Genomic DNA, 288,358 nt, shown 5'->3' on the forward strand with positions numbered 1-288,358 from the left:
GACATTATTAGAAATATGCTAATGGATGTATATAAGCACTGTATAACTATGGAACGCTTCTCTTAACATCAAATCCCTCTGTATGTGTTATTATAAATTCCAAAATAAACTGTCTAAATCCTAAACACAATTTTCAAAATGTGTTAACCAGATAAACTCATTTCACTCTCTGCCTTTCTATTATATCACAGACAAGAACAAAAGGACACAGGCTCGGGTGCCAGAGGCCACAGCACGAAGGGAGGGTTCTAAGAATAAAAAGGGGAAACTCATGAGGATCTAGTCCTTATATTTAGAAAGGGAAAAAAGATTAAAAAAACATTAGTTCTACACTGTCACTGTCAGCTACACCGAGTGACACAATTCTTAATAGGCTATCACTCACCTAGGGTACTTTTTAAAAATTCAGATTTCTGAAAATGGTGGTCTGAACATGTGTTTATCTTTAAACTTCCTCTCCAAATCCTATTAAAATGACAAGAAACAAACAAACAAAAAGAATAAACCCACAAGAACAAAGAGTAACAAAGAAGAAAAGAGATGCTGACAACATTTTGGAGAAGTGCAAGTAGATGGGCAAGGAGTAATAAACACTTAGCAGGCTAGAAAATGTGGAAACTTTAATGTCTGTGAGGGTGGGGGTGCGGTGGTTATCCACAAAGGCTCAGGAATTTGAGGTACTCCTGAAAAGATGCGTGAGAAGTGGGACTAAAGACAACAAGTTTTTTCAGTCTCTGTGAGAAATAATGATGGGTTTAAGATCCCTCTCCTACTCCACATAACAAGGCCCCCCCCCCCCAATTCAACAGAAGGTGGGAGGTTCACTCTCTGGAGAAATGAACCAGTGAGGTTCTAGGCACAGTGCGAGCAGGAGTGCAACACATGTGAGGAAGAGGAGGATTTGGGCAAGTCTACTCTTTGGATGATACTGTGGTTGAATGTACTGCGCTTAGCAATAGAAGGAGAAGCAGGGAAGATGTTTCACTGCATCTGTTCTACTGAGCTTACCACAAACTATATGGTTTGTGATTTGGTTCTTCAGCCATATTCATCAAAGTCCTTTCTAGAAAGACCTACGGAAATGGTAGAACATCTAATAAGTCTCTTTACTATGAAAGAGTAAAGAGATTCTCTACTACTCAAGTCATGTGTGTGAAAGCAAATTTTGGCAACTACGCAGCAGCATGGCCTGGGGCAAGAAGTTAAGACATTTTAACTGGGCACCGAAGGAAATGTCCACATGTCATTAACTCGAGGAATAGACTCCTTCCCTTTTTTTCCTTGTCACCGCCTCCACAATTCTTTTTCAAAGAAAAAATAGTTTAAATTACATCTTAAATGTGTATCTATCAAAGAAAATGTGTGAGAAAAATATTACACATGAAGCTATTCCAGAGAACAAAGATCTGCCCTTGCAGTACTTGGACAGCTTGGATTTTTTTTTTTTTTCTCTTTTCTTTTTTCTTTTTACTGTTGTAGCAACTTTCTATGCTATAAATATTGAATGACTTAAGAATCTGGATCAGAAGGAAAAATGAGAACGCCAGAACCCAAACATAAAGTGTACCATCATTACAAAGCTGGAGAAAAAATATCCCTAAAGCATTAATACTAAGCATTATTCCTGCTAAAACTCTGTATTATTTGTAGAAAAGAATCCTCTTGATAAAATACATCAACCATTAAGTTTTACTTACTCACTGGATGCACTTACCAGTGGAGAAACATATGCCATTGCTCCAAGGACCACCCCACACTACCCCTCCACATCCAACATTTTTTGCCATTTACCCCTAGCCACCAAGCCTGTAGGCACCAGATCAAAGTCACAGACCTTCTCCCTCAGCCACATCAGGACGGTCCAACCTGGCCTCTCTGTGCTGTCCCTCTGCCACCTTCACAGCAACAGCTCGGCAAATGGCCCCCAGCTTCCTGTCCAGAGAGCGAACCCCTGCCTCTCTGGTGTACCTGTCATCAAAGAAAAATATTTTATTTTTGGCTAAACACCACCTGTAAAAATAGAAGTCATGTGATTAACAACTATCCTAAAGGAAGTGTACGTTTAAAAGTTTATTACAGTTTCTTGAGTACTAACTGCCTCACCTTTAAAAATTCCTCTGTATTCTTATTTCTTAAATATTCAGAGTATTTCCAGCTACAACTTTTCCTTTTATATAGAATATCTTGGACCATTACGCTATACTTAAAAGTGAATTATTGGTTCTTCAATTTATAGCGCCAAAGTAAATTTAGCAGCACATAAAACATGATTTACTCCTTGATGATATGTGTAAGTGCTTTCTTAAAATCTGTCGATTTAAGAAAATTCTGATAAATTTATTATGCATGAAACATTGCTGAAAGAATCAGAAAAATATTTTTTTTTCCAAACTAAAGCAAAAATAATTGGAGACAGAAATCTAGTCTTTACCTGGAACTGTGCTAATTACCTCTATTTAGTGTCTTTTCATTGTAGAGACTTCTAAAGAAAGAAATATGCTAATGATGTAAGCATTGTGATATAGTGGAAAAGGTTCTAAATGTGGTTAAGCAGAGCTGTCTTAAAAAACATACATGTTAGACTCAAATTCCATAAGCCACTTCATCATCCTTTATACAGTACAGTCATTTTTGGCCACCCAGCTCTGGATGAGTTTGAATGGACAGCATCAGCTAGAGAATGCAGTTTTATCTGAAAAACTGGATTTGATTAGGCAGTCAGACATATATTCAAGACTCTGGGGAAGCAGATTTTTTAAGTTCTGAGAAAAGACAAAATTCTTGGCTAAACACTCTAAAGTAAAAAACTAATTTCAATCAAAGGAATAGGAAGATAAAGGAATAAAGTCCATATTATACAAATGCATGTAATTTCAGTAAGAAAGAAAATAGAGAGGCACGTTAAAAATAAACAAACCAACATGTAAAAACAAAAACAAAAACCCAATGTAGCTTCCTAGACAACTATTTGATGAGCTCAGATGAAAGGGTTTGGACAAAAGATGAAAGAGAAGGTCCTGAAGATGTTTACAGAGGGATGGTCTGAACATGCAGAAATGGTACCAGGAAGTTCAGAATGAACTGGAGCTTGCCAAAAAAAATAAGGACATCAACAACAACAAAAAAAACTTTTTTAGGTTTGGAACAATCATGGGCTAGGAACTAATGCAGACAGTATAATATTAACAGCAACTGGAGGAACGTAGACACAACTGCTGGTTTGGTTTAGTAATTTTAAACCAAAAAAGGAAGAATCACCAGTGTCAAATAAGAATTAGTTAATGTTTCCTAACCATGACTAGATGATCATGAAGACGCTAATTTTCAGAGGACATAAAACTAACGTACTGGATGATAATCAAGATGAAAAAAAAATCAATTTGCTGCAATGGTAGCTGAAACTAAAATGTATATTAAAATATACATAATTATAAACGTCTACATCTGGGCTTTAAAAAATTCAACCCTACAAAGATGGAATGAGATAGACCAAGTGCAGCAGAAATTCAAAGAACTAAAGGTGTTGGGTAACTATATGTGCAACAGGCAAGAGGATAACTAAAAAAGCTAAGAATCTCGGGCTTCCCTGGTGGCACAGTGGTTGATGGTCCGCCTGCCGATGCAGGGCACACGGGTTCGTGCCCCAGTCCGGGAAGATCCCACATGCCGCGGAGCGGCTGGGCCCGTGAGCCATGGCCGCTGAGCCTGCGCGTCCGGAGCCTGTGCTCCGCAACGGGAGAGGCCACAACAGTGAGAGGCCCACGTACTGCAAAAAAAAAAAAAAAAACCGACCAAAAAAAATCTAAGAATCTTGAGACAGTCATAAAATAATACAGTCAGAATAAGAAAATCAGTGGTCTTCTTAACACCGTGAACTATTTAGGCTATGTCTGAAACACTGAGTTCTGCTCTGGGTGTTTATTTTAAAAGAGACATTGACATCACAGAAATCTTTCAGAAGACGACTAATCAGGAAGGTGAAAAGTCTTGAAAGTGGGTCAAGACGAATGGTAAAGAGAATAGGACAGGAGATCAGCTCAGTGCTTTGTGACCGCCTGGAGGGGTGGGATAGGGAGGGTGGGAGGGAGGGAGACACAAGAGGGAAGAGATATGGGAACATATGTATATGTATAACTGATTCACTTTGTTATAAAGCAGAAACTAACACACCATTGTAAAGCAATTATACTCTAATAAAGATGTAAAAAAAATAAAAAAAAAAGAGAATAGGGATATTTAGCCTGAAGAAGAGAACATTTATGGGATGTGGACCTGACAGCATTTTTTTTTAATACCAGAAAGGCTGTACAAGGGAGGAATTAGATTCTAGGTGTACATATAGGGCAGAATGAGAAAACTATAGGGAGGTGAATATAAAAACTCTTTTGTAACAATTATATTTACTCACCAAGGAGTGGTTTGCAGTAAGCACTGTAATTCAAGCAGTCTAGTTACCCTGGGAGGTAAGGAGGACTAGATGACTTCTAAGACTTCCTCCCCTCCTCCCAAACACTATGGGTCTATGACTACGACACAGGAAAAGATGAAAAACACATGAAAGATGAAAATCTATGTCCTAAGTTGGGTAACTCACTATATACCCAAAACTTGCCTGGAGTAGCAAATACCTGTGCTGTTTTTATAAAAATTAAAACTGCTCAGAGAAAGTTCCTAATGTTCACAGCTTTTAATAGCTGATGTTTTGAGCTAACAAGTATATAAAAAAGAAATAATTCTGCAGGCAACAACTGGGAAATACAAATAGTGATTATTCTTTAAGTCATTAGTATTTAGCTCCAGATAAGCTATGAATGGATATTTTTCTCTATCACTCATATTTTACAGATGGGGAAGCTATCAAAAAGGTTAAGTGACTTGCTGAAAGTTACCCAAAGACATGAGAGGTATTATCTGGAATAATGATATTTTTGGAAGACTCTGGCGCAGAAATCACCTACTTTATTTCCCCTGGCATTATCCACATAATAAATCACAAGAAAAGGAACTCCTAGGTCAGATTGAGTCTTACTTGTTTCATAAGTAAATTTAAACAGACTTCCAAATAGACTTCCTTAAGAAGGCTGGCTTAGATCAAAAAGCAGCCTGACTGGCCAAACTCTAAGTCAAAGTTCAAAACAGAGGGAGACTTCACTTCTTTTGAAAAAACAGTGGTAACTGGGAACGGGCTGCATGAGGAGTTCTGGCAGCCTGACACAATTTGCCAGATGATGCAACAGACCTGCAATACTGAGCCAGGAAAACTGTGAGAGGCTATTGTAGATAGAAGTTCTCAACAGGATATATTTTCCATTCAAACATGCAATCTATAAATCAGACTCAGCAATACTCAACTCAGATAATTTATGTGCTGTTTGCCATGGGCTTAACCACTTGGTAGCTAACTCGGGAAAATACCTTCTCTGTTGTTCTGGTGTTAATTCTGAAGATGAAAACACTAAGGATATTTTTAAAATCTCTCAAAGAGAAGAAAAGAAAATCTGAATAACTTAAAACTGATGTCTGAAAGTACCATCTCACTCTCAGGAGAATTCAAGTTTCAAGATCCTGGGACATAAACGGTGTCTCAATATTTTCCATGTTTTTGGTTGTTAAATTTATCAAATTAATCCCTTATATTGCAACAGTGGAAAAGTTGAAATTCTGGCTCAACTGAAGTCCTTAGTTATCTATGAAGATACTCTAAATGCCTTCCCTGTGAATTTCTGCCTAATACAGAGCCCTGTGTAAATCAATAGCTATGGAAATGCTTGCTGGGAATCTGCTGGAGAGACAGAAATGGATGCTGTGAGTTGCCAGTGAAATAGGAATCTCGTTTTCAGATTTGAACATTATTGAAGCCTCAGGACGGCTGACTAACCTGGTGATGATGTCGAGAGTAGTAACCTGAGGGATCTGAATCTGCTGAGGAGTCAGCCCATGCTGTTCCAGTTGCTTTGGGATCAAGTGCCTGTGGGCAATCTCTATCTTTTCCTCTTGTGTATACCCTGGAAAAGAAGCGATTTTGCTTTGTGATTATTCACATTGCTTCCACAGTGCCATGCTTCATTAATAAATCCAACACAGATGCAATGAATCTTGGATTTAGAATGAATTTAAGTATGACTTCAACTAAGATTATAATCAGAATAAAGAAATTTAATCTCCAATCAATAATTGTTAAAATTTCCAACTTTTTCACAAACAAAATAAGCACTTACTAAGTAAGCACAGTGTTTGAAAAGTCTTCTGATTAATGATATATCTCTCAAAGAAGAGAAAAAAATCTGTTTCATTAACTTAGAGATAATTACCTCCTTAACTCAAATGTGAGCTTTTATTATTTAATAGGAAAATAATACATCCCTTTTCTTTAGCATAATTTGACACATAATTGAAAAAACTGACAGCAGCAACAACAGAGACCTCAATTAAGACTTCAAGGGAAGAGCTGCAAAGGAGCTATTTCCTGAACTCTGACTATAAACTTTAGCAACAAACAAAACAGAAACTAAGACTTCCCTATAAAAGTTTTATTCCTTACATGTTGGAATTATACATATAATTTATATATTTAAAAGACTTCGTGGTCTTATCTACTTAAAAGCCTCAACGAGTATAAATTTACTTTGTCTTTAAAACAAATGTCCCCCACAATAATTGCCCCTTTCCATTTAACAAGCAAAAATTAAAAAGATGAATTGACAAGGTATCTTTTGAGTAGAAAAAGGAAATTAAAAACATCAGAAATGCTAGAAGATAGGATAACCAAAACTGCAGAAGAAGGTGGCATCATATGTCCACCTCTGCAGCAGCTGCCCTGATTATTTCACTTCACGTTAGTATATCTTATGGATTTTGATTTGGAGTTTCCAGGCAACTGGATCTCATTACTTATTTTAGTGTTATAAATAGGCACAAAGCAAGTTTAAAATTCTCCACCATATTTTAAAATTAAATACAGAGACCTGCAGGGTTCGCAGATAACTAAGAAATCCAATTATCATTTACTGGAGGGTGAAAATATATTTCAGTTTAATATGGAATATACATTTAGATTATACTCTATTTTTACTTTAAAAGATACCCACTGACATTTGATCTCTTCTAGGGAAAAATAATTCTGAGCAATTTAAATAAGGTGAAAACACTGGGATTTATTTAGTGTTAGTAACTAAAGGACTTTTTTTTACACACTCCAGTGAAGGAGAAGACATGGTTAAAAAAAAAAGTATATAACTACTTGGCAGATTCAACTATAAAGAAGAAGAATTTAAAAGCACCCTGTACTTTTATATAAAAATGAGGCCACCTGTAATAAAGAGAAAGTTTTAGGACGTATTTCTTAACAAGAATAAATGATTACTTTCCAAGAGATGGTAAAAACTTCAAAATCTGACAGACAGGAAGCTACACTGGGTATGTAAAGACCTATTTTTGTGTTTTAGACACTGACTTTAAAAAAAAGAAATTATTTTTATCTGTAATTTTAGAAATTGCTTCAAAGAAGAATATCTTGTTTTGCATAAAAATGATCATTCTTTTATGCTAAGTTAAAACTGAAAGTATTATGCTGTATACAATGTACATACACTCTTGTCTGTCATGGTTAAAACAAACAAAATTTTGTAGACTTTGAATCTACAATATGTAAAAGCTGGTTTATATGCCAGATTCAGAACTTCTGAAGATCATACACTGGCAAATCAACTTTTTATTCAAAACTCCACAGCTTGACCAGTTTTAAAGAGTTATGCTCAGAAAAGCAAGAAATAGCTTTTTATTGATCAAAATCATTATTTAACAATCATTATTTAACAAAATAATGATTTTGTTTACAAATCAAGTACCTGGCACCTGAATGATCTCCATTCTGTCCAATAAAGCAGGTGGAATAGTAGCAGTGGTGTTGGCAGTAGCTATAAAAAGAACTTGGGAAAGGTCAAAGGCCACATTTAGATAATGATCTGTGAAGTTATGGTTTTGTTCAGGATCCAACACCTGTGGGAGAACAATAAACATTTAAACAGATTCAGTAGTTCCAAAAGAAAGCTGTATAAATTAAACCATGATATTTCTGCTCAATACAGTTAGTTTGGGAAATATGGGGATAACACTAAAAATTAAACACTAAAACTAAAATTTTTTGAACATATGTAAGCACAAAGAAGCAAAAATTAGCCATTCAAGCTGTTCTCAAATCTACTAATGACTCACTGTGTGGCCATAAATAAGTTATCAATCCTGCAGAACAAGTTTCCCTCTTGGTAACACACCCTCTCTTACCTGCTATGGGAATATTAAGTAAATCTGTACAGCATCTTGAAATTCTTAGGTAACTGGTAAAATAATAATTAGTATATTCCTCCTCAAACATTATCAGAAAGTCTTTAACAGGTTTTTTTTTCTTTTGGTTGCATCACGGCATGTGGGATCTTAAGTTCCCTGACCTGGGATCGAACCCACGCCCCCTGAAGTGAAAGCGCGGAGTCCTAACTACTGGACCGCCAGGAAATTCCCCTAACAGTTTTTAAAAAAGTAAAACCTTTCTGTTTATAATGAGCAAAATATTACTATCTCTTAAAAATATTTTAGTTGGATAAATGAGATAATTTACCAATTAGGTTCTTAAAACGTTGAACAATTGTATGTTAAGGAGAATATATCTTCTTAGATTACTGCTCAAATGCTCCAAGTCGTAGGCACTCGCAGTGAAGAGGCCTACACTGGACTTAAAAGAAGGCAATGGGTGGCTTCCACATGTTCTAACCTTCAACATATTACCACTTTCACTTAGACTAGGTTAGTATAGATATAAATAGGGTTGACATACACAGGCAAGAACGAAGCAAAATGACTGAAATACTTACCACTCACAATTTTATTATATAACTATCTTTTCCTTGCTTCTGATTCCCTTTCTAAAGTTTCACTTGTTTTTAAATATATCCACAAGTTAATTCGAAGCCCTTTACTCTTGAAAACTCTTGAATGTTTAACTTTTGTTAAACATTCATCGTTATTGGTAACTCAGTGTGTATCTAGAATACAATTCCTAGAAAGTTCTACTATTCATATTTTCACAAGACTTAATAATGTTTAATGTTATAAAAATGTTACTTTCAAGTCATCAAAGACAATTCTAATCATGTTCAGCATAAACTGGTTAAGTGTAATATTACTGTCTACCAACTACCTGAAAACTGTTTATCTATGTATGGCAATCTTAGTTAAACCCACTGTCTAGTTAAATAAAAATCTATCATTTAATGGCTATAATTAAATTTAATACATACATGTTAGATATGTTACTGTTCAAGTGAAGTAATTTTTTTTTTCCCTTAAAATTTTAAGACAGAGGTTTTGGAACATCCCTGGTGGTGCAGTACTTAAGAATCTGCCTGCCAATGCAGGGGACACAGGTTCAAGCCCTGGTCCAGGAAGATCCCACAGGCCGTGGAGCAACTAAGCCCAGGGGCCACAACTACCAAGTGTGCGCTCTAGAGCCCGTGAGCCACAACTACTGAGCCTGCATGCCACAACTACTGAAGCCTGTGCACCTAGAGACTGTGCCCCGCAACAAAAGAAGCCACCTCAATAAGAAGCCCACGCACCGCAACGAAGAGTAGACCCCGCTCGCCACAGCTAGAGAAAGCTTGTGCACAGCAACAAAGACCCAACGCAGCCAAAAGTAAATAAATAAAAAATAAATGAATTCATAAAAAAAAGACACTGAGGTTTTAAAAAGTAGAAAAATTAATAAAGCAAGGTTCCTGAGTTATGACTGAGGTCTTTTAAAGTGTATTACAGGATACCTAGGTCATGAGGACAGAAAATCAGTGATGCTCAATTTGCCTACCTCCATCTTTTGTTTAGGAAAATACAAAAAGATATGTAGAGTTTAAACAACATCAGAAATACTAATCATTAGTCTGCCAGATAAAAAGCATTTCTAGGAACCACTACTCAGATGAAACCTTAAGGTAAACTGGTGAGTTCATGGAGGGACAAGAATTACAGTCAGAACCTTCTAGCCATCAAACCTCCACTTTTCCCCCAAACTTCAGAGTCAGGGCTTCCATGGCCTTCCAACTCACCCACATAAAAGAGCAGATTCCAAGAATGACCAGAGCTGTTTTTTCTCTTCTCCTGATTAAAAGGTATTTCTACATAAACCCGAAACTATAATTCCTACCTACGGAGTATGACTAGGAACGGAAACAGCTGTGATATGACATTTTATTCTTAGGGACGTGAAGTCAGAGGTGGGATAAACTCTGGGAAGAGGTGTATGCTGAGAATTTTTCTTCAGTAAGTTTCTGGCAAAAGAAGAACTACAGATGTTTGTAGGCAATCCAGGAATATACTCCACTTATTACACATGACGTGGCAACTGTCATCTTTAAGTATGATAGTATGGTGATACTTTTTAAAAGTCTATATCTTTTAGGGATAGATGCTAAAATATTTATGAAAAGATATGATGTCTGGAATTTGATTCAAAATAAATAGGAGTGGGATGAGGGAGAATGGGTAGGAATAGATGAAATAAGATTGGTCATGAGATGGTAATTGTTAAAGGTAGGTTATAAGTTTTATGGTTCATTATCCTATTTTATCAACTTTTGTTATGGTTGATATTTTCCACAACAAAAAGTAAAAATAAATAAATAAAGTAAAATAAAGTAACTAAAATCAACTCTGGAAGCCACATACAAATACTATAGAAATTAAATCAGTGATGATGACAAAGTTGAGAAAAATGTCCAGAGCATAGCAGAAAAAGGCAGTAAAGCTATGTAGGGGAAATATATGGAAAAAATAAAGATATCTAATTCACAGATAATTGATATAACTAAAGAAGAGGTCTCAGCAAGTGTAAAATCAGATATAATTAAAGAAATAACCAAGAAAATATTCTAGAAGACTCAACACTACAGCTTGAAAAGCCTTAGACTCCTCGTGTGCAATAATAAATGACAGAATGTCAGGATAACAGCTACAGAATTTTCAAGCAAACTTATGACTACTTTAAAATGCTTTAAAAATATTTTATTACACAGAATACATGCCACAACACATAAGTTACAAAGGATAACAAAGTGAACATCTGTGAACCGACTACCCAATTGTGACTACATCTGTATTTTGTGTTTAGATCAGTGGTCACCAAAGTGGAATGTTTAGAATAACCCACCAAAGTGCAAGTAGAAAATATGAGTACATATATTCATCTTTATGTATCTATAAATACTAGAAAGAAATTGGTTTTTAAAATATTTAATATACAAAATGAAGTAATGCCCTTACTTGGAATACACGTTACACACATGAGATATTCTTAGAGAAGAGTAGAAATCCTATAACATACCAGGCCGATGTGGGGCCCTCACTCATCTGCTTTAAATGTAATTATAGCACAACTGCAGTCCATGTGTGCCTGATTAACTGTTTTTACAGAATATAAATGGATGAATGAAGTGTTTAAAAAAATTCCTGCAAAGTATCATTAAAGATGTGAACAACAAGAAAATGGTAAGAGTTGACACTTTTACTTCTGGAATAAGCTTTGATAGCCACATTATAAAGTAAAAACAATTATCTAATTAGAATACATTGTTTTCACTAAAAATAATTACTTTACTTTAAAAAATTTATTCTGTGTGTGTTGTACATATAAATATCTAACATTAGTACAATGGTACATTTATGTTATGTTTATATTACATATTTATCCTTTGTTATGGATTGAACTATGTCCCCTCAATGTGACTATATTTGGAAATAGGGCCTTTAAGGAGGTAATCAAGGTTAAAAGAGGCCATAAAGGTGGGGCCCTTGTCCAATATGACTGGTGTCCTTATAAGAAGAAAGAGAGAGACCAGGGATGCATAAGCACAGAGAAAAGGTCATGCGAGGACACACTGAGAAGGCAGCCATCTGCAAGCCAAGGAGGAGACCTCAGGAGAAATCAAACCTGCCAACAACTTGATCTTGGACTTCTAGCTTTCAGAACAGTGAGAAAATACATTTGTTTGTTTTTTTAAGCCACCCAGTCTGTGGTATTTTTGTTATGGCAGCCTTAGCATTCTAATACACCCTTATTATATATGTATTTATATTATAGAGAGATATATTTTCAAAAATTTTAACTGATGGAATACGTGAACAAAACATATGGGGATTACTGGTGCAGACAACAAAGAGACATTAGCAAATATAAAGGGCCTCAAAACATAACCTATAAACAAATCCTTAAAAAAAAGTAACCTGAAGATATATTCCATCTAAATAACAAATATATCAAAATAAAAGGAACAGAAGCAATGAAATCATTTAAGCCCAGAATTCAAACTAAATGTATGAGTACGCACTTTTAGAACGAGGGACTAAGGAAGTCTGAAAATCTGCTCCTCCATAAAAGCAATGAGAACTGGCAAATGTTGTCAAAATCAACTTTTTCAGTATTCTAGAAATTAACTTGCAACAAGCTGTTTACTCAGACTGTGCCCCGCAACAAAAGAAGCCACCTCAATAAGAAGCCCATGCACCGCAACGTTTTCTTATTCAAGAAAAACAACTGAATCTCAGTAAATATAACAAGCTTTATGGTCTATTAACTTGCTTTACTCCCTCCTCTTCTCCCAAGTTCATGGTAGCCTTGAAAACTAATAGCCTCACAACCACAATAGCTGTGAAAACCAGTTGCCTAGCAACCCCTATAAGGGGCAGAATAAGATTAGAGCTCCCCAGAAGCCACATCCCCAGAGAATGTCACCCACCTGTCTGAAAGTTCCTTGGAAAGGCTCAATTCTCAGGATTTATCTTTATTTGACCTGACTCAGAGAACACCCTGTGTGAACAGCCCTATACTCAGGGCATTTGTCAAAAACAACCGATAGCAATTGTTTAACACTGCAGCTGCCTGAGGTACCGCTACCAGTTGGGACTAACAAGAGGCTGATCAAAAAACTTAAAGAAAAAAATCTGGGTGATGAGATATTCATAGAGGCCTTTGAAAAGCTCTGAAATATTCCTAGGAATCTAGAAGGTTATATATATGTATAGGACTCTAAGTATGATCAGGAAAAATCTGAGAAAGGCTTCAAAGCTCACCTCTGGCAGACACTGAAGCTGTATAAAAGCAGGAAGCAAAGGCTAAGGTAGAGTTATAAACTCTGCCCAAAAGTGAAGCACAGAGCCCCTTGGAAAAGAGTGGGAGACCTATTGATTCAGGCACTTAAGGAAATCTCTGTCCTACCATTAGCTGACCACTAAACAAGCAGCAACTTCAGTGGCCACCCATGACAAAGAATACAGACTTTACAGAAAGAGACCAGGAAAAACACTGAAACAAACCAAATAACAACAACAACAACAAACCAACAAATCCTTGAGGGAGGGGGAAATCTAATTATATATTTGAAAATTATAACATTATATATGTTCGGTTTCAACAAAGAAATTATGAGACACATGAAGAAATACAAAACTATGGCCTAGGGGCTTCCCTGGTGGCACAGTGGTTGGGAGTCCGCCTGCCGATGCAGGGGACGCGGGTTCGTGCCCTGGTCCGGGAGGATCCCACATGCCGCGGAGCAGCTGGGCCCGTGAGCCATGGCCGCTGGGCCTGCGCGTCTGGAGCCTGTGTCCCGCAACGGGAGAGGCCACAATGGTGAGAGGCCCGCATACCGCAAAAAAAAAAAAACAACAAAAAAAACAAAAAACAAAACAAAACTATGGCCTAAAATCAGTAAAAGACAAAAAAAATAGTGAACAGAAATTGTCCCTGAGGAAGCCCAGATGTCAAACTTCTTAGACAAAGATTTAAAACCAGCTATTATATATATGTTCAAAAAAACTAATGCCACAACACGGATGAACTTTGAAGATATTATGCGAAGTGAAATAAACCAGTTACAAAAAGACAAGTACTGTATGATTCCACTTATATTAGATGAATAGATTAGTCAAACTTATAAAAACAGAAAGGAAAATGATAGTTGCCAGGCACTGAGGAAGGAAGAAATGGAGAGTTGCTGTTTCATGAGTATAGAGTTTTGTAAGACAGAAAAGTTCTAGAGATTGGTTACATAAAAATGTGAATAGGGCTTCCCTGGTGGCGCAGTGGTTGAGAGTCTGCCTGCCAATGCAGGGGACACGGGTTCGTGCCCCGGTCCGGGAGGATCCCACATGCCGCGGAGCGGCTAGGCTAGGCCCGTGAGCCATGGCCGCTGAGCCTGCGCTTCCAGAGCCTGTGCTCCACAATGGGAGAGGCCACAGCAGTGAGAGGCCCGCGTAACGCAAAAAAAAAAAAAATGTGAATATACCTAACACCACTGAACTGTACACTTAAAATTGGTTAAGAGGACAAATTTTATGTTAAGTGTATTTTACTACAATTAAAAAATAAAACTAAAGGAAACCACATCTGAAGAACTACAAGAAACTATGAAAACAATGTTCTAACAGATAGAAAATATCAATAAAGAGACAGGAATCATAAAAAAAGCAAATAGAAATTTTAATATTGAAAAATATAGTAACTTAAATGAAAAATTCACTAGATGGGCTAACTAGCAATTTTAGCTGGCAGAAGAAAGAATCAATGAACTTGAAGATAGGTCAACTGAGATTAATCAATCTGAGGAACAGAAAGAAAAAAGCAAAGAAATGAACAGTGCCACAGGGACCTACTGGACATCAGAAAACATTAATTGACACATCTAATAAGCTCAACAAACCCTAAGTAAACTCAGAGATTCATACCTACACTCATCATAGTCAAACTGTCAAAAGACAAAGACAAAGAATCTTAAAAGCAACAAGAGAAAATACTGTTTTAAGTGCAAGGGACCCTCCATAAGATTAAGAACTGACTTTGCATTAGAAACCATGAGGATGGAAAGCAGTAAGAGGACATACTGAAAGAAAAAAAGAGTCAACCAAGAACTGTATATCCAACAAAGCTATCTTTCAAAGATGAAGGAGAAATTAAGACATTCCCAGATTTAAAAAAAAGAAAAAACACTGAAACAATTTGTAGCTAGCAGACCACACTATAAGACATATTAAAAGCTGAAGTGAAAGGTCACTAAACTGTATCCAAACACACACAAAAAGAACACTAATACAAGTAATTACATCAGTAAATATAAAAAACAGTATATGGGAGGGGGAAGGGATAAATTAGGAGCTTGGGATTAACATACATACACTACTATATATAAAATAGATAACCAACAAGGACCTACTGTATAGCACAGGGAACTATATTCAATATTCTGCAATAACCTATATGGGAAAAGAATCTGAAAAAGAATGAATACATGTACATATATAATTGAATCACTATGCTGCACACCTGAAACACAACATTGTAAATCAACTATACCCCAATAAAATTTTTTAAAAAGACAATATAATGCATTTTTGTTTGTGACTTTTATGTTCTCTTATCTGATTCAAAAAACTTCATTAAACGATAATTACTGCTGACCCTCATTATTCACGGATTTTATATTTGCAAATTCACCTACTTGCTAGAATTTATTTGTAACTCCAAAATTAATACTTGTAGTGCTTCTGCAGTCATTTGCAGACATGGTATAGCACATCACCCAAGGTGCATATTTCCAGCTGAGGTCAAACATGATGCTCTGCCTTCTTATTTTTTTTTTTTTGTTTGTTTTTTTTGCTGCCTATTAGAACATTTATTTCTCAGAGAGAAAATAAGTTTAAGACAGTCATATTACAGTAGGTAAAATTAACTTTTGTATTCTTTACAAGCATAGATTTTTCTCTGTTTATTACCTCTCTTATACCATCTGTTATAAACAATTCTAGAAAGCAAATAAAGTCACTTTCTACAATAAATAGAGCATCGTGTGCTTCACAGCAGACGCGACTGAGACACATAGGCCCCATGCCACAGCAGGATCTGAGCCGTTTCCCGTTCTAAAAGAGCAGTTTTAAAAATGAGACTCAGAGAGAGACTGAAAGATTCAAAGAGACTGAAAAAAAAAAAGGGAGAAAGAGACTAAGAAAGAGAAAGTATTGGGGGGAAGAGACAGACACAGAAAGAGAGAGAGAGAAAGCCCCGAGATCTTACAACACAGGTTGAGACGAAGGTCACATAGTCCACAGCCGACCGACTACCTGGGGAGGGGGGACGCATTGGCTCCTTTAAATAAACCACACTGTGTGCATTTAAAATACTCAGCCACACAATGGAGGACTCCAGTAATGGAAACTATAGGCCTGAATAATTTAGAACAGTATTTTACAATTATATACACTATGTCCTTCCCTAGCCATAGGCTGTATTGTAGTTTTATTATTGTACAAAATCCAAAACCCCATCCTTTATGTTATAGAGAGTTTTGTTGGTTCCCTTTTAAACTCTGGCTCACGTCCCAAACGTATAAGAAGTCGTGGCGGTTGGTTGGTTGTATTTTTAAAAAGTGTGTAAAAATGGCAGTGATCTCCCCAGTGACTTTGTTTTGTCCAAAACTCCCCTATGAAAAATTTAAAACAATTATAAAGAACGTCAGGTTAAAAATCAACATGGCAATCAGTGGCCTGCAACCTGGCCCTGCAACTTTGGTGCTTAGGAGGTGAAAAGAAACATCCAGAGAACAGACATCGAAGCCTCTGAAAGTTGTGTTGGTTTGTCAGTCAGCATTCCCGTTTCACAGTTTTTTTTCCCTTCTGTTTTTGAGAAGGTAAAGGTGGAGAGGGGGTTGAAGGAAAAGAGGGAAAGGGACAGAGGGTTTGAAATAAAAGACTGTGTTCCCTGGAGTTCAGAGCAGCAGAGGCTAGGCAGGGCAGAGTGCAGGACAGGAAGATGCTGGACTGCAGGCCCCACGCCATCCCTAGTGGTAGAGAGAGAGGCTAGAGGCTGCAGGTGCAGAAAAGGAGAAGCCCACGAGGAGACGCTAGGAGTGAAAGGGCAGACCCAGCCAAAGGGCACAGCTTCACCCAACAACCCTCGGAATCCACGTGGACAGATGGACACTGGCACAAGCAGCCTGGTCTGCTGACAGGAGCCCGTCCAGCCTGAGCCCACCTCTCTGCAAGACAGAAGAGGGCTGGAGGGACCCTGCCTCAATCTAAGCGGGCAAGTTCTCACAGGCTGGCCTCAGCTGTTTGTCTGTAGCACATGTAAGGGGGTGGGGAGGTGTGCTGGTGAAGGGGTCACCCAAGTGGTAGGCTAGCAGCTGGCCTCAAAGGGAATGAGCCATAAAAAGAAAAAGATCAGTTTGGTGATGGTTTCTGTCAGTTTGGCACAAGAGGAAGTCGGGAAAGGAACAAGGGAAAAAGAGAGACTGGGCAGAGGTGCAGAAGATGGGACAGGGAAGAGGTATGAGGACGGGTGATAGAGAGAGGGTGAGCTCCGTGAGATTCCCCGTGGGACCCTAGTGTATCCACAGCACCTCTGGGGTCAGTGTCAGAGCCTCGCTCACCCTGAGGTGTAGTTAGTTGGGAATGGGTTGGAGGGGCCAGGCACACCCTTGAGAAAGCCCAAGACCTCTTGCTTTCTGGGGCCAGGTCTATCTCCTCGGCTGGGCCCAAGCCTCACAGCTGTTTCTATTTCTAACTGGTTCTTCAGTGGACAAGCCCCTGAGGGAGCTCAGGTGGGAGTTTTTGGCACACAGCAGGCCCACCAGGGGAACCATGCAGTTTAGTCCAAACTGGGGCCTTGTCCTGGGGGAGGATACAGCCCAGTCCCTGGCCTGCCATGGAAGGGGCAAGCTGCCAGCCGTACGTCTGACTGGGGCAGGAAGAGGCTTCTCTGTGCCCCACAGGACGGAGGCAGGGCAGGCAGATGCAGGCCAGGCCCTGCCCTTACAGGTAGCTGGAGGTGACAAAGGAGTGGGGTCCCCGCACTCGGCTCAGGTGGATCATCGCACGGTCGTAGGCCACCTGCACTGACTTGCGGATGCTGGTCTTGCGGCCTTCCAGCATCTTGAGCTTGTCCACAGTGTCTTCCACACCCAGGGGCAGGACTTTGTCCCTCGGAAGCCACTGCCAGGTGCGTTTATTGTCAAAGAAGAGGACAAGGAAGAGCTTCTCTCCAGCCTCGGCCTGTTTCTGCTCTCCCAGCTTCAGCACATCCAGTGGGGGAACGGGGATGGGGACGCCATTGTGCAGAAGGCCCTCCCGGGGCATCTTGGGATCGATGATCAAGGCGGGGTAGGAGGGATAACCTCGGCACTTGGCCCACACCAGCTCCAGGGGCTCCAGGTCTCCACGGTCTTCAAAGGGCATCAGGAGGCTTCTGCCTGAGCCGTTGTAGTCAGAGTCTCCGTTCACACCTTCCAGGAAGGGCACTCGAGACAGGGCTGGCTTCCCTCGGCTGCGTTTGGGGGGTGTCAGACCACTGCAAGCTTCAAATGCCAGTCCACCACTGAGACCCAAACTACATTCTGAGTCAGACCCGCTTTCAGTGTGTTTTCCAAAGCCGTTGGTCACACCTGTCTCTTCCCCCTGCTGGGGGGACCTCTCCCCTTCGCTCTCACTACAGCTCCTGCTCCTCGGCCGCTTCCGGGAGTGCTGTTCATCCTCGATGCTGGTGGGAGACGCAGGAGAGCCCACTGCGCCATGGTCCTCGCCGTTCTCCAGGGCCCTGTCTGGGCTCCTCTGTAGTTTAACCCCATTCTTGGCCTTCTTGAAGAGGACTGATGTGCGACGGCCCACGCCACTGAGTGGGGCACCTGCGGGGGATGTATCGGGGGTCATGAGGGACACTCTATTAATGCCATTGTCACTGAGCAGGCGTTGCAAGGGCTCGCTCCCTAGCTGCAGAGGTGATTTTTCCAAAACCTCATCTTCTTCCACTTTTCTTGGCTTTGGGAATCGGCTTGGAGGTTTGCTATCATTGATGGGTTTCAGAGTGGGGGGATCCGGAGGGGATTCTTGCTCAGACAAGGAAGGCGCAGGCCCAGTAGGCTCCAGGGTTGGTGGGGGAGGCATTTTGGAGTCGTCTCTGTCCCCATCATCTTCTGGCTCCTCCTGCGGGGCCTGCTCCAGCATAGCCACATCCCCCCGGGGCCCTGCTGGCAGCTCCCCATTGGACACAGTCTTGTTTAGCGATGCCAGCTGCGGTGGTGGTGGCTGCACCAGCTTCTGCCGAAGGGCATTGATCTCCCGGCGTAGCAGGCGGACACGGCGGGTCCGGGCCCCACTGGACCGCATGGCACTCACCAGGTCCAGTTTTTCCAGCAGCTCCTTCAGCTGCACCTCTGGGGACAAGTGGGCCCGGTTCTCTGGGATGAGGATGTTGTCCACGTCTTCCCAGGAGAAGCGGTAAAAGTCCTCCAATTTGGGTGACTCGGGCAGGTGGGTGCCCCTCTCGGGGTCATAGCCGATGTTCTCTGCCTGCCGCCGGGCGTGCCGCAGGATGGCCCCTCCCAGGTCCCGCAGGCGGACAGCTGCTCGGTGGAAGATTGTGTCTTTAGCATTATACTTCATGCAGTTGGTAACTATAAGGTTAAAGTCCTCCTCAAACTCCTCCAAGGTGCCGTACAGGTGGGACTCCAGCTCCCGCCTCATAGTAGAAAAATCCATTGGCTTGGATATGAATTCCAGGTAATCTGGAACCTCACTCAGGTTGACAGGCTCGGCAAAGATGTGTGCGGGATCCTTCTCCTGCAGCAAGTCCAGTGTTGTCCTCAGCAGAACGTTGAACGGCATAAGCTCCAGCTCCATGGCGGCCTGCTGGACCTTGACCTGCTCCCGCTTGAGCTTTTCTCTTTTCCGAATCAGCTCAATCAGCAGCCGTGCCCGCTCCAAGTCGTGCCGGAGCTTCTGCCAGTATTTCAGCTCTTCCTTCACTGCATTTGTCTTCTCGTCCTGCTCCCGCTGCTCAGCATTCCTTTGGGACTGCAGGTGGGAGTGCAGGCGCTGTATGAGGGGGACACCGTTCCGTGCCTGCCGCTTCAACAGCCAGTAGTTGTGAAGCCGCTGCATGAACTGGTTTTTCCTCTGAAAGGAGAGACCACTACAGATCTTGTTCAACCTGTAAGAGGGTATCTGTGGGACAGTGACCATGGGGACAGTGGAGGGTGTGTCTCGGCCCACTTCCTCTGGCTCCTTCTTGATCCTTTGCTTCAAAGTCATCTTGTTCTTCTTGGACACTCCCTTGAGGGGGCCACCTACCCCACCTTGGCCTTCATCTTCCTCCACCTCTTCTACCTCTTCCTTCTCTTCTTCCTCCCCACATCCTTCCTTCAGCCCTTCTTCGTCCCCAGCCTCACTGAGACTTCCTGGGGAGTCGCCCTTCCTCCTAGCAGTGGCGGCACCTGGCGGCGAGTGGGCCTCACAGTAGGCGGTCTTGCGCACTGTGAAGATGGTGCCGTTGAGGCTGGTCTCACGCATAGGCTCAATCTTCATGAAGAGCCCAGCCCGCTGTGCACACGTCACATGGAAGGCCGTGTAGCAGTTCACCTTATGGCACTGGATGGCTGCACCCAGCCCCTTCTGCTTGCAGATGTAGCAGGTTAGTTTCCAGCGGGCAGGTGGGATGTTGTCGATGCCCTCAATAGGCTCCAGGAACACGGTGTTAGCAAAGCAGACTTCAGGGATCCAGATGGCACACACCACGTGGGCCCAGTGCCCATCACTGGTCTGTTTGAAGGCGCCACCCTTGTTGGGGCAGAGGACGCAATCCACAGGCCGGGAGGGAGACTGTAGACAGCAGCGGCATAGCCACTGGCCCTCGGGGATGTAAGGGACGCCATAGCACTCCTGGTGTACAGCCAGGTTGCAGATGTCACAGAAGAGAATGACGTTGCTGTTGTGGCATTCGTCATCCAGGCATACACAGCAGAAAGCATCTTCGTCAATGAGTGACTGTTGGGCCCCACTGCTTCGACTCTCCAAGTATGACTCCTTCTCAAGCCGATCCACCAGCAGCTCAAAGGTATCTGCCGACACCAAACTGTGCCCATCTACTCGCCGCTTCTCATTTACCATGTCCAGCCAGGCAAGGTCCTCCTCATCCATGTCGTATTCTACTTCTGCATCCAGGTCTTCAGGTGGCTTCTCAATGTAGCGGTAGTAGGCAGCAGGCAGCGGGGGTGCTTCTGGTTGACTGCCTGAGTCCACCATGCGGAAGCTGGGTTGTGGGAGGTGGAAGGAAGTGCCGGATGCATGCTTGGAGCAGGACTCCTTCTTCTTGCCCTTGGATGAGGGTTTTTTGGACTTGACAGGGAACTGAGGTTGCTCACTGTTTTCCTTGTTACTATTGCATTCGGTGATATCCTGGGCAGTCAACTCATCCTCTGTGATGATCTTGAGCGGGTCATAGATGCTAATACGATGCAGACGTCCATCAATGTCCACCTCGACGATCCGTTGGGCCTGGGCATATGTCAGGGTCTCCCGAGTGGGTGAGCACTTCAGACTATAGGGGGATGGGGAGCGCCGGCCCTCGGCATTCTGCCGTGACTTCCGGCGAGGCTTCCTCATGGCACCCGGGAACCAACGAGACAGGCCTCAGCAGCCGGCCCGTCCCCACCGTTCAGGGCTCCTGGGCGCGGGCGGGCCGGCCGCCTAGCAGGTCGGCGTGGCCCGGGGAGCGGAGCGCGGCCTCCTCCCGCGCTGACCTCCGTGGCCACCGCCGTGCCCCCTCCCGGCCCGCGCTGGGGCCCCGGCCCGGCCGCCGCCGCTCCCGGGGGAGGAGGGGGAATGGGTGCCTTCTTATTTTAATTCTCATATTCTAAGCAAGGATCCTCCTTGCAGTCTATTTAGTTCCAGGTTTTCATTTTTGTGTTTTTTGTTAGTTATTCTGCTCTTTAAAAAGCCCCAAAAGCAGTGCTGAAGTGCTGTCTAGTGTTCCTGTGAGCAAGGAGGCCGTGATGTGCCTTATGGAGAAAACACGTGTGTTAGATAGCTTCATTCAGGCGTGAGTTATAGGGTTATGGTCATGAGTTTAATGTTAATGAATCAACAATATATATTAAATATATAAATAAGGCAACTTTAAACAGAAACACAAATAAAACAAGGTTATGTACTGATTGATGACAAACTGGCTTGCAGGAAGCTAACCCTGTATTTCTTCAAGGAGCAATAATTCAGTATTTGCTACTTCAGTGTTTGCTGTAACTTTATAGAACATAACTACTGCAAATAATGAGAATCAACTATATACTACTGTGTTGATAAGCTTACAGTGTATAGAGATGTATTTTCTATGAGAAAAATGGTACAAAAGAGGGCTGAGGGAAGGAGGGCTTGTTGAAACTAAGTTTTTACATACTATTTGCAATGATTAATTTCATGTGTCAACTTGGAGAGCATTTTGGATGAAATTAATATTTACATCAGTGAACCTTGGGTAAGTTTGCCTCCATAATGTGGGTGGGCTTCATCCAAACAGCTGAAGGTCTGAAGAGAACAAAAAGACTGGCCTCCTTGAGCAAGAGGAAATTCTCCAGCAAACTGCCTTCAAACTTCATCTACACTATCAGCTCTCCTTGGGTCTCAAGCCTGCTGGCCCACACTATAGATTCTGGACTTCCCAGCCTCCATAACTACATGAGTTAATTCCTTACAATAAATCTCTTTACATGAGTATATCTAGATATCTATCATATCTATAGATATACATGGATAGAGATAATCTATATATTATAAATAAATATATCTATATGTTCAATAACAGGTAAAACTGGGAAAAGATCAGCAAGGACATAGAAGACCTGAATAGTACTATCAACCAATTAGACATAACAAACACCTAGAGAGCAATCCATCCAACAGCAGCAGCAGTATACATATTCTTCACGAGTGCACATGCAAACATTCTCCAGGGTAGACCATAAGCAAGCCATTAAACAAATATCTATATTTCAAAAGCCTGAAATCATACAAAGTATAATCTTTGACCACCATGCAATAAAATTAGAAATGAATAATTTTTAAAAATTTGGAAATTCACAAAAATATGAAATTAACCCTTAAATTACAAGGGAAATCAAAAAGAAATCACAAGGGAAATTGGAAAACATTCCGAGATGAATAAAAACAAAAATATAAGTTACTAAAACTTATGAGATGTAGCTAAAGTAGTGCATATAAAGATATTGATAGCTGTAAATGCATATACTAAAGAAAATTCCAAATCAATAAACTAATCTTCCATCTTTAGAAAGTAGAAAAAGAACAAACTGAATACAAAGCAAGCAGAAGGAAGGATTAGAGAATAATCCTTAAATAAATGAAACTGTGACAAGAAAAACAATTGAGAAAAATCAACAAAAGAAAAGTTGGTTCTTTGAATAGTTCAATAAAATTGACAAACATTTAGCCATACTGAGTAAGGAAAACAAGGATATTCAACTTACTAAATCAGGAATGACACAGGTCACATTATTATCAACCTTACAGAATTAAAAAAGAAATAAGAGTATACTATAAACAAACTTGTATGCCAACAAATTTGATAATCTAAATGAAATGGGAAAATTTCTAGAAAGATATAAACTATTGAAAGTAATCTGTCAAAAAGTAATAGAAAATCTGAATAGATCTTGCCATTCCTATCCATCATTGTACTGTCTAGCCAGGGCAATTGGGGGTCAGGGGGAAGGCATCCAGACTGGAAAAAAGTTAAAGTATCTCTATTTGCATATGACATGATCTTGTACATGGGAAAACTCTAAGGAATCTACTAAAAAAACCATTAGAACTAATAAACAAGTTCTGAAAGGTTGCAGAATACAAGACTGATATACAAAAATCAATTTGTATTTCTTTACATAAGCAATGAACAATTTGAAAAAGAATTGAAGAAAATAATTCAATTTATTTTCTTCAATAGTATCAAAAAGAATAAAACACTTACATTTAACAAAAGAATTGCAAGACATATACTCAAAAACGAAGTTGAAAGAAATTAAAGAAGATCTAAATAACAGAAGGACCCCCCGTTCATGGATTCAAAGAATTAATATTATTAATATGGCAATATCCCCCAAAGTGATCTACAGATTCAACAGAATCCCTATCAAAATTCTATTTAGCTTTTTTGTAGAAAGTGACAAGCTGATCTTAAAACTTGTATGGAAGTAAAAAGGACCCAGAAGGGCTAGGCAATCTTGCAAAAGAAGAACAAATCAGGAGGATTCACACTTCCCAATTTCAATAATTTGTACAAAATTACGGTAATCAAGATTGTGTGGTACTGGTATAAGGATAGAAATATGGATCAATGGTAGAGTTGGAAGTCCAGAAATAAACCCTTACACTTATAGTCAACTGATTTTCCACAAGAGCAACATTACATGGAAAAAGAAGTCAACAAATGGTGCTTGTGACAACTGGATATCCACAAGCGAAAGAATGAGGCGGATCCTGACATCTCACACCACGTACAGACATTAATTCAAAATGGATTATAGATCTAAATATAAGAACTAAAACTGTAAAACTCTTATAAGAAAATGTAGGAGTAATCCTCATGACCTTGGATTAGGCAATGACTTCTTAGATATGACATTAAAACCAAAATAACAAAAGAAAAATACATATAAATTAGACTTTATCAAGATTAAAACCATTTTGTGCCTCAAAGAACACCATCAAAAAAGTGAAAAGAAAGCCCACAAAACTGGTGAAAACATTTGCAAATGATGTATCTCACAAGAGATTTATATCCAGAATATATAAGGAACTCAACAAGAAAAAGACAAATACCGAATTAAAAATGTGCAAATCATTTAAATAGATATTTCTATAAAGAAGATATACAAATAGCCAATAAACACATGAAACGATGCTCAATATTATTAGCAATTAGGGAAATGAAAATCAAACCACAATGAGCTATCACTTCACACATACTAAATCAAATGGATGGCTAAAATAAAAAAGACAGACAACAACAAGTGTTGATGAGGATGCGGAGAAACTGGAACCCTCATACACTGTTAGTGAGATAGTAAAATAGTGTAGCCGCTTTGGAAAATAGTTTGTAAGTTTCTCAAAATGTTAAATACAGAATTTTCATATGATCCAGCAATTCTACTCCTAGTCATACACTGAGAACCGAAAACCTATGTTTACACAGAAACTTGTACATGCATGATCACAGCAACATTATTCAGAATAACCAAAAGGTGGGAACCATCCAAACACCCATCAACCGCTCAATGATAAACAAAATATGGTATATATATATTCATATAAGAGAATACTATTTAGCCATGAAAAGGAATGAAGTTCTGATGCACGCAACATGGAGGAATCATGAAAACATTATAAGTGAAACAAGCTAGTCTCAAGAGGCCACATATTGTATGATTCTATTTATATGAAATATCCAAAACAGGCAAATCCACTGAGACAGAAAGATGAGTGGTTTCCAGGGGCTTCTGGTGGTGGTGGGGTATGGAGAGTGGCTGCTAATGGTACATGGGCAAAGACAATGTTCCAAAATTAGATAATGTTCATGGCTGTACAACTTGTCAATGTACTGAAAACCAGAGAATTGCGCATTTAAAGGGTTGAATCTTACAGTTTGTGAATTGTATGTCAATAAATTTATTTAAAAAATAAAGGTGGGAAATATGTTTACAAAAAAGAATACAAAACCAAGACACTCTACACACTTATTAAAATGGCCAAAATCCAAAACACTGACAACACCAAATGGTGGCGAGGATGTGGAGAAACAAGAACTCTCATTCATTGCTGGTGGGAATGCAAAATGGTACAGACAACTTGGAAGACAGTTTGACAGTTTTTTACAAAACTAAACATGCTTTTACCTTATGACCCCAGCAATTGCACTCCCTGGTATTTACTCAAGTGAGCTGAAAACTTACGTCCACACAAAAACCTGAACACAAATGTTTACAGAAGCTTTATTCATAATTGTCAAAACCTAGAAATAACTAAGATGTCCTTCAATAAAAGGATAAACAAACTGTTGTACATCCATACAGTAGAATGTTATTCAGTGATAAAAAGAAATGAACTATCAAGCCAGAAAAAGACATGGAAGAATCTTAAATGAATACTACTAAGTGAAAGAAGCCAACCTAAAAAGGCTATATACTGTGTAATTCCAACTATATGACATTCCTGGAATAGAAAAAAATATGGAGACAGATCAGTGATCGCCAGGGACTTGGCGAGAGGGAGGGAGGAATGAGTAAGTGGGGCACATGGGATTTTTAGGGCTATGAAACTATACTCTCTGATACTGTAATGGTGGATACATATCATTTACACAGTCATCAAAACCCATACAATGTACAACACAAAGTGAACCCGATGTAAAGTATGGACTTAAGTTAAAATAATGTATTAATACCGACTCATCAATTTTAAGGGGAAACTGGGGGAGGGAGGGTGAGAGGTTATATGGGACTCTTTGTACTTTCCACTCAAATTGTACTGTAAACCTAAAACTGCTTTTTTTAAAAAAGCTATTAATTTAAAAAAAGAAAGAATATAAAAGTTAAAAATAGCTTCTGATAAAGATTCATAATATAAAAAAATTAAATCCTCTAAAGTAACTAGGTAGTGAGATGAGGAAGGGACAGATTACTGTGTATTAATTATTTCATTTTATACAAGGGAGGGACAATATATTTCATTTATGATGTTGATACTTAGAGAAACAGAGATGTGTGATTTGTAACTGAAAGGTATCACAAGTAGTATTAAAAAAACAGAATACATGCCTTCTGATCTAACAAACTGTCCATACAGTTAATGACATAATTCAAAGGAAAAATACTAGGACTCCTTTTTAAAAAGGGGACAGAAAACAACCAAACCACAGATGTCAAAAGTCCCAACATGCCAGTTAGTACAATATTTGAAAAGCCTATTGAACATCCAGACTTCCAGGCAGAGTCAAAAGTAATCTAAAAATTGATTATATGAAATAGTAATAAAACATAATGAAACAAGAAGGTTAAAAATTCAAAAAAAGCTGTACCTGGTATACACTAATAAAAAGGAAGGATGAACTGCAAAAGTATTACCAGCCTAAGGAGAAACCAAGGTAAGAATGGAACAAAGAAAATGGCTGTACTAGATAGCAGGAAATGGACACAATGATGACATAAGAAATAAATACTATTAAAATGTAATTAAAAAATTAGAAATTATAAAGTGAAACTGACAGAAAAAAAACTGTCATGGCAAGTTTAATGCACTTCTGTATATCACAACATGCAGAAAAAATAAAGTTATAAACCTAGAGAATAGCAATCTCATAACACACATATATACCCTTGTTAAAATATTGCTGTATGCAGATATATATGTATACACACACACACACAAACTATGTTTCCTAGAATCTATGAAATATGTATAAAAATGTTCCTCACTAAACTCCAAAATTAAGAAATTATTTAAATTACATACTTAGACAATACATAAGTGGTAGACAGTACATTAGAAATTATTTAAGTTATATACTTAGATACATAATAAACATCAAAATTATAATACAATTATTATAATACAAAAACAGTGAAAGTGGAAGTCAAAATTTTAACTACAGGCAGCTTAGAATAGTAGGTTTACAATACAGACAGCCCGACACCCTCTACCAGATGATACCACAGGACCCTTCTTTGAAAATAGCAACTGGTCTAAGAGATAAGATTTACAGATCCTGAAATTTGGGGAACCCCACCCCCAACTTATCACTATCTGATGAAGGCCACCAGGTATCAAGCCTCACACGTGCACACAAAATGTTCAATAATCTTAATGTCACACCTTACATATATATATAAAGAGACATCGAAGAATCACCAAAGACTGGAGGAAAGCCCTAACATAAAACACAGGGGCCAAAACAAACAAAAAAGGTAGAGAGACAAGGTGATGAAAATTAATGAGTTTACTAGCAAAGTTGTAGGATACGAGGTTAATATACAAAATACAAATTGTACTCTTTCTTTATATTAGCAATTATCAAAAATTGAAATAAAAAATAGCATCAAGAAATAGGAAATAGTTTGGGATAAATTTGACAGAGTGCAAGATCTGTATGCTGAGAGCGAAAAAACATTGCTGAGAAAGTTAGGAAGACCTAAAAAAACCCCAGAGATATACCTGTTCACAGATGAGAAGAAACAATATTTTTGAGAAGAAACAATATTTTTAAGATGACAATTCTCCCCAAATGATCTACAGGTTCAAATGAAATGCCAATTAAAATCCCAGCAGAATCCCAGCAGACTGCTTTGGAGCAATTGACAAACATTCTAAAATTTATATGGAAATGCGAAGAACCTAGAATAGCTGAAAAATTTTTAGACAAGAAAAGCAAAGCTGGACAACTAACACTAAATGATTTCAAGACCTATTATAAAGCAACGTGATCGACTCAGTGTGGTATTGGCATAAACATAAATTAATGGAACAGTATAGGGAACTCAGAAACATAAAACACACATTTGACAAAGATGTCTAAGGCAATTCAATGGAGAAAAGATACTTTTTTTGACAAACAGTATTGGAACAATTGAATATCTATATGCAAAAAGAAAAGGAACCTTGATCCCTTACTATGCATCATATACAAAAATTCACTCAGCATGAATCATAGACTCAAATGTTAGAGCTAAAAATATGAAACTTGTAGAAGAAAACATAGGAGAAAATCCGTGTGACCTTGGTTTAGTAAAGATTTCTTAATTACAACTCCAAAGAAACCATTAACAAAACTTTTTAAATTGGACTTTATAAAAAAAACAAAAACTTTTGCTCTTCAACAAACACTGTCAATAAAATATTTGAAGAAAATATCTGAAAAATATGTACCTGACAAAGGAAATCTATGTAGAACACATAAGGAATTCTTACAACTCAACAATGAAAAGACAACTCAATTAAAAGCGAAAAGTAAAATTGGAATTTCACCAAAAGACACAAAGGATGGCCAATAATCACATGCAGAGATGCTCAAAAAGTCATTAATTATTAGGGAAATGCAAACTAAAACCACAATGAGATGATACAACACACCCACCAGAATGACTAAAATTACAAAAACTTACCACATATCAATTACTGGCAATGATGTGGAGCTACTGGGACTCTTACACACTACTAGTAGAAATGGAAAACAGCATAACCATTTTGGAAAACAATCCGACAGTTCCTTAAAAAGTTAAACCTATACCTACCACTTTGCCCAAACCATTCCACTCCTAGGTATTTATTTATCAAAAAGAAATAAAACTGTATGTCCATACAAAGACTTGTATTAATACATGTGTATTCATAGCAGCTTTATTTGTAACAGCCAAAACTTGAAAAATCCAAACATCCATCAAAATATGAATGGATACACCATCTCTTGTTGCTTCCAAAGGTTTTTGTCTTTCAGCATTTTTACTACATTATGTATCTACAGATTTGTGTTTATCGTACATGAAATTCATTGAGCTTCCTGGTTGTGTAGATTTATGTTTTTCATCAAATTTGGGAAGTTTTCAACCATTATTTCTTTGAAAATTTTTTCTGCTCCCATCTCCCTCTCCTGTCCTCTTCTGCACATACTGGTGTGCTTCACAGTATCCCACATTTCCCCGATGCTCTGTTCATTTTATTCATTTTTTAAATCTGTTCTTCAGATTGTATAATCTCTATCAATCTATCTTCAAATTCACTGGTTCTTTCTTCCATGAGTTCAAGTTGACTGCTGATTCTCTCTATGAATTTTTCATTTCAGAAGTGGAACTGCTATGTTCATTGTCTTGATTATTTGTGTGGCTTCATAATTTATACATATGTCACAGTTTATCAAATTGTGCATTTTAAATATACTCACTTTACTATATGTCAATTATACCATACCCTAGAGCTGTAAAAAAATTAATCAATAAAATATCTTTAAATAACAATTTGTTAAAAGGGTGAGCTGCTTCTGTTTAATGAGTGGCAATCAGTTGACATCTCAATCTGAATGCCCATCTCCATTTGTGAATTAAACTGCCCAAGGCTAAGCATACATTTTGTAGAACATTCAAATGTTTTCATTTATTTCTGGCAAAACAGAATCATTAATATAAAGGAGATTCCTATATAATTTTTAAATACTGTCTATTCCTTGTGTAAAAAATAGGAATACATAACTTGCTAAATACTGGTAAAATACTTCCCTAAATGGACAGGATATTTTGAAAAGTGCTTGCTCCTGGAAACCTGGGACGTAGACACTAAACCCAATGCATTATTTCTCAATTCATTAGTCAAATTTCTATTTCTTAACTTATTTTTTCTCAATTTACCATTTACTGTCTACTTCTCTCAAGTTTCTTTTTTTTTATTTTCCTTTTTTACTAGCGAATCCAGTGTGGCGGGGGTCCTTGTAGAGAAAGATGACAAGAGCCAGGACTTGGGCCACACGTTGGTCTGCTGATTCCCTGATATAGCATCCCTGAGATTGGCAGCAGAGGAAAAGAAACGCTTGGAGACTATCCAGTCACAAATTCATACCAATAATTATCCCAACTCATTCAGGATTAGTTTTCATGTAAATTTAATCATGCAATCCAATCACCACCAAAGTCTAATACCAGGAATTTTAAATAGGATGGAAATGAGAAATAATTTTGGTTGAGAATATAGCTAAGGGCTGGAGGGCAGTGGATAGTCTGGTGGCAGCTGGTGCATGTATATGTGGGGGGTACGGTGGGTGGGTAATACAGGAAAGACAGAAAATGGAAGTGGGTATAAAAAGAAAAGAAAAAGGCTAACAAAGACATTAAGATATTTTTGTGTAATCTGCAACTATGCCTTGGGCACTGGTAAAAATGGTTGCTAGCATTGAAAAGTAACGATTAACAAGTCTTAAGCTTCCCTAATTTAGCTTAGTTCATCTTTCATTGCAGTATTTCCCCTAATTAGAGACGGCAGAGAGAAAAAGAAAGCAGAAAAATGGGTATGGGTCTTCACCTACTCTTCTCTCATAACATCAGTATTTAAGGCATTTTTTACTCTGCTAGAGTTTCAGAATTAAATTGTAAACATAGCATGTGATGAGATGAAAAATTAATATCCTGGACTTCAAGTTTTTCATTTATAAAAGTTTAGAGCTGGATTTTCCTAAGTCTCTTTGACATTTTTTGACGATAGTTGTACATCTTAGAAGATAACACGTCTGTGGTATCTAAGTAGTAAATATACTACTTGATTTAATTACTAATTGGATCTAGTTTTTTTTTAAAACATTTTTATTGGAGTACAATTGCTTTACAATGATGTGTTAGTTTCTGCTTTATAACAAAGTGAATCAGCTATACATATATTCCCATATCTCCTCCCTCTTGCATCTCCCCCCCACCCTCACTATCCCACCCCTTTAAGTGGTCACAAAGCACCGAGCTGATCTCCCTGTCTCCCTGTGCTATGCAGCTGCTTCCCACTAGCTATCTATTACATTTGGTAGTGTATATATGTCCATGCCACTCTCTCACCCCCTCCCCATGTCCTCAAGTCCATTCTCTACATCTGCGTCTTTATTCCTGTCCTGCCCCTAGGTTCTTCAGAACTTTTTTTCTTTTTCTTTTAGATTCCATATATATGTGTCAGCATAAGGTATTTGTTTTTCTGACTTACTTCACTCTGCATGACAGACTCTAGGTCCATCCACCTCACTACAAATAACTCAATTTCGCTTCATTTTATGGCTGAGTAACATTCCCATATAAGTGCCACAGGTTCTTTACCCATTCATCTGTCGATGGACACTTAGGTTGCTTCCATGTCCTGGCTATTGTAAATAGAGCTGCAATGAACATTGTGGTACGTGACTCTTTTTGAATTATGGTTTTCTCAGGGTATATGCCCAGCAGTGGGACTGCTGGGTCATATGGTAGTTCTATTTTTAGTTTTTTAAGAAACCTCCATACTGTTTTCCATAGTGGCTGTATCAATTTACTCTCCGACCAACAGCACAAGAGGGTTCCCTTTTCTCCACACCCTTTCCGGCATTTATTGTTGTCGATTTTTTGATGATGGCCATTCTGACCGGTGTGAGATAATAATACCTCGTAGTTTTGGTTTGCATTTCTCTAATGATTAGTGATATTGAGCATTCTTTCATGTGTTTGTTAGCAATCTGTATATCTTCTTTGGAGAAATGTCTATTTAGGTCTTCTGCCCATTTTGGGGTTGGGTTGCTTGTTTTTTTGATATTGAGCTGCATGAACTGCTTGTAAATTTTGGAGATTAATCAGTTGCTTCATTTGCAAATATTTTCTCCCATTCTGAGGGTTGTCTTTTCATCTTGTTTATGTTTTCCTTTGCTGTGCAAAAGCTTTTAAGTTTCATTAGGTCCCATTTATTATTTTTTTTAATTCCATTTCTCTAGGAGGTGGGTCAAAAACAGAGTGTTCTGCCTATGTTTTCCTCTAAGAGTTTTATAGTGTCTGACCTTACATTTAGGTCTTTAATCCATTTTGAGATTATTTTTGTGTATGGTGTTAGGGAGTGTTCTAATTTCTTTTGTTCTTTTACATGTAGCTGTCCTGTTTTCCCAGCACCACTTATTGAAGAGGCTGTCTTTTCTCCATTGTATATTCTTGCCTCCTTTATCAAACATAGGTGACCATATGTGCGTGGGTTTATCTCTGGGTTTTCTATTCTGTTCCATTGATCTATATTTCTGTTTCTGTGCCAGTACCATACTGTCTTGATTACTGTAGCTTTGTAGTATAGTCTGAAGTCTGGGAGCTTGATTCCTCCAGCTCCGTTTTTCTTTCCCAAGATTGCTTTGGCTATTTGGGGTCTTTTGTGTTTCCATACAAATTGTGAAATTTTTAGTTCTAGTTCTATTTTTTGTTCTAGTTTGTTTGGTCTGGTGGGTTTTTACCTTGCTCCTTCATCTGCTGTGTGTTTTTCTGTCTTCTCATTTTGCTTAACTTACTATGTTTGGGGTCTCCTTTTCGCAGTCTGCAGGTTCGTCGTTCCTGTTGTTTTTGGTGTCTGCCCCCAGTGGCTAAGGTTGGTTCAGTGGGTTGTGTAGGCTTCCTGGTGGAGGGGACTGTTGTCTGTGTTCTTGTGGATGAGGCTGTGTCTTTCTGGTGGGCAGGTCCACGTCAGGTGGTGTGTTTTGGGGTGTCTGTGGACTTATTATGATTTTAGGCAGCCTCTCTGCTAATGGGTGGGGTTGTGTTCCTGTCTTGCTAGTTGTTTGGCATAGGGTGTCCAGCACTGGAGCTTGCTGGTCGTTGAGTGGAGCTGGGTCTTAGCATTGAGATGGAGATCTCTGGGAGAGCTTTCACTGTTTTATGTTACATGGAGCCGGGAGGTCTCTGGTGGACCAATGTCCTGAACTCAGCTCTCCCACCTCAGAAGCACAGGCCTGACACCTGGCCAGAGCATGAAGACCCTGTCAGCCACACGGCTCAGAAGAAAGGGAGAAAGAAAAGAAAAGAAAAGAAAAGAAAAGAAAAGAAAAGAAAAGAAAAGAGAAAAGAAAGAAAAGGAAAGAAAGAAAGAAAGGAAGGAAGGAAGGCAGAAAGAAAGAAAAAGAAAATAAAGTTTTTAAAATAAATTATTAAAATTAAAAAGTAATTAAAAAAAGAAAGAAGAGAGCAACCAAACCCAACGCAAAAACAAAGCCACCAGTGATAACAACTAAAAACTATACTAATAAAAAAAAAAGACAGAACCCTAGAACAAATGGTAAAAGCAAAGCTATACAGACAAAATCACACAAAGAAGCATACACACCCACAAAAAGAGAAAAGGGAAAAAATATATATATATCGATATATTAGAAAAAAAGAAGAGAGCAACCAAATCAATAAACAAATCTACCAATGATACTAAACTCTAAATACTAAGCTAAGATAAACATGAGACCAAAAACAAATTAGATGCAGAAAGCAAACCCCAAGTCTACAGTTGCTCCACAGTCCACCGCCTCAATTTTGGGATGATTTGTTGTCTATTCATGTATTCCACAGATGCTGGGTACATCAAGTTGATTGTGGAGATTTAATCCGCTGCTCCTGAGGCTGCTGGGAGAGATTTCCCTTTCTCTTCTTTGTTCGCACAGCTCCTGGGGTTCAGCTTTGGATTTGGCCCCGCCTCTGCATGTAGGTCGCCTGAGGGTGTCTGTTTTTCGCTCAGAGAGGACAGGGTTAAAGTAGCAGCTGATTCGTGGGTTCTGGTTCATTCAGGCAGGGGGAGGGAGGGGGAGGGAATGCGGGGCGAGGCCAGTGCAATGTTGCAACAGCCTGAGGCGTGCTGTGTGTTTGCCCGGGGACATTGTCCCTGGATCACGGGACCCTGGCAGTGGTGGGCCACAAGTGACCTGTGTTTTCACACGGGCTTCTTGGTGGCCGCAGCAGTAGCCTTAGCGTCTCATGCCCATCTCTGGTGTCTGCGCTGATAGCCGCGGCTCGCGCCCGTCTCTGGAGCTCATTTAGGTGGTGCTCTGAATCCCCTCTCCTCGCGCACCCTGAAACAATGTCCTCTTGCCTCTTAGACAGTTCCAGACTTTTTCCCGGACTCCCTCCTGGCTAGCTGTGGCGCACTAGACCTCTTCAGGCTGTGTTCACACAGCCAACCCCAGTCCTCTCCCTGGTATCTGACCTCCAAAGCCCGAGCCTCAGCTCCCAGCCTCAGCCCACCCCGGCAGGTGAGCAGACAAGCCTCTTGGGCTGGTGAGTGCTGGTCGGTACCGATCCTCTGTGTGGGAATCTCTTCGCTTTGCCCTCTGCACCCCTGTTGCTGCGCTCTCCTCCGTGGTTCCGAAGCTTCCCTGTCTCCACCCCCCATCTCCACCAGTGAAGGGGCTTCCTAGTGTGTGGAAACTTTTCCTCCTTCACAGCTCCCTCCCAGAGGTGTAGGTCCTGTCCCTATTCTTTTGTCTCTGTTTATTCTTTTTTCTTTTGCCCTACCCAGGTACGTGGGGAGTTTCTTGCCTTTTGGGAGGTCTGAGGTCTTCTGCCAGCGCTCAGTAAGTGTTCTGTAGGAGTTGCTCCACATGTAGATGTACTTCTGATGTATTTGTGGGGAGGAAGGTGAACTCCACACCTTACTCCTCCACCATCTTGAAGGACTCAACTGGATCTAATTCTAATTAAGAACTTCAGTTGTTTTTTTTCGTTTTTTAATAAATTTTATTTATTTATGGCTGCGTTGGGTCATTGTTGCTGCATGTGTGCTTTCTGTAATTGCCACGAGCGGGGGCTACTCTTTGTTGCAGTGCGCGGGCTTCTCATCGCGGTGGCTTCTCTTGTTGCGGAGCACAGGCTCTAGGCACGCAGGCTTCAGTAGTTGTGGTGCATGGGCTCAGCAGTTGTGGCTCGCAATCTCTAGAGTGCAGGCTCAGTAGTTGTGGCACACGGGCTTAGCTGCTCCGCGCCATGTGGGATCTTCCTGAACCAGGGCTCGAACCCGTGTCCCCTGCATTGGCAGGTGGATTCCCAACCAGTGCGCCATCAGGGAAGTCCCCAACAACTTCAGTTTTAAATAAAGAAGTTTGGACTTCCCTGGTGGCTCAGTTCTAATATTAGAACTGTAATATTATTGCCTATATCCATGTAGTATAGTATCCATGTATTTTATTTGCCCATTCACACAAAAGTGTATTTCAGAAATGCACTTATATTTAACGAACAGTCTGAATCTTGAATTAATTATAAATATGATAATAATCTAGCTGATAAAACTTCCATAATTTTGAGTCTAATAATTACATAAAAGGACTTTCCTTGCATCTAATATTTTAACACTATTCAACAACAGACTTGCCTGAATTCTACTACCAACATTTGTTTATCAAGTAGTTAGATCTAGTTTTATATTCTTCCAATAAATTTTCAAAAGAGGTATCTACGGGCTTCCCTGGTGGCGCAGTGGTTGAGAGTCCGCCTGCCGATGCAGGGGACACGGGTTCGTGCCCCAATCCGGGAAGATCCCACGTGCCGCAGAGCGGCTAGGCCTGTGAGCCATGGCCGCTGACCCTGCATGTCCAGAACCTGTGCGTCCAGAGCCTGTGTTCCGCAACGGGAGAGGCCACAACAGTGAGAGGCCTGCGAACCGCCCCCCCCGCCCCAATAAAAAGAGGTATCTAAATTTTAAGTAAATATTTCTATGCTGACAACAGTATGCTGGAAATACATTCTGTTTTATATAAGCAACAATTCCATGGAAGCTCAAGGAAATCAGCATATTCTTCATGAGTAACATGAAGGCAAGAAGAATCTACAGGCAGAACAAGTTTATTTTCTAATTTATTCAGAGTAACCACTCTATATCTACTATTATGTTCTTCATATCCAGTACATATTCTCTTAATACAAGTTAGCTGTAAAATAAAAGTAATCTTGTATGAGTAAATTTTATAAATAATGTCTAAACGTCAATTTTGAAAAAGTAGGTTTTCTATATGGAAAGATAAAAAACACATGCTCTTGAATATTCCAGACTCTCAGTAATATTCTACTTTAAATACAAGGTGTTGAGTAATTGAATTTATTCATTTTTTTCATTCAGGGGGATCTACTGGTATTGGAAAATTTGAAGTGGCTTTCAAAACAGACACAAAAGAAATGTCAGTGGTATTAAATTAAAATATTATCTGTAGAGCGATTTACAGTTTACAGAGTGCTTTTATATATATTCTTATTTGCTTCAATAATCTGTGAGGTATGAGAGGATTTTACCCAGGATTTGGGCAGGCAGGGAGAAGGAGGAGGTCAGGGACCAAGACACTCGGTTCTTCCAAATCTACATCTTGCTTCACAGATACCACAGTCTATAAGGAACTGATGCCATTCGTCACTAAACATCAGAGATAAGCATGTGGCCCAGGGTGGCATTTACTTTGAGGTATCATTTGAGGCTTTTGTACTTTTAGTTTGGAAGTTGCCAGAAGAGTGAATACCAAGTTCTACGGCAGGTAAGAAAATATCAATATATCAGCTGCTTGTTATCAAAGATCAATTCAATTCAACAAATATTACTGAATCACCACAAAGCACTAGGTGAACATTTGAAATATACAGTCAAACAAACATACAGGGGGCTTAATCATCTTCTCCTACTACTTGTGAAGCTGTCTTTGGTGGACTTGTTTCAGGACTCCTACATATAGTCTGTTGGGAAATCTAACCATCAGGAAATTATTCTTCAGTTCTTTTCAACAGGGTAACAGTAAGTGTCTAATGGGAGAATCTGTCAGATTATCTGAAAAGTGCCCCAATTAAATTAAACTGCATGTCTAAAGTTAACAACTAAGAAACCACTAAAATCTTAAATAATGTTCACTATTTTATCATTCAGAGTACTGATTAGTAAACCAGTTACTGAGCCAGAAGAGAACTGTCTTCAAATAAAAACAAGCAAAACCAAACCAAATCAAACTCTTATCTCCAAGCCCTGGGGCTTTTAAAGTAGGGTAACTGTACTTTTTATTGTCCGAAGAGGACCCACTTCTAAGACTAAAAGAGAGTGCAATTAATAATTAGGCATAAACTGGGAATGTCCATGCAAAACAGAATGTATGGTCTCCCTGTTCATAAGACACATGTCCCAGTCCATCCTGTTCTAAGAAGATTACAAAAACAGAAAAACAGGAAGCCAGAGGGAACTCAAAGCAAGGAAATAAACAAGAAAAAACCTTTTACAAAGCAAGTTTTCCCTCGGTTTTACAAATCAATTTGAATATTAATAATATTTTACTTAAACCAGGGTAAAGAGTGGGGGGCAGAGGTGGCAAAATAAGGAGGACTGGTTAAAGTAAATTTATGAAGCAGTCAGGCACACCAGATCCCTTCCCCTATCCTAGCAAAGTACTGGGATTTTCTTAAGAACATAAAGCAGTGGTTCCCTGTGCAGGTGACACTGGGCACAGCTGAGTAGAGTACATACTATACTGAAAACAACAGTTCAGGTGAATGCATACATCCAGGATGCTGAATGCTTGGTTCCTAGAATGTTGGCAGCCAGGCCTTCATTCTCAAGCCAAGAGACTTTTAAAGAGTCTTCTCTGAGAAATCTGATCAGCCTCAACAGAAAGACCTAAACTTATTGACACAGAAGGTTCCTCAATGAAATGTATTAGTCAGATAACCCTACTGTGAAAATTGTAATCAATAAGCCCCCTCTCATATGTTCATAGCTTCCAATCAGCTTTTTCATGCCTCACTATTAAATATGAACACACAAAAACTGCCAGACATCTAATGAAAGACTCTAATATAAAAGACAGAGACCAGAAAAAATATATAACGAATAGATAAATGCAGCTTTGGAGCAAAGAAAGGAAAAATAATTTTTTTTAATCTATTAGTATTTTTCTCACAGAGACAAAAGGACATTTTACAACTATGTAACAAGAGCAAGGTAGTATAAAAAGAACATGCAGAGAAGTTAAAAAAAGGGGTTCTTTGAAATGACAAACTCATAGAAGGATTAAAAGATAAAGCTGAGGAACTCTTCACAGAAAGTAGAACAAAAAATAAAAAAGATGAGTAATAGGAGAGATAAGAAAATTAAAGATCTAACATCAAATTAATAGGAGTTCCCCAAAAATGGTGAAGAAATCATCAACAAAAGGATTCAAGAAAATTTTACAGAAATAAAAGGAGAGGATTTTCCAATACAAAGAACCTTCAAAGCATCAGCAAAAATGTAAAAAGACCCATGCCACGGCAGATTATTGTAAATTTTCAGAACACTGGGATAAACAGGAGATCTGAAAAGTTTTCAGAGAGCAAAACAAGTCACAAAAGACTTAGTCTCATCAATAGCAACACTGAAAGCTGGAAAACAATGGAGAAATGTCTTTAAAATTTTGCAGGAAAATTATTTCCACCTGGAATTCTATACCCAGTCAAACTACCAATCAAGTATGAGAGAAACATAAAGACATTTTCAGATATGCAAAGTTGAAGAACGTTTACATACAAGCTTTCTCAGGAAGCTACTGGAAGACTAATACCAGGACAATGAGAGAATAAACCAAGAAAGAGGAAGACACGGAATACGGAAAACAGGAAACCCAATGTGGGGGGAGGTGAAGGGAGATCCTCGGACCACAGCTCTGTGCCTAGTGTGGGAACAACCAGTTCAGATTAGAGGCTTAGAGAAGACAAAACCAATAAAACACAAAGGGTCTGGAAGTCTCCCAATGAAAATTAGACAGTTGGTGAAAGTGAACAAAAGAAACAAGATGCTTATTAACTCTAAAAACATGTTTAAAAACACAGAAAAACAAAAAGGACAGAAAAAGCAAAGTGATCATAGTTCACCACATGGCTCAGCTGTGAAAAGCACTTATATAACTATAATAGTGTAAATACTCAACAATGACTTAACAAAATCAGGATAAAATTTATATTGGGAGATTGGGGATATAAAAATGATATAGTAGGGGCAGAAGGAAGCAAGCAAGCAAAATCATCTCCTATAGATAGGAATGTATAATGCCAAAAACTCTAAAATCAAGAAAGCAGTACAGCCATGATCTCTAGAAAATGGACTAATCAACTAAAAGTCAGAGGATCAAAGTGCAGAAGAGGAAATAAGGCACCCCAGGGAGGAGACGTGCTTGCTGTTTTTTGTAACAATCTTATAGAACAACTGGTCTCTAAACAATAAGTATGCATAAAATTTTTCTTAAACTACTTGACAAAAACAAAGAAAGAAATGAGGGGAATTATTAGAAAAAGAAAAAAGAAAATCTCTATGACATTTTAATTTAAATATCAAATGGCTTCAGGTTTCAGTTTGTACCAAAGTGTTTTTCCCATGGTTAAACCCACATCAATGTATATGTTCCCTAAATATGACTATCTACTCTCACCCACCCATACTCTTCCAGTGTGATTACAGACAGGGAATTTCCTAAATCTTACCTCAAGCAGAGCTGCTGCAGGATCACCCTGTAGACTTTTTCCTAGTTTGTCCACCTCATCTAACAGGAACACTGGATTGTTCACCCCAACAGTCTTCAAGCCATTGATTATCCGGCCAGGCATGCTGCCAACATAGGTGCGTCTGCGGAAGGCAAGTAGTAGATTAGCAACAGGGAGATGGCAGAGCAGTATCACTTAGAAATCAAAACTCTGGACTGGGAAACAGTCATTTAGTTATCACAGGAATATAGCAAAGAGATACTGTAAATTTTAAAAGCCCTGTGATACATCAAAGAGTTACGAGATTCAATTCTTATCTTATTTTCTGTTGAATTCTGGCTGTAAATTACCCATGATATTAGAAACACTGTATCTAATTTTTGCCACTTAGTGAAACTGAAAAAAATTATCCTTAAATCACATAGTTATGATTCTTACTCTTTGAGATTCTAAAACTTCCAAAGAGTCCTATGAATTTAATTCCCACATTTTTCTTAGTTTTTCTGGGCACCTCCCTGGCACTTACCAAACCCCAACATAACTACCTTCTTACAGACTGAAATGGCTGACTCAGAACTGGCTAAAACATCATCACCATCTTCATAAAGGAAATCAGAATTGGTTCAAAGGACCACTCAAAATGTAGGCCTCTCCCCAAAAAAAGAAAGAAAAATTCCAACTTTTTTATATTCAGAAGGAATAATTTGTTATTCACTGTAGTAAGAGGACCTGGGGCCAACAGTATTTATATCAAAATTCCATTAATTCTGGCCTTTTGAATAAAACTGTGTTCACCCTATATACACTGATTGGCATAACCAAGCTCAGCCAGACATTAGGTCATGCATTCAAATGTTAGAGGCTGCTTTAACATATCTCAACAAGAATCATCTACATAATTGACAAATGCACAACGTGACATGAAATAAAAATATGCTTGTCAAACTGAAAAAAGTGCCTTTTCTACAAAGCCAGCAAAACTTTATTTTAAGCAGCAGTTTACTAATTTTAGTTACAACTTTGCTGCCTAAGCCATGAGCAAATCAAATGCTGTTTGTGAACAGGCATAAAAGGGTGAATGCCTGCAAGAAACAAACCAAGGGCAAGTGGAACAGCGGCCGTATCTCATGATCTGCACAAAGCCAGCTCACGGAGCAGTTCTGCCACATGACTGGTATAAAGTAGGACAGAGTAAACAGTGACCTTTGAAAAGACAAGAAAGCCTTAAAAATATCGTGGGAATGCCTTTCATCTTAGGGAGTGATCAAGGCCCTGGAACCAGATACAGTAAATACTGTCAACTTATAATAAGGAGTTAGCACATTTCAAGATTTCAGAACAGGATATAGGAACGACAAGACTCACGATTAATAAATTCTCTGAAATTCTCTCTCTAGAGAACTTACAGATTTGTCAGTCTTCTGTGAATAAGTAGGGAAGGGAAATTAAAAACAAAACAAACAAACCTCAAAGCCTCTACGGGTCATTCCTTAAAAGAAAGGGCATTAATTTATTTTCCCTTATTGCTTTGGATAGGCAGATTTCAAAAACAGGTACTTGCAATTCTAGACCTAAAGTCATGGAGAGAAAATAATATTCTAGGCAGCTGCCCTTTCTAAAGAAGAAGCGGAAATCTAGGTACTAGTCACAGTATACAAACAACTCCTCCAAAACTTTCTACTGCTTCCCAGAACCTAGAGAATAAGGTCCAAATTCCTTTGTCTGGAATTCAAGGCTCTTCACAATCCAGTCCCCACCAGCTTTCCTAACTTGCTGCCTTTATGCTCTTGCTTCATCCACAATAAAGGTCCTATTAATAGCCCTTACGCTTTTTTACCTTTGTTAATATGGTGCCTTCCTGCCCTTAATACTCTCCCCACCTAGGTAAATCCCAGAAATTCTACCAAACTTTTCCTGACCACCCCTCACAAAGTGATCTTTCCAATACTGTAATGTCTGCAACATTTACTGGCCCTACAATTTGCCTGATTCATACTTACAACCTAGGTTTTATCCATGGGTACCAACCATATTGCCTCCACGAAAGAGTCAGTGAGCATCTGAGGACAGAAAGTAGGTCTAAATAGAGATTAGATGCTACATATAGAGTTGTAAGATTGTTCCCCAAACAAAAGTTTGTTTCTCCTATTTGTTTAAGGACAACAGATCAACAATGATAGCACCCAAAGTATCTTTCTATCACCATTGTTAAGATCTTATAAGTCTCTGAGTACTGCTTTGCATAAATAACATGACCCAAGCCTCAGTTTCCTCATCTGCTAAAATGGGGATAATAACAGTGCCAACCTGATGGATTATATGAGATCACGAGAGAACATAATAGGTAAAGCACAAAGCACAGTACGTGGCACATGGTAAGCTTTCAAAAGATGTTAATTATAATTGTTATTAGTAATAGCTACTTAAAGTCAACTTCTAATTTCCTAGAAAAAATACAAAAGCAGAAATCAGTACACCTAAATTTGGATCCCATTTCAATCTCTGTCTCATGGAAGCAACTCTTTTTTTTTTTTCAATTAATTTTTTTTTTTTTGGCTGCGTTGGATCTTTGTTGCTGTGCGCCCGGCGTTGCGGTGCATGGGCTTCTCATTTTGCGGAGCAAGGGCTCTAGGCGCGCAGGCTTCAGTAGCTCAGTAGTTGTGGCGCGCGGGCTTAGTTGCTCTGCTATGCATGTGGTATCTTCCCAGAGCAGGGCTCGAACCCGTGTCCCCTGCATTGGCAGACAGATTCTTAACTACTGCGCCACCAGGTAAGTTCCAGAAGCAACTCTTATAAATGTCTTTTCATAGTGAAACCAAGCCCCCCAAACCAAGTTCTCTTACCGAGTTTATGATTAATCTCTCTATCCAAAACTTTACTCCTTATCCCCTCTGACTTCAATCCTGCCAACACTGGTCAACCAGAGTCGGATGACTGAAATTGCTGTTGTCAATAACATTGTTAATGTACTAAAATCACTGTTATAGATCTTATCATTAACATACAAACTCAGGTTATTTCTCCAGGGCAAGATGAGCCAGGGACTACCTGGCCAGAGAATTGTAAACCAGAGACATCCTGACTCCTGAAACTATGATTAGGAAATGTCACAAGATGATAATTAACCCCAGCCTTTTTGTTCTTTGCCTTTTAAAAAAACCCTCAGTCAAAGATCAACTGGAATTGGATCTGGGGTTTGTCTCCCATGCGTTTGCTTGGCGCCTTGCAATAAACCCTTCCTTTGCTACAAACCCACTGTCAGAGCTCAGCTTTCTGTGCTGTGAGCAAACGAGCCCTTTGCTCAGTTACAACAGCAACAAGTGTGCTCAATGCCTCCAGAGTTCCTTAATCACAGGTGACATCCTCAAATGTGTACCACTAGTCTAGATGTCAAACCAAGACAACTATTATCAGAGCCTGTAAGCTACTGAAAATATCTATAATGTGCTTGTCTTTTGCCACAAAGTATGCGTAACAGGCAATTCACTAACTGAAGTTACAGAATAAACTTAGAATAAACCTTTGGAATATGAATCCGACGGTGAAAAATGTAGCAACACACAAATGAAAATGTTCTCTTTCAACATCACTAAACAAACACAAACATTTTAAAAAACAAATGAGCATACCAAAATATCCTACTGAGAAACTACATTAAGTAGGAAATAAATGAAACTAGTATTCTTTTACAAACTATAACTTTTTTGAGGGCAAAATACTGTCTTTTCTATGTTCTTCCTTGTGATACAACATCTAGAAAGCAATGTAGCACAATATAGGAAAGTCTGCAAAGAATGTATCATTTTAATTACTTATTATTCAGCCTGAATACGTAATTAACCTAGGAGTTTTTCTTAAAGTACACAAGTGAACTAAATAACATATGGATTCATAAGTATAATTATTACAGGCAGTTCCACAGGTTTATCAGGACAATTCAACTAGTGTATAAGATACACAAAAACAAAAGTGCCTACACAGTTCAAAATTTTAATTTACAAGATCAGCGTTTTTAATTTTCCAAAAAGTAGTCTGTGTTATACTTCAAAAAACAACTACACAAAATTACAATATCATCTATTTACAGCTCTATGGTAACCAACTATTTTACTACTCTGCATCATCCCTAGATATACTCAAATCTAATGTAATCCAAGAAGCTGGTCATTCTGTCACTGCCAAGGATATCAGGATAAATGTCAGGAATAAGGGGTGTTTTACTCACCTCTTTTCCAGTATGTAGAGAGGGAGAAAAGCAGGCATTTACCATCAATTTTTTCATGCCTATCCAATTAAGGAGCTCTTATGGGCTATAACACAAACTATTAAAGTGATATTTACAAACAATTTGTAATACAAAAAGTTTATGTTACAATGCTAAGTGGAAACGGTAGGCTAATTCTGTTGCTTTAAAAAAAATGGCAAAAGCTGCCCAATGAAAAGTTGGGCAGGAAATAAAATGTTAAAGGTGATTACCTTTGTATGGTAGAAAAACATGAGGATTTTTTTATTTTTCTAATTTTCTACCAAGGGTGTACATATATACCTCTCAAGTTGGCAAAAGTAATAAACCTAAAAGAGATCCTAATGATTTCTTTTTCAAAAAGAAAAAGTCTTTAAGGAACTAAAAATAGTCTTTAATATAGCATGTCTAAACAAATCAAATTGTTCTTACAGCAGTCATTCCTAAATCATTTGCATGGATGTGCTCATCTAAAGGACTGCATGACTTCCAACACGTTTTAATCCTACTTGAACTCACGCAGCACTTAGAGAGCACTTACCACGTTTGGCACTGTGCTTGGCAGCACAGACTGATACAGAGGAGTATAAGACATGTGAAAACGCCTACCCTACAGAGCTCCTACTTTTAATGTATCTATGTTTTACCTCTATAGGAATATATTAGAAATGCCAGAGGCCTGTATTATTTGATCACTGAAGAGAACAACAGACAGTATGTAGTCAGTTCAGAGGAGAATAGGATCATCACTGACTGCACTTATCTTAACGGAGGAAGCCTTGGGCTGGGGCCTCAAGATAACCTGAAAGTTTTTCGGAGGCAAAGAAGAGCTGCAGGGCTTCCCTGGTGGCACAGTGGTTGAGAGTCCGCCTGCCGATGCAGGGGACGCGGGTTTGTGCCCCGGTCCGGGAAGATCCCACATGCCGGGGAGCGGCTGGGCCCATGAGCCATGGCAGCTGAGCCTGCGCGTCCGGAGCCTGTGCTCCACAACGGGAGAGGTCACGGCAGTGAGAGTCCCGCGTACCGCCAAAAAAAAAAGAAGAGCTGCATACAAATATAGGTTATAAAGGAGGCTAGTGAGCAAACCGTAACGTGTCTGGCATACCATGCTAAAAATATTTTAAAGGCTTGCTGCTTCAGGTATTTTTCCCTAATAATGAAACAGCAAATTTATTTAAAACATCATTATTTAAGGTTACATATGAAAATTTATCAATGTGGAAAGAAAAGTTCATTTTTCTTCTCATCTTATTTAAGAATTGAGCCAAGGATTCCTTACAATGATAGAACTTTATCATCTGAACAAACAGCTGGTCAGTGACTTCCAGTTACTCTCAATAATAACTTGAGAAATATCGCAACAGTAGTATATTTCACTGAGAAACAGCTAATGAAAAAAGATCGTTATAGAAACATGATTTCATAAAACTTCATCCTAAAAGAAGTCACTTTATACTTAATGTCTATGAACTGATTTAAATTATTTAAATATAATATTTAAATATAAAAATGTAAGTCATAAAAACTGATAGATGGGAAGAGAGATTCTATGGCTTATAAAAGTAGACAGAAAAATCCCAATGGAGATAATGAGAAACGTTAAACTGAAAAAAATGTATTAGTTAATATGGAGCATAAACATGACTATTCTTCCTCTAATCCACTCAAAATAATATGAACCAAAACAATGGGCCAATATTTAGTCAGATCACTATATTTTCCCAGTTTAAGATTTAAATGTAAACCAAGTCTTTTTTTTCCTTCCCCATCTTTCACCTCATTATCGTTTTAACTCTAAAAGACATATCTTAGGTTGTTTTAAAAATAAATTCCTAACTTATTAGCACCTTCCTCCACATAAACAGGTACTTCTACCAAAAGGCTGGAGCTCCATGCATGGGAAAATGGGGAAAGTGAGTGAGAGAATCGAGAATAAGCAAGGAAGATAACAGAACGCAGCTCTGTTTTTCCTTGGCTATTTTAAGGCTGCAGAACAGTGGTGCCTACTCACAAGCTGGGGAAAAACAAAACTCTGCATGAACTCTACTTGTGGGCATGTGACCGGTACTTAAATGCCAAGACCTGGGTGTTCCCAAATGCCCACACACTCCACCCCGTGGCTGTGCTATAATCCTCTGCCGTTCTCTCCTCTCCTATCCCCTCCTCCAACCCGCAACTCTGACACAAGCGCATACTCTGCTCTCAACCCCCTCCCCTTAACCACCACACCCCACGCTCCACCTGCTTCCAAACAGGTTTTCAAACAGAAATTTTCACCAGGCTTTGATAATTTAGTGGGTAGCTGGGTAATAAGTCCCCAGTAGCACAAGGGCAGATGGCTCTAGTGTTTAGTGAAACATCTGGTACAGGGATGGCTAGTGAGTACATGCTTACCAGCAAGGTGTATCAAAAATCAGGCTTAGTAGAATGAGTCATAGACAAACCCACAAACCTTTTACTTGGCAACAATCATAACCTCAATTCGCACCACACATTTCTTTTTTTTATTTATTTTTTTTGCGGTACGCGGGCCCCTCACTGTTGTGGCCTCTCCCGTTGCAGAGCACAAGCTCCGGACGCGCAGGCTCAGCGGCCACGGCTCACGGGCCTAGTTGCTCCGTGTCATGTGGGATCTTCCTGGACCGGGGCATGAACCCGTGTCCCCTGCATCGGCAGGCGGACTCTCAACCACTGCGCCACCAGCAAAGCCCCACACATTTCTAAAAAGCTTATATTTACACATATTTTAGGCAAACACACAAGCTCCTTTCACAAAAGACTCATAAAGAAAATAAATTCTCAGTTTCTTTAGGTTCAATCCTGTTAACAATAGTCACACACAGGAAAGGATACTCACTTGAAAAAAAGAGAACAAATTTTAGGTCTATCAGTTTCAGTAAAGATTGAAAACAGAGATCTGTTTAAACCCAACAATGCTCATAAGAAGTGGTGGGGATTATGACATTACATACTGCCTACCAGCAGGCATCATAAAAAAACATTTTCCACAATTCTGCCACATAAATTAAATAATCATGCCCAAAACAGGATACTTTAGGTACAATTTAAAAATCAGATTGAATTTTATAAAAAGTCATATTGAAGCTTATAAATCTAAACTTGTCCTCCTGAGAATTGAGAATTAAAATAATAATGAAAGCTAATTTTTATTGAATGCTCAGGGTGTCTGGGCACTAAGCACTCTCCAAGCCTTACTGAATAATCAACACCAATGTAGGAAGAAAGAAGGACAAATACCTACATGTCATGTGCCCATGACATTAATTTCACATGACAGTAACTCCACAAACTCACTCTCTAAATTCCATCATATATCACACAATACTGTGCCACAGATAATAAAAGGAAGAAATAAACTAAGACAACTCTGAGTGCAGGAATCAAGTCTCTTGCATGCAGAACACCTCCCTAAAGCTCTGTAGCATAAATCAGAAGATTTAGGTCCTAGATCTAGCTTCTCCAGGATGGGTCCACGATGCCAATTTCTTTACAAAAGCAAACTACAGCCTCTAGTGGCACATGTGAGAATAAGAAAGTCTAGGCAACAAAAACATGATTTGAAATTGCCAGAAAAACTGACCCAAATCAATTCCCTGACCTAATTTGCAGTCCTCATTGCTTATTTACTAAAATCTTGGAATGCTTTTTCTTCAATGCGTAAGAATTGTAAATAAGCAAATAAAAGAGAATAAAAAGAACCATTTTTCATGAAAAAGTTTCTGAAATAGTTTCCCATCCCTGCCTAAGGATCCCACGAATAAGGCAAATGGAAAATAAGATGTTATAAAAGCATCGTATTCTTTTCTTTTCCCCACAATCCAAGATTAATCCATATTCACCAAACTGTAAATATGCATTTAAATTACCCTTGGCCACTGGCAGTTGTTCACTGCTTGCACCGGCATGCCTGCCAAAGCCCCCACTTATAACCTGCAATGCTTTTACAACTTTAAGATTGAGTTTATGATCTTGAGGTTAGAAGTTTTATCTTCAGTTTAATTACTTTCTACTCAAAGTTACATGCCTTCTTTTAAAAAAATCGTTTTAACTGAGATATAATTGACATATTACATTATATTAGTCTCAGGTATACAACATCATATTCTTTTAATCAGTTCATAATTTCTACATTTTTAAATGTTCTACATTTTTAAATGTTCCTTAACACATAAGCTATAGGTATGTTTTCTCACAACTTGCAACTATGAAACAGAGGTTCATGCTTTCCCAAAGCATCTTCCGATATGAGCCACCGAGAACAAAACAACGAACATAACATGCAAATCTCATTCTAATAATGTCAGATTAATCAGAGACACAGTTCTTACAGTTTAATGTATTTTTATAGAATGGGTGTCAAAAAATGCAAAGCCTTTATTATCTTTTCTCCTTATTATTCATACTCACACTGCAAACCAGCCTCCTTGAAAGAAAGTTTAAAATGCAAACATAATAAATTTGTTATCAAAGATTTCTTACCTCCTCCTACTTGCCTGCTATTGCACTTATTCCTTAAACTCTAAAAGTTATGGGTCATTATTTATGAAATGCTATTGGGCCAAAATGAATATAAAAATATAATATTTAATTATAACTAATTTATAATTGCATTCAAATGAGATTCCAGGAAAGCTGAGGCACAGACACCACCCCATACCCACATCCACCGTCACATAGACATCAAGGTTAGTTTGGGTATACCCTGACGGTAGAGGCTTTAGGCTAGCAGGTAAGTACCATAAATGTCCTTTCCATTCAAGGTAACACAAAGAGGGCTTTAAGAAAAAGATATACATTATGCCTTGGCTTTCGGTAATGCTGGGAGGGGGGGCTCTAGACAAATGAAAAGGAAGGAAATCAGAGATTAAACCGAGAAATAGTCTACCTATGTCCTCGAATGTCAGACTGATCACACACGCCTCCAAGTGCGATCCTGTGGAACTCTCGGCCCAGAGTCTTGGCCACTGATCTTCCCACGCTTGTTTTACCAACGCCAGGAGGGCCGACAAAGCACAGAATGGGGCCCTTCAGGTTGTTTTTCAGCTGTCTGACAGCCAAGTATTCCAGCACTCTTTTCTTCAATTTTTCCATGGCATAATGGTCATTATCCAGAAGAATCCGAGCTGCTCGAATGTCCAGACGGTCTGTCAAGCAACCCAACAGAAACAATCTGAGCATGTGGAATTTTTCAATGGGAGAACGAACTCCTTTCCAGGCTGGTAAGAGTCAAAATAGTTTTTTGAAAAAAAATGTGACAAGAACAGCCTTGGTTTCTTCCAAATGAGTCTTCAGGGAGACCCGGACTTGGTTTTCTTGCTTAAAAAGATTTAGTACTTACAGAAATAGTAGACACTACATAATTAAAAACTCAAGGAGTTAATACTCATTTCATTTGGAATGATTTTCTAGATACACATTTCTATGGAGACATAATTTCTACATATTCTATTTGTGCTGGCATTTGTTCTTTTTTTTTAAGTGTTTTTTTCTTATTACAATTAGTTATATATGCTCATTCCAGAAAACCCTATGACACTAATAAAAGGAGAAGGAAATAGTCACCCATAATTTCATTTCTCCCCTAGAGAACATCACTACCTTCACTTCAGTACGTATTATTCCAGATTCTGTGTGTGAGGGGGTGAGTGTGTGTGTGTATGCGTGCACACACGCTTACATACCTATTTTTCAAACTAAGATTATATGGGTCTTCAAGTTTTGTAAAATGTTTTTTCACTTAATATATTACAGACATCTTTCAGTGTCAAATGTATTGTTCAGTAACAGTTTAGTGGGTACATATTATTCCATTACTTAATTATCCACACTCATTTAACTAATTCCCTATTGCTGAGCATTTAGGTTATCCACAAATCTTTACAGTTATAAAGCATGCTTCACTGTGCATCCCTGTAACTAAATCTCCACATATATCTGTAATTATTTCCTTCAGCTAATCTTCTAAAACAGAAGGGCTGGGTCAAAAAGAAAATTAAGTCAAAAAAAAAATTAAGACATAAAGAACTGCCTAAGTTCTACCCATTAGAGTCTCACCAGAAATGTATGAATTAGGCCCTGTTTCTAGAGCCAAGCTTTCATTAGGTTTACTGATGTGCTTCAGGCTCTGAAATAATCACAGATTAAACACTAGGTCATGGAAGCCAAAAGGAATTCATCAGCTGGGTGGCAGCTAGAGGATAATCCACAGCCACAATACTGACAGTGAAGAAGAAAATGGAAGAGAGAAAAACACACACAAGTCCACTCTTTCAATCAGTTATTTGGAAGGAACCTGTTATACATTTTTCCTACAAGAAAAAAAAAAATGCCTTAAATGGTAGTCTGGTTCCCAAGCTAGTCTACAAAAACCCAGGTAAGCTGTAATGTATGTAATTTAATTATAGTACTATTCATTTTAGTCAGAGTCCTGGCTGAGTGATTTGGAAAGGGAAGAATAAAATTTCTTTCCCTTTCCTGGCTTCAGAAGCCAACCAATGAATATATGAATAAATGAAATATGGAAAGTTTCCTGTTTCATGATGCTAACCCTAACACAAAAACCTACCATAGTAAACAAACAAACAAACAAAAACACTTCAGACCAATTCCATTTTGCACAGCTCTAAATATTAAAATGCTTGTAAATCAAATCTATTCAAAAAGTAATCTACTAAGTCCCAGTGGGATTTATTTTAGTTATGCAAAGATGGTCCAATATTCAGTTATCAACATATTTATTATATCATCATGTCCAAGGAGAAAAACCTTCCATCAAAATGTCATTTTGTACCTAAAAAGGCATTTGTTGTATGCAACATCCATTCCTAATTAACATTTAGTAAACTAAGAATAGACTTCTATGTACTTTAGGAAAAAATGAAAATAGTGAAGGAATTTCTTCTAATATACCACGTAAAGACAATTTTAAAAGTTCTTTCAAACTTTTAAGGAAAGATAATTTCCATGTTACGTATTGTTGTATATCTTTTCTATACAGGATGTATCTTTTCTGAATATTATTTTTAATGATTCAGAATGTGTGTTTCCTATTATGAATAATACTTGTGATTAAACATAAAAAATTTAAAACTTACATGAACATATATTTTTCTATTTACAATTAGAAGACTGAAATGGCATCTACTGGCTCCCTCCATTCAAGATGGAAAATCAACAAACTTATTTCCTCCAACTTGTTCCTCTCTGCTTTCCTTTCTGCTTTTGATAATCTCTACTTAGGTAAGCTTCCCTTTACAAGAATTATGAAAGACATTTTCACAGTTTTATGATCTTACTCATAACTATTTAGACCTAAGTCTATATAGTACTGGTTTAGAAGCTCAACATGACTACTTCTGTACCACAATTTACCCATCTTCAGTTCTCCACTGAAATGATGAACAATGAGAAGTGCTTTCGTGATGGGTACATGAGTGCTATGTGTCTCTAATGCTGACCACATCCAGCAGAAACTCTCTGAGCTGTAAAGAAAAAAAAAAAAAGCTTTGCCTTGTTTTCATATTTTCTTGGTTATTTCAGTGAAGAATGGGAGCTAGCACTCTGCATTCAAATAAACATTTTGCCCTCAACTCTCCACAATTACATTGTATGAACCTGACAAAAATTCCTAGCTACTAATTAATTTCACTTTACAAATAGGACAAGTGGGGAGGGGAGGAAGCCAAGAGCAATTTACTAGGCTACTAATAGCAAATAATAAAACCTGCAATTTTAATATTCTCAGGCCATTATACTATATACACCCTGCATTTCTCTTAAGTCATTAGTTAAAATAAATCCTGAAGCACAGAAAAACATTACCAAAAGAACACCAAAATTTCAAAACAAGACCCCTGGTGTTACCAAGTTACCTAGATGTAATGCTTCACATTGTGCGCTAGCCCTACTGTCAACAGAGAAAATAACAGGGTTTGGAAATTACCACCACTCCATCAATGACACAAAAAAATACCTATCAAACACACACCAAAATGGAAGATGTTTCATTTCACACAGATGAAATGAAATCAGAGCAGTTAAACACGTAAAGTTTACTTTTTTTTTTTTTTTTTTTTGCTGTAGTAGGCCTCTCACTGTTGTGGCCCTCTCCCGTTGCAGATCACAGGCTCCCAACGCGCAGGCTCAGCGGCCATGGCTCACGGGCCCAGCCGCTCCGCGGCACGTGGGATCTTCCCGGACCGGGGCACGAACCCGTGTCCCCTGCATCGGCAGGCGGACTCTCAACCACTGCGCCACCAGGGAAGCCCAAACATGTAAAGTTTAAATGTAACTTTCTTTCCCAGGTCTAAACTAACAGGGAGCAGGACCCTCTCCAAATCTCACAGAATAGGACCACTTCACTTAAAAGTAGGCAATGGAGAGTGAGGAGTTAACCGAAGACGATCTGAACCAAAATGTATTTCCTAACAGCCCAGCTAGATCCAGACAGACATCAGAACTCAAACTGACCAAGTGACAACTAGGGGCTAATTCAATGGGAATGCATGCTCCCCTGCATTCATCTTACTACGGCATTTCTAGAAAATTTTGAATTAAGAATGAAACTAAGGGGCTTCCCTGGTGGGGCAGTGGTTGGGGGTCCGCCTGCCGATGCAGGGGACGCGGGTTTGTGCCCTGGTCCGGGAGGATCCCACATGCTGTGGAGCGGCTGGGCCCGTGAGCCATGGCTGCTGAGCCTGCGCTTCCGGAGCCTGTGCTCCGCAGCGGGAGAGGCCGCAACGGTGAGAGGCCCGCGTACCGCAAAATAAATAAATAAATAAATTAATTAATTAATTTAAAAAATAATAAAATAGTTTAAAAAAAAAAGAATGAAACTAAGAAATTCAGCTTCAGTTTTTCTGGTAAAACACCGTCAACTAGAAGGCAATATTCTGTCATGAATGTAAACATGAAATAAATTAAGAAATAAATTTACCGACATAGTCCACAGCAGCTTTATATACAGTTGCCAAAAACCTAGAAACAACCTACATGTCCAACAACAGGTAAATGGATAAATCAATTACTGATATATGCAGTAAAATGGATGAGCTTTAAAATAATTATGCTGAGTGATGGAACCAATAAAAGGGGGGGCACATACTATATCATTCCATTTATATAAAATTTTAGCCACACACATTAATGTGTTAAGTGAGCCTATCAAAAAAAAAAACTAAATAATATAGGGTTGTTTTAACTTTAACACTGCCCCAGCATAGTTAACTTAACACAAATATGCTTCATTCTGGGCCCTCTTTGAGACAAAAATAATTTTTTTGAATGCTCAATACCAGAGAGCATGGTCCTCTGTAGATTAACCGAAAAGTATTTTTTTTTTAGAAAAGTATTTTTTAATATTAAAAATTCAACATCCTGAAATCTAGTATGTATATCATACCTCATGTGGGCATAAACGTGCGTTTTAGGGCTAATGCTTCAAAATTTCTAGCATTGTTCTAAATGTAAGAGTTTTATTAGCCAGGATAATATATCTGTTCAATTTTCAAAAGTCAACCATATAGCTATACTTATGCCAAAGGTAGTTCAGGCAATTAACCCCCTGCTGAACTCAACAAACCTTGTATGTAAACTTGACAAAAGAGTGTCCAATAACAGACATAAATTCAAATAAAATGATTCTGAAGATTCTGAAAGACAATTGAGTATATTTCTTACCCCAAGAGAAAATACATAACAAATACATAAGAAAACTGGTATAAAATGCTCCTGACAGGTAGAAAAATTCTACTGAAGGATAGAGAGATGAAAAGAATTTAAACTCTTTAAATAAGTTCTAGTGGGAGAAAAACAAACTTCCAAATGGTAAAACTGTTCCACTGTTATCCTGCCTTTATATGTAATTATTTCCTTTAGAAAACATAAAAGATGTACTGTCTCTAGTACTGAGTTGGCACTTACTGCCAACTACCTCAAAACTGTTTTGTTTTCCTATGTTCCTGACAAAGAGCACATAAATATAAAAGTTTATTGTCTGACTCTTGGTATTGAGAAACACATATTTCACCAATTACAGAAAATCTTACTTTCTCCAAAATTAGGCGAAAGGTACTTCCATGAAGCACCTTCTTTTCCTTTTCATCCTAAAACCTACCTGACACAAGTTTGGTCTCTAAATAGTTTACATCATGCACTACTATAACAGGAAGTCAATGGGGAGTATTTCAACAGAATTTGCTTGAGCTTCCTGAGTGACAATCAGACCGCAAAAAAAGGTGTTATTTTGTTTGCTCACCAGTTGTACTTTTGTTCCAGGGAAGTTCCACCATAAGTTCTAAATAATTTCTAGTCAGAGCATATTCTGGCATCGACTGAGGCATTTTTTTGAGCCTGTGTGGAAAGAATACATAGCAAATCTGTTCAAGAACATAGAAAAATTCTGTAAAACAGAAAAACCAAGTATATCTCCCTTTCATGGCCAGATATATCATGCATTTTTGGCTAAACAAATCTGAAAAAAGTTTTTAAAATCTAGTTAATAAAATGATTATTTTGTTTTAAACAGATACTTGCAAACTGGTGGGGAACACTATACGTGATTCTATCCTTGAAATATGGCCTTATCAGTATCAGTATCTCACAGGGAGGGTCTAAGTCACACTTACCCATGATTTACTTAAGTGCCTAATCATGCATAATACAATAATTACATATTGTTTTGTATCAGAGATGAAGTCAGCTCACCAGATATTTAATAAAAAAATTCAACTTCCAAAATATATGCAGTGCGTAATAAGGTATTCTGCACACAATAGATGTTCCGCATTTATTAACTAATATCAGAGTCAATATAAAATAAGCCTCAACAACATTTATATTCTTAACTGTGAACCTCAGAAGTCAAACCTTCAGTTACCGAGCAATCAGTTAGGTTGATTACAATTCACTCATAAAAGAAAATGCAATATAGTTACAACGTTACAAGTATGGAAAGGAAAAATGGGTTTTCTATTTAACCCTGAGATTATCCAGAAAATGTAATCAATCCATGTACCCTATCCTGTCATCAAGATTCCCCTGTACTTTATCTTGTACAAAGAGAAAGTGACAGTCCCTACCCTCTAGAGTTTATAATCTAAGGAAGAAAACAGTAACTGAATAAACATTATTTCTAAGCAAAATATGGTCTTTTTTTTGGCTGCGTTGGGCCTTCACTGCTGCGTGTGGGCTTTCTCTAGTTGTGACGAGCCGGGGCTACTCTGTTATGGTGCGGTGTGTGCGCTTCTCACTGTGGTGGCTTCTCTTGTTGCGGAGCACGGGCTCTAGGCGCGCGGGCTTCAGCAGTTGTGGCTCGCAGGCTCTAGAGCACAGGCTCAGTAGTTGTGGCACACGGGCTTAGTTGCTCCGCGGCATGTGGGATCTTCCCAGACCAGGGCTCAGACCTGTGTACCCTGCATTGGCAGGTGTATTCTTAACCACTGCGCCACCAGGGAAGCCCAAAATATGGTCTTAAGACTGTGAAAAGGAATACTACCTAACACCATACACAAAAATGTACTCCAAATGGATTAAAGACTTAAATGTAAGACCAGACACTATAAAACTCTTAGAGGAAAACAGGAAAAACACTCTTCGACATAAACCACAGCAAGATCTTTTTTGACTCACCTCCTAGGGTAACAGAAATAAAAACAGAAATAAACAAATGAGACATAAACTTAAAAGATTTTGCACAGCAAAGGAAACCATAAACAAGACAAAAAGACAACCCTCAGAATGGGAGAAAACATTTCCAAATGAAACAGACAAAGGATTAATCTCCAAAATCTACAAACAGCTCATGGAGCTCAATATCAAAAAAACAAACAATCCAGTTAAAAAATGGGCAGAAGACCTAAAAAGACATTTTACCAAAGAAGACACAGATGGCCAAGAGGCACATGAAAAGATGCTCAACATCACCAATTATTAGAGAAATGCAAATCAAAACTACAATGAGGTGTCACCTCACACCAGCCAGAATGGCCATCATCAAAAAATCTAGAAACAATAAATGCTGGAAAGGGTGTGGTGAAAAGGGAACCCTTCTGCACTGTTGGTGGGAGTGTAAATTGATACAACCACTATGGAAAACAGTATGGAGGTTCCTTAAAAAACTCAAAATAGAACTACCATATGACCCAGCAATCCCACTACTGGGCATATACCCTGAGAAAACCATAACTCAAAAGACACATGTACCACAATATTCACTGCAGCACCATTTACAATAGCTAGGACATGGAACCAACCTAAATGTCCATCGACAGATGAATGGATAAAGAAGATGTGGCACTTATATACAATGGAATATTACTCAGCCATAAAATGAAACAATAAAATTGAGTTATTGGTACTGAGGTGGATGGACCTAGCGTCTATCATACGGAGTGAAGTAAGTCAGAAAGAGAAAAACAAATACCTTATGCTAACGCATATATATGAAATCTAAAAAAATGGTACTGATGAGCCTAGTTGCAGGGCAGGAATAAAGAGGTAGACATAGAGAATGGACCTGAGGACACAGGGTGGGAGAGGGAACCTGGGGTGAAGTGAGAGTAGCATCGACATATATACACTACCGAACGTAAAATAGTTGGCTGGTGGGAAGCAACATCATAGCACAGGGAGATCAGCTCGGTGCTTTGCGATGACCTAGAGGGGTGGGATAGGGAGGATGGGAGGGGGCCTCAAGAGGGAGGGGATGTGGGGACTTGTGTATGCATATGGCCGATTCACTTTGTTGTACAACAGAAACTAACACAGTATTGTGAAGCAATTATACTCCAATAAAGATTTATTAAAAAAAAAAGATTATGAAAAGGCAGTTGCAATAGTGATCATGTCTGATAGCATACAGTAGGTGGAAGAGTTGTATCATTTATACTCAGCATTTGAGCAAAAGACTAGTGAAAGTGGTGTTGATTCAGGAGTATTAAGAACATTTTGAGAATCAGATTCTGGTGGAGGAATGAAGAGGAAAAAGCACTCCACAGGTCACAGCTATAACCTGAGAATTAGGAAAGCCATAAAGATAAGAAATATAACAGTTGACAACGGAAAGGTAAGATGAATAGAGTGGTCCATGACTATACTAAACATAAGAAAAGGAGAAAGATCAAAGAATATGAAACAAATGACTCAGCTTTGTAATACAAAGTAGCAGATTCATTTCCATGAGCAACAATTTTTAATGTTAATAAGCAAAATGAAAATACCAGTGAACGAACAGCTTCTACAATTTACCTTTTTATCTCTTTGACGCAGACTTTGTGGGCCTGGTCTGGCATACTGGATGTTTGTATTTTTTTCTCTAGCATGACAATGTCATCATTGTCTTCATCCTCATCCTCATCTTCTAAAGTACCTGGGATGTGTGTAATCCTCCTGATAGGGCGTATTGCTATAACCTAAAGCATAAAGTAGAGAAGTAAAACCACATGTCAAAATAAATTGGAAACGAAGTATCCAGCTAGACATATACATTTTTATGGCTAGAGTCTAAATCTTTAGGAACTAAAGTTCAGAAAAAGTAGGACGCACATGCACATATGGAGGGAGCAGGATTTAAAAAGCAGACCAAGATAAGGTGGACATGATTCTTCCATATATGCTAACACTACCAGCATGAGACAAAAAAAAAAATGCAAGGAACTGGCTACTAGAAATAATTAAAACATCTAAGAATTGTCTTTTCTTGAGCTACTACTGCAGCCACTATTTTCTTGATAAACTTATGACCACTTAACCATTTGGCAACTGAATAAATTCCATTTTGCCCCCTACACTACAAAGTTTCTCTCTAACATCTTTAATCTTTCCACCATTGCTTCTATTCTGTTTGTCGTCAACAGACAGAAAAGTCCTCCTCCTTTCAAAATATTTTATCTTACCTATGTCCCTTCCAGTTATACATTATTTAATCCCCTTGTGATATTCTGCTTTTCCAACAAGAGGCTTTAACCACCACTTCCCCTTTCCTACCAATTACTTAGTAACTTGTACTTTGTACTTTGGCTTTTGTCTCCATTGTGCTGAAATTGTTCTTTGAAATCCAACAACATTCTCCTTTGCCAAGTCAAATGGTCTTATTTAAGTTCTCTTTCTCCATGACTCTCTATCATATTTTAAAACTACCTGCTCTTTTGAAATTCTCAACTCATTAATATCATGAATCAACTCTAGCCATTACTGGAGCAAAATGGTATACTGGTATTTAATTTAAATGTCTCGGAATTTATTTTTTAACCTATGAAATTACCTATTTAATACATTCAAATATATAAAGTTAAAAACATAAAACAGTAAAAAAAAAGTTATTTTATAAAAACAGAAATATTAAGTACATACTTTTATTCTCACATAAGTCATTAGCAGACAAAATTAATAAAATATTTTAAAGTATGAAAAACTAAAAATAAAATATTTAAGTGAGATTTTTTAAAAGCACATCAATTATTTCATTGCTGAGACAAAAGTACTGTTTTATGCAATTTTTCCCCAGCCGCTAAAAGAGAACTTTGAACTCTTCAGGGAATAGGCAAGGAGACAGTTTTAGGCAAACTCCAAAAATTGTCCTCTGATTCCTACATTTTCAAGTAACAGTTGCTTGTTTGATAATTTTCTGGAGCAACTTTCTTTTTAAGCAATGGTAATATTAGTTGCTAGCAAGCTGTAAGTTTTCTGTCTCCCAATGCAGAGTGTGCACTGGCTTGTCCTTTTGCACAAAATAAATAACTGAGTTGATCTGATCTCAAGCCAGAAATAATTCAGATTTCTGGTGTTTGCTTTCAATGGCATGGTATTCTAGAACACCAACCACCAGATGAGCTACTCCCATCTCTCTCATCCTCAGCCTACTTTCCTGCTCCTTCTTTAGTCCCACCAGGGAGGAATCCTTCACGTCTGCTCTTCTGTCTCCACAATGTCTTCTCTTCAATGGAGGAACGCTTCTGTGCTGATGACCATCAAATCTGTAACATTATTCTCAACCTTCCACTGAATCTCCAACAGCCTTCTGGTTCTCCAACAGCTTTCTTAGAACCATCATCACTCTTGTCCACATCAAATATGTTTTCCTGATCCTAACTCTGCCCACACATAACAACAGTAAAACCAACAGCTCGAAGTAGTCTTCAGACAGATCGCATCATCCATACAAATGCACAAATCAATAGAGAAGTGAAGGATTATTTGATAATGGTGTTAGGTCAAATAAAAAGGGAAAAAACATAACTGCTATCTTTACCTTATTAACAGGGCAAAATAAAATACATATAGGTTAAAAAGTTAAATACTTTTTAAAAATCAACAAAAGGAAAACTAAAAGGAAAGTGGATATTATCAAATCCCGGGAGGATAGAGGACTCTAAGCTTAGAAGAAGGGAAAAGACTAACAGTTTGTATATGAAAATTGAAACTTTTATAAGTTAAAACAAAAAAGTCAGCCAAAAAACTTTAAAAAGTAAAAACAATTAAATTTTTAAGAAAGCCAAATTATGGCACAACACACTGACACAGTCCTTTTAGGAAACAACTCTGTGGTATGTTCTTAATACTGTATACAATGAAAAAAAGTCATACTCAAAGACGCTCATCGTGGTTATTTGCCAATTTTTAAAATTTGCCAATTTTTAAAATGAAAACATCACACAATGTTTGGCAGAAAGAAAAATGGCTTAGTAAACTATCCCTTTCAATGATTACCAAAACAAAAACAAAAAATGAGAAAATGTCTACATGCTTAAAAGGAAAAAAAAAAAAGATCCAGACAAGGAGAAGTAGCAGGGGGAAACAAACTAAAATTCAAAATTGTATCAGTAACTTGAGTGTAAGAGACAATGAACTTGTTTCTTCTTGTTCCTTTCTTTATTTATTCCCCCATTTTTTTTCTTCAAAAAAAAAAAAAAAACCCTGAATCTCACATCACACAAAAACAACTAGGAACCTGAAGAAATGGATTAAAAGAAGCATTTACCCGCTTATCATCATCTTGCTTGTGTTTTCTGGTTTTCTGAAGCAATTTCAGGCCTTCGATTTGTCTGACAAGCAGTGGTATGGTCATCTTGAACCGTTCCTCCAGACTCACAGCATCTAAAATCTGAGGAAATGTACAGCATCTCTCTCTCAGAAACACATGCTCCAAAAACAAGGCAGTCAAGACTCATGACTTAAATTGAGTAGAAAAGACAATTCTATCAATATTCACAGCTACACTATGGCTAACACAACCAAATTATCAGCAAGGTAATCTGACACAAATATCAGAATCCTAAAAAAAACAAGAATAGGGCTTCCCTGGTGGCACAGTGGTTGAGAGTCCGCCTGCCGATGCAGGGGAAACAGGTTCGTGCCCTGGTCCGGGAAGATCCCACATGCTGCGGAGCGGCTAGGCCCGTGAGCCATGGCCGCTGAGCCTGCGCGTCCGGAGCCTGTGCTCCTCAACGGGAGAGGCCACAGCAGTGAGAGGCCCGCGTACCGCAAAAAAAAAAAAAAAAAAAAAGACAAGAATAAAAATACCTTGAGTTTCCATTTAAAGATGAAGCCTTATGTATTGTTCCAAGAGCAAGAACAAAACACATTTTATGTAAACTCTTTCTGGGAATTATTCTCTTAAAGCCCAGTCTACATATTAGGTCTATACAAACTTTAGGTTCAAAATATTAAATTTTTACATACACAAGAGACTAGGAGCACTTTTAACCAACCTCCACTAACAATTTGTCTGAGTGACTAATACTCTCTGGTCCTTCAGTAAAATACCCTTGCTAAGCCTACAGCCAGGTCACTCTCTAGAGCTCCTGCCTTCTCTGCTCCTACCAGCTGAACCAAATTCTTGTGTTTAAACCCAGCCTGTCTGCATTAGTTGCACTTGTTAGTATAATTGTTAGACTGAAGTATTAAATAAACTGGGGATTTATTTAATAAATAAGGAGGGTTGTTTCAATGAAAACTAACTTTAATGTTCTAGGAAGATTCAATAAAGCAGACTGCTTAAAAGTACTACAAAAATAAATGTGCAAGAAAACTTTTATAGTTTGCAGGAAAGACATTCAAATCTAAGAGTCCGCACTTGGATTATTTTTCAAGTATCTTTGAAACTCATTTCACTTTAAATAAAAAAAACTGAAAATAATAAAAAATCATAAATATCGCATCATAGGGGTGGTTAACGTAAGAAACCTGAAGAATTCTAAAAAAGCAGGCCTATACACAAGGGAAAGGTCACAGCTCCACACTTGTAAAAGTAGTGAGACATGGGCTTCCCTGGTGGCATAGTGGTTGAGAGTCTGCCTGCCGATGCAGGGGACACGGGTTTGTGCCCCAGTCTGGGAGGATCCCACATGCTGCGGAGCGGCTAGGCCCGTGAGCCATGGCCGCTGAGCCTGCGCGTCCGGAGCCTGTACTCCGCAACGGGAGAGGCCGCAACAGTGAGAGGCCCGCGTACCGTAAAAAAAAAAAAAAAGTAGTGAGACAAAGCATATTTATATATTTAAGTTAAATTAAATATTTACCTTTTTCATTATTCTAGCTTTAACTTTTTCCACAAATTGACAGACTACCAGTACTGATAATGCAAATACAAGAACTGCCTAAGTATACAAAAATGTACAGCAATCACTGTAAAAGTCAACTTAAGCCTCGTAAAAGCATCTTAACTACTTCTGAGTCTCCAGTATCTTACCTGAAAGTCAAAACTTACTATCTAGATCTCAATAGGAAGTGACAAAGCAACGTGGCATTCCAGAGTGGAACACTGTTACCTGGAGCTTCTCTTTGTTGCTTGTTCGGATAATTGATGTCAGAATGTCTGGTAAAGCTTCCCTCGGAAGACTATCTAAAAGACGTCTCAATTTAGCAACTGCGGGGACAGACATATCCAACATTTCAACCAACTACAAGGGAAAAAAAAGTCTTTTTAATGAAATATGGCATTATTTGTGAATTTAAAAAATCAAATTGTCATAGAGGTTTAAAGTTTTGGCCTCAGGGAAAGTCTTTGTTTCTGAAAAATCACTGATTATTAGAGTCCAGGCATTTTTACAGGACTCAGAGGAAAAGAGAAGTACTTTTAAAATGTCAATCAGAATGAAAAGCAAAAATGGCTCAGAAAGTGGATAAGGGCTTCCCTGGTGGCGCAGTGGTTAAGAGTCCGCCTGCCAATGCCGGGGACACGGGTTCGTGCCCCGGTCCGGAAAGATCCCACATGCCGCGGAACGGCTGGGCCCGTGAGCCATGGCCGCTGAACCTGTGCGTCCAGAGCCTGTGCTCCGCAATGGGAGAGGCCACAACAGTGAGAGGCTCGCGTACCGCAAAAAAAAAAAAAAAGTGGATAATACTAATGTTTATAAAAGGCTTTGTAAATTTGTGATTTTATTTTACTTTGGAAAAAAATTAAAATTTATAGAAAAATTGCAATAGTACAAGAAACTCCTTCCCCTAATATCCTTCCCCTAAATTCACCAATTGTTAACATTTTGTTACATCTGCTTTCTCTCTCCCCAACTCTACACACACACACACACACACACACACACACACACACAATTACTGCTGAATGTTTTACAGTAAATCACAGACATCATGACCCTTGTTCTTAAGAACCAAGGCATTCTCTTACACAATCAGTGTAATTGTCAAATTCTGGAAATTTAACATGGTTGATGCTATTATATTAACCAATCGGTAGCTGAAATACTGTTTTTCAGAAGAACACTGGATTAACTAGAATCTGAGCACTGACTGAATGATTTTTTAAAAAACAACTTCCAGGGTATAGCCTGGAGTTAAGACAGATTAAGCTCAAGGCAACCTTTCAGTAACTGTGATAGTCACTGGGGCTACTGACAAAGTTTCCCTTTCCTTTTCACCTCATGGTAGGGCTGCTCTTTCTCACCTTTGAATACAGATGTACATGGCTATGGGTCCTGCCTTGAACCATGAAACATGAGGGGAAGTGACAGTTCCTTCTGGGCAGAAGCACCAAAAGCCACTGAGAGCTCTGCCACATTTCCTTTTCCTTCCTCAGCAATAACGGAAGCACGTTTTGAAATGAATCTCCAACCCACCGGGGTCCCGAGGTGACTCTAATTGCTAGATCACCACACTCGCTGGTTTGGGGCATGAAGTGTGAGTGAGAAACACACCTTTGTCACGCTATGTGACTGAGATTTTGGAGTACTTAACACAGCAAAACTAACTTAACACCATACTGACTAACACAGATGATGTACCAAATCCTCATACAGTCACTCTAATGAGATTTCATACGCCAGAATAATCAAACCTCTCTAAAAGCACTGTAACTTTGGAACCTATCTGTTACCTGCCTAGAGTCAAAAGAATTAAAGCATAATTATGATGACGCTGTCCAGGTGGGAGAAGTAGATAATAAAATTGGAAAACTCTTTCTCCTAGGAAGTCATTCTAAGAAAATAAAACAGTTAAAACTCATTCTCCAAGTACTTATTGAGTACAAACTATCTGTCAGACACAATAAAGGGCTCAGTGTAACATGGTTAAAGCAGGGATGAATTCAAGTTTGGTAGGGAAAAGAGATCTACAAGACAAATTTCAATACAGCGTGATAAGCATTATATTAAAAGGGATGTTTAAGCGATTGTGGATACGCATGCAAAGGAGCACTAACAGCCTATAGGAGTTGGGAAAGCATAAGTCAAGTCTGAAAATTCAGAGAAGGAGAAGCACTCCTAGAAGACAGAAGAGAAGGTAAAATCACAGAGACATGAAATAACAAGATGTGAAGCTCTCTGACATACAGTGTGGCTAGAACTCTGGGTATAAATGGAAGTAACTAGAGTTGCGAAGGGCCTTAACGTTATACCAAGAAATGTGAACTTTATCCTAGAGCCGTTAAAGTCTTCTACTCAGGGGAGAGGCATACCCAAAGCTTATTTATAAAGGATTAATGAATAGGTGGGTGACACAGAGAAGCAGCTAGAAGGAATCAGAAAGCTCCTGAAGAAGTCTACTGCTGAGGGCTGTAGAAGAAGATGTAGAGGGGATGGAAGAAAAGCATCAGCTGGAAACAATCCTGATGTCTAAGAAGAGAAATGATAAAATTATGATATCCCAACTCAATGGAATTCATAAAAGTACTTAATACGAAAGTTAGATATAGATAAGAAAACAAAACATAAGCCTGAATAGGAACCAAGACAAGAAGACAAGCAAAAATAAAATTGGATGCATGATGGCAGTAAATAGTGGTGATGTTTCTCTCTAAAAATCCCTTTAATGTCATTACAGAATCTTTACATATTTAAATTTTTGTTGTTGATTGATAGTGGAGAGAAGTAAAGAACAAGAGAAAGAAGCTATAAAGCTATGTCCAACATAAGAACGGAGACTCAGGGAGGATTACCCAGGAAAAGGAAGACAAATTCTATTTTCCCCTCTGTTTTCTTCACTCCTGAACAGCACATTCACTTACTCTGGTTCTCAAACTGAAGTCTCCTTCAGCCCCCACAGCAGCTGTAGTGCCAAATTTTCTATTTTTCTATTGTTGTTCACCACACTAGCAATGTGTAGCTTCAAATGCCACATCAGGTACAACAAACACCATAGGCTATGAACACCTGCCTATGCACGCCTAATGTGTGCTTCCCTCCCAGAATTCTACAGGATCAAGGTTTCAGCCATACTTGAAACCATGGGCTTAATCTTCCATACCACTCACAGTGTGATCCTGACTTCTGAACCAACATAACATATAATTTGATGCCTAGACAGTCTAGGGACAAATAGCTTCTGTACAGTATTTTAATGTTTAAGATTATTTAGGTTTAATAACTACCTGGTTTGGAGACACTGGAAAGTATAAGGAAAACTCTAGAAATACTCTTTGGAAAAAGTTTAGGAAGGGTTGGCTAGTATGTCCTAGAATGATTTAGGTACAATCCCAGACAAAAGCAGTTTGAAATCAATGTACTATAATATATTGAGAAATCATTTAAACATATACTGCCCGAAAACTTCACCACTCAACAAATTCATCACATCTTAGGGCAACAAAGAAACCGAAGAGGGTTTTAAGGAAAAACTAAAAGCAACTCACTTGTACTGCATATTTGTAAAACTGTTCCGATAGTTCTCCTAGCTCCTCCCTAGTCTTACAGGTGTTGGGAAACTCCTCCAGCCAGTCCAGCTGTTCCACTTTGGCAACAGGATATGGCTTCTCTTTTATGACCTGTACGATCTGGAAGCGGCACAGGCCCGTAATCAGCAAAGTATAGTGGGGCTTGGGCCAGTTACTGCCCACAACCTGGACCGCCAGTGCAGCTGTCCCAATCCTGAAAAACACACAGAACATCAGTATTACAAATGCTCAATATGGTAGAAGAGAAACTTACCTCAAGAATAAAGACGCAGACGTAGAGAATAGACTTGAGGACACAGGGAGGGGGAAGGGTAAGCTGGGATGAAGTGAGAGAGTGAAAACGACATATATACACTACCAAATGTAAAATAGATAGCCAGTGGGAAGCAGCGGCACAGCACAGGGAGATCAGCTCGGTGCTTTGTGACCACCTAGAGGGGTGGGCTAGGGAGGGTGGGAGGGAGACACAAGAGGGAGGGGATATGGGGATATGTGTATACATATAGCTGATTCACTTTGTTGTACAGCAGAAACTAACACAACATTGTAAAGCAATTATACTTCAATAAAGATGTTTAAAAAAAAAAAAAGAAACCTCAAAAGGGTTGCCTTTTCTGAGAAATTCATTAAAAACCAAAGAACGTCCCAAGTGCAAATGAATTATTTCTCTATTTAACTTAGCATCCAGTACAAGTCCCTACCATCTGACATGGGGCCATCTCATTCTAATTAGCCATTCAAAAATTAGGTAGAAATTCCTAAACATCTGGATTATTTAAGCATAAAAACATGAGTAAACGCAGTTGAGATTTATACAGGAATTAATTTTGCCCGCTGGGAATGAGGCAATCTTACACCAGAATATATATGAGCATTTTAGACAGATTTAAACAGCGTGATGTAAACCAATCTAAGAAATCCCCTTCTGATACCAGTTTTGCTACTAACACCAAGCCAGGTTTTTTACATAATCAATCTATAAAACTGCCATCAGATCTGGGAATTAACACGTATGTCCTTGAATTTTGAATTTCTCAATCTGGGGCTAAATATCAGAGGCCACACTTTCATGGACTGAGGAGAGTTAGTCACAGACCTACATCTCAGGAAGACATCAACCTAGTTCTGTTTAAGTGGTAATCACCTCACCTAACACGAGCTGAAAAAGTTATACTTTAAGTCTTAGCTCCATATCACGCAATTCTGACCAAGTCACATATAAACTAATTCACAGAAAGAAAGCTTCATCCAAACTAAGATGAAGTGATACGAAACAGAAAGATCAATGTCCAGAGGACACTTCCAGATCCCAAACTACCATTATAGTTTCTCCCCTCAGGCACAGGAAAGCTTGTAATTTCAGAAGGAAACTAAAATCAAAGTGACCAGAGCTCTCAACACCCCGGGACCATGGTGACATTGGAATACTACACTTACCCGTCTCAAACATACTGATGGCACAGACAGTATGTGCATATTTTAGTGAGCTTGCTCACTTCTAGATGCAGTTAATTCTTGATTAGTTCCTCGTAAATGATTCATTCTGTAGATTGTCTGTACCTTCAGCTTCCCACCACCACTCAGTTTATTCTGAGCTATGCATATAATTTCCTGAACACCCTTCCAGGCATATCACGTGGATAAAACTCGGTTTAAACAAGAACTTAAACCAAAAAAAATAGGAAGATAATTTGGTGGAGAGAAAAAACATCATGTACTTTAAAAACCTGAAATGATCTGGCAATCATCTATTGAGTTATTTGTGTTGTGACTGCTTTTCTTCAGTCACAAATCAAACAGTAGGTTCTATCTCCCATTCCCTTAAAACCAACTCCGACTGCCTGAAAGAGTTAGCCATACCTAAACTGATTAGAGACCAACAAAGACTATAATTCACTGCAGATGACAACCACCAATGCTTACACAATGCAGGAAGAGTTTACAGTTCTATATACAAGAAACATTAACAGACAAGAAACCAGGTTCCTGGTCTAAGGGGTTTACAAACCAGAAGCCAAGGAGAAACCAGAGAGAGATGAGACAAATCCAAACTTCCAGATTAGGAAACAAATTTAATTATTTGGGGTATGTCATTGATTAAAGGTAAGACTAAAAGTTTTCTAACAAAGCAAATAAAATAGTTTTCCTAACTGTGAAAGGAAGATATTCCAAACTGGAAAGAGATTAAGTTGGATTTATACTATGCTTTTCCTCCTAATAAAAAAAATATATATAGGGCTTCCCTGGTGGCGCAGTGGTTGAGAGTCCGCCTGCCGATGCAGGGGACACGGGTTCGTGCCCCGGTCCAGGAAGATCCCACATGCGGCGGAGCGGCTGGGCCCGTGAGCCATGGCCGCTGAGCCTGCACGTCTGGAGACTGTGCTCCACAACGAGAGAGGCCACAACAGTGAGAGGGTCGCATACCGAAAAAAAAAATATATATATATATACACATACACACACATATATATATAAAGGTTTTAAATATGTTAATTATTTCTTGCTTTAAATCACTTATAGTTGACAACATACCTAAAAAAATAAAAGGGTACATAAAAAGAATGTACCCTTTTTAAAGGAAAAAACAATGATGTGTGAAATAATTAGATGGCTAGAAACAAACTACCTAGTGAAAGACATTTGGGGTAAAAGCTCTGGAAAGAAAGACGACGTTTAATGTTATTTTAGACAAGTTGCATTGCATGTTGGGCTCTAGGTTTTACATATAAAAATAGGTAAACAAAATATTCAATTAATCTAATACTTTCCTTCTAACTATGATCCATATGATACAGAGGCTTTATATCAACTCAGTCATCTTTCAAAATATCCTAGTTCTTCTATTACTATGCACTTTATTAGGCATGAGCAAAAGCAACAATTTGATTTTGCAACAGATCCGCATTTATTAGTACCCAAATGTGTAGTGTTTTTTCCATTTAGGTTGTAGCTCTGTAAATCTATACCTTAATTACTGTGGTATTTTACAGTTCAAAGAATTTCTGAAATTCCTGAGAACTACTCTCAGAGTTGTAAAATATTATTTTAACCCAAAGTCTCACAACAATGGGTAAGATCTGTATAATTTGGAAACTGACTTAGATAATATAAGTTTTTGAGAACCATCAAACTACAGTGGTGGGAAAATCTAAAAGCAGCACTATTGCAAAAAGCAGTTTTCCAAGATGAGGATAGCTGTGGTCTATTTGCCAACCACTTGCTTTTTTCTTTTCTTTCGTTTTTTCTTTACTTTAAAGCCCTCCATTTTTCTTGGAATCCTTAATCTTCCAAATCTTTTCTCCAAATAATGCTACTTCAGTTCTGCCCATATTAAAAGAAAGAATATGAGGTCTTCCCACTCCTTCCCCCAACCTCCATTTGTGAAATCTACACTTAAAACTACCCATGTGGGCAATGGTAAAACCATTAACATACAGGGTTATTGCACTGCAGTTTACAAAAGGCTTTCATAGGTATTATTTCATTACACACCACCGTTCACCTCTGTGAGGAAGGTAGCACTTTATTAAAAATGAGTAATTCAGATTCAAAAAGGGTAAACAGGTTAGTTATCCATGATTACAAGGATATTAAATAGCAATAGGGGAGCTGAATTAGGTTTTATGACAAATTATACTCTTTTCCCACCACAATGGACAATATGAATTTGTACTTATAAGAAGTATAAAAATAAACACTATTAACATAGCTTCTAAATAGCTGAGATACTGCAAGGCACAGCTATTATTTAATATCTAATGTTTACATCTTAACAACACTTAAGGAAGAGAAGTATTTCCGCCAAAGCTCTGGAAGCAAAAGTTACACACTTCTGGGAAAGGACCACTGAAACATCTTTTTGGTTTTGACTTGGTGTCACCCAACTTATCTTCCTGAATATCTGATGATTTTGAGCAAAATTTATCATCATTGTTAATAAAGATTTAGAAACAAGGTAAGAGTCTATTAGGATAGTCCCAAATTCTACCAGAGATGAGGCTTCTGTGACTACAGGATTTTTGATTTTCACTCCTTTCTTGAAAGTTCATTTCTGAATTTAAGAAACGCAACTTGCAGACAGACCTTCCTTAAAAAGAGTAAGTGCAGGGCTTCCCTGGTGGCGCAGTGGTTGAGAGTCCGCCTCCCGATGCAGGGGACACGGATTCGTGCCCCGGTCCGGGAAGATCCCACATGCCGCGGAGCGGCTGGGCCCGGGAGCCATGTCCGCTGAGCCTGCGCGTCCTCCACAACGGGAGAGGCCACAACAGTGAGAGGCCCGCATACCACCAAAAAAAAAAAAAAAAAAAAAAGAGTAAATGCAGACTTAGGAACATCTAAGTAGAGCTATTCATTACATACTTGCTAATATAAAAGACTAAATTTTAAAATCTTAGTGTTATCAGATTTCTTGAATGCTGAAGAGTGCTAATAGATACAAATAACAGTAACACATGGAGAGAGGCTTGGCAAATTATGAAACTGTGTATCTGCTCTATATAAATCATTCATTTTTTTTGTCAGACAAATGCCAATGAAACTAATTTGGGGTCCTAGAGATGAAGTACACAGAAAATGAAGAAGGACTGAGCATTCAGCACTATGAGGAAATGAAGGCAGGTGCCCTGAAGAATGGAAGGCTGGGAGAAGACTGCAGGGCAATCTTGAAATGCATGAAAGGACAGTGCACAAGGAATGCTAATTATCCATTTGCACTAAGAAAACAATGGGTCACTGAGGAGCCACTAAAAAGACAGTCCAGTGAAGCAGGGTGGCCTGAGGTGGCATGGAAACCAAATTCTAGACTGTGGGGATAATATCCAAAGCTCTTCCTGTGTTAGGCAACATGCCTGCACACTGACGTGCAGATAGGGACTGTGCTGTTCAAAACGGTAAAGGAATTGGTTCAGGTAAGTCAACACCTGGCCCTGCCACTTTGTATGACAAGGAACCCAGGGGAACAAATTACTTCTGCTGCTCCCTGAAGACTGAGGCATTGTCACCTGGATGGTCTAAAGGAAACTAGGGACAGAAAGAGAGCCCTCACCGTCCCTCTGAGGTCCTACCACCACCTGGAAAAGCAGGTAACTGGGGAAGGACAGATTTGCGTATCGCAACAGAAATAACATTATAGACAACGCAGTACTTGTACTATTAAAGCTCTTTTAGGGACTTCCCTGGTGGTCCAGTGGTTAGGACTCCGCGCTTCCACTGCAAGGGGGTGTGGGCCAAAATAAAATAAAATGGTTACTTTAAAAAAAGCTCTTTTAACTTTTTAAAGTAAGAGCATTTAAAGGTGATATTAGAGAAAAAAGACATTGGAACCTAATACTAAGGAATGCAATGCAAACTTTCTACAGACTTTTCAAGTAGCAAATAATATATTTCTAGGATAACGAGATGGACTGCTGGGTCCTCATAATGCTGAAGTTCTATGAAGAATTTTCTATGTATGTTTTCTAACTTAAATGATTAAATTTTAACACTGCTATTCATTTAAAACAAAGGCAGCAATATGAACAGCAAGGACCAGATTACCCATCATCTGATATTAGTGATTACTTCCAAGCAGAAGAATTTAGTTGTTTTGGAGGAATTTACATAAAAGAAATTAAAAACCCTCCAAAATCTTGCCAGAATCATACCAACAAATAGTCACTCAAACCTGAAATATGACTAATCTACTTTCGAAATTCACAGTGTACCCATGGGTAATCAGCAGAACTAAAACAAAACAGCTTATCTTGAGCACTCTTGCCTCAACAGGCAACTAAGTACCTGGGCACAGAAAGCAAAAAATTAGGGGAGAAATAAACAAAGGCTAAAGGAGTGGGGTCATATGTAGGGAAACCGAAATCCAACACAATTTGTCACAGTTTACTGAAACTTGAAAAGTACCCAATTTCACTCAAGCAAGAAGCAAAGTATATCAGATGGAAACCAAAATGTTTTCCATGCTTGAGAAAAGCGAGGCTTTTGCAATGTGGACCAACAGTGGACTGCTATGGATTTTTTGCTTTTGTTTTGTTCTGTAAGAGGGGAGGAGAACCAAATCTCCTTTGAGAATTTTAACGAAGCTATGGACTCTCCTTTAAAAGGAGAGTATATAATCACAAGATTTTGGACAAAAATAAGACATTCCTAACTCTCCCCAAAACCATTGAGAGTCAGGCTACACCTTATTTTAAAAAAGGATAACTGTAGGTGAACGAGGGAGGGGCTCTAAGTTGAAAATACCTCAAGAAGAGTTATGGAAAGGAGGCAGGGGCTTGGGAGGCTTGAAGATAATGGCATTTGTTGAGAGCATACTACGTACCAGTGCTGTCTGGTAGAAATATAACGTGAACCACATATGTAATTTTAGTAGCCACATTAGAAAATAAGACAAGTGAAATGCTAATATTTTACTTAATTCCAACATTTAATCTATATAAAATTTATCAACAACACATTTTTCATACTAAATTTTCAAAATCTAGTGTGTAGTGTACACTTATAGCACATTTAGGGTGACCAACCACCCTGGTTTGTCTGGAACTAAGGGTTTTCCTGGGATATAGGACTTTCAGGGCTGAAACCAGGACAGTCCCTGGCAAACCGGGACAACTGGTCACTCTAATACTACCATCTCAATTTGGACAAGCCACATTTCAAGTGCTCTGTAGCTAGTGGCTACAGTACTGGACAGTGCAACCATTTATCCAGCCTGGCCCAAAACAGACCACACATGTGATTTCACTTCATCTTCATAACACACGTAAAAGACGGATGCTGCTAGTTTCCAAATTACAGGTGAAGAAAGAAATAAGCACAGGTTCAATCTGTCACCCAAAGTCACACAACTAGGGCCATGGTGTAGGGGAATCCAGTGGTAAGCTTGGGGCCTAAGAAATGTTACGATATGAGAAAAGATGAGAAGATAGGAAAGTTCTGGAAAGGGAGACAAGGGACAATGTGAACAGGGAAGGCCCTTTAGGAAGCAGTGAGGGGAAGAGACAAGGCAGGGGGCGGGGGAGGCAGGGAGTGTGTTAGACAGGCACCCCCAAATTAATAAGGAAATGGTGCAATTTAGGATGGGACGGGAAAAGAGAAAAGGTGAAGCAGCAAAGTATCTCTGCTAAGAGGACAAAAGAGGTGGGAAGGAAGTTAAAGAAGGAAGACAGGAGTGGGGGAAGGCAAGAGAGAAAGGAAAAGAAAGAGGCGGGCCTGGAAGGTTAAGAGCACCGGTCTAGGAGTCTGAAGACCCGGGGGGCGGGAAAAGAAATTCACTTCAGATGCTGAGCAGCTAATCGTGCAGCTTTCACGACTCCGTGAGTCATCTCATTTAACGGTCACGAGGCATTCCTCTGTCACCCCCGTCTGGCGCGTGAGTCGTCTGAAGAGGCGGAACACCGCCGCGGGGCCCCCCGAGCCCCACGCCCCGAGGCCGGGCCGGGTCTCGGGAGGAGGCCCCGCCGCCGCCGCTGCCGCTGAGCCGCCCAGCCTACCTGTGCAGCGGCGGCAGGTCCTGCGCGTCGCTGGCCGGGTCGGGAGTGTTGGGGATGACGCCCAGGATGGTGCTCTGCAGCGACGTGCCCTTGAGCAGGCGGCTCCGCACCAGCTGCAGGTTGCGGGCCGAGTCCACACTGGTGCGCATGGTGGAGCCCGGCAGCAGCACGCCCTCGTGCGTGAGCAGAAGCGGGAGGCGGCTGGGGATCTGGATGGGGCTCAGGGATGACATGGCGACGGCCCTCCGCGCCGGGAGAGTCCCCGGGAACCCGACAGCCGGCTTCGCGCGGCCTACAAGACAACTACCAACCCTCACACCCCAGCGCGCCGCCGCTTCCGGCTCCGCGCTCCCGCCGGCCCCCGGGCTCGGCCGCCGCCCCGCGCCGTACACACGCGAAGAGATGCGCACTCCACCCGTCGGGGCGACTCCTGCCTCCCGGCCCCGCTACTCCGCTTTCTGCAGAGGCTCCCACAGAGAAGAGCTGTATGCCCAAGGATGATCCCATGTAAATTGTGTCCACTTGAAATGTTTGCACCTTTCTATTCGAATTGATTTTAGATGTACAAAAATATAGTAGGGAGTTTTCATGTACCTGTCACCCAGCTTCCCCTGTAATCATCTTACACAATCATCCTTCAACTATTAAAAACCAGGCAACTAACACTCCCGTTATCTAATCTTTAGACTTCCACAAATTTTGCGTTTTCTCACAAATGTCCTTTTTTCTGGTCCACGATCCCACTTTTCATTTAGTTGTGCTGTCTCCTCAATCTTTCTTTTCTTTTTTTCTTCAAAGCTTTGCAACTTTTAAAACGTATTGATCCCTTAGTTTGTAGAATGTCCCTCAATTTGGGTTTATCTGATGTTCTCTCAAGATCAACATTATACATTTTTGTCAGGAAGACCACAGAAGTGATGTGCCTTAGTGATACATGATGGTGAAATGTCTTACCAATGATGATTTTGACAGTGATTCCTTGGTAAAGGTATAATAGTATCTGCTAGGTTTCTCCACTTTAAGGTACTATTTTTCTCATTATAAGTAGTAAGTATGTGTAGGGAGTTAAGTCTACATTTATTAATTGAAATCTGTAAGAAAAAGCTGCCCCATCTCGCTTCCCAATAATTGAATAATTTACATTTTATGTTAGTATGGACTCATGGGTATTCAGTTTTTTATGGGCTATCATGCAATAATATCATGTATATCATTGCTTGAATTTTTTCAGATTTGGCCCTTGGGAGCTCCTTCACATTGGAATTTGACTTGGGTTTGGCTGTAGTTAGCAGACGGAATTTTTTCCCCAAATATGAAGTCCAGCAATGCTGTCAGAATCCAGGAGGGAATTGAAAGTCTAGTCAAGACAACATGCATTTGTTGAGGGCCTGCTGAGTGCAAGGCCCTGGTCTGATTGTGGAGGGTAGACAGTGGAACAGAAGGCAAGGTCCTACCCTCAAGCACCTCTTGGCCATAGGGACAGACCCATAGACAGCTGAGTCTGATACAGTGCAGCAGGTAAGGGAAAGGAGAAGGCAGGTGTCCTAGCTGCTGTGCTGGAGACAGAAATTCAGGAACTCGGAGTCTCTGGCCTAAAGCTCTTTCTCTGACATGATCCCACCTTTTATTCATTCTCTAAACAACCATTTTTTGAATGTCTACTATGTACTGGATATTACTTTAGGTGCTGGGGATACATCAGTGAACACAGCAGACAAGGTTCCTGCTTTCATGGAGCTAACATTCTAGGGGGAGAAGCAGAAAATAAGCAAGGAAAATCCTTTTAGATGGCGATACGCCCTTTACATGGTCAGAGCAGACCTCACTGAAGAGCTGAGCCCCGTACTGCAGCCATGCAGAGGCCGTGGGGTGGGTGCCAAGGCGGGTGCTATTTCGGGCAGAAGCAGCAATGATTGCAAAGACTTTGTGGCTGGAATGAATTTAGGATGTTTGAGGAGACTGCTCCTGGAATTTGCTGAGGTGGGGCCTGCTGAGGGAAGCAGGAGAGAAGAGGGAGGGGAGGCTATAGAGGACCCTATAAGGAGTGAAGAGTTGGGGTAAGGAGTCTGCTAAGGAGTTTGGGTCTTACTCTAAACCCTATGCAAGCCATAGGCAGTTTCAGGTTGTGGAATAATTTTTCAGGCTTATGTTTTCAAAAGGTCATATTGGCTGCTGTGTGGAGAATGGAATGCAAGGTTTTAAGGTCAGACATGGGGAGGCCAGTTAGGAGGTGGCTGAGATTGTCCAGGCAAGAGGTGATGAGGCTCAGACTAGAAGCAGTGGATTCAAGCCATGTTTGAATGTAGCTTCAACAGAGCACGCTGATGGATTGGATATGACGAGTGAAGGAGAAACAGTCATCAAGGATGTTCCCTAGACCAGGGCCCTAGCCGCTAGGGCCTAGAGAGCAGTGGGGCTGGTAGCAGGAGATCCTAGATCCAAGCTCAGCAAGCTCTGGATCACCTCTCTGGATGGGGCTGAGTACCTCACCCCCTGATAGACTCTAGGGGTAAAAAAAAATAAGATTAAAAAATGCATGCCCAGCTCCCCAAGAGCTTACGTTTTCACCAAGACCTCCCCAAGGACAAGGGGGAAAGGCCCCATTTTTTGAAGAACTTCAAAAACCATCTTATAAACCTTGTTACCATTTTTTGATCATGTTTAATGCTTTTAACATACACTCTCCCCAACAACAACAAGCAATATGAGTGTCTAGTCACATAATAATAGCTGGATTTATTTTTAAATACAAATTCCTTCTGCACCGTAGAAGGTGTGGTATGGGACTGGGTCCACGTTTAAGTTGCTTGCTTTATGAACACCTTCTTTCTATCCCATCAGTCTATCTCTGTGATGGGGTGCCAGCCCACTTGGGAAAGCATCAAGAATCTAAGTGTGAGCTCTTAAGCAACCGTGTGGCTCTCCTGGTTCCTACTTTAACCAGCCCTACATCTACTTCCTTCATTGATCCACCAAATACTTATTCTGCATCTGTTATGTGCTAGGCAGTAATCTGGATTCAAGGATGCATCAGCAAAACAGACAGACAAGGCCCCTGGTGTCAAAGGGCTTACATTCTAGTGAGGTAGGCAGAAAATACGTAAGCCCCCAAAGAAATGACAATTTCAGAAAGTGATAAGTAAAGGAAATCTAATAGGAAAATCTGTAGAAGGTGCTAGAGACAGGAGGACAAGAAGAGGGAGGGAGGTCTGGGAAGGTGACCCTGCAGAAGTGGTGTTTGAGCTGAAACCTCCATGACAAGAAAGGCCAGGCTCTGCAGGGAGCTCGGAGGACAGTGTTCTCAGCAGAGGTTAGGACTCAGACAAAGACCAAGATGGGAAGGAGCTTCCCAGTTTCTGGAACAGAGAAGACCAGACTCTGGGCTGTAGGGATTCAGCAGTCAACAAGACGGCCACGGCCAGCGAGGGGCTCCAGGAGCTCTGAGAACCAGCCCCTGGAAAGCTACCCAGCTACCCAGGGAAGGCAAGGGATCCGTCTAATCATCTCAGCTTCTTCAGGCCTGGCTCTCCGGCCCTCTGCCCCTCGCCATGGGCACCTCCCCTACCCTCTGGTGCCCCTTCTGGCCTTGGACACTAGACCCTGCTGGGAAAGTGATAAGAACAATGAGGAAATAAATCAGCTCCTCTAAAAAAGTTACCTCTCTCCAAGGGCCCCCCTCCTGTACACAGGCTGTTTCCCCATATGCCAATGGCCCGTGTCTAAACGAATCATGACTTTGGCCCCCTGGGGATCAGGGAGCACAGGGCTGGAAGCATCTGTTTCCTCTCTGGTTTACTCCCAGTCCTGTCCTGGCCCCCGGCCTGACCACAGTGATGAGCTTGCCCCTAATTAGAATGAAGAAACATCAGCTCTATCTTCTTGAGAGGAAGGTGGGAGGCCAGGGAACTTTTCTAGGATGCCAAAGAAAACTCTGGAGGGAATTCCCCCGGCCATTCAAGGAAGCGGAAGTGTGCCTCATAGACATGGAAGGCAGCTCAAGCCAATATGTGGCTGAGTTCCAGTTATGTTGAGATGAGCAATTTGTGTTATGCAAGCATATCCATTACACACATTTGCATTCCCTTCATTTTCATTTGCTTTACTTTTCCCTGTTGCTAGTTTCCTGGATGACGTCTGTATTTCTACAAGGACTCACGTCTTTAAAACTCTCATTGTATCTCTTTGCAGGTGTGTATAAATAAACCAGTTGGCAAATCATACTATAACTGAAAGGTGAGAAAAAATCTAATTTCTGTATTTGTTCTCTAAGAATCAGGTCTTCCTCATGAGCCCCTACTTGCTGGTTAATTAGCAGAACATAAATGTTTAGGCTTACCATTTTAAGATGCTAGTTCATAAGAACAAACTGTCAAATTTTCAGGAATTTTGAGAACCCAGTTGTTAAACACAAACATTAAAATTAAATTATACAGACTTACAATTAATAATATCAAAGACAAAGGTAATACTCAAAAATCCGTCATTTCCTAATTATTTCACTACATTTTACTATTTATACTTTTGAGGTTATTTACATCTACCGTACTTGTATCCTGGAGATAACCGTACAGTGATTTCGTGATGCGCCTCTCTTCCCAACATGTTGGTATCTTGAAATCATCCAGGATGGGAATATTTACACCACAAAAATCAGCAAAGGCTACAAATCTGGGCTTGTTTTATTATTTTATTGATTGTCTAGACTTAAGAAATAAATTCAGGAAGTGTTAATAATGCAGATTAACAAGTGTGTGGTGCTTGTAGCCATTACATTGTGAAGAGCACAAAAAACGAGAAAATATTCTTTCAGTATTTGAAAACTCTTCAGCAAAGAGACTCATTAACACAAACCAAAATGTCAAGTAACAATTATGTTGGAACTACACCACTTGGAACCACAGGTTAGTTACAGATACACACGTTTACCAGCACACTACTGAGACCGAGGACACAGCCCCTTGCCAGGGTGCATGACTAGCAATCTAGAATTTGCTGCCTCCCCTCCCCCTCCCCATTACCTCCACTGAGAACCTTTGTGTAGTGAATAAACTGCACACCAGTACACCACGGTCCTACCCCCAGGGCCTCCTTCCATTGAATCATACCAATTTCACTTTAATGTGTCTGTGTCCTAGGCTGGTTCATAGCAGCCAGAAACTGGACTCTTCCCACAGTCTTAAACAAGAAATATGTGACAGCCTCTCTTCCCTGACATCCCTCCTTTTCTTTTTAATTTTCCATCACCCCTGAAAGGTCCACCGCTACCATCACAGTTGTACAGTTGCCCCTCAGTTCAGAGGGGGAATTGGTTCCAGGCCCGCTGTGTCTACAAAGATCCAAGGATGTTCTAGTCCCTTATATAAAATGGTATAGTATTTGCATATAATCTAAGAACATCCTTCCATATACTTTAAGTCATCTCTAGATTACTTATAATACCTAGTAAAATGTAAATACTATGTAAATAGCTGTAAATGTAATGCTATGTAAATAGTTTCCTGTGCCAGTTGAAGTTTACCTTTTTGGAACATTCTGGTTTTTGGGGGTTGTTTTTTCCGAATGTTATCTATCGTCAGTTTGTTGAATCCTGATAGTGGAACGTGTGGGTACAGAGGGCCAACTGTATACCTTATGGCCTGGTGCCATGGCTGGGGAGTCTATCTTTTTTTTTTGCAGTACGCAGGCCTCTCACTGTTGTGGCCTCTCCCATTTCGGAGCACAGGCTCTGGACGGACGTGCAGGCTGTGCAGGCTCAGCGGCCATGAATCACGGGCCCAGCCGCTCCGCGGCATGTGGGATCTTCCCAGACCGGGGCATGAACCTGTGTCCCCTGCATCGGGAGGCGGACTCTCAACCACTGCGCCACCAGGGAAGCCCAGGAGTCTATCTTGTAGGCTCTATAGGAGAATTCCGGAAACTGAGTTCACCAGATTTGGGTGTGATTTGCTAAAAGGAAGTGGATGGGAAGGAATGGAATAAAGGAATTTAGAGAATCTTCTCCCAAGAGAATAGGCTAGTCTTTAGGTCTGTTTACTTGAAGCAGAATCCAATACTTGAAAGTCAAAAGCTGTATGTGAACACCAGGACTGACTACATAATTTGCAGGACCCAGTACAAAATGAAATTGTGGGACTCCTTGTTCAAATTATGAAGAATTTCATGATGGTGACGGGCAGAGCATTAAACCAAGCCTGGAGCCCTTCTGAGTACGGGGCCCTGTGAGACACCCATCATACCCCACGATGCCAGCCCTGTTGTACATTTTCTTTCTCTTTCTATTCCTTCAGAAATATTACTAATCACCACCCCGCTCCTGCCCCAGGCACATGGATGTTCTGGGAGTGAATCAGATATTCACAAAGGCAAAATGAAAAGCAAATTAATATATTTTTTAGTTATTTAAAATTCCTAAATTGTGCCCAGATCCACTCCCTTGAGTCTGTGAAAACCAAGTCAGAGAATGGCAAAATCACATTTCTTTCATTTATTTATTCATCCATTCACCACTTATTTATTGAGCACATGCTCTCCTCCTAGGAGATCCCTAGGCCCCAGAGATTTAATAGTGAGCAAAGTAGACATGTCTCTGCCCTCGTGAGGATCTCTGTTTAGTGCAGGAAATGAACTCTAAAAAATCAGTGATTCACCTAAATGGACAATTACAAACTGGGATAAAAGAAGAAGCATGGTTTTAGGAGCAGGCCTTGAATATATTAAAGAAGATTGACCTGGCCCAAGGATGTGGGTTGGGAATGGGTGGTTTGAGGTTTCCCTAGGTGATCTTGGGCTGAGACCCAAGTAGATGTTTAAAGAGAGGGACCCAAGCCCATTCCGAGCCGAAGGAAGAGCAGGTGCTGTGACAACAGCCCCCAGTATACTCCCTGCTGGGTGATAGCCCCCCTCTCCTGGCTGCTTAGGGCTCTATCTAATCTGCTCCTACCTGTTGCCTTTTCAGATTCTCTGATTCTGGGAAACAAAGAATTGGCAGGACACCTGAAAATGACCAGAAGGAAGATATACTGAGTCCCCAGGTCTTCTGGTGACCTTGTGAATCTCGGCTTGGATATAGATGATGACATGGTTTCAGGACTTAAGCTATGTAAGTAGATCTCCTTTGCATCAAAACACCAGGAAACTGAGTTGACAGGATATTCTCAATGGTCATAAACTAGGTCAAAGAATTTTGTCCTATATTTATTCAACTTTGATTTTTTTTTTAATGGAACTCAGGCTTCCACAATTAGATGAATCATAATCCTTGGTCATGATACACATTCATGGCTCATACATCTGTCTGCCACTATCCCTCTCTATCTCTCTGTCTGTCTCTCTATCACACACCTATTTATCTATGTATTTACCTATAATAATATAATAAGTACCAAAAAACTCATCACCAACTCACCAGCTCCTACCCTAACAATCACATCCAGCTACTGGTCTTCCACCATCCCATTTCCCAACTCTCCCTGCCTGAAGTAACCACTATTCTGAATCTCTTCCCATAGATCCCTTGCTGTGCTTTCAAGAGAGTGTTATTTATTCTATATGAAGTCCTAGAAAGGATATATCTTTTTCATTTTAGTTGTTTCCCAGTTTGTCAAAAGGGTAACATGTAATGTCTTCAGATTAACTTTTTTACTTCTTGATTACTTTTTAGTAGTTTACCCTCAGAGGGTGACTTGGTCTTGCATTCTGTGGATGACTAAAAATAGCGCCCTTTCTTCTTGTCTACAGTGTTTATCGACAGATAAAAGCCCAGGGAGGTGGAGTGACACCCCCTCAGAGTCACCCAGCCGACGTGGAGCAGAACCAGAGCTGGGACCTGGTTGTTCTGACTCTCAGCCCATTGCTCATTCCCTGCCTGGCAACCTTTCTTTTATTTATTTTTATTGAGATATAATTGGCATAAAACATCATATTAGTTTCAGAGGTACAACGTAATGATTTGCTGTTTGTATATATTATGAAAGGGTCACCACAGTATCCATCACCACACATAGTTCAAATATTTTTTTTCTTGTGAGGAATTTTAAGATCTACTCTCTTAGCAGCTTTCAAATGTGCAATGCAGTGTTATTAACTATAGTCACCACGCTGTGCATCACATCCCCATGACATAACTGGATGTTTGTACTTTTGACCACCTTCACCCATTTTGCCTATCCTCCCCGCCCCACCCCCCAGCTCTGGCACCCAGCAATCAGGCTTTTTGTTTCGCTGTTGGTTGGGTAGATGTTTTTTTATTCTACATATAAGTGAGATCATACAGTATTTGTCTTTCTCTATCTGACTCTGGCAGCCGTTCTCTAGAAGGCTGGCTGTGGAAAGATCCACCCTCCTTGGGTGGCTGGTCCCTCACTCCCTCAGGACAGTATTTGTGAAGTCTGAAACTGATGGGCTTTTGTTTTATCTTTCCCAAGAAAACTTTCTCTCTTGAAGACAGCCCCTGGGGCCAGCAGGTGAGGGAGCCTGAGGCACCAGAGATGGGGAAGTACGATGCTGCCTGGAGAACCATGATTCCCTTCCGTCCGAAGCCAAAGTGAGTCCTGAAGGGAGGCTGAGGGTTGGTACCCTCCAGGGCAGTGATCCTCAGAGCCTCACACCTGGACCCCTCCCAAAGGCTACATAATCATGTCCCAACACCGTCCTGTCACCCACCACAGCCAAACACCTCCTGTGAAGCCTGAGGCACATCAGGGAAGCACAGCCAGCACCTTCATTCATTCAGTCAGTCAACAAGGATTCATTGAGCACCTACACATGCCAGGCACTGTGCCAGACGGTGGGGTGATAACAGTGAGCGAGACAGACAGGATCCTTGCCCGTCACCAACCTCATGTTGGGAAGAATGACAGTAAGCTCGTAGGCTCGAAGATAAACATGTGATTACAGCTGCTTGAGGAAGGTGCTGTGAAGAAATATGGGGCGTGAGGGACAAGGGAACAGCGACAATGTGATGGGTTCCAAGTGATACTAAAGCTGAGACCTGGAGGATGAACAAGAATTTACTAGGCAAGAGTGAGGGAAGAATGACCTGGGCAGAGGGAACAGCACGTGCAAAGGCCCAGCCTTGCGGTGGAAGGAACACAGTGATGTATGTGTCCAGGAACTGAGAAGGAGGCCAGTGTCTCTAGAGAGTCCTGTGTGATAGTGGGTGTGGCACGAGATGGAGCTGCAGGCAGAGGGCAGGCGCTGGGGGACCATATGTACCCCACAGGCCACATTAAGTACATTCGTCTTCATTCTGAGAGAAATGGGCAGCCATTGAAAGGGCCGTTTAAGGGTAACATGCCCTATGATGTTACCCTTAAACTTGAGTTTAAGAAATTCATGGAGCCTTCTCTAACAAACCATAGTTTAAAGTAACCATCACCAAATGACTTTCTGATTTATACACCCATGGTTTCAGGGCCCCCCACAGATTCACGCACACGTTCATTTATGCATCATATATTGACAGGACCATGACACTTCTAGTCTGATTCCTCAGCGTTTCATCACCAGGAGCCTGTTTCATATTTACAGATCCCTCTTCCCTCCCCCATTTTAGCTGTCAAACAAACTGCACTGGTATTCCTATTTTTTGAATCTGAGCTTCTATCAATACTACCTAGGTTGTTACCCACCGAATGCATCTTATCTCCACCAGCACGAAGAACCTTGGTGCTTGAGTTTACCTGGGCAGTCTTATCTTGGAGTGACAGTGTTTCTGCTGGGCCTTTGGAATATCGGCGCCAGCTCATCAGTTCTGGCCCTATTCTTGTGATCACAGATGGCCCCATACATCTGCTGCAATGTCTCATCTTCCCATCAGTCCTTCTCTCTCCAACGTCTCTGGCAAAGGCATGGCCAGCATTGCCCAGAATGTACAACCATGGCTACTGACGGGCTGAGAGGATGTAAAAGGCCAGAACATGGAGAAAAGAGGCCATAGCCAAAAACAAAGAACATCCCACGAGTTTCGCATTTTTGCCTTCATGTCTTTCTCCCCAAATGTTTTTTAAAATATTGAATTTTCTTCATATTAAATTATTTAGCATTAAAAGCAATTTTGAAAAAAGAAGTAGAAATTGGCACTTCGCTGGTGGTCCAGCAGTTAAGACTCCACACTTCCAATGCAGGGGGTTTGGGTTGGATCCCTGCTCAGGGAACTAGATCCCACATGCTACAAGGTGCAGCAAAAAAAAAAAAAAAAAAAAAAAAGTAGAAATTGCGCACGATCTCAACACCCTAATCCCATCATTATTTCTGTATTTGTGAATCATTCCCAGAGATGATGACCTTATCATTCTTATTTACTTTTCTTCATTTTTATTGTTTTTGTGGAAGTTATATAAGTAAAACAGAAAACTTAAAACAATGAGAATCTCTTTTCCTGTTTGTTTGCCAATTCTAATCCCTACTTCAAACACTATTAATGATTTGATATAAATTGTCATACAATTTGACATATATTGTATGTAAAATATATATATATATATTGTTTTGTCTGCCTTCCCTTATTTTTTCCTTTTTTATGTAAGTAAAAATATACTAAATAAATTTCTTCATCTGCAAGTGGCTTTATTTTCTTGCTTAATATTCTTAGAGCTCTTTCCATGTTCTACATGTAGATCATCTCTATTTTTAGGCCCTTCTGCATTGTTTTCTATGATACGGTACAAGATGTACCATACTGGTTTTCTTTCTTTTTAAATCATTCCTCTATCGATGGATGTTTTGTTGTTTCTAGTTTTTAACTATCACAAATAATAGTCATGAAAAAAAATACTTTTTTGTATATCCAAATGACCACACTGTGGTTTTTACATAGTTATCACTCATCCCTTCCAAATCTTGCCCTTGACTTAATTGTCTACCTCTGGCGCCTACATCCTAGTGTGACCACATTGCCTGTGACTTCTCTGCTAGGTTTCCTGCGCCCAAGCCCCTGGATGATGCTGGCCTGTTCTCTTACCTAACGCTGTCATGGTTCAGCCCAGTCATGATCCAAGGTTTACAGAAACGCTTAAATGAGAACACCAGCTGTCAGTACATGATGACAGTACATGGCCTCAGCCCAAAATGCCCAAAGGTAAAGTCACGCTGGGCAAGCCAGTGGGGTTGGTTAAAGACATGTCTTGGTGGATGGTGACCAGAGTTGCTTAAACGTGTGTGTTTAGGGGTGGTCCATCCCCAGACAGCCAAAATATATCAGTTCTTCCTTCGTAGCATGAGGCCGCACTCTAGTCTGGAGGTTCTTAATCTGGAGTTAAGAAATAATTTACATATTTTATATGTATGGGCTAGAGCTCTTTTTTTGGAACAAGAATTCACATCTTTTATCAGGTTTGCCTGGGGGCCCAGGACTCTGAGAAGTTAGAAATTACTGCTTCTTGTCCCTTTTGCCTTTTTTTTTGTGGATCAAGCATTTATCTGTGTCACTGATGATTAAATTTTGGTGAGTGGCCCAGGTTCTTAGCCACCACTAACTAGTTGTGGGATTAAATTTCCTGTACCACCCACCTTACAAGGTGATAGGAAGATCATATGGGGGAAAAATGAGTGATTTGAAACGTCCTGTACTCATGTTACTACCTCTAGCTGCTTATGAGATACCCCAGGTGTAGATGGCATTTTCCAAATGTGTTCCAGGAAATGGTGGTCCCCTCAGAGCCTCCCTGAAAAGAGCATTCAGTGGTCAGGGAGCTTGTGAACTGTTGCATGCTGTCTCCAGGTCTCAGAGATTTATGAAGAAAATCAGTGTAGTGAAGACACTGAGAATACAGACACTGGTTAAACTTTGACCCATTGCTTCTCAGACTTACTCGGGAAAAAAAAAAGAAAAGTTTCCAGGGAGCACCTTTTGGATAATGTCAGATACTGGTCGGAATCTCACCTTTTACCAGCTATGATGTCAGATGAGTTACTTACCCTCTCAGGGTCCTGTGTTTCTATATATAAAATAGTAAATTATAAAAAATTAATCTCATGGTCCTTCATAGGATTGTTGTAAGAATCAAGAGGTAATAGATTCAGTGTAAAGCACGTAGGAAAATGCCAGATGCATAACAGGCAGTCAGTTACATGTTAGCTTGCTTGTTCTTCCCTAACCATTGTGAGGACAAGATCTCCTGATTTTTTTTTTTTTTTTTTTTTTCGGTACGCGGGCCTCTCACTGTTGTGGCCTCTCCCGTTGCGGAGCACAGGCTCCCGACGCGCAGGCTCAGTGGCCATGGCTCACGGGCCCAGCCGCTCCGCGGCATGTGGGATCTTCCCCGACCAGGGCACGAACCCGCGTCCCCTGCATTGGCAGGCGGACTCTCAACCACTGCGCCACCAGGGAAGCCCAAGATCTCCTGATTTCCTTCCCTTCACTTCCTGTTCACTGATGCCGCCTTTTGAATTCTATAACTCACAAGGCCTGACTGCCAACACTTTTGCAATCACTGCATTTTTTGGATGTTTCTTTGGAAAGGTAATTATCCATGCATTCGCACCTTTAGAGGGGTTTCTTCCTATATGTTCTCCATTTAACAGGTGGTGTTCTGGGGTGTGTCTTCCCTAACCCTTCAAAAGGGCTTTGGATTCTATAAGGATATGCTGACAAACTGTCACCATCATCACTGCCACCGCTCTCGGCAGCATCACCATTTGCACCACCATCACCTTCATCCTTAGGACCCTCATAATTCTTCACATTTTTATTGTTCTACAATTACAGAGCATTTCCCCATCCATTGTCTCCTTTGACCATCACAATAGGGTTATGAAATAAACAGGGCAGATATTATTTTCCCCAACTTACAAGTGAAGAACCAGGATGAAGAGAAATGAAATGATGTTCCCTGAATCACATAGCTAATGAATGGAGGAGGTGAAATTTGAAACCAAGTCTCTTGAATCTAAGTCTAATAATCATGGCCAGAAATTGATAGAGTTGCTAGGAGAGCTGTGGGCAGGCTACGGAAAACTTGGATTTGTTTAGTCAAAGTATCAATAGAAACAACTCTAGAGCTTGTTGTCTCTGTGGATTGTGTTATGTGTGGGGTTAGGGCTGGAATGAGGAGATGTGGCTCCACGGTCTGTCCTGAGTAATATCATCTACAAGCAATAGAAGCCTCCAACACAGACAGGTGTCCGGGGGGACATTTTTGCTTTGTTGAGCTAGGGCCCAGGCTGTTCAAGTTATCTGGTCCACATAGGTGGACATGGGATGGTGTAGTTTTCATTACTCAGGAAAAAAGAAGAGGCCTGGAGTTTTGATTGCAGGTGAAAGAAAGTAGGACAGAAAGATTCTCATGGTATTGGTTCCCTTCTGGTTTTAGGCTAGGCATGAGTATGCATGGCTGGAGGGTAAAGAGTAGAAAGGGCTAGAACTGCTTGCCATGAGAGACTTGGTGAGATCCTGGGCAGAGAATGAGACCCAGATGCTGACAGAGCTGTTTGAGAACATGCAAAAACAGTGCTGCTGTCAGGCCCTGGCAGCAAAGGGTGGCCGAACAAGGGAGGCTGTTCTGTCCACCGTGCTCTCACAGTCTAAGGAGTAGCACCTTCCGGGAGCATCTGGAGTCCCTTGGCGTAGTCCTTGATGTTCTCATCATGGGCAGTGGTGACCGCTTTCCAGACAGTGGAACCGGACATAGGGGTGCAGGAGCCAGGAAGTCCAAGGGCCGATGCCAGCACGGTTCCTGCAGCTGACAGATTGCATTGCAGATGCATGGGAGGCATCCAAGGGCCAGATTAAGACGCTGGAAGCCTTGAATATCACAATGACTATTGTCCAGTCCCCTGTTCCTGCCTCAAATATAATTCAAAATAAAAAAGAAGTGTAAGAAAGTCAACATAATTTTAATTTTTTTCACGATAAGTTCTTTGATGCTTTTCTGGAAAAAAATGAAATGTTTTGAAACCCAAACAAAATGTTTTTGGTGTTTCTGTTTGGCTGGTGTAGCACAAACCTCCCAGGCATCATTAGCTTGGGATGTCAAAATAAGAATACACTTTTGGTTGGATGATCCAACACTGGGGCACCCTTTTGGGGACTTTGAAATAAATGAGGGCACTTTTTGGAGGTCAGAGTTCTGGGTTTTATGAATCTTAATTTGCATATAAAATGGAAGAGTGACATTATTCAAAGCCTTAGGCGGTTTCCTCAACCTACTGTATTTCAGGGTAACAAAACAGTTGATGAGGGAAAGTTACTTTTTACAGAAAAAATTCGAGCTACTAAATAGAAAAGGAATGACAGAATTAGACAAATCACCATTTTGCCAGTCCTGTTGGAAGTGGATGTAGGCAACGATCATCAGTGATGGGGAACTGGGCAATGAATGAATCAGGCTGACACACCTTAACTCACCGATCAAGCTTAACATAACTAAAAGTGGGACAGCAGACGTTGTACGTCTTCTGATGTGATGCAAAAGGACATACACTACATCACCCATTAAGTATTTTTGCCAGCTGACTTGAATTCTGAATTTTATTAAGCCTCTAGATCTAACTAGCAGTTTAATAGGAAATACAGGGAATAGAAATTTATGTTAGACAGACCCACAGGGATGCAATCAGTCAAATCCAGAATGTGGAAAACTCTACAGGATAAATAACTCAGTTTCTTTGACAAGTAAATGGCAGAAAATGCAGAGGAAGGATAACTGTTACAGATTAAAGTGAGATGCAAGAGACCTATCAGATTTGTCTTTTAACTGCGATGAGAGGACCCTATTTGGATCTTGATTTAGGCAAACCAACTGTAAGAACATATTTTTGAAATAATTAGAGAAAGTTGGATCAAATGCCATTAAGGAATTATTCTTACTATGTTATTAATATATAACTATTCATTAATAGTTACTAATAATGAATAGTTATTAATTCATAACTATTGCTATTATGGTTACTATGAGGTTTCTTAAGGCTTTATCTGGAAGAGATACACACTGAAGCATTTATAGATGAAATGATATCTCTTGAATTTGCTTGAAATATTCTAGCAAAAAAAGAAAAAAGTGGAGGGGAGGAGAGATGAAATAAAAATGTCAAATGTTGATAATTCTTAAAGCTGGGGAATGCATATCTGGGGAGATACCCTATACTGTTCTATTTGTGTTATGTTTGATTATTTCTGTGACCAAGACCCTAGACTAGCAAGAACTAGGACAATTGCGTGACACATACAAAGAGTTTTCATTTGCCTCAATTTTCCTCTTTTCAAGGCTTCGTCTCCTTTGGGAAGAAGAAGTCTCAAGGCACGGAACTGACAAAGCTTCAGTGCTTCGAGTGATGCTGAGATTCCAGGACCGCTGCTTCTCTGCCGCGAGTGTTCTGGGGCCAGTAAGTGGCAGGCTTGGGGAGGTTTCGGGACTCCAGACCTTGGAGGTTAGCATGTTGAAATCCATGCCAAGAATTGGGGATGCCTTTGTCTCTCAGCTGCTGCTCAGAAAATGAAGACTTTCTGGGGACAGTGGAGCTAGTAGTAGTTAGAAGTGTGAATTCTGCAGCCACTGCTTGGGTTCTAACCTTAGTTCTGCCACTTAATTTCTGGGTGACTTTGGGCAATTTGTTTACCTCCTCTGTGCCTTGGTTTCCTCGTGAACCCCATGACACTCTCAGCCGTAGTCCTCATAGAAACCCTCACATGTGAAATGGAGAGCCCGAAATTACCTGCCTCATAGGATGACATTAAATGAGTTAAGCATATAAAACACTTAGAACTCGGCCCAGCTCAGTATACACGAGCTGCTTTGAGAAATGGCTGAGCAGCTCTGGGCATGTAGGTCTCCTCCATGTACCATGGTTGGGATGAATGGGCTCACTATTTCCTATCAGCTCCTCAGCCCAAGATTCTCACTGCAGACAGTGAGTCTGGCTGTCCCAGCTGGGGTCACGTGCTCACCTGTTGGCCAGCAGTGGAGCATTTTGATTGACAATCCAGCCTAGACTGCGTGCGTTGGGGCAGGCGAGAGTCTCCCCAGAAGAAAACTGAGGCGCTGTTATCAGCTCAGGGAAGGATGGAGGTAAGTTAGGAGGAAGCAACAGCTGACACAGAGATAAGTGACTTGGGTGACAGTTAGTGTGCTGCATATTCTCCATTTGTCCCTCCAGATCCACTCACCACCTTTCTCTGCACCGCCCTCTGCACCTTTATGGATCACATCAATGGGGTCCCCCTGCTTCTGGCTTCTGGTTGGATTGGACCAGTGGGAGATTCTAACGGGAGGCTGGAGGGAAGGAGAAAGTGAGGGCAAGATATTTATTGCTCTGACTGCCTCCCTTCCTGTCACTGGACGTTGGTGACCAGATCCGAAAATGTGGGGGCCTTTCTGTATGACTTTCTCCTTCGGGGTTTCAGTAACCTCACCCTGTCTCCTCCCCTTAGTTCCCTGCTGTTGCTAGCTCCAGGGTGCTTCTCCATCCCTGCTGAATTTCCTCAGTTCTGCCCACACCTTTGTAAATAGTCTTGTTATTAACTCCTGAATTACCCCATTTGTTTTTGTCCTCTGTTTCCTGTCGGGACTGATGCTGAAACTGCCTCCGTGCACCAGTGCCGAATTGAATCTCGGAGACAGAATTTTGGGAGAAGTAGAAAAGAAGAGCTTTATTGCTTTGCCAGGCAAAGGGGGACACAGTGGGCTAATGCTCTCAAAACTGGGTGTCCCTTTTGGGGGGGATTTGGTGAGGAGCTTTATAGCAATGGTTCAAGGGCGAGGTTGCTGACAAGGATCAGGGTACGTGCAGGGCCTGCATTCCTTTAATCTGGCCTCAGGTGGTATCCTGATGAGCTCCTGTGGTTCTCAAGGTTGTCAAACTGTGACCATCTCTCTGGAATGAAGAATGCTTCATCAAGTAGTTAACATCTTCCATTTATTGGGGGTTTTAGGTCTGCAGAAGAGCTCAAAGATATTGTTGTGTGTATCCCTTGAGGCGGAACCAGGACCCTGCCCCAAGGCTGCACTATTGTTTCTTGGCTGTTCCTCCCTTGTCTCCACATCCCCTCCCTTCCCTGATTAGCAACTGTTTGAACTCGCCCTTTGGAACTCAGGGAAGGTCATGGAGGCTGAAGCCTATTTCCTACAAATAAGAAACGGGGGACACAGAAAGGCTTCTGTGTCCAGGAGTCCCACAAGATCCTGCTTGGTTTTAGGACCAGCTATGAGGTGGTGGAGCTGGGATTCTGATCTGGGTCAGTTGAACTCCTAAGCCTCCTCCGACTGGACTGCAACCTTCTGGAGTGCAGGATTAGGACTGAGTTAGTTGTGATCGTTCAATAAACCCCCTCCCTTGACTTGAGGACCTCACACATGGTGCATATTGGGTTGGTGTTGCCTGAAAGCAGGCTTGGGAAGTCTGAATGATCCAAACTCCTTTTTCCTTTTAGATGCTGGTTATACCAAAGATCCTGGAATATACTGAAGAACGGTTGGGGAACATTGCCTATGGAGTAGGGCTTTGCTTTGCCCTTTTTCTCACCGAGTGTCTGAAGTCTCTGAGCATGTGCTCATGCTGGGTCATCAACCAGCACACTGGCAACAGGTTTTGTACAGCTGTCTTCCCCTTTGCCTTTGAGAAGCTGATACAATTGAAGTCTTTAACACACATCACCATGGGAGAGGTAAGTGATGAGGCTGCACGTGGAGGTGAGTTGGTAGTTTCTTCCTTCTCCTGGAGACATCACTTTCCTGGAGGCCAAGGAAGGGAGAAGAGGGAGTTAGGAGAGAAGGAAGAAAGAGAAAGGAAATCATTCCCAGGGTGAATGTTGATAACCATCAACAATTGCCTCTGGGGTCGTAAGAGCAGTTCAACAACAACCCAGGGGGATGCCAGTTGTATTCAGAACCTTAGAGAGGATTTATCCATCCATTCAACAAATAGTTCCTGAGGCCTACTCTGGGCCAGGCCCTGTTCTAGGCCCTGGGGAGACAGCAGTGAACCAAAAGGCACAAATCCTGAGTAGAGGCACAACATAAAGCATATCCCCTCAAGACAACCTGGGGAAGAAGGTATGGGTGGACTTGGTAGCTCAGGGAAGTCTAGGGAAAAGCGAGCAGAGATAAACACTCTCAGTATTAATTTTCTTATCTGCAGAGGAGGAATACTTACAGTCCTGGTTATTGTTATTGTCTGGGGCTCCCTTACAGCATAACACAGACAAACAATGGCAGAGATTGAAGAAAGATATGACCAACTGTGGCCCAGACTCATGGGGGGGATATTGGAATTTTCTATATTTAATTTTACTTTCCCTATTTTTCTACTGCTTACCAATTTCCTTGAGGAGCATGGATTACTTTTATATTGAAACACACATTTTAATTTTTGGAAAGCTCAGGACTGCTTTGGCTCTTGACCCTCAAGCCAAACTCCTTTGTGATCTGGCATCAGCAACTTTCCAGCCTCATCTCCTTCTGTGTCCCCTCCTCTAGTCCTAGGTTGGCTTCTACCCTCCCAGCCTGGTGGGGCTAAACCTACAGTCCTAGATAGACCAGACATGTCCATCTCCTGGCAGCTTTGCTCACATCACTGCCCCTGCCCTTTTAAAATTCTGTTCATCCTTCAAGGCCCAGCTGAGACGTCCTCTCCTTCATGATAGTGTCTCTAGATCCCACCCTCTGCCCCCACTCCCCACCAAGCACAAATCTGGCTGTTCCACTCAAATGAGCCCCCTTCAAAGACACGAACCATTTCAGATTCACTACTCTATCCCTGGAAAAGCCCAGAATCCAAATTACACAGGACAATGTCCAAAATAATGTCTGCTGTATTAACCATTGCCACCAAGTAGATGATTTTTCTAATTCAAATGCTTACAAATGTAAGATATTTATTGTTATTATCGTTATTCTTCACCATTTTATTAGTTCTGTGATCTTAGGCAACTTGTTCAGCCTCTCTGGAGCTGTGGGATAATAATAGGGCCAGTCTTACAGAATTGTTGTCTCATAGGATAAAATGAGTTAGTATTTACATGTAAAGTATGTGGAAGGGGGCCGGTGATTCATGTGTTAAATGGTATCATTAATTTCTGTTAGGGCTTAAGCAGGAGGCTGCCCTGTCCTCCTGCACTTGACTGGAGTTAAAGGACTCACAGCAGCCCTTCTCCCTGTTCATCTCAGCAGAGTCATCACAGAAACTGCTAACTTCCTCTGAGCCATTGTCCCAGGGGCTTTACTTAGCTCAGTTGGTCCTCTGACGACCCTCTTATGCGGTAGTTTCCTTTACTGTTCGCATTGTCACAGAGGTGGAAACTGAGGCCAGGAAAGGGTATGAAACTTGTACAAGTCACATGATTGGTAAGCAGCAGAGCCTGGCTGCAAATTCCAGGCTCTGAACCAGTGCCCTCACTTGCCTCACTGAGGAGACTTTCTGCACCGAGGCCAACCCTGGCTCCTTTTCTGTTTGCCTCTGTTCTAGGTCCCTACTGTATGTGAGGCCCAATTTCCCCAAACATCTTCACAGGAGCAGAAAACAACATGACCCATTTGGAACTGGAGATGGAAGTAGTTGCTCATATGAGGATTTCTAGAGAGCTGCCCCCATAAATTTTTTTTTTTTTTTTTGCGGTACGCGCGCCTCTCACTGCTGTGGCCTCTCCCATTGCGGAGCACAGGCTCCGGACGCGCAGGCTCAGCGGCCATGGCTCACAGGCCCAACCGCTCCGCGGCATGGGGGATCTTCCCAGACCAGGGCACGAACCCGCATCCCCTGCATCGGCAGGCGGACTCTCAACCACTAAGCCACCAGGGAAGCCCTCCCATAAATTTATATTAAAATTAATTTTGAAAACACCTGAATACATTCTTCTTGGAAAAAAAATAAAATGGTATAGATGACCCCCTACACCTCATCACCCCCCTTATGCCTGGAGGTGACTACCATCACCTTCCAAACTTTTTAAAGTACATTTAGGTACACATGCAAGTTACCCATAGAAAACATATTGTAGTTGTGTGCATGTTTTTCCATAAATGATACTGCATTTTACATAGTGTTCTGCAACTTGGTTTTACCAATAGAAAATGTAGAATATAGATTTTGGGGTGAGATTTTTACATCAATATTATCCAATACTTCTTGGACGCTTTAACCTTTCCCCAACAATGGACATTTAGGGTGTTTCTGGGTTTGCTGCGATAAGCAGTGCTGCAATGAACATCCTTGTATATGGGCTTCCTCCAGCACAGGAGAATGTTTCTCAACAGAGAAATGAAACTGGCAGGTCATGGGGTTTGTGCAATCATTAATTTTAAAAGATACTGTTAAATTGCCCTCCAGAGTGTCTCTACCAAGTTATGTCCCTCAACACTAATAGGTTTTTTTTTTTTTTTGCGGTACGCGGGCCTCTCACTGTTGTGGCCTCTCCCGTTGCGGAGCACAGGCTCCGGACGCGCAGGCTCAGCGGCCATGGCTCACGGGCCCAGCCGCTCCGCGGCATGTGGGATCTTCCCGGACCTGGGCACAAACCCGTGTCCCCTGCATCAGCAGGCGGACTCTCAACCACTGCGCCACTGGGGAAGCCCCAGGTGTACATTTTAATTAACTTAATGCATGTGAGAACTTCACCGGTCACGCGGGTGTGCTGGTCGCTGACCTCAGATGCACGATTCTGTATCTTCACAACCTTTCTGGCCAGGAATATCTGCAGTCGGGATGCAGCCAGAGCATCTTTTATAAGGGCAGGAAAGTGTGGCCTGGCATTAGTGTGGCAACTAAGAGTACTTCCAAAGGTAAACTCCAGTTGTGGACTGAATACCTGGGTCTAATCCTGCACTGCTTGAACCCATTGTGACTCTCAGTTCCGGGTCTCTACTGAAGGGTTCTAATGGAAGCCTCTCCACGCCATCATGCCTTGGGCACCTGCCTCACACATCCTGGGGTGGGGGGGTGGGAGGCGTTCTCTTCTGCGTCCCAAGCTAAGCCATGACTAACTAAACAGAAATACGACTCCTCTGCCTCTGGGAGCCCTAAACTCTCTACCAATTACAATCACCTTTTTTAAAAAAAATTTTATTGAAGTACAGTTGACTTACAATGCTGTGTTAATTTCTCTGCACAGCAAAGTGACTCAGTTATAGATATATATGTATATTCTTTTTCCTATTCTTTTCCATTATGGTTTGTCATAGGATATTGAATATATAGTTCTCTGTGCTGTACAGGAGGACTACAATCACCTTTTGATCAGAATACCTGAGCTGAGGGAGGAAAACACTCCATTTCAATAATTCAGAGCACACAAATCCAAGAGTCACTTCCTGTTTTGCCCAATTTTATTTCAGCTGAATCGTGGGCAGCAAATTTGCTTCCTTTCCCCCATTATACTGTGCCAATGTTAAATGTTATCTGTTTTATTATATCAGCACATTCTGGGTAGAAGAAGGAACCAAAATCTTACACAGAGGATGGCTACTGAGGAAAGTCTGTGAAGCAGATAACCATCACAGAAACCTACGAGGTGGACCTCACCCATAAGATTCACCTCCATTTATGAGGCCAGCATTGTGGCCAGAGAACCATTTGAGGTAGGAATTGAAGCTGAATTTCACCCGCAGTGGAATGAGCAGTCAACAAGAGTCAACATTCCCACTGAGAAGTACCCTGCATTCCAGAGCCCTAGGAGTTCTAGGGAATGTCCAACATCAAATGGGTGGCAAAGGAAGACATCACCTCCAGTGGTAAACTCAGGACAGAGCAAAGAACGACAATGAGCGCTGTGGGTCCAAGAGTGAGGCAGGAGGTGATGCTGCAGGCTATCAGCTGTAAGCAGGTGAGCAAGGCCAGGGGCCCATAGTACACCCCTTCAAACAGGCAGTGTATGTCGCTGGTGAGGAAGCTGATGGCCTATAAGAAAATAAGCCCATGGACACAGGCGTCACCTCTCCAGGCACCCAAAAGAGGCTACATGTGCATGTGGCAGGTGGGCTCGCCATGCCTTCTCCAGGCAGGAAGGCTTGAGGCAGGGTGGGAGAGTGGAGACAGACACACTAGGTTCACAGCTCTCCTGTTATTAGCTGTGTGACCCTGGACAAGTTACTTTGCCACTCTGAGCCTCAGCTTCTCCACCTGTAAAGCTGGAATGATTATACCTGCTTTATATGGTTGGTGTGACAATGTCAATAAATATCTGCACACATAGACTGTGCCCAATAAAAGTTGTATTTTTCTATACTATTGCTACTACTACTAACAGCCACATTCCAGAGAGCAGCTTATAGTCTATTCTAGTCTAGTCTAGTCCATTCATTCTACTACTCCTAATACTACTAACTGCATTTCTTGGCAGGAGCTGAGGCTTTTTCTCCTCCTCCTTTCTCTTTTTTGCTATAGACTCTTTGGCCCACTCACTACCTCCCCAACATATACTGCCTAGTTCGGTGTATAAAAGCTGACATTCCAAGTCACAAAAGTTTTGAGGAATCGATTCATTAATGTCTTTTGGAATTACCAACCTGAATCCCTAAGAAGTGATGTCCTTTTAACCTTAACCTGATGTCCTCCCAGTTCCCAGGATGTACCCCAGGCTGAGCCTTTAAAAACTGTTAGTGTTGGGCTTCCCTGGTGGTGCAGTGGTTGAGAGTCTGCCTGCCGATGCAGGGGACACGGGTTCGTGCCCCAGTCCGGGAGGATCCCACATGCCGCGGAGCGGCTGGGCCCGTGAGCCATGGCCGCTGAGCCTGCGCGTCTGGAGCCTGTGCTCCGCAACGGGAGAGGCCACAACAGTGAGAGGCCCGCATACCGCAAAAAAAAAAAAAAAAGTCTTAAAAAAAAAATCTTAAAAAAATAAATGTACACCTGGGAGAAACAATTTTAAAAAATCATTAAAGGTACAGAAACTCTGGCTTTCTGCTCAGAGCCTGGGAATGTCATGGCAGGCCAAGCCTCTCACCTTCTGGGGATTTCTTTCATGTTCCGGGGCTTGCTCTATGCTCTTGGGAGAATGTTCTTGTGATGAATTCCAGATCTCAGAAGAAAGGAAATGGAGCTCTTGGAGAAGTGTGGGTTTATCCTGAGCCTGACCACTATCACCTTGTTCACAGCCTCCTCCATGGCCTCAGTAGTGACGTTCCTCGTCCACACAGGCTTACGGCTGAAACTCACAGCTTCAGTAGTGAGTGTTTGGGGTACTTTGTTTCCTCCCCCATATTGACAGGGAGGTTTCTCATGTGTCCTTTTCTAGTCTAGGCCACTGAAAGGTCTGAAGATTTTGCAAATGAATAATACAAATTGATATTGATCTTCCAGACTTTTAGGGTCTCGAGCTTTCTTCCTTCTCAGTCCATCTGAGAAACTGATATCCCTTGCATAGCAGCTGTGGGGCAGGGGAAACAGTCATCTGGGGGTGCAGGGGAGGTGAAATTTGTGGTTAACACCCGGACGACGCTGAGATTGAAAATCCTAAAGTGGGGAGTTCCTCTGATCCCAAAATAGGGAAATGAAAATGCATTTTAAATACAAAAGTCTAGCTTCTTCTGTCTTTTCTTTTGTGGTCTGACCCCGGCCTTGGGAAGCAGCAGCTGCCTTTCAAGGTTAGGAATCCAATTCTTTGAGAATAGGACAGAGTGCTGCTCTTAGAGAGGTTGGAAGCCAGCCAGGGAGGCCAGGAGACCACAACTGAAGTAAGGGGGGGAGCATTTGAGAGTCTGCAAACAAGGGCTCCAGACGGCAGTCACCTCTGCTAGGCCCCGGCACACACCAGGGAAACACCCCGGCGAGTTGGTGGGTGGACGGCAGGCTGTGTAAGAGGAACGCCCAGTGGAACTTTAGGGTCACCCTGCACTCACACCATGCCAGGCTAGACCAAAGCATTCCTGCTCCATTGGAACTGAGATTAAGCTGGACCCAGAAGTGGGTGGAGATGGGCCATGACCAGCATGAATTGGAAGGTCCCCAGGGTACCTCCAGGAGGTCACATTCGGGGATCCAGAGCCAAAGGCGGTTTGCCGTAGTCAGAGGAGGTCTCCTGAGAGGGTGAGGCATGGATCAGGCTTGATGCTTAGGAAGATTTTTTTTTCTTTTTCTTTTAAAATTTTTACTGGAAGGTAGTTGATTTACAATGTTGTGTTAGTTTCTGGTGTACAGCAAAGTGACTCAGACATAGATATAGATATCCATTTTTTTTCAGGTTCTTTTCCCATATAGGTTATTACAGAATATTGAGTAGAGTTCCCTGTGCTATACAGTTGGTCCTTGTTAGTTATCTGTTTTATACATAGCAGGGTGTATATGTTAATCCCAATCTCCTAATTTATCATTTCCCCCCTTGTTTGCCCTTTGGGGACCATAAGTTTAATTTCAAGATTGGTGAGTCTCTTTCTGCTTTGTAAATAAGTTCATTTGTATCATTTTTTTTTATTAGATTCCACATATAAGTGATATCATATATTTGTCTTTCTCTGTCTGACTTACTTCACTTAGTATGATAATATCCATGTTCCTGCAAATGGCATTACTTCATTCTTTTTATGGCTGAGTAATATTCCATTGTATATATGTGCCATATCTCTTTATCCATTCATCTGTCGATGGACATTTAGGTTGCTTCCACGAACACTGGGGTGCATGTATCTTTTCGAATTATGATTTTCTCTGGATATATGCCCAGGAGTGGGATTGCTGGATCATATCATCGTTCTATATTTAGTTTTCCAAGGAACCTCCATACTGTTCTCCATCATGGTTGTACCAATTTACATTCCCACCAACAGTGTAGGAGGGTTACCTTTTCTCCACATCCTCTCCAGCATTTATTGTTTGTAGATTTTTTGATGACGGCCATTCTGACTGGTGATACCTCACTGCAGTTTTGATTTGCATTTCTCTAATAGTTAGTGATGCTGAGCATCTTTTCATGTGCTTTTTGTCCATCTGTATGTCTTCTTTGGAGAAATGTCTATTTAGATCTCCTGCCCATTTTTTGTTTGGGTTATTTGGTTTTTTGATATTGAGCTGCATGAGCTGTTTGTATATTTTGGAGATTAATCCCTTGTCAGTTGATTCATTTGCAAATATTTTCTCCCATTCTGTGGGTTGTCTTTTCATTTTGTTTATGGTCTCCTTTGATGTGCAAAAGCTGTTAAGTTTAATTAGGTCCCATTTGTTTATTATTGTTTTTATTTTCATTACTGTAGGAGGTGGATCAAAAAAGATAATGCTGGGATTTATGTCAAAGAGTGTTCTGCCTAAGTTTTCCTCTAAGAGTTCGATAGTGTCTGGCCTTACATTTAGGTCTTTAATCCATTTTGAGTTTATTTTTGTGTATGGTGTTAGAGTGTTCTAATTACGTATAGCTGTCCAATTTTCCCAGCACCACTTATTGAAGACTGTCTTTTCTCCATTGTATATTCTTGCCTCCTTTTTTATAGATTAGTTGACCGTAGGTGTGTGGGTTTATCTTTGGACTTTCTATCCTGTTCCATTGATCTACATTTCTGTTTTTTGCGGGGGGAGATTTTAAATATTAGAAAAGAGCATCTAAGGCAAATAAGAATAGATATGATTTTAACAACAATAAGAGTACAAAGCTACGTCTCCAGTAGAAAAAGCTCTCTCACATGTGCTTTCTCAGTGCTTCCCAATTATTCCTGTACCACCTTTAGGATTTGGGGCACTATGCCAATGGGGACACTGAGCTTGTGGTGAGGGTGACCTGTCCGAGTTACAGAATTACCCAGTAGCTAAGCTACAAGAGCGACCAGGCCTTCACTCAGCGACTTTAAGATGACTGCTCTTTCCCCCACTTTTCCCAGTCTCTCCGAAATACCAGCTTGGCATCCGCCGCATGAAGGACCTGCTTGTTGGAAGCTGCAGGGTCTGGCTCTGTGGCTTGAGGCTCAGGGATGGGGTCTCAGGGGGTGGGGGGAGCAGGACGGGGCTGTGACACTCACTGCTTCCTCTCCGCCTCTTCCAGGCCTTCACCACCGTGACCACCCTGAATCCGATGCGGCTGTCAGTGGTCTTACTACCCTTCACAGTCAAAGGCCTCGCAATGTCCAGGTCGGCCTCGGAGAGGTTCAAGGTGAGCTGTCAGAGGCCTGGCCACACAGCCCTTCGCTCCGCATGCTCATTTGCCTTCATCCCTACGATAGACCTCCTGAATGTGACCCCAGGCCAAGGCAGAATTCAGCCTGGCTGGAGAGGGACCCTCTAACTCAGTGACCTACTGTGCCCAGGCTGGGTGGGCTTGGGAAGACAGAGGAGTCAGGCTGGCTCCCAGGCCCCAAGGACATCTTAGGACAGTGGATCCAAACCACATCTCAGACCCATGACCTGCAGACCCTGTCTAGATGTGTGTAGAGTTATGCTGATGGTTTTGCTTTTAAAAAGTTTTATCTGTTGCTGGCATTTAAAAAGTTGGAAATTGTCTGTTAAAAACTCGAATTTCTGGATTCTCTTGAATAATCAGGCGATCCAGCAACAGTGGACCCGTGTTCTCCTGTGGCCACAGCAGCTGGAGATAGCTGCCCCGCGTTTAGTCAGGGCACTCAGGTGGGGTTGCTACAGCCTCCACCACCCCGTATCTCACCACCAGGCCTGGGTCTGTCTTACCATTCATCCTCTTTTTTTTAATGATTTTTAAAAAAAGTTTTTAAAATTTTTAATTTTTTAATTTTTTTTTAGTTCATTCTTCCTCTTAGCAATTGCTTCCTTCACTTCTTTACGCTTCTGGTCCTGCTCCTACAGGCATCGGAGTTGAAAAACTCTAATCTAAACTGATTTCTAAAAGCATTTTGTAGTCGTCTCACTTAAATGTGTGCAGTCCCTAATCTATATCATTCATCACTCATTCATTTATTTAAAAAAAAAAATTAGGGGAGAGTTCCCTGGTGGTCTAGTGGTTAGGATTCCAGGCTCTCACTGCAGTGGCCTGGGTTCAGTCCCTGGTCGGGGAACTGAAATCCCACAAGCTGCACAAAGTGGCCAAAAAAAAAAAAAAAATTTAGTGTACATCTACCACCTGCCAGGCACTGAGAACACCACAGTGAGACTAATCAGTAGGGTTCCTGCTCTCAGAGGGTTACAATCTGGTATTAGAAACAGGCAATGCACAAGTGAATTAACAGTCAAAGAAGATAACATCAGCTCACATGAAGGGCTGTGATGCCGATAAAGCAGAGTGTGGGGGGAGAGCTGGGGCCACAGTGGATAGGCTGGTCAGGGAAGGCCTGTCTGCCAAGGCGACTTCTGAGCTGAGTGATGATGACAAGGCAGAGGGAGCAGCATGTGCAAAAGCCCTGAGGCTGGAATGAACTTGGCTTGTCTGAGTAACACTGGAGAGCCCTATACTTGCCACAGCCTCAGGAGCTCCCCTAACCTCTCCGCCGTGGCCACTCGGGCCCCTGCTGCTTCCGCCTCCCTACTGGTGCCCTAGTTCTCCCACCCTCTCCTTCTGTGCCCGTGTCTACCTGCAGGGGTGGGCACAGATGAGGAGGCTACAGCCTGGGCTCAGAAGGGCAGGTAGGCATGTTGGCCACAGGAATGACCAGGGAGACAGCTGGAGCGTGGGAAAGGGTGGGATAGGTGTACTTACAGTAGAGAGGAAGGGGAGGGGTCAGGGCAATGATCTTGGACCCTGAGCTGCACTTCCTCAAAGCCTCAGGGGGCCGGGGCTGTGTAGGACTGTCACTCTGGACGGGTACTGATCCTACAAGTCCCCTCACTTCAGGGCATCTTTAACTCTTCCTGTTTTAGTCACCTAAGTTTTCTGTCTGACCCATAGGCATTTGTCTCTGAGGTCCCCAGGCTGGAAGGGGGAGGAGTGATCTCTAAGGCCAGATGGCTTTTTTTTTTTTTAAATAACTTTATTTATTTATTTATTTATTTTTGGCTGCGTTGGGTCTTCGTGCTGTGCGCAGGCTTTCTCTAGTTGCGGCGAGCGGGGGCTACTCTTCATTGCGGTGTGCGGGCCTCTCATTGCGGTGGTTTCCCTTGTTGCGGAGCACGGGCTATAGGTGCGCAGGCTTCGGTAGTTGTGGCACGTGGGCTCAGTCGTTGTGGCTCGCGGGCTCTAGAGCTCAGGCTCAGTAGTTGTGGTGCACGAGCTTAGTTGCTCCGCGGCATGTGGAATCTTCCCGGAGCGGGGCTCGAACCCGTGTCCCTAGCATTGGCAGGCGGATTCTTAACCACTGCGCCACCAGGGAAGCCCCAGATGCCTTTTTTCTCCTCTGTGCCCCCCTGGGCTATACCGAGGAGCCAGCTTGGAGGGCAGGGTGCAGGGAGAAGGAAGCTGTGAGCCCTCAGGGCGGCCGCCTCCTTGCAGGTGGCCGCAGGTAGGAGGTGAACTGGCTGCTGGCTGCTGCTGCGGCTGCACCCTGGGGCTCCAGACAAGGCCCCTGGGCCAGCACTCCAGATCACCTTTTCCTTTGCACTAGTTATTAAAAAAAATAATAAGTGAAAAATCACTGAATGGCATCAATAAAGTTATAGACTGAGAATTTGCTTAGACTATTTGGGGGTCAAGGACACCCTGTTTTTGTTCCCCATAACCCAGATTATCAGTGTTGATTCATGTCCAGACGTTTGCTTGTCACACTGACACGTTAAGTCAGCATGATCTTTGTGTTTTTTTAAAACAAGGGAATGAAAACCACAAATTCTGGGACAGTGGTTACACAAGGGGAGGGCTTGGGAAGCGAGGAGGGCTTTGTCCACACCAAGTGGGCAGATAAGATGGGGAAGGACCCCATCGATCGGTAAGAGTCATGGCTCTTGGGTTCAGTGGTGGGCTCACAGATATTCATTATGTTAGTAAAAATAGCTAAAGAAGTAAGTGCCCAACTAGCTAAATGAAATAAAGTGGGACATGCAATTCCCACTGATAACTCTATGCCTTGACTCGAATGTTATTGTTAATTCAGTTCAATATACCTGAGGTCCAATTAAAAAAATAAACAGACTGCCTCTTTTTTCTTTTTTAAAATTGTATTTTATGTTAGAGTATAGTTGATTTACAATGTTGTGTTAGTTTCAGGTGTACAGCAAAGTGATTTATATATATATATATATATCTCCATTCTTTTTCAAATTATTTTCCTATATAGGTTATTACAGAATATTGATTAGAATTCCCTGTGCTATACAGTAGGTCCTTAATGATTATCTATTTTATATATAGTAGTATGTATTTGCCAATCCCAAACTCCTAATTTATCCTCCCCCACCCACCTTTCCCCTTTGGTGACCATAAGTTTGTTTTCAACGTCTGTGAGTCTGTTTCTGTTTCCTAGATAAGTTCATTTACATCATTTTTTAAATTAGATTCCACATATGAGTGATATCATATGATATTTGTCTTTCTCTGTCTGACTAACTTCACTTAGTATGATAATCTCTAGGTCCATCCATGTTGCTGCAAATGGCATTATTTCATTCTTTTTTTATGGCTGAGTATCATTTTTCTTTTGAAAATACCTTTTGGTTGTGTTTTTGTAAGATGCTGTATTGTAAAATACATTGTAAAATACATTGTAATACATTGTAAAAATTCAGACAAGGCAAAAAGATACAGAGAATAAAAATTGTTCAGCATTTACTACCTACAGATAAAACCAATTGTCCAAAATGTCTGTGTCTTTCTAGATATCTTTCTGAGCATATCTCCAGGTGGAGACATGTGAATACAATTTGATCAATGAGATCATACTTCCCACCCACCTTTTTTTGGTGCTAGAATTCATGCAGTTCAACTTTTGTGTTTTACAGACAGGGAGATGAGATGCAGAGAGAAGGGATCTGCCAATGGCCACATTTTGAAATATAGGACCCCAAAGAGCATCTCTCACAGAATGGTGCATGGACAGAACTTTTTAATTTTAATACTTATAAAAGAAATTTAATGAGAAAAACTGCCCATCAATATTGTGATTCAACAGCCGTTATCACTTAAGATGAGACTAATGTAATTTATGCCACTAGCTGATGGAAAATACTCATAGTGCGGGAAAATTACAAACATGAAAGAGTGGCCTGGTAGTCTGAGATCTGAAAAACCTTGATGTAGAATTTTCGCCAGCAAATCTAGCCTCTTCTAATTGATGGTGGTTCTTCAGACTTTTACGATTTATTAGAAGTTCATAAACCAGGCCAATGGGCAGGCCATTAAAATGGGTACATATTCCTACTGGATTAGAGAACTGAATTCCTCCTCCCTTCTTTTCCTTTCTTCTGTACAGAAATTTTTCCTCCAGGAGAGCCCTGTCATATATGTCAAGGCATCGAAAGACCCCAGCAAAACAGTGGTTTGGGGGTAGGCCACCTTGTCGTGGAGAAAGATCTGCCCCGGGATCGTCAATGGAGCCTTGGAGCTGGAGAAGAATGGACACACTCCTGAGGGGATGATCAGGGCTCAGCCACCTCTGGGTGCCCTCAGGCCAGAGGACAAAGGGGACACCCGGGCCCCAGAGTTGCACAAGATAAACCTGGTGGTGTCAAAGGTAGCCTCATCTGGGCCATGCAGGCGGGCTGGCTGCCAGACTTTTGGGGCCTGAGGCTAGGAGACTGACCTGGCACCCTATCATTTCCTTGGCTAAAGACTGCCCTCTCCGAAATCTCCCTTTAAAACAGAAAATTTCCATGGAGAGAAAAAAAGAGAGAGAGAGAGAGAAAAAAAAAAAGAAAATTTCCATGGAGGGCAAATAGGAAGTCTTTCAAACTTAAGTGTAAATCAGTTGATCATCTAAACTTGTTTTGTAATAGCATGACAAATGATGATGGTCCCTTTTAAACTTTTACATTTTGGCATGACATTTCAGAATACTGTGGGACCATGAGACAAAATTAAGTTGGACCACATTCTTTATATCTTACTTTTAAAGAAATAATGTTAATTTACATTTTCCTAGTTGAAGATAGTAATTAGGTTTCTAAGTTGTATACTGTGTTTATTGGTGGCAGTGACACCAAAGATAGAGGCAATGGATAGAAGTTTTTAAACTGGAAAGAAAACATGAATTACACTACGTTTTCAAAGTCTCTTGTAATTATTTAGTCTATAACAAAATTTGATTCATCTGTCTTATTCCACTGCTAGTCTTTTAAATATGTCTTTAACACAGCGTATCCTTTAATTCTTCATTAAAATGGATGTAAGTGGATGTTTCAAAGTCATCTAAAAAAAGAAAAACAAACAAAGAAACAAAAAACAGAACAGCAAGCTGTGTGTGCGCTGGTCTTTGGAGGGAACAAGGATAAGGGGAACGAAACTAAACTAACATTTATTAAGTTCCTAGTGTGTGCCAAGCACGGTGCTACGTGTTTCAATTTGGTTATTCTGTGAACTGACATTACTTGGCTTCTTCTCTGACTAATATTTGCAAGGACTGGCTTCCCTGCTCTGTCCAAATCTCTTATCTTCTCTATTATCTATTAATATCTGGTAAAATATTATAGATATTAATGTCTAATAATAATATAGATATAGAATGTAGACATATATCTAAGATAGATATATCTAAAACAGGTATAAATATCTAATAGTAATCAATATAGACATCTAAGAGTAATAAGTATTAATAGTACTATCAATTAATATCTAATGTCAATTAGATATCTATACTTTTCCCCTTGGTGATCACCTGCAGTTCCATCTCTATGGTATTATCTCTAGCCTTGAAGTCTCCTCTGAGCTCCAGACTCAACTGTCTATTTACCATCTCCTCTTCAATGCCTACCAAACATTTCAAACAAAACAAGACCAAAAAAGGACTCTTGGTTTTCACCCTCTCCGACCCATTCCCCATGTCTTCCCCATCTCAGGAGGTGGCATCACATCTTTCCAGTGGTCGAGGTCCTGGAAGTCAAACTTGATTCCTGTCTTTTCCTCCCACCAATCCAGTCCGTCAACAAGGCCTGGCAGCTCTGCTTCAGCATCTCTCCCGGACCAGCCTCCTCTCACCACAGCCCCCTCCACTGCCCTAGCCCCAGCCACCAGCATGCCATGCCCAGCTCCTCTAAGAGCCCCCTTCCCAGCCTCTCTGCTTTCACTTTTGCCCTCTTACAGTCCATTACACACAGTGGACAGAGAGAGCTTTCTAAAACAAACCAATTCAAGTCACTCTCCTGTGGTGGTCCGAGCGCAGGTTGGAAAAGAACTTCCAGGCACAAGGCAGAATGTAAGGAAGATAGAGTTTATTAAAGAGAAGGGTTGCTGCAAGAACAGCTGGCTGACTTCCTGGTAGCCAGGGAAAGTCGACAATGAGCAAGGGTTGCTTGTCTCTTTCTATAGCCAGGGAACCTGCAAGTCATCCGCTGACTGGCCAGAGTATGTATACTTTCAGTGTGCTGAGCAGGAGAAAAACGGGGCAAATGTCTTTCCTTATATGGGATGGGAAAGGGACAGGGCATGCTGCTTGGGAGGGCTCTGGGACATTGCAATGGTCCCATTGTGACAGAGTGATAGGAGTCCCATTACTCTTTGCTCTGGCAATATTGGCCCTTTGAGTTTATCTGTTCTTTGTCCTTGGAGCTCACCACATCTCCTGCTTAAACCAATTCAAGTCACTCTCCTGCTTAAGCCCTTCAGTGACTTCCCACTGCACTTAGGATAGAGTCCAGGTCTCCCTGAGCACCTGCCCACATCTCCAAGCTCGTCTCCCATTCGTTCCCTCCACACCAACCCTCTCACCACTCTTTGGCAGCCAACCTTGTTCCTGTCTCAGGACCTTTGTTCCTGCTGTTCCCATGGTGTGAAACCTCCAGATCATCCTATAACTCTCTCCTTCTTGTCATTCAGGTCTCAGCTGCAATGACATGTGCTTTTAAGAAGCCTTCCCTGGCCAGCTCATCTAACATTGCTTTAACCTCCAACTGTCTGTCATGGTAGCCAATTTCATTTTACTTATATCACTTACCACCATCTGAAATTATTTATTTGTTTTCTTATTTATTTCATGGGTTGTCTCTCCCCACTCATTGTAAGCTTAATGAGAGTTCTTTTCTTCATTACTTGGTACACAGAAGAAATGCACATGACTATTTGATGGATGAATGAATGAATGAATGAATGTATGCTCAATTTGGTGAGGTTGGCTTCGTTATCCCTATTTTACAGATGAAGAAACCGAGGCACAGAAAGTCTAAGTGACTTGCCCAGGAACATAGAATAGAACAGATGCAGATCTGGAATTTGGGTTTCTTGCCTGACAGGACCATCTATCCATGATTCCTCTCCACCATTCCCATGCAATTTCCTTCCTCTGAGGTTACCCCATCCCACCTGTACAGACCAGCCTCTGAGCTCCTCTTGAGCCTTGTTTGTCTGAGGGGCCTTGGGGGTGCATGTGGGTATTTTGTTTTCTGTCTGTCATTTTGTGTTCAGACAATAGACCCGCCCTGGGTGAGTCACCTGTCCCAATGCTGGTCTGTCCTCCTTGGCTTTGCAAGGGACCATGCCAAGGGTCTGTGGCAACACAGGCAGTGGCAAGAGCAGCCTGTTGTCAGCCATCCTGGGGGAGGTAAGTGTCTTGTGGCCCATGCGTGTCCACCCCCAGCAGGGCCAGGGGCTCCCAGGCTCCAGTTCCCCCAGTAAGTCGCACCACCACTTTCTTCCACGAAGGGGGTCTAAGCCAACAGAGTTTTTATAAATTGGAAACAGTTGAGCATGCACCGAGGGGGAGGTGAGTTATGAATGGGGCTTCCCTTTCACCCTCCAGCTGGGGGTACTGCCTCTTAGGACACCTAGAGATCCACCCTCATCTGTTCTCCATGCTTTCCCCACCCTGTGTTGTAATCAACCAGCTACCAAGGTGATGATACAGGGCATCTCAACATTTAATATGATAACAAAAATCATCTCACGAAGCCAGATTCGGAGTGGGACACGTGTCCCTTGGGAGACAGCATGGGGAGTGAACTGTGGAGGGAGAGAGAAGGGGAAGGAGGGAGGGAGGGGATGAGGAGAGGAGGCCCGTCTCAGTCCCACTCCAGCAGCAGAATTCACATGCCTGCCGGGTGCCCTGCCATTGAGATCTGAACCGTCTAACTGCATTGCCCCTGGACATTCTGGAAGGCTGCTTCGTCTGCAGCTGTGCAGGCATGTGGCTCAGCCCACCCCAGTTTCCAAGAAAACCAACCCATTTCCCCAAAACACTTGAGGTCGCGTTGCACACCTCCTAGTGAACAGCACCGTAAAACGGCCACGACCCCTGGTATATGTGTATGGCTCCCTCCCCACCGGGGTCTCACCAGCACTTCCATATTCAGCCTCAGTCTCACCCCGTCCTGGGGCTTCTCTCGCTCCCCCTCCCTACTTTGCCCATCGTCCCTCCCGTCCAGTGTTTGGGAAAACTAGCTGGTGTCCTTCGTTTACTGTGCTTCTCCCTCACCTCCTCCTTCTGCATGTCCATAGCCAAACTCATCACCTCCTAGGAAAGTGGCCATGTTGTCAATAGCAGTTCTCTCCTTATACATCATTCTGATGGGTCATTTGTTTGGCTCCACATGTGATGGCCTTTCCCCAACTTCTTTGCAGCTGGGGAGAAGAAAGACTCCACTTTTTTTTTTTTTTTTTTTTTTTGGTACACGGTCTCTCACTGTTGTGGCCTCTCCCGTTGCGGAGCACAGGCTCCGGACGCGCAGGCTCAGTGGCCATGGCTCACGGGCCCAGCCACTCCGCGGCATGTGGGATCTTCCCGGACCGGGGCACAAACCTGTGTCCCCTGCATCGACAGGTGGACTCTCAACCACTGTGCCACCAGGGAAGCCCCACTTTTTTTTTAACAGTAAAAATAGTTTGAATAGTACTTGCATGCCAGGCCCTGTGCTCAGAGCTTCCCATTGTTTTCCTTTGACCTGAAAGCAACCCCATGAGGAAGGCATGGACATTAAGGTCAGTTTATATATGTGTAAATGAGATTGAGAGAGGTGACTTGCCCAAGATCGCCAGCAGGTGAGAGGGGGAGCCGGGGCTGACACCGTCTAGCTAATGTCAGAGTTCTGCTTCTCATCATAGCTATGTTTCCTGGCAGCTTCCGTTCAGGGCCACCTTTCTACATGGCCAGGGGCATATCAGTTTCCTCTTCAAATGGACCAATTGCTTTCCTTCCAATAAAGGAAAACAAAAAGATGTCATTAAAGTTTTGTTCTTATTAAATTAAAGCCTGTCTTCAAATCAGAAGTAGCGAGCACAGGATAATAAAGAGAAAGAAGTACACGATGATGAGGTCCTCTGCTGGGGTCCTGGGCATGAGGGTTATGACCTTGATTTATTTTAATGTGTGCTTTTAAATTTATTATACAGAAAAGCAGGAAGAACACTGCAGTAAAGACCCGTACACCCACCACCGAGATTCAAGAGTTGATGCAGTGTTTGCATATTTGCCACATCTATGTAGAAACATACTTTGTAGACGTATTTTAAATTACAGAGATTATGACACTTTTCCCACTAAATACTTCATCATGATGTCCAAAAAATAAGGGCATTTTCCCATCTAACCATGATGACATTATCACAACTAACAAACTAGTAATAATTCTGTGATATCCAGGGATAGACAGAGATGGCCTGGAACTTTCCATCTCACCATGAACATCAGGGAGGCACTCCTTGCTAGGGATTGGGGCTGGGGAAATAAGAGAAAAAAAGTATGGGGTGACTTCAATGCAAACCTTGGATTCAGCCACAGCAGGAATAGGTCTGGTTTCACTCCAAATACTGCCCCACGTCCTCAGGCCTTCCCTCAGCCTCACCAGTGGGCCTGGCAGGACCGTGTTAAGATCCCGTTTACGTGGGAGAGCCCCCAGGCTCCCGGAGCACAGTGGGGCCCTGGGCACTGTGGCTGCTGAGCCAGGCGGGGTCTGTGCCCTGGTTGCCCTGGTCCTGAGGCTAGACTCACTCCGCCGCAGGCGCACTTGCTGGAGGGCTCTGTGAGGGTGCACGGAAGCCTGGCCTATGTCCCCCCGCAGGCCTGGATCATCGGGGGAGCATTCGGGAAAGCATTCTCATAGGAAGCCAGTACGGCAAGGCCCGGTAAGCTTCTCGAGGGGTAGGGCGGGACGTCGGGGTGTGTGGCTGGTTTGCGGAGGGACCCCTCGCTGCTACGAGTGACTTGACAACTGCTAACTCTTGCTGTGTGCTCACTTATATGCATCCCTGTGTTCTCTTCTCGTCGGGAAAGAAATATTCTTACCATATCCATTTTCTAGGCAAGTCAGGTGAGGCCCCAAGAGGTGAAATAATTTGTCCAAAATCATTCAGCTGCTAGGATATGACAGAGCCAGAATTTGAACCCAGTTGCTTTCAGAAACTTCAGGCTTAACTATTGTGCTATTTTGGCTCAAAATAACACTTCCCTTCCAAAAATGTTACTTTAAAACTGCGTTAATTAATTCCTAACCCTTAAGTCAAAAGGGAAAACACATGGGGTGATGAGGTTGTGCAACATTGAGGGAAGGAGTTTGGATTCACAGCTCAGTGAGCCGCCCGCCTCCCACCCACACCCCTCCTTGCCCTTTGCGGCCTCTCCCTCCCAGGGTCCTGGGGTGGACCTGCTTGAGACATGCACTTGGAAATCGTGAGTGAAGTCTAGTCAGTGGAGGATCCAGGAAAAGTGCCCTGATTGCTGCAGCCGTGCTTCCAACTCTGCTGGACTCTGGCCTCCTTCGACTGTTTGCTTGATTTTGCAATCTGCCCCTTGTAACAGTGCTGAGGGGCATAGATATGTGGGTGTATAAATCGGTCATCTCCAGCCAGTTGTTCTGTGGGCGCCTCAACATCAGGTCCAATGCCGACTTGTGAGCACCCTGCTAACCCAGCCCCCACCCAGCCTGCTTCTCTTCTCAAATTCCCAGTTAGGCTTAATGGCATCACTGAACTGTGCATCCCGAGGAGCCTGACGTCTCCACTTCTGATACCTTCCACATCTAATTGGTCAGCAACCCTGGATGACTCAACCTCCTAAAAAGTTCTTGTATTTCCCTTCTCTTCTCCATCTCCACTGCCAGTTCTGGGCTGTGACCTCCTGCTTAAACTGTGCCCACTGCCCCTGCCTTTGGGTCCCTGTCTCTAGCTTTCGCCCTCTCTGTTCCTCTCTGTGCACCGCCGCCAGGTCAGTTGTCCTAAAAGACAGCTCTCATCTTGTCGCTGCTCGGCTTTCAGACTGACATGACTCATAGAGCAGTTTTGAAATATCTGTCAAAAATAAAAATGGGGCTTCCCTGGTGGCACATTGGTTGAGAGTCCGCCTGCCGATGCAGGGGACATGGGTTCGTGCCCTGGTCCGGGAAGATCCCACATGCCGTGGAGCAGCTGGGCCCGTGAGCCATGGCCGCTGAGCCTGCGTGTCCGGAGCCTGTGCTCCGCAACGGGAGAGGCCACAACAGTGAGAGGCTTGCTTACCGCAAATAAATAAATAAATAAATAAAAATAAAAATAAAAATGCACCAACTTTTGACTCAGAAAATCCACAGCCAGATATTTAATGCATAGATGATGTCCCCCATGAACACCAAGACCCATGTACAAGAATGTTCACATCGAATTTTTCAGGGTAGCAAAAGATTAGAAGCAACCCAAATGTCCAGCTTTAGGGTACTGGTTAAACAATTTATGGCGCACCCATATAATGGAACACTGTAGTGTCATTAAAACAGTATAAACGTATATCTGCTGCACGTGTACATACATCAGTAGATTATTTCTGAATATGTGCATAGGAAACTCTATTAGTGACTGATTCCGAGGAAAGCAACTAAGGGTCAAAGATGAGAGGGAGACTTGCTTTTCCCCTTTTCTTCCTTTTGTTCTGTTCAAATATTTACCAAGCGCACGTGCTGGATTAAAAGAAATGAAGGTTCTCAAGATTGCTTTGGCCTTAAAAAACTACAAATAGAGCTACCATACGACCCAGCAATCCCACTACTGGGCATATACCCTGAGAAAACCATAGTTCAAAAAGAGTCATGTACCAAAATATTCATTGCAGTGCTATTTACAATAGCCAGAAGATGGAAGCAACCTAAGTGTCCATCATCGGATGAACAGATAAAGAAGATGTGGCACATATATACAATGGAATATTACTCAGCCATAAAAAGAAATGAAATTGAGTTATTTGTAGTGAGGTGGATGGACCTAGAGTCTGTCATACAGAGTGAAGTAAGTCAGAAAGAGAAAAACAAATACCGTATGCTAACACATATATATGGAATCTAAGAAAAAAAAAAAGATCATGAAGAACATAGGGGTAAGACAGGAATAAAGACACAGACCTACTAGAGAATGGACTTGAGGATACGGGGAGGGGTAAGGGTAAGCTGTGACAAAGTGAGAGAGTGGCATGGACATATATACACTACGAAACGTAAAATAGATAGCTAGTGGGAAGCAGCTGCATAGCACAGGGGAGATCAGCTCGGCGCTTTGTGACCACCTAGAGGGGTGGGATAGGGAGGGTGGGAGGGAGGGAGATGCAAGAGGGAAGAGATATGGGGACATATGTATATGTATAACTGATTCACTCTGTTATAAAGCAGAAACCAACACACCATTGTAAAGCAATTATACTCCAATAAAGATGTTAAAAAATAAAAGAAATGAAGGGAGGAAGGAAATGATAAAAGCCTCCTGTGGTTTACCATTAAATGGAGGATCGAGGCCAAATTTCTCAGCATGGAATGCAAGCCCTTCCCTTCCAAACTTGGGAAGGCTGGAGGGTGTGCGCCTGGCCACTTGTCTCTTTAGCTCCCTGTCCTTCGCAGGTACCTCCAGGTGCTCCACTGCTGCTCCCTGAACCACGGCCTGGAAATTCTGCCCTTCGGAGACATGACGGAGGTGAGCTGGAGGCGAGCGTCCCCCAGCCCTGTTGTGACAGAGCCCTTGTCATGGTGTTCTGGGGTTCCCAGCCTGCCTCTCTGGGTAGGTAGAGGAAGGACCCCAGCTCTTCCTTCCCAAAGCAGCCCAAGCTGGCTCTGCAGCCTCAGAGCCTCCCACACCGAGGGAGGGAAGTTGGGGCTCATCTGACCTTGGGAGCTGACAAAGAGGCTATCTTGCCCCACAAGGCTGGGAGCTGACCTCCGACTTCTTCTGAAGCAAGAGAGGAGACCCTGTGAAGATAAGAAGCTTCCCGACGTCCACCTTTGCCCCACCCACTGCCCTGCTCCTCTCTGGCAGCACTTCCTTTGACAGTGGGAATGACAACTGTGGCCCCACCTTTATTCCATATAAGACCTACATAAGATAAAAGCAACATTGTTGTCTTGATTTTGTTATCTAATAATAGATAGATTATCTTACTGCATTCAAGGTACTATTCTAGCAACTCTAATGTATTGTCTTAGTTAAGCTTCAGATAACCCTAGGAGGTCAGTTCTTTTATTATCCTTCCTTTAAGGATGGGCGTGTGGAGGGCAGAGAGCTCAACTGTCTTGTTCAGGGTCGTCTTTTCAGTAGGAAGAACCAGGTCTGGTCTGTAAAATGCATCAGTAATAGTACTGAGCTCATCAGGATGATGTGAGGTTTAAGTAAGTTGATACATACATGCTTTGAATTGTGCCTGGCATAGTGTAGGTGTTACGCCCTCATTAGAGGAACACAGTAGGCATTTATTCAGTCTTTGCTGAGTGAGTAGGGAAACTGAGCTTTGCCCAGGTCAAGCAGCTTATCTATGGTCACATGGTGAACTGGAGGCGGAGCAGTGACAACAGGTCACCCTGCTGTTCTTTAAACTCTGCTTCTTCTCTACAGAGTCTCCAGAGTTCATGGTAGAGCAGGGATAGGACTTAGACCTTGGCTGCCTCGTCCTCAGAGCCTGGCTGAGGGATGCGCCAGCCGGTAGCTGCCTGGGGTGCCAGTCTGCTAGGGGACCCCAGGCATTCTGCCCAGTGATTCTGGTTTGCACCCTCGACTCCTGACATGATGGGTGTCATGGAAGGTGGCCCTTCCCAGGGCGGCCACAGCAGAGCCTGACCTACCACCGCAGCTATGGTGCAAACAGTCTTGGGCAATACCCCAAACTCAGGCCAGTGGTCCTCCCGGTTGGTGGTTGCAGTCAACGGAGATTTAAAACATGGATAAGATGTAAGAAGGTGCTGTTTCTTGGGAATAAATGATTTACTTTACAAACTAAATTATCAAAAGTTTAATACGCCTTCTGAGAAGCTGACTGATTTAGAAAAATTGTATCTAATTATGAATTACAAATTGTAGTTAACTGAAAATCAGTTTTTTCATCACCTACTAAGCAGATTTTGAAAAATATTTTTTAAATGCCAGGGGTGCCAAATCATTAGGTGTCCAGGAGTGTGCATCGAGGGGGCTCAGTCTGTCCACCTGCCCACCTGGCTGGTGGGAGCACACCTGGCTGGGTCACACTCTAGACACAGTGCCTTTGGCTGCCTGTCTGCAGATCAGGGAGTGGGGCCTCAACCTCTCGGGGGGCAGAAGCAGAGGATCAGCCTGGCCCGAGCTGTCTACTCTGACCGCGAGCTTTACCTGCTGGACGACCGCCTGTCGGCCGTGGACACCCAAGTGGGGAAGCACATCTTTGAGGAGTGCATTAACAATGTACTCTGGGGGAAGACCGTCACCTTGGTGACCCACCAGCAGCAGGTGACCACCCTCCCAGGGCTCTGGCCGTGATTGGCAGATAATGTAGCTCCTCAAGCCCCTACCATCTCAGTGTGATCAATAACAGCCTCCCAGAAGCTACCCCCTCATCTCAGACAGACCCCGAAGTCAGGGAGAACTTGATTTCCTCTGCTTTCCATGTAGAGAAGATAGGCTGGTAGGAATTGAAACCAAATTTTAAAGTCTCCTTCATTTTCAAAATTGTGTGGGTGGCCACTGCTTTTGAAGTTACAGAAAAAAAGAAAAAACTCCCTGAGAGAAGAATTCCCCAAGTCTCACATTCTTCCATCAAGCGCAGTGGCCGTGCTGGGTGCTACCTCTCACGGGTCCTTTTCCCTAGATATGTTCATACCTGGTTTTGGCCTTAAGACCCTATCATTATTTCTCCCTCGTCTTCTATTTTGGCTTTACTATTTTTTAAAATTAATTAATTAATTTATTTTTGGCTGTGTTGGGTCTTCGTTTCTGTGCGAGGGCTTTCTCTAGTTGCGGCGAGCGGGGGCCACTGTTCATCGCGGTGCACGGGCCTCTCACTATCGCGGCCTCTCTTGTTGCGGAGCACAGGCTCTAGAGCTCAGGCTCAGTAGTTGTGGCTCACAGGCCTAGTTGCTCCGCGGCATGTGGGATCCTCCCAGACCAGGGCTCGAACCCGTGTCCCCTGCATCGGCAGGCAGACTCTCAACCACTGCACCACCAGGGAAGCCCTGGCTTTACTATTTTTTGGTATAAAATATTTAAGACATAAAAGCAGGTTAGAAAATAATCTAATGAAAGCCCACATATCTACCACCCAGATGACACAGTCCAACGTTGATGGCCCTCAATTACACTCTCTTCCCTCCTTCCTGCCCCACTCACTCGGCTATTCATTGTTCCCATGTATGTCTTCACACTTTTACAACAGATGTGAGCAAGTGTCCTTTTGCATATTTAAAAACTTTACATAATTGACATTTTCCTTTCTGTGTCCTTCGGTAATTTGCTTTTCTACTCAACTTTATATTTTTAAGAACTTCCATGTGAATACATGGAATTTTATTTCATTCTCACTTGCATTGTATTCCAATATCTGAATATTCCAGAATTTATTTCTCCAGGATGGACATTTAGGTTGTTTCCCATTTTTCACATTTACAAGAAATGCTTCAACGTACATGTGTCTACATGTGCTTTTATGCACGTGTTTGAGAGGGCTTTTTTTAGGGTAGTGTTTTAGGAGTAGAATTATTGGTTCATAATTCTTCAAAAATCTTTAACTTTACTAGATATTGTCAAATTGTTTTTCAAAGTAGATGTACCAGTCTACAGCCCTTCCCCCACCCCGAACTTTATAAGAGTTCCACTTACCCCAGCCATTACCAACACCCGGGGTTGTCCAGTGTTGAAGTTTTTGCCAAACTGGTGGCATAAAATACCTTGTCATGATTTAAATTTATATTTTCCTTTTGAATAGTGAAGTTGAATAGCTTTTTTGTATGCTTACTGAAGACCTTATTTCTTCTGATTCTTCAGTATTTAGTTTTGCGACCAGATCATTTTGTTAGAAGATGGGAAAATCTGTGAAAAAGGAATTCACAGTGAGTTAATACAGAAGAAGAGGCGATATGCCCAGCTCATCCAGAAGATGCATGGGGAAGCCATACAGGTGATTTCCAACCCACCCCACTCTCACTCCTGACCCAACGGGGAGGACCACCCCCTGCATCCACAGCTTGTGTTTTCTCCCCAGGGAGTGTTGCAGGGCATAGCAAAGGCAGTAGAAGAGCTACAGGTGGAAGGTCGGGCCCAGACCACTTGTCCAGAAGAGCGTCTCAATGAAAATGCTGGTAAAAGTGCTGGGGAACAGAGTGAGAACCTCTGCCAGCCTGCATCTTCCAGAGGCCCTGGCATTTCCTCCTGGATGAGAGACCAGGCCATGTCACTCACTGAATGGGGTCCCAGACATCGCACATACAGGCTACAGATCCAAGTATCTGAGAGCTGTGGGGAGTGAACTGTGCTGATCAGGAGGCCTGAAGCGTCCAGGAAGTGAGTGTTGGTGGGGAAACAGCTGAGCATGTGCAGAGGCAGAGGCAGGATGGGGGTAGCTTTGACCTCGAGTGGCTCAAACTTAAAACTTTGCAAGGCATCCGGGCCATTAATTCATTACACATTTTTTTTGAGAGCAAAGGTATTGAAAGTTAGAAATGATTTGGGCTCAGTCCTAGGCATCCAGAAGCTCATGGCCTTGCTCTTTTCTGAGAAAAGGTAGCAGAAGAGAAAGTCTTTCTTTTTTTTTTTTTTTTTTTTTTTGCGGTACGTGGGCCTCTCACTGTTGTGGCCTCTCCCGTTGCGGAGCACAGGCTCCGGACGCGCAGGCTCAGCGGCTATGGCTCACGGTCCCAGCCGCTCTGCGGCATGTGGGATCTTCCCGGACCGGGGCACGAACCCGTGTCCCCTGCATCGGCAGGCGGACTCTCAACCACTGTGCCACCACGGAAGCCCTCTTTCATTTTTAAAATAAGACAAGTTCTGGATTTGAATTCCAGCTCCGCTGCTCACAAAGCTGTGTGACCTTAGCCAAGCAAGTTAAACTCTCTGAACCCCCACTGGCAAAAGTAGAGGTAATAATGCTTACATTACAGGTCATAGTGGAGGTTAGAAGAGGTCAGGTATAGGGAAGGTCTCAGGACAGTGCCTGGCACATTGTAGGTTTCTGTCACCAATAGAGTCTTCAGCTGCAAAGATCAGAAACCAATTTGGGCAGAAAAAGAATTTATTGGTAGAAAAGGGTGTAGATCATGGAATGAAAGGAAATGAAGAACCAGGCCTCAGCAACTTTGGGTTCTAAAGTAGCAGGAACACGTACAGAATCCTTTTGAAGAAAACCTACTCCAAACGTTTTCCATCTAGTATAATTTCCCTCAAAATTAAAATTCCACAAAGAGAGCCCTCTTCTCCAGGGAGAACTGTGGTGTTGTTATTAGAAGAAGGGGGAGTGTCAGGCAGAAACAACAGATGGTCCCCCCGCAGCGCTGTCTCCTGTTATTGTTGTAGTTGTCATTGGCAACATCTACTGATATCTCCAGACACCTGGTCTCTCTGCCTGCTGTAGGCCAAGAATCTGCTTGGGCTGGTGTCACAACTGTTTTTTGAGGAGTTGTCTCAGAAGTGTATTGCTACAAAGCATCTTAGCAATCATCTATAAGCCCGCCAGTTGTCAGATGAGGAAACAGAGAGGTTAAGTGATTTGCTTGAAGTTGTACAGTATCATGATGATAATTCTGGAACCCAGGTTTTCTAGTCCTAGGTCACTGCCTTTTTCATTCTCTCCTGCTGTCTCTCTCAAGCCACAAAGCCCTTGGGAACCGCAGGCCCTCCAGGGTTTATTGAATGGCTGGCGATGGACCCCCTTTTCAGACTTTGGAGCCAGGGCAAACCTGGAAACCCTGCTGGTTAGAGTCAGACTTGGGTGGGGCACTGGGTGGCATCCAGAGCAGAAGGCTTTGCAAGGACTCCTCTTGACCCGGGAAGGAGATACAGGAGATTGGGAGGCATACTGTTTCCTTCTTTTCACTGATCCAGTGCTAGAAAATCAGCTCACACAGAAGGAGAAGATGGAACAAGAGTCCCTGAAGTGGAGCATCCACCACCATTACATCCAGGCAGCCGGAGGTACGGGCTGTCAGATGCTCCAGGGCAGGTCTATCCCTGAAGCTGGGTCAGACCAGATTGTGCAAGGTCTTGTGAGGTAGAGGGACCCAAAGGGTCATGCCATTCATGAGTTTAACTTACATAATCCCAGGCATACTCAACTATAGTAACTCTACCACCATAGTCAATGCCGGAAGTCATGTTTTCATGTGTACTCGGCATTTCAAAATCAAATATGGTAAGACATAGACATGTAAATTATTGTCACGAAGGGAAAAGTATTACTATGGATGCCTAACTAAACTATACAATGTTGTAAACACAAAACCAAGTATATGATACTGTGCTTTTTGAGTAATTTAATTTTTGATAGTATTTTGACTCCATGCCAACTTTTTATTCTTCATTGAATTTGGAACCTAACCCTGGGTAAGGTGTGTCTTCTCTCTACCTGTCTAGGGGAGGAAGAGGTAGGCTGCACATAGGAGATCACCATCCTCACCCCTTCCACCGTGGGCATCCCTGCAGGACGTAACACAGAGGCTGACCAAAGCAGGGGAGCAGCAAATACTTGTGAAATGCATGAATGAATCAACAAACCAATTGATTTGTATTCAGGAAGTACCTATTATGGACTAGGCTCTGTGCTGAGCTCTGGAGGCAAGGGGGTATAAAGTCACCTAAGAAACTACCCTGTAATCTATTTGGAGAATTAGGACATTGCATCCACCAGTACCAAGAGAGATCTCTGGGACCAGGAATAATCTCAGATGTCATCAAAGAGAGGTGGCCCTTGAGTGGAGCTTAAGGAAGGGTAGAATTCAGTAAAAAGAATATGGGCATGGGACACAGACTGGAGAGGTGGATAGAGTGCCAGGGCAAGAGGCAGGTGCTAAAGGACAGCGTGTACCCTTTGTTTTCTCATCCTTGGCTTCAGCACTCAACAGCTCTGTGACTTTGGGCAAGTTACTTCCTCTCTTGGAGACTCAGTAAATGGGGATAGGAATTTCCAATTCAAAAATAATGCATATATTTAGTACTCTGGCTGGTGCATGGTACATAATAGTACCTATCAAGTGAAAGGAAGCTGTTGTTTTTATTTTGAACATTGAACCCTCAGGACCTGAGTAAGGGGAACTAACTTCTCTAGAACACTTCTTATGCACCAGGCACTGGGCTGGGTGCTTGACACATGTTACCTCATACCATCTTCAGAGCAACCCCTCATATGAGGCTGGCAGGACTGCCATCACCATCTTATATGTAGGGGAGTGGAATGTCACTGACATTTGGTCCCTCTCCCAGGCTCTCATAGCTTGTAAGTAGTAGAGCCAGGATTTGAACCCAGGGCTTTCTAACCTTGTAGCCCAGCTCTTTCCAGTCCTCTAAGGTGTCTGAGGGAGATCCAAGTGCCTGGGATGGCTGTGTACCTTCTTCTGGCACCTGTGTGTCACCTTTCTCTCCCTCCCCAGGTTACCTGGTCTCTGCCATGGTTTTCTTCCTCCTGGTGATGATGGCCTTCTTCAACAATGTTCAACTTGTGGTGGCTGAGCTATTGGCTGGAGCAGGGCTCAGGGGTGAGTGCCATGGTGAGGGTGGGGTGCATTTCTGTGGGCTTGGGTGGAGTGGGGGGCTTCTTATTCCTTGGGGCCCTGTGGGCACGGGTTAGGGAAGCCCATGGCAAGCCCAGTGCCTGCCCTTGTGGTGTTGATGAAAGGAGCTCTAGAGGGAAACTCTGGGAACCAGAACTCTGGGGCTCCCTCCCGGTCTGGCCTCCTGTGTTCACAGAACACGTGGTCACCTATGCAGTCTCATAGGGACAAAACCAAGAGGTTTCTGTCCCCAAACAGCTCCCCAAGATTGCTTTACAGTCTGCCTGAGTGACTTTCCTTTGGCAGATGTCTTGCCTTCTTGCTCTGCGTTATTTAAAATAAGCTTCTGTACTCCCCTTTGGGGGGCTGGGAGGCCACGCCCAAGATGGACATGGCCAGACATTAGTTAGAGAAGGGAAAATAGGTTTTATCTGTCACTCCTGATGGCGGGGAAAGAGCTGAGCTCGTCTGGTTTGCACAGAGGTGATTTGGGCATTTTAAAGGGAGAATGATGGAGAAGGGAAAGCAGGGGCTCAGTTGGGTCAGAGAAGTGAAAAAGTACAAAAGGCTGGTGAGTGTCAGTGTGATTAGGCCAGCTGTGTCTGTAGCCAGCAAGCTGTCTATCCTCCCACAGAGACTGGGAGACAGAGGTTCTGTCCTTTCTGATGATTACATTTCAAAGGAATGGTCCTCAGGTCCTTAAGAGAGATGCTTCTGAGTTGCAGGAGATACATAGTCACAGCTGTGAGCCCTTCTTAGTAAGTGCTCTGAGGAAGGGAGATCAGGGGCCTGTCATCAGGTCCAGGCTGGAAGAAACAGTAAATTTTCCTGGCAGAGGCATTTTAATGAAGGTGGGGGGGAGCTGGGATCCTCTGAGCGACACGCCTTTTCCTCTAGAAGCCATGCTAGAATCTGGTCAAGTCTTTTAGTGCAGGAGTTTGCAGAGAGTTGTTCTGTGTTGAGGGTTCTGCGGCTCTCAGCCATTACGTGCCACGTTAACTCGTTAACCTTCCCAGCTCATTCTGAGGTCGGTGTCACTGTTCGCATTTTATATTTGCAGAAACAGTGCTTAGAGAGGCTAAGGAGGCTGCCCTGAGACGTGAAGGTGCCTTGAACTCTGTGCTTTGAATCCAGGCCATGTTTTTCAAATGCTCTATTTGGTTAATTTTTGAGTCATTTGTCAGACACAGTTTGATCAGGAAAGCAGGAGCCACTTGAAATATTTAGAGCTTCCAAAGATTTAATACACAAATTAGAGGCTACACAGCCATTGGAAGGGCTGGAGGGGGGAGGGGAAGCAGGTTCCGTGGTCTCAGAAGCAGGCAGCACTGAGGGGGCTGATCCTTGGAAGGATGCCTGCAAACCACTGGCCGAACTCCATGTCCCATGCACCTGTCCACAGTTGCCACTAGCGTGTGATGGCTTCTCCTCTTTGAACCTTCAGATTTCCTGTGAGTGTCTCTCCTTGGCAGAATCTAACCTCAGACCTTGCTCGCAAGGAGTCTGGCAAACCGAATTCCCAAGCTCTCCCCCGAATTGCAGTGGAGGGTGTGGAAGGGGGCAGAGGTAATGCTGGATGATCATCTAGCACAGATTTCTAACACCACAGAGTGAAGTAATTTATCAACCATTTTCTACCCTGACAGAAGAAAAGAGGCCACATTAGACAGCAGGTTGCCTTGGGACAAAGATGCATTGAGAGAGGGGTGAATAGAAGTCCTAAAGGTTGTGGGGTTGAGTTCAGAGCAGTCAGGGTGGAGTGGGAGATAGAGTGGAGGCAAGAGCTAGAGTCAGGGAGACTGCTGTTGTAGTGGTCCAGGGGACAGAAAATGAGGGCTTAGTCCAGGGCGGGGCCGTGGGGAAGGAGAAGGGAAGAGCAACAGCGCTGAGCAGGGAGGTTGTAATGTATAGCTTCACCTTCTACCAGCTACTGAGTCTTAGGTAGCCCCAGGAAGAAGGATTTTTCTCCCTGCTGAATTTCACCCTGGACTCAGATGGTCTGACCCTCTAAAAAAGAAAACTCACAGTTTTCCTCTATTCACACACAATGTTTCTGATACCCACTGTGCAGGTTTTTCCCAACATCAACCAGTTCTCCAACTCTCTGGACACTAGCTGGGTGTACTACAATTCAATTCAATTCTGACTCTACTTACCTGGAGTTAGCACAGACCCCACAGGTTAAGGGCTCAGTTCCACAAGACTGCTCCCATTTCAGGTGCCAATCACAAGTCTGACTTTCTGTACTTCTGATGAATCAGCTGTAAATTGGGGATTCCCATGACTGCCTCTTTGGGTTTGCTAATTTGCTAGAATGGCTCACAGAACTTAGGGAAATATTTTAACCAGTTTTTAAACTAAGGGATATAATAAAGGATACAGATGCACAGCCAGATGGAAATGTACATAGGGTGGGGTCCAGAAGGGTCCAAAGTGCGGGACCTTCTGGCACATGGATGTGTTCACCAACCTGGAAGCTCTCCGAGCCCCGTGCTTTAGGGATTTTTATGGTGGCTTCAACAGGTAGGCATGATCGATTATTAACTCAATTTCCAGGCTCTCCCCACTTCCCAGAGGATGGGGGCGGAGCTGAAAGTTCCAAGCTTGGACTCATGGCTTGGTCTTTCTGGTGACCAGCCCCAATCCTGAAGCTATTTAGGGGCCCCCAGCCACTAGTCATCCGATTAGCTACAAAAGACTCTCTTATTGCTCCAGAGATCCCAAAGGTCTTAGAAGCGCTTGTGTCAGGAACCAGAGTCAAAGGCCAAATACTACCACAAATGGTGCTCTGAGCACCCCCATCACTTAGGAAATTGCAAGTGTTTTAGGAGCTCTGTGCCAGGAATTGGGGACAAAGCCTAAGCATATTTCTTACCATACCACACCCCCTGTCCTTTCTTGAAGACCGATAGCAGTCAAGAGAGCAATAGGACCACTGCAGACCCAGGTGACGTATTGGACAATCCTCAGCTGCCCTTTTGCCAACTGGTGTATGGCCTCAGCGTCCTGTTCGCAGTCTGCATGGGCTTCTGCACCTCGGCGGCTTTCACCAAGGTCGTGAGGAAGGCACCCACAGCGTTGCACAAGCTCTTCAACAAGGTATGGGCCTGGGCACTGGGCGTGGCCAAAGGCTGAGCCCTGACCTTGCTCAACTTTCTTTTTTTAATTACTAGCCTTTCTTTTTTTTTGGTCTACAGAAAAATTGAGCAGAAAGTACAGAGTTCTCTTTTATCCCTCACCACATCCTCAGTTTCTCCTATTATTAATATCTTGCTTTAATGGGGGACATCTGTTACAATTGATGAGTCAATATTGATACATTATCAACTAAAGTCCAGAGTTTACATTAAGGTTCACTCTTTGTGTTGTACATTCTATGGGTTTTGACAAATGTACACTGGCATGTGTCTACCATTACGTATCATACAGAATAGTTTCACTGCCCTAAAAATCCCCTTTGTGCCACCTATTCATCCCTCCCCCTCCCTTCCCCCAGATGCCTGACAACCACTGATCTTTTTTGCTGTCTCCATGGTTTGGAAAATGTAATGTCATATAGTTGTAAGTGTATACTGGGTCACTAGCTGGGTGGGAGCAGGCCAGAGAATGAGATAGGTGCATTGAGACTCTCCTACCAGTGGAGGCATGATTGTAGAAGTTTAGTGTCCCTTGCTGGAGGGTCAACCCTCAGCTACCAATGCTGGCCTCCGTTGGCTGAGCACTGTCACATACAGGGTTGTTTATAATTTCCTTAAGTTCCCTTTGAAGTGGGTATTTTAGCCTCATCTTACATATGAGAAAACTGAAATCCCACAAGTGTTATGGTTAGAATGTGTGTTGTGGTTAGAATACCAAATTGTCTATGGTATTTCACTACCTCTTGGAAATATCCTTTTTCTCTCTCACTTATCAAATATTACTATGTGCCAGACTCTGGGGTGGGCACTGGGTTTACAATGGTAAATGAACAATGCAAGTATGGTTTGGGTCATCATGGCCTTATAGTCTAAGGAGGGAGAGGGACAAGAAAATAGGCTGTTGTAATATGGTGTGCAGAGTTACCCATGGGGTGGGGCACACAGGGCCATAAAGACATGATGCACCTAACCCCAGCTTGGTGGTGGTGGAAGGAAGGTAGGAGTCCAAGAAGGCTTCTTGGAGGAAGTGACCTCTATGCTAAGACCTGAGGATGAATGGGATTTCGCCAGTTCAAGATTAAGAGGCGAGCAGAAGCAGAGCGTTTCCAGGGAGCTGCATGGAGTTCAGGAAGGCTGGAGCTCAGAGCTATAGAGAGGGGGCTTCTCAGAGGGATCTCGGGAGGCAAGGAGGCCACCCATCAGTCCTTGTAGATTGAATGCAAATTGTGTTTTCATTTTAGGAGGGTGAGGCCAGGGCATTTCCCCACAACTCATGTAAAGCAACTGGCTTGGTGGAGCCAGAAGGCAGGAGAGGGGAAATTCTACCCAAGGCCTGGCACTCTTCACCACCTGGCCTGTGGTGGTGACACCAGCTAGCTGGTCTCTAAGTTTCTGACTCTGCATTCCCAGATTCTAGAAATATTTAATGCCCAGGCCTCAAAGAGATATTCTGTATTTTAATTTTAAGGAATGTTCAAGTTTTTTTCATTAGAAAATACATTTCATATTTAAAACATTTTCCTTTTTCTCATCCTTTTATGGCTTTATTGATTTTAAATTTGCCTTTGTAGTTTTAAATAAACACAAGTAAAGGACAAATCTCTGAAAAAATTGGCTCAACTGCAAAATCAACAAACTGCAAAAACAAAAAGAGAACCAGATTATTTTGATACTTAAGGAGGCAACCAGAGCCCCTGTGGCTGTGTCTCCACCGTTTTCTTCTAATCCCTCGTGGGAGTGGGCTCTCACGGACCCCTTTCATGCCACAGCTGAGCTGAGTCCTGCTCCCAAGCCCTTCTCCCTGCACCCCGCTCCCCATGAGCGCTCAGCATCCTAGAGAGGGTGATTGTTTTAGTCTTTGATTTGTCACAGTGATTGTGACAATTCTTTTTGCTTTAGTTAGCTCATGTATTTAACAAAAGATTCTGGAGGTAAAATTAAAGACAATTTAGATGCAGGAAAAGAAAACAAGGAAGCTCCCAGCCGGCCCCTCGGAAGTTTGCTGCTCCCCACTTTAGACGGCAAATGAACTATACTTGGTCAGCAGGATCCAGGTGTTTGCCATGAGGGCTGCTGTAAGTAAGGGACACTTCATGACTGAAATAATTATAATTTATTAATAGGCAAAATGTATTTTCTTCCTTTCTCCCTTCTCCTTTCATTGCTTCCTTTAGTTTTGGCTTTATTAGATACTATTAACTTCTATTCATTTCTTTGTTTTGTGTTATGGCTTGAGAAATACATGGGGAAATGAAAGTGGTCAGTGGTCAGCAGGTCCGTGCCTTGACCTTTTAAGAAATGCCTCCGGTGAAGAACGTGGCTGTGCTGGGGGTGAAGGAAGCCTTGGGAGGCCTGGTCCTGTCATGGTTTTGTCGTTAACTACTTGGGTGACCTTGAGCAAGTCACTAAGCTGCTCTCCCTTCTCTGGGCTTCAGTTTCCTCATCTGTAAAATGAGGAGGATGAACTAGTTGGTTTTCTTAGAACTTTTCTAATATGAAATGCTCTTTGATCTCCAAAGGAGCTCACATCCAGTGCTTTTAGAGGTCAGGTTGGGATGCCACCTTCAAGAATGGGCAGTCATGGTTAAAATCTACCCAAGATTCCATCTTATGCAATTGTGGTGGAATGACTGCTACTAATTTTTGGTGATACTGAGTGGAATGGTCCCGTCTTTTTTATTGAGAAAAAAGTAAGAGTAAGAGTTGAAAAGAAATGTAAGAGTTAGTATTAATAGCAATACCAGGAGGCAGGTATTGTTCTGAGGACTTTTAATGTATTATCATTTCCTTCCTTTTTATTTATTTTTTTGTTTTTATTTATTTATTTTTTTGAACATCTTTATTGGAGTATTATTGTTTTACAGTGGTGTGTTAGTTTCTGCTTTATAACAAAGCGAATCAGCTATACATATATCCCCATATCTCTTCCCTCTTGTGTCTCCCTCCCTCCCACCCTTTCCTTCCTTTTTACTGTTTTTTTTTTTGTTTTTTTTTTTGTTTTTTCTTTTGCGGCACGCGGGCCTCTCACTGCCACGGCCCCTCCCGCCATGGAGCACAGGCTCCGGACGCGCAGGCCCAGCGGCCATGGCCCACGGGCCTAGCCGCTGCGCGGCTCGCGGGATCCTCACAGACCGGGGCACGAACCCGTGTCCCCTGCATCGGCAGGCAGACTCCCAACCACTGTGCCACCAGGGAAGCCCTCCTTTTTAAAATAATAGTTTTATCAGGATATAATTCACATACCATGAAATTTACCCTTTTAACTTGTATGTTTTTAATATACAATAATATAATATATAATATACAATAATATACCCTTTTATTATTTTTTAAAATTTATTTTATTTTTGGCTGAGTTGGGTCTTCATTGCTTTCTCTAGTCATGGCGAGTGGGGGCCACTCTTTGTTGCGGTGTGCGGGCTTCTCGTTGCAGTGTCTTCTCTTGTTGCAGAGCACGGGCTCTAGGCACATGGGCTTCAGTAGTTGTGGCACGCAGGCTCAGTAGTTGTGGCTCACGGGCTCTAGAGCGCAGGCTCAGTAGTTGTGGTTCACAGGCTTAGTTGCCCCTCAGCATGTGAGATCTTCCCGGACCAGGGCTCGAACCCTAGTCCCCTGCATTGGCGGGCAGATTATTAACCACTGCACCACCAGGGAAGCCTGAAAATATACCCTTTTAAATTGTATATTTTAGTATATTTGCAGAGTTGTGCAACCGTCATCACAACTCTGAAGCATTGTTATCATCCCATTTTACAAATGAGGACACAGAGACTCAGAGGGGTTAAGTAACTTGCCCACAGTCCCATAGTAGTAGGTGGAAGAGCGGGGCAGCCCTGGAGTCCAGGCAAATTGACTCTGGAGCCCCTGCTTTTAACCACTGCTCTATGTTGCCTTCCCTGAATACCCTTCAGGCTGCATCCTGTACCTCTTCAGAGCCTGAGGGTAGCTGGCGTCTTCATCAAGCCCCAAGCAAGGCCTGCAACCAGCCTCATGACCTGGGTTGCTTTTGTCCTGGCAGGTGTCCCGCTGCCCCATGTGTTTCTTTTCTCCACCCCAGCAGGCCGACTCCTGAACTGCTTTGCAGGGGACTTGCATGAGCTGGACCAATTCTTGCCCACTGTGGCTGAACAGTCCCTGCTCCTGATCTTGGTGGTGACCACCCTCCTGATGATTGTCAGTGTGGTGTCTCCCTCTGTCCTGCTGATGGGAGTCGTAACACTCATTGTTTGCTTCGTTTATTTTAGGTGAGTGGGTTCCTTTCGCTTGTGAATGAGGTTTGTGACTTGGGGTATGAGTCTAGGACCAACCTAGAATTGGAGGGTCCCAGAGGCAGATGGCCCAGGTTACTCACTCCCATTCTCGATGCAGAATGTTCAAGAGGGCCATCAATGCGTTCAAGAGCCTGGAGAACTACAGTTGCCCTTTATTTTCCCACATCCTCACCACTCTGCACAGCCTGAGCTCCATCCACGTCTATGGAGAAACTGAAGATTCCATCAGCAAGTGAGTCCCTCTGCTGTCTGAGGGTGATGGGCACTCTGGGGGTGGTGGGGCGCAGGAAGCCAGGAAACAGAGCATCTGGAAATAGGATCATCTTCAGAAGAACCAGAGAGAGCTCTGTTTTATCCCATTTGTTTCTCCGAGCCTCCGGAACCTCATCTGGAAGATGGTGCTTATAAGAATAAAAAATGTAAGTGATATGAAAAATGCTTGTCAACCTTAAAGATCTGTGGCTATGGGTTTCCGTGGTGGCGCAGTGGTTGAGAGTCCGCCTGCTGATGCAGGGGACACGGGTTCGTGCCCCGGTCCGGGAAGATCCCACATGCCGCGGAGCGGCTGGGCCCGTGAGCCATGGCCTCTGAGCCTGCACGTCCGGAGCCTGTGCTCTGCAACGGGAGAGGCCAAAACAGTGAGAGGCCCGAAAAGATCTGTGGCTGTTATATACATATATCAATATAATTAATGGTAAGATGTGTTACTGTGTTAGCACTTACTGCATTGATTTTCTTTTTTCTTTTGCTTCCAAACAGGCATCTAAATATAATAAAATAATAAAGAACAAGGGCTCTCTAAATAACACAATTTTCTTCACTATTCACAGCCACAGATTTGCCTTCTAATGTTTGTTGCAACAAACAAACAAATCCTACGATTGTTGCTGAAGTTTAATTGTGTAATATAAACTTATCTACTTGTAAAGATCAGTCAAACATGGTCTGTGCTGAACTACAAGAAGCTTACCATCTAATGGGAGACAGGAGACACAGACGTATGTTTTTGTAATAAGACAGTGTTGAATATGATAAGACAGCACAGGAGAGGAGCAGATAAAATGCCCTGGGGGTTCAGAGGAGAAAACGACGACCCACATCTGGGGATCAGGGAAGGCTTTGGGGAGGAGGCAGCATCTGAGGTGGCCTTGAAGCCTGGGAAAATTGGGGCACGTGAGATGGTGTGTGCTCTGTTGGCTGAAATATTGGATGAGCCATGGTGCCAGCTCTCCCAGTGGCACTGGAGAGACCCAAGGACTGCGCAGACACTAGGACTAAGGGGACCCTGGAGTGACACATTCATTCGGTCAACACTGAGAACCTACCGGGATACAGCAGTAAACAAGGTGGATATGTACAAGGAAGGGATCACTCCCCTTCACTCACTCACAAATCTGGGCATGTATTCACTCTCATTGGCCCAGTTGTGGTAACTTGCCCACCCTGGGCCAATCATCAAGGCCAGGGGAAGAGAACCGCTGATAGGCCTAAATTGATCAGAGACCACTCCTAGATCTGGGGTCAGGTGAACTCCATGGCTGAGAAAGGGGTAGGAAGGAATCCCCCCAATTTTCTTTGTTGGCTCTTTGATGGGAGTGGGGAGCTGGATGCTGGAGGAAGCAACCAGTGCCCACCTCGGGAAACCCTGGGTTAGACAAACACATGTGGCTTTCAGGTTGTCCTTTCCTTCTCAGGTTTAAAAGGCTGACGGATGCACAGAATAACTACCCGCTGATGTTTCTGTCTTCCATGCGATGGGTGGCACTGAAGCTGGAGCTCATGACCAACATGGTGACCTTGATGGTGGCCTTGTTCACGTTTTTCGGAGTTTCCTCTGCCCCCTATTCTACAAAGCCATGGCTATCAGCCTTGTCCTGCAGGTGAGGGAGGGACTCTCAGATGGCAGGTGGTGGCCAGTGGTCTGTGGTCAGACTCAGGGGTCCATAGGACTTTGATCACACCTTGGGTTTTGGCCGTTTGTGACCTTACGAACGATGTGCTTGGCTTTCTGAATCCACAGTTTTGTTCTGGTTCCTTGTCACCTTTGAACTGAGAAGTCTGTATTTAAAGGTGTTTAACGGAATCATAGAATATTGGGATTGAAGGGGAGCCCACAGACAACAGAGTCCAACCCTCCTATTGTGTAGATGGGGAAATTGAGGCTCAGAGACGGGAAGGAGTTGTCTGAACGGACAGAGCGTTAGAAGCAGAGCCAGGGCAAGACCTCTGACCTTTTGGTTTCCTGTCTGGTGTGTTTTCACTTTACTATCAGTACCCTGATTCAGTTGTCAAACTTTTCTGAGGTATCTGGGTGAGGGAGCTGTGGAAAATGTAGGTTTCCCAGTCCTCCCCTGGAACAGGCCTCTCAGACTTCAAAGTGTATAGGCTTGAAACCGAGCGCTTGGCCCAGCCTGCCAGGCTGATTCAGCTAGGCCTGTGGGGCTGACAGGAGGGAGCATAGCTGGAGGGATTCGGAGTCAAGTCCTTGCCGGGCGGGGTCTTGGAATCTAATTTTAAAAATGGGTTCTCAGGAGGACCCTGGTGTAGCAGTTGGCAGGCCTCATGGTCTGAGTTCCTCCATGCCAGGCAGTGGGGCCAAGGTTCATGTCCAGAGTCCTGGGGAAGGTCTCTCCATGAAGGCCAGATGCTGGCTCAGGGAACCCTGGCCGCCCCCTCCCCCAGGGGTACTCATTAACTAACCTCTCTAGATGCTTTCTCTCTAACTGGGCTTAGGTCTCGTTTGCCCCACGCTGAGGCATCCTTTTGGGTGCCGAGGGGCTCCCATGTGCTCCTTGTTGAGCCCTGTGGCAGACACATGTTTGCACACACATACGGTGCTGTGCCCACATGCCCATGCCTGTGTGCAGACCCTTCCGAGGGCGCATGGGCCACGCAGGAGGCTGTGCAGTGTTCATGCCCACAGACAGCTGCCCCGTGCCATAACCAGGGTACTGGGGAGCTTGCACTGAGCCCGTGCCCTGCTGGGTCCTTGCTGTGCTTTCTTCCATTGAACTCTCACCACCTTCCGTGAGATGTGGCCAAGCGGTTAAGAACGTGTGGTTTGGAACGTGCAGGTTCACACCAGGCTCTGTCCATTATCAGCTGTGTGACTTTGGGGACGTGTGTTACCCTCCTTATGCCTGGGATTCCTCTTCTATAAAAGGGAGATAATAAAAGTTCTTAAATCATGGACTTGTGAAGAATGTATGTAAACTTGAGGGTTTATGCATGTTAAAAACCTTGGCCCAGAATAAGTGCTGGATAAATGTTTGCTGTTATTGTTCCCAGCTTACAGATAGGAAACTAGAGTTTCTGGAGTTAATTTGCCCATATTCCCACAGCTGCTGAGAGACAGATTTGTCCATGGTGGGGCACACTCTTCTCTCTCTCTCTCTTTCTCCCTCTCTCTGACACACACATACATAAGCACACACTCGGCCACGCACAAACACATGCACACATGCACACATGCCCCAGTGCAGAGTTGGCCCTGAGCCTTCCAGAACTCTGGGGAGAGGCCCCACACTGGAGTCCTGGGAGACGCAGAGTCACTAAGGCCAGAGATGCCCCTGCCTGCTGCACCCTGTGCCCAGGTTGTCCAGTGCTGGTGCAGGAAGCGGGTGGAGGCTTAGCTCTCCCAGGAGCACCATGCATACAGGTGTCCACTAGAGGTTGACCAGTTGTCCCAGCACAGGCCACCAAGGAGGAGCTCTGCCTGGGGGTGTGATGACATCAGAATGATCCCGGGTTCATCCTTTCTTCTCAACATCTGCTGCCCTGTTTGAGTGTCTCATCTCTATCCTGGGTAACAACCTCCTAGCCTCCCTGCCTCGCCCACCCCCGAGCCCCTTCCCATCCACCTTCTACACTCTCTCCAGAGTGATCTTTAATTCTAGTTTTCCTCATGTTACTGCCTTGATTAGAACCTCTAGAGACTCCCTGTCTCCTTATGCACCAAACCTAAGCCACAGACCTACATTCCAGGCCCTCAAATCTGGCCTCAGACCCCACGTGCACTCTCTCCTCTGGTCAAACTGGTACTTTGACTTCTGCGTGCACTCTTGAGGAAATTTGGGCTTTGGGAGGCAGGTATCACACACCATGTTGCTTTGTAGCCCTAAGAGTTTCTTAGTAAATATTAGAGATGTTTCTGGTTGCAAGCCAAAGTAAGCCAAAGAACCAGTTCAAAACGGCCTTGACAATCTGGCAACTTATTATCCTATGTGACCGGAAGTTTGGGGCAGGGCTGTTCTCTGTTGGCTAATTTACTGGCCTAGCATGAACCCATGATCATTGGATCTTTCTGCTCTGGCATCCACACCTGATTTTTGTCCTCAGGATTGTCTACTCAAGTTCACAAAATGGTTGCTGAAGCCCCAAGCAGCACATCCTCACCCAGAAACTGCCAAAGACTGGAGAGTAGATAACTTTTCCATGTGTCCCCTTGTAAGAACAAGGAGTAGCTTCCTGGAATGCTCGCATCTGAGTCTTCCTTGTGCTTTGTTGGCCAGAGCTGTGTCATGGCTCACTCCTAAACCAGTCATTGGGAAGAGGAGAGAGATTAACATGAGTGGTTTGGAGTAACCAAGCCTTCCTGGAATTCCAAGCTGTAGACACCTGAACATAACAGAGGATGTGTTAGCAAGGAAGGAAGAGGGGACCAGCTGTGGATAGGCAATCAACTGTGTCTGATATCCCTTCCCAGCTCAGTGTCATTTCAGGATAGTGACCCCTTCTCTGACTTATATAGGCTTTCCCTCCTTGGCCTCCCTGGTCCGTACGTGCCCTTTGCTTTAGCCGCAGTCAAATGGCCTGCAGGGTCCTGAATGTATGCTGCCATCGTATTACTGTCAAGACTTTGTCCCTCTGTTAGGAACGCCTCTCTTCACCTGTGTTTACCTGGCTAAATCCCACCTCTCCTTAAAAGTGTAGCTCCAGTGCCAACTCCTCCAGGAAGCCTTCCCTGTGGCCCTTGTCTGGTGACTGTCCCCTGGCCACGACGGTGCTGTGGGCTGACTCTGTCGTGCTGCCTTCTCTGCTGACCTATCTCCCCACCCGAGTGGGCACTCCTCAAGGGCAGGAACTGTGTCTGTTGCACTTTAAGCATCTGGAGCCTGGCCCAGCACCTCCATGAGAGTTTGTTGACTGACTGTATAATGGAGTTGTTGCCCAGCACCTTCTGCATGGCTGGGGGGGATACAGAGCATAAAGACTGGGCCCCCATCCCAGCTCTGCCTTTGACTTCCAGGTGATTCTCTGTGTACCATTTCTTCTATTTGGACCTCCATTTCCTCATCTATAGTGCCTCCAATTCCCAAGAATCCCTGAGACACCTCTTACCCTGGGTTTCCCTGAAGGCAGAGCCTGAGACAAGGACTCAGATTCAGGTAGATTATTTGTGAGAGGCTCCTTGGAAAGACGACCAAGGGAACAGGAGCACGAGACAGGGAAGGAGGAACTGCACCATGAGAGTGTGTCATTGAGGTCACTGTCTAGGTCATCAGCACTCAACTCCCAGGATTGTCCCCCAAACGCTGAGAGACAGGAGCCTTCATCTGCTGGCTCTTTTCCCTGTTAGTTGAGGGTTGCTCCCAAGGGCCATAACTCCTGTGTTTCTGGGCTGCACATGGGCTGAGTGGGCTCCTGTGGTGTGGATGAACGTTTTGAATGGAAAGCAGAGGGTTCCTGAGGTGGAACGGGGCTGGTAGGGTTGCTCACCTACAACTGCCCACCACAGCTTCAGTGAAACTTAGGAGTAGCCTCAGGGGGGCGCCAGAGGTACCTGCTCCATCCCTATAAGGGAAGTTGCCTTGGTTTGAAGAGTTGCTCAGGAGGAATGGCAACTCCCAGTCTTCAGAAGTGGAGAGAGCCTGAGCTCACCCCCACAGCCTGCTAGCCTGATGCTTCTCCTTCGTTCCAGCTGGCGTCCAACTTCCAGGCCTGTATCCGGATTAGTTCAGAGACAGAGGCGTACTTTACAGCTGTGGAGAGGATGCTGCAGTACATGAAGGTGGGACACAGGTCTGGGCTTTATGCAGGGAGATCTAGAAGGCTTACATCCAGCCTGGGGCTCAGCTTCTGTGGCCTCTGCAAGCCCCAACACCTCAGGGGCCCTGAGATTTTCCCAGGAGGCAGCTGGGCTCCTGGTCCTTCCTCCCCATCTCCCCTGGAACTGTCCATATCATCTCTCAGAAGCTCTTCCACACCCCTTGGCTCATTTTGACCACATCCCTCATGGCATTCTTGGATGTAGAGGGAATGATCTGCCCTTTTTAGAAGTGAGGGGTTTGCACAAATATAATGATACTAATGATGACAATAATGATTGTTATTAGTATTGCTTCTATTTATGTCCTAGTATTTAAGAGCCCAGATTTTGGAGCCAGATCACCCGGGCTCAGGTCTAAGCTTTGCCGCGTGAGTCAGCTGTGTACCCTTGTGAATTACTCAGCCTTTCTGCTCCCCGTCTCTGAAATGGGACAGATCACAGTATCTACTTCATTGGGTTATTACAAAGATTAAATAACATCACATGCAAATCACTTAGCATAGTGCCTGGCGCATAGTAAAGGTTCACTATAATGATATGTAGATTATTTCATGGAATCACAAAACAACTTAAGGAGGTTGACTGAATTATTACCCCCAACATCCAGAGGAGGAGACTTTCCTCCCAATACACCCACCGTGCTCGATGCAGAGCTGTGGGCTTGGAGCCAGGCAGCCCTGGGTTTGAGTCTGCGGTCGTCCACTCACCAGCTGTGGGGTGTTAGCATGTCATCTGACCTGTTTGAGCCTCTATTTCCTCACCTGTGAAATCATCCAAAATTGCCTATCCCCTAGGATAGGGATCGAGAGAGATTAAGTCTGCATGAGGGCTCTGAGCTATAAAACATGCCCCACAAGGGTGAGTTAGCTCTGCTGTCTTTATTATCGTTATTCTGGATTCTGTTTCTTTAGAGTCTCATACAATAAATTAGAGAGAGTTTTCTATGTTAATAACAAGGGGACTAGCTATATGGTTTCTCACTCTTTAGGGATAAAATCATGTGCATTTCAGGTGATTGGGGGTGGGATGTTCCTCTTGGGGTGTCCTCTGATCACATGGTGGTGGCTTGACCCTGGTTCAGGGCAGGCTGGGGTGCGTCACACACCCAACAGCTAGAGACCAGTGGGTCAGCAGGGGATGGGCAGAGATGGAGGATAACTACTGATTTCTTTTTCTTTCTTTAAAAATGAGATGTGTGCCTCTGAAGCTCCTTTACACATAGAAGGCACGAACTGTCCCCATGGGTGGCCACAGCATGGGGAAATCACATTCCAGGATTATCAGTTGAAATACAGAGACAACACGCCTATTGTCCTCTACAGCTTCAACCTGACGATTCATGGCCAGGAAGTGGTGGACATCGTGGGAAGGACAGGCTCTGGTGAGCTGAGTGCCCGGGGTATCCCTGTCTGCATTGTTGGCCTTTGGGTGTCAGACCTGTTTTCGGACTTGTGCTTACTCAGTGACCCCAAAGATATTTATTGGGCCCTCACTTTGTGCTGGGAGAACAAAACCCAAAGTCTCTGCTGTCATGGGATTCCAGTGGAGGGGACAGACGTTAATGGTGGTCATCAAATAAGGAAATGAGGGAGGTGACTGACTTGGTGGGGAAGGCCGTGGGGATGGAGAGGGGTGTGTTACAGAATAACAGGGTTGGTGGGCCCTTGAGCTACAGTGGTCTGGGCTCTGAGGCCAACATCTGCAGGGATACAGGGCTGGGCCTGTGAGCCATGGCCGCAGAGCCTGCGCGTCCAGAGCCTGTGCTCCGCAAGGGGAGAGACCACAACAGTGAGAGGCCCGCGTACCGCAAAAAAAAAAAAAAAATGAAGCTGGACCCCATATGTTCCAGGGATATTTAAGTGGCATTCTTAGAGGCAAGAAGTTAACTTACCCCAGAGCTCTGATCATCCATTTATTTATTTTCTCGTTGTTCATTGATTCCTTCATCCTTTTACCCACTTAATTTGCCTTTTCTGAGCCTCTGCCAGGTCCAGATATTGTGCTAGGGACTGGGGACACTTTGATGAATGATTACTGCCCGTGCTCCCCCCAGAAGTTCACAGTATAGTTGGGGGTGGGGACGTTGTAGAGATGTAAGACCCGTCAAATTATAATACAAGGAGGTAATTGCTAGATCAGAGATATGAACTAAGTGCTAAGGGAGCCCACAAGTAGGACAAATAACTCTGCCTGGGGGAATCCAGAAAGTCTTCTTAGAGGAGGGGGGTGGACATTTGAGTAGGGTCCTGAAGGATAAGTAGGAGCTTGCCTGGCAGTAAAAGGGGAGAAAGTCTTTCCAGGGAGAGTGCATAATGTGTGCACAGACAGAGAATTTTGTAATGATTGTGTTGTTTTAGAGGAGTGAGATAACATTTAATGATAGATTACTGTGTTAAGGTAGAACTTGGCCAAATCTATGGTGCCAAGGTATAGGAGAAGTAAAAGTATGAATTAACATTTATTGAGCATCTATTTGTGCCAGCCCCATGCTTTAATATTCTGTGTCGTTTAACTGTCACAGCAATCCTATGAAGTAGGCACTGTTATTAATGCCTGTTTATAAGGGAAGAAACTGAACTTAGAGAGGAAAAGTGAAGGAGACACGCACATAAATGGTAAAGATGAGATATAACCACAGGTAGTCCATCCCCTTAACCAGCGATGGCCCTCCCCCTTGCATCAGGAAGAGTGGACTGGAGTACAGGAGACCTGGGTTCTCTGCCCTTTAAGGTTCCATTTATCTCTGAGTATCTTTGATTCTAGCCTGTCTCTCAGACTGACTTGTGGTGTGACCTTGAACAAGTCACTTAACACTGATAAGCCATAATTTTCTCATCAATACAAGGGGTATATCCATCTCATGGGGAAGAGGATGTCAATGAGCCCGTCTGTGAAAATGCTTTGGAAACTATCAAATATCATGCAAATAGGGCATTTTACCTTCTGCTTCTTTAATGCAATCTAGCTCTACACGCAAAATGTATGTGGCTGCCAGAACTGGGGAAAGATAAAGCAGAGGTTAAGAACGGGTTTCAATCGAGACTCAGTGGTTGCGTAACAGGGAAGGGTTTGTAATGTTTCCTATGCCAAATGTCAGTGCAAACCCTAATAGGTATAAAGTCCAGTTAAATCCCAATCTGATGTCAGTCGCCTGGATGATCAGTTAGGATTCTTTCACTGCAAGAGACAGAAAAAATGACCTTATACTTACTAGAATGGCTATAATAAGAAAAGAAAAAAGAAAAAGGAACATAACAAGTGTTGGTGTGAATGTTGAGAAATTGGAACCCTCATGAACTATTGGTGGGAATGTAAAATGGCACGGGCACTGTGGAAGACAATTTGGCAGTTCTTCAAAAAGTTAAATATAGAATTATCGTATGATCCACCAACTCTGGTTCTAGGTATATACCTAACAGCGTTGAACACAGGGCTTGTACAGATATTCATATACCCGTGTTTATGGCATTATTCACAATAGCCAAAAGGTAGAAACAACCCAAATGTCCATCAGCAGATGAATGGATAAACAAAATGTGATTTATACACACAATGGAATATCATTCAGCCATAAACAGGAGTGAAAATTTCATATATGCTACAACATGGATAGACCTTGAAAACATTATGCTAGGTGAAATAAGCCGGACATAGAAGGACAAATATTGTATATTTCCATTTAAATGAGGTACCAGGAATAGGCAAATTCATAGAAACAGAAAGTAGAAAAGAGGTGACCGGGGGCTGAGGGAGCGGGGAAGAAGGAGACTGATTAATGGGCAGAGTTTTTATTGGTGATGATGAGTTTTAGTGGATTGTTACACGACATTGTGAATGTACTGAACACCACTGAATTGTACACTTACAAATGGTTAAAATGATAAGTATTATGTTATGTATATGCTAACACACACACACACACACACACACACACACACACACACACACACACACACACTCCAGGTGGCTTAAGCTAAAAGGGCTTCTTTTGGCTCACAATACTGGGAAGGCCAAGGCTGATTCAATGGCCCAGGGTCCCGCTCACTCTGCCTTGGCTTCATTCTTGGGCTCCCATGAGGGCCCTGGGGGGCGCCATGTGTCCCACTCCCAAGACAAGATGGTTGCAGCCTCTCTTGTTCAGTTAGTGAGAAAGAACAAGCCCCCTTCCTGGTGATTGTTGTCAAAATCCTGAGATACACTCTGATTGGTTCCCTTCCCACCCCTAGCCAATCACTGTGGCCAGGGAGTACTGCGTGCTTGTTTGCTTTTAACTGAGTCCTTGCTCCACCCTGGTGCTGGTGGTGAAGCTCCAACTGGACCACATGGGCTTGATGGCTGGGGAAGAGGTGGCCCCCAAACAAGACTTGGGGACTGCTGCCTGAAGAAGGAAGGGGTACTGGGAAGGCACAAGAAAGACCATTCTTGGGAGTTCAATGTGCTTCTCGGGACCCGGTAATCCAGCTCTAACCATCTTTGGTCACTTGCTGTGTGAGGGGCAGACCGCTCAATGGTCAAGGGTGCTTCTTGAACACTTTTCTCCCTCTCCTGAGGCAGGTTCAACCTGGACCCTTTTGACCACCGCACAGATGAGCAGATCTGGGATGCCTTGGAGAGGACGTCCTTGAGCGAGATGGTGAGTAGCTGCAAGTCTGAATTCTTGGTCTTAGCCTGATGGTCCTCTGGGCTCTGCTCATTCTGCGTGGATTAAATCATCTCACGGGAGGAGATGGTTTGGGATCCCTAGATAAAGCATAGAGGCTGATGACACCAGCAGTAAGCCAGGTATGTTCCAGCTCAGAGGGCATAGCAAGGGCAAGGTAGGTACGGCTTTGTCCTTCCGATGCTTACATTCAGGAGAGACGCTTTCGGACAGAGGCAAGTGCTGTGTAGGTAGTGTTGAGACCTGCAGACTGCAGTGAGTGGCCAGGCAGGGCTTCTGTAAAGATGCACATTTAACTGAGACCAAATACTGAGGGGGCAGCTGGGCACCAATCTTTGAGGGAACATTCCAGGCACAGGAACTAGCAGATGCAAAGACCCTGAGATGGGAGGGAGACAGGCACAGTTGAGGAAGAGAAAGGCCAGTGGCTGGAGTGTAGAGACAGACAGACGGGGGTTTGGGGGAGTGTCAGAATGTGACAGGAGAGGTACGAGGAGATTGGTTAGGGCTCAGCCCACAGTGGTGCATGGGCATCTTCCCCAATATCACAGATCTCAAAGTTGCCGCAAGGCCTGCAGGCAGAAGTTGTGGAAAATGGCTCGAACTTCTCGGTGGGGTAGTGGCAGCTACTCTGCATCACCCGGGCCGTCCTCCGCAGCTCCAAGGTGAGACCTGGCAAGGCGTGAGGGGTCCAGGGGATGCCTGGCGTGGGAAACACACTGGCTCTTTCTCCCTCGGGCACATGGGACTCTGGGTGCCATGCTGGGTTCCATCCACAAATCTGAGAAGGGTTTGCTGTGTCACTTTCTGCCATTTCATGCACACCTGCCTGGGGAGGGGGGAGCTTCTCCACCTGGGCCTCTGGATCCTGGCATCCCAACTGCCACAGCCAAACCCCAACGTGCTTCTCCTACACGAAGCCACAAGGCTAGAAACATATTCACTCAAAACTGCCCACTGTACTTTCCTTTTAAAACTTGGATGCAGGATACTCCCTCGTCTTTATTAGAATTGAGAATCAGATGACAGCTGTTCTGGGGCAAAATGATATATATATTTGAAGTTTCATCTGACAGTGTTTCTTAAGGTTTCCCAAATATTTCACCTGTAATTTCAGGTACTACAGGGGCTAGTTAGGAGCCAACTTTCCCTGACAAGTGGGGTGATACGCACACACATACATACACACACTTCACACGCACACGTATGTACATACTTGCACACGTATACACATGCACATGCAACACACAACATGGTCAATTAATGAGCAATGCAAAAAATGTTGTTGCGGACTCTCAGAGCTGTGGGGAAGAGCAGGCAAAGCTCAACAGGGCCAGAAGCAGGGAGAAAGTTTCAGAGGAGGGAGGACTTGCCCCCTCTTGCTGAGACAGAGGGGTGACAGGACTTGCGGTATGTATGTAGCACTTTCTTAACCTCTCGGTTCCGTATTTCACAGTTACTTAGCCACTTGGCTTGAAAACTGCTTTCTCTATATAGTTTCTCAAAATTGAGTCATCACTTAATGATTTTTGTCATATCTGCGTACCACCTACCCTATGATTTACTCGTGATGACTTCTTTTAAAAAACGGCCTCATCTCATACGGGAGCATTTGTAAAATCACACTTTCTGGGCCGGTTAGATTTTTCTAATGCGTATTGTTAACGAAAGAAATACAAAAATGTTAAAGTGAAAAGTACCTTTATCCATATACTGGCTACACCATTTCTTGTGCCACCCAGAGTGTGTGCCTGGCCGCCCCCCACTTTGGGGAACATTGCTGTACGTTGATTCAGACAGACAGGAAGCTGGTTCATAAAACAAGAAGTTGCCACTGGCACATTTTCATTTTTAAGAACTTAATTTTCTGGTCACTAAAAAATAGTTAGCTCTTGGTTGAGACAACATTCTCTTCATAATGTGATGGATAACTTAGAACTCAAAGTGCGTTCTTTTTTTTTTTTTTTTTGTGGTACACGGGCCTTTCACTGTTGTGGCCTCTCCCATTGCGGAGCATAGGCTCTGGATGCGCAGGCCCAGCCGCTCCGCAGCATGTGGGATCTTCCCGGACCGGGGCACGAACCCGTGTCCCCTGCATGGGCAGGTGGACTTTCAACCACTGCGCCACCAGGGAAGCCCTCAAAGTGGGTTTTGAACCTAGTCCAAAGATCTCATTTTCCAGCTAAGGTACTTGGTGAACTAGTGGTAGACCCAGGACTAGACCCAGGTCTCAGCCAGAGGAGGCTGCCTTCACCCCTGTTTCGTATCCATCACATCATCCTTATTGATGAGGCCACAGCCTCCACTGACTTGGAGACGGACACCCTGATCCAGCACACAACCCGTGAAGGCATCCGGGGCTGCACAGTGCTGACTATCACACACCGCGTCACCACCATCCTCGACTGTGACCGCATCCTCGTCATGAGCAACGGGAAGGTGAGGGGACACCCCTGGGGCCACTGGGAGGATGGCGCCCAGGCCGGTGCCACAAGAGGCCTTCAGGTCCCTCAGGACCAAGCTCAGCTGTGCCCCCGCCCCTCCCCTCCTCTCTCCGCCTCCCAGGTGGTGGGGTTTGACAGGCCTGAGGTCCTGCAGAAGAAGCCCGGGTCCATGTCCGCAGCCCTGCTGGCAACAGCCAGTTCTTCGCTGAGCTCAGGAGAAGGGAGACCGCAGTGAAGGCGGGTAGCCGAACCCATCACGGTGCACGGGAGCCGCCTGGGAGGCTGCAGCCTGCGACCTCCTTGGCAGAGACAGCTGCTTCTCTGGAAAGGAGGGCTGGAACATGCTTGGGGTGCTGGTGATGGGAGGGAAAAGGACACTGAGGGAGCAAAGCCTAGAATAGGGTACCTTGTGGCTCCCCAAACCTGAGAACCCCTGCACCACCGAAGACCGTGGGGTCAAATGACCATGTGTCTCTTTTTAAGTGATACATTGAGGAATCTCGTAATAATGGTAAAGCTTATGAATAATAGTTTCCTGATCGGTGTTAAAAGTTTTGCAAATGATATACTGACGTTGTAAAAAAATGAAAGAAAAAGTCACATTCTCAGTTCCGCTTTCTCTGTTAGCTGGTACTCATTCAGCTACAGGGAACAGAAACGCTCTTAAGTTTTCTGGTAAAAGGGACTTTATTAGCTCATGTAATGGAAAGTTCCAGAAAAAGTTCTGGGTTGAGTGCCAGTATCAAAATGATGTCTACCTTGCAGACTCTGCCTTTCTTCTCTCAGCTCTACTTTTCTTTGCTTGGCTTCACTCTCTAGGCTTCTCTCCTCATGGTGACAGTATGGCTGCCAGCAGGTCTAGGCTCACGTCCCACCAGCTCAGTACTCCCGATCTTCTTTCTCCGGGGATTCCAGCAGAAGGTCCAGGGCTAAATCTTACTGGGCCAACTTGGGTCATGTACTAATCCCTGAACCAGTCACGTGCTAGGCTGCTGGAATACAGTGATGGGCCAGGTCTGAGTCACACGCTCACACCTGGGCCTGGGGATGGAGTCAGCTGCCCTGAATGAATCACATAGACAGAGAATGGAGGAGGTTGTTTCCCCAAAATAAAATTGGGGTGTTCTTACTACGGTAAGGGAGAATGGAAATGGATGCTGGACAGGCCCAAAACAGTAGCTGTCTACCATATGTTTGTTTACTAATTGGAGCATAGATGGGTGAAATAAAGAGTTAATTTATAACATATGCCAACTGGAAATAAGATTATTTGTCGCCCCTCCTGGTTATAGATATATATAAATAGAAAAGGTAATTATTTTCAATTTACTTCTAGAGAGGCCTCATTGTTCGGGGGGAGTATGTTTCAAAGCACTTTCCTTTTGTCTTCAGATTAGTGTCCGATTTCGCCATAAGAAAAATCAATTCCATAAACAAGTATTTCTGTTGCACTGGGGTGGGTGCTGGGGATGTAATGCCATGAGGTTCCTGCCCTCATATAATTTGCCCTCCAGAGAGTAAGTAGTAAACAAGTAAACAGGAGGTTCCAGAACCAAGTGACAGGAGGCAAGGACAGGGTGCAGGAGATGGTGGCAGTCAGAGCAGGCTTCCTGGTGGAAGCGAGGTTGTGGTTTACTGAGACCTGAAAAATGAACAAACATTTGCTCAGATGAACGGGTTTAGGGCAAGGAGGACTGTCCCAGGCAGAGAGGACAGCAAACAAACCCCTGTGGGAATGAACTACCACAGGGCTGATGCAATCACTGGACCTGGAGCTAGTGACACGTGTGCATCACCTCTGTGCCCTTCCTGGTTCTTAGGCAGCACCCGCTTCTCTTCCCAGGGTGTTTCCCGGCTAAATGTCTTCTCTCTTAGGAATCCTTTTGTTTGGTTGATCCCCTCCCCCTTTGTCCTTGCATTTTCCTTCTTGGGCCATGAAGAGGGGCCCCTCCTGCTCCCAGCCTGGCTCAACTCTGCAGGCTTGCAGAGCCGCTCATCGGCAAGTTGAAGGTCACGCTACACTCCCTGCCCTGCCCCCTCCCAGAGCTGCCTTAGCGGCAGATGCCTGAGTCCTGTGTGAGAAAGTGGTCTGCACGCTCGGTGACCGATACTTGACTCCAGTGTCTTTCCTTAGGCCTAAGTTAGCTGCCTGTTTTCCTTCAGTGGACCAGCAGATGGCAGGCTCTTCCCAAAAATGTGGGGATGGCCTGCCGGCTCCAGATCTATTGGGTTGGCCAGAAAGTTCGTCCGGGGTTTTCAGTAAGTTAGTTGGCGTTTTTTCAGTAAGGTGTGATGGAACGACCGAACGAACTTTTTGGCCAACCCAGTAGATCCACTGAGAATCCTTTAGAGCAGGGGGTCCCCGCCCCCCGGGGCCGGGGACCGGTACCGGTCCATGGCCTGTAAGGCACTGGGCCGCACGGCAGGAGGTGAGCAGGGGAACCAGCAAGAAGCTTCATCTGCCGCCCCCCATCGCTGGCATTAACGCCTGAACCGTCTCCCTGCCCCGTCCAGGGAAAAATTGTCTTCCACGAAACTGGTCCCTGGTGCCAAAAAGGTCGGAGACCGCTGCCTTAGAGGACAAGAACTAGAGCCCATTTCCACTCGGGCTTCAGGGCCTCATCCCACCTTCCCCCCCAGCAGCCTCCCTTGGGGTGGGGGGAGGGAGTTCTCAGTCTTGGCAGCATGCTGGAGTCTCCCACAGTGTTTAAAACACCCTGATGGATGTCCACTCCCAGGTGCTTTGATTTCGTTGGTTTGGGGGAGAGACCATTGGGATTTTTAAAGCTGTAGGTGGATCTATTGTGCAGCAAAACTTGAGAACCATTGGCTCCAAGCAGCAATAAAGTAGAATTATTTGAAAAATCGTATATCGGGATTTTTCAACAGTATTGGAAATATTTTATTCCTTAAGTTGAGTGATGACTATATGAGTTTGGTTTCTTTAATTCTTTTTTTTTTTTTTTTTTTTTTGCGGTACGCGGGCCTCTCACTGCTGTGGCCTCTCCCGTCGCGGAGCACAGGCTCCGGATGCGCAGGCTCAGCGGCCATGGCTCACGGGACCAGCCGCTCCGCGGCATGTGGGATCCTCCCAGACCGGGGCACAAACCCGTGTCCCCTGAATCGGCAGGCGGACTCTCAACCACTGCGCCACCAGGGAAGCCCTTCTTTAATTCTTTATATATTTTGGGCATCTGAACTATGTTATAATAAAATTTTTAAAAATTGATATTTGATATTTCAAAAATAACATAAAAATAATTGTAATGAGAGAATGTAGCTCTACTTCCGTATACTTACTTAATGGTTTGCTATTACTCGTATTTTCAATTACATCCCTGTGGGGCTGGGGGAGTATTTTTAGTGTCCAGGGGTTCTAAAGGCTCCATCTGTCCTCAGGGCCTAGCCCCCCTCCTGGTTGAGTGCTGTGGGCAGACTTCAACACAAGCTATGTGATGCCGTGCAGTGACATCAGGCAGACGCAGACGTACAGATCAAAGGAGACAGTCGTCCTGCTGGCCCTGGCCCTGGCCTGCCCTCTGTCTCCAGCTCTGGACGCTGTTTTAAGAGAAACACTATTAAATGGAGGCTCTTCAAAGGATGACCACTAGGGGTCCTGAGCCATAGTGCGAGAGGTACCAGGAAGGAAGAGGCAGTCTTCACTTTCCTGCAGGGCTTCTTCTAGAAGCAGCTCCAGAGGGCAACCCCAGGCCAAGGGGCATGAACATTGTTGCATCAGAAATGTCTGGCTAGGGAGCTCCCCCTGGTCGGAAGCCTTTTCTGACTTGGACAGCTCTCCCCGTGTAGGGCGAGGGGCACTGTTGATATCCCCAGGCTAGGAGAGGGTTTCCGCAAGACTGAGTGCCGGCAGGGATTCTTTATGCCTGGGAAATCGGACTAGATAACTTCTAGGGGGTATATGACTCTGGGATGCCATGGTGAATGTAATAATGCCAATGGCAGGGGTTCTTAAGCTTGAATGAGCATCAGAATTGCCTGCAGGGCTAAACACAGCTTGCCAGGTCCCCTACCCCCCAATACCTTCTGATTCAGGAGGTCTGGGGTGGGCCTTGAGAATTTGCCTTTCTAACAAGTTCCCAGATGTTGCTGACGCTGGACCCAGCACCACACTCTTAGAACCCAGGGTTCAGCAAGATCACTCTGTCCCATATGCTCTAGACTGCAAAGGTTCAAACCCTCATTCTAATGTGTTCCCCAGAGTTTCTGTGCATTTCCAGAGCACTTTTATTTTTATGACCTTTTTTGGTTCAGACCTCTGGAGCAACTCACTGGGCCATACAGACTCTCCTTTTCTACATCACATTGACTCAGAAGGAGAACTCAGCACTTTCCCTTATTTCCTTTGTACGTGTAGATGACTTCAATGAAGGTTGGGCCAAAGGGGAGTTTCAATCCCAGTCTCCTCCGTGCTGCTCACCAGCACCCTCGGAGTTCTTTCTGCTTCCACCTCCCAGTCCCTGGCACGTGCTACACAGAGCAGTTTAGTTCTTGCTGTTGATGCCTTTTCCTCCCAAGCAAGTCCTCAGGGTGTCATAGCTTACCTCAAGAAACAGGTCAAGGCAGTTCTCTAAACAAAAATCAGTTTCCACCTTACAACAGGTGCCAGCTGTTAGGATAGTAACATTTCACCCCCATTACCTTAAACGTCCTATTCTATGCAAGTCTGTGGAATCCAGCTATTTCAGAGTCAGAAGTAACTTCAGAGATTGTCAGTTCAGATGTTCTTCGCCTGTGGTCCGTGGAGTCCTTAGCTAGATTCAGGGGAGCCATGAATTTGGATGGGAGAAAAATGATGTCTTTATTTTTAATAACTGAAATTTTACTAACAGAAATTTCCGCTGATTATGAAGGAGGCAACAAACTATAACAGTGTCAGCACTACCTGTGACTCTTCGTCCTCAACGGAAATCACCAGTATTCTCAAATCTCATTTCCATTGTTTCAGATGCCTCAAAATATCATTCGTATGCATCACGGCTTTGAAATTATAGTAGTTATTCGACCTACTGCTAGATCTTGTTATTTAGTGCATCAGTATAGAAGCATATATGTGACAATATCTGATTTTGACTTTTTACACGTAGTTTGATGACCATGTTTCAGTATAATTGCTTTTCACTGCACTCCTATGTATTTTAGTTTATACATTAGAAACACTATCCTGAGGGCACTAGAATGCCAAAGAGATCCATGGCACAAAAAGGGTTAAGAACCCTCATCTAGCTCCATGCTTGATTTTACAGAGGGAAACTGAGTCCAAGACAGAGAAGGTTTCTTGCCCACAAGTATGCCATTGGCTTTTAGCAGGCTGGCTTGGGACTCGAATCTAAAGTAGGGAGGAAAAGAAGGGACAGGAGAGCAGCAGGGGCTGGAGAGAAGGGTCTCACCCAATACCATGGCTGGGCACAGTCTGCTCAGAGCAGAGGGTGACCCATTCACACAAACTCTTGTGCTGCTGCCTAGCTGACCCTTCTCCAGTTCCTGCCATCACTGCAGCAGCTCTGAGCGGTATCAGGGCAAAACCATTTCTCATTACAGCAAAGAGGAGTATAATTTTCTGACTTAATAACAATGTTCCCTGGCCAGTCTTTGGGTCCTGGATGCTGTGCCATCTGTGCTGTGCTCTAGCAACAACTGACTGATCCAGAAGCTTCTCTTCCAATAGGAGAGTCCCAGTCTCACTCGGCATTCACTGGGATGTTCCCCACCCCTTCTGCCTACACCCATCAACATACTTCATGGTTCTGGGCTTTTGCCTGATTCATGATTTAGAGCTTACAGAGCACGTCCACACATGCTCTGTACACACAAAATGCACACCATAAGATTGTGCACCATTGCTAGAGTGGGCTAAGAGTTTTCACTTTGAATTCCTTAACAGTTAGCACGAAGAAGGAAGTACGATGTGTTACCAGATCTTCATGACCCAACCTTTTAAAGAAAAAATGTGGTTGTTCACAATAAGCAGAGGTTTCCTGGTCTTGAGAATGGAGGGTCATCTTTTCTACATGTGGGGCAACTTGGTATTCTCAGGTTCATCTCTCTAAAGATGTGCTCAGATCTTTAAGCTCTGAGTGGTAGAGCTGAGCCAGAACACAGGTTTTCTGTCCAAGAACTTGTTTTGTGCTTTCCTAGAGGTTTGCTCTCTAATTGCTATATGCATGCATTTCTGGTTCACTCATTTATGTTTCTTCAACTTCCTGTTTTAAAAGCCCATCCAAATTCCAGAGTAGTTTCCAAAATCATTTGACATCAACTTTGTTTGCTCTTCCCCCGTATCTCTCTCCATAGTTCACAGGCAAAAAAACAAAAATGAGAACCCCAAACCCCTTCCTTTAGCAGATACTTTGTGTCCTTCCAACAGCAGCCCAGGAGGTGGAATTCTTATTTCCTGTAAGATCCTGCTAATTAAAAAATTATTGTTCACAAATAATAGCTACTGTTTATTGAGTGTTTGTCATGTGTAAGACACTGTGTTAAGCACCTACATTATCTAATCCCCAATTAATTTACAATGTTTGGAAGTTAGTATTCTCATTTTGTAGCTGGAGAAATTGAAATTTAGAGACTTTGAGCTCAGATCTGATTCCAGAGTTCCTATTCTTAACTGCTACATGCTGTTGATTCTGTGCAACTCCACTTGCTGATCTCTGTGTGCTTCCTGGGGCATCCGAGCCAGGTCTCTCTGTCTGTCTGTCTCTGTTTCTGTGTCTCTCTATGTCTCTATCTCTTTCTCCCTCTATTATATCTCCCCCCTCCCTTCTTTCTTTCCTTCCTTCTTTCCTTCCTCTCTCTCTCCTCAAACACACATACATGTTTTTAAAAAATTATTAAACAATTTTTTGAGGTTGATTGAGTTCATGCCTTTTATGCTTTACTGCTGAAGGGCAGGAATAGGGAGGATTTCAGAGACTGACTTTGGAATAAAGGCCTCACACAACCTCAGAACTGCAAGATCCTCCAGAGGAGTGGTCCTGAAACTTTGCACCAAGCACGGCATCACAGACTCCTAATACAGGCATGTACATTTATTTACAATGATGTACGGCATATATGTGTATGTCGCTGGACTAACATATCTATACACACAAAAAGTAGAATTTTTATAAGGATGAGGACAAATTTAGAAAGGATTTCTAATATTTTTATTAGAAATAATAAAATTATTATTAATTTTATATAAATAATATTTATATATTATTACTCCCCCACCTTCCATGAGTGTACGCACCGCCTGGACAGGAGCTTGTCTACCCTTCTCCTAAGGTGGAGTTTCCCTTGGGTGGAGACTGCACAAGCCCTCTCCATCATCCCATGCCACAGTCTTCTGCTCAATAGGCCAAATGATCTTCTTGATGTAGTAGGCAAAACTGTCTTGGTAGAAATCCACCGCTGCCAGACCTTCGGTGGACCTGGAAGAAAGCTGCCCATTGATCTTCCATAAACCCGACAGCTTTTGAATCCGTTTGGAACTTGTGAACGTGAGTCTGTGCTGTGTTTCTGAGACCTCCGGGGGTTGTTGTGAAGATCAAGTGATAAAAGGATGCAGAAGTTCCTGATACACAAAGGGCCCTCAAATGTCAAGTAATATTATTAGCTGTGATTTGCATTTATGGAGGAAGGAATGGAGCAAGTAAAACGAGACCCCTTAGACTCGCGTAGCGAAAGCCTCTGGGGGCCCAGCCCACCCTGAGGCCAGGGAAGCTTCCTCACAGGAAGGTTTTCCTATATGGCACCGTCTACAGACCCTCCCCATTTCCCACTTCCCTTTCAGGCATGAAGAGTGAGGGCAGCCTCCTCTGTGAATTTTTTAAATTTATTTTATTGAAGTGTAATTGATTTACAATGTTGTGTTAACTTCTGCTGTATAGCAAAGTGATTCATTTATACATATATACCTACATTCTTTTTCATATTCTTTTCCATTATGGTTTATGACAGGATATCAAATATAGTTCTCTTCACCCTGCAGTAGGACCTTGCTGTTTGTCCAACCTACATACAACTGTTTGCATCTGCTAATCCCACACTCCCAGTCCATCCCTCCCACCCCCCACCCTCCTTGGCAACCTCAAGTCTTTTCTCTCTCTGTGCCTCCTCTGTGAATTACACCCCCAGGACATGGAGAAGTCAGCCAGCAGGGGGGGAAATTGACCAGGACAAGACTAGGAAGAGGCCTTGGCAGGCTTGAAATACTACAGCGAAATTTGTCATAAAATCCATGTGAGTCAGATGAAGAAGGTCTTCTAAGGTGTGTAAATAATTCTTAAAAACGAATCAAGATTTGCTATTTATGGATTTAGAGATGTGGCTCCCTCCCAACCATTCACTGGCCACTGTGGAATCCTTGAGCCACCTGTGGGCTTGGCACGTGTTCTGAGCAAGGCACTGAGGCCAGTCATGAGGACTCAAGAAATTGGAAAAGACCTGTGTCACAGAGTTTGCAAGCATGAAGTGAGATAAACAGGAACATTTTATATGCAAGAGTGCCAGTCCCAGACTTACCTTTCGTTTAATTCAGGAAGAAAAATTAAGCTCAAATGGCATTTTATTTTTGGTTAAATAAATGGGGAATGAATGAATGAAATTTTCTCTGTTTTGAAGATTGGATTCCCTCCATCCCTTGACCTCAGAGTTGCTTCATCTTTGTAGGAACATAGAGGGAGAAATGCTTGCCTTCTGAGAGTCAGGCGACTTGTCTACTGGTCTGAGCCTTGCCCCAAGCCAGTCATGGAAAGCCCTCTGTTCTTTGGCCTCCTTGTCTGTAGAATGGGACCTGGGGGAGGATTTTCTCATCTTATATCAAGCAGTGATGTGATGGGCTGGGGAGGGGGTGGCTGTGTGAGCACATCCCATGAGCTTGGACTGTCACCGAAGGAGTGGGACCGTGTCAAAGGCCCGTCCTGGGAGGGGGCAGTGCCCTTTAATGTGGGCAGAGGGAATGTTGGTCCCCCAGGGTTCCCTCCACAAGTGTAGTGGGAGCAGCAGTTGAATGGGGCAGTTGGAGAGGGGGGCTCCAGGCAGGAGGGACAGGAAGCCCAACCTGAGGCCCGAGGACAGAAGGAGACCCAGGCAACAGCAGGGCCACCCTCTGAGCCCCATGACTTCTGACCCCGCCTCCTCTCCTTCCTGTCCTCAGGACGACAGCGTTGCCTGCCCAGGTAAAGCTCCTCTCTAGAGCGATCAGCCGCCAGTTAGTGTTGGGGGCCCTTGTCTCCACCCTGGAGACAGGCTGTGATGGGAAACACTGTGTCAAACGTGGCTGCCCACGTGGGAGGGAGCAGAGACCTGGGGCCCCCAGAGCACAAGGGCAGCCTGGGGTAGTGCCATTTGGCAGTCCCCTGGTGTTGCTGAAAAAAAAGAGTAGAAATGCCAAGACAGGATCTCCAAATCTGATACACAAAAGCCTACAAGAATAAATGAAGCCCTTTAACACACACACACACACACACACACACACACACACACAGAGTACTGTTCGCAATTTAGTCACAGGGTTTATTTTTTAAAAGACCTCGAATTCATGGTACCCTTTGTGTGGTTCACACAGGTGTATGGGAGTTCTCATCTCTCTTCAATCTCATCAGAGCATCTCTGTAACTGAGCAGACGCCCTCACCTGGAGCCCCATCACAGGTGACCTTTTAGGGCCATCTGGGAATGAGAGGACGTGAGCAAAGCCCCTCCCCTTCCTGCACCCCAGGCTATGTGTTCTCTCACCTGCCCGTGCTTCCTTTTGCCCTCTCTTCCCCTCCATCCTCCCTCTCCAACACCAGCCCTAGGTCTGGCTGACCCCATGGATACTAGGGACACCTGGACTGGACAGACAGGAGAGCGGAGGGGAAGGGGCTGAGGAAAGCTTCCCAGATCTTCTCCTCTGAGCTGAAAGATAGTTAGGGGCTGGAGGAAGGGGCTGTGGGATTTGCAGGGGAGGGCATGAGACCATCAGATGTTGGTAATTTTGATGGCTTTAAATTAAGAATGGAGTTGTTAAGAGAGGGACAGGGGCCATAATCTCATATCTGGGAAGGATTTTATGATTAAAAGTGTATCTGCATTTGACTGATGCAGGGGAGTCCGAAGGAAGGATTTCCAATATGGGCACCAAGGGAAACTGAGAATCCAGTTCTCAATCAAGATATCGTTAATTGTTAATTTTCTGGGTTAGAGAGGCAGAAATGGATCATAATGGAGTAAAATGGGTAGGTGCGGAAAATGTTTCTTCTTGAAATGCAGGTATCTTTTGGCTTCCGTCTTTGGAGAGAGACAAGGATAGAGAAAAATGAATCCACTGTAAGGAGAATGGCAGTGCAAATGTGATGATAAATGATAAGTCACCCAGACCCCAGAGTCAGGGAGACATTAAGGAGTGGTGGAGACTGTGGCAAACTAAAGCACGTGTGCCCTGCCAAAAAAGGATTGACGCTGCTCTGTGTGAGTTGACTATAGCTCATGAGTATACAGAGCTCCTCATTTTTTGACAAAAGACAGAGGTCTTTTTTCTCTTAATGAGATTATCTTTTAATTTTTAAATGTTTTCCACAAGTTCAAAAAATTTTAAAAACTGTGCAGGCCAAATAAAACAGACTTGCAAGTTGTATGCAGTCCATGATCTATGAGTTTGTGTCCTCTGCTCTAAAATGAGAACTTCCTGCTTCTGCCTTTTCTGGTCTATTGAAGTCAGGTTAGGAATACCCCACCAGCAAGCAAAGGGATACACCAGGAACACTTTTCCATCTCCTGCCATCTCGCAGATGCTCTGAGTGGAAAATGGCAAGCCAGGGACAGAGTCACAATGGTCGCAGGCGCCCTGGCTTGTGGGTGAGGCTCATCAGCGCCCCCCACCCAACCCACCCCCCACCCCATGACTGCCAGCAAGCAGATTTCTTGCTCCAGGCAGCTCCTCACTCCTGGCAGAGGATGGCACGACAGATGGGGATAGAGACGTTAGCCAAAGCAGGCTTCCTGATTTTAAAAGTCTCATTTTCCCCCTGGGGCTGCCAAATTTAGCAAAGTGCCATTCCAGCTGCAGTGTTTCCAAGTGGTCTTAGGTAATCATAACTCGGCCTTCCCTGTGCAGCGCTCAAGGAGGTTACCTCCCAGCCCTAATTTCCTACGCACTCTGAGTACCCAAACCCAGCCAGGGAGGCCTGGTGTCCTGCGTTTGGCATCTTGGAGTCCAGACCCCTTAAGACAAGCTGATGACAGCTTACTGCCAGGCCTTTTTGCCATTAGAGAAGTGAGGACAATAATAGAAGTGATAGGAGGGTTCTCCACAGATGGGGAGGCCCAGCCTCTCAGAAGGAGGATCAGAATTGGAGGCACTGGGGACGTTTAGCCTGCACAAGAGAGGAATCGCACATGGGTTGCTGGGGGTGAGCAGAGGGACACGGCTATTGTCTTCACGTATGTGAGGGCACATAAAGAGGGCATAAATGTGATCTGCATGGACCCTGAGGGCAGAGCAACTGTGGCACGCAAATCGCTTTCAGTTCCACAGAAGGAAAACAATTCATCCCCTGTAGGGCTATTTCTTTAAAAAAGGTTTAACTTTTTATTTTGAAATGATTTCAAATGTATAAAAAGTAATAAGAATGATCCTAAGAAATCCTAACTACTCTTCACTCTGATTTGCAAATTAACATTTTGCCTCATTTGCCTTAACATTCTCTCTACGCATAATCATTATTTTTCTGAAAAATGTGAGAGTAAATTGCAGACATTTTGCTCTATTACCTCCAAATACTTCAATATGTATTTCCTCAGAATAAGGATGTTCTCTTACATAATCATAATCATCAAAATTATCTATTATAAAATTGTACAATTATCAACATCAGGAAATTTTACTCTGACAAAATAATCTTAGGTAACCTACGGTCCATCTTCAAATTTCAATTGTCCCAATAACATCCTAACTTTTTTCCTGGTCCAATACAAGACTGCATATTGCTTTTAGCTGTCATGTCTCTTGAGTTGCCTTTATCCTAGAATGTCTCCTTGCCTTTCTATGTCTTTCATGTTGCTGACAGCTTCAAAAAGCACAGCCAGTGGTTTCGGTTTTGTAGAACGTCCCTATGGATTTGTCTGATATGTCCTCGTGACCAGATTCAGGTTATCCATTGTTTGCAGAAATACTGCATGAAGGCCGTCTTGAAAAGAATGACTGGGGTCTGTTGGCAAGCTTGTTGCATCACAGTCTGCTTGGCCAGAAGGAAATTCTCACTCAGGACACTGAGTTTGTCATGTCTGATGTCTTCTTGAATTTTTAAAATTCTCGGATTCTGTGATTCTCTCTCCCCCAAATATTTTCAGAACTTGTAGTGAGCTCTTTCTTCATCAGCTGATCGGCTTTCCCACCTCTGCTCTGCTCACTCTAAACTTCTGTGCAGACCTCAGGGCACTGCAGGCAGGGAAGTGGCCCAGAGGCCGTGGGAAGCTGTGGGCAGGTGTCTGGGCGTGGCTGTTCATGACCCATGCTGTGGCAGTAACAGGGAGGATGGGGATTCTCTGCAAACAAGAGCATCCCGAGGGACTCTGCATCCAAGGCTGTGCCTGTGAGCCGATTTCCCTCCTCCAGCTTCTCTGGCCAGAGATGGATTGCAGGTATTCAGGGAGCCAATGAGCCATTCAAGGGTGAGAGGACAATTTCTTTACTTTTCTCAGTCGGAGTGTCCCTGCAGAAGCAGGTATCAGCCCCCCTGCCCCTCCCCCCACTGTCTTCCTGCAGCAAAGCCCGAGAAGCCAGGAGAGCATGGTGCTTTGGTTACGGAAGCTGTGAAGGGCTTTCTGGTAAACAGACAATCAAAGTCTTGTGGGAGAGGCTCCTGGGGGACTTTGACCCACGGTTGGGCCTGTGCAGGGGTCAGCAGGCTGCTGTCCACATAAGCAGGAGCAGATCTAAAGCCCTTCACTGCCGTTCCCAGCCTTGTCGCTCTTGACTCTTGCCCAAACCTCATGCACGTGGTTCCCTTAAGAGTCTCACTACGCCCGCACCACGCACCCAATCTCAGCAGAACGTCCCACCTGGGCTTTCCCTCAAACTCTCCTTCTCTCCTCTCCTCCGCTTCTAACCACCCAGCTCTAGCCTCACTTCCAATTAGAAGTCCTCCCTAAACCCATCCTCTTCCCAGACCGTCCTGATCATTCCTTTCGCAGAACTTGGGTAGCACAGGGGATCTGTATTACTCTGTGATGCTGAGTACAGACAGCCAGGTCCCAGGGTTTATATTCTTAAATACATGATTAAATATCACAATGTCATGGGATAATCCCCGCATGACCTCTTGATCCCATTCCTTTACCTCCCATAGGTAACCAGCATCTTGAAATCGGTGTGTATCTTTCTAATTCATTTTTTAAAAAATAAACTTTATTTTTAAAAACAGTATTATATTTACAGGAAAATTGCAGAAATAGTACAGAGGGTTCCCCCTCTTATTAACGTCTTATATTAGTATGGTGTATGTGTTATGATTCCATATATGTTACTATTCAACAGTAAAAATGAATGAACTAAGTCCACACATCAACCTATGTGAATATCGTAAATCAAGAGAGAAAAAAAGCAGGTTGCAGGAAAATTTATTCACTCTGATAACCATATGTTAAAGTTCACATACTTGCAAAACAGTAATATATTCATTTACTGTTAAATATGTTTGTAGTAAAATCCCATTTCTCCAAATAGCCCTGATTCCTTTTATTGGGGAATGGTATTAGAAACCAAGATCTGGGCACCGGGTGTGTTCTGTGTTACTGGGATATATGTATCTTGCTTTTCTCACTTATCAATAAATTGTGGAAACTCAAAAAAAAAATTAAGATCAAGAAGAGAAGCAACATGCTGGTATAAATGTGATTCATTTAACTACAAAGAATTAGTATACAGAGTTTACAAAGAATGTGCAAATAAGTCAATAACAAAAACGCAATCAATTAGGAAAGTGGACAAAAGATATAGGCAAGCAATTAATTCACAGTTGAGCCAAATAAACACATACAAAAATGCTCAACCTTTGAGTATCAGGGAAGTGTGAATTAAAACCACAATCACAAAAAGAACTATTTCTCATTCTTCAGATCGGCAATATTAAAAAGCCTGGAAATTGTCTGTCTTAGCATATACGTAGAGCACCATATATAAAAATAAATTCAGAGCTCTTAAACTCTGCTGGTGGGAGTATAATTTGTCTGAAGCAATTTGGTGTTATCTGGTCAAGTTGAAGATTACCTTACTAACATTGCCAGCAATTCTCCCCCTTAGGTATATACGTGCTCTGAACAAATTCTGCCTGAGGAAGGGGTCACCTACAGAGTGGCCGCCAACTTTGCCTGCTCCCTCCCACCGTCCTCACAAGTTCTCACTACCTCTGCTAGCCTCTCTTCTCTCATATTCACTGATGTCAACAAAGTTCAATTTAGAAACAAACAATCCACAGAGGATAGACTCTCATGCACAAAATATCCCTGTGGCCCCTCTTCAGAAATATTTGTAGCAGCTCTGTTTGTAACATCTTAAAACACCCATCAGTAGGAAAATGGATGAATTGTGTAATATGGATACAGTATGTTACTCCATGACTCATTTATTTTGTAACTAGAAGTTTGTACCTCTTAATCTCCCTCACTATTTCGCTCACCCTTGCCTCCCTCTGGCAAGCATCTGTTTGTTCTCTGTATCTGTGAGTCTGTTGCTATTTTGTTACGTTTGTTCATTTGTTTTGTTTTTTAGATTCCACGTATAAGTGAAATCACATGGTATTTGTCTTTCTCTGTCAACTTTTTTCACTTAGCATAATACCCTCTAGGCCCACCCATGTTGTCACAGATGGCAAGATTTCATTAAGTGAAATAGCTGGATGGTATGGTAGCTCTATGTTTAATTTCTTGAGGAAACTTCATACTGTTTTTCGCAGTGGCTGCACCAATTTATATTCTCCCCAACGGTGCATGAGGACTCCCTTTGCTCCACATCTTCATCAACACTTGTTATTTGTTGTCTTTCTTATGATGGTCATTCTGACAGGTGTGAGGTGATATCACATTGTGGTTTTGTTTGCATTTCCCTGATGGTTAGTGATGTTGAGCATCTTTCCATGTGCCTGTTGGCCATCTGTATGTCTTCTTTGGAAAAATGTCTATTCAGGTTCTCTGCCCATTTTTTAATTGAGTTGTTAGATTGTTTGATGTTGAGTTGTAAGAATTCTTTGTTTATTTTAGATATAAACCCCTTACCAGATATATTGTTTGCAAATATCTTCTCCCATTCAATAGGGGGCCTTTTCATTTTGTTGATAGTTTCTTTTGCTGTGCAAAAGATTTAGTTTGATGTTGTCCCACTTGTTTATTTTTTTATTTTGTTTCTCTGGCCTGAGGAGACATAACCAAAAAAAATGTTGCTAAGGCCAGTGTCAAAGAGAATACTGCCCTTGTTCTCATCTAGGAGTTTTATGGTTTCAGGTCTTATATTTATATAAGTCTTTAATCCATTCTGAATTTATTTTTATATATGGTGTGAGAAAGTAGTCCAGTTGGATTCTTTTGCATGTTGCAGGCCAGTTTTCCCAACACTATTATTTTATTGAAGAGGCTGTCTTTCCCCCATTGTATGTTCTTGCCTCCTTTGTTGTGGATTAATTGACCATGTAAGTGTGGGTTTATTTCTAGGCTCTCTATTCTGTTCCACTGATCTATGCATCTGTTTTTGTGCCAGTATCATACTATTTTGATTCCTGTCTCTCTGTGGTATAGCATGAAATCTGAGAGTGTGATGCTTCCAACTTTGTTCTTCTTTCTCAAGATTGTTTTGACTGTTTGGGGTCTTTTGTGTTTCCATACAAATTTTATAATTCTTTATTCTAGTTCCGTGAAAAATGTCATTGGTATTTCGATAAGGATTCTGTTGAATCTGCAGATTGCCTTAGATAGTATGGTCATTTCAATGATGGTAATTCTTCCAATCCATGAGCACGTATATCTTTCCATCTGTTTGTGTCATCTTTCATTTCTTTCATTAATGTCTTGTAGTTTTCTGAGTACAGGTCTTTTAGCTCCTTGGTTAGATTTATTCCTAGGTATTTTATTCTTTTTGATGTAATTGTGAATGGGATTGTTTTCTTAATTTCACTTTCCGATAGTTTGTAGTTAGTGTATAGACGTGCAACAGATTTCTGTATATTAATTTTGTATCCTGCAACTTTACTAAATTCATCGATGAGTTCTAATAGTTTCCTAGTGGCATCTTTAGGAGTCTCTGTATATAGTACCATGTCATCTGCAAAGTGAGAGTTTTACTTCTTCCTTTCCAGTTTGGATTCTTTTATTTCTTTTTCTGGTCTGATTACTGTAGCTAGGACTTCCAAGGCTATAATGAATAAAAGTGGCAAGAGTGGGCATCCTTGTCTTGCTCCTGATGTTACTGGAAATGCTTTCAGTTTTACGCCATTGAGTATGATGTTAGCTGTGGGCTTTTCACATATGGCCTTTATTTTATTGAGGTATGTTTCCTCACTTTGTTGAAAGTTTTTATCATAAATGGATGTTGAATTTTGTCAGAAGCTTTTTCTGTATCCATTGAGATGATCATATGATTTTTATTTTTAAATTTGTTAACATGGTGTATCACATTGATTGATACGTGGATACTGATCCACACTTGCATCCCTGAGATTAAATCCCCCTTGATCATGGTGTATGATCCTTTTAATATATTGTTGAATTCGGTTTGCTAATATGTTGTTGAGGATTTTTGCATCTATATTCATTAGTAATATTGATCTATAATTTTCTCTTTTTTTTTGCGGTACGCGGGCCTCTCACTGTTGTGGCCTCTCCCGTTGAGAGCACAGGCTCTGGACATGCAGACTCAGTGGCCATGGCTCACAGGCTCAGCCGCTCCGCGGCATGTGGGGTCTTCCCGGACCGGGGCACGAACCCGTGTCCCCTGCATCGGCAGGCGGACTCTCAACTACTGCGCCAACAGGGAAGCCCTATAATTTTCTTTTTTTATGGTGTTTTTCTTGTTTTGGTATCAAGGTGATCCTGGCCTCATAAAGCATTCCTCCCTCTTCAATTTTTTAGAAGAGATTGAGATTGTTGTTAACTCTTCTTCAAATGTTTGGTAGAATTCACCTGTGAAGTCATCTGGTCTTGGACTTTTGTTTGTTGGGAGTTTTTTGACTACTGATTCAATTTTATTACTGGCAACGGGTCTGTTCATATTGTCTGTTTCTTCCTGATTCAGTCTTGGGCGATTATACATTTCTAAGAATTTGTCAGTTTCTTCTAGGTTGTCCATTTTATTGGTGGAAATTTGCTCATAGTAGTCTCTTATGATTGTTTGTATTTCTGTGTTGTCAGTTGTAACTTCTCCCTTTTCATTTCTGATTTTATTTATTTGGGCCCCCTTTTTTTCTTGATGAGTTTGGCTCAAGGTTTATCAATTTGTTTCTTTTCAAAGAACCAGCTTTTAGTTTCACTGATCTTTTTTTCTGTTCTGATCTTTATTATTTCTTTCCCTTTACTAACTTTGGGTTTGTTTGTTCTTCTTTTTCTAGTTCCTCTGGGTGTAAGGTTAGGTTGTTTATTTGTGATTTTTCTTGTTTCCTGAGGTAGGCTTTTATTGTTATAAACTTCCTTCTTTGAAGTGCTTTTGCTACGTACCATACATTTCAGATCATTTCATTTTCATTTGTTTCCAGGTATTTTTTATTTCCTCTCTGATTTCTTCAGTGGTCCATTTGTTGTTTAGTAGCATATTGTTTAGCCTCCAAGGGTTTGTGTTTTTTTGCAGTTTTGTTCTTGTAGTTTATATCTAGTCTCATAACTTATGGTCAGAAAAGATGCTTGATATGACTTCAATCTTCTAAATTTATTTGGACTTGTTTTGAGACCTAGCATGTGATCTATCCTAGAGAATGTTCTATATGCATTTCAGAAGAATGTGATCTGCTGCTTTTGAATGAAATGTTCTGTATGTATACCTATTAAGTCCCTCTGGTGTAATGTATTATTTAAGGCCAGTGTTTCCTTGTTGATTTTCTGTCTGTATGATCTGTCCATTATTGTAGGTGGAACGTTAAAGTCCCCTAATGTTATTGTGTTACTGTCAATTTTCCCTTTTATGTTTGTTAATATTTGCTTTATGTATTTAGGTGCTCCTATGTTGCTTGCATATATGTCTACAATTTTTATATCTTCTTGTTGGATTGATCCCTTGATCCCATGTAATGTCTTTCTTTATCTCTTGTTACAGTCTTTGTTTTAAAGTCTATTTTTCTGATACATGTATTTCTACTCCAGATTTCTTTTCATTTCCATTTGTGTGGAATACCTTTTGCCCCTCACCTTCAGTCACCTTGTGTGTGTGTAGATCTGAATTAGGCAGCATATATATAGGTCTTATTTAGGTATCCACACTCTATGTCTCTTGATTGGAGCATTTAGCCCATTTATATTTAAAGTAATTATGAATAGGTATGTACTTACTGCCATTTTGTTAACTGTTTAGGGGTTGTTTTTGTAGTTCATTTTTGTTCCGTTCTTCTTTTGCTCTCCTTCATTGTGATTTTCATTTTTTTTTTTTTTTTTTTTTTTTTTTTTTGTGGTACGTGGGCCTCTCACTGCTGGGGCCTCTCACTGCTGTGTCCTCTCCCGTCACGGAGCACAGTCTCCGGATGCGCAGACCCAGTGGCTATGGCTCACCAGCCCAGCCGCTCCACAGCATGTGGGATCTTCCTGTACCAGGGCACAAACCCACATCCCCTGCATCGGCAGGTGGACTCTCAACCACTGCGCCACCAGGGAAGCCCTACTATTTCTTTTTTTATGGTGAGAACATTTAATATTTACTGTTTTAGCAACTTTCAAGTGTATAATACAGTATTATTAACTATAATCACCAAAATGTACATTAGACCCCCCAGATCTTATTCATCTTATAACTGGAAGTTTGTATCCTTTGACCAATGTTTCCCTATTTCTCCCCCCACCCCCAGCCCCATGCCCTGACAACCAGTATTCTACTCTCTGTTTCTATGAGTTAGGCATTTTTAGCTTTTCCATATAAGTGATACCAAACAGTATTTGTCTTTCTCTGACTTATTTCACTTAGCATAATGTCCTCAAGTTCTATCCATGTTGTCACATATGGCAGGATTTTCTTCTTTCTCATGGTTGAATAATATTCCATTATATACACAGTTGACCCTCGAACAAAGCAGGGGTGGGTGGCACTGACACCCCATGCACTGTAAACTCATGTACAGTTGTCCATTGGTATCCAAGGGGCATTGGTTCCAGGACCTGGCACAAATATCCAAATCTGCAGATGCTGAAGTCCCATAGTCAGCCCTCTGTATCTGTGGTTCTGCATCAGTGGATTCAACCAACCCTGGATCATGTAATACTGTAGTTAAAGAAAAGAACTGTATATAAGTGGGCCCACACAGTTCAAACTGATGTTGTTCAAGGGTAAACCATATATACACTGCATCTTCTTTATCCATTTATCCATAGACAGATACTTAGGTTGTTTCCATATCTTCATTATTGTAAAGAAAGCTCCCATGAACGTGAGGGAGGGTGCGGATATTTCTTTGAGGCCCTGATTTCATTTCCTTTGGATATATACCCAGAAGTGGGATTGCTGGATCATATGGTAGTTCTATTTTTAATTTATTGAGGAACCTCCATACTGTTTTTATAGTGGCTGTACAAATTTACATTCCCACTAACCATGCTCAAAGTTCCCTTTTTTGTATATCTTTGCCAACACTTGTTATGTCTTGTCTTTTTGATGATAGCCATTCTCACAGGTGTGAGTTCTTATGTCCTCATGATTTTGATTTGAATTTCTCTGATGATTAGTTATGTTAGCACTTTTCTTTGTACTTTATGTCCATTTGTGTGTCTTCTTTGGAAAAATGTCTATTCAGTTCCTCTGCCCATTTTAAAATTAATATTTTTTTGTTTTTGTTTTGTTACTGAGTTCCTTAAATATTTTGGATATTAACCACTTAGCCATATGATTTTAAAATTTTTTCTCCTTTTCCATAGGTTACCTTTTCATTTTGTTGATTGTTTATTTTGCTGTGCAGAAGCTTTCTAGTTTGATGTAGCCCTACTTAATTATTTTTGCTTTTTATTTTGCTTGTGCTTTTGGTGTCATTAAAAAAAATAGTCGCTAAGACCAATATTAAGGAAATTTTTCCCGTTGTTTTCTTCTAGGAGTTTTATGGTTTCAGGTCTTATGTTTTAAGTCTTTAATCCATTTTGAGTTAAAATTGTGGGTGGTGTAAGATAGGAGAACAATTTTATTCGGTATGTGATTATGCGGTTTTATCAACACTATTGAAGAGATTATCCTTTCCCCCTTGAGTATTCTTGACTCTCTTGTCAAATTTTAGTTGACAGTATATGTGAAGGTTTATTTCTGGGCTCTCAATTATGTTCTATTGGTCTGAGTCTATTCTTATGCCAGCACCATACTGTTTTGATTAATAAAGCTTTGCAGCATACTTTGAAATCAGGAAGTGTCATACCTCCAATTTTGTTCTTCTTTCTTAGGATTGCTTTGGTTATTTAGGGTCTTTTGTGGTTTCATACAAATTTTAGGATTGTTTTTTCTATTTCTGTGAAAAATTCCATTGGAATTTTGATAGGGTTTGCATTGAATCTATAGATGGCTTTGGGTAGTATGGACATTTTAACAACATTAATTTTTCAGATCCATGAATGCAGGATATCTTTCCATTTGTGTCTTCTTCAATTTCTTTCCTCCAAGTCTTGTAATTTTCAGTGTACAGATTTTTACCTCCTTGATTAAATTTATTCTTAAGTATTTTTATTGTTTTTGATGCTATTGTGAATAGGATTATTTTCTTTATTTCTTTTTCAGATTTTTTTTATGTATAGAAACACAACTGGTTTTTATATGCTAATTTTTTTTATCCTACAATGTTACTAAATTTGTTGATTAGTGCTAATGGTTCTTTTGGTGGAGTCTTTAGAATTTTCTATATATAAGGTCATATCATCTACAGAGACAATTTTACTTACCAATTTGGATGCATTTTATTTCCTTTTCTTGCCTAATTGGTATGGCTAGTACTTCCAATACTACGTTGAATAGAAGTGGTGAGAGTGGGCATCTTTGTCTTTCTGATCTTAGATGAAAAACTTTCAAATTTTCTCCACTGAGTGTGATGTTAGGGGTGGACTTGTCATATATGGCCTTTATTATGTTCAGGTACTTTTCTCCTATAGCTAATTTGTTGAAAGTTTTTATCATGAAAGAATGCTGTATTTTGTTAAATGTTTTTTCTACATCTATTGAGATGATCATATGATTTTATCTTTTATCCTATAAATGTGGTGTATTAATTTATTGATTTGTGTGTGTTGAACCATCCTTGCATCCCAGGGATAAATCCCACTTGATAATGACGTATAATCCTTTTACTGTGTTGTTGAATTCAGCTTGCTTATATTTTGTTGAGATTATTTGCATCTATATTTATTAGGGAAATTTGCCTGTAGTTCTTTTTTTTCCTTTCTTTTTTTTTTTTTCTTTTTTGCCGTATGCGGGCCTCTCACTGTTGTGGCCTCTCCCATTGCGGAGCACAGGTTCCAGACGTGCAGGCTCAGCAGCCATGGCTCACGGGCCCAGCCACTCCGCAGCATGTGGGATCCTCCCGGACCAGGGCACAAACCCGTGTCCCCTGCATTGGCAGGTGGACTCAACCACTGCACCACCAGGGAAGCCCTTTTTTCCTTTCTTGTAGCATCCTTATCTGGCATTTGGGAGTGTTTCCTCCTCTCTAATTTTTTGGAAGAGTTTGAGAAAAACTGTCATTAACTCTTCTTTAAATGTTTGGTAGAATTCACTAGTGAAGCCACCTGGTTCTGGGTTTTCTTTGTTGGGAGATTTGTGATTACTGGTTCAATCGCCTTACTCATAATTGGTTTGTTCAGATTTTCTATTTCTTCATGATTCAGTCTTAATAAGTTGTTTGTTTCTATGAATTTACCCATGTTCTCTGTTATACAATTTGTTGGTATATAATTGTTCATAGTCTCTTATGATCCTTTGTATTTCTGAGGTATCAGTCCTAAGGCCTACTCTTTCTTCCCTCATTTCTTCTTTTCTTAGACTAGTTAAAGGTTTTTCAATTTTATCTTAAGAAAAAAAACCTCAGCCTTTGGTTTCACTGGTCCTTTCTATTGTTTTTCAATATTGTATTTCATTTATTTCTGCTCTGATACTTATTATTTCCTTCATTCTGCTAAATTTATTAGGCTTAGTTTGTTCTTTTGTTAGTTCCTTGAGGTGTAAAGTTAGATTGTTTATTTGAGATCTTTCTTTTTTCTTAATGTAGACATTTATCACTATAAACTTTTACCTTGGAACTGTTTCTGCTGCATCCCATAGGTTTTGGTATGTTTTGTTTCCATTTTCATTTGTTTCAAGATATTTTTTATTTCCCTTTTGATTTCTTCTTTGACCACTGGTTGTTCAGCAGTGTATTGTTTAATTTCCACATATTTGTGATTATTTTCAGCTTTCCTTCTGCTATTGATTTCTACTTTCACACCATTGTGGTCAGAAAAGATACTTGATATGATGTTAATCTTCTCAAATTTGCTAAGTCTTGTTTTGTGACCTATCATGATCTATCCTGGAGAATGATCCATGTGTACTTGAGAAGAGTGTATGTTCTACTGCTGTTAGTTGAAATGTTCTATATATGTTTGTTAGGTCCATTTGATCTAAAAGATAGTTCAAGTCCAATGTTTCCTTATTGATGTTTTGTCTGGATGATTTATTTAATGTTGAAAGTGGGGTACTGAAGTCCCCTACTAATACTATATTATTATTCATTTCTCTCTTCACATCTGTTAGTATTAACTTAATATATTTAGGTGCTCCAATATTAAGGATATATATATCCCCAGTATAATTATTATATCTTCTTAGTAAATTGACACCTTTATCATTATGTAATAACCTTTATCTCTTCATATATTTTTGGCCAAAAATCTATTTTTTCTGATATTAGTATAACTACCCAGCTTTTTTGGTTTCTACTCTCATGGAATATCATTTTACATTCCTTCACTTTGAGCCTACGTGTGTCCTTAAAGCTGAAATGAGTCTCTTGTAGGCAGCGTAGAGTTGGGTCTTGTTTTTTCAAGTCCATCCAGCCACTCTATGCTTTTTGATTGGAGAATTTAATCCATTTACATTTAGAGTAGCTATTAATACATAAGGACTTTCTAGTGCCATCTTATTGTCCTTTGGCTGTTTTGTAGTTCCCTTGTTCCTTTCTTCCTTTCTTGCTGCCTTCTTTTGTGAACTGATGATTTTTTGTAATGTTATGATGTGATTCCTTTCTCTTTATCTTTTGTGAATCTACCGTAGGTTTTTGCTTTGTGGTTACCATGAGCTTACATAAGACATCGTATAGATATAATAGTCTACTTTATGCTGATGACAACTTAAGTTTTTGCATACAAAAAGCATACCATTTTATTTCCCCCCTTGTGTTTTTGGTATCATAATTTACCTCTTTTATATTGTGTATTTATTAACAAATTATTTCAGCTATAGCTTTTTTTAATACTCTTGTCCTTTAGCTTTTACACTAGAATTGAATGGTTAACACATTACCATATTATATTAGTAGCACATTCTGAATTTGATTATATACTTTTTACCAGTATGCTGTATATTTTCATATGTTTTCAGAATACTAATTGGTATCCTTTAATTTTAGCCTGAAGAACTCCTTTTAACCACTAAAAAATTCCCTGGTTCATAGCATTTGTCACTCTTTTGATGTAAATTCTCCTACCATGGCTGATTTCAACGTGATGTCACTGAGCGCAAAGTTGGGAACAGATGTATGGTGATAGAGCCCTATCCTGTGTGGTATTTCCACCACAGACACCACAGACTTATATAATCTAAAGAACAAATACGAGTAAAATCTAGTAAAATAATCTTGGAAGCTATGAGTTTTGAGTATTGATTGCCTTTGTCTTTAAGATAATTTACTTACATTTATGTAATTTAATTTTTAATATAGGCTGTGTTTAAGAACTGACCTGCAGAATTCCTAAAAATTGAACAATCAGCTCTTGCAAGCTGGCAGGAGGTGGCCCAGCACACCGCTGCTCATGGGGCTGATGATGTGAGTCACAGGTCTGAGCGTGGCTGTGGTTATCACTGTAGTTAAGAATTCCAGCCAGGGACTCAAGGCAATGACCCCAACAACCTGGAACACCGAGTGTTTTGCTTGTTTTAGGCTGGCACCCAACCCTGTGGATGACACAGGGCTGCTATCCTTTGCCACATTCTCTTGGCTCACGCCAGTGATGATGAGAGGCTACAAGCACACGCTGACTGTGGACACCCTGCCCCCACTGTCACCATATGACTCATTCGACACCAATGCCAAAAGGTACCAGGATTTGTCTGGGTCACATCTAGGGAGGAGCCCGCTTTGGGAAGGGACCCGTGAGTCCTTGTGTGTGCTCCCATTTCCCTTTGCGGAAATCAGCGCCCACTGGTTTGGTGGCTGTTCTCATGGCTTATCTCTGAGATGAGGGCTGGGCTGACTGACCTTCTTGGCCTAGTCTCTGGGGAGGTGAGTACTGGGGAGGTTTGGTAGGGAGAATGAACTTCTTGAGAGCCTGAGGCTTCAGGCTTCTGGCAGGGCCATCAGCTATTTTGTAGGATCACCACATCAGGGCAAGAGTGGCCGGAATCTCACTTCGCTCTGTGCTGGCTGGACACCACCTGGGCTGCTTCCAGGCATGGTGTTATATTTCCCTTTAAAAATTGTCATTGGACTTTTAAAGAAATTTTTTATTTTATATTGGAGTATAGTTGATTAACAATGTTGTGTTAGTTTCAGGTGTTACAGCAAAGTGATTCAGTTATACATATACATGTATCTATTCTCTTTCAAATTCTTTTCCCATTTAGGTTATTACAGAATATTGTGAGCTTTTATATTGCAAAATATGTTTAGGTTGAACCAAATGAAAACTTCCAATATTTGACAATTTTGACTTGCAAAAACATGTATTTCATTGATTCAACCTAATTCAGATTCATTATAGAAATGTTAAAGTAACAGAAGTTCAAGCAGTGGAAGTATCCCCACCGTACTCCAGCCCCACTCCCCAGAGGTCAGCACTGTTAAATGCTGGTGTGCATCTGTCCTGGATTTTTTCTACTCAGATTAAACACACCCTGTGCTACCATCTTCTGCAGATCAATACCTCTTCTTCTTCCTCCTTACTCACAGGTCATCTTTTTTTCTTTGAACAAAAACTGAAGCATACTATCTCATGGTTAACCATTTTGCTATTTTCAGTGAAGAGTTTATAAAGATTTTTCCACAGCCCAGAACCTCAACTTCATTCTTTCTAACAGCTGCATTGAACTTCAAGGTTCATGTCTTAAACAATGGGGAAGATCTCATCGCCCTCTCTCTGCATTTCTTTCTTCTGGAGTTCTCTTTCTCTTTGGCCTCATATGCTTGAAGGGCTGGGAGTTATAATCATGCTCTTGCAATTGCTCCTACAATTGTGCATCCCCTCATCTGTGTCCTGCAGAAATCTCTGCCAGTAGTAGTTTCCAAAATCTATAGTCTGGAGAAAGTTGCCAGAGAGCACGGAGAGAAAGGGGCTGGACCAGTGCCTGTGGACCAGGTTTTCCTTCTACCTCTCTGTCGGTTTTTAATGTTGCCTTCCATCTACCCAACATCAACTTAGATCCTCTTCCCTTCTGTGCTAATGTTCTCCTCCAAAGGCTGACCCACCAAACACATGTTGACAACCTTAAAAACACACTGTCTTCAGTCCACGCCTCTCTTCCAGACTCTGAGTTCATACACCCAGCATCCGACTGGACTTGGATGATTCACAAGCATCCTATATCTAAAGCTGCATTCTTTTTTTTGTTGTTTTGTTTTTGTTTTGGTTTTGGTTTTTTGCCGTACGCGCGGGCCTCTCACTGCTGTGGCCTCTCCCGTTGTGGAGCACAGGCTCCGGACGTGCAGGCTCAGCGGCCACGGTTCACGGGCCCAGCCGCTCCGCGGCATGTGGGATCTTCCCGGACCGGGGCACGAACCCATGTCCCCTGCATCGGCAGGCGGACTCTCAACCACTGCGCCACCAGGGAAGCCCTAAAGCTGCATTCTTGATCTTCAGCCCCACCTGACGATGTTCCCTCTTCCCCCTTTCCCCATCTCTGTGAACTGTATTCCCACAGTTGGTCAAGTCAGAAAACTGGGGCCCCTGACCCCCCTTCTCCTTTTCTCCCACATCTAATTCATCAGTAAGCCCTGTTGTCTCCCCTGACCACCTTTCCCTAAATCCAGTGTCAAGCCACTGCCACCTCCCACCTCGATGCCCATAGTCTCCCACTGTGGTCTCCCTGCTTCCGTCTTTGCTCCCCACCCCCATAACCCACTACTCTCACAACAGCCAGATGTTCTTTTAGACATGTAAAATGATCTTGTCACGTTGGTTTAAAAGCCTGCAGTGGCTTCCTTTGCAATCTAATCTCCTTCGTGAGGACTGTGAGATCCCATGAGATCTGGCCCTGCCTTGCCTCCCCGTGTCCCCACACGCCTGTCACACTGGCCTCCTTTCAGATCTTTGAAATGGACAAACTCCTCCCTGCCCTGGAGAAGATATTTTTCTTGGTTTCTCTGTTGCCTCAGTGTTTTTATCACAACCGGTATTGTGCCAGAGACAGGCAGGAGGAGGAAATCAAGGCCCGGAAAGAGCCCAAATGCCAGATACCAGCTTGTGCTGTGTCAGGGCTCTGCCCGCTGCCTCGCTCATGTCCCATCCACCCTCCAGAAGAAGAAGGGAGAACAAATGCTATTCTTCTGAAGCCACCACTGCCAGGGATGGGGGTTGTGCTAAGAATTCTTGCAAAGTTTTTTCCATCAGAGTAACTTTGAGCAGCAAGTGGGAATGTAAATTTTTTTCCTTCTTCCTGTTCTTTCATCACAGATTTCGAATCCTTTGGGATGAAGAGGTAGAAAGGATGGGTCCCGAGAAAGCCTCTCTGGGCCGAGCGGTCTGGAAATTCCAGAGGACGCGTGTTTTGATGGATATCGTGGCCAATATCCTATGCATTATCACGGCAGCCATAGGGCCGGTGGGCGCACTGGCCCTTCTTCTGCCTTGTCTCCCAGGTTCCCAGACTGGCAAAGAATGTCATTGGTTATTTTCTCTACAATCTGGTGGGTCTAGTACGTTGTTGTTATCTTTGCGCTCCTTGGGGGCGAATTTTCATAAAGCTAATCCTTTGTCAAGCACAGCAGCAGCCACTGAAATTAATTAAAAAGTTTGCCTCATAAAGTCAGCTTGCTGACATTATCTGAGGCCTCCTGTACCTACCTTGACCCCCAGCAGCACTCTTCTCTCTTCACCGTGCTGTTTTACAGATGATTCTCGTTCCCCAAATCCTCCAGCAGACCCAGAGCATCTCCAGGAAGGTCTGGGTTGGCGTCAGCCTGTGCACAGCCCTTTTCACCACCGAGTTTACCAAAGTTCTCTTTTGGGCCCTTGCCTGGGCCATAAATTACCGCACGGCGATCCGGTTGAAGGTGGCCATCTCCACCCTGGTTTTCGAAAACCTGGTGTCGTTCAAGACGCTGACACACGTCTCTGTTGGTGAGGTAAGTTGGTCCAGAAGGAGTTTAACTTTAGGGAACTAAATTCCGAGTTTTCTGACTATGTGTGAGATGTGCTTCCTGGATGGAATATCTGCCCCCCTTTTGGTTGTCAATATCCTGCCCATCATGTCCCATCTCCTTGCTTAGTGAAGTGGTGGAGACTCAAAACACCAGAAGAATTGAGAGAAAGGAGAGCTCCATTCAAGCTGGAGAATTTGGAAAGGCTTCCCTGTTCCACTTGGAACAGGGCTTAGGGGTGACCTCATCCAATCCCTTTGACCGTCAGTGAGGACACTGAAGCAGTACAGAGAACACTACAGCATTTAATAAAATTGATTGACTAATGGATCTGATGATTCCAACTGTGTAGTATTTGGGATGCCAAGTCCCAACAAAGACCATGCCTGTTGGACTTCAGAGTTGACATTTTCTTAAGCCCTTCATCCTTAGCAATAAAATCTTCACCCTTTATACAAGAACATTTCCCTGGCCAAGGGAAACCTAGGTGGTGTTAGGTAAGGGAAAAGACTTGTTTCTTTCTTACACTTGCTCTTTCAGTTTGTTCAAAATATCCTGTATCAATTATGATTAGATTCAGTTGCATATAACCGAAAACCTCCCAAAACAGTGGATTAAACAGGCTGGATTTATTTCACTCTGTGTAAAAGGAGTCTGGAAGAGGATGATCTGGGGCTGGAGTGGGGACTTCCAGGCTTTTCTATTGTTCTTCATCACTACCTTAGCACGTGGTTCCCATAATGGTTCAGGATGGAAGCTGCATGTCCAGCCATCCCAACCATGTTTCAGAGAGCCGGTAGGAGGAAAGAGACTTCCAAGTTGAGTTGACTCCCTCTAAGAATTCATCCCCAAAGTTCCATTCAGCACTTTGGCTTATACCTCATTGCCCTTAACATAATTACATGGTCACCATGCTTCCACAAAGGAGGCTGGGAAATGTGGTCCTTTTGCTGGGCCCATGGATGCAGGGTTGTACTAATAAGGAAGAAGGAGATAGAGCTATCAGGTAGGCAGCTGGCAACCTCGCCGGCATGTTCCCAGGTGGTACTTAAGCCTTTCTTCATTGGGATTCTCAGTTCTAAAAGACAGGCCTCTCCAAAGTCACACTAAAATGAGACCCACGAAACTCACCCTGTTGGTCCTCTGACAATTCTCTCCCCCTATAAGTCAGTATTTCTCTTCCTTCATCAGACCCCCTCAGCCATTCCAAAAGCCTTCAGTTGAGGAAATGTTTAGGTGGCCCTTCCAAAGGCTGAACCCATGTGCTTTCTTTCCAGGTTCTCAATATGCTATCAAGTGATAGTTATTCTTTGTTTGAAGCTGCCTTGTTTTGTCCCTTGCCAGCCACCATCCTTATCCTAATGGCTGTCTGTGTGGTGTACGCCTTTTTCATCGTGGGGCCCACAGCTCTCCTCGGGATATCCGTGTGTGTGCTATTCATCCCCATCCAGGTAATGGCAGGTCTCTGCTGTTGTACTTCACACACACTCTCACTGAAGTGGACTTTGTGTCCAGGGCCTGGCCCTGAAGCCTGGGCCCTTACTTTGAGCTCACAAACAGTACAGTTCTTTTACAACTTGAATTTGAATACCCTGGGGAAGGGGAGCATGCTTCTTCAGTTTGGCAAAGTCCCCAGCACTTTCCTTGCATCCTGGCAATTCATGCATTAGCCTCATCTGCCCTGACCCCAGTCGTGTCCCCCAGAGCACGTCAGCCACAACTCAAGGGAAGGATTCAGCTGAGAATCTCGGGCCTGACACTTACACTCCAATCCCTGGATTTTTAGGCCAACTGCAGCTCAGCAATTCTCTGAACACACTGTTTGTACCTCGATTTCAGATGTTTATGGCTAAGCTCAATTCAGCTTTTCTATGATCAACAATTTCAGTGACAGATCAGCGAGTTCAGACGATGAATGAGTTTCTGGCCTGCATCAAGCTGATTAAAATGTACACCTGGGAGAAATCTTTTACAAACGCCATCCCAGGTAGGATGAGCAGTTGCTGAAAGAACCACTTACCCTGTAGAATGTGCTCTTCTAAGGGGTTCTTAAGGGTCCTGGGGCCGGGCATTCTGGAAGTTGGCTGAAGCAACCCCCGAGCTGATCTGTAGGCTTTTCAAAAAATTACAGAGATTTTAGAATAGACCCAGGCATCTCTTCTGCTGAACCCAAGGGCTCAGCAGGTGAGTGACATATGGTTTAGCCATACTGAGGTCAGTGAATCCTTGTACTGGCCAGTTACCTTTCACAGAAATAGTCCACTAAAACATTACGAGCAGGAGAAGAGCTGGCTCAGCCTATTTCCTTGACTGGGAAGATGTCCACACGGACACACGCACACACTAACACTTACACACATGTCCCCTCCTCGCCGGCAGCAGCCTCATCAGGATCGGATGTCTCACTGACTTGACATGCTTTGGGCAGATAAGAGAATGCATATATAGCTGTTTTGTTTTAAAGACAATATGAAGACTATTTCAATCAAATAAAAATGCAAATCTAATTGCAGGAATAGTTACATAATTGCTGACATAGACTCAGGTGGTTGACCGGTTAATGATTTGAACCACTGTTACAACTAACTCTCTGGATCCACAATTACACTTTTAGACCAGCATGTAATTGGGCCCGAGCTGTGTATCCACATTTTCGGAAGCGGCTTTAGAGAATCTGCTTTTGAGACTGCCAAAGGAAGTGCCCCAGGTTGGGATGCTGGCAGCCCTATTGTACCCTCTTTGAAGACACAGAAATACTTCCTCACACACTGAACTCACTTTAATACAATTTATTTGATGTGATTAAATTTGATTCCATTTGACATCATTCAATTTAAAACTCAATTTAATTCAAGTCAGTTTAACTCAATAAATATGTACCAAGTTCCTACTATGTGCAAGGCCATGGGAGCCACACAAAATAATTAGGAAAAGGGTCCCTAGTTTTAAAATTGAGGGAGAATGAGTTAACTAAGCTCAAAAATAACTATTAGTTTGCTGGCTCTACTTCTAGAATATATCTGGAATCTTTCTGCTTCTCTTCATTCTACTGTCACCCTAGTCCAAGCAATGTCCTCTCCCTTCCAGCCTACGGCAAGAACTTCTAGATGCAACCCCTACTTTCTTCCTGCCCCCTAAAACACATGATGCACTCAGCAGCCAGAGTGACCTTTTAAAAATGTCAGTCAGATCTTGTCTCTCCCCTGCTGAACAAGCTTTAGTGGCCTCTTATCACACTTAGGTTTTTTCACGTTTAGGTCTTTTGGATGAAGTCCAGATTCCTTCCGATGGGCTATTAGATCCAGCACAGTCGGGCCCCTGCTGAACTCCTGACCTCATCACATCTTATCCCAGGCCTTGATACCTCAGCTTGAGCCACAGAAACCTTCTGTTTTTAGAACAAGATCCACACCCATTCATGCCTCAGGATCTCTGCCGTTGCTGTTCCCTCTGCTTGGAATGTCTTCTGCTAAGATGTTCATGCTGACTTTGTCTTGACTTTGGGTCTCCTGAAGTCAATGTCACTGACTCAAGAGGCCTTCTTTTTTTTTTTTTTTTTTTTGCGGTACGCGGGCCTCTCACTGCTGTGGCCTCTCCCGTCGCGGAGCACAGGCTCCGGACGCACAGGCTCAGTGGCCATGGCTCATGGGCCCAGCCGCTCCGCGGCATGTGAGATCTTCCTGGACCGGGGCACGAACCCGTGTCCCCTACATCGGCAGGCGGACTCTCAACCACTGCGCCACCAGGGAAGCCCTCAAGAGGCCTTCTTGACCACAGTCTCAAGCAGGTCCAGTCCCCATTCACCTCTTAATCACTTCATCCTGTTCATTTCTCTCATATCACCCAACACAGTTTGTAATTATCTTATTTACTTGTTTCTTTATTGTCTATCGCCCCTACTGGTAGAGCCGAGACCCTGTTTGTCTCTATATTCCCCAGCACCCAGCACAGCCCCTGGCATATAGCAGACATCAGGTTAAAATGTGCTGAATGAGTGAACATGTGAATTAATTATAGGATAAAATGGGTAAAATGCCACAAAAGAAACTGAGAGGAGCTCCACGGGTGTGAGAGATGAGCCTCCTGGCAGAGGTGGCGTTTTAGACAGGCCCTGAAGGATATAGCAGGGATGCGGACACAGATGGAGCTGGGGAAGCCCCCTGGGCAGGAGCAAAGGCCTGGAGGCTTTGCGTGGGGAGAAGGAGGTGGCTGGTGTTCTTGAGGGGAAGGGCGTGTGGACAGCATGCTTTGGATCCCAGCCTCTTAAGAGGCAAGTCACTTAACCTGCTAAGCCTTTCCTCTGCTGTCAGAAGGGCATAATGATGGCTTCTGCCGTGTCACACTGTGGTGAGAGCAGCTGAGGGAGAGCGTGCCTGTGCAGGGTTCAGCCCAGCACCTGGTCTGTAGGCAGCCCTCAGCGAGAAGGGCTGTGACACCATGTTGCTAATGTGAAAGGGTTTTTGCAGAGGACGCTGGGATTCCCATTAAGGACTCTTTAAACAGCAGGGGAGGGAAGCTTGAATTTTATGTGTGAGTGGTGCGGAGTCATGGCCTCATCTGGACTTATGGAAGGGAGATGTGCTCTTGGGTTTTTGCAGCTGTTCCTGAGACAAAGGGCAGGGGCCTCAATCTGGCAGTCTTCAGGCTGGCATATGTGTTTTGTTTGGCCCCTACAGTACTTTAACTTTTTCAATTAGTTCCCAACATTTAAGAGTAGGGAGATGTCTCATAAAATTCCACATCTCAGACTTCATAACAGTCTGGTGAGCCTGGGACATCCTCGCTCTGGTATTGCTCTCTGCCCACTCCCTTCATTTACCTTACTTGCCTGACCCCTGTAGGCATCTGAGTGTATGACTCCTGACACACAGAGAATCAGATCAGGAGGGACCTTGGAAACCATCCAGCAATGGCAGCTGACATGTACTGAACCCCCAGTACATGCTGGCATTGTGCTCCGGGCTGTCTGTGCTTCCTCCCATTTAAACTTCACAACAAGAGCCTTTAACACTCATTTGCAGGAGAACAAGGCAGGAGTAATATGTTTCTTTTTTTTTAAATTGAAGTATAGTTGGTTTACAATGTTGTATTAGTTTCCGGTGTACAGTAAAGTGATTCGGTTATACATATATATATTATATATTTATATATATAATATATATATGTTCTTTTTCAGATTCTTTTCCATTATAGGTTACAAGGTATTGAGTATAGTTCCCTGTGCTCTACAGTAAATCCTTGTTGTTTATCTATTTTATATATAGTAGTGTGTATCTGTTAATCCTAGACTCCTAATTTATCCCTCCCCCTGCCCCTTCCCCTTCGGTATCTATACTTTGTTCTCTATGTCTGTGAGTCTCTTTCTGTTTCCTAGATAAGTTCATTTGTATTACTTTTTTAGATTCCACATATAAGTGCTATCATATGATATTTGTCTTTCTCTGTCTGACTTACTTCACTTAGTATGATAATCTCTAGGTCCACCCTTGTTGCTGCAAATGGCAATATTTCATTCATTTTTATGGCTGAGGAATATTCCATTGAGTAATACATTTCTTAATGCTGGTGCTTGACAAGCAAAATAAGACCACCGTGGACTGTTTCTATTTCACAGATATAAGGAAGAGGGAAAGGAGATTACTGGAAAAAGCTGGATTTGTCCAAAGTGGAAACTCAATGCTGGCCCCCATTGCATCCACCATAGCCATTGTACTGACATTCACCTGCCACATCCTCCTGAGATGAAAGCTCGCTGCCCCAGTGGTAAGCACCTCTTTAGAGCTGGCCTCTTCTGTACCCAACTCTGCAAGTGCCAGGTGGGTAGCTCCTCTGGCACTGGCATCAGAACACCCAATCACGGTGAGCAAGAAGACAGCAGAATTCCACCCTGACTTCTAAAACAAGTACTTGAGCTGCCTGGGAGCCGAGGAGAGCTTAGTAGCAACTCTTATTCAGTCTACAGCAGGGCAGGGGTAGTAGTTAATGCTGGAACACAATTTTTCATTTGGACATTGAAACCAAAGGAGCCCTTGGCTATTTTATTCTTATTTATCCATATATACACCAAGAAAAGAGTTGGTGAAAGTTCTCCGGGTGGGAGGGGTGTCAGTATTGGGAGAGGCAGTGTGGTGTCCAGATCAGGGTCCCCCTTGTTTAAAGCCCGACTCCACACTTGCTAGCTATGACTTACAGCAATTCACGGAACCTCTCTTGTCTCGGTTTTATTATCTGTAAATGGGGTGATGACAGTCCCTATCGTAGTGAGGATGGACGTTGTCTTCCACAAAGCACTCGGTCAGCACCTCGAATGCAGTAAATGCTGCATAAGTTGTTGCTGTTCTCATTAGCCTTATGCTCACCCAGGCCAGGCATATTCAGGCTGAAAGCCTCAGAAGGAGAATTGGAGTGAACGTGAGGGGCTCAGGACCTGAGCTAGAGAGGAAATGGCCCCTGACTGAAATAAAGAAACAAACATTTCAGATATTAAAGCAGATTCTGAAGGGCAAGTGGTTGGAAGAAAGAACACAAGGCAAGAAAAAGAGAGAGAGAGAATGAAATTAAAAAGGAGAGGTATGCTCACCAGAAAAGAATTGCACCAAAAATCAGGGATCTGGAGGGGAGGATGGAGGGACGTTTGAGAAGGCAGGATCCTCTTCTGGGGCATTCACTGTGGCGCTGTCAATCCAATTATTGCCCCGTGTTTCTTTGGGAGATACTTTAATTTTCTTAGTTTCTTCACACACATTTTTCTCTCACACACTCTGGGGACTTGAACATAGCCATGAACCGAAAGCCAAAACGAACAGCAATGGTTGATGTACAGAATGAATGTTACTGGATTATAGTGGCTGCTGTCTACCACCCCAAACCAAAAAAAAATTTTTTCCCAGAACACACCAAGCAAATTAATTTGAAACCAAATTGAGTGCACATTGTTAATATTTTTAAAACAATGATTTGGAAGAACTCTAGAGCAAGAACAAATTCCCTGAATGCGAGGCTCGTATTTCTTTGGCCTAAGAATCCCTTCAGTCTCCTCCTCTGCCAGAGCCACATGAGTAGGAGGGCAGCCCTGAGGAGCTGTCACATCAGGCAGCCCGGGGACTCTGCTAGCCAGGGCCTGGGTTTCCTGAGCCAAGATAGTGCTCTAGGGCCTGGGGGAGCTGAATTCTCTTTGGGGATGTATTTAGGACCAGATGTGATGAAGGAAGCATCTTTCATCATCCTCTTAATGAACTAACTAGGATTAGTTGAAGCCTGGGGGCCCTGTCCATGGGGCCCATTCAACAGCAGGAAGGATCACTCCAGATTTGTCGATGGAAGTTGTGTTTTTAATTTCTTAGATGGGTGGTTAGGGAGAGGCTGCTAATTACAAGGACAGATGAGAAGATGAAAGCTGAGAGATGAGATCATGCCCCCTGTGGGGCACCCACAGAGCAAGGAAACTTGTCTTCATTGCGGCTATATGATATTATCCACCCACCGGGCAGGGCTCAGTGGGGAAGGCCCTAGTGAAGGGGGGTCATTGTTCATTGTTTTGGAAATGACAGTGGAACCAAGGCTCTCAAATTGGTCCCTTATGTGTGTGTGGAGGCAGGGCATGGAGGCCAGACCCTGAGGGCAGGAGAACCAGCAACCAGCCTGGGCCAGGCACATAATTCTAGGGAGCTTCCACCTTCAACACTGGTCTCTGTGTGGTATGTAAAAGGATGCTCTATCTCTGAAGAGTCAGATGCCTCTGAAGCAACCGAGAGAAGGGGATAATTTAGAAAAATCTGCATAGGTTTTTTTTTGTTGTTTTTTTTTTCACGGTACACGGGCCTCTCACTGTGTGGCCTCTCCCATTGCAGAGCACAGGCTCCGGACACTCAGGCTCAGCGGCCATGGCTCACGGGCCCAGCTGCTCCGTGACACGTGGGATCTTCCCGGACCAGGGCACAAACCCGTGTCCCCTACATCGGCAGGCGGACTCTCAACCACTGCACCACCAGGGAAGCCCTGCATAGGTTTTTGAACGAATGGTCTAGGCCAAATAAGGATATGGTATGGATGGAGATTTCCAAAGGCCCTCAATTAGAGGCCCTTTTCAGACCTTATCCTCTGGATTGACAGAGATAAGGGGATAAGTTTCCCACCATTTTGGTGAAAATCCAAACGCAAAATAGTTTAAGATGTTAATACCTTCAATTTGCCAACCCATGATTTCTGAGCCATGAAATGAGAAAATTTTTCCTCTGAGAATCCCAACTGTGCTACTGTTTCTCATCTCAGGAAGTTTAATCCCCGTGGACTTAATGGTTCAAAGCCAAGGCAACATCCCATCCTGAATTCTATACCTCTTTTTTGTTCTTCAGGCATTTAGTGTGATTACCATGTTTAATGTAATGGAGTTTTCAATTGCAATCTTACCTTTCTCGGTCAAAGCAGCAGCTGAAGTCAATGTCTCTCTAAGGAGAATGAAGGTATAACTAACACTGGGTGAGCAGGGAAGAAAGTTCTCATTTGGGGGCAGGAAAATTCCCAGATAAGGGGAGGCTATGTCAACCCATTGGAGGGCTGGGTCACTGGTTTGGTGGGTGTTGGGAGAAGAGCCTCCATTCAGTGTTGGATACACAAATATGCATCAAGCAGGATATAGGCAGAGTATTATAGGTGGCCTGCCCTTTTAGTAAAACTGAGATGGAGTCTCCACCCAGGGAGATGATGTTCCTGACCCTCTACTCTTTCTCCAAGCCATGACTCTTAACTTGTTCCAGGAGTGGAGCTCAGTTTGCACTGAGCCATCTCCCCTTTGCCTACCTAGTTTGTCCTAGGATGTGTGTGGTGACAGAAGTGATGAAGACGGTGGCGGGGGGAGACACCATATTTATACACTCATTTAGTCATTTTATTTATTAATTTATTCATTCATCAAAGATTTACTGTGTGAGTCCCAAACAGGATCAACACAAAGAGAACCACATAAAGACACATTGTAATTAAAATGGCAAAAATTAAAGATAAAGAGAGACTATTAAAAGCAGCAAGGGAAAGCAGCAAGTTACATACAAGGAAACTCCCATAAGGCTATCAGCTGACTTCAGCAGAAACTCTGCAGGTCAGAAGGGAGTGGCACGATATATTTAAAGTGATGAAAGGGGAAAAACTACAACCAAGAATACTCTACACCACACGACTCTCATTCAGATTTGATGTAGAGTTCAAAACTTTACAGACAAGCAAAAGCTAAAAGAGTTAAGAACCATCAAATCAGCTTTACAAGAAATGTTAAAAGGACTGTTCTAAGCTAGAAAGAAAAGAACACAACTAGAAACATGAAAATCACAAAAGGAAAAAGTTTATCAGTAAGGGCAAATATACAGTAAAGGTAGTTAATCAACTATGTATAAAATTGGTAGGAAGGTTAAAAGACAAAAGTAGTAAAATCATCTAAATCCACAATATATAGTTAAGGGATAACAAAACAAATTGATGTAAAATATGGAAAAACAGTACTTGTGGGGGAAGAGAGTAAAAACTCAGGGTTGTTAAAATGCATTTGAAATTAGGAGATCAGCAACTTAAAATAATCGTGTATATATATGTATAGATTGCTATATATAAACCTCATGGTAACCACAAACCATACATTTATAATAGATAAACACACACACAAAAAAGAAAGGAATCCAAACATAACACTAAAGATAGTCATCAAATCACAAAGGAAGAGAGCAAAAGAAGAAAAGAACAAAAAAGAACTACAAAAACAACCCCAAGACAATTAACAAAATGACAATAACTACCCATTATTACTTTAAATGTAAATAGACTAAATGCTCCAACCAAAAGACATAGAGTGGCTGAATGGATATGAAAACAAAACCGATATATATACTGCCTGCAAGAGACTCACTTCAGATCTAAAGACACACACAGATTGAAAGTGAGGGGATGGAAAAGGCATTCCATGCAGATGGAAATCGAAAGAAAGCTGGAGTAGCAATACTTATATCAGAAAAAATAGACTTTAAAACAAAGACTGTTACAAGAAACAAAGGCATTAAGTAATGATCAAAGGATCGATCCAAGAAGAAAATATAACAATTATAAATACATATGCACTCAACATAGGACCCACTTAAATATATAAAGCCAATATTAACAGATATAGAGAAATTGACAGTAGCACAGCAAAGGAAAGCATTGGCAAAACGAAAAGACAACCTACTGAATGGGAGAAAATATTTGCAAATGATATGACTGATAAGGGGTTAATATCCAACATATATAAACAGCTCATACAACTCAACATCAAAAACCCAAACAACCCAATTAGAAATGGGCAAAAGAACTGAATAGAAATTTTTCCAAAGAGGAAATGCAGATGCCAACAGGCACATGAAAAGATGCTCAACATCGCTAATCATCAGAGAAATACAAATCAAAACCACAATGAGATATCACCTCACACCTGCCAGAATGTTTATCATCAAAAAGAACACAAATTACAAATGTCGGGGAGGATGTGGAAAAAAGAGAACCCTCGTATACTGTTGGTAGAAGGTAAATTTGTGCAGTCACTATGGAAAACAACACTGTGGAGGTTCCTCAAAAAACTAAAAATAGAACTACCATATGACCCAACAATTACTCTCTGGGGTATATATCTGAAGAAAACAGAACACTAATTTGAAAAGATACATGCACCACAATGTTCATAGCAGCATTATTTACAAAAGCCAAGACACGGAAGGAAACTAAGTGTCCATTGAGAGGTGAATGGATAAGGAAGATGGTGATACATATACACAATAGAATATTACTCAGCCATAAAAAGAATGAAATTTTGCCATTTGTAGGAACGTGGATGGACTTGGAGGGCATTATGCTAAGTGAAATAAGTCAGACAAAGAAAAACAAATACTAAATGATATCATGTAAATGTGAAGTCTAAAAAAGTAAAGCAAAATACCCTGAATATAACAAAAAGGAAACAAACTCACAGATATAAAGAACAAACTAGTGGTTACCAGTGGGGAGAGGGAAGGGGAAGGGGCACGATAGGAACAGGGGATTAAGCGGTACAAACTGTTATGTATAAAATAAATAAGCTACAAGGATATATTGTACAGCACAGGAATATAGCCAATATTTTATAATAACTTTAAATGGAGTATAATCTATAAAAACTTTGAATCACTATGTTGTGTATGTGAGACTAATATTGTAAATCAACTATATCTCAATTTAAAAAAAGATTTACTGTATGCTTCTTATATGCAAGGCACTGTGGAAAATGCAAATATAAGGAAGAGAGCCTTTACTCTTAAGAGCCTCCAGTCTAGTACAGGACCAGGTATCCCAGTAATTGCTATATATAGTAAGGGTGAAAGTGATGTGTAGGAAGGGCAGATAAAGTGGTTTTGAAGTTGAGGCAAGGAAAGGAAAAGGAGAAGCACATTTCAGTCAAGAGAACAGTGCGTTCAGACCTCTGTGAATTGATTGGAAGATCTTATTTACTCACGTCTGAAATGTGGATGTCATTTTAAGCATCCTAGGTGCCTGTATCCCTCTTGTCCCTTACCATCCACATTGAACCAATCAAGAATCCTGTTGGGACTTCCCTGGTGGTGCAGTAGTTAAGAATCCTCCTGCCAATGCAGGGGACACGGGTTCGAGCCCTAGTCCGGGAAGATCCCACATGCCGCAGAGCAACTAAGCCCGTGCACCACAGCTACTGAGCCTGCGCTCTAGAGCCCTTGAGCCACAACTTCTGAGCCAGTGTGCCACAACTACTGAAGCCCACGTGCCTAGAGCCTGTGCTCCGCAACAAGAGAAACCACTACAATGAGAAGCCTGCGCATTGCAACGAAGAGTGACCCCCACTCGACACAACTAGAGAAAGCCCGCACACAGCAACGAAGACCCAATGTGGCCAAAAATTTTAAAAAACAAAAAAAGAATGACACAAATAATAGTTAAAAAAAAAAAAGAATCCTGTTGACTCACCTCCTGATCACTGTATTCCTTCAATTTTAAGAGGCACCATTTATGAGATTGGATTGGAAGGTGCACTGTTGAGTTATTACATTTTGAACAAAACACAGACTTAACCTCATGACATTAATTGTGTAATGATATCCAATATCTTAGAGTAGAGGAACAATGCTATTTCTTGACTCCACAACCTCCACTCTGTCCCTAGTGTCATCACCTTCATTCAAGACTTCATAGTCTCTCATCTGAACTATCACAGTGACTGAAGAACCAATTGTCTTTTTCCAATGTTGTCCTTTTCAAATACATATTGCACTGTTAATTGAGCTTTAAAATATTTGTCTGATCACTGACATTAACCTGCTTGAAATCCTTGTCCTTCACTCTCCAGGACTGAGCCTGAGTCCTCCATCAGCACGTCCTCAGTTATGTCTCCACTTCATTTCTTATCCCCTTCCTACCTTGAGCTCTGGCCCTCGGTTATACTGAACTTCTCGTCTTATACCTCTCATCCCCCCAAACCATGCTATTGCCTATTTTTGCTCATGCTGTGCCCTCTACTAGAAAGCTCTCCTCCCCTAACCCCTCCCTCATCTTTGCCTGTACAGCACTGTACAGACTCAGCTCAGGCATCAATTACATGGGCCTCAAGGATGTGGAGCCAAGTGTCCCATCCCTGGCAGTTACAGGGCTTTGTCCCTGTCACATTTCACTGAAATGATCTGTGCATGTTCCCATCTCTGCCTGGACTGCAGTCTCTTCAAGGACAGGAAGCACGCCTTATTACTAATATTTGCATTTCTGTCGTTTACCCCAGAATCTGGCACAGAGTAGGCACTTGGCAGGTGTTTTGTTGAACTGAGCTGAGTGGGGACTTAGGAAGAAGACACAGCAGAGACAGAACATGTGACCTTGGTTTCATAAGCATTAGTGTCAAGCAGTGAAGCCAACCACCCAAAGACTGGCAAAAGCTGGCCATCTTGGGCATAAGGGTAAATTGTAGCTGGGATCAGCATTCTCCAATGTGGGTGACCCAGATACGCCTTGTGCTTAAAAAGGCATCTGTTCTACATAGTATGAGCTAATCGACTATTTTTGCTGCAGCTTCTCCTGGGGGAATATCTTCAGAATACCTTTCCTGGATGTCCCAGGTAAAATTCCCAAGATTATGATTTGGGGTCATTAGAAGATATACTGGGATGATTCTTGCAAATGGATGACGTCTGCCAAGTTAACTTTGTTTCTTTACTCTTAGAAAATTCTCATAGCTAAAAGCCCCCCATCTTACATCACCCAACCAGAAGAGCCAGATACGGTCTTGCTTTTAGCAAATGCCACCTTGACATGGGAGCAAGAAACCAGGGGGAAAAGTGACCTAAAGAAAGTGCAGAATCAGAAGAAGCATCTTCTTAAGAAACAGAGGCCAGAGGCACACAGTTTGAGTCCATCAGGTCAGGGAGTCACCAGTGCCCAGGAGCAACATGGCAGCCCCAAATCGGTTCTGCACAATATAAGCTTTATGGTGAGAAAGATGGGTATGTGTTCCAAAGGCGTGGCCTCCATCCTTCTTCCTTTTGTCACAGGACCATGGCCTTCTCAAGGCTGAATATAATTCAATTTGAGCAGGAGGTCGTGGTGGGATGTCTCCATTTCTCCCCAAATTTTAAAGCTATGCAAATGAACCCTGGAGACATCTCTTCAAGCTGAGAGAATACTGTTGTCTTAGTGGTTGTATTAGTGCCGATCTTCAAATTCCACAGGAGTTGAGAGCCAGTTGCAGTGTTTAATGGACAATCCATTTCAGGTGGCTAGACTCAAACTGACTAGCTTTCATAAGTCTTTTCAGATTTGTTCTTAATTTCACGTTGAAGTCCAGTAATAGATTATAATAGCTGACAGTTATGAGCAATTTCTGTTTACGAGGCACATAATTAACTCATTTAGCTACCCCAATAACCTTACGAGGTGGGGGTATAGCTGCCCCACTTTATGACTGAGGAACCAGAGACACAGCAGGTTAAATAACTCGTCCAAGTCATACAGCTCGAAAGTGGCAGAAGAGGGCTTCACACCCAGGGTGCCTGGTGCCACCACCTGCTCTTAACCACCAAGCGACACTGCTCTTGTAAAAAGCAAAATGAGTGCCACAAGCAGCTTAGGAACAGAAGCCGGCCAGATTCTGCTGACTGCCTCCCTCCCCTCAGGATTCGGGGGTGGAGTCCTTAGAGCAGCTCTGCATTTGGGGAATGTTTGACCTTCTGTTGCATGTGGTTTTCTTGCCCTGGGTACTCGTCAGCCCACAGCCCGATGGCAGTGTTGATTTTGCTGCAAAGGGCTCAGCATTAATCTTGTGCCTAATATTTTAATCTCCCGTCTTGTTGACTCACCCTTTCCCCATGTGAGCACTATAGAGGGAGAGGTTCTTATGTATTATGTGATGCTAGGCTCAGTAACTGGGGTAGAGTGATACCTCGTAGCTAACAAGGCTCTCTGCACATATTCATTGGAAATGATATTTGGTTGGCTGAGTGCAATTGAGCTTGGCTCTCAGTGAAGTCTTGCTGTGTGCAGCCCACTTGCTTTCTCATCACTCTTCCCCGCCTCTGACGTGTAGCACCCAGATTACTTCAACCATGTCTTCAGTGTTGCTCCAGAGAGGACTCAGTGAACAGCTCTCGTGTTGTAAAGAAGCCTCCTCAGCCCTTCAATCGCTTTCCTCCTTTTCAGTACGTTGGTGGCTCATGACTTGTCGTCAAGGACATGGTCAAATATTTTGTGAAATAAGGTGAAGACAAAGGGTGCAGCACAATATCTTGGGGATTAGGGCTATGCCTCTCTAGCCTGGTGGACCCGGGCTCCAGTCCCAGCCACTCGCCAGCTGCATGGCCTTAAGCATATTGCCTAACTTCTTCAAGCCAGTTTCTTTACCTGCTCCATGGGTATTTTAATAATAGTACCCACTTCACAAGGTGGATGGGAGGATGGAAAGACACATCACGCACAAATGCTAAGTCCCCACGGACGGGAGCTATTGCTGTTGCCTTTTTCCTCTAACAATCATGTCCAGCTTAAGTGCTGCCCTTAAATGTCCTAAACTCAAGGCATCTATGTTTTTCCAAATTTAGTTCTAAGATTCCATTAGACCATAGCCTCCTTGAGGTCAGGGTACGTATCTGTGAACTTGTTCACAGTCGTGTGGCCTTACACTGAGCCCAGAGCCTGGCACAGAGTAGGTTTCCAATAATGTTTTCCAAATAATCAGGAACTCAGGGGTGCAGGCCTCATGGATTTCCTGCTGAAGACAAGGATGAATCTAGAAGGCTTAGATCTGGCCACAAGTAGTGGACAGGACTCAACTAAGAGCCAAGTGTCTAGGGAAGCTGGATCCATCCGTGTCTCTTTGTCCCAAAGTCTTCACAATGCCCCAGTTCCTTGTCGTCCTTTTGGTGGAATTAAAATGGATCCGCTTCACTTACCTGCAGCGCCAGGGACAGTAAAGGCAGGGACTGCGTCTACCTTGATCACTGCTTTATTGCCAGTGCCTAGTGCAGTATCTGGTGTTCAGTAAAGGCTTATCCAAGGGCTGAATGATGACAGGCAACAACGCTCTTGTGCTGGGGGTAGCAGGCAGGCGAGGGGCCCTCTGGTCTAGCTCAGGTGGGAAAGAAGCCACATTTGGCCCCGTGCTGGGCATCTTTGCTCTGAGGCATCACTGGGAGCAGGTCTCAGTGAGAATGTTCTAGATGTTCCAACTGCTGCATTGCAATATCTGCTTGAACACGAGAGTGGTCTCACCTCAGAGTCTCCACATGGACTCCTATTCTGCCAGCCATGGCCCCCCCACCCATAACTACACGGCTCACTCCCTTGCCCCCTCCTGGTCTTACTCAGACATCACCTGTAGCAGGTACTGTCAGTGACCCATCTGTGTGGCCTGGCCATCTTCCAGCTGCCAGATCTGCATCTGTGTGCCTGAGGGCCCTCCCCACCACCCTCAGTAAGCCGAGGGAGCAGCTCTCAAACACTGACTGTTGACTGTTTAACCTGACTCCCTCAGCCATTGCGGGGACAAAGCCATGCTCAGTTTCCGCAATTCCTTGAGTTTCCCAGCAGCATTGAGCTTCATTTGCCTCCTGTGGGAGCTGACCTAACAGCACTCCCTTGATGGGCCACCTTCCTCCTCCTGTACCATCCCCCTCCCCCCAGCGGGTGTTTTCTGCACCTCCCCAGCAAGCTACCTTCACTCAATTCCTTGCTTTGGGGTCTCCTTCTGGGAGAGCTCAAGCTAAGAGGTCCACATGTCCAGTAAGGCTTCCCGCCCCCATCTCCTCGCTGCTTTATCTGCTCCCACGGCATGTATCTGACATACTCCATATTTTACTTATTTATCTTGTTTACTGTCTCCCCAACTAAAACATAAGCTCCGTGCGGGCAGACCCAGACTTTTGACTGTGATGTTCTCTGCTGTATTGTGCTATTGCTGGTGTTCAGAACAGCACCTGGCACAAAGCAGGCTTTAGCAATGATTTGTCAGCTGCATTGATAAATCTGCGGCTGTAGAAAAGTCCATGAAGCCAACACGCTGGAACAGCCTAACTGCTCAGTAATTTCAGACTGAGTTGTGATGGAGGAAGGATGCTTTAAGAGGACTTTTAAACAGCACCCGGCCTCCTGTACTTGCAGGCTGTCACTGTCCCTCTGGGTTGTGCAGCCTTTGACGTCCATTAGATTTACTTTCCTGGAGTCGGCACAGGACCACCCTCCTGTTCAGGGCCTGTGTATCCCAGAGCAGCGCAAGGCTGTTCTGCACCGGTGCTTATACATGATTTCTAGAAGCCCTCCGGGTGCTGGGCTGGGGTGTGCAGGGGAGGCTCTTAATTAAGACTGAGGCTTCTGCCTCCTATGAGGCCGTGTATCAGGGTTGGGGGTGAGGCTGCAACTGCCACCTCACAGAGCCAGCAGTGTCCCACTGGTCCCTGCCTGGCCTGGCCAGTGCAGTTTGGTGGTGACCCTCTAAGAACTCGGAGAATGACTGTCTTTTTTCTGTTTCTCTGGTAGGGGAAGGTCTTGGGCATCTGTGGGAATGTTGGAAGTGGAAAGAGCTGCCTCCTTGCAGCTCTCCTAGGACAGGTAAGCTGTGTGCTGAGTGTTGTGATGATGGAGTGGCTCCCTGACGGCCACGTGTGGGGCCCTGGACTCGGCCGCACTGGACTCTGTGCTCATAGTTAACGGTGATGCCCAGGAGGTCAATGCACTTGGCAGTTCCAGGCCCATGGCAGACGGGGCCGGGCCTTCAACGCACTGTCCCCGGTTTGCCTCCTGAGGACATGAGTTAAGCAGCAATAGCTTCCTTGCCTGGAGCTCCACCTTGGTCAAAGGAAGCAATGGGTCATTAAATCCATGGTTTTCTCATGACATGCTTGGCCTGTGCCAAATAGAAAGGCCGGCCAGGCAGCTTGGTGGGGAAAATCCCAGGAACCTGCGACTCTCGGTGACTTTAGATCCATCTCCATTTCCCCAGCGTCTGCCCTGAGCAGCTGTTCCTCAATGGAGGAGGGGCTGAATGAATGTGTGAACCAAAGTACACATCGTGGTAGCAAGGGAGGGCGGGTGCACTCTCCTCCTTTGTCTGCTACTTCTAGCTGCTTGACCCCAGGGAAATGGCCAAGCCATTCACTGTATCCACAGTAAATGAATAGTTCACAGTTGCCAAGGCTTCTCATTCCAAATGAATGAGAAACTTTCTGGGGAAAGAAATTAAGTTCTCTTTCTCTCCACTCTGTGTTCCTAAAGAGAAGGTTGGACACCTGGGATTGCCTTTGCCTGCCATAGAGACGGGGGATGCTAGGCTCAGAAGAGCCCCTCCAGACCAGGGTGACTCATTCTGGCCTCAGCTGACTCATTTGTAGAAAGAGTGACAACTCCTTCCCTGCTTGAAGGCGGAGGCAGGGGCTGAGTTAGGTGAGCTGTGGCAGTCCCTCAGGCTCCGGGATTCAGCGTGAGTGCCTTTGATAACCCTAGAGTCGGTAGGGGCATTACAGGTGACCCAGCCCAATTCTCCACCTAATAACATGAGTCCTTTCCACTGAATCCTATAAGAGATGAGTCAACCTCTGCTCAGATGCCTCCAGTGATGGGGAACTCATTATCTCTTTAGAGAGATTTGAGGTGTATGGGAGTGAAATTTGCCTCATTTTAACTTCTACCCTATGGTCTGCTCCTGTGGAATGTCCCAGAGAAAACAGAATCCATCTCCCATGTGACAGTGGTGGGATCAGGCCCCTCACGTGGTCACTTGGGAGGCCCCTCACATGGTCACTGGGTTAAGTGAGTGGGCTCTGGACGGCATGGTTTCACCAGCTATCTCAGTCTCATGAGCATGGATAAGTCACTTAACCTCTCTGAGCCCTGGTTGGCTCATCTGTAAAATGGGGCTAAGGATGTTGTGATGAAGACTAAATGAGATAACTGATATAATAGTAGTTACAGGACAATTCCCAGCGCCAGCCACAGTGATTAGCATTTTATATGTACTTAACACAGTGCCTGGCATACACCCTATTCATTTTAGCTATTATTATTATAGTTGTTGTTGTTGTTGTTGTTATCATTCTCTCTTCTCCAAGTTTAATGTTCTCTATCCCTTAAACCATTCCTGAGGAGGAATGGGGTCACATCCCTCGGCCACCTTGGCTATCGTCCTTGGCTGTGCCCAACGCACTGCCGCTGGCCCATGAGCACCAGCCCTGAGCACCACGGCCTGCCTCATACACCCTTTCCTGACAGCTACAAGCTGTCACTGCCACTAGCCTCTCCCGTTATCTGCTGAGGCTTACCATGGAGGGCCATCTTAAATGAACGTGGGTACTCAGGGTCACAGACCGGAGACCATGCATGTTTCTTAATTGGATTCCTCATTGTTTTGAAAGTTCAGAAGTTCTACATGAAACTAGACTTTGCAACTCCTCTTGAAAAATTAGAAACTCGCCACAGCAGGCTTGCATCCTTGCTTGGCATCAACTGTGCAATGGAGTCAAGGTTGCTTCCTTAGGATGGGGCATGCCAGGGCCACCATCCACAGCAGTGCAGGCTGTGCCCTCTCCCTGGGGGCCTGGCTGAGGAGGGTGGGGTCTAGCCAGTGCACCTGGGGGAAGAGGGAGCCTTTGTGATGGGTCTGCTCAGAAAGCATCTCATCCTAGCTGCACAAAGGTGCACGTGGGCCAGCAGCAGCCCTGCAGCCTGTGCTCTCCAGAGCACAGGGCTCACCTCTGCCCCTTCTGGAACATTCCCACCTGGCCTCTCGCAGATGTTTGACTTTGAGACCCTTAGTCTGCACAGCCGGGCTTTGCAGTGTGTGGCAAGACAGCTTGTCACCCTCTTGCACCTTCTGAATTAGTGCTCATACATTAAGTGGGTGGCGAGTGTGCAACAGGCCCCACCCCCCACCCCCGCCGAGGAGAAGGTGGCGAGGCCTGGCTCCTGAAGGTTCTCTGGTGTTGTTGCTCCAGATGCAGTTACAACAAGGGATCGTGGCCGTCAACGGGACTCTGGCCTACGTTTCCCAGCAAACATGGATCTTTCAGGGAAATGTGAGAGAAAACATATTATTTGGAGAAAAGTATGATCACCAAAGGTAATATTAACTTTGAAAGCATGAGGCATTTTAGTATTTGGTATAATCTGCTACAGATGCTGATGCCATTAGTAATGATTGCTAACTGGGTTTCTTTAACGAGTTCTGATTAAACATTTGTCAGATCCAAATGGATGTTGCTTTTTCTCTTCCTGATCCAAGAGTTCAGGAGAGGTGCCTTCTGCAGACCTGTGATCACGCTCTCAGAAACGTACAGAATCGCCACTCAATCCCAGTGCAGAGTAGCATATGTTCTGAGGTTCTCTGTAACAGTGCATATGGTGTCTGACTGGAGGAAGAGGAATCTGGCAAGTTTGCTTTAGGCCAAGTAAAAAGAACTTTCCTTGAAATTGAGTGCAGCAGGTATGCAATTAGTCAGCCCTGAAACTATTAATTGACACCAGTTTTCAGGATATATCACTGCTGATGTCCTCAAAACGACCTAATGGAATGAAAACAAAGTTCAAGTCATAATTTTTGAATTCACTTTGGACCATTATATTTAAGCTCTGGAAATAGCTTCCTAAGGTTCTTTGCCGAGTTTGGTGTGCTGCCATGTACATTCTCTCGTTAGAGCCCCATAACCACCCATTTAAGGGAGGTCCTGACATCATATCCCCATTTTACAGATGAAGAGGTTGAGGCCCAGAGAGGAGAGCTGACCTGCCAAATGTCAAAGCTATTAAATGTCAGAGGAACTGCAGGCCAGCATCATTTGTTCCCACTGGAACTGCCTGACAGCCCCCTCAAGTGCCACGATGCTGAAGGAAAGACAAATGGGGTTGGTTTTACAAATCTGGCTGTCAGCTCTTTAACTGTGGTCTGGATTTTCACATCTTACTGCCTGAACCCACAAACTCTATCCTTACTGACGCCATCGGCCAGCATGTGGGTTCTCAGCAAGAGATCTGTTACTTCCCCTCCTTTTTCCTGGCTACGACATCCTGTCATCAAGAGGCTCAGTCAGGGAGTCCTTGGCACCAGCCGAACTGTTCTGCTCAGCATCTCCTGGACTGCCTTTGCCTGTGCCTCCTCCCAGCCCCGCCTGGAACGGCTTCTCTTTCGCCAGAAGCAGACTAGAGGGAGGGATTCCTGTCTTTTATTATTAGGACATCAGAGAGCAAATATTTACCAAACACCTGCAAGACACAGGATTATGCAGGACCATGTGGGCCAGCAGGGTGGCTCAGGTGTAACTTTGCCCTTGAGGTGCTCAAGTCTGTAAAGGGTTGTAGGAGATGCATAATGGGCCAAGGAGGAACGTGCCAAGGGCAGGAGACTGTGGTGGACTGTTCAGAGGCAGCGGAGATCGCAAGAGGGAAGAGAGGGTGGCGCTTGAATTGGGCTTGAAGGATGGACTGAGCGCCTTCCTATGTGGCATCTCTAGCAGGGGTTCTCCTCCTGGGCTGGATACTGAGACTCTCAGGACCACAGGAAGCAGGAGGGTGGGAGGAAGTTTAAGATGGGGGTGGAGCTGGTAAGAAGATGAAGATGCGCTGAGCAGTCTGAATCTCACAGTCAAAGATTGGCAAAGGTGATAACATTCATTATAACTACCACTGATGGAAAACTTGTGCACGACAGCATGCTCTTGGCTTGATGTGTGTGTTCCCACTTCTCACAACCCAATGAGAGTTAGTAGCCTATTGTGTAGAGTAGAGAGTGAGGATCAGGGAGGTACAGTCATTTGTTCAAGGTTACCCAGATGGATTCAAGCCCAGGTTGTTCTGATTCCAAAGCTACTGGCTTAACCACCAGGCACACCAGCCCTGAAGTTGACACATGGGCGCAATGCTCAGGGCGTCAAGAGCTGCCAGGACGTAGTGCGCCACCTGCCGGGTAGCTACCTGTGACCTGCCTGCTCATTCTAAGCTGGCACCGCCCACACGCTTCTCCTCGCCTACTAGTGGTCCTGCGGCCTCTGGGAGGCCTCCTCCAGCGACCTCAGCCCTCATTGGTGACTCCCTGCTCTGACTCCCACGAGCAATTTTCCCTTCAGGTGTTTCCTGTGCACTGATTTCATCTTTCTCGAATGGTGGGAAGCCTGTGAGCAGAGGGGCCCTCCCAAGTCAACTCTGCATCAGGTAAGCGGGGCAGAGGTCAAGGGGAAGCTGCCCTTGGACAGCAAAGACCAAGCAATCAGCCACCTCCTCGCCTGCCCATGGCACCAACGCACCTTTGGAGCAACCTAGAGCTGCATGGACGTGGGGTCTTTCTCACCATGCTGACTTCTAGCTTTCCACCCACAGGTATCAGCACACGGTTCGTGTCTGTGCCCTTCAGGTGGACCTGAGCACCCCACCTTATGCAGACTTGACTGAGGTGAGTCAAACCCAGAGCTCAGCCCCACAGCGGCTCATGGCAGATCAACCGCCAGGTCCTATGGGCTGAAGCTCTGCAGGCAGCAGCTCCTTCATATCCGTGTGCCCCAGAGGACAGAAAGATCCCAGGAAATGTGGGGAAAGTCAGGTTCTACCATTCTGCATTCTCCACCTGGGTCCTTTCTTGGGAGATACCACAATGGATGTGACACCAGCTCCACTTGTGCTGGGCTCAGCCTGGTCACTCTTGGGGTCACTTCCAATTTGCCTGTCATCTCAGGGAAGGTTTCTGGTGAAAGGTGCTTCCTCACCTCCTGGGCCAGCTCTGTCATCCTAAGACAGAGGTCAAGGGTACAGCATTGTGGCTGGAGGCCAAAGGGCCCCTTCCTGCCTCACTGGCCCTGCCCGCCCAGGAGTATAAGGGTCATCTCCAAACATTGCCCCCCAGGGTTTTGTTTAAAGGGCTGGCTGGGTCCTGGGCTGAGCCTGCCAACTCAGGTGACCCAGGGGAGTCACTGGGCCACCTTCTGTCTTCCCATCCCAGTGTACCCTCTGCACAGTCTTCCCACTCTGCCCAGGAGCCCAAAGAATGAGACATCCTGAAGAAAGCCCAGTTCAGAGCACATTGTCATTCTCTGCTGGTACCTCCGTGTACCTGCATCAAAGAAATGGCCGTCACAGCCACTGCAGCCCTGGCCTTCCTGCCAGCGTTTGCTTCCACCCACCCCTACCTGCCTGCCTAGGTGTGCGCTCACCTTCCAGGCTCTAGACCTCTGCTTCTGCCAGTTGCCACCCTTTAAGTTCCCTCCCCAAATCCACACCCTTGAGGAAGACTTTCCCCAGACCCAGAGTCTAAAGTAATTTGCCCCAAAGTACTTAGTTTATGCTTCTCAGTTGGCACTTGTTAAATTCTTCTTTGTGCCATTATTATGTGTATAACTAGCAACCACCCCCCCCACACACACACACCACTAAGATGCTAGTTCCCAGTAGACAGGGGAATTTTCTGGTCCCACTTCATGTGTCCAGCCCCAGTGCTCAGCACAACAGCTGGCTGAACTCCTGGAGGCTCACTTTGGGGTCCGTTGGATAGAATCACCTGAAGTAGGCAACCTAAGCTTTTCATCTTTCCAACAAATGTTTATTGAGCACCTGCTCTGGGCCAGGTGTGGTGCCAGGCCTTAGGGATGTAATGACGAAAAAGGCTGACATGTCTGTTATCTTCATGGAGCTTAGACTTGCCTAGTGGTGGCGGGGAGTTGATCCACAGGTAAACAAAGAGAGACCCCTGTCCCTCTTCTCCCAGACAGTTTTCCTTCCTGTTCACTTGTCCACTTGCCCAGAGCTTCCTGCTCAACAATGCCCTTTGGTGTTAGTGGTCAAGATGGAGCCCCTCCCTACAGGACTGCACTGGGATGGGGCTGTTGTGAGCCAGGTGCCCCTCGCTCAACACTGGAAGGAACTTTTCCCTGTTTGCCACTGCCCGCCAGGCTTCCTGCAGAAGTGGAGCTTTCCAGGGTAACTGGTGTGGCCAGGGGGTTCCTGTAAAGGGGTGATGAGCAGTCTGCAGAAGAATCTAGAGAAGCTTCAGGAAGTTCCTGGTCCCCAAGGACTGCAGGGTGGGGAATGGAGTCTGGTGGTGGACAGTAAGTAAGTAGCATTGCCCTTGTCTGCAGATCGGGGAGCAGGGCCTCAACCTCTCTGGGGGGCAGAGGCAGAGGATCAGCCTGGCCTGAGCCGTCTACTTGAACCATGAGATCTACCTGCTGGATGACCTGCTGTCGGCCGTGGACGCCCACGTGGGGAAGCACATCTTTGAGGAGTGCATTGAGAAGGTGCTCAGGGGGAAGACCGTCGTCCTGGTGACCCACCAGCTGCAGGTGACTGGGACGAGCAGGACCCATGAGGTCATGAAACGGGTGCGGCACTTGATGCTCACAGAGTCTCTTCTTCTGCCTAAACCTGTTGTCCTCACCTGGACCAGGTCAGGGAAGGGGAGAGGTGCACAGGAGACACCGTGACCGTCCCCGGCCATCCTGGCTCGCACCTGGCCCTGCCTGCTCCTCTCTGTGCATGGCTTCCGTTGCCCTACCTTTGGGCTCAGTGGGGCCAAGACCTTTCCTCCATCAGAGGGAGATTCTCCAGCTCTGGACCACTGACCCCTACCTATGGGGTGGACACGGTGCACCTTCTCCAGCTCTGGACCACTGACGGTGGGGAGATGGGAAGTCGGGTAGGAACATTTAGACCAATCTTTCCTCGCGCAAGGGCTGGGCAGGCCTGAGGTGGCAGGGGATGACAGATCCCTTGATGAGAGGCCCAGATACCCCTGGTATCACTCCCCAGGGGAAAAAGGCTGGAGACCAGGACTTCAGAACTAAGGCAAGAAGCTTCTCCCTGCCCAGAGCCACGCTCTCAGGCTTAGGAACATGAATATTCCCCAGGAAAGGGACTGACTGAATCCCCTGAATGAGCTAGGGAATTTGGCAGGGTGGGGACAGTTCTTACAGTGTCAGCCTCATGTAAAGGGTTCTGGATGCCTGGTGGGAATCCAGGACCCCTCTCTACCCTGAGATAAGCCAGGTTACCCCTGTCCTACAGTGACTCCCCAGAGATGTGCTCTGTGTGTGTGTGTACGTGTGCGTGCACATGCATGGCCACGCACATGTGTGTGCGTCCCCTGCAGGAGGAGAGAGCCCACAGGACTGGCCTGTAATGAGAGGTCAATTGGAACAGAGGCAGCAGAAGTCCTGTCTTCTGACTCTCCTGCCACCCGTGGGGAAACGTTAAACTAGGGGTAAGAGGCAGGACTCTCAGCCTTTGCAAAGGTAAGTCAAGCTGGGATGGGAGCTGGCAGCAAATGAAGTTGCCATGGCTACAGGATGCTGTAGCCAGCATCTTTAGCCTCCTCTGTCAGTGGCCAGAAGGGCTGGCCAAAGAGGAAAAGTTTCTTCAAGACCCAGGAAAACCAGGCCTTCCTATACCTGTGGCTTTGCCCCCAGCCTCTGCCTCTGTTTGCTGAGAGCTAGAGACCTCGGAATAAGCTCCGAGCATCTGAATTTTGCGTGTGGGGATTGCTCAGGTTTCCTCTGAGTGGCATCTGTCACCTCCAGGAAGCATCCAGCTGGGCTGGTGCAGACAAGACCTCCTCGTTCCTCTGCTGGGCAGGGACCAGGGTGAGGAGAAGGTTGGATTTCTTCTGGGCCCCCATGAGGTGACTGGGAACGGGCTCTCGCCCATCTAGGGTGCTAAATATGGTGACCACAGCTCGGCAGTGCAAGGGTCCAGTCCCTGGAGACCATGTGTAGCAGGGAGGGCTGTCCTCCTGGAGTCCTGAGGGTGCACAGGGAGACTCCCAGCACCTGATGGATGTGGGTCAGAGCTGTCTTTGCAGGAGTCCTCAAGGGGGGAGAATGTGACCTTGGCCCTGGCCCAATCTCTCAACCTCACTCACCAGCGGTATGAACTCAGGCAAGAACCCAGGAGGCCTCAGAGACTCTATTTTTCACCAAGGTCATTTCATCTTACTTTTTGTGTGTTGAAAAATACAGGCAGCCACCAGATGGCACTGGAGTCTCAGTCTGGCCATCAATTGTTGGGGAGGAGGCGCCCAGAGCCCGGACCTGGAGCCTGTGGGCTTTTCCAGAACATTTCTTGGGCTGCTTTTACTCTGGGGCCCGCAGGCAATCTGTATGCTTCCCGGTGCTCAGGCTGGATGATTGCCCTTCTATTACTTGAGGAAACAAATGAAATGAGGCCGCTGGCCTGCCCCTGAAATCCAACCCAGGGCCAGATTTAGTGAGTTTGCAGAACAAAGCTGCTCAGATCACACCTAGTCTCACTGGAGAGAACTGGGAGCTTGCTGGCCAGAGGGGCTGCACCAGGAACTTCAGGAGCTGGAATGTGTGCCCCTACATCTGTGCCTCAGTTTCCACATCTGAGAAATGGGCTGATGATAATGCTGCCTGCTTTCTTCACTGGGTTGTGGGAGACTGAGAGATAGGAGACGAGATCGGCCTTTGAAAGTTAGAAGATGCTGTGCAAAGGTGAGAGGTGATTTTCAGGAAAATGGCTCTGTCGGAAAGTGTCTCAACTGGACATTAAAAGTCAGACTGTCCCTCCTTGGGCTGTCTGGGAAAGTGGACGGGGCAGTTAGTACAAAGGACGCAGAAAGGCTGGAGCTGTCCAAAGCCAAGCGAAACTGCTGTCATTTGGCCTTTTGGGCACCACCCTCTTCCCCCCAAACCCAATCAGATGCACAATGACCAAATGCAGCTACTTCTTTCAGGGTTTCAATCAAGAGCATCAAAGGTAGGTTTGACCTTGGGTGAACCCCAAAGCACAGGGGAAAGACCTGTATTTCAAGGCCATGTTTTGGCCGAACCATCTTAGATCTCACAGCATCTTGTCCACCTCTAAGAGGGTCTTCCTGCCCCTAGATGGGCTGATCCTATGGGGAGAGCTTGGTCTCATTCCAAAATGAAAGGAAACTCCTCTTAGCAGCTCTTTGATTTCAGGCATGATATGGAAATGAAGGGAACTCAAATTAGAAAAACAGAAGCGCTTTGGGCAAAATGTAGGATGCTATCATGAAATGCGGCTATATTTTTATTGTACAGATAAAGCTGGTGTAAACTCCTCAGGCCAGGTCGTGTGGCCTGGAGGTCGGAGACTGCACGGTAGGCTACATCACCTGTAGCCTAGATGAGGATGATGAGGTGGGCTTGTAATGTTACAACAGAGGGAAGCCCTCTCTGAGGTCATATTTCCCCTCTCCACCAAACCTCGGCTGCAGGGACTTTGTCAATTTCATACTCCCAAGTCTCCATGATGAGATTTCTCAGCACAGCAGCTCACGTAGGAAGCAATAACAAAGGAAGGCTCAGTATGCTTCACGGTGGCAACCAAAGGTCTCTTTTATACTCATGAGACCCATGGGCACTAAATCAGTGCTTCTCAACTGGGGGCCGTTTTGCCTCCTAGCCGGCACTGGGCAATGTCTGGAAACGCTTTTGCTTGTCACACCTGGGGGAGGAGGTGCTCCTGACATCTGGTGGGTAGAAGCCAGGGAGGCTGCTAAATATCCCACAATGCACAGGTCAGTCCCCACCCCAACCCACCCCCCAACCAAGAATTATATGGCCCTCAATGTCAGTGGTGCCAAGGTTGAGAACCCCTGGCTCAGATGAGCCTGGGACGCTGCTGAACGGGAGTCTGGCACGGCTCTCTTCTCTCTCTTCCAAGGCAGAAGCTCGTTGTAGATTGCTTTAATATCTCTGCAGTTCCTGGAGTGTCGTGACGAAGTCATCTTGTTGGAAGATGGAGAGATCTGTGAAAAGGGAACAGTTAATGGAGGAGAGAGGACTCTATGCAAAACTGATTCATAACCTCTGAGGGTTGAAATTCAAGGTAAAACTCTTCGGCCTTGGGTGCAAAAGATTGGGTGCCTTCCCTCATGATTTCTGGCCTGGAGAAGTTCTTTCATTTCATTTTCAGAGGAATTTCATTTTGTCTGCAGGATCCTGAGCACATTTAGGATGCAGCGGTGGTGGAAGCCCTTAAGGAGAGCCCTGCTGAGAGAGATGAAGAAACTGGTACAATCAGAGTTCCAATCACGCCTCTCTTATCACCCATGGCTCACGAGTGGACACAGATCTCTCCTTATTTCTCACCCTAGTTTTGGCTCCACAGATGAGAAACATGATGGAAAAGAACCTGAAACAGAATCAGAGTTTGTAGACATAAAAGGTATTTACCTTTCATTCCCTCAGTTACATACTCTTAACTATTTGTTGGGCACCTACCATTTGGGACAGAGAAGTGTAGGCACACTGTATGTCCTTTGGGGCAGCTAGAATTATGTGGTTTACTATAGTGTGAGCCTTGGGGCTCAACTGCCTGAGTCCAAATTCTGGCTCAACCACTTACTAGTTTTATGACTTTGAAGCAAGGTACTTGGCCACTCGGAACCTCAGTTCCTTAATCCATAAAATGGGGGAAATAAGAGTACCAACTTCATAGGTTCTTGCAAAGGTTACATTAGAAACTGTACATAGAATGAATAACACAGTGCCGACATATAGTAACCCTCAGTAGTTGTTATGATGATGATGGTGATTAGTTGGAAAGATCAAAGCAATGCACAGAGATTAATTACACACAAAAGTGCACACAGGAGATGTTTCCCAGTCTTTATGGGGAGCATTGAGAAAGAATTGTGCAACCGTGAAGAGACTGAGGTGGGATAAGGTTATTCATTCTTTCCACAAAAGGACTCAACATTCTACTATGTGCCAGGCACTAAGCTAGGCTGGGGAGAGGAAGAAAATATGCCCCTGTCCTCGGAATCTTTTGGTCTGGTGGGAGCCACCTGCAAGAGGATAATCATGGGAAACTGTGATAAGAGTAATGGGGAGCTGGGGTGGGAGTGAGAAGTCAGGGAGGGCTTCACAGAGGAGGTGAACTTTGGACTGGTCCTTTAAGCATATGTAGGAGTTTGCCAGGGACACTCTGGTGACGAGGAGGGGAAAGGGGAGGACTTGGGCTCGAGGGCATCAGGCAATTCCAGGAAGGCAGAGAGGAGAGATGTGGGAGATAAACTTGGAGAGCTGTCTCTCCTCCTTAGACTCGGTTGCCTTCCATCCCTTTATCCAGTCAACATTTGTTGAGCACCTACTCTGTGCCCTGCCCCTCACTGGGCACTGAGAGGGCAGAGATCAAAATACCCCTAGCTCAAAGTGCCCACAGCAAGGTCCCTCAAAACAGTGTAGCTGAGAAAAACCCTTAGCATATTTGATCAAATTTAAGATGCCATCCATTTTGAGAGCACCATCATTTTATGTAGCACTAAGAAAAGTCTCTGCCAATTAGATGATGTGGCATACTACCGAATGGGACACATCCTGATTTCAGAGATGCTAAAATGCAGGGAAAAAATGTGAGTCTTCTTATCGATGAAAGTTGGCACCATTAATGGTGCTTGTGACAAATGCGTGCCCATTTGGAAAGACAATATATTTTTATCACTCTGGAGGCGGCCAAGGCTGAAGTGGGGGGGCCTGTAGTCTCTTCCACGCTTTCCCAGGGAAGCTCCAGCTCCAGGATTTGGGGTCCTGTGGGGAGAGTAAATCCTGCCCCTCTTCTCCTCCTCATGCCCCTTCTCTGGAGAGGAATGGGAAAGTGTGAAATTAAATGCTCTGAGAGCTATAGGAAGGGAAGGGTTGAAGGTGACAGCCCACTGGGCTGGCACGAGGGCATTTTCCAAGGGCAGCGAAGGTGAGCAGAGCATCAGCAGCACGGCTGACTGGGCGGGGGCTGCGAGGGGATCTGACAGTTCCTTTGACGTTCTAGGGTGCCATTCGTTAGGCTCTGCCGACCCATCGAGGTGACCCCCTCATGCTGCAGCCCCAGAGGGAGACACAATGAGTGAAAGTCAGGCTGGACATTTCAAAGAAGCGCGAGGGTTCCCAGGCAGAGAGGATAATGGCAGCTCTATTCGTGGAGGCGCCTTTGAGATGGGACAGTTTTCCTGGCCAGCACAGGATGCAGAGAGCCCTGCGAAGGGGGGCCCCCTTGTCTGGCTCTATTTATCTCTGTTTACAAGAGCCAGGTATAACTACAGCATGCTGCTTTGGAGTGGACATTTTCATGCTCCTCTGTGTAGGAGAGGGAAGAGACGTGCATTCAACCCTGGCTTCTGGGAGCTCTTAGGCAGCCTCCCTGCACCTCTGAAAGCTGTTTCAATGAGAGCTTGACAGTCATTTGCCCTCACCCTTTGGGAAATGGAGAGGACTTGGGACAGCCACGTGGAGGGAATCAGGAATCCACCTGGGAGGATGCCCCAGGTTTCTTCTCATGGTGTGAGCTCCATGGTAGATGCCTTCTTGTTGGCCCTGTAGTAAATGGTGCGGGTGCCCTTAGCACTTCTGCGCACACAACCCAACACCCAGCTGCCATAACTGCATCCCTTTGCCTGGGGCTCTCTCGTAGCTGCCAGCTGCAGGTCAAGGTAGAAGTGTTGGGGAATTAGCCCCTGGGGAGAGCCCTCACCCAACAGCCAACGGGAGTTTGTGTAGAAACATCCCAGATCCTGCTGATCACGAGAAAGACCTCTGAGTTGTAGTTCTGTCCCAGCCTGAGATTTCTCTGTGCTGGGTTAAGCTCCCATCGCCCACGGGTGCTGCTGCTTTGATGAGACACCTTTTATTGTTGCCTTCCTTTCCCTGTACCCTTTAGCTCTGGAGTAAACTGCATGCGTTCACATCCTCTTCTTAGGATCTGCTTCTGCGGAACTAGATCAAGACAACCCCTGTCTCCCCAGGGCTGAGCACGTAGTTGGTGCTTAATAAATATATTTCTCAAAACACTGAAAATCACCTGCCTCACAGGGCTGTAATGAGGACCAAATAAAACAAAATGAGCAAAAGTATGTTGGAAATTTCAAAGCATAGGGCTAGTGGAAGAAAGGATGGCAGTTGGCCCTAGTGGTGGTCGGGAGTGGTCGGGAGGGGGCCTGCCCTGCCGGGAGCGCTGCAGGACTTGTGTTTGTCCCCACCGTTCCTCTGCACCAGCTCATCCAGACTGAGTCCCCCCGGGGAGGAACCGTGACCTGGAAAACTTATCACACGTACATTAAGGCTTCTGGAGGTTCGGTAGAAAACAACGGGTTTCTTGATTTAATTTGCATTAAAAAATTCTTTCTTAAACTGTTGGGTTCATGTTTTATGGTTTCTTTAACAATTACTCTCTTTATGCTAGGGTCATTTATCAGCGCTTTTATTCTTTCCTCCTAAAAATCTAAAGTCTGATAAAACAGCCTTTTAAATGGAATCATCCTTTATCTCCATTAAAGCTGCCAGACTCTCTTTATTGAAACTGAGTGAGCAGCAGCGTGACCCAGCTGTGGTTCTTGTAACCTCGCTCTCTAATCGCTGAGGACAGCAGCCGCCCACTCGTTGCCTGCCTTCAGTGCAAGAGTCATCTCCATGAGCAAAACATTCCTGAGCGTTTCGTTCCTTGTCTCCCCTCAGCAAGACTGGGATTTTGTTTGTTTTAAAATACTGAGTCATATCTATTAAAGTGAATAGTGGTGTTTTTTTTTAATATGTTGACAATTTGGACCCATGTTCCAACCAGGTGGAACAGATGTTCCCATTGGGGGTTCAGGGACCTAACACTCAGACTTGTCACATCAGCCTAGAAAGTGGTTCCTGGGGTAGAGGCCATTTTCCTACAGGCTTTGATTTTCCCACCAGGGTTGGACCCAAGGAAGAGGAGTCCCCGCCAGCCCCCTGGCCTCTGTAACCCCTGGCCCTCTATCCTCCCCTGCAGGGTACTTCCTCTCTCCGTGGTCTCTCTTCCTCGTGATGATCGGCAGCTCCATCTTCAGCGACGTGTGGCTGGGTGTCTGGTTAAACAAGGGCTCACCGCTGAGTTCCCTTTTGGCTTTGGGAAATGCTGAGTCAGTTGCTAATGGAGAGTCTGAACACCATACAAGGAGCCTTCCACAGCCCTCTCCACGAGGCTGAGGTCAGCTGCTTACACTACACAACTCAACTCCTGAAATCCCCTTTGATTTTTCAAGACAAGCAGGGCATCCAAATTTGTATGTGCCACGTTCAAATGTTAAAGGATTGGCTGAAAAGCTTGTGCCAGGCCAATGCAGCGTGGCTGGAGCTGTGCACATGCAGGATAGGGTCAGTTCTGCGACCTCTGTTGTAAGGCACCTCTGAGGAGTGTCTGGGAAGGGCTCGGGAAGCCTAACACAGATTTCTGTCTTCTTGCCTCTGAAGAGAAACTGGCATCTTGTCATGGACACTGTCTGGTGTCAGAGATTTCTACCTGGCTCTGCTCCCCTACAGGAATAAGACATTCAAAAGTCAGACGGGGTCCCTGGATTTGCTGTAGGGCCATTGGGGGGCCTCTCTCCGCCTCCCAAGCTCTCATCTAGGCCAAGCCCCTCCTGGGAAGGACGGATAAATCTGCTCTCCCTCAAGCTTGCTGGAAACTCTCCCAGATTTTGGCCTATGGTTTCAAAGCTTTCCTGGAGCCCCAGGAAATGCTGTGGGGTTGCCTGCCCATCCTCCAAGATTACATTTCGGTACAGTTCTGTTGCTATGACAACCAAAGGGAGGAGGTCGTGGGAAGACATGCGCAGGGGAGAGGATGCAATTGCCCTCCTGGAGTTTGGCATAGCTTCCTGAGACCAGTCCCAAGGGGAGAAGCCAAGGGGTGGCCTTCTCTGTGCAAAAAGAGAGCCATCTCTGGAATGTCCCCCAGATCCCTGCTTGCTCATGAAGAGCCCTTTCCTTGGAGAACCCAAGGGGTGAGTCGGAGCGGAGCCTCTCCCTACACGTGGTGCTTCCCCAGTAGGCCAGTGCCATTCTAATTGGGCAGCAGCAATGATGGCTGACCCACGCATTGGCGCCACCACCAGACACTGTGGGCATAGCCCACAGCGCAGCGAAACCTCCTCTTCAAGATGGTCCTTTGGTCAGTTAGCTCCCCAGGGATGCTTTTGCTTTTATGAATGTTCATCCATCAGCCTCTGGTTTACGTTTCCGCTATTGCTGTAAGAAGCAAAATGGCATTTAGAAGAAAGATGCTTGTTCGCTCCCCAAAGGCAGTCTTGACTTTTAGCACATGGCTCAGAGAAAAGCAAAACTGCCAGTTTTTCAGGAGGAGGAGATGGCCTCCCTCCAGAAATGCAGGCAAAAACATGTGTTCTCCTCGTGCAAGATGGAGCCAAGTGTGGTCTCCTTGAATCCTCCCAGAGTCCGTGGTTCATCAGTCTCCCTCCTCCCACCGCCGACTCCAGGGCAGTGGGCCAGCGCCCTCCTAGGTGCACCCTGAGAAAAGGAAAGGCAGAGGGCCCTGGGGGGGCGCTGGCCCATCATACAGAGAAGCTCCTGAGTCTCCCCGAAGGCCTGGTGGTTTCTGCCATCAGGTCTCTGATTCCCTGGCCTGTCTGGGCTGCCTGAGTGTGGCTCGGCCAGCGTATGGAACCCAGATATTGTTGCTTCTGTGGTTTTCCTGGCCCAGCATCACCTCTGGTCTCCTGAGGTGCAGTTGGTTTCTGAGATGACTGCCCTGTACAAGTCTGGTTTGTCTGCTCCGCTTTTCTCACTGACTGTGCTGAGCCTCGTCAGCCAGGGGCTCTTGGGGGCCCAGCAGCCCAGCAGGAGGACCCACGCGAAGCTCAGGAGTCCCCACAGGGAATTGACTTGATTTTGCCGCCTGACTCATTCTTAACCATTATGCACTCCTTTTTAGTCTCTTCTCCCTGGAAAGATTCTCTGAAAAATTCCCATTCTTTTGACAGTTGATCAATTCCTGGTGCCTCTTGCTTTCCTCCCAAGATGACGTGTGGGCCTCACAGCATCGTGAGCACGTGCGAGGTGGGCCCGGGGCAGGCAGACACCGGGCCGAGGGTGTACCAGTGGGCGTACGCAGGGAGCATGGTGTCCGTGCTGGTGTTTGGTATCACCCAAGGCTTCACTTTCACCAAGACCACGCTGATGGCGTCCTTCTCACTGCACGACCGAGCGTTTGACAAGGTACAGGCTCCCCGTCTTCCGCCCCAGGGGCTGCCTGTGCATCGGTACATCAGTCAGTGGGGTTTATTGATCACCTGCGATGTGCCAGACACTGTGCTCAGCTCTGGGGTGGATGCTGCTCACGGAGCTTATAGTCGAGTCTGGGAAGAGTCTCCCGGTATCTAATTATCAACTGCAAAGGCAAACTTCAGGGAGCTGTGGGTGTGTCATGGGCCCAGGCAGGGCTGGGGGTGAAGGTGTGAGTGGTCAGGAAGGTCTCCCTGGGACACTGCCCTGGAGCAGACGTGTGCAGGCCCAGAGGGCATCTTCTGCTCCAAGGAGCTCTGAGGACATCAGGCCCCCTCTTCATTCCGCTGTTGCCATGGAGGGCCCTGGCCGGAGCACACAGGTGTGCCCCCCACCCCACCCCGCCACACACACACAGGGGAACTTGGCCTTTTATTGCCCTGGGCAAAAAATCCCTCCCTCCTCCAAGGAGGCTGAACCCCTCCACGGTCACTCTCATCCACGGTGGTGGCGAGAAAGGGCCGCATTCTCGCTTTCCCAGGACGGCCTGGCATATTGTGTTGGCCCCCAGAAAAAACCTCAGGCCTGGCTCGCGATCCCAGCCCCGGGGAGCGCCGGACGGGGCAGGGGTGGGGGTCACCAAACAGCACCTAGCCCCTGACCCTCCATCGTCGCCCACAGATCCTGGAGAGCCCGATGAGTCTCTTTGACAGGACTCCCTCCGGCTGGCTAATGAACCGTTTCTCCGCGGACACGAACGAGCTGGATGTGAGGCTGCGTTTCATGCCGAGAACTTTCTGCAGCAGTTTTTTATGGTGCTGTTTATCCTCGTGATACTGGCTGCTGTGTTTCCTGCTGTCCTTTTAGTCCTGGCCGGCCTGGCTGTAGGCTTCTTCATTCTTTTACGGTAGGTCAGTGCATGATTTAAAAAGGAGCACAAGAAACCTATGCATATTTGGTTAATCCTGTGCAGTGACCCGGTGGTATCCGGTGGTACTGAGTCCTTGCTGTCTTCTCTGAATGGTGGAGCACGTTGATTTTTGGTGATGTGCTAAGTGCTCGGCATACATCTGGCATTTGAGCCTCAGAGCAACGCTGAGGGGTGGATATGGCTGGGAGATTAAGTCACCGGTCCCAGGCCAGGAAATGAGCGACCGTGCTTGCTGTCTACCTGCTGTTATGTTCTTAACCGCTGGGCTTTGCCATTCCTGCTGCTGGAGGATAGAGGAGACCAGTCGCTCCGAGCTTTGAGAAACAGCCCCACCTGGCCACTGATGTGGTGAGAGAAAGGCCCTGACTGCTTGGCACTGAGGGGTCCCCGTGCCCACCTTCACACCCACCCTGGGGGAAAGCAGGAGGGCAGCATTGGTCCCAGCTTTCCAGGAAACCCAGCTCCTCAGGCCCTCCCTCGCCCTGGGCGAGCTGGAGTTCTCAGCAGGCAGCCTGCTGGGTATTGCGTGAGGGCTAAGGATTGGAAATCAGTTGAAATTTGCAACAGGGTCCCAGCTCTGCTGCCAAACTAGCTGGAGGACCTTGGAGACGTCAGAGGAACGCTGCAGGCCTCAGTCTCCTTATCTCTAAAATGGTAATCATCGAAACATGCGCCTCGCCTGTTCTGCAAGGGTTCTCAGAGGATCAATAAGTGTCTTGTAAATTAGAAATGGGACACAATATTATACAAACTTTGAGTTTCTATAAAACTCAACGAAATGTTTATCACGTTCCTAAATGTGCCCAGCCCTGGTCTGGACACGGAGGGTCTTGAAGAGGGTGCCCAGATTGCAAGGATTCAGCCCACAGATCGTAGACCCACGTCCACCTGTAAGCAGGAACATCACACTCAGAGCTGAGTTTTAGAAATATTGCTGTGGCCATTGCACAGTGTGGAGGGTGGATGAAGCTACAGAAGGATTGAGACAAGGCTATAGGATTGGAGACTCTTGCAGTATAGAATCTGAGTGAGAACTGAGACATAGGCAGCAGCAGTCAGGACAGAAAAGAGGTGGATTCGGGAGCCATTTCGCAGATAGTCCGTTGGGGTTGGGGGATGGGAGAGGCCAAGGATGAGTCCAAGATGGGGAGTGCTGTGAAGACAGATATGAGTGATACAGGAGGAGACGCAGTTGGGGGTGATCAAGATTACCGGTTTGATTTTGGATGGTTCAAGGTTGTGGATCAAGTCCACAGATGATGCCACAGACAGTGGGGAATGTGCGTGTAAGGATGCATGGTCAGAGAGGCTGACTCCACATCCTTGGCCGAAGCTGGCGTCGCCATGGGAACCAGCACATGTGCCCTGGGAGTTGGGGGAGCCGGGCTCTCGCTTCAGTCTCCCACTGCCTCCTTTGTGACTCTGAGAAAGGACCCATGGGCCTCAGTGTCCAGATCAAGAGTTTATTGCAGCGACCAAATACAAATAATTTCTTCAAGTCCTTTATAAACCATAACAGGTCCTGGGTGCCACTTCTTAAAATGGATTCCTTGGGCTGGTGTTTGTTTTTGTAATCTGTGTGTTTGTCTGACCATTGTTCCTGTCTGTTCTCCCCTCTGTGCTGTTGACTTACTTGGTAAAAAGTTTTTCTCTGCCCTGCACCCCTACTTCTTGCTACAAGACAGGCCAGATCAGGCTGATCCAGACTGAGTTACCCAATGTTTCCAACTAACTCACTTGAGCTCTGAATGAGGTCTCCCTTCCTCTCCCCTGGGTGAGTGTCAGCTGAGTCTGGAGTCCGGATCAGATTCGCTGTCACGGGCCAGCTGCCAATGTGCGTGCCGAGGGCAGTGGTCTCGCACTCACCGGGGCCCTGGGGGAGTTACATCCCGTGGAGCATTTGGTTTTAAAATCAGCTCCTGAGGTGACAATGTTCAAATGTTGTTCAAAATTACCTTAGAAAATGTCTTTAGAAGATCGCATATTGGCAGTTGACACACCAGATCCAGATTTTCCTCCACGATTGGAACAGATCCCTTTTTCTTTGGTCGGGTACCCAGAAGTAGCTGGCTTGTATTTAGGGGCTGCACTGTGTGAAAAACACTAGTCTTCAAAGAAGAGAGTCACAGCTCGTGCAGCGAGACACATGCTGCAAGAAGCCTTCAGAACTGAGACCACAGGAAGGAGTGGCTCAAATTTCTGAGACCCCACCCTCACACACAGGGATGGTCCCCCCCAAGAGGAGAATGGCGGGCGAGCCCCTCCTCCCTGGTTAGATAGCACCGTCTGTCTTAAATTTGTCTTGAGTGCCCAGTTGGATTTGTGTGAGCTGCGGGGAGTACTGGGAGACCCCATTTGGGGCCCTCCGGGCCACTCTTGGTTTTCCCAAAACATTTTTTTTTTTTTTTTTTTTTTGTACGTGGGCCTCTCACTGTTGTGGCCTTTCCCATTGCGGAGCACAGGCTCCGGACGTGCAGGCTCAGTGGCCATGGCTCACGGGCCCAGCCGCTCCGCGGCATGTGGGATCCTCTCGGACCGCGGCATGAACCCGCGTCCCCTGCATTGGCAGGCGGACTCTCAACCACTGCACCACCAGGGAAGCCCCCGCAGCATTTTTCACAGAGGAGTCCAGGAGCTCAAGAAGGTCGAGAGCGTCAGCTGGTCCCCCTGGTTCTCCCACGTAGCCTAGTTCATGCAGGGCCTGGGAACCATCCACGCCTACAACAAGAGGGAGGACTGCGTCAGCAAGTCAGTCCTGGGCAGGGCCTGCCCCAGGGCTTCTGCTCCCTGTCAGCCCCAGCGGGAGGCCCAGAAACGCCAGCTGCTCTGGCCCTGAGGCGGGAAGTCTGGGTGGCGCGGCCTGACTGTGGACGGAGAGCCAGTAGAACGGAGGAGGTGCCCCTCACACACTAGGCCTTTCTCTCCAGTGTCCGAGGCCCCCAAAGACTCGAGCTCATCCAATGACAACCTCAGTACAGGGTTTTATGTGTTTTATTTGTTTCTCCCTAAAAGTAAAATGTGTTCAGTTTAGGAAAATAGGAGAAAACAGAAAAAAAATCACCCATGGGCCCCCGACCCAAATCCTATTAATATTTTTTTTTTTTTTTCTGATACTGAACTCTACTTTTATTTATTTTTTTTTTTTAAACATCTTTATTGGAGTATAATTGCTTTACAATGGTATGTTAGTTTCAGCTTCACAACAAAATGAATCAGTTATATATATACATATATTCCCATATCTCTTCCCGCTTGCGTCTCCCTCCCTCCCACCCTCCCTATCCCACCCCTCCAGGCGGTCACAAAGCACCGAGCTGATCTCCCTGTGCTATGCGGCTGCTTCCCACTAGCTATCTACCTTACGTTTGGTAGTGTATATATGTCCATGCTTCTTTATCGCTTTGTCACCATTTACCCTTCCCCCTCCCCATAGCCTCAAGTCCATTCTCTAGTAAGTCTGTGTCTTTATTCCTGTTTCACCCCTAGGTTTTTCATGACATTTTTTTTTTTTTTAATTCCATATATATGTGTTAGCATACGGTATTTGTCTCTCTCTTTCTGACTTACTTCACTCTGTATGACAGACTCTAGGTCTATCCACCTCATTACAAATAGCTCAATTTCGTCTCTTTTTATGGCTGAGTAATATTCCATTGTATATATGTACCACATCTTCTTTATCCATTCATCCGATGATGGACACTTAGGTTGTTTCCATCTCTGGGCTATTGTAAATAGAGCTGCAATGAACATTTTGGTACATGACTCTTTTTGAATTATGGTTTTCTCAGGGTATATGCCCAGTAGTGGGATTGCTGGGTCATATGGTAGTTCTATTTGTAGCTTTTTAAGGAACCTCCATACTGTTCTCCACAGTGGCTGTATCAATTTACATTCCCACCAACAGTGTAAGAGGGTTCCCTTTTCTCCACACCCTCTCCAGCATTTATTGTTTCTAGATTTTTTGATGATGGCCATTCTGACTGGTGTGAGATGATATCTCATTGTAGTTTTGATTTGCATTTCTCTCATGATTAGTGATGTTGAGCATTCTTTCATGTGTTTGTTGGCACTCTGTATATCTTCTTTGGAGAAATGTCTATTTAGGTCTTCTGCCCATTTTTGGATTGGGTTGTTTGTTTTTTTCTTATTAAGCTGCATGAGCTGCTTATAAATTTTGGAGATCAATCCTTTGTCAGTTGCTTCATTTGCAAATATTTTCTCCCATTCTGAGGGTTGTCTTTTGGTCTTCTTTATGGTTTCCTTTGCTGCGCAAAAGCTTTTAAGTTTCATTAGGTCCCATTTGTTTACTCTTGTTTTTATTTCCATTTCTCTAGGAGGTGGGTCAAAAAGGACCTTGCTGTGATTTATGTCATAGAGTGTTCTGCCTATGTTTTCCTCTAAGAGTTTGATAGTTTCTGGCCTTACATTTAGGTCTTTAATCCATTTTGAGCTTATTTTTGTGTACGGTGTTAGGGAGTGATCTAATTTCATACTTTTACATGTAGCTGTCCAGTTTTCCCAGCACCACTTATTGAATAGGCTGTCCTTTCTCCACTGTACATTTCTGCCTCCTTTGTCAAAGATAAGGTGACCATATGTGCGTGGGTTTATCTCTGGGCTTTCTATCCTGTTCCATTGATCTATCTTTCTGTTTTTGTGCCAGTACCATACCGTCTTGATAACTGTAGCTTTGTAGTATAGTCTGAAGTCTGGGAGCCTGATTCCTCCAGTTCCTTCTTTCGTTCTCAAGATTGCTTTGGCTATTCGGGGTCTTTTGTGTTTCCATACAAATTGCAAAATTTTTTGTTCTAGTTCTGTGAAAAATGCCAGTGGTAGTTTGATAGGGATTGCATTGAATCTATAGATTGCTTTGGGTAGTAGAGTCATTTTCACAATGTTGATTCTTCCAATCCAAGAACATGGTATATCTCTCCATCTATTTGTATCATCTTTAATTTCTTTCATCAGTGTCTTATAATTTTCTGCATACAGATCTTTTGTCTCCTTAGGTAGGTTTATTCCTAGATATTTTATTCTTTTTGTTGCAATGGTAAATGGGAGTGTTTTCTTGATTTCACTTTCAGATTTTTCATCATTAGTATATAGGAATGCCAGAGATTTCTGTGCATTAATTTTGTATCCTGCCACTTTACCAAATTCATTGATTAGCTCTAGTAGTTTTCTGGTAGCATCTTTAGGGTTCTCTATGTATAGGATCATGTCATCTGCAAACAGTGACAGCTTTACTTCTTCTTTTCCGATTTGGATTCCTTTTATTTCCTTTTCTTCTCTGATTGCTGTGGCTAAAACTTCCAAAACTATGTTGAATAAGAGTGGTGAGAGTGGGCAACCTTGTCTTGTTCCTGATCTTAGTGGAAATGCTTTCAGTTTTTCACCATTGAGGATGATGTTTGCTGTGGGCTTGTCATATATGGCCTTTATTATGTTGAGGAAAGTTCCCTCTATGCCTACTTTCTGCAGGGTTTTTATCATAAATGGGTGTTGAATTTTGTCAAAAGCTTTCTCTGCATCTATTGAGATGATCATATGGTTTTTCTCCTTCAGTTTGTTAATATGGTTTATCACATTGATAGATTTGCGTATATTGAAGAATCCTTGCATTCCTGGAATAAACCCCACTTGATCATGGTGTATGATCTTTTTAATGTGCTGTTGGATTCTGTTTGCTAGTATTTTGTTGAGGATTTTTGCATCTATGTTCATCAGTGATATTGGCCTGTAGTTTTCTTTCTTTGTGACATCCTTGTCTGGTTTTGGTATCAAGGTGATGGTGGCCTCGTAGAAGGAGTTTGGGAGTGGTCCTCCCTCTGCTATATTTTGGAAGAGTTTGAGAAGGATAGGTGTTAGCTCTTCTCTAAATGTTTGATAGAATTCGCCTGTGAAGCCATCTGGTCCTGGGCTTTTCTTTGTTGGAAGATTTTTAATCACAGCTTCAATTTCAGTGCTTGTGATTGGTCTGTTCATATTTTCTATTTCTTCCTGATTCAGTCTTGGCAGGTTGTGCCTTTCTAAGAATTTGTCCATTTCTTCCAGATTGTCCATTTTATTGGCATAGAGTTGCTTGTAGTAATCTCTCATGATCTCTTTTATTTCTGCAGTGTCAGTTGTTACCTCTCCTTTTTCATTTCTAATTCTATTGATTTGGGTCTTCTCCCTTTTTTTCTTGATGAGTCTGGCTAGTGGTTTATCTATTTTGTTTATCTTCTCAAAGAACCAGCTTTTAGTTTTATTGATCTTTGCTATTGTTTCCTTCATTTCTTTTTCATTTATTTCTGATCTGATTTTTATGATTTCTTTCCTTCTGCTAGCTTTGGGGTTTTTTTGTTCTTCTTTCTCTAATTGCTTGAGGTGCAAGGTTAGGTTGTTTATTCGAGATGCTTCCTGCTTCTTAAGGTGGGCTTGTATTGCTATAAACTTCCCCCTTAGAACTGCTTTTGCTGCATCCCACAGGTTTTGGGTCGTTGTGTCTCCATTGTCATTTGTTTCTAGGTATTTTTTGATTTCCTCTTTGATTTCTTCAGTGATATCTTCATTATTAAGTAGTGTATTGTTTAGCCTCCATGTGTTTGTATTTTTTACAGATCTTTTCCTGTAATTGATATCTAGTCTCATGGCGTTGTGGTCAGAAAAGATACTTGATACAATTTCAATTTTCTTAAATTTACCAAGGCTTGATTTGTGACCCAAGATATGATCTATCCTGGAGAATGTTCCATGAGCACTTGAGAAAAATGTGTATTCTGTTGTTTTTGGATGGAATGTCCTATAAATATCAATTAACTCCATCTCGTTTAATGTATCATTTAAAGCTTGTGTTTCCTTATTTATTTTCATTTTGGATGATCTGTCCATTGGTGAAAGTGGGGTGTTAAAGTCCCCTACTATGAATGTGTTACTGTCGATTTCCCCTTTTATGGTTGTCAGTATTTGCCTTATGTATTGAGGTGCACCTATGTTGGGTGCATAAATATTTACAATTGTTATATCTTCCTCTTGGATTGATCCCTTGATCATTATGTAGTGTCCTTCTTTGTCTCTTCTAATAGTCTTTGTTTTAAAGTCTATTTTGTCTGATATGAGAATTGCTACTCCAGCTTTCTTTTGGTTTCCACTTGCATGAAATACCTTTTTCCATCCCCTTACTTTCAGTCTGTATGTGTCTCTAGGTCTGAAGTGGGTCTCTTGTAGACAGCAAATATATGGGTCTTGTTTTTGTATCCATTCAGCCAATCTGTGTCTTTTGGTGGGAGCATTTAGTCCATTTACATTTAAGGTAATTATCGATATGTGTGTTCCTATTCCCATTTTCTTCATTGTTTTGGGTTTGTTATTGTAGGTCCTTTCCTTCTTTTGTGTTTCTTGCCTAGAGAAGTTCCTTTAGCAGTTGTTGTAGAGCTGGTTTGGTGGTGCTGAACTCTCTCAGCTTTTGCTTGTCTGTAAAGGTTTTAATTTCTCCATCAAATCTGAATGAGATCCTTGCTGGGTAGAGTAATCTTGGTTGCAGGTTTTTCTCCTTCAACACTTTCAATATGTCCTGCCACTCCCTTCTGGCTTGCAGAGTTTCTGCTGAAAGATCAGCTGTTAACCTTATGGGGATTCCCTTGTGTGTTATTTGTTGTTTTTCCCTTGCTGCTTTTAATATGTTTTCTTTGTATTTAATTTTTGACAGTTTGATTAATATGTGTCTTGGCGTATTTCTCCTTGGATTTATCCTGTATGGGACTCTCTGTGCTTCCTGGACTTGATTAACTATTTCCTTTCCCATATTAGGGAAGTTTTCAACTATAATCTCTTCAAATATTTTCTCAGTCCCTTTCTTTTTCTCTTCTTCTTCTGGAACCCCTATAATTCGAATGTTGGTGCGTTTAATGTTGTCCCAGAGGTCTCTGAGACTGTCCTCAGTTCTTTTCATTCTTTTTTCTTTATTCTGCTCTGCAGTAGTTATTTCCACTATTTTATCTTCCAGGTCACTTATCCGTTCTTCTGCCTCAGTTATTCTGCTATTGATCCCATCTAGAGTGCTTTTAATTTCATTTATTGTGTTGTTCATCGTTGCTTGTTTCATCTTTAGTTCTTCTAGGTCCTTGTTAACTGATTCTTGCAATTTGTCCATTCTATTGTCCATTCTATCTCCAAGATTTCGGATCAACCTTACTATCATTATTCTGAATTCTTTTTCAGGTAGACTGCCTATTTCCTCTTCATTTGTTAGGTCTGGTGGGTTTTTATCTTGCTCCTTCATCTGCTGTGTGTTTTTCTGTCTTTTCATTTTGCTTATCTTACTGTGTTTGGGGTCTCCTTTTTTTTTTTTTTTTTTGCAGGCTGAAGGTTCGTAGTTCCTGTTGTTTTTTGTGTCTGTCCCCAGTGGCTAAGGTTGGTTCAGTGGGTTGTGTAGGCTTCCTGGTGGAGGGTACTAGTGCCTGTGTTCTGGTGTATGAGGCTGGATCTTGTCTTTCTGGTGGGCAGGTCCACGTCTGGTGGTGTGTTTTGGGGTGTCTGTAGACTTATTATGATTTTGGGCAGCCTCTCTGCTAATGGGTGGGGTTGTGTTCCTGTCTTGCTAGTTGTTTGGCATAGGATGTCCAGCACTGTAGCTTGCTGGTCGTTGAGTGAAGCTGGGTGCTGGCGTTGGGATGGAGATCTCTCGGAGATTTTTGCTGTTTGATATTATGTGCAGCTGGGAGGCCTCTTGTGGACTAGTGTCCTGAAGTTGGCTCTCCCACCTCAGAGGCACAGCACTGAGTCCTGGCTGCAGCACCAAGAGCCTTTCATCCACAGGGCTCCTTAATTTGGGATGATTCGTTGTCTATTCAGGTATTCCACAGATGCAGGGTATATCAAGTTGATTGTGGAGCTTTAATCCGCTGCTTCTGAGGCTGCTGGAAGAGATTTCCCTTTCTCTTCTTTGTTCTCACAGTTCCCAGGGGCTCAGCTTTGGATTTGGCCCCGCCTGTGCGTGTAGGTCGCCGGAGGGCGTCTGTTCTTTGCTCAGACAGGACGGGGTTAAAGGAGCCGCTGATTCGGAGGCTCTGGCTCACCCAGGCCGGGGGGTAGGGAGGGTCACGGAGTGCAGGGCGGGCCTGCAGCGGCAGAGGCCGGCGTGACGCTGCAGCCTGAGGCGCGCCGTGCGCTCTCCCGGGGGAGGCGTCCCCGGATCCCGGGACCCCGGCAGCGGCGGGCTGCACAGGCTCCCCGGAAGGGCGTGTGGCTAGTGACCTGCGCTCGCACACAGGCCTCCTGGCGGCGGCAGCAGCGGCCTTAGCGTCCCATGTCCGTCTCTGGGCTCCGCACTCTTAGCCGCGGCTCGCGCCCGTCTCCGGAGCTCTCCCAAGCAGCGTTCCCAATCCCCCCTCCTCGTGCACCAGGAAACAAAGAGGGACGTAAAAGTCTCTTGCCTCTTCGGCAGGTCCAGACCCCTCCCCAGACTCTCTCCCGGCCAGCCGCGGCGCACCAACGCCCTGCAGGCTGTGTTCACGCCGCCAACCTCAGTCCTCTCCCGGCGCTCCGACAAAAGCCGGAGCCTCAGCTCCCAGTCCCGCCCGCCCCGGCGGGCGAGCAGACAAGCCTCTCGGCTGGTGAGTGCCGGTCGGCCCGATCCTCTGCGCTGGAATCTCTCCGCTTTGCCCTCCGCACCCCTGTTGCTGTGCTCTCCTCCGCGGCTCCCAAGCTCCCCCACTCCGCCTCCCGAAGTCTCCACCCGCGAAGGGGCTCCTAGTGTGTGGACACTTTTCCTCCTTCACAGCTCTCTCCCGCTGGTGCAGGACCCGTCCCTATTCTTTTGTCTCTGTTTAGTTTTTTCTTTTGCCCTAACCAGGTACATGGGGGGTTCCTTGCCTTTTGGGAGGTCTGAGGTCTTCTGCCAGCGTTCAGTAGGTGCTCCGCAGGAGTTGTTCCACGCGTAGATGTATTTCTGGTGTATCTGCGGAGAGGAAGGTGATCTCCGTGTCTTACTCTTCCGCCATCTTCCCGGAACCCCCTATTAATATTTTTGTGTATTTCCTTCCAGTCGTTTCTTTTTTCCTATTTCTGAAGCATTTATAATCATTTTTGTCTTGTTTTATTTTTAAATAGCATTTTTCATGTTATTACATATTCCTTGTAAGAGTCATTTTTAAAGACATTACATCTCACTTCGTAGATGGACCAGTTTTCTTCTTTTTAAAATGTCGGGACTAGATTAATACATTTCTCTGGAGTCCTCCAGCTCCAAACTTCTAAAACACCATATAATCACATATAATTAGTGTGTATCAATCACAGTAGGCTCACTGTGGTAACAAACAACTACAAATTTTAGGGGCTTAACACAATACGTATTTATTCTTCCTCAAGCCACACCTGAATGGGGGTCCATGGGGGCAGGGGTAGGGAATTCTGCTCCACACTCAGGTACACGGCCTCTCTCCATCTGGGGCTTTTCCATCCTGAGGGCCTTGGGGACCTTTCCAGGATCCTCTGGTCTAACTGGAAGGTAAGAGGAGAGATGTGGGTGGAGGACCCCAATGAAGGCACTCATCATTTCTGCACACTCATTGGCCAGAGTTCAGTCACATGGGTACACCTAACTGCAAAGGAGGCTGGGAAATGTAGTCCAGCTGTGGCCATAGGAGGAAAAGAAGATGGAGTTTGGTGAATCTATGGCTTCTCTGCCACATAGATGGTCTTTTTCCACCCCCATCCTTTCCCTCCTTAAAATCCTAACACACACTTTAAAGTTTGTGTCTCTCTCTCCCCACCACCCACAATCTCAGTGTGTACCTGGCACCCCGGCCTGTCTTTAGTTCAGTCAGCAGCTAGCCCCGTTAACTGGCGTGACCTGAACATCATCTATCAAGAGTCCTGCATCACACATCCACCCTTCCAGTGTCCTGGTCATGGGCCATTCATCAACTCACAACCAACTGAACAGATTCAATCCTTGTCTTCCTGCAGATTCTCCCCCAAGGTTTCCAAAATGATCCTATAGGAGAGCTGAGCCCTACGCCATTGATGGGCTCTCCCCTCTTTTAATCCTTTCGTTCCTTTCATGGAGTTTCCAGAGGGCTTGGGCTTCTTACTTGTACTGCTTCTGTGAACAGACAAAAATGCTACAGCACTAAAAAAAGGTCAGAGGTCAAATTCCAATTCAATCCCCGCCAGTGATTCTGTTTCTGCACAACCTAACCAACCACACATGTAAGACCGCAGATGACTCCTAAGTCACTTAAGCTGTCAGTTGAATTTGTAGGCTTTTTAGAGACATGGTAGAAAGACCAAAGTGTTTGGAAGAATATTTTAACTAAGCTCTGGGAAAAATTAGTTGGAGTGGAAACAGAGAGGAGGGTGCTACAGGGCCCAGCCTGGGTAGTCAGAGGGGCTTCCAGCCAGAATCCTTTGAGGAGGTTTAGAACAGGATGGAGCAGCAATGCCCGAGGATGTCATGACTGCACCAATGGAGGAATCTCAACTCTTTAGGGGTTTAAGCATGGAAAGTTTTTATTTTTATTCTAATAATTTCTACCAGTTGTTCTGATGAAGCCCCTTGCCCAGTAAGTCAGGGGAACCTTCAGTGGCAATTGTGATTAATGTCCCTTCTGGTCAATGGTTAGCTCAGTCCAGTTAAAACTTCAATCTTGAAGGTACTCAGGTCACAGCCCCCCCACCCTCCATCTGCTCAGAGGCTTGGCGTGGGCATGCTGTGCTGCTCTGTGTGCCGGGCAAGGGGGCAGGGTCGCTGCTGGGAAGCACCCAGTCTTTTCTTTTAAACACTCTCTCCCTTTTCCCTGAGCCTGGTTCTCTGAGGCTGGTGCAGGGGGATGGAGGTGGGGAAGGACACAGCCTCAGGTGACCACCCTGTCCAGGTCATTCTCCTTTCTGCTGCTGATTTCTTCTGGTCCAGCTCCCGGTGCAGATGAGGTGTGGCAGGGGAGAGCCCCCAACGGGACCCAGGTCCCCAGCCGCTCTGCTGGGCACTGCCGATGGGCAGGCTCTGGCGGGTCCTCCCATGAGCTCCACCTGGCAGCCTCACACTGCTTTCCTTTTATGTGGGGCCTCTTGCCTCATGCCGATCAGTGTGGCATCAAGACTGCAGCCTCACATGCCATCTTCCCTCTGCACCCCAACTCTAGGAACTGCAGGAACGGGCAGGACCCACCTTCCGTACATCTGGGGACCGAGCAGCTCCGGGGCTGGGTCTCGCCTTCATCCCTCGGCGGTGTCACCTCTCTGTCGCTCTGCCCTGTGCTCCTTCTCCTCTTTGGCTCAGGGGACACGCAGCAGGTGTACAAGATGTCAGCTTTCTTTTTTTCCCTCCACCTTTATAAACAATTGCCTTGACTCTTCTTTCCCTGAACTGGGGAGGAGAACCAATCCAGCACCCTCTTTTCCTTCCTCTGCCATCACAAACATTGAGATCTCCTCACTTCCCACCCTGTATAGATCAAAGGGGTCAATGGTCATTTCCACAGGGCCTTTGGGGGGTGGCTACCTCCAAGACAGCGGTCCTTTGGAGGTAGAGTGTGAGGTTCTCAGCCCCTTTTGTTCTCAGCTGTGGGTTCCAGTTGCCAGTTCTGGGAAAGACAGAAAGAGCCCACTCAGCACCATATGCTACTGCCATGTAGGATTTCTCAAAATACGTGCAAATCAAAGATGCCCATGGCAGCAGATTTTAAAGAGTATGAATATATGCTCATCTTTGTAAGAGATTCCTATATAAGAATGCATTGGGGGCTTCCCTGGTGGCGCAGTGGTTGAGAGTCCGCCTGCCGATGCAGGGGATGCGGGTTCATGCCCCGGTCTGGGAAGATCCCACATGCCGCGGAGCAGCTGGTCCCGTGAGCCATGGCCTCTGAGCCTGTGCGTCTGGAGCCTGTGCTGTGCAACGGGAGAGGCCACAACAGTGAGACGCCCACGTACCGCAAAAAAAAAAAAAAAAAAAAAAAAAAAGAATGCATTGGCCCTTGAGTAAAAATTCCTCTTGCCCTATTTCTCCAGTAGCCCTAACCCTAAGTCTGTGGAAGCACAGCCTGACCTCCTGTTTTGTCTGATTTCTTAATTTTAGGTTTCAGATGCTAAATGATGAAAACTGCAGCCATCTCCTGTACTTTAACTGTGCTCTCAGGTGGTTTGCTCTAAGGATGGACATCCTCATGAACATCATCACCTTCATTGTGACCTTGTTGGTGACCCTGAGTTTCTCCTCTATCAGTGCTTCATCCAAAGGCTTGTCATTGTCTTACATCATCCAGGTAACACCTAGTGTAAGGCTGGGCCTGGCCTGGAGGCTCTGGCATAGAGTGTCTCAGGGAAGATGGACATAACAGAAAACCCAACTCAATGGGTTTAAACAACAAGGAGAGCTCCGTGGTGAAGTTCACATCATTAAAAGGTCTGGTGGCTGTATGGGCTTCAGGCACAGTTGGATCATGGTCCCTGAGTTTGTCATCCTTCTGGGATGACTTTCTTCATTGCTGTGCAATGGTGACTGGCAGCCTCTGGGGGCTATAGCAGGAAGGAAGCAGGAGAAAAGCGTTTCCTGCCCCAGCCACTGAACAAAAGCCCTGTGTTTTACTTTCACTGGATTAATTGAGGCATCCCCAAACTAATTTGTGGCTCGATGGGGTGCGGATGACTGGCTTAGGCCAAAGGATGGAGTCATACCCCATGCTGCTCTCATGTCACACACCGCTGCCCCACAATAGGGAGAGGGAAAGGAATGCTGGGGGGCAACCATGATGTCCATGACAAATAATCACCAACTTCTCTTTTTGGTTGCTTTGGTGTTTTCTTTTGAAAAATAAGAATAACAGGGAAACAATAATAATAGGGAATAATAATGGTAATAGGGAAACACATGTCATTTTAGGCACTGTTGTAAGTTCTTTACATAAATTAACTCATGTATCCCCACAATAACCCATGAGGTAGGGATGCCATAATCCCGGTTTTACAGGTGAGGAGACTGAGGTCCAGAAAGACTTGTCAGAATCACACACCGGCATGTGTGAGAGCCAGGATTTGAACCCACGTCATCTGGGTCTGATACCAATCTGAGTCTGCATCTGCTCCTTGTTACATACCTCACACGTCTGTCTTTGGAAGCTGTTCCCATGCAGTCCTTATCCTCGGTGCTCTGACATTCCAGGACAGTGAGTCTGAGTGGGGGTCTGTTTCCACTTATTCTGTTGAAGACTGGGAACAGAATAAAGTCAAATCTCTCTTCAAGTGGAAAAATTTCTCCTTTTCCTCCTTTATTCCTTTTTCCCCTCTTGATAATTTCCTTGTCTCCTTTCCTTTTGTTTTCCTTTTCTGTCACTCATATTGGTTGAATATTGGTTGAATATTGGTTTTCTTGCATCAGTCCTCTATGTTTCCTTTCTTTCATCTCAAAGTTTCCATGTTCTTGTTTTTTTATCTTTATTCTGGGAATTTTCCTTTGCTTTGTCATTCGGCCATTCTCTTGAATTTGAAGATCATATGTTCATATACTTAATTTCCACAAACTCTTTCTTAGTCTCTGAGTTTTTAAGCAAATCATTTTAAAATGGGTGCAACATATTTTTAATCTCTCTGAGGATATCAATTACAGCTCCTCACCTTTCTTAAACTCTCCTTTCTTATTTGACTGATACCTGTTTTTTCCAGGATCAGGTTTTTTTTGTTGTTGTTGTTGTGGTTATTCATTTATTTTATTTTATTTTATTTTTTAACATCTTTATTGGGGTATAATTGCTTTACAATGGTGTGTTAGTTTCTGCTTTATAACAAAGTGAATCAGTCATACATAAACATATGTTCCCATATGTCTTCCCTGTTGCGTCTCCCTCCCTCCCACCCTCCCTATCCCACCCCTCCAGGCTGTCACAATATCCCTGTGCCATGCGGCTGCTTCCCACTAGCTATCTACCTTACTACGTTTGTTAGTGTGTATATGCCCATGACTCTCTCTCGCCCTGTCACAGCTCACCCTTCCCCCTCCCCATAACCCAGGATCAGTTTTTTTGTTTGTTTGTTTGTTCATCTGGTTCTTGCTCTTTCATGCCATTGGTTTTGTTCATATGTCTCTTGATCCATTTGTGGTTAAGGCAGAGAAACTTGGTTGGATTTTCATGTTTTCATCTGCCTTTGTATATGCCTTGGTAGGTCTCTCCTGATGGGACGTTTTATAACTATGGATAGGTTGGTTGGACTTTTCCACAGGCTGGCTTCACTTCAGGAAAGCAGCCAGAGAGCTGGCCTTCAGACACCCAAAGGCTAGATTTAAAGAGATTTTATCTAGGATACTATTCTGGGAGCCCCATTTATCCCCAAGTCATTTATCCACTTTCTTTAGGGAAGTGTGTGTGTGTGTGTGCGCGCGCGTGTGTGTGTGTGCATGTGTGTGTGTGTGCATGCACGCGCGCGTGTGTGTGTGTGTGTTTTGGCCTAGGGATAAATTGCCCAGCTACCTCTGGTTGGGAGGAAGATGAGGAGGGGCAGGAAATGGGCCCAACGGGAGTAGCTGTCTATACGCCACCTCAGTCTGTCTCTTTGTGGACCCCTTCTCTTACCTGGAGCCTCTCTGACTTCTGCTGGAAGAAGGTTCTGGAAGCTCCTGCAGCACACTCTGCCTCCATCCTATCAAAAGGCTTTCATCCTCTTTCCATCTTCCAGAAATGTGTAACTCTCTCCTTCAAAGATATCTCTTGATATCTCTTCCCAAGCCCCTTGCTGTTAACGGTCTATTCCTTTTTGCAATCTCTGTACTATCATTTTAGTAATATTTTGGAAAGGAAGAGGAACAAATATATGCTCAGGACTCTATGTTAAGTGAGGGAAATGAGTTTTCCTTGGGTAGGCAGTTTCCCTCATTGATGGATGATTTTTTTTTTTTGCGGTACGCGGGCCTCTCACTGTTGTGACCTCTCCCGTTGTGGAGCACAGGCTCTGGACGCGCAGGCTCAGCGGCCATGGCTCACGGGCGCAGCCCCTCCGCGGCACGTGGGATCCTCCCGGACAGGGGCACGAACCCGCATCCCCTGCATTGGCAGGTGGACTCTCAACCACGGCGCCACCAGGGAAGCCCTGGTGGATGATTTTATTTGTTGTTACCTAGTAAAATATTAAACAGATGATGTTGAATAGATTCCCTTACTTGGTCCAAGTGAAACCGCTTTCCTCATCTGAGGTTATGCTCTTGGGATATATCACCAGCTTTCTATGAGATTGTTTTCAAACATTCCTGTGAGGCTGGAGAATTTGCACACCTCAAGATCTAGGGGGTGTTTCCCCTCCAGCTGGCTTTGGAGCTTTATTGAGCATTAGCCCCCCTTTGGAGAATACAGAAAATCCAGCTGACAGAGCTTCCCTTCAGAACAGAGGAGACTCCCTAGGTGGATGAGAGATTGGTGTGAAGTCCCACAGAGCAGAAAGTGAGTGCAAAGTAACATCACATAACATCACAGACGAGGATGAGCACTTCCTGGGGCCAGCACTGTGCTGATAAGGGAATTCTAACCCCATGGAGGGCTGCCCGGGGCCCTGAGAAGCTGATACTCTTGAACTTAACAAAATACTTATATGCCCTTCTCAAGAGCAGAGTTCATTCATTCACTCAGCAGACGTGTCCACTGAGCACCTGCCAGGAGCCGGAACCATGCCAGCTGCTGTGGGTTCAGCAGTGAACAAGCTGGACAGGTCTCTGCACTCATGGAGCTTACATGTTAGTGGGATATAAAGGGATACAAAGTGGGATGGAATAAATAAGTGCGCAAGTAAGTAAATAAGGAGACTTCAGAAACTGTTGAACTGTTATGAAGATAATGAAGCAGGGTAATTGACTGTAAGTGGGGAAGCAGCATTAGACCCCCATATAGTCAGGGAAGGCCTCTGCCGGGAGGTGACTTGCAAGCTGACACCTGAATTTGATAAAGAAGGAGCCAAGGAAGTGCTTCAGTCTGAGGGGCCAGGGAAGGCTGGGGGTAGGCAGGAGACTGGTGCCTTTGGGGAACTCAGAAGCTCCTGTGGCCTGAGCAGGGTGGTGGAGAATACGATATGAGGGGTCGGCGGGGCTCCGTCAGCCGTGGGCAGGGGTGTCACCTGTCTTCTAAGAAAGGCTTTCTCGCCTGCAGCACTGTGGACATTTGGGCCAGATAATCCTTTTTGACAGGGGCTGTTCTGTGTGTTGCAGGATGTCAGCAGTCTTCCTGATCTCTAACTAGGAGATGCCAGTAGAATCTCCCGCCTCCAAGGTCGTGACAACCTAAAATGTCTCTAGACATTGCCAAATGTCCCAGGGACAGGGTTCCTAATCACCCCAGCTGAAAGCCAGTGCCCTAAGAGAAATGGGAAGCCAGTGGCATGTGTAAAGCTGGGAGGCAGCAAGGAGGCCCACTGAGATGAGCTCTCGGAGGGTCTGGACCCACACTGCTGTCACCTCATCCACCTGCTCAGGACACACTGCTTCCTTCCTGTTAAGGCCACTTGCTGCTACCCAGAGTTTGCTTGGCAGCCTCTTATCATGAATGCTTCAGCACACACCATCTTCTTATCACCCCAGCTAAGGTAACGCCCCAGCCCAGCCCTAGCCCCTCTTTCACATCTTACCATATAACTGACGTTCTTAGGGTTCCTTGACATTGCCTGTGTCTCATCCCGCCGGCCCAATAGAATGCAAGCCCTGGGGCTTCAGGGGTCTTGTCTATCACGTTCACCCCTGGGAAACCAGCCCCAACTGTGCCGGCACCCAGTCACTGCTCACCTAGTGAAGGCCTGGTCCTTCCTCCAGCCCACTAGCCCACCCTGCGACTGAGGCAGGTGCTGTTGGTGGCCCCCCTTCCGGGGCAGGCCAGCTGGCCTCCCACTGCTGCGGGAAGGTGCTCAGTTCAAGGCTGAGGCAGGTTGCACCTGCGGTATGGGGAGTCCTCCCAGCGCCTCCGCAATGCCTGCAGGGAGTTAGGGGAGATGGAGCCGCATCCTCGGGACAAGTCAGGTGTGTTCCGTGCGGACTCCCAGGACCCCCAGGGGCGTCAAACTTCAGTTGCCCACAGTGAAGCCTATCCGGACTCTCCTCCTCTGTGCCTCAGTTCTCCCAGCTCCTACTGGGACTTTTTGGGTCCACCTCCTGGAGGTGTTTCCTAGGGCTGCTGTAACAAATTATAAACTAGTGGCTTAAAACCAAAGAAATGTATTCTCTTGTGGTCCTGGAAGTTGGAAGTCTAGAATCAAGGTGTCTGTAGGGCCATGTTCCCTTGGAAAGCTCTAGGGGAGAATCTGTTCCTTGTCCCTCCCGGCATCTGGTGGCTGTTGGCTTCCTGGGCTTGTAGCTGCATCCCTCCAATCTCTGTCCTGTCTTCATGTCTCCTCCTCCTCTGTCTCTTATATGGACACTTGTTGGATTTAGGGTCCACCCAAGTAACCCAGCTTGATCTCAAGGTCCTTAATTACACCTGCAAAGACCCTTTTCCTAATGAGGTAGCATTCAAGCGTCCCAGGGATTTGGATGTGGAATATCTTTTGGGGGGACCTCCATTCAACCTGCTTGCCCTCAAATCTCAGGGTTGGCTTCTGGGGGATCCTGGCCTAAGGTGGGTGACCTTAGCAGGCCACCGTCTAAGCCTAGAGTTTCTCATGTCCGAAGCAAGCAGATGGGCTTGATGGTTTTCTTCCACTTCTGATACCTGTGGTGATTGGGTTTCAGGTGCTTCCAGGATGCAGGTGGGATAATCGGGGAGGGCACAGAGGTGCAGGACCCTACCAGGTGGCCGCAAGTGCTGGGTTTCCAGCAGTGCGGAGGCCCTGGGAGAATTCCTGCTCACAGCAGTTCCCCACCCCTCCAACCAAGAAGCTTGTGCCTGAGCAGTGCTGTGATGGGATGACTCTGCCCATCTGGAGTGCCAGGGAGAATATAATTACCATTTGTTTCTAAATACAAAGGAAGTGTTTAAAGGCAAAGCACCCCAACAGGAGTGTCTTTACATCTGGACACTTGGCTGGGAACGCAGGCCTGCTTTTGGTGTGGTCCTGAGTGAGACGGAAGGGGTGACTCACAAGCCGGCCCTGCAGGCAGACAGGGCTCTGACTGCTTGTGGCTGCTTGTGGCTGTGCTGTGTGACTGCTTGTGGCTGCTTGTCGCCCCCTCCACAGCTGAGTGGGCTGCTCCAAGTGTGCCCGCGGACAGGGACGGAGACCCAGGCCAAGTTCACCTCCATGGAGCTGCTCAGGGAGTACATTTCGGTAAGAAATCAGTGCAAGAGGAGGAGCCAGTTAACTCTGGCAGAATTTAGGTATTTGATCTTTTTACATGTGAAAGGGATCTCTTTAAAAATTGAAATCGGACCACAACCCCTTTTCTTAACACCCATATTTACAATATAGTCTAAAGTCCTTGATGATGAGGGAGAGGTTCTTTTCAAAAAAATTTCCTCAAGGGCTGTTTCTGTACACAGAAGAGAGAATTCAATGGCTTACTTTAGTTTCTAAAAATTAATACTTATTTGACTAAAATTGTAAATTGAAAAAAACTGTCTTCTTCTTTAAAAGCTTTTATGTTCCCCTTACAAATCCTGCTATTCTTTGAAAAGCAGTCTTGCCAATTCAAGCAATCACTTTTAAGGGCCTTTGAACAGCATTTGGCCCCTTTTAATTAAATACTTTAAAACATTTTAAGCTGCATTTTAAAATTTAATGCGTTCCATTTCCTTTTTAAGTACCTCGATAATCTGATTTAACAAACAAACCTTCCTGAGGTTATATAAATCTAATAAATTAAACTTATAAATATGGTGAGCTTTAAGTTCTCATGACAATCCCAATGCTGTATATAAATAGTAAGTTTTTAAACTTAAAACCATGTTAAAATAAGTTATTCAATTTTACATTTTAAATTAGAATCACAAGCCTGAATGTTATTAACATTATGAATACTTAAAGCACCAAATATGCAGATTCCATAAACTAAAAATACTACTATTCCAATCATGCTTCTCTTAAATATTATTATTACTAATTCTAAATCTTCTAGGGATTAAAAATACTCACTGTCTAGGAATACAATTCTTTTCTCAGCTAATTGTGGTTGCCTTTCGACCAGCGATGTGGGCTGGTCAGCCACCCTAATGGGGAACACGGGAGCTCTATTTCTCCCGGTTAACAGGTACTTTATAATTCAGAGGAGGGGTTAGTCTTATAATGCAGTCAAGTTGCTCTCCTCCTTAATTGGAGGAAATTTGCATTTCTTGGGCTCTTATAAAACTTTAATTCCTTTTCCATGTAACTCTGAACTTGACACCCGGTGCTACTGTCATCTTCCTGCTTCTAACACCACAGTGACTCTTGCAGATAATGAAATTGTATCTGATCGAATTCTGCAAATCTCAAGGCTTGGTCTGGATTTGTCACACAGCTTCAAGGTCACACTGCTGACACTTGCCCAGGCTCACAAGGCCCAGTATGAGCTGCCACTTACAGTCATCCATTCTATTCACTAAGCTCTAGCCACACGACTTTTCTTTCTGTTCCTCAAAGTCCCCACACTCCTTCTGGCCTCAGGGCTTTTGCACTAGCTGTCTACTCTGCCTGGAATGAATCTTTCTGTAGCTGACATCTTCTCAGCATTCCAGGTCTCAGCTCGAATGTCACATCCTCACAGATGCCTTCCTCAACACTTAAGTAACTTTTACCCCTCCTACCCTTCCACCCCACACATTGTGTGTTCTGTTACAATACTCTGTTTTCTTGTCTTCATTTCTCATCTCTTTTCTTGTTTATTATCTGACTTCCCCGCTGCAATGTGAGTTTCTGGAGTGCAGTGGCCTTATTGGTCTAGTTCACCAGCATGAATACCAGTACCTAGAATTGTGTGAATGAATGAAATGAATGGAAAAGCAAATGACTATTAACCCATCATTTGTTATTCTGCTTTTCAGACCTGTGTTCCTGAATGCACTCACCCCCTCAAAGTAGGGACCTGTTCCCTCGACTGGCCCAGCCGTGGGGAGATAACATTCAGAGACTATCAGATGAGATACAGAGACAACACTCCCCTTATTCTCAACGGGCTGAACTTGAACATCCAGAGCAGGCAGACAGTTGGGATTGTTGGAAGAACAGGTTCTGGTGAGGACAAGCTCTGATTGTGTTTCTTTCAGGTTGTTTTCTTTGCATTTCCACTGGGCATGCTAGTTAAATCACACCAGAGGGTGATGTACATGCATGACGGATTGGTTGTTTTTTCCCTGACATCTCTTTACTATAAATTAGGATTTCAGGTTGGATGGATGTGTGGAGTTAGAAGTAAACACACATCAGTTTTTGAATTAATTAAATGAGAATCATTCTGGTGAGATGAGGCCCAGAGGATGAGTCATGTGTTAATAGCCCCTGCAGGGATGGACCGATTAACTGTATTAGGGTAGCTGAGTGCCCCTGCAGAGTGGGATTTCTGTCTGCACAAGGCCATTTTCATTGCATTAAAAATTCCCTTGATTAGATAGATACTCAGGTATGATGAAATGCAAACTGATGTTTGATTTGCTGCTGTTGCATTTATCATTCCCAGGCAAGTCGTCCTTAGGAATGGCCTTGTTTCGTCTGCTGGAGCCCGCCAGTGGCACAATCCTCATTGATGGCATGGATATCTGTACTGCTGGTTTGGAAGACCTCAGAACCAAGCTGACTGTAATCCCCCAGGATCCTGTCCTGTTTGTAGGTATAGTAAGGTAGCTGTTTTTGATCGTTGTGCATCCGTATTTTTGGATAGTGAAATCAGACCAGCAAGAGCTTTGTGAAGCGCCCGCGCCGTGGCTGGCCTGGGGCTGTCCTATCCTGAGATGCTCACAAGCCTTGGGAGTAGCTGAGGACTAGGGGCCTGAATATTACTTGTGTTTTATAAACTACATCACAAATACGCAAGATGCTTATGTGCAGGGTGAGCAGACATCCCAGTTGGCCCTGGAGAGCCCTGATTTATGCCTGTTTCAGCATCCTATCAGGTTTAGCAGTGGCCACTCCCTGAATTACCCCAGTTTGCACAATCAAATAAATGGTTATTCTATGTATGTAGCTATCCTTTCGGAAGTACGTCAATTCATTCCCACTAAGAAGTGAACAGAAACTGCTCAAGTCCAAGAACAGTAGGGTTGCAACTTTTGCAGGGCTCAAGATCTGTTGTCAAGGCACAAGGAGAAAACCACAGTTACTCACTTACCCCAGTGTAGTGGCTGCCCCTCTAACAAGAGGGACAGTTCCCCCATTGAGTACCAAATGAAGTAGGGGGCTGTATTGAGTGTTGAATGAAAAGGACCTTCCGCGTCTTGAAATGCTAGACTCACACCCTGCATGTAAGGTGCTCACCCTCTGCAAGGCCCGGGAGCTGCAGATAAAGCTTTTGCCTCTGAAGGCAGAGTGAACACACCGGGAGGTGGAATTGCTCGCTGCCTCTTTCTCTGCCAAGAATTTGCATGAGGTCAGATCCTCTCTGCTGCACACGGCCATGGAGAGGACCAAATGTGTCTCCCCGGTGCCTCGCTTGGGGCTATCTCTTGGCAGGGTTGGTGGTCTGCCCACCTTGGTGGTTTCTGCTGCATCCCAGAGTCATGGGTCTTCGGTCTCTTGGCCTGAGGTTGGTATTTCATGAACCACTGCCCTGGACTAAGCACTGCTCTTGTTGCTGTGGCGTCATCACACACCACCTCCCACTCTCCCCCTCATGCTGTAGAAAACATGCTCTCCCATCCTCTCGTCCTCAGAAATTCAGCTTCCTCTCCTTTCCTTCATTGCAGGTACAACTTGGATCCCTTTGCGAGTCACAGCGATGAGATGCTCTGGCAGGTTCTGGAGAGAACATTCATGAGAGACACAGTAGGTCTCTGGGGCTGTCCGGGATGAGTCCGATTCCCAGCACCAGTGCCCCAGACGCCTGGCTCAGGTTTAGATTTGGCCAGTTGTTTGTTGGCACCACATATGTCAATCCTAATTGCTCCTTGTTAAAAGCAACAATAGACAGTATTTATTAGGCCACTGCAATGATTCAGTCAAGAGCGCTACGTGCATTGTCTCAGTTGGTCCTGACTACAACCCTCTGAGGTTGGTACTCCTACCCCTACTTTTAGAGATGCAGAAACTAAGACTCAGGGTAGTCAGGTGTGAGTAGCAGAATGGAGACTTGACCCCAAGCCCATCTGACTCTAGACCAGAGGAAGTGCCCTACTGCTCTGCCAATAGCCTCATTTGCTTATTGAAGCAGATAACCTCTGGGAAGGTGAGAGGGCATGGCATGGAATGAACCATTTGTGAGATGGAACCCTGTCCTATAAGAGCTGCAGCTGGGGTCAGCGGGTGAGCGTGGCCACCTCTGCAGCCCAGAGGGAATTTTTTTTCCCAGGACTTGGTACCAAGGTGAGCATCGCCCAAAGCCACTTTGACTTGTCCTGCTAGATAAATCAGACCCTGTCTTTACCTTTCCTCTATGACCAGAAAACTCCATCCCATCTCCATTTTATGCATAGAAATAAGGATCCTGAAAGCCATTTACACTTGTTTGTGTTTCTCTGGAGCCATATGTGCATCATTTGTCCTCTTTTGGCAAGGTGTCTACGGGGTTCGATGAATCTCACTGTGATTTTAAATTATGAATGACTGCCTACTCCTTGGTCTTTCCCTGGTGCCTGTTCGCAATATTGAAATGATTGTTGTTTTGCACTTTCTTTTCCGCAGTAAAATAAAGCCAGCCGATAAATGCAAGAGAAGGGGGCAATCGATATGAAGGATACAGGACAATTTTATAGATCATCAGCACAATATGGCATTCTCTGTGTTCTATAGACAATGAAACTCCCAGAAAAATTATAGGTGGAAGTCACAGAAAATGGAGAAAACTTCTCAGTAGGGGAACGTCAGCTGCTTTGTATGGCCCGAGCGCTTCTCCATAATTCAGAAGTAAGGAAACAACGCGGAAAACGGATTGGTCCAAGTTTGGATATTTCCTGCAGCGCCACTCAAGCCAGGAGGTAGAGCCAGGCGTTTGTCTTTCAATAAAGAGAGAGCAATTGGGCCATTTAAAAACCGATCACTTTTTCTTAAGACAAAGTTGTGAGGGGAAAAAATTGAAAAATAACAGCCATTTACAGCAATAGCACCTGCCTCCCCTGGGCCTTTCCCCGGGAGGTCTTGCTTAGGTATTATCTCTGTCCTCCTAAGTCGTTTGGGTTTGAGAAATCTGCCTCTCAACTTTTTCCCTTTGTCCCTGAATGATTCTGAGGCCTGATAAACAGTACTCAAGATACTAAAGAAGGCCTTCAGAATGCCAGGATATAAGGTCTGTAAAATTTATACTCATTTTTCTTAGTGACTTAGCCATCTTTGCTTACTGATTTCAGAGAAGGGATTGCTGTTGCTTTAGAAATCCCATTCTCTGAACCCTGATCAAAGTGTAACCCATCGTGTGTGCTCTCTGCATGTGCTAACGACAGGGAAGGGAGCAAGCATGCATTCAGTCCTGACTGTGGCACTACACAGTACTGAGTGGTTGATGTGTTGTCTTTGCATTTCGTGTTCATGATAAGGTGTAACCCCCTTTTACAGACAAAGAAATGGAGCCTTGGGAAGTCAAGTAATTTAGCCAAAGTCAAGCAGAGTTAGAGCTGAATTCAAGCCCTCTGAATGGCAAACCAGCACTGTGGCAGGCAGAATAATGGCCCCCCCAATGATGCCCATGTCCTGATACCCGGAATCTGTGAACATGTTACCTTACCTGGGAAAAAGGGGCTTTGCAGATGTGATTAAGTCAAGGATCTTGAGATGGGGAGATTATCCTGGATTACCTTGGTGGGCCCAGTGTAATTACACAAGTCTTTATAAGGGGAGGAAAGAGAGTCAGAAAGAAAGAAGAAATGCAATAATGGAAGTAAAGGTTAGACTGATGCCAGAAAGAGGCCACGAGCCAAGGAATGCAGGCAGTCTCCAGAAGCTGGAAAAGGCAAGAAAACCATTTCTTCTCTTGAGCCTGCAAAAGAAATGCAGTCCTGACAAGACCTTGGCTTTAGGACTTCTGACCTCCAGAACTGTAAGATAATAAATTTGTTTTGTTTTGAGCCTCTAATTTGTGCTAATTTGTTATAGCAGCAGTAGGAAACATAACAAGTACTGTTATTATATCTCATGCTAACTCATGTAGTACAGTAGATAAAGACCATGGGGCATTTCTTCTCTGGTTTGTAGGGTTAGAATAAACAATTCACAAAAAGGGGAGCAAAGAATATACAACCTTTTTTCTCCAGCAAGTCCCTCTGAGGAAGATGAAGGTGGTGTGATACGACTTTTATTCTCTTGTTCTTTTTCTAACTTTCTGAGATGGATACTTAGCTCATTACTTTTCAGCCCTTCTTTTTTAATAAATTGAACTAAGACTATAAGTTTCCCTCTAGGTATAGCTTTGGCTTGGTGTGACTTTCACAATGCTCCTTCCTCAACAGATCATTCTCCTTGATGAAGCCACTGCCTCCATGGACTCTAAGACTGGTACTCTTGTTCAGAGCACCATCAAAGATGCCTTCAAAGACTGCACTGTATTGACCATTACCCACCGCCTCAACACGGTCCTCAACTGTGACCGCGTCCTGGTCCTGGAAAACGAGAAGGTGCAGGAAGTTGGCGTCACCTCTCCAGAGGCTTCAGTGGTTTGGGCTCTGTGGTGGGTGGATATTTTCTGACAATTTCAGCTCTCCTTCTCTGACTTTCAGGTGGTCGAGTTTGATAAGCCTGAAGTCCTTGCTGAGAAGCCAGATTCTGCGTTTGCGATGTTACTAGCAGCAGAAAACAAAGTCTGACTATAAAGGTCCCCATAGGGGCCACATCAGCTGATTTTAGAGGAAGAGGAGGCTGTGTGAGATGAGTCAGATGTGCCTGCAGGGGGAGGGGCCGTTATCTCAGGGGGCAGCTCTGGTCCACCATCCCTCCCACGCCTGGAGCACAGGCAGAGCTGGGGTGGAGGTTGTTTCCTTGCCTTGCCCAGCACATGCCTCCTGACCTCACTTGGAGGGCATGGGTCTGGTCCTAGATGATGAACAGAGGCAGAAGAAGCTTGTGGGTTAAAAAACTGCCTCTCACCTTCTAAAACCCTAACCATCCCTCATGTGTCCTTATCATTACCACCTCAGTGCCTGGGAATGGAACCATTGTAACTTTCAGTTAAAAACTGGTCAAACAGAATGGAAAAATGCCTAAGGATGGACTTTGTAAAGGTTTCCTGCCTTGTTATCAGAAGGGAAAAGAGCAGAGTTTTCTTCCTGCTTAACTCCTATTCACATCTATTTGGAGTGTGTGACAAGCAGTAACTACACAGATCTGTAGCATGAAAGATTGATTACAGTGTTTGGTGAAATTTTTTAAAAAAAAATCATATTGTATGTCCCATTTGCTCTATTAGAATAAACAGGGAAACAAAATGTTGGAGTTTTTCTGTAAATTACATTTTTATATCTTCTATATTGGTCATTAAAATGCAGTAGGAAATTAAACTACCCTGAAAGGTTGCCTTGCAATTATTTTGGTGAAGATATTCCAGTTTCTGTACTATTTACTCTCACAGACCCTCTTTGCTTTCTCCATTGACTCAGTAACAAACCTCCACAGCGTTTCCCAAATAAAACCTTTCTTTCCAGCCTCAAAGTTTGCTATGACGGAGGCAGTAAAGACATAGTCCCAGCAGCCCAGGAGTGAGTGGCATGGGGCAGCTGTGGCCAGTGAAGCCCCTGCCCCACCCCTTCTTAGTCTTGGTCCCATCCTTTACCCTATCCATCCAAACATGGAGGAAGGCAAGCCTGGCACATAGTACTCAAGAATGAGTGACATGAGTGCATGACACCATGATGAACTCATCCTGGCAGGTACCTGCCATCTCCCTACTCCCAGGGTATATTTACATGTTAAGGGTTTAATCTGGAGAGGCTGAGATTTAGGGCACACAAGCCATCCGCTAGCATCTCAAAGGCTGGGTTTGTGGCGTGTGCTTCCAACAAATCAGTCTCCAGCTCTCCTCTGGCCAGGCCTGGGCAGGTGTCTGCAGGACCAGAGGTGAAGCAGGCACAGCTGGCTGCAAGTAGAGCTCCCCGTCTGGTGACCGTTAAGGCCCTGGCTAAGGTAGCTGGGCAGCAATTCTGCCATCAGCAGAGGGCACAGAGCAAGAAGGATGTGGTTGAAAAGGCCACGAGTGAGGGGGCTCCGTTCACGGCAGCTCCATGCCAAGTTCAGATCTCCCTGTGAAGGGACACAGTGCATCTTAGAACGGTTCACTGTCCTGACCTGATTCTTGCCTTATCACAGTATGTGAGGCTGATCTGAGGTCTTCAAATCCGCATCCACTGGGCTCTGGAGCAGCTACTCCAGGCTGAGTGTGGCCTTCGCTTTGATGGATGGATGTCCAGTGACTCCTCCGTGTGGCAAGCAGACCAGGCAGTCTGTGCTGCTCGTGGAAATCCATGCCAGCTGTGTGATGGAGGAGGATGCTCTGTTTTCTACCAACTCAGCACCAGCCAGACAATCAGTCTGTGACTTCAGGAAGGTGTTTCCCGAGGGCAAGAGGGCGCCAAGGCTACGAAGATCCCTGTGGCTCATTCAGACGCACTAAAGTATGAATCATCTCCTGCTGCTTGTTTTTGCCCATGCTCCCCTTGGCTTGTACTGTCCAGAAGAGAATACCAATCCTGACTCACCCCTGTGATGTGCCAGGCACCGTGATAAGCATTTTTACACGAGTAATTTCATTGACTCTTCACCTCACAGCAGGAGATGGACGCTTTTATTATTCCCATCTTCCAGAGGTAGAAACTGAGGCTCACTGAGGTTAGTAGCTTAGCTATAGATGTACAAAAGGAAAACACAGAGGCAGGATGTGAACCCTAACAAGTCTGACTCTAGCACCCTGCTCCTAACCCCTCCACAAGAGCCCCTCATGCCCATCCCGCTCATCCTGTAGCAGGGACAGTGATGGTTGTCAGGATGGCACCCAGCAAATAGCGACTTCCGGAGGGATGACCGTTGCTTGCATGTGCAATGACATGGATTGGTCTCAGGGAGCCCTCCCCTCCCACCCCTATTGTCACTGAAATGTTGGCCAGGACAAAAGTATGTTGAACAATAATAACCAATGTTTAGCCAGTACAGGCAGACCTCGGAGATTCTGCAGGTTTGGTTCCAGACCATGGCAATAAAGCAAGTATTGCAATAAAATGAGTCACACATTTTTTTTGGTTTCCCAGCGCACATTAAATTTATATTTGCACTACACTGTAGTCCACCAAATGTGCAAGAGCATTATGTCTAAAACAAAGTACATGTCTTAATGAAAAAATATTTGATTACTAAAAAATGCTAACCGTCATACAAGCCTTCAGTGAATCATAGTAACATTAAAGGTCACTGATCACAGATCACTATAACAAATACAGTAATAATGAAAATTTTGAAATATGGTGAGAATTACCAAAGTGTGACAAAGAGACAAGAAGTGAGCAAATGCCGTTGGACAAATGGCACTGAGAGACTTGCTCGAGGCAGGGCTGCCACAGACCTTGGATTTGTAAAAAACGCAGTATCTGTCAAGTGCAATAAGGCAAAGAGCGGTCAAGTGCGGTGTGCCTGTAGCCCTCAAAACACAGACTGAGTTCATCGAATCCTCACCATATTGCTGTGGGGAAGGTGCCAGTGTCACCTTCATATTACGGATGATGACACTGAGGCACTGAGAGCCCCTGGACCAACGTCACACAGAGAGTGAAATCTGAATCCAGACAGGCTGGTGCTGGAGTGTGTGCTCTGCTGGAAACCTGACACTCTCCAGGTGAGAAAGAGCCCAGTGTTCAGAGCTGTAAAACCTGTGTCAGGATTAGGCTCAGTTATGCCTTGGTAACAAACAGCCTCACAGCTCAGTGGTTTATTTCCCGTTCACATGACATGTCCACCATGGGTCGTCTGTGCCTGTGCTGTTTATCTTCTTCATCCTGCAGTCCAGGCTGGCAGAGCGATCAGAAGTGCCACGTGCCACTTCACCACATTTCATGGGCAACACGTCACATGGCCATTCCTGAGTTCAACAGGGAGGTGAGGCATGTACTCCACCTGCGGGGGTTGGGGGGGCATGACAAGGCACATGGTCAAGCTTGTCCCTGCAGGGAGTTGTATAATCCACCTCTTGGGAGGGACAGCAGATATTTTGAACAACATTACAACCTACCACAGCCTGGGTTTGGGTGTTAATTTTGGCACTGAGTGGCTGTGTGATCTGGGGAAAGTATCTTGCTCTCTCTGAGCCTCTATTCCCTCATCTGTAAAATTTGGGGGTTTGGACTGAGTTCTTTTCAGTCTTGGCTTTCAATACAGGAGGAATAAAAAGGAGATATGGGGGCTTCCCTGGTGGCGCAGTGGTTGAGTGTCCGCCTGCCGATGCAGGGGACACGGGTTCGTGCCCCGGTCTGGGAGGATCCCACATGCCGTGGAGCGGCTGGGCCCGTGAGCCATGGCCGCTGAGCCTGCGCGTCCGGAGCCTGTGCTCCGCAACGGGAGAGGCCACGACAGTGAGAAACCCGCGTACCGTAAAACTGGAATTTGGACTTCCAAGGGGATTATAGTGAACCCTAAATGTGATTAAACATTTTTGTAAATGTTAAATTTGTAAAGTAACTTGAACAAGGTTTAACTGAGTTCTGACTCTTCCTTTAGTGTCTACTTTGATGCTCATTAGGACATTAGAAGGACTTTGAAATTTTATTCTCACTTTATTTGGTGCCCCGGTTTTGCTGTCTTCTCTTAATCTGCCTGTCTATTAGGTGATCATACGTTCAATGTTATGACTTAGAACTTCTCAAATATCCTTTATTAGGTGCCAGCAAAGAATAGAATAAGCCACCAATAAGCATTGTTATTATAAATTAATAACAAATTGCCCGTGACATGCTTCAGAACGGCTGATCTAGAGTGGGGATGGCAAACTACAGCCCATATGCCAAATCCAGCCCGCCTGTTTTTATAAATAAAGTTTTATTGGAACGCAGCCATCCTCCTTTGTTAATGTATTACCTCTGGCTACTTTTTGGCAGAGCTGAGTAGTTGCAACCAAACGCATGTCCTCAAAGCTAGAAATATTTACTCTCCTGGCCCTTTACAGAAAAAGTTTAGGCATTGCTGTGTAATGCAATTCAGGTCAATGAGACGTAAGAGGGAAGTCAGCTGAGGGTTGGAGGGTGGCTTCTGGAAAGCGTTCTCTCCCGTGGCCTGGTGTGTGTGCGTGGTGTCTGAAGCTGCGGCAGCCACCTTGTGCCCACGGAGGAAGTAGAGAGATGGACGGAGCATAAGTTCTTGCTTATGACATTGAGCTGCTGTTTTGCCGACCCTGAAGTCACCCCACCTCTTGTCACGTGAGAGGCTGCATTTTCTTTATGGTTTAGACCAGCTGGAGTTGACTTACTGTTACTTGTGGCCAAAAACATCATGAACGATGCAGAAGACAGTGACATCCTCCTTCCTGGGAAGATGCTGAGCCTGACCTGAGGAAAAGCAAACCTGGGTCCCTGCCCTGGAGTCACACCCATTTTCTCTAGAAGTGGCCCAAATGGGCACTAGTTCACATCCAAGCAAGAAGGACTTTCTAATTCTCATCTCCTGCCAAAGCTTCATGCCACATATGAATATTTCCCTCACCTTCCCTCCCTGCTGCTTGAGATCAGAAGGACCCAGAAAGAACTCACAGATTTTATTCTTGCTATTCAAGTGAACAGATCTGAAATCAGCCAAGAATTGTTGGTCAAAATGTGAAATATTCTTTGCTAGGAGTTGGAGTCACTTTGGCCAGAAAGCATGATTTAAAATGAATTAAAAAGCACAGGAGGTCAGTTTGGGGTCAGATGGACGATCAAAGAAACCACTTTTCTTTTGGCCCTTTGTAGAAGGTCACCTCCGAGTGAGGCTAAATCGGGCACTAAAACCTTCAAATACATGCTGATTTCCATGGAGAGGGTCTGCCTGCCTGACTTCCCGATGTGCATGTTCATGGCTTCTGCTGAAAGGCTTTCCCTCTGGTGGGACTGGCATTAAAGGGCCAGACCCAGGCTGTTTCTACAGTTTCAGCAAGAAACACGGAGATAGCCAGGCTGATCTTTACCCTCAGTTCCAGGAGTCTCTGGCAAAACTCACACCCAAAGGAACCTCAATTTGGTTTGTGGCAATTGTTTATATTTCTTTAAAACATTTTTTATTATGTTAAAAGATATAGAACATAAAATTTACCACTTTAACCACTTTCAAGTGTACAATTCAGTGGCATTAAGTACATTTACATTGTTGTGCAACCATCCCCATCACCCATCTCCAGATCCTTTTCATCATTCCAAACTGAAACTCCATAGCCAGTGAAAAATAGCTCCCAGTTCCACCCTCCCCCCAGCCCCTGGTAATCACCATTCCACTTTCTGTCTCTGTGAATATGACTACTCTTGGCAACTCATATAAGTAGATTTATACAGTGTTTTTCTTTTCGTGACTGGATAATTTCTCTTAGCATAATGTCTTCAAGGCATGTGTCAGAATTTCATTCCTTTTTAAGGCCATCCTAATAAGCGTGAAGTGGTATCTCACTGCGGTTTTGATTTGTCCCTGATGTTTAGTGACATAGAGCATCTTTTCATGTGCTTATTGGCCTTGCATTTCTTTTAAAGAGAAATTTGCACAGCATGTAAGAATCTTAACAGAAGAAACAGTCTTCCACCACCTTGCAAATTCCTTCTCTGATATAGTGTCTTGAATGAATATTCTCATTGTTTCAGAATAGGGACAGGAATTTAGAGACTGTAATTATCAGCTGTGGGCTAAACACCTAACATGTGGCATATCATTAAGTATTTAAAGCAACTCATTAAGTCTTCCTGTTTGTTCAAGGAGGTTACAGGATCTGCCTAAATGGTAGACAGAGGAGACAGGATTTGTACTCAAGAGCCCACTCAGTTCAATCCCTCCGCTCTAAAGACTAGGGAGCTAAAGCCCAGAAAGTCTAAAACTGGTCTGAGTTCATCTGAAGAGTGTGTGTGGGGGGGGAGGGACTAGGATCCTGAATTCCAACTTGGTGCTGCGTCCATGACGCCACACTGATTGATGCACAGACTGTGCTCAAAAAGATCGATGGTGGCCCAGTTCTGTGACCTGAACCATAAAAGAAATAAAAAATAATAGTTCTTTCCTCCAGGAAGCTTATAATATTACTGGGGAAGTGACTTAAAAGTGCGCGCCTGCCGATACAGGGGATGCGGGTTCGTGCCCTGGTCTAGGAAGATCCTACATGCCGCGGAGCAGCTGTGCCCGTGAGCCATGGCCGCTGAGCCTGCACGTCCGGAGCCTGTGCTCCGCAACGGGAGAGGCCACAGCAGTGAGAGGCCCGCATACCGGAAAAAAAAAAAAAAAGTGCCAAAGAGCGTACAGTAAAATGCTGGAGGATGGAGTGTAACATTAGACGTGAGCTCATTCATCCATTCTTTCATTTATTTATTTATTCATTCTTTTTTTTTTTCTTTTTTCTTTTTAACATCTTTATTGGGGTATAATTGCTTTACAATGGTGTGTTAGTTTCTGCTTTATAACAAAGTGAATCAGTCATACATAAACATATGTTCCCATATGTCTTCCCTGTTGCGTCTCCCTCCCTCCCACCCTCCCTATCCCACCCCTCCAGGCTGTCACAAAGCACCAAGCCAATATCCCTGTGCCATGTGGCTGCTTCCCACTAGCTATCTACCTTACTACGTTTGTTAGTGTGTATATGCCCATGACTCTCTCTCGCCCTGTCACAGCTCACCCTTCCCCCTCCCCATAACCTCAAGTCCGTTCTCTAGGAGGTCTGCGTCTTTATTCCTGCTTTACCCCTAGGTTCTTCATGACATTTTTTTTTCTTAAATTCCATATATATGTGTTAGCATACGGTATTTGTCTTTTTCTTTCTGACTTACTTCACTCTGTATGACAGACTCTAGGTCTATCCACCTCATTACAAATAGCTCAATTTCGTTTCTTTTTATGGCTGAGTAATATTCCATTGTATATATGTGCCACATCTTCTTTATCCATTCATCCGATGACGGGCACTTAGGTTGTTTCCATCTCCGGGCTATTGTAAATAGAGCTGCAATGAACATTTTGGTACATGACTCTTTTTGAATTTTGGTTTTCTCAGGGTATATGCCCAGTAGTGGGATTGCTGGGTCATATGGTAGTTCTATTTGTAGTTTTTTAAGGAACCTCCATACTGTTCTCCACAGTGGCTGAACCAATTCACATTCCCACCAGCAGTGCAAGAGTGTTCCCTTTTCTCCACACCCTCTCCAGCATTTATTGTTTCTAGATTTTTTGATGATGGCCATTCTGACTGGTGTGAGATGATATCTCATTGTAGTTTTGATTTGCATTTCTCTAATGATTAATGATGTTGAGCATTCTTTCATGTGTTTGTTGGCAGTCTGTATATCTTCTTTGGAGAAATGTCTATTTAGGTCTTCTGCCCATTTTTGGATTGGGTTGTTTGTTTTCTTGTTATTGAGCTGCATGAGCTGCTTGTAAATTTTGGAGAATAATCCTTTGTTGGTTGCTTCATTTGCAAATATTTTCTCCCATTCTGAGGGTTGCCTTTTGGTCCTGTTTATGGTTTCCTTTGCTGTGCAAAAGCTTTGAAGTTTCATTAGGTCCCATTTGTTTATTTTTGTTTTTATTTCCATTACTCTAGGAGGTGGGTCAGAAAGGATCTTGCTGTGATTTATGTCATAGAGTGTTCTGCCTATGTTTTCCTCTAAGAGTTTGATAGTGTCTGGCCTTACATTTAGGTCTTTAATCCATTTTGAGCTTATTTTTGTGTATGGTGTTAGGGAGTGATCTAATCTCATACTTTTACATGTACCTGTCCAGTTTTCCCAGCACCACTTATTGAAGAGGCTGTCCTTTCTCCATTGTACATTACTGCCACCTTTATCAAAGATAAGGTGTCCATATGTGCATGGGTTTATCTCTGGGCTTTCTATCCTGTTCCATTGATCTATCTTTCTGTTTTTGTGCCAGTACCATACCGTCTTGATAACTGTAGCTTTGTAGTATAGTCTGAAGTCAGGGAGCCTGATTCCTCCAGTTCCTTCTTTCGTTCTCAAGATTGCTTTGGCTATTCGGGGTCTTTTGTGTTTCCATACAAATTGTGAAATTTTTTGTTCTAGTTCTGTGAAAAATGCCAGTGGTAGTTTGATAGGGATTGCATTGAATCTATAGATTGCTTTGGGTAGTAGAGTCATTTTCACAATGTTGATTCTTCCAATCCAAGAACATGGTATATCTCTCCATCTATTTGTATCATCTTTAATTTCTTTCATCAGTGTCTTATAATTTTCTGCATACAGGTCTTTTGTCTCCTTAGGTAGGTTTATTCCTAGATATTTTATTCTTTTTGTTGCAATGGTAAATGGGAGTGTTTTCTTGATTTCACTTTCAGATTTTTCATCATTAGTATATAGGAATGCCAGAGATTTCTGTGCATTAATTTTGTATCCTGCCACTTTACCAAATTCATTGATTAGCTCTAGTAGTTTTCTGGTAGCATCTTTAGGGTTCTCTATGTATAGGATCATGTCATCTGCAAACAGTGACAGCTTTACTTCTTCTTTTCCGATTTGGATTCCTTTTATTTCCTTTTCTTCTCTGATTGCTGTGGCTAAAACTTCCAAAACAATGTTGAATAATAGTGGTGAGAGTGGGCAACCTTGTCTTGTTCCTGATCTTAGTGGAAATGCTTTCAGTTTTTCACCATTGAGGATGATGTTTGCTGTGGGCTTGTCATATATGGCCTTTATTATGTTGAGGAAAGTTCCCTCTATGCCTACTTTCTGCAGGGTTTTTATCATAAATGGGTGTTGAATTTTGTCAAAAGCTTTCTCTGCATCTATTGAGATGATCATATGGTTTTTCTCCTTCAATTTGTTAATATGGTTTATCACATTGATAGATTTGCGTATATTGAAGAATCCTTGCATTCCTGGAATAAACCCCACTTGATCATGGTGTATGATCCTTTTAATGTGCTGTTGGATTCTGTTTGCTAGTATTTTGTTGAGGATTTTTGCATCTATGTTCATCAGTGATATTGGCCTGTAGTTTTCTTTCTTTGTGACATCCTTGTCTGGTTTTGGTATCAAGGTGATAGTGGCCTCGTAGAAGGAGTTTGGGAGTGGTCCTCCCTCTGCTATATTTTGGAAGAGTTTGAGAAGGATAGGTGTTAGGTCTTCTCTAAATATTTGATAGAATTCGCCTGTAAAGCCATCTGGTCCTGGGCTTTTCTTTGTTGGAAGGTTTTTAATCACAGTTTCAATTTCAGTGCTTGTGATTGGTCTGTTCATATTTTCTATTTCTTCCTGATTCAGTCTTGGCAGGTTGTGCATTTCTAAGAACTTGTCCATTTCTTCCAGATTGTCCATTTTATTGGCATAGAGTTGCTTGTAGTAATCTCTCATGATCTCTTTTATCTCTGCAGTGTCAGTTGTTACCTCTCCTTTTTCATTTCTAATTCTATTGATTTGAGTCTTCTCCCTTTTTTTCTTGATGAGTCTGGCTAGTGGTTTATCTATTTTGTTTATCTTCTCAAAGAACCAGCTTTTAGTTTTATTGATCTTTGCTATTGTTTCCTTCATTTCTTTTTCATTTATTTCTGATCTGATTTTTATGATTTCTTTCCTTCTGCTAGCTTTGGGGTTTTTTGGTTCTTCTTTCTCTAATTGCTTGAGGTGCAAGGTTAGGTTGTTTATTCGAGATGTTTCCTGCTTCTTAAGGTGGGCTTGTATTGCTATAAACTTCCCCCTTAGAACTGCTTTTGCTGCATCCCACAGGTTTTGGGTCATTGTGTCTCCATTGTCATTTGTTTCTAGGTATTTTTTGATTTCCTCTTTGATTTCTTCAGTGATATCTTCATTATTAAGTAGTGTATTGTTTAGCCTCCATGTGTTTGTATTTTTTACAGATCTTTTCCTGTAATTGATATCTAGTCTCATGGTGTTGTGGTCAGAAAAGATACTTGATACAATTTCAATTTTCTTAAATTTACCAAGGCTTGATTTGTGACCTAAGATATGATCTATCCTGGAGAATGTTCCATGAGCACTTGAGAAAAATGTGTATTCTGTTGTTTTTGGATGGAGTGTCCTATAAATATCAATTAAGTCCATCTTGTTTAATGTATCATTTAAAGCTTGTGTTTCCTTATTTATTTTCATTTTGGATGATCTGTCCATGGGTGAAAGTGGGGTGTTTAAGTCCCCTACTATGAATGTGTTACTGTCGATTTCCCCTTTTATGGCTGTTAGTATTTGCCTTATGTATTGAGGTGCTCCTATGTCGGGTGCATAAATATTTACAATTGTTATATCTTCTTCTTGGATCGATCCCTTGATCATTATGTAGTGTCCTTCTTTGTCTCTTTTAATAGTCCTTATTTTAAAGTCTATTTTGTCTGATATGAGAATTGCTACTCCAGCTTTCTTTTGGTTTCCATTTGCATGGAATATCTTTTTCCATCCCCTTACTTTCAGTCTGTATGTGTCTCTAGGTCTGAAGTGGGTCTCTTGTAGACAGCATATATAAGGGTCTTGTTTTTGTATCCATTCAGCTAATCTGTGTCTTTTGGTGGGAGCATTTAGTCCATTTACATTTAAGGTAATTATCGATATGTATGTTCCTATTCCCATTTTCTAAATTGTTTTGGGTTCGTTATTATAGGTCTTTTCCTTCTCTTGTGTTTCCTGCCTAGAGAAGATCCTTTAGCATTTGTTGTAAAGCTGGTTTGGTGGTGCTGAACTCTCTCAGCTTTTGCTTGTCTGTAAAGGTTTTAATTTCTCCATCAAATCTGAATGAGATCCTTGCTGGGTAGAGTAGTCTTGGCTGCATGTTTTTCTCCTTCATCACTTTCAGTATGTCCTGCCACTCCCTTCTGGCTTGTAGGGTTTCTGCTGAGAGATCAGCTGTTAACCTTATGGGGATTCCCTTATGTGTTATTTGTTGTTTTTCCCTTGCTGCTTTTAATATGCTTTCTTTGTATTTAATTTTTGACAGTTTGATTAATATGTGTCTTGGCGTATTTCTCCTTGTATTTATCTTGTATGGGACTCTCTGTGCTTCCCGGACTTGATTAACTATTTCCTTTCCCATGTTAGGGAAGTTTTCAACTATAATCTCTTCAAATATTTTCTCAGTCCCTTTCTTTTTCTCTTCTTCTTCTGGAACCCCTATAATTCGAATGTTGGTGCGTTTAATGTTGTCCCAGAGGTCTCTGAGACTGTCCTCAGTTCTTTTCATTCTTTTTTCTTTATTCTGCTCTGCAGTAGTTATTTCCACTATTTTATCTTCCAGGTCACTTATCCGTTCTTCTGCCTCAGTTATTCTGCTATTGATCCCATCTAGAGTACTTTTAATTTCATTTATTGTGTTGTTCATCGTTGCTTGTTTCATCTTTAGTTCTTCTAGGTCCTTGTTAACTGATTCTTGCATTTTGTCCAATCTATTGTCCATTCTATCGCCAAGATTTCGGATCAACCTTACTATCATTATTCTGAATTCTCTTTCAGGTAGACTGCCTATTTCCTCTTCATTTGTTAGGTCTGGTGCATTTTTATCTTGCTCCTTTATCTGCTGAGTATTTTTCTGTCTTCTCATTTTGCTTATCTTACTGTGTTTGGGGTCTCCTTTTTGCAGGCTGCAGGTTCGTAGTTCCTCCTGTTTTTGATGTCTGTCTCCAGTGGCTAAGGTTGGTTCAGTGGGTTGTGTAGGCTTCCTGGTGGAGGGGACTAGTGCCTGTGTTGTGGTGGATGAGGCTGGATCTTGTCTCTCTAGTAGGCAGGTTCATGTCTGGTGGTGTGTTTGGGGGTGTCTGTGGCCTTATTATGATTTTAGGCAGCCTCTCTGCTAATGGGTGAGGTTGTGTTCCTGTTTTGCTAGTTGTTTGGCATAGGTTTTCCAGCACTGTGGCTTGCTGGTCGTTGAGTGAAGCTGGGTGCTGGTGTTAAGATGGAGGTCTCTGGGAGATTTTCGCCGTTTGATATTATGTGGAGCTGGGAGGTCTCTTGTTGATCAGTGTCCTGAAGTTGGCTCTCCTACCTCAGAGGCAGAGCCCTGCCTCCTGGCTGGAGCACCAAAAGCTTTTCATCCACACGGCTCAGGATAAAAGGGAGAAAAAGTAGAGGGAATTAGTAGAAGTATGAGGAAAGAAAGAAGGAAAGGAGGGTAGGAAGGAAGGAAGAAAGAAAGAAGCAAAGAAGGAAAGAAGGCAAGAAGGAAAGAAAGGAGGGAGGGAGGGAGGGAGGAAGGAAGGAAGGAGGGAAAGAAGGAAAAAAGACAGAAAGAAAGAAGATATAGTAAAAATAAAATAAAGTATAATAAAGTTATTGAATTAAAAAATTCTTATTTAGAAAAAAAAAAGGGACGGAAAGAACCTTAGGACAAATGTTGGCAGCAAAGCTATACAGACAAAATCTTACACAGAAGCATACACATACACCCTCACTAAAAGAGGTAAATGGGGAAAAATCCTAAATCTTGCTGTCAGAGACCACCTCCTCAATTTGGGATGATTCGTTGTCTAAAGGAGGGAAGGAAGGACGGAAAGAAAGAAAGAAAGAACGAAGGTAAAGTATAATATTGTTATTAAAATTAATTATTAAGAAAAAAAATTAAAAAAAAACATGGACGGATAGAACCCTAGGACAAATGGTGGAAGCAAGACTATACAGACAAGATCTCACACAGAAGCATACACATACACATTCACAAAAAGAGGAAAGGGGAAAAAATCATAGATCTTGCTCCTAAAGTCCACTTCCTTAATTTGGGATGATTGGTTGTCTATTCAGGTATTCCACAGATGCAGGGTATATCAAGTTGATTGTGGAGCTTTAATCCGTTGCTTCTGAGGCTGCTGGGAGAGATTTCCCTTTCTCTTCTTTGTTCTCACAGCTCCCAGGGGCTAAGCTTTGGATTTGGCCCTGCCACTGCGTGTAGATCGCTGGAGGGCGTCTGTTTTTTGCTCAGACAGGATGGGGTTAAAAGAGCCGCTGATTGGGGGCTCTGGCGCACTCAGGCCGGCGGGGACGGAGGGGCACAGAGTGCGGGGCGGGCCTGCGGTGGCAAAGGCCGGCGTGACTTTGCACCAGCCTGAGGCGCGCTGTGCGCTGTCCCGGGGAAGTTGTCCCTGGATCCCGGGAACCTGGCAGTGGCGGGCTGCACAGGTTCCGCGGAAGAGGGGTGTGGAGAGTGACCTGTGCTCGCACACAGGCCCCTCGGTGGCGGCAGCAGCAGCCTTAACGTCTCCCGCCCGCCTCTGGGGTCCGCGCTTTCAGCCGCGGCTCGCGCCCGTCTCTGGATTCCGCGCTTTCAGCCGCGGCTCGCGCCCGTCTCTGGATTCCGCGCTTTCAGCCGCGGCTCGCGCCCGTCTCTGGATTCCGCGCTTTCAGCCGCGGCTCGCGCCCGTCTCTGGATTCCGCGCTTTCAGCCGCGGCTCAGGCCCGTCTCGCGCCCGTCTCTGGGGTCCGCGCTTTCAGCTGCGGCTCGCGCCTGTCTCTGGAGTTCCTTTAAGCAGCGTTCTTAAACCCCTCTCCTCACGCCCCAGGAAACAAAGAGGGAAGGAAAAGTCTCCTGCCTCTTCGGCAGGTGCAGGCTTTTTCCCCGGACTCCCTCCCGGCTAGCTGTGGTGCACTAACCCCTTCAGGCTATGTTCAAGCCGCCAACCCCAGTCCTCTCCCTGCGCTCCGGCCTCAGCTCGCAGCCCCGCCCGCCCCGGCGGGTGAGCAGACAAGCCTCTCGGGCTGGTGAGTGCCGGTCAGCACCGATCCTCTGTGCGGGAATCTCCCCGCCTTGCCCTCCGCACCCGTTGCTGTGCTCTCCTCCGCAGCTTCGAAGCTCCCCCCTCCGCCTCCCGCAGCCTCCGCCCGCGAAGGGGCTTCCTAGTGTGTGGTAACTTTTCCTCCTTCACAGCTCCCTCCCACTGGTGCAGGTGCCGTCCCTATTCTTTTGTCTCTGTTTTTTCTTTTGCCCTACCCATGTACGTGGGGAGTTTCTTGCCTTTTGGGAGGTCTGAGGTCTTCTGCCAGCCTTCAGTAGGTGTTCTGTAGGAGTTGTTCCACGTGTATATGTATTTCTGGTGTATCTGTGGGGAGGAAGGTGATCTCCGCGTCTTACTCTTCCGCCATCTTCCGCCTTCTCCCTCTATTTATTCATTCTTTAAGTATTTTATGTGATCATTCACTCTTTTGATCCTTCCTTCCATTTAAAAAAGGGGAAAGTGACTGAAGTTTGGAAGCGGTGAGAATGATTCTGAAAACAACCGACGGTCCCTGTAGGACAAGTAGGGGCCGCTAAGGCGGGAGACTGGGAAGGGTGTTCCTGGTTGGGGAAATCATCCAAAGACCTCAGGTGAGGATGAGGCCTCGTTGAGGGAGACGGCAGGTGACTGCCTAGCTAGCACTGAGAACTGTTTGGAAAATTGTCAGGTGCTTCAATGTCTGCATCTCCAAACACAGCTAGAGACCACCAATGGCTTGGATGTAACTGAATATAGTTTGTTGTGGAACCAATTAGGGTAGGTGCTGGGAAGAGCCCATTAGCAATCCAGGGAGTCTGGCCAAGGAAAGCAGGGCCTCGGACAATCCCACTGCCACAGAGCCAGTGGAGCCAACAAACGATGGGAGGACAAAGATGGGTTGGTTCCGCCACATCACCCCCCATCCCCAGGGCAGGATGCATGTCCTGAGGACAATCTGCCAGGGACATGCAAGGGTCACATTCACCAGCCTGTATCGTGCATGCTGCCTGCCAGCGGGAAGCTCTCTCCCGGGCGCTCCGTGGAAGGGAAGCCAAGTTCCCTCTGGCGCATCCGTTTCCACGGCATGTCTCTTTGTTTCTGGAATAGGTAAGTCTGAGATGATCTGCACAGCAGGACCATTTAGGAAATGATGAGACCACCCTGTGCAGAAAGCACATTTGGCTTGGCAACCAAAGGGCTTCTTTGGTAAGTGGTGATAACGGTGCTACAGCACTAATCTAATTCCTCAGTTTTCTCTGACGTGGGGATTTTAGAGCCAGGTATCCTCACTCTAAGTGGAGGCAACATGTTAATATCAGGATAGACAAACTGAAGGACAGGGCATGTGGGGGAGAGAAGCAAGCCTGGGCCCGGGTCTTCTAGGAAACGCTGTTGGTGCTCTGCCCGGATCCCTCTGGGCAGTGGGATGTGTCAGCCTGCTCTCGCTTCCAGAGGGCTCTACCGTTACCTCTTCTTCCCAGGACCACCTTGGGCTACTGGAGCCACTCAGCTCACACAAGGAAAGGCAGAAGAGCCTAGAAGTTTACGTTCTTCCAGGGCAGCTCTGAGCTGATAGGCCAGCTCCGGAGTCTCAGGGTGGGACTCTTCAGAAGTGTAACACACACTTGCAAGTTCCCCTGCGGGATTAGGTTGAAGGGAGTCTGTACAGGACTTGGTCAGAATCTGGAGCTCTCCCCTTCCTTGTCCTGCTTTCCCTCAGCCTTTACAGATTTTCCCTGGGAGCACTTCCTTGATAAATTACTAGCATATAAATCCTTATCTCTGGGTCTATTTCTCGGAAAGCCTACCTAAGACAGAAGGTCAAAGAAATCTCAGCTCAAACCCAAACCCATCATTTTCAAGATCTCAGCACCTCTTGGGGGACCATTACCCACTCTATTCTTAGCCCAGGACCTAGGCAGTTCAGATGAAGCTGACTCACCAGCTATCTCCTGGGGTGGGCCCGGGATAAGAAGAGGCCAATCAGAGCGTCACACCTCTGTGGTGCTGTGAGAGGTGTGTGGTGGGCACGTGACCCAGGCTGGGTCAGTCAGAGTCAAGCCCAAGACTTTAGCTGGAGCTAAGGGGGAAACGGGGAATTCTCCTGCCTGGCTGGGGGGAGGGAACCACAGACCTCTTTAGCTTCCAGCTTCCAGATGCCATTTTTGATATCTCAAGGAGAGCATCTGCCTGAGAAAGAAGCCAACACAGAAGAGAGCAGAACTGAGACATGGGGAAGATGTTACCATGTGCCCTGGGCATTCCTCATCTCTTTTGGGTAGCTTGGTCTCTGTTGGGGATTTGTTGCTGATGGGGTACTGACTCCTGGTGCCCCCAGAGCTTCCCAGCCCCCAGACTACCTGCCATGCCAGAGCTATACTGTGTTGTGCCCTGAATGGGGAGAAGGCCCCTCACCAGAGCCAGATGCTCTTTCAGGCCCAGGCCTCCCCTGCACGAAGCCTCCTCCTACAAGTCAGTCCCAGGGGGTCTCCTGCTCTGTTATACTCTCTACCAGAATCTTGAAGCACAGAAATAAGAACACATTTATTTAGTGCTTGCCACGTGCCAGACATTGTTTTATGAGTTTTGCAGGATGACCTCACTCACTTCTCACAAGAGCACAGCTGGGATCCACGTTTCACTGAGGCCCAGGCAAGTAAAGTTACTTGCTCAAGGACCCTGCATTTTAAAAGTATCACTGAGTTCTTTTCAATGATTTTACATCTTTAATCTCCTTTTATTGTCACAACAGTTTCCTGAATTAAAAAAAAACAACCAAAGCATAAAAAGTTGAAATAAATTGCCTATGGTCAGACAAGGACTCTCAAGTCAGAGTTCACTCACAAAAACATGGAAGCTCAGAGTTGGAGGGAATTTCAGAAACCATGCAATTCCAGCTGCTCATCTAACTGTGGGGGAGATGGAAAGTCAAAGGAGAGAGAGGTCTGCCTGAAATCAGGTTGGGGTCTGGAGTCTTAATCTTCTCAGCTCTTTTATTCTACCGTGCTCCTCAGAGGGGTGTGCCTCTCTCTGTCTTTGTGTCTCTGCAACTCTCTCTCCCTTTCTCTCTCTCTCTCTCTCTCTCTCTCTCTCTCTCTCACACACACACACACACACACACACACACACACACACACACTGCGCCTGCCCACTGTCTCAGAAACTGCTCATTTCCACCCTCACCCTCCAACCCCCTAACCTGGACGACCTCCCTCTAAGTTCAGAAAGAGCAGGTGGTCTGTGCTAGCCACGGTCCCTCTGATAAGCTAGGTAGAGTTTCAGCTCAAACCCGGATGGCTTTATTTCCCCCCAGAAAGTGTCCTCAGTGTCCAAGGGAGATTAAGGTTTAATTTTTTTCTGAGCTGAGGTGGGAGGCAAGTATATTATGGAGGGACCACCATCCCGGGGGATGGTCAGAGCTCCTGTGTGCGACAGGGCTGCTGTGAGGACTCTGGTCTTCCTCTGCCCCAGACCATGAGCGTCTGGGAGAGCGAATGGGAGGAAGATGGGAATGGAGTGCTTGAGCAGCCAGCCAGCCAGGCCCATGGGCTGCCACTAATGCAGAAAAACATGGAAGGAGGCCACAGCCGAGGGGAGTTCATAGTCAGAAAGAGAAACCCATGCAAATGAAAAGTATCACCTGAACTAGGGAGGTAATGAAGAAAGCAAGTCAGCAGAGGTAATGCAAACTCCGACCACTAAGCCAAGCCTCTCCCCTCTCTCTTCTGAAAAGCTACCACGTGTGGATTGATGTATATCTCCTGAGTCGAAGTCGGCAGCACAAATAAGATTAATGAGGGCAATAGCACGGAAATGCATTATATTAATAGACTCAAGCAGACAACAAATGAAAATGACTTTCATGAATGAGTCCAAGCTAGGAAGAAAAAGAAGATGCAGAGGACAATAGGAGGTGTTGGGGGGCAGGGGTGTAGGGGAGGGGAGGGAAGACATGGAAAATGATTGCCAAAAGTTATTTCTTTGAAGGCATTGGTGACAGCAGCCCCAGAGATGAGCTATCTGATTAAACTGAAGCATTAAAACATAGTAGGATTCAAGGGATTGGCACCAGAAAGGAGAATGAGGGTGAGAGCAGAGGAAAAGTTGAAAATTGAGAAAGTGGTGAGCATGATGCTACAAAATTGGGTTTTGCACCTGTGTGCACAGTAGAGTACCTGGGGGCAGAGTTCCTGGAGGAAGGCGGGGATGTTGGTGGATGCAGTGGAGAAGCACTGCTCCGTGGGCTACAGGCACCTGCCTGAAGATGGAGATCTCCTGTATTTTGGTAACCACACTGCAGAAGAAGGCCAGGGACCAGTGAGATCTGGGCAGTGAGTAGCATTTCCAAGGAAAGATGGACATAACAAGAGTGTTTGGAAGGCTTCATGCATCACAATTTCCTGTGTGTTACTGGGAGCCAGGGCATGGGATCTCAGGCTGGGCAGTGTGAGTTGGTGACTTCCCCCCAGTGGTGCCCATCTTCCTCATCTGGTGAAGAAAAGCCAGTGGCAACTTTAGCTCCTACCTGTAGCAGAGTCAGTGGTCTCACCAAACATTCCATTGGCTCCTTCCCCACCCCCACCATTCCCTTGCTATTACAAGGGGAGTTTTGCAATTCTCCTGCAATGTTGGTTAATAGGCTTAAATGGAAAGGATACAAGTCAACATGGACTCATGCATGGAAAAACCAGTGCAAAGCCCTCCAGTTGTCTCTTCCACTGTTTTGGCCACATTCGAGATGCCATTCCACATGGTGGAGGCTCCAACATCCTGGGTTCCTAAGTAACTATATGAAGAAGAATCCTCCTTCTCTCCCTACTCCTATCACCAGCTGACCTGAATAGAACACGTGGTATGAGCAGTATGAGAAAGAAATAAGTTTCTGGGATGTTAAATAAGAAGATGCAGTAGAAGAAGTCTTATTGCATTGGGTTCAAAAGAACCATGAGAAAAGCAAACAGCTGAAGTCCAAAAGCTGAGGGGTGTGTGTGTGTCAGGGGGCGGTGATCAGGAAGACCCTACAAAGGTGGTAGCCCTTTGAACGGGGCTTTGGAGGAAGTGTACAGATGTATCAGGTAAAAAAGGCTTCAAGAGCATGCAAGTCAAAGACTTGAAGAAGATTAGAATAGCTTCTGTTGGCTTCTCTATTGGACTAACTTATCTGCTACAAATCTTTTAAAGTTTTCTCAGGCATTGCTCCTCCTGAAAGCCTTTCTCACCTCTACTCCCCTTCGTCATCACCCTGCACCACACACAGAGGCACACAGAGAGGAGAGGCAGGCCCTCCTCTCTGCCTCTGCAACATGCCAGCCCCATCACAACAGCGTTTTTTAATTTCTTGCCTGTCTTCCCCATTGTGTTGGAACCTCTTAATGTTGGGACCGCACTGTATTCCCAGAGCTCTGCAGAGGGCTTGACCCATAGCAGATACTCAAAATATTTTGAAAAAAGTAAACAAAAACAGGAAAAATAAACAATCATCTAATCAGAAACAACACAGACCTACAGAAATCTGGGTTCTATCTGGTTCCAGATTCTAGAACCAGAGGAGGAGGAGGGAGGGGAGGGCTACACAAGGCAGGAGTCTAGGGGCCTAGGAAAAGTGCAGTCCAGCTGGGAAAAATCAGCTGAACCAGGAGAGGACTGATCTTTAAAAGCAAAAGGAAGGCAACGATTCAATGTGGGAAAGTCATGGAGGAGCCATGAGCTACTGACTTTGTTAAATCATTAATGATTGGTATTGGCCAGAAAATAGCATCTTTCTTTCCTGTGATTTCTAATTTATCCAGGAGCCTCTCTGGCATTCTAAAATTTCTCTTAACTCATGTGTCTTCATGGTAAATTCCAAGTGTCACCATTCTTATTGATGTTTCTCCCAGTCTAAGACCTAACGCTGATTCCATGACTGGGAATCAGTAAATACTTGCTGAGTCCTTGCTCTGGACAAGATGCAGGGTTAGGAGTGGGAAGGACACCATGTAAACACGACATAACTGGGCTCTGGAGTAGTTACAGTCTAGGGGGAAACAAACATGTTCTCCACCATCAAATGACCCTCAAGGTGACAGTGGGCTGCAGAGCAAGCCCAGCTAACATGAGGCATCAAGGTGGTCCAGGGACTGGAGGCAGGCTGGGCTGGTGCTCCTGCTAGGGGGTTAGGACAGGAGAGAACCAGAATGAGAAAAAAGCTGTTTCCTAAGGAAAACAAGGATCAATACCAGGGACATCAACTTCTACACTCAAGTTCAAGGAGGATGCACAGAGCCAAAATGGGAGAACTATTGAAAAGTCAGAAGTCAAGAAGAGACTGGAGTAAACAGTGAGGAACAAGATGGGAAGAGAGAGAAGATCCCAATCACATTGCTGTGAACTGGGCTGGAGGTCCCAATGCTTATTTTCATTGGTCGTTAGCCATACCTTTTGTAGGTGGGTGGATTTGTTTAAAAGCTCAGGAACTGGATACTCAACTATGTAGTGCTTTAAGCCATGACCCACAAAGCCCAGTCCCAAGGTGGTTTTGAGGTCAAGACTCAACAATCAAGATTAATTTCAAAACAGGCACTCCTATGCTTGGCTTATATTTTTCAGACACCAAGGAGGACACATATAGACCTCAGCCATTCCTATCACATTCCTGTTTTCTCTCTCATCCTCTTTGCTCATGTACTACAGCAGCTCTGATTTCCCAAAACACACTGAAGAACTTTTTCCTCTAAGCCCCACCTCCCAGACCTCTTGTATTTCTCTCCCCCTTCCTTTCTCCAGGTTCTCTGCTACCAAGTCAGAAGAGCTGCTCTGCTGAGCAGTGCCCTTCTCAGAGGGTAGAGAACAGGCCCAGCCAGAATGTTCACGAGTGGGGAGGGGATCAAGAATGACTGGCACCATTCACCTTCTAAAATTATATCCCATCACATGTATAACAGATCACAAAATGCTGAACTGTGCAGCACGTGCCAAGCGGAGGCCTAAGGATCTGTGTGCAGGCTCAGACGGAATTTCCTGTCTGTTGTGGAACATCACAGAGATTTCCTGGGCCAGTGCTGTGGGGTGTCCCAGAGAGAACATTCCATGTCCTTTCAGGGAAAGATAAAGTTTCTCAGTCCATGTCAAAGCTTGGAGGATGTCTCCCTGTACCTTTGTGATGCTCTGGACTCCAAACATAGGTTTGACCCAGCATTTCATGGATGATTTCCCCCCTCACTGCTTCTGCATCTTCAACCAACATCATTAAAGGCCTGTGCTTTGATGGTAGGGCACACCTTAGATTTCCCAACTATAAAATGATCCTGTTTTATAACACTGCAGGCTCTGTGCCACTTGAATGCCTCTCAGTCCTGGGATCAATCCTGCTCAAGCCAAGTTGTTGGAAAAAAATCCTCCCCAGCCATTTTCCATTCATTTCAAATGTTGAGTTTCCTGACATAATTGCCTGGCCCTGGGGTGTCGCTGACTCTCCATCTCACAGCTGGAGGAGATTGGTAGCATTTCCTTATAGGTAGGAGCAGGGCAGGATGCTTTGTTCCCTCACAGGCAGCAAAATATTCTTTGTTTGTGAAGTGTGAATCCTCTAGGACTTAGCTTAATCCACACACTGCCCTTGAAATGGGAGAACAGGAATTCAAAGTAGCCCCCGTGACAGCCAATTAACCAGTTTAATGTCCACTTCAGCCCACAGCCTGGGCCTTTGGGAGGGCTGTCCCTGAGGAGTCCTAACCACGGATATTTCTAGGTGGCCGAATATTCCCTCGCCAACATCCCTCCTGCCTCACATCCTGGTCATCCATCCCATCCCCGACTTCTTCCCTGGACACAACTCTGTGACAGGTGTGTATCCTGCCCAGGAGTTAGAACAGTACTTCCCAAAGAGTGTTCTCTGGAACCCTAGCCCTTCAAGATGAACTGTGAGAAAAGTGTTCCTCGGTCAAATATATTTGGGAAGGCCTCAGACTATGGCCCTTGGCTGGAGATTTACGGTGTAAGTTGGCTGTGTCTTCATTTGGGTTTTGACTGAGATAAAGTTTCCTGATTCCTGAAAGATGGAGAATGAAGGTGGGGAAGTGAGACAGGGAAGGATGAGTAATAGGGCCAGTGACCCCTGTGAACTGAAGCTTGATTCCACTGGGGAATTTTGCAGCAGTGAGAATACTGGCCTGCTGTCTGCCTAAAAGGGCAGGGTGGGCGAGCTGGGTGGACACACACCACCTCTGTGGGTCTTTGGCTGAGGGCTGCTCCTAAGGAGTGCTCATGGCTTGGCACTTCCTTCTGGTCCTGTGTTGTCAGGGTGGGCTCCAAGGGTCCAACAAAGACTTCAAGAACAGAAATGCAGGATCTGACTGTTGAACTAGGGTCAGTCGCCTGCGCTGAAGAGGCAAGGGTGTCACTGACAGCGACTGCCAAAGTTTATTAACCCAGAATTTTTAAAACTTATTTGACCACAGAACTTTTATTTTCCTCCAAGGAGTATCAGTTCTTACACTGTGACACATTTTGGATAAACCTAGCTCACACAGTTAGCAGGCAGACGTATAAAACCAAAAGCTGAATGAGTCGCTTCTGTTATAAGAATAACAGGCTCTCCATCCAGGACAGAGGATACCTGAGAGACGGGGGAGGCCTGAGGGGTTGTCAAGCGGGGCAGACTGAGCCCTCTTCCCTTGGGTGCAAGGAAGAAGTGGAGATCTCGGGTCAGCGGCCAAGGGGATGGAGGGACAGCGAGCTTCCCGGCGCCGTGCGCATCCTAACAGCATCGGGGTTCTGTGTGCGTGTGTTGTGGGGTGGGGGGTATTGAGGGAGGAGACATTTGTCAGAAGGCTGAAGTTCTAGCTCTGAGACTGTGTTATTTTCATATCTTCACCATGATGCTAGCTCCAGGATTGGAGGGCAGGAAGAGGAGAAAGCCGGGGTACTCCTTCCCAATCTCTCTGTTTATTTGGTATCTCTGGGTCTCTCGGCACCCCCTGGGCAGCCTCTGCCATGATTTAGTTTCTGCCAGAAGCCCCAGCTTGTGAACTTTTGATCAAAGATGGAAGACTCATTTCTGCTCACAGCAGAACCCTCTCCCCCATTATGCATTTACTCACGGGCTGAGGGGAAACCTGCCCTTTTCACACAACTGGGGTGGAAGGAGGATAAGGGAGAGCAGTGCCCAGGGTCCTAAAGTCTTTGCCTGGTGTGGCAAAAGCCATCCTCTTTCTTCCTTCCTTTCCCACTATGTTAAAAATCCCACAAGAAACTCAGCCTGTGCTGAGATTGTCAACCAAGTCTCAAGCCTCCAGATTGCCAAGGAGGCAGGGAACTTCTTGGGCTTTTAACTCAAAGAGCTATGCTTTTCTGTTGATAAGAAATAATAATTGTCCTTTGTTCAAAGAGTCAGAAAAATGGATTAGCCCTACAGATTTGGTTTAAATTGATCTTCCAAAGATATATGGAGAACATGAAAGAAAAATCCCAGATTAATAATAAAAAGAACTAAGGCACTTGCCAGAAAAAATTTAAAGAAAACAAGCAAATGTAACTCCCCCAATCCCAGCAGCATTTCCCTTCCTGCTATCTATAGTATTCCTTATCCTAACAGAGCAGCCCTGGGTATGTAGTATGGTTCCAGGACCCTTCTAACCAGTTTACCCAGCACCTTCTGATACTTCCCAGATGAGATATGCTCCTTTGCATTTTAATTCACTCAAGAGACAAAATTCTGTGCCGGCTCCAGGGGAGACAAGTGCATTAGGAACTGGGAAAGGAGGCTATGCTTGTCAACTACCCGTCTCTCTCAGATCCATTGCCTGCATTCTCTATCTCACTTGGTGTCGTAGGAAACTATATTTCCCAGACTCCCTTGCTCACTGGATGGGATGAGAGGAGGAGAAAAGCCAGGGTGTTTCTTCCCATCTTCCTCTGCTTACTCTGCTCTCTCTGGCAGTGGCTCTGTCTCCTCCATGGCTTTAGCTTCCACCAAACAGTCCCTCCCTCCAATGTCCCAGGTACTTCCTATCAGCCCCATATGGCTTTAGCTCCTACCTGGAAGCATGGCTTTTGGACCCTGCAAACCCATATTTTCCCATTGTCCTTCCAGCCCTCAGATGGTAATGACTTCTTGCCATTGTCAATTTCTGGCTCACCTCACTGTCCTTTACTTGGCTTCTTGGCTCTTGCCTTACCTGTGTCACCAATTCCCCATAGTAAAATGCTTCTGTTTGGAAGACCTGGAGTGATTTCTGTGCTTTTGACTGGATCCTGGTTAAAATAGTGGTCTGTCCTATGGGTTGGAGACCAGAAAGACCTCTATTGGCCTATGCTTTGAGAAGCTGATTCCCTTAACTGAGGACTGTGCTAAACAGAAGCCAGGCTGCAAGGAGCAAGGATTTGGGTCAACGTCACTATCGCACAGCAGCCACAGGGGACCCTCAATGCCATAGTTCCCACAATTTCCCTCTACCCTCACCCAGAACATTCCAGGATTGTTACCATTACTTACTATTATTATCCTATTTTACAAATATGGAAATTAAAGCCTAGAGCGGTGAAGTCAATTGCCTAAGGTCAGTGTGGGGTTTGAACACAGGTAGGCTGACTCCAGAGCTTGTGTTCCTGACCGCTATACTACTCTGATCCCCTGACCTATTCTCCATATGGTCCCCCAAATAAGCATTGCCCAAGGCCCCCTGTTTCTGATCCGCTCAGACCTGCCTTGGTTTCTTTTGACTTTAAATGGAAGTTGGACTAAAGAGAAAGAAAACATATGCCTGGTTTTTGCATCTTAGATGTCATTTGAATTCTAACCAAGATAAGTCCTTAATCAATTATTCTATAAAACAGCTGCCTCGAGATCTGCCTCGTGGATAAAGATGGCCCCTCCAATCCAGCAGTAATGAACCATCCTCCACGCCCTCTCACCATCTATATGAATGCTCTGAGGACATTTGCAAGACGCTGGGTGACATTAGGTGTGGACTCCACTCACAGAACAAGCAAACCTTGTTATTCCATGTGGGGATGGAGCCCTGACACTAGCCTCATTAGCAAATAATCTCTAAACAGCTGGCGACAACCATTGATGCAAACTCCTTTTCTTTCAAGAAGATTTTAGGTCATAGACAAAAGTCTGTGTCCCTGTCCATTCCCTGGGAACCAGGCTTTATTAAGAAAAGAGCTAGTTGTGCCCAAAATTTCCTCAGATGACAAATTAACTAAGCTTTTAATAAACTGTGGCCTTGGGGATGAGGAGGAACTGGGTTATTCCCAGTGAGTCTGCTCCACTAATATTGTCTTGCAAAGAGTCCTGTGTGGAGTGACCGGGAAGGCACAAGGCACCTATGAGAGAAGAAAAGAATTTTCAGAGATCAAACTGGGGCTGACCTGATTTCTTACTGGGGAACTGTTGCCTCGTGCTGAGACTAGAAACACAAGAGTGAATATGTTTCAGGTTTTTATCACCGCCACCATCATCATCATCATCATCATCATCAATGACATTACCATCCTCAGCCCCAGACAATATTTATTAAGTCTGCTGGGTTAGGTACCTTGTGATAGTAGCCAAAAAACCTGGAACAATTAATTAGGAAATTTGGTCCCACATCTGAACTCTTCAATCAATCAAATATCTATTGACCATTTTCTGAGTACCTGTGAGGTGCTGAACCACTAGTTCTCAAGACTGGCTGTGCAGTAGAATCACCTGGAAAGCTTTATAATAGAACCTGGGCCTGGGCCTCACATCAGACCAGTTAAATCCAAATCTCTGGTCGTGGGACCTGGCATTTATTTATAGTTTTTGCAAAGTTCTACTAGAGACTTTAAAGTATAGCCAAGGTTGAGAAGAGGTGTAAAAAGAAATGTGCTAGAAACTGTGGCAAGGTTAAAAAAAAAACCCTGACCTCTAAGTACTTACTGCCTAGTTAGAGAAATAAGATGCAGTTTAAAAATAACGAATGCGGGGACTTTCCTGGTGGCGCAGTGGTTAAGAATCCGCCTGCAAATGCAGGGGACACAGGTTCGATCCCTGGTCCAGGAAGATCCCACATGCTGCAGAGCAACTAAGCCTGTGCACCACAACTACTGAGCCTGTACTCTGGAGCCTGCAAGCCACAACTACTGAAGCCCGTGTGCCTGGAGTCCATGCTCTGCAACAAGAGAAGCCACTGCAATGAGAAGCCCATGCACTTCAACGAAGAGTAGCCCCCGCTCACCACAACTAGAGAAAGCCCACATGTAGCAATGAAGACCCAATGCAGCCATAAATAAATTAATTAATTTTATTTATTTATTAAAAAATAATGAATGTGTTAACTAATGAACCAAGACAAGACTCAAAAGAAAAGATGTTTCAAACTAGCACAAAACTGAGAGAGAGAGAACTTTCCAGATGAGTGGAAAGAAAAAAAATTTCAGGAGGTGTGGAGATGAGAGTAATTTCAAGTATTCAGGAGTGCTTTGTGGGAGAATTGGAGCCCGAGAAGGGATTTAAGGAGAGTTAGCTAGCAGATGGATCATTACAAGCTGAAGTGGTCTCAACAGTTCTAGAAAAGCAGGTTAAACTTGCTATTTTCTGGAAGTAGTCTCTAGATCAAGAATATATTAAATGGTGGGCCAGAGAGAAGATTAAAAAGGTAGGTCATGGGTTGGATTGAAATGGTCTTGATTATGTTACACAGCAGATTTCTAGAACTTATTTGTTGTGTATAACTGAAACTTTTTACCAATTGAACATAGTGGCTGTAGTTAACAGTACTGTATTGTGCACTTAAATTTTTTTAATTTGTTAATAGGGTAGATCTCATGTTAAATGTTTTTACCCACACATACGAAGGACACAAGGAAAATTTTGGAGGTGATGGAGATGTCTGTTACCTTAATCGTGGTGATGGTTTCATGTGTATATGCATATACCCAAACTCATCAAATTGTGTATATTAAATGTGTATGTTTTTTTTTGTGTGTGTGTGTATGTTTTTTGTATACAAGTTATATCTCAATAAAACTGCTTAAAAAAATGAAAAGAAAGAAAATGGCCTTGACTGCAAGCTAAGGTGCTTGGCTTTTATCCCATAGATAATGGAGTTATTGTTGATTTCTGAGCAGAGTATCAAGATGCAGAGATTTTAAAATTTTTGTTCTTTGAGGTTTGGCTTTATATTTTATGTAATGTAATATAGTATGGACTGGAGTGGAAGGGAAAGAGAGGGCATTTAGAAGACTGTGTCTCCTCAGGAATGAGAACTTGGACCAAGACAAAGGCTGTTTAGAGAGAGGAAGATAGAAGAGATGCGTAGAAGAAGACTCAGTGGGCCCTAGTGACTGAAAGGATATTGGAGTTGCTGACTTGCATGACTCATTGGACGGTGGTGCTCTTAACCAAACAGGAGGGCAGCCAGCCTGGCATAGTGGAGTCAAAGGCAGCCAGCAAGGATTGGGAACAGTTGGCCTGAAGTTCAACTGTGGCTCAGTTACTTACAAATCGAATGAGCTTAGACTCTTTGAGCTTTAGTTTCCTCATCTGTATAGTTGGACTTATACTATCTGCCTTGCATGTTAGTTGGGAAGATTACAAATAATGCATATATATACTGCCTACTATAGGGCTTTGCACAGAGTAATAACTTATTTGTTGTTATTATTTTCAGTAGTATTATGAGACATAGAAGAAGATACCTGGAGGGTTGAGGCTGCATAATAAGTTGAGTTTTATTTTTTTTATTTTTTGTAATTTTATTCTTTTTTTTTAACATCTTTATTGGGGTATAATTGCTTTACAATGGTGTGTTAGTTTCTACTTTATAACAAAGTGAATCAGTTATACATATACGTATGTTCCCATAGCTCTTCCCTCTTGCGTTGAGTTTTAGATGTTATACGTGCAGGATCTCTGGGTAGAAACGTTTCAGTAGTCAGTAGGTAATATGAGCCCAGTGTTAAAGTTAGGGCCTGAAATAAAGATAGGAAGGTCATCTACATAGAGATAACAGCAGAATCTCATGGAGGTAGTTGAGATTGCCCAGAGAAATATGTAGAATAAAGAGAAAGGGTATTCAAGGATGGGTTTGGGTTTTGTATCAGTCAGGACTCTGGTTACAAATGACAGAACCCCAACTCAACTGGATTAGGGAAAAAAATGGAGACAGGAGGAATGTTTATTGACTCCAGTAACCAAAGGCACAAGGAGAGGTACATATGGCTTCACACGTGGTTGCATGGTTGATTCTGGGTGCTCAAAGATGTCATGAGTATTCTTCCTTCTACCTTCCTTCTGGATAGCTTCATTCTCAGGCATGCTATCCCTGTGTTGTGGCAAAGGTGACCCTGAGGACTTACTCTGTTTGCTTAGTAATCCCAACAGAAAGGGAGTATGTCTTTCTCAACACTTACAGAAAAAGGAGCAAGGCTGCTTCTCATCAGTTCACTGGCCTTGCACCCATCCCTGAGGCAATCACTATGACTTTGTCTGAGCCTGGGTCACACGACCACCCTTAGGTCTGAGGAGTGGGCTCAGACATGAACTGAAAGTCGAGAAGGGTGTCTGCCCAAAGAAAAATTGGGGGTGTTGTTAATCCACTAAAACTGAGGTCCACGGGCCAAATCCCTCCCCTTACAAGCCATTTTGTAAATAAAGTTTTATTGGAACCCAGCCATGTGTGTTTATGCATTGCCTATGGCTGCTTTTGAGCTACAGCAACAGAGCTGAGTCATCCAGAGACCTCCAGAGACCATCTGGCCTGCAAAACCTGAAATATTTACTGTCTTGTCCTTTACAGAAAAAGTTAGCCAACCCCTGCATGAAAATCTAAGCCCCAGGGACTTTTGTCTGTTATATCCACCTGTTGCATCCCCTGGGTTGGAGGAGTGCCTGACAGATGGCAGGCACTTAATGAATATGGTGGAATGAATGGATAAAGGGGAAGCGAGGACTGGATTGGTATAAAGACTGGATGCCCACTACCAAACCACAGAGAGTATCACCAAGGTCGGCTTGAGGGGCAAGAGGAAGAACAGAGAAGGAGAGGAGACCTCCTTGTGTGCCTGTCTCAGGAGCTCCATGAGGAGAACGGCTCAGAGAGGCAGGTCACCTGCAGGAAGGCCTGGGAAGAGGTCCATGGATCTGGATGGGAAGAGGGAGCTCAACATGGTGCCCTTCCCCAAAGTTGTTTTAGTGATGCAGCCAATTAAATGTGGATGGACAGGTGGAAACAGTTCATGTGTAACACATTTTGAGATTTGGGAGGAGAAAATAATTGCTCAGCAGCCCCAAGTCACCCACAGAAGGGCGAGGGCAGGTCTTGACAGGGAGGAGGCTCAGGTTCTTAAACAGCCTGCGGCCCTTGGGAGGGTCTCTTTCTCTCCTGGTCTCGGCTTAAGTTAACCCCTGAGTGCCCAGCCTGCCTGCTCTGATATCCATCTTTCAAACTGCTGAGAAGCAGGCCACACCAGGTCCAAGATCACACATGGCTGGAAGGATCTGCTGTCCCCTTACAGACTAACTCACATTCCTCTCCAAGATTCAGAGCTCCAGGCTTTTCCTCATGGGTTAAACATCTTCTGAGACTTTGATATAAGCCCTGAGGGAATTGCCCTGTATGCGGTTTTAATTTCAAGCAGAAAGTATAAGAGCTGTTTATTCTTGTCTTTTTTTTCTTGAGCTTAATTCAAAGACCCCTTCTACTAACTTTATTGGTGTATATTAACTGATGTCAAAATCACCCAACTCAGTTTCAGTTGTATTTGAATCCATTTTAACATGTACAGGGTCCATTAAAGGAAGGAACAAGAGTTCCATTCCCCCAGGTGTCAGTTCCCTCCCAGAGGAATTCTTCCCATGCTGGTTTCTCTGTGCAGAGTCTGAAGTGAGCTAAGGTTAGTGAAGGAAGCATCCAGTGGGGTCTCAGCCCTCAGTAGGCGTCCACAAATCCAATTCCCCTCCCTTCCCAGCCCTTCCAAAATGGGCCTGGGAGGACCCTGATGCTGCCATTGGCCTTGATTCCAGGAAGGGGGGCTGTGAAGGGGCTTGACCATTTAGATTCCCTTAAGGGAAAGTAGTCTTTGCATCAATTCCTCACCCGGGTTAGGGATCCAAGGACATCCTTGGGACGCTGTTTGAAATAAGCTCTTGCATTTAGACTTTCTTTAAGAAAAGTTGTTTAGGCTGTCATCCAAGGCAGGAAGGAGTTTGAGGTTTTATGAAGTCATTCCCTGGGAAGAGAGAAGCCATTCTGCTGCTTAATGAAGGGCTCTCTCTCAAGGGTGCCATTATGCTTTTCTCACCTTGGCTGCTGGCAGCCGCTCGTGGGGCTGTGAGGATAAAAGCAGGGATTGTCAGTCCCTGTGTGAGGCCTGGCTTGTCCACCCCTCACTCTTTGACAGATGACTCTTCTGGACAAAAATCAAGTCAGAGCCAGGCCCCAGTTTCCCAGGCCACACTGGACCAGTGAACATGGGAATTTGTTGAGACACCCTCCCTCTCCTCAGCAGTCTGCAGCCCTGCACTCCCTTCCACCTGAAAGGCTCCTTGACCCGGCTGGTCCCACCCCACACAGAGTCAGTGTGAACATTCATTCATCTGTGAACATTCATTTGTGTGCATTTGTGCGTATTGAAAAATCAAAAGGTTAACCTGAGCCCCCAAGAAATAAAAAGTAGCTCAATGAAGGTGAGCAGGAACGGTGGGGTCTGGAGACCTCTCTGGAGCAGTCTCAACTCCGAGGATCCTTCCGCAGGCCTGCGTGCCTAGCCTGCTGCCACTAGGGGCTGCTGTGGGCAAGGAGTAGATGGAGAACAGAGCGCTATTTAAAAACGGGGAGAAAGAAAGACAAAGCCGGGATTATTTCAGCTCGTGAATATTCTTGCAATTTCCGAGGATATGGGTAGTATGCTTGCCTTCCCCCTGCCCCCATTTAGCAAGTACGTGACTCCTTTCTCACAGAGTGGCCCTACCGGGGCAGCCCCATCAGAAGATGCCGTCTGGCTGATCCGGGCTCCGGGGGCCTTGTGCTGATATGCACAGGCTGCTGTGGCTGACATGGGCTGGGCTGCGCTGGGCTCGGGGCTTCATCTCCAACACACTGATAAGGGAGTAAGAGCTCTTCTGAGGGTGCAAACCTCGAGTAATGAACACGGAAGAGAGCAGGGTAGATTGGGGAGGCAAGGTGTCTTTTCCCTGGATTCTGTAATTCTCCACTGGACTGAGGCCAAGATAAGGAACTATCAGTCTTTCAATTTAATCCAGGGCAATATTTATTAAGTACCTACTACATGCAGGATACCTTACTCTAGTTTAACAATATTTATATAAATTCTTCTCAGAAGAGCCAAGTTAGATATTTGGAGGGAGGGGTAGGGGAAGAGTTGAGAGGCTTTTGAAAACAGAATTCACAGGAACAAGGAAAGTAAGAAAAGCCCGTAAACTGCGCCTATTTAATTTACTAAGAAATAGACACTAGATGGGAGAAACAGTGAATTAAAGGGTAAGGTCCAATGCTTGCTTTATTTCCTGTGGCTGAAAACATGAAAGCTGGAAAAATGATTCCCTGCTGAAGAGAGATTTCCTCCATGTGCTAAAAGGACATGATGGCATTGTTATTATTGTGGTTGTTATTATTACTGTCGTTCTTACCTGGGCTATTTTTTACCAGTGTGAGCAGCTGTCCATAAAGATACACACTGTTGCTTATTAATTTAGCCCCTTTCAACTGGGAAAAAAAAAAAAAAGACAAACCCATTCCTCCTCTATTGGAAATGGACCTGAAATCGACAGCATTGATAACAAGGTGTTTGTGCCACAACATTTTGGTCTGGGCTCTGGCACTCTATGGTTTGGCATTTCAGGCTCCAGGAGAGGATCCGTAATTTTTGTGAGTGCAGAATCTGGTCAGGACTTCTGCATTTGCTGTCTGCAGCCTCCCCTGGGAGCAGACAACACTGGGAGAAAATAACGACTTGGAACCATTATCGCTAGATTCTCCCTGTGCAGCCAGGCAGCCTTGATCTGGGAATACTTTGGTGTCTGTCCTGGGCCCCCAGAGACAGTGGGAGAGTTCTGGACACAGTCAAAGTTGGGACCTGTGTGTAGAGGGACAGGAGAGCAGTCCGGGAACTGTTGACTCACCTCTGATGCCCATACATAATCAGGAAACTTCTTTTTCTGTCTGTACCTTCCATTGCCCTCTAACGATAGTGCAATGAGCGTGAAGGAAAATGTGTGGAATGAGCCTGGTCCATTGTCTGGCATGTAGTCGGTGCACAGCAGTGTGATTCCTCCTCCGCTTCTTCCTTCCCTATCAACTTGCCACCCCCGCTCCCAAGAGAAGCTGTCAATTCCGTGATCTCTGCTGAGGAAGGAATGGCCAGTGGTTCAAGAATGGCTGGTGTGGTAAGCTCAAGGGCCTGGAGGGAAATTTCCCAGACTCTGCAGAGCCAAGTGGAGGAGCAGCGTTAGGGTGAAAATCTGTATGAAAAGCTGATAACGCAGAGAAACAGGCTCAATGGAGTCACTGTGGGTGGACGTGGGACCTCGTTTTTGCTGAGAGCTTTAACCGCCTCATGGGTTCTGCATGAGTTATGTATTTTCTGTTTGTAAAGCATTTGACAGGTTTTAAATGCATCAAACTGAGCAGATTTGTTGTGAAGTGCAGTACATATGCTGAGTATTTTAGTAGAATCATAGCCACCAGGAATGCTTTTTCTTCTGGTGTGAAAATACAAAGACATCCTTTGATCACAGTTCCCAGCATAGAGATCTCTGGATTTACATAAATATGAAGATGAATTTGTATGTCTGGAAATCACACCATACCAGATTTCTCAACTTCGTCTTTTTTGTGAAAGGCTCAGCACTCAGGGACTCTTAGAGAAGGAAGTGACCTAAAATGATGATTAACACTAACCTCGCTGAAGAGTTTCATCTATATCTTCCCTGCCCCAAAGGTGGTCCCTGACCAGCAACATCACCTGGAAGCTTGTTGGCAATGCAGAATCTCAGCTCCACCCAGACCTAATGAATCAGGATCTGCACTTTAATAAGAGCTCCATGTGATTTAGGAGCACACTGAAATTTGAGGATCACTGTTCTTCAGCTCTGACAGATGCCACCCACTTCCCCCAAAAGCTCTTTGAAACTTTTTTACTCATTAGCTATCATCAAGCTTTCTGAAGCAGCATGCAGCAAGTCATCCCCTTCTTTTCTAGGTAAAGCAATTAAATCATTCACCCAACAAATATTTACGGTGAGCCCACTCTGTGCTAAGGGTTTGCAGGGGAAGAAAGATGTATACGTGAAGACAGCAGCTCTCCATCCCATTGCTTTTCCTTCTCCAAACTCCCAGTGTATTCGGCTTGTTCTCAAACAGTATGGCTCTCAGACCCCTTCGCCATTCTTCTTCAGCTCATCCAAGTTGTCAAAGTAATTCTTTCAAAAGAATTATCCCCCTTAAAATCTGGCACTCAACCAAGACCATATATATATTTTTTTCTTCTCTTCCTTTTAAACCATTTGATCCAGCAATCTCAATTTTGGGTATTCATGTTCTAACCACTTGTTAAGATGAAATGAAGATGAGACATGGTAATCTCTATCTTATTAATTCAATCGAATATTCTATATTTAGGCTTAGAGAAGTATGTTCCCACAATTGGAAGCAGATTAAATAAAATGAAAAAATCCCCCCCCCAAATTTATTTACCCAAAAGAACAGAAATCAGGATCTTGAAGAGATACTATCAGTCTAATGTTCATTACAGTACTATTCACAACAGCCAAGATGTGGAAACAACCTAAGTATCCATTAGTGGGTGAATGGATAAAAAAAAGTAGTCTATACATACAATAGAATATTATTCAACCTTAAAAAGGAGGGAAGTTCTACAACATGCAAAGTTCTATACCATGTCTCCGGCCAATACTGCATGATCCCACTTACATGAAGTTGTCTAAAATAGTCAAACTCATAGAATCAAGGAGTGGAATGTTAGTTTCCAGGGGCTGGGGAGAGAGAGAACTGGGCAGTTACTTATCAACAGGCATAAAGTTTCAGTTAAGCAAGATGAATAAGTCCTAGAAATCTGCTGTACAACTTTGTAACTATTGTTAACAATATTGCATTGTACACTTAAAAAATCTTTGAGGGTAGATCTCATGTTAAATGTTAAATACAATTAGATTTTAAAAATCCTATATTTCTAATGTAGCCTGAAAAAATGGTAATTTAGGGGGACTTCTACCTCTGTGGTCTGGATAGAATTGTCTCATTTGAGTCCCATCCCTACCACTAACCGGCTGTGTGATTTGGTGGGTGGGGAGGGGGAAAATCCTTTTATTTCTTTGGGCATCTTCATCTAAAATGAGGCCATTGGGGCTTCCCTGGTGGTGCAGTGGTTGAGAGTCCGCCTGCCGATGCAGGGGACATGGGTTCATGCCCCGGTCCGGGAAGATCCCACATGCCGCGGAGCGGCTGGGCCCGTGAGCCATGGCCGCTGAGTCTGCGCATCCGGAGCCTGTGCTCTGCAACGGGAGAGGCCACAACAGTGAGAGGCCCGTGTACCGCAAAAAAAAATAATAAAAATAAAAAAAATAAAAATAAAATGAGGCCACTGGAGTCCATCACTAAGGTCCCTGTATGTTCTACATTATTATTCCAGGCTATGAAAGGAAGGGAAAAGACACCCTGCCGCATGGCACCACTGGTGCTCCCCACTCCCCAGTCTCAGACGTGTTCCTTGGCCCTGGAGATGCAGCAGAGAGAGAGCACACAGCCTCTGCCTTCATGGAGCTTCCATTCTAGGAAGGAAAGACTGAAACGGAGGAGTTCATGAAGAGGCACTGTCCAGCTGCTCTCCAGCCCTGCAGCTCAGATGGGGAAGCCAGGAGAGAAGGATTTGCTGCTTCTGCCACCGTAGGCATATCAGTTATTCCTCACCTCTATTTTGTCAGCAGACTTCTTAAGAATGACGGAATGAATAAGGTAAAATAAACACTTTGGGGGGAGTTTAACAACTCTTTCATTTAACAGCTACTCCCACAAGGAGCAAGCATGTCACTTTTCCTGGGCAGCAAGAGGAGGAAACAGGAAGAGAAGCAGAGGACCCACAGCACCAGGGAAGCAGCATTTTCCACCCCGAGGGCAGCAGGAAAGAGCCCGAAGGAAGTGGGCTCCGAGATGTGATTTACAGAGGCTCTCGCGCCTGTCCACTCCCTGAGCGCTCTGGAAACAAAGCTCTGTTGCAAAATGGAAAATGTATGTTTCAGGGCAGCCGAGGGAGTGGACGCCTCCCCGGTGCAAGGTCAGGGGTGAGCACTCCAGACTTGACTCACTGACATTTCCTGGGCCGGCTCTTTCAAGCATCTCTGCTACAAGCAGCAGCCAGAAGAGAGGACAGCCTTCCTATAGGATGCCTGCCGTTCTGCTGGTGCAGGGAACCAGCTGCAGGAGGAAATGAAACTTTGAGCAGGCTTTGTGATGGAGAGGCACCCCTGGGATGCTCCTGTACAAAGCCTGTGCACAGGCAGCCCCAGCTCAGTTCAGCATTTAGTCCCAGGGTCCCCCGTGGGACACGAACTCCTGTGTTTGGCCAGGAATCCACCATCCAGCAGACTCCAGGAGTTTCTCACAGTGACTCAGGGATGCAGCTGACGATCCCCCAAACTCGGGATCAGCTCACCTGTAGCCGTGTGGCCTAAGGAGAACACAGCCCTCTCTGCTCCCTTCCCAGTTCCTGGCTGTCCACCGAGGGCCTCAGTGACCGAGGAGGGGGCTGGAACTTTGGAAAGATTTTAAGCCCTGCCAACACTTTGTGTCAGTTAGGGGTCAGGGCTGCCAGCAACAGCAAGCAACTTTGGCCTCTTTGTACAAACGGAGATTTATGGGATAGCTATAACAGGCAGGAGCCGTTCCATCCGAAGCGTGAATGCCGTGGCCTCCGCCACGGCCACGATGAATGACCTCCAACCATTTACACTTGTCAGCATTTTTCAAGATTCAAGGTCTGGGGAGAGAACACATGCCCTCACTATCCTGGGGTGGGATTGGCTCCCTTAGTTTTTGTAGTGAAAGATGGTCACTTGGTATTATTTTTCACCAAGACCATCTCCAATGGGAAGGGGCAGAAGATGATTCCCCAACAGGAAAGTGGTGGGCCATCAGGGAAGGGATGTTGGCGGGTAGCCAAAGCTGATGGAAGTCTCTTACATAGTTGGCCCAGCCTCCAGCTTGCAAAAGACAATGAAAAAATTATAATGGAACGTGTCTAAAGCTCCCGGTTTAATCCTCTTTGTCTTTTTCTTTCACTGTCTTTTGAATATACCAGAGGCAGCACATAGGAACCTCCACCTGGATTAGCACGTAAGGACCTAGTCTCAGCCCCGCCATCTCCCAGTTCGGTGTCCTTGCTGTAAAATGGGGCTAGAACTGTCAACCTTGCAGGAGTACTGAATGAGAAAATGAGCAGGAATATTATCGAAGAGCAGAGCTCATCCTGTAATTGAGAGAGATTCAGCCTGCTCTGAATGAGCCAGCTGTGCCTGATCACCAGCTTTTCATTCCCTCCTAGCCTCACTTCCCTTTCATTTGCTTTTGCTCTGATTGAGTTTGTTAGTTTCATTCTGCTTTTTCCTTAGAGGGTTCGGCTCTCAGGTGGCAGAATTCCTCCTTCGTTCCCTGGCAGGCTCACATCCAGTCCTCTGAGATTTCATGGGGGCTCCTGCCCTCCTCCTTTGGATTCCACGTGCAGCTGAAGGGAGAGCTGGAACAAGGGTGGGGGTCACCCTCCGATGGGCAGCCTTTCCTCGACACCCACAGGGGACTGGGGGACCTTCCCCTCATGCAGGCTCAAGCAGAATCTAATCATTCCAACCCCTGCCCCTCTAGTGCATTTTCCTCTTCCTCACCCCTCTTTTCCTTCTTCTTCTTCTAAGTATGACTACGTTGGGTCCACTGAAACCCAGTAGGCTGAGTGCGATGTTGCCTGCATCTCTGTCCAAGGCTCTGGATGGAACACACCTTCCTAATCTATTCTATTCCAACAAGATGTCATTTGGCTGTAACAGAGGCAGACCAAGATTCTCATTGGAAAGAACCATGTAAAAACAGCACCCTGAGTCCTCTTGAGAAGAACAATCAACAACACAATAAAGAAGCCATGGAAAAAGAGCAGGTTCTGAACAATAGAGTCACTTCAATATAAACCAGGACTAAATAAATTCGGAATCTTACTTATAGACTAGACTGCAAATGTCATAAACCTTGAAAAATCTTTTTAAAAAGCCAGCAAAATGGGGATTCCCTGGTGGTACAGTGGTTGACAGTCTGCCTGCCGATGCAGCGGATGCGGGTTCGTGCCCCGGTCCGGGAAGATCCCACATGCTGCAGAGCGGCTGGGCCCGTGAGCAATGGCTGCTAAGCCTGCGTGTCCAGAGCCTGTGCTCCGCAAGGGGAGAAGCCACAGCAGTGAGAGGCCCGCGTACCACTAAAAAAAAAAAAAAAAGCCAACAAAAGTAAGGGGAGCGTAGTGCTGATTTCCATATTTTGCATAGAATGGAGTAGATAAATATTATTTAAAATGGAGGTAAAAATGACAAACATTTTCAAGTTTTAATTATTATTATTATCTTAATCTAAGAAGGCTTTTTTAGGAACTAATACCTCTTGTGGTGAACCTATTTTCAGGGCAGGATAGAGACATAGACATAGAGGATGGACATGTGGACACAGGGTAGGAAGGGGAAGGTGGAATGAATTGGGAGATCAGGATGGACATATATACACTACCATGTGTAAAACAGATAGCTAGTGGGAACATACTATAAAACACAGAAAGCTCAGCTCAGTGCTGTGTCATGACCTAGATGGGTGGGTTGGCGGGGGAGAGATCCAAGAGGGAGGGGATATAGGTATGCATATAGCTGATTCACTTCATTGTACAGCAGAAACTAATACAACATTGTAAAGCAATTATACTCCAATAAAAAATAAAATTAAAAATAATAAAAATTTAAGCAGAAAAAAAATACCTCTAGTGGTACAGTAATTTTTTACTTCAAATTCATAAATTCTTTTAGTTTAATGTCATTTTTTCCTACTAAATTTAAGTAAAATTAAATTAATTTTTTAAAAATAGCATGTATAGGGCTTCCCTGGTGGCGCAGTGGTTAAGAATCCACCTGCCAATGCAGGGGACACGGGTTCAAGCCCTGGCCGGGGAAGATCCCACATGCCGTGGAGCAACTAAGCCCGTACACCACAACTACTGAGCCCGCATGCCACAACTACTGAAGCCCACATGCCTAGATCCCGAGCTCTGCAACAAGAGAAGCCCCTGCAGTGAGAAGCCTGCACACCGCAATGAAGAGTAGACCCCACTCGCCACAACCAGAGAAAGCCCGCACACAGCAACAAAGACCCAATTCAACCAAAAATAAAAATAAATAAAGTAAATAAATTTATTAAAAAATAAATAAAAATAGCATGTATAGTATCATCCAATTCATAGACATATAGTTTACTTTATTTATCTGGCCTCCCATCTGTATATATGCAAAACAGAAAGACATATTTGGAATAATATTTTTGTAATTTAAAAAATATTCACATTGTTTTAATGATATTTCTGGGGGTTAGATTTGGGATAATTCTTTTACTTTCTTCTCTATAGATTTGTCATTGCTTAAATTCTTTATAATAAACACAAACTGTTGAAAACAAAACAGCCCAATGCAATCATTACTCTCAAAAAAAACATCTTGAGAAAAAGGACCCTGGGTTAGCTGGAAAATCCACTGTAGAGATGAATAATTTAATGTGGATTCTGAGGATAACATATGTGATTATTCATGTTTACCTGGACTATTTGAAGATGTCTATAAATCCTGGTGATTTATAACTCAGATACATATTTTTTAAACTTAAAGCCTTCCAATTTAGGAATTTCTCTGTATGTTAATGTATGGCTATGCCGTTGTTGAAGTATGACACCCTGCTTTCTTCATCCATGTGGGAGTGCAGAGCTGGTGATAAGGTTGGGGCAGAGGGTGAGGAATGAGCTCTTGTGTTAAAGGCAAATGAATTTATTATGATAAGTCCTACCAGATCGAAGCAAAAAGTGAATATATAATAAGTAATGATGTGAAGGAAGAGCTGAAAGATTCCTGTCAATGATAGCAAGCTTAGCCTTGGGACTTAAGGCCCTGTTTTTATGCCTCCACCACCTCCAGTTTGGGCTTGATATCATGACAGCCCCACGCTTTTAGACTCTCTCTTCTTCAAGTTATTTTTGGGGGGGTGGCAACTTTTCTGCTCTCAATTCAGGGAGAGTGAGCTGAGAGCAAGTGGGTTGATGGGAGGGGCTATAGCCTGAGCAGAGGGTGCTGATAGGCTGCCCTTCCTAATCCCCAGCCTCTCCTGAGGAAACACCTTGGGCAAAGTTGGTAGTGTAGTGAGTGCCCTCTGTAAAAGTGGGTGGTTTTGAATTTTAATTGATATGGGCAAATTTATGTCAGCCTTCTGACCCAAGACCAGACATTGCTGCCACCCAAAGCACTGATGTTTAACCAGGATCTTCCAAATTTATGCTAAAAAACAAGGAATAAATGATGTACGTCCATTTCTACTGAAACTATGGGAACTCTTTGAAATTGCTTGCGATAAAGAAATCAGGGAATGCATGTACTTTTATTTATCCATGGAGAAATACGTGACATTATTTTGTGTGTATTTTAATATAAATATATATTAGATATAATAAAGTATAATATATATTAAATATACAGTATGATATGGTATAAATTGTATCATAATGTATAGTTATATAAATGCATCTAAAAAGGTCTGCAACTCTCATCTCATAACAATGGTGGCCTTTAGGGAGAAGGGAAGGGACCAAGGTTGGGCAAGGGGAGCAAAGAGACCTTAACAAAGGGACATCTGCAATGTCCTCTCCTCTTTTCCTCTCCCTCCTTTCCTTCCTTTTGTTTTTCTTTTTAAGAAATAGGGTCATACTTTACTTCCACAACTAAAAATTACTTTTATGGATTTAGGAACAATACTCTCCAGTAAAGTCCAGTTATGCGCTTAATGATTGCCTAGTCAAAGTGCTTCTTTGGCTGTTTTAAAAACTGATGTCTGCACAGTACTTATGCTTTTTTTTTTTTGGCTGTGTTGGGTCTTTGTTGCTGCACGTGGGCATTCTCTAGCTGTGGTGAGCAGGGGCTACTCTTCCTTGCGGTGCCTAGGCTTCTCGTTGCTGTGGCTTCTGTTGCTGTGGAGCACGGGCTCTAGGCGTGTGGGCTTCAGTAGTTGCAGCACACAGGCCTAGAGCATGCAGCCTTCAGTAGCTGAGGCGCATGGGCTCTAGGGCACGTGAGCTTCAGTAGTTGTGGCGCGCGGGCTCTAGAGTGCAGGTGCAGTAGTTCGCTGTGGCCCACAGGCTTAATTGCTCCACAGCTTGTGGGATCCCCCCAGACCAGGGATTGAACCAATTTCCCCTGCATTGGCAGGCAGATTCTTAACCACTGAGCCACCAGGGAAGTCCAGTACCTATGATTCTTGATGTAGCTGATTCCATAACATCATTGGGATAAATTCAAATATAAAAAGATGGTTTTTTGATCTCGTGTTTATATCTGAATAAATATTATTTGCACCTGCTAAGAGCAAAGAACCTGTTCATGAGTGGCACACAGTATTCACTCAACAAAATGCTTGTTAAATGGCTGGGCAGATAGATGGATGGATGGATGGATGGATGGATGGATAAATGGATGACTAACCTGGCGTGAGAGAAAATCACTTGTTAGATTAAGGATGAACTTGAACACGGGTTATAAATTCAAAAAAATGAAGTTAAAAACATTCTCATTTACTTTTCGCCAAAAGCTGAGTTTGATAAAGGCAGTATTTCTTGGCTTAAAAAAAATCAGCAAAATGGGGAGTTGGACAAGATGATTTAAGTCTAATAGTAAAGCTGAAGCTGAGACTTACTGGTGTGCAACTAGGGAGCAATAAACTGTTTCTTCTCTGTCTGTGAAAAGAGAGGAAAACATACAAATGAACACCAAAATCATTTAGGAATGTAGCAGGGTGATTACACAAGTTACAGGGAGGACAATAGTGCCCAGAGGTGCTGCAAAGCAGTCAGGAAAACCGAATCCACTGCATAAATATGGGTTTTATTCCAAAAGGGACAAGAGAAAGAGACAGTCACTGGTGGCCAAGTTTGCTCTCCACCCCAAATATGATAATGGAGCCAATCATTCCATCAAAGGAAGCAGGAGATGCATCTTCGTACAGGCACTCAGTGAGAGGGGACTAGGTCGAGTGCTTGACCAGTGTGATGTCATGTCTTTTCCAAAATGATCATCTCCTTCTCCCTCGTTTTCCACTTCCCAGCTCAGGGTCACTGCCCTCCCCTCCCAATATTTGTGCAGCTCCAGATGTGGAGAAAAATGAAGACTGAATGTGAAGCATGAAACTTTCATTCTATGTTTCCACTACCAGCCCACTCTGTCCCAGCCCATCAGGGAAAACAAAATCTTTTCTCTAAGCTCTAGAAGGCTTTCAAGCAGGCATCTTGACAGAAAACACCTCTTGGTTTAGGCAGTGAAGAATCTCCTGAAACACATTTTGAAAAGCTAGGCGTTGTATGATGCCCTGGGGTCCATGACTTTCCAGGAGCTGTTAGGCATCATCACAAAGGGACTGTCAAGGCAGACAGTACCTTGAAAATTAGTGGGAACAAGAGGGAAATGGGTTTGCCTATTCACACAAGCATCTAAAGAGAGCAGACTGAGGCCCTGGGTGGAAAGAAGAAAAGAGAGAGAAAAGAAGTCCCCCTCCCTCCTTCCTGCCACCTCACACACAGGCTGGCAGTGATGGACTTTGGAAGTGCCATATACGAATCTCTGCTTAAAACACACGCTCTCAAACTTGTTTTTCTGCGCCTTGAATAATTCTGTAAAATGCCATAAGCCATTCTGTCAAGAAAACTCTTGTTTTTAACTGCCAGATGCTTTGCCTTTCTTCTTTCTTCTTCAAAGCATTAACCTTCTTCATGGGCTGTTGGCCAAATATAATGGAGGAAATGGATGCTTTCATTGGTCATCCCAATGATTGAATGTGCTATATGGTGATACACTAAGCTACCTGCCTCCAACTCAAATGTCTACAGGGTCCAGGCAGGCCACATAAATGAGCAAAGCAGACCTGATGGCAGCTTTGGCAAAGTGGACTGTCCTCATCCTACCTGAGGACCTGGTCCTCAGCTCCAGCTGACTGTACACCTGCAAGTCTAGTGTTACCAGATTTGTTGATGTGTTCCAGCCACTTCAGGAGCAACAATAAAACTCAGGAACATAAAGGTTAAGATCAATTATTTTTCCTGAAGCTGTTTAGCTTGCAGTAATTATTCCAGTGGCAAAGCTGTGCTTTCTCCATTCTTTAGGGATTTGTTTCATTTTTCTCCTATTCCATGACTCTAAAATATGATTTACCAGAAGCTACTTTATCTTTCCCTCTGCAATGACTTCTCCAAGGATAGGCGCCTAACCCAGCCTGAATGATCCTGGTACCTCACCCTACTGGCCACAGTGATTGGGTCCTGGTCATGGGCATGTGACTCAAATTGGCCAATCAGTATCCTTTCCTGTTTCTTCTCTCTCTCTCTCTCTTTTCTTTTTTAAACAATTGGAGCTTGGGGACAAGAGCCTTCTTTTCATTGTGAAGCTAGGGGGGTGTCAGCTAAGAAATAAGACTCCAGCTTTGTGGAAGAAGCCAGCCTGAAAGAACTATGGAAACACCTAGATATCAGAGATAGAGAGTCCTGAGGGCAGTCAAATTCCCAGTCTCAGTTGTCTCAGTGAGCAGTTCCCTTCCTGTTCTTTTCAAGGATTGATCTTGTGAGGAAACAAACATTCCCTTTTTGCCTAGTTAATTTGAGTTGAGCTTCTGTCACTTATAACTCAAAAAACTCTGATGGATATGTGGACTCTGGGGTTAGACCACTTGGGTTCAATCCGTATCTGATACTTGCTAGCTGTGTGATCTTGAGAAAGTTCATTAACCTCTTTGCCTTAGTTTCCTCATCTGTAAAATGGGAACATAGGGTTATTGGAAGGATTAAAATAGTTAATACACATAAAGCACCCAGAACACAAGTGTTGTGATCAAGGGGCAAAAATAATTAAAAACCCCAGAGGGAGGGATCCAGTCTGTCTGCAGTCGGACCCAAACTATAGGTCTTCCCAAAGAAAAACTTGAAAGCTGAAAGCTGATTCTTCTTCTTGCAGCTTCTCACTCTTTAAAGAATGATAACTGCATAAGAAAGATGTTTCTCTTTTCCTTTCCCAAAGAGAAGGAAAAAAGAACTTTATGAAATCAAATGCATGTTACATCAAGAAATTAGAAGACAAACTAGACAGGAACTCTAGGACAAGGTGAAATTCATTACTATTCTGAGAGGGATGGAAAGTTGAAGAGGTAGTAGAGTCATTATAAGACATTTCAACACCCACCACAAAGAGAAGTTACTAATGGGTGAGTGTAGGTAAAACTTAATGCTTGCATTTATGAGAGAATCCAGGAAATGACAGGCTTTTAATTTTGACTTCACTTGTAGAGGTAACGGAAATGCTATTCAGGCTTAGAGCAGCAGAATGCTGTGAAAGTTATTATTTAATTAGAAACCGTAAGCACAGATTCAAACAAGGGAAGAACTCTCATTTTGCAGGCAGTATGTTCATTGGCATCCTGAAGAAATTGAAGAGACAGCAGAGAAATGAGCTACCACCTTCTCCAAGAGGACCTATCTGAAATGCATCCCAGAGTGAGCATCTGGGGTCGTGGGTGCAAGGAAACCTTCCCTGCAAGCTGCCTTTACCCTCGAGAGCCCTTGGTGCCATTCCCAACAGAAGCTGTGTCATCTGCAAGAATACGAAGGGGAAGAACAAAGTCAAGTGGTAATTTCCATGTTTTAGGGATCAAACTGAGAAAGGAAGAGATTAAATGGATGTTGAAGGGATTGCAGTTTTGATCAGAGAATCAGCTTTGTGCAAGTCTAATGGTAAACCATCAGGTTCAGCCTACGGAGTCAGGGCACGGAGGTGTCCCTTCTTGGAGATTTTCAGGAAGGGGTGTGATAGCTCTCTGAAGACAGTGCCAGAGAGGGAGTGAGACAGTTCTTTTTTGGGTGATTTCGTGGCTACTTTGCTCACCACCACTGCCTCCACAACACAACTTATCACCATGAGTTATATTGACATTTAAAGACTGTCGTGGAAAGTTCCAGCACCAAATCTCCTTTAAAGACAAATGAAGATTTCATGAGTTCATGACGCCTGGGAAGCCCTCTCTGAAAAACTGGAGGGGGAAGGCAGGTTAGCTGACTAAGGAAGCTCATGGCTATGCTTGACGTCACTATTTTTCCAAGGGTAGACAGTGGCCATAAAAAAAAAAAAAGGAGGATCAGGAAAAGGGTGGCTGATCAATCCCAACATTTATTTCACTCACTCTTATTTGAAAAGGTTAAAAAAGGAAGGAAATCAGAGACTGACTTGAAGAATCCATGGAGAGTGTATTCCAAGGTCGGTATAATTGACCCCAAGACAACATGGTCTGGTCACAAACCCCAAGGACCCATGACCAAAAGTATTTCTAGATTGTCTCAGAGGACACCAATCTCAATTCAGAGAGTGTTGTGTCTTTTCTTAGTATCTGAAAGCTCACACTTTGTAAGTTTAATCTCCAGGTTATACCTACAGGAGGTGGCCAGGTAAAGAGAAGCTACCTTATTTGAGCCAGATGACACAGATCCTTGTCTCAATGCCGACTCTCATTCTAGTGATGTTAGGCAAGTAAATTTGAGGCAATGAAGAGTGATTGGCTTCTTATGTCCCTTTCAGCATTAAAGTTCTATAAATAAGTTCATTCTGTGGTAGAAAAAGAAGGTATAGTGTGAATTATTGGGAAATGTGTTTTGGAAGAGGAAAATTTAATAACCAATGAAGGGTTGACTGAGAAGGCCAGACAGAGCAGGGCCAGCACCAGGATAGCTAGAAACCAGGAAGGAGAAGTAAAATACATTCTAGGGAACATGGTGGCTGAGAAAGGAACTGAGGAGGCTTGAAAAGCAATGTGATAAGAAGGAATTAAGAAAAACAAGGAGCACAGTCAGTGCAGAAAGCAAGTGGGTTCTATACCAAGCTCTGCTCTGAGGTTCATTCATCAAAGTCAGGTTTTAGATTCACCTCCTTGGAGCGTTCCAAGGCCGGTCCCTCCTACAGTCCTCTGGACAGGTCATGCTTCTCTTAGAACCATCATTGGCTCTTCATGGCCTAAAAAGTCTAGTCTCCAAAATTTGTTTCCTACCTATCTTTCCAGACCTCTCTCTAAACTGCCTCTGGCAAGGGCTGAATACTTCATCCTTTCCAGAATGTTCCTGAACATTCTCCCACTGTTTCCTCTTTCTGGAAAGCCCTTCAGCTCCCTGTCTGCTGGTGGAAATACTCTCTTCTTTCAAGATCTATACCATCATTCTTGACCTCAGGAGTATTTTATCCATCAGGCCCCAAAGGGTTTTCATGAGACTGTGACAATGTTGGAGACCTGCAGTGGAGGTTCATCTCAGAAAGAAAGAATGAACTCCAAAATACAAAAACTGCAAAATCAAAATAATATTTTAAAGATAAATTTAGACAACAAAATATTAAATTTAATATGAGAATCTGGTCCATTTTAATATGATTACCATGTCTTGGGTGGGGTCTTCAAAGGAAAGAATGCTTGAGTCTTACAGATGTCTCACAGGGAAGACTCCTGCTGAAACCCATGCTTGGAGGGCTCTCCCCCTCCTTCTTGCTTCTCTAGCACTTTGGGGATACGTCTATCCCATCACTAATCTCACTCTGCTCTGTAGCAAGTGACCTGTGTCCATTGCTGCCTCCTGTTCTTGAGGACAGGAATCCTGTCTCCAACTGGGGATCCCAAGTAGCAGCCATAGGCCAATAGACAGCATTTTCCAATCAGGACATTTCACTAAATGCCCAGGTTCATGGCTTCTTTTAAAAATTTAGATGATCTGGCCACTCCTCCTCCTCTTACCTTCGCATGAGGTGATGGGTGACTGGAGCTGAGTAGGCAGGGCATGTGGCCTCCCATTTGCTGACTCCCCGTATGCCCACTTGGGCCATACATGTCAGCAGTGTGGCAACTGCAGGCACTGAGACTGGGGCCCTCCTGTCTTACTCTTTTGAATTACTATTCCTCCTCCTCTTCATACCCAGCACAATGTCTTGCATAGTATGTATTTGTTAAGCAAATATGTGATCACAAGGTTTGGGGCTTGATGTCCCCAAAATTCACTGTTAAAATCAGACTTTGAGTTGCACAAAACAAACTTTATCCATTTACTAATAAAGTGACACTATTTTCCCTTTTCCAGCTGGTTGAGGGAAGGAAGCTAATAATAAGCTATGCAGAGTATAATTGGATCATTTTACTGAAAATGATCACAGCAGTAGCAAATTATATCTGTATGATGGATCTCCAGCATTACTGAATTTTTTTGTCAAATTTACAGGCGAATTATTGTCTTAACTCCAAGATGATACATCCAAGGATTTGTTAACACAGGAGTGTCAGATGCAATGCAAATTCATAATGAAACATGAACCGAAAAATGAGATGAATGCTTACCGTCTAGTGCTTCTATTTTTCTTTTATCAAATAAAATTAGTCTTCTCCCATAAACTGATAAAAATACCCTTGACGAGACAAGAAATTAAGCTGAAAGGAATGCCAGAGAAACCTAAGCATTGCTGATCAGAGATTTGAAACCATCATTTCAGAAAACTGAACTTTTTTCAAACTTTCATGTTTGCTTTTGAGATCCAAACTACAGAAGTCAGATTTGAGAAGATGTTAAAAAACATGTGATTCCATGGCCTGAACTGGGGAATTTAAGGTGACATTTTCAGTGATGGTTTGACCTGAACAACACACACACTGTAGTACTGATGTGGCTGGCTTGTGTCACTACGGAGAGTATATCATCTTCCCAACAAGACTCTACGCTCCTTGAGGGTAGGGACTCTCTTCTACTCAGTCTGTCTTTACTTACATAGATATGCCTACATATCTATGATTACTTGGCTGATAAACACACCCAACCCCTTTGCCATTAAACACAGCAAACCTTCATGCAATGCTCTTGGAAAAGTAGCAAGCTCTAAAATCTGGAAAAGCCATGGAAAAGTGAGTAGATTTATAAGGGGAGCTTTGGTCATTAATAATTCACGCACAGAGAAAACTGCAATTGGAGAACAGCGCTCACTCTCAATGCTAGGGGTAAGTTTCTATGTTATTGTAGTGGAAATGTTACCAACTTGGTAATGGAAAATGGGATTTGAATATTGGCCGATTACATCAAGTCAGATGTAGTTCAGTTTCAGAGATGGGATTTGACCTGTGAAATATTAAAATCAAGGAAATGATGAACCAGAATGTAATAGAAATCTGTTGTAGCATTATGTTACAAATCAAGAACACACCCAGGGGCTTCCCTGGTGGCGCAGTGGTTGAGAGCCTGCCTGCTGATGCAGGGGACGCGGGTTCGTGCCCCGGTCCGGGAGGATCCCACCTGCTGCAGAGCGGCTGGGCCCGTGAGCCATGGACGCTGAGACTGCGCGTCCGGAGCCTGTGCTCCACAATGGGAGAGGCCACAGCGGTGAGAGGCCCGCGTACCGCAAAAAAAAAAAAAAAAAAAAAAGAATACGCCCAGTATTCTTTTTTTTTTTTTCATGTTTATTGGAGTATAATTGCTTTACAATGGTGTGGTAGTTTCTGCTTTATAACAAAGTGAATCAGTTATACATATGTTCCCATATCTCTTCCCTCTTGCATCTCCCTCCCTCTCACCCTCCCTATCCCACCCCTCCAGGCAGTCACAAAGCACGGAGCTGATCTCCCTGTGCTATGCAGCTGCTTCCCACTAGCTATCAGTTTTATATTTGATAGTGTATATATGTCCATGCCACTCTCTCACTTCGTCCCAGCTTCCCCTTCCCCTTCCCCATGTCCTCAAGTTCATTCTCTACGTCTGCGTCTTTATTCCTGTCTTACCCCTAGGTTCTTCATGACATTTTTTGTCTTAAATTCCATATATATGTGTTAGCATACAGTATTTGTCTTTATTCTTGAAGCACAATGTGTGTTTCTATTCCTTGACCAAATAGTCATTGAAACCCAACTGTCTCTCTCTTTTTCCCTCTCCCTCTCTCCCTCTCTTTCAGTTTAGAGATGGAGGCAGTGTGGTGCAGTTGACAGTACACTGGATAAAGAGGCAAGAAAACTACATTCTGGCGCTGACTCTGCCACTGCCTCTCTGAGACTTTGGCTAAGTGACTTCACTTCCTGGAGCTTCATTTTCCTCATCAGTAAAGCAGAGCTGGTAATTCTACCTGCCTCACAGAGGCATTGAAGGGATTTATGAAATAACAGTTCTCAAGTGCTCACAATGGCATCTGGCTCAAGCTCTGCCTCTGGGGAGAGGCAGATAGCTCTTTCTTTTACAACTTCCTGCAGCAGAGAAGGTTACACATTGCTCTGTCAGGTGAAAATGTGCAGAGCTAGCACAAACGAGCCTCCTCCTGTCAAGAAAACTGGCACATGGCAACCTGCCTAGCCTGAGCAAAACAGGTCTCCAGGGTCCTGAGCTCCTTCTGTAAGAGTCCTGTGTCCTCTAGAACCCTCGAGTGAGCTATTCTTAGTAGAATAGTAACACCACATATTCTCCAATCTGTTTCTTTGCATTTACTTCCTTTATCACACATCAGGCCCCACCAGGTTTGGTTCCTGGAGCTGCAGTCACCTGAATGAAGGCACTCACCTTCATTCAGCAAACATGGGCTGTAGGCCACTCTTAGTCTACTTGAGATTTGGGTACACTCCCTACCTGTGAGGCAGACAGAGAGGCCCTGCCTTGTCTTCCAGCAGTTCATGATCCCTTTGGGGAAGACTTCTAGTGGGGAATGTTCCTTTGTCCAACAGGTATTTATTTATTTTTTCATTCTTTCTTTTTTATTGAAGTAGAGTTGATTTACAATGTTGTGTTACTTTCAAGTGTACAGCAAAGTGATTGTTACACACACACACACAAACACACATATATATTCTTTCTCAGATTCTTTTCCATTATAGGTTATTACAAGATATTGAATATAATTCCCTGTGCTATACAGTAAGACCCTGTTGTTTATTTTATATATAGTAGTGTGTATGTGTTAATCCCAAACTCCTCCCCCCTTTCCCCTTTGGTAAACATAAGTTTGTTTTCTATGTCCCAACAATTATTTATTGAACATCTACTACTTGCCATGCTCTGTGCCAGGCCCTGGGAATGCTGCAGCAAATGAAATGGTGCTCATGGAGACATTTCATCTGGAGCAGCTCTGTCCAACAGAAATAGAATGTGAGCCACATATGTAATTTCAAATTTTCTAGTAGCTAGATTAAAAAACTGAAAATAGGTGACGTTAATTTTCAAAACCCAATATACCCAATATGTTATCATTTACATGTAATTGAGATTTTTACATCCTCTTATTCATACTAACTCTTTGAAATCTGGCGTGTACTTTAAACTTAGCACATCTCAGTTTGACTGCCATATTCAAGTGCTAGGTAGCCACACATGGCTAGTGGCTGCTACATAGGACAGCGCAGGTCTAGAGAAACTAATGAGCAGTGGGAGGCGATGAACACATGCCTTCAAATAGGAATGGTGATAGGAGGGCTGCAGACATCAGACAGCCTTTGGGAGGAGGCAGGCGGAGCTGGGCCTCAGGGGTGGGAGGGTGAGCGAGATGGCACATCACTGCTGCACTGGAAGTCAGCTCAGCCGTGCTGATGAGGAATATGTGAGGTGAGGGTGGATCAGAGGTGCTGGAGAAATTCTAATACAAATCATCCCAGCCACAGAAGCATTCTGAAGGGAGAAAAACCAGCTGGGAGTACCATGGGCCCAAACATGTGTTTTGGTCTTTGAACATGGATTCACTTTTTGTTTATGCACAAATATTTATGGAACACCTACTATGTGCCAGGGACTATGAATGTAGTGGTGAACAAGATGGTCCCTTCTCCATGGAGATCACATTATGTCATGGGGTGGGGAGGTAGACTGTAAACAAGCAGTAAATAACAAGACAGTTTCAGGTAATAATTATGTATTATGGGGTGGGAAAGGAACAAGATGAAATGATGGACACAGTTTGATTGGGGTTATATTCTCCATTGGCCCCTGAAGACCCATTCTCTGCCCTGTCCTGTGTGCCAGGAGGCTAACCACTGCTGGGTGGAGCAGCAGGCGTGTCCTCTGGCTCCATATTGGGTCTGGCCAATGGAGAACACTGAAAGGAGATTGGAGATTGGGAGGGAAAGGTAAATACACCCCGGGACCCACCCCTGACTCATCTGGGACCACAGCTTGGGCAGTGATTGAGTTCCTGTACCTGTGGCCCCAGCTCTTGCCAAGCACTGTTAACATTGTTTCCTCCTCTTGCCCCTCCAAGCTGGGGATTGGTAATGTTCCCCATCTGGCTTGTCCCCAATGCTTTACTCTTCCTTCTTGGTTCCCGTAAGCCCATGCATACTTCTGTAAACTGTGCCATCATTAAACTCTCTTCAGTCACTCCTCTGAGTGTTCCTACCACTTCGCTTGTGGTCAGGGAGGCCACTTTGAGCTTTGGCTTGAATGACAAGAAGCTAGCCAAGGTGACATCTGGGCAAGGATACTCCAGGCAGAGGGGACCTAGAAGCAAAGGGCTTGCAGATAACAGATTAGGTGTGTCAAAGGTATAAGAAGAAAGCCAGAGGGATCCAAGTTCAGCAAGAGACAAGAGAGCAGGAAAAGTGAAGTCAGATCACACAGGGACTTGTGTGCTGGGGGAGAACTCTGAGTTTATTCTAAGTCCAATGGGAACCAGTAGAAGGTTTGGAGCTGAAGACTAACATGTCTAAGTGATGCTTTAAATATATGCAGCTAAAAAAAAATAATAAGATAAACAGTAAAGAGATTTCTGTTTGGGAGGGGAAAATTACTTGGCCTGTACCAAAAAAAGAGAAACAAAACACCAAAACCAAACCACAAAAGGATGGAGACATATTAAAAAGTCACAGAGACCAACCTGAAAGAGCTCCCAATGGACAAACTAAACCATTTTCAGCAACAAAATATATAATAATGGTGTTGAATTTTAACCCAAAGAGTATAATACAGATTCATGAGTCCATACTGATATAAATAAATGATTGAATAAATAAATAAATGGAGGGGAAAGCCTAACTCTTCCTTACAGAAGAATTCCAATTAATAAATGGAGAAGGAATGAGGGAAATAGAAAATCACCACGAGAGCATCACAATAATCATTGCTGCAGGCAAAATCCACTCATGAATGCTAAAATTTGTTGGGAAAGTTTAAGAAGAAATAGGATATTTGCATAGCCTCAAAGTATCTCCCTTCAAATATTAATTAATTGCTGTGGTGGCTTTAACATATACCTGCAAATTCTTTGACAGGCCTTCCTCCAGGAGGGTGGGCTTATCTCCTGTCCTCTTAAGTGTGGGCTGGATTCTGTGAGTCAATTCTAATGCATAGAATATGGAAAGGGGAAAATAGTGACTTTATAGGGAGAAAAACAATCGACACCACTTTTGCCAAGCAATGAAAATTAGCATCATCAGCAATAAGACGTGTTGGTCTCACCTACCCCCTGACATGATAGGATGAGAAGGGCTCCTCATCTTTGTGGTGCACTTCCCCAAATCTATCACCTAGGTCTAATCATAAGAAATCACCAGCCAAATTCATACAGCCTACAAAACACCCAACTGGTATTCTTCAAAAGTGTCAAGGTCAGCAGGACAAGAAAAGATTGAGGAGCTGTCACAGAATAGAGAAGATTAAGGAGACGGTGACTAGATTGGTTCAAGATGGTGGAGTAGGACGTGCTCTCACTCCCTCTGCGAGAGCACCGGAATCACAACTAACTGCTGAACAATCATCAACAGGAAGACACTGGAACTCACCAAAAAAGACACTCCAAAGACAAAGGAGAAGTCACAATGAGACGGTAGGAGGGGCAAAATCACAATAAAATCAAATCCCATAACTGCTGGGTGGGTGACTCACTAACTGGTGAATACTTATACTACAGAAGTCCACCCACTGAAATGAAGGTTCTGAGCCCCACGTCAGGCTTCCCAACCTGGGGTTCTGGCAACAGGAGGAGGAATTCCAAGAGAATCAGGCTTTGAAGCCTAGCGGAATTTGATTGAAAGACATCAACAGGCCTGGGGGAAACAGAGACTCCGCTCTTGGAGGCACACACAAAGTACTGTGTGCATCGGGACCCAGGGGAAGGAGCAGTGACCCCACAGGAGACTGAACCAGACCTACCTGCTAGTGTTGAAGGGTCTCCTAAAGAGGCAGGGTGTGGCTGTGCCTCACCGTGGGGACAAGGACACTGGCAGCAGAAGTTCTGGGAAGTACTCCTTGGTGTGAGCCCTCCCAGAGTCTGCCATTTACCTCACCAAAGAGCCCAGGTAGGCTCCAGTGTTGGGTTACCTCAGGCCAAACAACCAACAGGGAGGGAACCCAGTGCCACCCATCAGCAGACAAGCAGATTAAAGTTTTACTGAGCTCTGCCTACCAGAGCAACAGCCAGCTCTACCCACCACCAGTCCCTCCCATCAGGAAACTTGCACAAGTCTCTTAGAAAGCCTCATCCACCAGAGGGCAGACAGCAGAAGCAAGAAGAACTACAATCCTGCAGCCTATGGAACAAAAACCACATTCACAGAAAGAGAGACAAGATAAAAAGGCAGGGGGCTATGTACCAGATTAAGGAACAAGATAAAACCCCAGAAAAACAACTAAATGAAGTGGAGATAGACAACTTTCCAGAAAAGGAATTCAGAATAACGATAGTGAAAATGATCCAGGACCTCAGAAAAAGAATGGAGGCAAAGATCGAGAGGATGCAAGAAATGTTTAACAAAGACATAGAAGAATTAAAGAACAAACAAACAGAGATGAACAATACAATAACTGAAGTAAAAAATACACTAGAAGGAATCAATAGCAGAATAACTGAGGGAGAAGAACGAATAAGGGACCTGAAAGACAGAATGGTGGAATTCACTGCTGTGGAACAGAATAAAGAAAAAAGAATAAAAAGAAATGAAGACAGCCTAAGAGACCTCTGGGACAACATTAAACATAATAACATTTGCATTATAGGGTCTCAGACGGAGGAGAGAGAAAGGACCCGAGAAAATATTTGAAGAGATTATAGTCGAAAACTTCCCTAACATGGGAAAGGAAATAGCCACCCAAGTCCAGGAAATGCAGAGAGTCCCAGGCAGGATAAACCCAAGGAGAAACATGCTGAGACACATAGTAATCAAATTGGCAAAAATTAAAGACAAAGAAAAATTATTGAAAGCAGCAAGGGAAAAACAACAAATAACATACAAGGGAACTCCCATAAGGTTAACAGCTGATTTCTCAACAGAAACTCTACAAGCCAGAAGGGAGTGGCATGACATATTTCAAGCGATGAAAGAGAAGAACCTACAACCAAGATTAATCTACCCGGCAAGTATCTCATTCAGATTCGATGGAGAAATCAAAAGTTTTACAGACAAGCAAAAGCTAAAAGAATTCAGCACCACCAAACCAGCTCTACAACAAATGCTAAAGGAACTTCTCTAAGTGGGAAACACAAGAGAAGAAAAGGACCTACAAAAACAAGCTCAAAACAATTAAGAAAATGATAATAGGAAGATACATATTGATAATTGCCTTAAACGTGAATGGATTAAATGCTCCAACCAAAAGACACAGGCTTGCTGAATGGATACAAAAACAAGACCCATATAGATGTTGTCTACAAGACACCCACTTCAGACCTAGGGACACATACAGACTGAAAGTGAGGGGATGGAAAAAGATATCCTATGCAAATGGAAATCACAAGAAAGCTGGAGTAGCAATATTCATATCAGATAAAATAGACTTTAAAATAAAGAATGTTACAATAGACAAGGAAAGGCACTACATAATGATCAAGGGATCAATCCAAGAAGAAGATATAAAAATTATAAATATATATGCACCCAACATAGGAGCATCTCAATACATAAGGCGAATGCTAACAGCTGTAAAATAGGAAATCGACACTAACACAAAAATAGTGGGGCACTTTAATGCCTCACTTATTCCAGTGGACAGATCATCCAAACAGAAAATTAATAAGGAAACAGAATCTTTAAATGACACAGTAGACCAGATAGATTTAATTGGTATTTATAGGACATTCCATCCCAAAGCAGCAGATTACACTTTCTTCTCAAGTGCACACAGAACATCCTCCAGGATAGATCACATCTTGGGTCACAAATCAAGCCTCAGTAAATTTAAGAAAATTGAAATCATATCAAGCCTCTTTTCTGACCACAACGCTATGAGATTAGAAATCAATTACAAGGAAAAACCATAAAAAACCCAAACACATGGAGGCTAAACTATACACTACTAAATAACCGAGAGATCACTGAAGAAATCAGAGAGGAAATCAAAAAATACCTAGAGACAAATGACAATGAAGACACGATGATCCAAAGCCTATGGGATGCAGCAAAAGCAGTTCTAAGAGGGAAGTTTACAGCAATACAAGCCTACCTCAAGAAACAAGAAAAATCTCAAGTAAACAATCTAACCTTACACCTAAAGGAACTAGAGAAAGAAGAACAAACAAAACCCAAAGTTAGTACAAGGAAAATAAAAATCAGAGCAGAAATAAATGAAATAGAAGCAAAGAAAACAATAGCACAGATCAATAAAACTAAAAGCTGTTGCTTTGAGAAGATAAACAAAATTGATAAACCATTATCCAGACTCACCATGAAAAGAGGGAGAGGACTCAAATCAATAAAATTAGAAACAAAAAAGAAGAAGTTACAACAGACACCACAGAAATACAAAGCATCCTAAAAGACTACTACAAGCAACTCTAGGCCAAAAAAATGGACAACCTGGAAGAAATGGACAAATTCTTAGAAAGGTATAACCTTCCAAGACTGAACCAGGAAGAAATAGAAAGCATGAACAGACCAATCACAAGGAACGAGATTGAAACTGTGATTAAAAATCTTCGTACAAACAAAAATCCAGCACCAGATGGCTTCACAGGTGAATTCTATCAAACATTTAGAGAAGGGCTAACACCCATCCTTCTCAAACTCTTCCAAAAATTTGCAGATGAAGGAACACTCCCAAACTCATTCTATGAGGCCACCATCACCCTGATACCAAAACCAGACAAAGATACTACAAAAAATAAAAATTACAGACCAATATCACTCATGAATATAGATGCAAAAATCCTCATCAAAATACTAACAAACAGACTGTAACAACACATTAAAAGGATCATACACCAAGATCAAGTGGGATTTATCCCAGGGATGCAAGTATTCTTCTATATACACAAATCAATCAATGTGATACACCATATTAAAAAATTGAAGGAGAAAAACCATATGATCATCTCAATAGGTGCAGAAAAAGATTTTAACAAAATTCAACACCCATTTATCATAAAAACTCTCCAGAAAGTGGGCATAGAGGGAACCTACCTTAACATAATAAAGGCCATATACGACAAACCCACAGCAAACATCATTCTCAATGGTGGAAAACTGAAAGCCTTTCCTCTAAGATCAGGAACAAGACAAGGATGTCCACTCTCACCACTATTATTCAACATAGTTTTGGAAGTACTAGCCATGGCAATCAGAGAAGAAAAAGAAATAAAAGAAATACAAATTGGAAAAGAAGTAAAACTGTCACTGTTTGCAGATGTCATGATACTATACATAGAGAATCCTAAAGATGCCACCAGAAAACTACTAGAACTAATCAATGAATTTGGTAAAGTTGCCGGCTAAAAAATTAATACACAGAAATCTCTTGCATTCCTATACTCTAATGATGAAAAACCTGAAAGAGAAATTAAGGAAATACTCCCACTTATCACTGCACAAAAAGAATAAAATACCTAGGAATAAACCTACCTAGGGAGAAAATAGACCTGCATGCAGAAAACTATAAGACACTGATGAAAGAAATTATAGATGATACCAACAGATGGAGAAATATACCATGTTCTTGGATTGGAAGAATCAATATTGTGAAAATGACTATACTACCCAAAGCAATCTACAGATTCAGTGCAATCCCTATCAAATTACCAATGACATTTTTTACAGAATTAGAACAAAAAATCTTAAAATTTGTATGGAGACACAAAAGACCCTGAATAGCCAAAGTGGCATTGAAGGAAAAAAACAGAGCTGGAGGAATCAGACTCCCTGACTTCAGACTATACTACAAAGCTACAGTAATCAACACAATACGGTACTGGCACAAAAACAGAAACAGATCAATAGAAAAGGATAGAAAGCCCAGAGGTAAGCCCACACACCTATGGTCAACTAATCTATGACAAAGGAAGCAAGGATATACAATGGAGAAAAGACAGTCTCTTCAATAAGTGGTGCTGGGAAAGCTGGACAGCTACATGTAAAAGAATGAAATTAGAACACTCCCTAACACCATACACAAAAATAAGCTCAAAATGATTTGAGACCTAAATGTAAGACTGGATACTATAAAACTCTTAGAGGAAAACATAGGAAGAACACTCTTTTACATAAATTACAGCAAGATCTTTTTTGATCCACCTCCTAGAGTAATGGAAATAAAAACAAAGATAAACAAATGGCACCTAATGAAACTTCAAAGTTTTTGCACAGCAAAGGAAACTACAAACGAGACAAAAAGACAGCCCTCAGAATGGGAGAAAATATTTGTAAACAAATCAATGGACAAAGGATTAGCCTCCAAAATATATAAACAGCTCATGCAGCTCAATATTAAAAAAAACAAACAACCCAATCCAAAACTGGGCAGAAGACCTAAATAAACATTTCTCCAAAGAAGACATACACATGGCCAAGAAGCACATGAAAAGCTGCTCAACATCACTAATTATTAGAGAAATGCAAATCAAAACTACAATGAGGTATCACCTCACATCAGTTAGAATGGTGCATCATCAGAAAATCTACAAACATCAAATGCTGGAGAGGGTGTGGAGAAAAAGGAACCCTCTTGCACTGTTGGTCGGAAAGTAAATTGGTACAGCCTCTATGGAGAATAGTATGGAGGTTCCTTAAAAAACTAAAAATAGAATTACCATATGACTCAGCAATCCCGCTACTGGGCATATACCCAGAGAAAACCATAATTCAAAAAGACACATGCACCCCAATGTTCATTGCATCACTATTTACAATGGCCAGGACACGGAAGCACCCTAAATGCCCATCAACAGACAAATGGATAAAGAAGTTGTGGTCCATATATACAATGGAATATTACTCAGCCAGAAAAAGGAACAAAATTGGGTCATTTGTAGAGATGTGGATGGATCTAGAGACTGTCATACAGAGTGAAGTAAGTCTGAAAGAGAAAAACAAATATCATATATTAACGCATATATGTGGAACCTATAAAAATGGTACAGATGAACCAGATTGCAGGGCAGTAATTGAGACACAGATGTAGAGAACAAACATATGGACACCAAGGGGGGAAAAGTGGTGGGGGGGTGTGATGAACTGGGAGATTGGGATTGACATATATACACTAATATGTATAAAATGGATAGCTAATAAGAACATACTGTATAAAAAAATAAATTAAATTTTAAAAAAAAAGGAGATGATGACTAAATGCCATGTGATGGTCTGGATTGGTTTCTGGAACAGAAAAAGAGCATTCAAATAGAGTCTGTAGTTTCGTTAACAGTGCTGCACCTATATTAATTTCTTAGTTTTGATAACTGTACTATGATTATATAAGACATTATCATTGGGGGAGGCTGGAGGACAATTATGTGGAAACATTGTGCTATCTTTGTAATTCTTCTGTAAGTCTAAAATTTTTTGAAAATAAAAAGTTAAAAGATACATGGTTGTATAAATATATACATAAACACACAGATATAGATTGGCTACATATGACTCACACAATTATGAGGCTGAACCGTCCCATGATCTGCTGTTTGTAAACCAGAAACCTAGGAAATTTTTGATGTAATTCAGTTTGAGTCAGAAGGCCTGAGAACCAAGGTAGCTGTATAATTCTCAGTCCAAAGGCATGAGAAGACCAAGGTCTCAGCTCAGGCAGTCAGTCAGAGAAGGGAAAAATTCTCCTTTTCTCCTCCTTTTGTTCTGCTCAAGCTCTCAGTGGATGGGGTGTCACCCACCCACATTGGGAAGGGCCATCTACTTTACTGAGACTACCAATTCAAATACTAGTCTCCTCTGGAAACACTCTAACAAAAGTATTCAGAAATAATATTTAGCCAAATATCTGGGTACCCTGTAATCCGCTCAAGTTGGCACATAAAATTAACTGTGACAGTGGTCCAAGATGAAAATACACATAGCAGCAAGAAATTTATATTTAGTCATATCCACAAGAGAATCACAGGGAAATTTAAGTAGCATCGTTTTTTTAAATATCTTTATTGGAGTATAATTGCTTTACAATGGTGTTTTAGTTTCTACCGTACAACAAAGTGAATCAGCTATATGTATACGTATATCCCCATATCCCCTCCCTCTTGAGCCTCCCTCCCACCCTCCATATCCCACCCCTCTAAGTCATCACAAAGCACCAAGCTGATCTCCCTGTGCCATGCAGCAGCTTCCCACTAGCCATCCATTTTACATTTGGTAGTGTATATATGTCAATAGTACTCTCTGCCTTCGTCCCATCTTCCCCTTCCCCCGTGTTTCCTCAAGTCCGTTCTCTACATCTGTGTCTTTATTTCTGCCCTGCCACTAGGTTCATCAGTACCATTTTTTAGAGACCATACATGTGCATTAGCATACGGTATTTGTTTTTCTCTTTCTGACTTACTTCACTCTGTATGACAGACTCTAGGTCCATCCACCTCATTACAAATAACTCAATTTCATTCCTTTTTATAAGTGGCATCATTTTATACTACAATTCATGGTAGAAATTAAGTTAGCACACCCTCAGAGCTCTCCTTTCTGCCTACACACTCTTTAACACAGGGGCAGAGGGATGAATCCATACCCCCAATGAGTTGCAGGAACTGAGGTTTGGCCTCTCTGGGCCTCAGTGGCTCCATCTGTAAACTAGGAGGTTGGGTTGTGGATTTCTAAGGCCTTCTGAGTTTGAGATATTCAACTCTGAGGATAATTGAACTGGATGATAATCATATCTCAAACCACTGGGGCCAAGTAAAAACTTGCTCTACTTGTTGCATGGTAAGATCTCCATGGTAGAAGGCGATCATAACGACAACTATAAAATAACTAACACTGAACTCTTACTGTGTGCTGGGTGCTATTCTAAGCACTTGACATGTATTAACTTACTAAACCCTCAGCATATTCATTATCAGAACCTCAGAATACTATCATTATCATCATCTCCCCTTTATAGATGAGAAAGCTGAGTCAGAGAGAGGTGGAGGGAGTTGCCTGGGGTTACACTTCTCAGGAGTGATACAGCTAGCACTTGAGCTCTGCATGATTATATGAGGGGCCTGGGTTGTCCTATGCTGTAAAGAGCAGGATGGGGACCCTGGAGAAGATGATGAAGTCCTGGAGAAGGCAAGGACAGACCTGCCTCCTCTCCCGAAAAGGGAACAGCACATGCTGGCTGGTGTCTGCCCCTTCTGTACCCAGGACCACGAGGGGCCATATTCTCAGGCCAGGCCTGGGTCCTGGTACAGGAGCACTGAGGTAGGAAACATGTAGAGCAATTTTCTGACTCCAAAAGCAATTTCCTTTCAGCTGCCTCCCTGGGGACAGAGGAAGATCTCTCTCTCTCACATGGATTCTCCCTAATTCCCTCTATCTCCTCCCAGCCTGGCTCTTTACAGATGGTGTGGGCTCACAGGTGCATACAGCTCATTTATTTTGCTTCCTCTATTGTTGTTGGGTTTTTTTTAACATCTTTATTGGAGTATAATTGCTTTACAATGGTGTGTTAGTTTCTGCTGTATAACAAAGTGAATCAGCTATACATATACATATACATATACATATATCCCCTCCCTCTTGCGTCTCCCTCCCACCCTCCCTATCCCACCCCTCTAGATGGTCACAAAACACCGAGCTGGTCTCCCTGTGCTATGCAGCTGCTTCCCACTAGCTATCAGTTTTATATTTGGTAGTGTATATATGTCCATGCCACTCTCTCACTTCGTCCCATCTTCCCCTTCCCCTTCCCCGTGTCCTCAAGTTCATTCTCTACGTCTGCGTCTTTATTCCTGTCCTTCCCCTAGGTTCTTCAGAACCATTTTTTTCTTTTTTTTAGATTCCATATATATATGTTAGCATACGGAATTTGTTTTTCTCTTTCTGACTTACTTCACTCTGTATGACAAACTCTAGGTCCATCCACCCCACTACAAATAACTCAATTTCGTTTCTTTTTATGGCCCATTATACATATGTGCCACATCTTCTTTATCCATTCATCTGTCGATGGACATTTAGGTTGCTTCCATGTCCTGGCTATTGTAAATAGTGCTGCAATGAATATTGTGGTACATGAGTCTTTTTGAATTATGGTTTTCTCAGGGTATATGTCCAATAGTGGGATTGCTGTGTCATATGGTAATTCTATTTACAGTTTTTTAAGGAACCTCCATACTGTTCTCCACAGTGGTTGTATCAATTTACATTCCCACCAACAGTGCAAGAGGATCCCTTTTCTCCATACCCTCTCCAGCATTTATTGCTTGTAGATTTTTTGATGATGGCCATTCTGATCGGTGTGAGGTGATACCTCATTGTGGTTTTGATTTCCATTTCTCTAATGATTAGTGATGTGGAGCATCCTTTCATGTATTTGTTGGCAATCTGTATATCTTCTTGTGAGAAATGTCTATTTAGGTCTTCTGCCCATTTTTGGATTGGGTTGTCTGTTTTATGGATATTGAGCTACATGAGCTGCTTGTATATTTTGGAGATTAATTCTTTGTCAGTTGGTTTGTTGGAAAATATTTTCTCCCATTCTGAGGGTTGTCGTTTCGTCTTGTTTATGGTTTCCTTTGCTGTGCAAAAGCTTTTAAGCTTCATTAGGTCCCATTTGTTTATTTTTGTTTTTATTTCCATTTCTCTAGGAGGTGGGTCAAAAAGGATCTTGCTGTGATTTATGTCATAG

General features: G+C 43.9%; 4 protein-coding genes and 1 pseudogene across 5 annotated transcripts in view; 3 read left to right on the forward strand and 2 right to left on the reverse strand.

The window, feature by feature from the left end:
- LONP2 (lon peptidase 2, peroxisomal) overlaps positions 1–73,062 on the reverse strand; it is a 101,947-nt gene extending 28,885 nt beyond the window's left edge. The window contains exons 1-11 of the mRNA XM_082862924.1: positions 72,724–73,062; positions 65,198–65,432; positions 61,884–62,015; positions 60,098–60,220; positions 57,367–57,530; positions 54,377–54,471; positions 49,007–49,265; positions 39,858–39,999; positions 7,848–7,998; positions 5,879–6,005; positions 1,835–1,968 (exon numbers count right to left, since the gene is read on the reverse strand). Coding sequence (XP_082719050.1) covers positions 1,835–1,968; positions 5,879–6,005; positions 7,848–7,998; positions 39,858–39,999; positions 49,007–49,265; positions 54,377–54,471; positions 57,367–57,530; positions 60,098–60,220; positions 61,884–62,015; positions 65,198–65,432; positions 72,724–72,956 — 1,795 coding nt within the window. The 5' untranslated portion in view covers positions 72,957–73,062. The remainder of the gene's footprint in view (positions 1–1,834; positions 1,969–5,878; positions 6,006–7,847; positions 7,999–39,857; positions 40,000–49,006; positions 49,266–54,376; positions 54,472–57,366; positions 57,531–60,097; positions 60,221–61,883; positions 62,016–65,197; positions 65,433–72,723) is intronic.
- LOC309976750 (bromodomain and PHD finger-containing protein 3-like) lies at positions 17,845–21,647 on the reverse strand (the record flags this gene model as incomplete). Its single annotated transcript, XM_082862512.1, has 1 exon — positions 17,845–21,647. Exon 1 carries the CDS (start codon positions 21,466–21,468, stop codon positions 17,845–17,847), a length of 3,624 nt encoding a protein of 1,207 aa, XP_082718638.1. The 5' UTR covers positions 21,469–21,647.
- A 6,660-nt stretch (positions 73,063–79,722) lies between the features above and the next one.
- On the forward strand, positions 79,723–227,024 carry LOC309976302 (ATP-binding cassette sub-family C member 12-like; annotated as a pseudogene). Its single transcript has 28 exons — positions 79,723–79,822; positions 81,147–81,265; positions 83,638–83,757; positions 87,927–88,044; positions 90,089–90,347; positions 95,667–95,815; positions 98,615–98,722; positions 102,876–103,136; positions 106,083–106,154; positions 108,547–108,670; positions 111,400–111,472; positions 190,404–190,607; positions 194,010–194,136; positions 194,246–194,321; positions 194,405–194,475; positions 197,263–197,373; positions 198,058–198,119; positions 200,085–200,282; positions 200,970–201,195; positions 203,443–203,967; positions 214,283–214,469; positions 220,345–220,434; positions 222,126–222,315; positions 222,758–222,917; positions 223,980–224,058; positions 225,022–225,135; positions 226,671–226,835; positions 226,938–227,024. The product of its transcript is annotated as an ATP-binding cassette sub-family C member 12-like (transcript).
- On the forward strand, positions 118,429–139,287 carry ABCC11 (ATP binding cassette subfamily C member 11; the record flags this gene model as incomplete). Its single annotated transcript, XM_082862990.1, is given in 14 exon segments — positions 118,429–118,476; positions 121,396–121,590; positions 125,647–125,671; positions 125,674–125,872; positions 125,997–126,131; positions 127,594–127,742; positions 127,745–127,779; positions 131,820–131,909; positions 133,140–133,329; positions 136,499–136,581; positions 137,160–137,225; positions 137,229–137,273; positions 138,883–139,047; positions 139,174–139,287. Coding segments are annotated over 14 exon segments (1,539 nt in total).
- Positions 162,929–186,410, forward strand: LOC309977065 (ATP-binding cassette sub-family C member 12-like; the record flags this gene model as incomplete). Its single annotated transcript, XM_082862991.1, is given in 13 exon segments — positions 162,929–162,963; positions 163,381–163,536; positions 166,109–166,256; positions 166,546–166,779; positions 168,072–168,245; positions 168,634–168,666; positions 168,670–168,781; positions 172,409–172,536; positions 172,540–172,557; positions 175,149–175,256; positions 180,029–180,304; positions 183,832–183,903; positions 186,282–186,410. Coding segments are annotated over 13 exon segments (1,623 nt in total).
- Positions 227,025–288,358: the final 61,334 nt, after the last annotated feature.

Source organism: Leucopleurus acutus (genome assembly GCF_964270905.1).
Source record: "Leucopleurus acutus genome assembly, chromosome: 20".
In the NCBI taxonomy this organism is placed as follows: domain Eukaryota; kingdom Metazoa; phylum Chordata; class Mammalia; order Artiodactyla; family Delphinidae; genus Leucopleurus; species Leucopleurus acutus.